Source organism: Leptodactylus fuscus, chromosome 3 (assembly GCF_031893055.1).
Source record: "Leptodactylus fuscus isolate aLepFus1 chromosome 3, aLepFus1.hap2, whole genome shotgun sequence".
Lineage (NCBI taxonomy): Eukaryota > Metazoa > Chordata > Amphibia > Anura > Leptodactylidae > Leptodactylus > Leptodactylus fuscus.
In genome coordinates this window covers 121556818-121845175 of record NC_134267.1, presented here as the reverse complement: position 1 = coordinate 121845175, position 288358 = coordinate 121556818, and the positions used below count along the sequence as shown (strand labels likewise).

At 42.0% G+C, this 288358-nt stretch overlaps 2 protein-coding genes across 11 annotated transcripts in view; one reads left to right on the top strand and one right to left on the bottom strand.

The window, feature by feature from the left end:
- The window catches only part of SYNCRIP (synaptotagmin binding cytoplasmic RNA interacting protein), a 34551-nt gene extending 21825 nt beyond the window's left edge, over window positions 1-12726 (bottom strand). For 7 of the 8 annotated variants that reach the window (XM_075268245.1, XM_075268246.1, XM_075268247.1 and 4 more), the window contains exons 1-4: window positions 12491-12726; window positions 11436-11595; window positions 2077-2195; window positions 716-823 (exon numbers count right to left, since the gene is read on the bottom strand). In XM_075268245.1, coding sequence (XP_075124346.1) covers window positions 716-823; window positions 2077-2195; window positions 11436-11583 — 375 coding nt within the window. In that variant the 5' untranslated portion in view covers window positions 11584-11595; window positions 12491-12726. The remainder of the gene's footprint in view (window positions 1-715; window positions 824-2076; window positions 2196-11435; window positions 11596-12490) is intronic. The other variant, XM_075268251.1, reaches the window with a different exon arrangement.
- A 148711-nt stretch (window positions 12727-161437) lies between these two features.
- Window positions 161438-268299, top strand: HTR1E (5-hydroxytryptamine receptor 1E). Of its 3 annotated transcripts, none has more exons than XM_075268264.1 (3): window positions 161438-161573; window positions 237277-237353; window positions 266977-268299. In XM_075268264.1, the coding sequence occupies exon 3, from the start codon at window positions 267135-267137 to the stop codon at window positions 268227-268229; it is 1095 nt and encodes a 364-aa protein (XP_075124365.1). In that variant the 5' UTR covers window positions 161438-161573; window positions 237277-237353; window positions 266977-267134; the 3' UTR covers window positions 268230-268299. The 3 variants fall into 3 exon arrangements, with proteins under 3 accessions (XP_075124365.1, XP_075124363.1, XP_075124364.1); XM_075268262.1 differs by having other exon boundaries at window positions 161438-161761; XM_075268263.1 differs by lacking the exon at window positions 237277-237353 and having other exon boundaries at window positions 161438-161761.
- The last annotated feature ends 20059 nt before the right edge of the window (window positions 268300-288358 follow it).

Sequence of the window (288358 nt, the reverse complement as noted above, 5' to 3'; positions counted from 1 at the left end):
GTCCGGATTTGAAAAAACCTGGTTTCGCGGCGGAGAGCATAAAACGCTCACCGCCGCACCGGTCTGTGGTTTCCGTCTTCTGGCATGCAGAAGACGGAAACCACAGAACGGACAACTGAACGCAGGTGTGAACCTAGCGTTACTGACCTGAGCATATGCTTTCAATAATACAGTACTGAAAAGCCTTTAGCTGTATATAAAGAAAATCTATATAAAATGTTATTTCCTCCTCATGAGGGCTCGTTCACATCTGCCTTCAAGGGGTCCGTTCTGCAGGTTTCCGTTTCCTGCATAAAACAGAGCAGGAGACGGAAACCTGCAGGAGTCTCTCACCCATTCATTTGAGTGGGTGAGAAAGATGTCCGGCCGTGAGCGTTTTATGCTCTCCGCCGCAAAACCGGGTTTTTTAATCCGGACACAGAGTCGGACATGCAGTACTCTGTGTCCGGATTAAAAAAATCCGGCTTCGCGGCGGAGAGCATAAAACGCTCACCGCCGCACCTGGTCTGTGCTTTGCGTCTTCTGGCATGCAGAAGACGGAAAGCACAGAACGGAAGTCTGAACGCAGGTGTGAACCTAGCGTCAGCTGTCATTTAATTTTTGGATATCGCCTAAAATTACTTAAGAAAAACACAAAAATGGATGGGACCACCAGCATTTACTGGTACTAAAAACTTCCCAAAGGCACACTATTGAAGAAGAGAAAGACACATGCCTTTATTTTTGACTCATCTGGTCCTTTACTAGAATCTGCAACTTTGGTCCCTTGTTTCTCTCGCTGCCTGTAGGTCTTCATGACTCCACATAAAAAGGCACTTTTATTCTGTAAGAAATAAAAGTAAAATTACCAATGGCAAAAACAGAGCCAATATCTTGATTTAATTTATACAAAGAATAGAAATGTTCAAAGGACTTGAATTTTTAAAGACGAAACTGCTGCTCATTAATTAAATACATTTTGCTATTGGTTTAGAGAGAGATAAAAAAAAAAAAAGGCCGCACCACGCAGAAGTCAATAGAAGATGAACACAAAAAGGAAAGTCCCTCCAATAGCTCAGAACAAGAGAAAACAGAGCAGATGTAAATTTTACATTATAGTTACAAGTCAGTATTATACATAAAATAATCTTTAAAAAATAAAAATAAAAAAAATATAAATAATAATAATAATAATAATAATAATAATAATACAGAGAAAACTCTCCAGAAGACCCCCTCTTTAAAAGGAATATGGGTGCAGCCAGCAGGAAATAGCAGACGCATGTTTCACTCAAAAGCTGCATGTTTTCAGGGAAAGTCGTTTTAAACCTAGCACCAGGAGAAGTGCTAGGTTTAAAAGCTCTGGCTTCTGACAGGTTTCTCTCACTGTAAGCATTTAGGGATAGTCGTGACCATTGAGCTAAGTTGGTAGAGACCTTTTTTTTTTTTTTGGAAGTAGATTGTGTACCCGATATAGGGCTCACAATGTACATTTTTCCCTATCATCATAGGATGATAGTAATGGACATTAAAGGTAACTGATAAATATACCTAGACGGTGCCTTCTTTTGTTATATTTATTTCTACAATAAAAGTCCTACACAAGCAGGAATTCTCCTGCCATAAAAGTAAAAAAAACAACCAGAAACATGACAGTCTTTTCTCTAGCTGCATAAATCAGTTTTCTCTGCTGCTATTAGTCCCATTACGGGCACAGCACATTTTGCATTTTTGTCTAAGGCAGGTGACATGCATACAATCTGCCCCCCCTCCTAGTAGCAACAGGTTTCTTTACATATTCAAACTACCATTATTATAGTCCTTTGCTGTCATCCACCATAGGATGCCAGCAATGGACTTTAATCATAGTAGTGAAATGGACTCCTCCATATTCTACGACCATACCCATTGACTATAATGTAATAAGCACAGCAAACATTTTCTACTGTCAGGTTTGTCTACATTTCTAACGAAGAAAAAAAAAAAAAAAGGTCCTGCATCAAAGTTGATGGGTAAGAGCAACAGGCAAATGTGGTATGATCACCCCCTTTACAATAGTACAAAACAGAAGTCTTCTTTCAGTACGAAAAAGAGTACCTGTACATGCGAGAGGTCACTATCCTTAAACTGCTGTAGTACGGCTAATGCACCTTCTTCATTGAATTCCTTTAACGCTTCGATAGCCCTTTCATCTAGATCGCTGTGTGCCACTAATCCTGTAGAAGAGAAAATTATGTTACTTTATGCCAAAATACCTATGCATTTGTAGTTACCATATATTATAAAACATAACTCCTTAAGTATTTCATATCAAAAAAGAAAGGAGGAAGAAAAAAAAAAACCAAAAACCCAGACAGTCTACGGAATTGTTTACCGTTCTCTCTCAAATGCCATTTTGTAAATGAAAATCATTTATCTCAAAGGGGTTGTCAGCAAATTACCCTCTTAGGCACAGGTTTGGGGGTAACCTGCTGATCGAGCAGCTCCAGTCATTTGAATGAGGACCACCAGAGATAGCAGAGCAAGCACACAGCTAATTGGAAATTACCCTTCAAATGAGACAAGTCAGATGTGTTGTTCGACAAGATGCTCCATTCAAAACTAGGCTAAAAACATCCAAATTTGAGATCTGTGTGGATGCAAGAAGTGGGAGCCCTAGCGAAGCAGCAATTTACTACCCAAGTCTGTGGATAGATGCCGAGATTAATACCCCACTAAAAATGGTCAGTGCACGGAATATAGTGCATTAATGTTTGTAGCCGCCCCCAATGCAGAAATATGTGTGCTGTTAAGACTTGGCTACCGTTCTTAATGTACTGTTTAACAGCACTAATCTCTGCAATGGGGCATCTGCAAGTAAAATGGCACTGAATTTGGCACATTTCCACCTTTCTAATAGTATATAACTTGCCATGTGTTAGAGCACATTATAGGACCACTAAATTTTAAAAAGCTAAATAACCCCTTTAGGCAAAGGCCCTGCATGGCATCCATAGCAAAAAAAGAGCTGCAGGAAAAACCACGGCGGCAACCTTCTTCCCACAGCACTTTAGACAAAGTTCGCAGAGGTTTCCTCTGCGAACTTCCAGCTTCAATTATACCTTTGGGGAAACCGCTGCAGTTTCCATAGGTGTAATTAACATGCTTCTATTTCCAAAACTGCATCGTTTTGGAAATTGCTGCATGTCACAGCGCAGTTTACTGCTAAGTGGGCATGGGAATTCCATCCACTTTGTTTTGACTGTAAAACGCTACAGGCAAATCGCAGCATTTACTCCACGTGGGGCCTCGGCCTCAAGTAGTAATTTAGTGAACTCAAACTAACATAAGGTACTAAAAAGTACAGAACTGGAAGCGCACTGCACCCAGAGGTGAAGGAAGCTGACTTCAGCAGCTGCCCCATCTAAAGCCAGCTTCCTTCACCTCTGGGTGCAGCGTGTCATCAGACCCGCGCAGAACAGTTAGTGGGCGGAACTGCCCAGCAGCAGAGAGTAAAGCCCAATGATGGAAAGCAACGCCCCTAAAGCTCTTTTCTGCTCAATTGCATAGGGATAAAGGGACTTTTTTTTTTTTTTTTACAAGAAAGGAGCAGTGGTCCTAAATAAGAAACACATCACTGTGCTGACGGCCCCACAATACAATACAGCAACATGAACTGTCACAATAGGCAAACTTATATCAGCTGCTAAGACATATTTTGCATGTACTTACCATTTTACCAAATTATAACACGTCACATTTAGTTTTGGTTCTATACTATATTTAAATGTTGTGATTTATAGTACTTAAAATACAACTAGAAGCCTTGCATATTTTCTTTACTATAAAATGGGAAAAGACATGACAGTAGAACTCCAGCTATATATACAAGTTTTTTTGTTTTTTTTTTATATTTTAAGCACCAATATTTATTGTACAAAGCTGTATATGACAAGTTTAACTCTGACAGCACCTGTCTACCACAACCCTTTATCAGAAGAACTCCAAAAATCACAGGTCCAGTTCTTGAAAACTGTTCCACTCAGATGTTATGGCTGAAAAAAAGCATGGTAGGTCAAAATATATAAAGTACACAGCACTGCCCAACTATAAAGTGTGTCTAAAAGGTCCCACCAGTCTGAAGCATCACATGGAAGCTGCGGTGGTAAAGAAAAATGAAGCAGTTGCCCTTAGCAACCAATCCAGCTACCATGGAGCAGGTTTGTGAGAATATTAAAATGAAGGTTAATTGGCCAATACGGATCATGTGATGTTATAAGGAGAAAGGATCTTGATATGGAAGCCGATGGTACTCTTATGAATAGGTCCTAGAGAGCTGAAACCCAAGTCAAAAAAGTAACTGATTTAGCCATGTTCCAAATTTCCTGCAGATTGCTCCAGTGGTTTCGCTGTGAAATTCATTATATAGTCATGGAGTTGGACCTCATGCACTTAACTGTAGTTTTTATACGCAATTGTGGATCCGCAAAAGTATAGAACCATTCATTCCTATGGGCCCATACACATGGCGGTAATTTTAGCGGCCCGAGTGTCTGTGCCATATACAAGGGTCGCAAATTATGAAGCATGCCTGCACTTGCGGCACAAACAAGTGTATGGTATCATACAAGTCTATGTGCAGATGACATGCACACGTGTTTTTTTGCAGATATTAAAAGTACAAAATAAATAAATGGAAGTTGCAGAGCTCCTCTATGTATTAAGCTATGTTATCTAACCATGACAGATCCCAGCCAATCAATACAATGTGGGGCCAAATGCCATCATCCCAGAATTGTTGCCATAAGAAAAAAAGTTGCATGGCACATTAGCCCTAAAAGGGCATATCAACAAGACTCAAGGGCATGGTTTAGCACTAGAGATGAGCAAGTATATTCCATCGAATACCTCCGCCGCATAGCTCCCGGCACCAGGGAAGGTGCAGTAAAAATTTGATGCCCCAGAAGTGTTTATTTTTTTGCACCAGGAGCTATTCAATGGAATATACTCGCTCATCTCTATTTAGCACCCTTTTCTGTTTCATCAAAGGAAGAGAATGGACAGTTAAGACAAAGGACATCAACCGATCCCACTCACTGTAACTCATTGGGGTATCTGTTACATTTTGTCATTTCACTGAAAGTAAAAATCCTGCACGCAAAACTTTCAACTGCATTTTTAATACTGGATTACCTATCAACATCTGAATCCCATACCACCAATGAGCTTATGCCCCTATTCAGATATAGATATACAGCTGCAAACCTATTTCTCGCTATGGCTTATGGAAAGGAGAGTATAAAATAAAAATCTAAAACTGGACACAACAGGAAGGGGTTAATGTAATTGTATTGAAGATGGCATAGCATCCTTAGTATATGCGTTTTAAAAAATAGACTGTAGGCACCAAGAAAGTTGAATAATGATAGGGTCAGGTTTTCATGTTTAACAAGAATTATGGCAAGCAGCATGAGAAATCTGTCGAAACTTAGAGTGGTGAAGCATCTTTTCATTACACAGAAATTAGATGCCACATTGAGGCTAAGGCCCAACACTGCGGAAACGCAGCTTTTTTTGTTGCAGATTTTGTTACAGTTTGAGCCATAGCCAAGAACGGCTACAAAGGGAATGGGAAATATATAGAAAGTTTTTATACTTCCTTCTTCTGCTCAATCCACTCCTGACTTTGACTGACTGTCAGGAACGCCCTTCAGACTGTAAAGAGCTACGGTACCGACACGGATAGCTCTTTACCCAGGGCACAGATCGGGAAAGCCGATAGTGCGCTGAAATCAGCGCACTGTTAGCTTTCCAGCAGTATATAGAACTGCCTGTGCCCAAATCGGTGAAAGGTCCTCTTTAAAAGAGCCTTTAAAGTGGACCTCTCAGACCACTATGTTGCCCAATGTGAAACTAGCACATTACAAGTCCACACTTTCTAGTAGCTAATAGGAGGGGCGAAAATATAGCAGACCCATAGTTATGAATTTGATATATTCAAGAGGAGTGAACTCAGAACAAATGTTGTCAAATTAAACTGTAATTCACTTATTTGCAGACTTGCGTAGCTATGTGGACCTAAATCACAATATGCATCCCCAGGCTTGAGAATTTTGAGGTCATGGGTATAGAGCAGGGGTAGGGAACCTTGGCTCTCCAGCTGCTGTGAAACTACAACTCCCAACATGCTCCATTCACTTCCATGGGAGTTCCAAGAACAGCAGAGCAAGTAAGCATGCTGGGAGTTGTAGTTTTGCAACAACTGGAGAGCCAAGGTTCCCCACCCCTGGTATAGAAGGTAAACCCAATCTAAAGGATTGGCTGTTACAGGCAAACCACTATTCCGGGATGAGAAACAAATGCAATCAAAACTGTCAAAAATGGTGTCTGTTGCACATGGCAACTGAAGACAACTGCTTTCATACATGTGCTAAGTCCACATGTCCAAAGAGATGGGCTTGATAATGAAATGGCCAACTAAATAAATGTCCACATAAATATACATATATTCTGGAGACTTTATGTATGTATATGGTGCAGATTTTTAGCACAAAGATTCTGGCCCAGTGTGGAAATGGTTAACGTGAATTGCAGAATGCACTAATACGGGTCCAGTTCATATGCACAAACCAAAAATATGCACACCAAAACCAAGTATAAAGCTGAAAAAATGATAACATGAGGGTAGTTTCAGTTTCCCAGATCCAAATATCTCTCACATTGTTACAAGATACACACCATAGGATAGCCACTGTACATTCACTAGTTAGGGCACAATGAAATTTAAAGGGGCTCTATCAGCAAAATCATGCTGATAAAGGCTATTCACGCATATGTGGGGCTCTAAAAAGGCTATTCAGGCACCGTAAATGTTATATTAAACTACCCCCCAGTTTTAAAATAATACCCTAAAAAAAAATGATCTACTTACGCATCGTGCACGCTGGGCGGGCATTCAGGGTGCGCCGTCTTCTTCATCCACGCCTCCTCTTCCTCCGGCGCTCGCGAACTGACATTGATAAAAAAAAAATGGCCTGGGCGCATGCACAGTAGCCGTAGTAGAAGCCGCATGCTACTGCGCAGGCGCCCAGGCCATTTTTTTTTTTTATCAATGTCATTTCGCGAGCGCTGGAGGAGGACGGGACCGGAGGACATCGGAGGAAGAAGAGGCATGGATGAAGATGAAGACACACCCTAAATGGCCGCCCAGCGTGCACGTTCGGTAAGTAGAGCACATTCTTTTTTAGGTTATTATTTTAAAACTGGGGGGGTAGTTTAATATAACTTTAGTGGTGCCTGAATAGCCTTTTTAAAGGCTATTCACGCATATGTAGAGCTCTATCAGCATGATTTTGCTGATAGAGCCCCTTTAAAAAGACACAGGCGGTTTTATATACTGTTAGAAAGCCGACAGTGCACTGAATTCAGCTCACGGTCAGTTTTCCTGTTATTTCCCTCGGGGCTAGAGATAACAGTGCTGTTAATTTCGGCACCAATCTCTGCCCACTGTCAGAAAGGCGTTTCTGACAGTCTAGCCCCCCCAACTGTGCTCATCCATAGACTTATACTAGGGGTTTTTCCCTGGGTCGTAAGGAACGCATCTTCTGATGTATGGCCTGAGGAGAAGTTACTTACCGCCCAGGAATGACGCTAGGCAGTAAGGAACCCCCCCCCCCCCCAGTAGAAGTCTATGGACGAGCACATTTTTCACAGCCCGGCTAGACTGTCAGGAACGCCCTTCTGACGGTGGGCAGAGATTGGTACCGAAATTAACAGCACCGTTCTCTCTAGCCCCAGAGCAAATAATGGGAAAGCTGACCGTGTGCTGAATTCAGTGTACTGTCGTCTTACTAGCAGTATATAAAACCGCATGAGCAGAAGGACATGAAAGGCCCTCTCTAAAACTACTTTCTGCATGTGAATAGGAATTGCAGGTTTTACCTGTGGATTTCAGCCAGGGCTGTATAGTCTTGAGTCAGAGTAATGGAATCAGTTTTTGTGATATATGCCTCTCATTGAATGTTACTGTGTATGGAGTAGTCAGTGTGTAAAACGTAGAGAAAACGTGGGGACTTTATAGAAACGTACAAACTTTGGTGTCATATGAAAATGAGATTCTCTTCTTTTATGACACTAAAGGTTGTAATGCTATTATATCCACAGATATCAGTGATTGAAAACAGTCGGGATTAGGATATTTCTTTGCAGCTGCATAATATAGGATATAAATATCACCTACGCTCACTTTCTCTACTCCGTCCTTCATACATAGTGAGGGACAGAAACAGCTCTCAATACAGAAGCAAAGGAAAGAATAAAGAAGCAGGACTTCACAGAAAGGAGCCAAAATACTGCTAGAAAATCAAAAGTTGTCTGAATGTTTAGTTACACTTTAAAAGACAAAACATTTTTATTTTGAGCTTGTCTGTAGTCAAATACCAAAAGCCTTAAGCTACTACAAGAGGTATCTGAGGAGCGGCTGACAACTAAAACCCATTTGACTAGTATGGGCGGGTTCACACCTGCGCCCGGTCTCTGCTTTCAGTCTTCTGCCCGAGAAACTGGATAGGAGTCGGAAACCGGCAGACAGTTTTCAACCCCATTTGAATGGGTTTGCAAAGTGTCCGCTCGTGTCTTCTGCCCTCAGTGCCAAAAGAGTTTTTTTTTAACCGGACACAGTTGGACATGCAGGACTTTGTGTCCGGTTAAAAAAAAAAAAAAAAAAACGGTTTCGCCGGAGACCAGAAGTCGCTCACGGGTGGACACTGAATGCCGGGTTTCAGTCTCCTGTCGGCAGAAGACGAAAACTCACAAAGCGGAGACCGGGCGAAGGTGTGAACCTGCCCTAAAAGTGTGTGGTCACCTTAAAGTGTATGGAGTCTCATCGGTGGGGTACAACAGGGATCAGACTCCTTCTGTTTGAATGAAGCAGTGGTTGCACATGCTCCTCTTGCCTTCAATTCTATGGGACTGCCAAACAAATGAACCAATAGCAGTCTTGTGTGACTGCTGCTCCATTCAAATGGACCCCTGTTCTTGTGGACAGGGAAGAACTTTCATTTGTAGTACAACAGCTTTATGAGTTATTTCCCAGGGGATAGACATTACAAGGTGTTAGGCAGACTCTTGGCCCTTTTCTATTGCTAACCCTACATGATTACCCAGGTAAGATATAGGTTTATGGCCAGTTAAAACATACATGTTCAGTTTAATATAGATAATATGTAACAATAATCAATACACCTGTGCAAAATAAGCACTTTCATATAAAGAACACGCAGGGGAGTAATTTACCAAGAAGCATGCCAGTTTTCTGGCACTTGTCTATTTTGTTACCTACTTTACATTTATATTTTAAAGAGTGGGCAGAGGCCAAGGCACACACCTCAGCCCAGAAAACTGGAATGAGTTATATCAGAATGCTACACCAGTCACTGAATGCCACAGATAGAAAATTTTGGTGCATGGCAGCTCACAAGATGTGCCAGAATTATTAGAGGTTGCAGCCTCTTAATAATTCAGAAGCATCTAGCACCAGCAGGGGAAGGAATTAAGACTGCTGGAGGAAACAACAGCCTTAATACATGTCCCCCTCTGTCATTCCCCAACAATAATTTAGCATTCATAAGATAGAACAGAAAAACAAAACAAAAAAAAAAAAAAACACACGTGCATCTGATTCAGGAAAAAAAAAAAACTAGCAAATTAAGGGAGCCTTCACACGGAGTTACGCTCCTCTCATTCTGAATGTAAAACTTGTTGAGAATGAACGTGTAAAAACCAGATCCCATTGATTTCTATGGGTGCCGGCATACGCGCATATTACGTTGAAAGTAATAGGTAAAAAAATCCTCCCATTGATTTCAATCAGGAGCGCGCGTATGCCGGCACCCATAGAAATCAATAGGATCTGTTTTAACGCCGCTCATTCTGAACGAGTTTACATTCAGAACAAGCGAAGCGTATACTCCGTGTGAAGGCTCCCTAAGAGCTTTGTCTACAACTTTCTTTTAGGTGGAAAAACTTGGAGCAATTCTAAATTGAGGCAGCGTAAATTTAAGAAACACTGAACTGATGTCAGAAGTAAATTCTGTATTACAGGTCAGTGACATGTATGTACCAAATTGGACATGAAGTCAAAGTAGGACTGGCTAAAAGCAGAAACTGATTGTTAGGCTGATCTTACACAACCGCAGTGGTGTTTGCAGTCCGCAATTTGCTGATCAGCAACACTTTATTACACTCCAAAAAGTAATTCTGCAGACGTCCGTGTCCAACCACACACGCCCATAGAATTCTATGGGACAGTCTGTGCTGTGCCGTGATTTCACAGCCTTTGCGGACCTGTGGTATTCAGTGCGGGCCCTGGTCACGGCACTCCACGGATAAAATATCCGGTGGCGTAAGAGGCCGCACTGAATACAATGTATCCGCAAATGGTCTGCAATTGAGAACCCACAATTGTGGACTAAACTTACTGTCGTGTAACATGGATGTAAAAATATGTCTGAAGGCTATAACTTGCTGTATTTCATTCCTGACTCCCTCAAACACATTACAAGGGTTAAGTGGGTAAATATGGAGCATACCACTGCCCGGATAAGATTTATTATTGATTTATAAGCAGGTACCCCAGTGGTTACATTTGCAGAGCGCAGCTGAGGAGGAATGAAGTCTTTTTCCCAAGCTGATGCTCCAGCTCTCAGTCACATGACTGACTCCACACTATTCTATGGACCTGTAGATAGAGTAGAGTTGTGTCATTGCAACAGGGAGGGGACCTTGCACAGACTTCTAGCACTTTTGCTGCACCAAACGAATCACCAGCGTAATATATTAATAATAAAGCTCATGGAGTGCAGGGAATACACTGATAAGATTTTTTTTCTGCACATAACCACTTTAATTGACAAAGTCTGACCTATTAAAAGCTCTTATCCCAAATCCAATCTCTATTTACAAGCAGATCTGTAGCAGAATCCCAAAGCAGACACTTAAATATCAGCAGTGAATATGCAAGGAGATCTGCACCCCATTTTATGAAACTTAACCACAGCTATTCCATGGGGAAAATCTGCAAAAATTATATACATGTTCATTATCTGGACAAGTTCTCTGCTCCATGGTGCAGGCAGAAGTCTGTACTGATTTGTTTCTTGGATTATGTAACTAGCATATAAATATACTCCACTTCCCTTGCATTGAAAGTGTAATGTTAGTGAATTTACTCCACATCTAAACCATCAGCAAATCCTGAAGGTACAAACCCCTTCACTGGTAGAGATTCTGCTATACACTGCAGAGCAGCGCAACCGAGACATCTCTAACACTGAAGGGGTCATAGGGGAGAGGTGACACCAAAATTATACCTGCAGTTCCCATGTTTTGGAAACCACAAAAAGTTGCTAATTTAGACAAAATCCAAATGGAGAAAATAAAGCCAAAATAGAAGCGCTTTTGCAAGAGCCAAGTCTTACCTGAAATGTAAATTTCATCTAGTTTTTCAGCAACTTTCTGTGGTAAACCAGCATCAAGCAAAGTCTGCAAATGCTCTGATTGGGCTACTGCAGCATAAGTATCCATGGACTCTTCTGTACCATTCCCATTAACATGTTCAGCGGCCATATCTCCAGATATCTGTACAAATGCAATAATCAGGGTCATTAATGGCGACTACTTGAGCATGCATCAGAATATGGCACATTTCACACCACCTCCTCCTCCTCCACAGGCTCCCAGCCCTTGGCAGCTATTGAGAACTGTAAACTTTATTGAGAGCAAACAGCCTGCCTATGCACACTCCACACAATGATCTTGTCAGAGACGTCAGCTATGAAGCTGTCCTGGCACTAGTGGGGCATGTATGGCACTAGAAATGTGCAGCTTCCCGCCCGCACAGCTCTCCTGTCCAGAAATGCAGGGAACAAAGCGCCTCTTCCTACTCCCCACCCACAGGACGATACTAGGCCGGGCCCGGAGCCTGCTGCAAACACGTGCTCTCAGCAGCGGCGGCGGTGGCAGCAGGAGGCCGCCCAGTAGCGCACACAATGCCAGCACACCAACACCTCCACGCCACAATGCCACACAGAAAGCCGAACAATAGGTGCCCCAAAGCAGGGGCGGCTGGAGCACTGGCTCTCCAGGACAAGAGAGGGGGCCCTGTGTCTCCCGGGGCCTACTCACTGGCTGGGTGCGGAGCCACAACTCTTGGCGTGCTCCACATTGTCCGGGATCTCCCAGACAGCAGCAGTCTTGCAGGACCGGATAAGCGCCGCGCACTCAGCAGGATTGCGCGACCCGCCATGCTTTCTACATGCAGGCCGGTGATTCCATAAGCCCTATGTGCCATAACTATAGGAGCGCAGGAATGTCCGGGGTCCAACACGCTGCAGGCCGGACACAATGCAAACCCAAGTCTCCCACCCCGCACGCCGCCGCCAACGTGCTCCTACTGGAATCCATTTTCCAGAGTTGCCGGCTCCGGGCGCAAAACGAGCGTGACAGGGATCGATATCTAGCAGCGGCAGCTTACCTGTCCCGATCCGGGCGGGTACTGCCTGTCTCCGGGCTACCTATTCCGTTCTTGGGTGTCAGGGTGTCGGACGAGCGCGCCCCTCGTGTGGTTGCAGCAGCTCCTTGTCCGGTGGAGTGTGGCTGTTGTAAAATGGCGGCCGAGAGAGCAGAGCTCACGCCGCTGGCAGCCAGTCCCACCCCTCCTTCGTGCCTGCGCACTCATGACGAGACCGCGCGTCGCTTTGCAAAAGGCTGCCATTCGTCTCCGGGGTTTCACGAGCTTACCCCTGCCTGCATCCCTGGCCCTCCTATACCGGGGAGTGGCCGCCAGCCAACCCTGTGAATCCGGAGAGGAAACCCCGGTGATGCAGTAGCTTCTTCTCGGTCTGGGTGCAAGCGGGAGGTAGACTGGCCGCGAGGCGGTTTCCCGGTCCGAAGTGATTGCTGCACCGTAACTTGGCCGTGTGTAGGTTCACCAGTGCATGTTAGCAGTGAAGCACGTGTCCTCACCCCTCATAAAGAAGCTGTCACCACCATGAAGGGTGCGCTGTGCCATGCAGCACCATAATCATCCACCCTATAAGGGCATGGGAGATGGCTGCTAGAATGGAGGGGGGAATCAGTTACCTGGTGTGCTGTGGATCCTCCAGTAGGTGGCGCTGCCTCCTGTGACTTAGTCTGAGGCACCACATGCTAGGATTGCATATAGTAGAGACATAGTTATCCTCTACCTCAACACTACAATGCTTGAAATTGCTGAGGCTTTGGGTGGGGTTCACATGAAGAATTTTAGGGCTAGTTTTAAGTTTGACAATTTTAAGTAGGTTTGCATGTACGAATTGCAGTCCTTATGGTAGCTAGCAGAAAAAGGAGCGCATTGAAGTCAATGGGAGGCTTTTTTTTTCATTGCTGAAATTCCACTCCAAATTCCTCATCATTTTCCTCCGTGTGAATGGACTCTCATTTTCCTCCCATTGTTTTCAATAGGCGTCAACAAAGCGAATCATTTCTAAGTTAAAGGGGCTCTATCAGCAAAATCATGCTGATAGAGCTCCACATATGCGTGAATAGCCTTTTATTCAGGCACCGTAAATGTTATATTAAACTACCCCCCCCTCGTTTTAAAATAAAACCCTAAAAAAGAATGTTATCTACTTACGCATCGTGCACTGTGGGTGGGCATTCAGGGTGCGCCGTCTTCTTCATCCACGCTTCTTCTTCCTCCAATGTCCTCCGGTCCCGTCCTCCTCCGGCGCTCACGAGCAGACACTGATATAAAAAAAATGACCTGGGCACCTGCGCAGTAGCCGTAGTAGAAGCCGCATGCGCCCAGGCCATTTTTTTATATCAGTGTCCGCTCGCGAGCGCCGGAGGAGGACGGGACCGGAGGACATCGGAGGAAGAAGAGGTGTGGATGAAGAAGACGGCGCACCCTGAATGCCCGCCCAGCGTGCATGTTCGGTAAGTTTATCACATTCTTTTTTAGGTTATTATTTTAAAACGGGGGGGTAGTTTAATATAACATTTACGGTGCCTGAATAGCCTTTTTAAAGCATAGCAGCATAATCATGCTGATAGAGCCCCTTTAATGGGTTACACCAATGACCCCTAAAAGGCAGACCCATTGTGGGGAAATATATTAGCCAAGTGCTTAGACCCTTTGTGGTGACACTGTGAACCTGCTTAAAGGGGCTCTATCAGCAAAATTATGCTAATAGAGCTCCACATATGCGTGAATAGCCTTTAGAAAGGCTATTCAGGCACCGTAAGTGTTATATTAACCCCCGGTCCCATTTTTAAATAAAAGCATTAAAACATATATGCAAATCTTACCGAACGCACACCATGGGCGGGGATAAACGATGCGACGTCAGCTTCGGGCACGCCTGCCTCTTCTGTCTTCTTGTAGTAACGCCCTCTGGTTCCGTTTCTTCCGGCTTCTTCTCTTCAAATTCCGCGCCTGCGTAGTAGCGCTTCCCTCTGAAGCGCTACTGCGCAGACTCACTCGCGAACTGCCATTAAGTAAAATGGCGAGTGAAGGCCCATGGTGCACGTTCGCTAACATTTGCATATACGTTTTAATGCTTTTATTTAAAAACGGAACGGGGGTTTAATGTAACATTTACGGTGCCTGAATAGCCTTTTTAAAGGCTATTCACGCATATGTGGAGCTCGATTAGCATAATTTTGCTGATAGAGCCCCTTTAACCCCTTTCTGCCACAGGCATTTTTTGATTTTCGTTTTTGATTCTTACTCTTCCACACCCCATAACTTTTTTTTATTTTTCCGCTCTCAGAGCTATATGAGGTTTTAATGTTTGTGGGACAAATTTTTCTTCATGATGCCACCATTAATTATTCTGTATAATGTACTGGGAAGCTGGAGAAAAATTGAAAAAGGGGTGGATTTGAAGAAAAAGTGCATTTGTGCAACTTTCTTACGGGCTTCATTTTTACAGCATTCACTGTGCAGCCAAAACGACATGTCACCTGTATTCTATGTTTCAGTACGATTCCGAATATACCAAAGTTATATGGATTTATTTAAGTTTTAGCCTCTGGCAAAAAAATTTTTTCCCAAAAGTCGCCTTATTCTGACACACAATTTTTTTTTTTATACTTCTGTGTACGGGGATGCATAAGGCTTTTTATTTTTTTTTGCGGGACCAGGTGTACTTTTTAGTTATACCGTTTTGGGGAATTGTTATTGCTTTGATCACTTCGTATTCAAAACAGCGGTTTGGCATTTTAGATTTTTTTTTTTCCCACTATGCCATATACCGTACGGGAAGAATATTTTTATAGATTTGTAGACCGGACACAGGGATACCTAATGTGCATGTGCTTCACAGTATTTAAGTACTTTTATATGTGTTCAAGGGGGGGGGGGGGGGGGGGTGATTTGAACTTTTATCTTTTTTTTCACTTTTTTTTTTTTAAAAACATTTTTATACATTTATTAGACCCCCTAGGAGTCTTGAACTCCAGGGGGTCTGATATCTAATGCAATGCTTTGCAAAAAAAAAAAAAAAAAACTGCAGTTCTATTGCTGGCTACATAGAGTAGTCTGCAATAGAATCTACTGCAAGACAGGCTGGGAGACTTCACAAGGCTCCCGGCTGTCATTACAACAGGATGCCAAATCCTGAGCTTGCTACGGGTGTCAGCAATCCACAGGAAAATGGCGGTGCCCACACGCCGCCGGTAATATAGCGCCTCGGTCAGCTTTGATCAAGGTGCCAGAGGGGTTAATAAATGTGATTAGTGTGTTCACCTACCTATGCTAACTTGCTTCTTGGCTGGTGGGAACCTGCCATGATATTTGGCGAGAGACCCATAACATGTGAAAAACATTGTAATGAGGGCTAGATACATAGACAACATCCTCGTCATCTGGAAGGGTACTAAAAGATACCCTCAGAAATTCTGTACAACAACTCAATCTAAATAACATTGGCTTAAAGTTAACTTATGAATGTGGCAGGAAGACATTACCGTTCCTGAATTTATGTATTATCAGAAATGAGAGTGATGAATTGGTGACAGATGTATATCGAAAACCTACCACTACCAATTCTCTCCTGAGGTGGGAGAGTAGCCACCCACAGCAGAGGAATACCCAGAGGACAATATCGTAGACTGAGGAGAAACTGCTGTAGGACAGATGATTTTGTCAAACGATCTGGAGAACTGAGACAAAGGTTCCGTGAAAGGGGGTATCCAGATTCTGTCCTGAGGGAAGCTTATAAAAACGCCCTCGGTAGGGACAGGAGTGAATTACTGACAGTGGAGAACTCCATCGAGGCTGAGATGGACTGCCAGACTTATTACAGTATTTAATAATGGAGCTGAATGGATATGGCAGACGCATTGCAAACACTGAAATATCCTTCTTATGAATCCAGATATAGTGGGAACCTGGCTGGTTAATAGTCACTTCATGGAACAGAAAACTCCAACATGGCTACAGACAGACAGGTCACTGGTTGTGATAGATGCAATGGCTGTGTTGCTTGCCCATTCATACAGTCAGGCAAAGAATTCACCTCAAATGTAAAAGGGAAAACCTACAAAATGAGACGCTTAGTCAACTACAGAATTACAGGTGTGGTCTATAAGATGACTTGCACCTGTGATAAGGAATATGTGGGCAAAACACGCCAGGAGCTCTGGAGATGCTTATTGACCACCTGGGGGATATTACACATAAAAAGGAGACACCGGTAGCCAAGCATGTGAATAAGAACATGGGGGTGACCCGACAATAATGAAATTTATGGGAATTCACCGGATACTGATACTGAGAGTGCCAGGACTCAGTGGTCACTCCCCACTTGTTAATGCTGAACGATGTGCTTTATATAGCACAGTACAACTTCTATACAGCGCTGTAGCCTGATGCTAATATGGCGCAAGAATCCGCCCTCTGTCACATTGATTGGAAAGAGTGGGACATGATCCTCCACTGAGATCATAGTTGTGGGTGGGATATGGAGCTTCAGTCCCGGCTAGCCTTACATACGCAGGACATCCCCATCTTCCAATGTCATGGATGGATGACATGCCCCTCCTTTGATCTCTAGGAGACAGGATTAGTCCCATGTCCATTTACATGTGGTGATGGGCGGAGTTTATAATATATAAAATGAACCCGACGCAGCTCCCCTGCCCTCAGGGTTGAGCAATTTCTTCATTGCTCTAGCTAATCAACAGCATGAAGTAGCTGACTGTAAATTAACCCCCACTGAGCTTATACTACCAGTAAGTGCAATGTCATTCAATTAAGTGGATACAAGCTGTGTTCCAATGTTGTATTTCACTATAGTGCACTTGGATTGATACTTTCTATCTATGCATAATTTGAGGGTTGTCACCGGCTGAGAGTGGGATTGATGGGCATGTTCCGCTGAAAGCAGTTATTTGTACTGACTTGCCTGACAGTTCTTCAGTGCATAGATGGTGTGGTTAACCATGTGCACTATATAATAAGTTTCGTGAGATGTAGTAAGTGTGTCTCCTTTTCTGTGTGTTACTTCTAGATCCCCTGATTGCAAATTCATGTAGGATTACTGTATAACACGCCTTAGTTGAAGGAGTTGAACTGATAGGGAAATTATATTAAAAAAAACTTGATAGTCTTCAGTCAGGGCCGGCGTCAGCGCACGGCATAGTCGGGCAAGTGCCGGGGCCCACAGAGCCTCTGGGGGCCCCCCGGCACTTGCCTGTCACAATTTCAGCTCATCGGCGTCCGTCCGCCGATGAGCTGAAATACATACGCGATGCAGGAGCTGTGAGATCAGCTCCTGCTTTAAAGCTCCGGCCCGGCTTGCGTGTGTAGGCGCGATGACGTCATCGCATCACGCTTACACACGCAAGCTGGTCCGGAGCTAAGTAGGAGCTGATCTCACAGCTCCTGCATCGCGTATGTGATTGGAGGGAGAGAGAGAGAGGAGCGTCGGGGGAGCGATGGAAGGTGAGTGATAGGTGAGTGTAAAGTGTTTGTTTTGTATTACATATTAAGGTGAAACATAATGAAGGGGGCCCATGAAACTGGGGGGCAAATGAAGGGGAGGGGGGGAACGGCATGACACTGGGAAAGATGAAGGGGGTGGGGAGAGAACGGCATGAAACTGGGGACAGAGATGGAGGGGGGCAAATGAAGGGGAGGGGGAACAGCATGACACTGGGGCAGATGGAGGGGGGGAGAACAGCATGACACTGGGGCAGAGATGGAGGGGGCCCAATGAAACTGAGGGGGCAAATGAAGGGGGGGGAACGGCATGACACTGGGGAAGGGGGTGGGGAGAGAACGGCATGAAACTGGGGACAGAGATGGAGGGGGCCCAATGAAACTGAAGGGGCAAATGAAGGGGAGGGGGGGGAACGGCATGACACTGGGGCAGAGATGGGGGACATTAAACTGTGGGCAGATGAAGGGGGAGAACGTGATGAAACTGGGGACAGAGATGGAGGGGGGACATGAAACTGGGGGCAGAGGAAGGGTGTATATGAAACTGGGGGAGAGATGGAGGGGGGGCATATAATTTACAGGTGACTGTAGGAGGATTATACTGTGTGGGAGCACATAATAAATGAATGAGTGGGTGGAATCAACATAAAAGTGGGTGGAGCTAAATTTGCCGCGGCGCGCAGAGCGCGCCGCACATTTTGCCCCTCTTTCTGCTCTTTAAAAGATTGGGAGGTATGGCGTTGGTGACGCCACACTCCTGCATGACGTCACTCGCTTCATCTGCAACGCACAGTGTCTCAACTCCCCCACCTCCTTTACAAGGGGGCCCACTGAGGCTCTGTCGCCCAAGGGCCCATAAAAACCTGGAGCCGGCCCTGTCTTCAGTAGTTGATATCTTTTTAATGGTTAACTAATAATGATGACAGATTACAACATTTCGGAACGTCTAGGCTCCTTTTTCAAGTAAATTTAAAACCATTTCTGAAGGCTGCATATTTATATACAAAAAGGGCACATAGGGATAGAATTCCAGGAGGAAGGGGGGTAGAGGGTTGTTAGTAATTGGTAGAAACAATGTAAACACTTAGAGGTCCTTATCAGTTCTCAGGGTCTCAGGTCAGTGATTTCTGTAAAATGACATATATAAAAAACAAAAAAACTTTGCAAGTCTTCAGTAGGTGATACCTTTTTTAATGGCTAACTCATAATGATGACAGAATATGACGTTTCGAAGCTTCCTCTGAGCTTCTTCTTCAGATATAACTAAAAACACCTTCTAGAGGCTGCATATTTATAACTGGACACAGGGGTAGGAATTACAGGAGGGATTGGAGAAGAGGCTTATTACTACACTTATTACATTTTATTATTTATTACTACTACTTATTACATTTTGTAAAATGACATAAAACCATGTGACAAATTTAACCCCCTCTCCAGTGTTTGAAGCAGGGTCATAAATTTACACTCATAAATGCGTCGTTCTCTCTCATTTGAAATTCCCTCCCAAAACTTTCATGTGATCGGTCATATTATAATCCTCATTGCAAAAATGTTTTGATACAGAAAGGTCAAGTCTTCGTTCTCTAATTGTATAGCGATGTGAATTCATACGCATTCTAAGCTGCTGTCCGGTCTCTCCAACATACAGATTTTCAGTGGAACATTTGGTGCACATTATCAAATACACTACATTGGGTGTGCTGCAGGTGAACATACCTGTGATTTTATATTCCCTGTTAGAGTTTGGTATCTCTATCCCCTCAGTGTTCAGTATGTGAGGGCAGGTTTTGCACCTTTTCTGTCCGCATGGAAATGTTCCTGTGTTAGTTGGAGGTGACAGTGAGCTGCTGACAACCATATTCCTGAAGTTTGGTGGCTGTCTGTAGCACAGGAGAGGGGGATCTGGAAATATGGATTTTAGATGGTTGTCTTTTTGTAGTAGTGGATGTAATTTGCATGTGATTCCTCTTAGCGTCTCCAGGTGTGGGTTATATGTGACAACCAGGGGCACCCGATTTTTTTTTTGTTATATTTCCTACCCACTGGCTAACACGGTACGAGAACATTTTCCTTATAGGAAAATTATAGGAAGAGTTTTGGGGACTATCCTTGCCAGCAAAGGAGTAAAATGGGGACAGATGCATAGTTAGGGTAAGAAATCAACCCTTACAATAAAGCCTCACCCTCCCCATGGCCTCTCAATAGGTTTGGGTAAGGCCGTTCCCTTTTTTTTACCTTTGAGCACAATTGGACATGTGCACTATGATTATTGTCTTATTATAGCTGATTAATTTATCATATACTTTTATTAAAAGTTAAGTTTTATTAAGTGGGTTTTTTTTTGCTTATGATATTGTTTTCAATGGGAGGCAGAGATCACAACAGGATCCTGAAAAAAAAATTAGTGGACTGCCTGATCTTACTGCTTATTCCAATACTCTCAACTTCCTGCCAATTAGGCTCCTTCAACTGGTATTTAAATATGGTGGCCATATTATATGGCAGAGACCCAACACTAATATTTGCAATCAATGTCTGAGGCCTGGTTCACATTTGTGTTCGGAATTCCGTTCAGGGGGTCCGCTTTGGGACCCTCTGAACAGAATACTGAACACATTAAAAAGCGGTTAGCTAAGAAACCATACGAACCCCATAGACTGCATGATTTGTGTGGAAAACACATGGACCCCATTATAGTCTATGGGGACCGTGTGGTTTCTTAGCTAACTGCTTTTTAATACGTTCGGTATTCCGCTCGAGGGGATCCCGAACGCAGATGTAATCCAGGCCTTAGGTGCAATTTTTGTGGCGGCCATTTCATGTGCTACCATTATGATCAAGAGCTACAATCTGTTGCCGTGACATCCAGAAGCCTATAGCCTAAAGCTTCTCAGGCTTGTCTTGCATATAGTTCTTTTGCAGACTGCTCTATACAGCCTGTAATAGAACTGCCAATATTTTATAATACATTACATTAGTGGTCAGACCCCATAAGGCAGACCTGGGCAATGTGTGGCCCGCGGGCCACATCCGGCCCTCTGACTGCTTCTGTCCGGCCCGCTTAGCTAGTGGAAGGTTTTTCAAGGACCTGTGAAGATGTCATCTTGTAATAATATAATGTAATGATATAATGTTAGGAGGATTTTACTTTGTGGGACACATGGAAAAATGATTGAGAATGGGTCAGCGGAGAAGTGGGTGGAGCTAAATTTGCCACGACGTGCATGGCCATCTAGAACCGTTACAATTTCTCATGTGGCCCCATGGAAAAATTAATTGCCCACCCCTGCCATAAGGGGTATGAAATTATAGGTGACAAAAAAATGTAAAAATTCAAACCAGCCCACTTTCCCTAGAACATATATAAAAGTACATTACAAAAGTGAAACATATACACATTAGGTAGCCCCTTGCTGGAAAATGCCCGGTCTACAAACTTTTATAAAAAAAAATTCCCATACGGTGAACGCAGTAGTAGGAAGAATAAAAGAACCAAACTGCCGTCTTTTCATTGTTTCACCTCTCATAAAAATATGAATAAAAAGCAATCAAAGAGATAGATATTCCTCAAAATAGTGTAACTAAAACCATCTTTCTTTGAAAATCGCAGCATGTCAAATATTCCTGTGGAAATGCCAGCATTTTCCATGTAAATATAATAGGGCAGAAGGTCCGCAGAGGAAAACTCTGTTGAAACACAATGGAAAACACTGAGGAAAAAAAAAAAATACTTTTTTTTTTTTTTTTTTGCTGTATTTTGCTATGTGGGGCCTTTTGTTGAGGCCCCACATTGAGGAAACACAGCTTTTTTTTATTGCTTTTTTTTTTTTTTTTTTTTTTCGAGCCAAAGTCAGTAGTGGCTTGAAAAGGAATGGAAACAATAGAGGAACCACTTAGACATTTCCCTTCTGTTAAATCCACTACTGATGTTGGCTCAAAAAAAAAAAAAACGCAGCAATGTCTGCAATAAAAACGCTGCGATTCTGCAATGTGGGGTGTTAAAAATTGAATGACAAAACTATACACCTAAGCACCAAATTATTCAAATAGTGCTCAAAATTTCAACGCACAATACAAGACAAACAAATTTTATTAAATACAATGGTAAAAGACAAAGAAAATTACATTACAGAAAAATAGTGTCAGACAGACGGTAGGTAAGGGAAAGGTTAAAACACTTGCATCGCCATAACAAAGTAATGGCTCACATGCATGTAAAATGGCTCTCAAATACAAAATCTGCATAATATATCAATAAACATAATACCATCATGTAAAAACATTTACACATTAATGCACACCATAAATGCTCATAATAAACAGTATAACCCAAATGGTATAGAGCATCATTAAATAACCCTAAATAAGTATCCCAAAGGGGATGCAAGTAAGAGAAGAGACCTATAAATCCCAAAAAAATACCATAACATGGGGTGTCAGCCTTAAAGATGACTTTTCACCACTTCCATTAAGTCCAGCTGTTTACATCAATTAATAGGAGCCATTCCACTGATTTTGGAAAAGTTGGAATTTTTTCTGTAGCCCCCACCGTTCCCGAGCAATCAATGCTTTTATGAAGCAAAGAAAAACAAAGTCCACAGTTCAATATATTTTAAGTGCATGGAATATGAAATAGTCCTGTGCCTCTTGCTGCACGAACAAAAATACCTCCCGGTATTAGGCAAGTTGCAATACATGAAAAAAGACAGTCCAGCAAAAGATGGTCCAGGTGAAAATTAAAACTTAGCTTTTAATAACATTGGTAAAAATCCATGAGGGTGTCACCAGATACAAAAAACAAAATGTATGGATGAAAAGTCTTACAGAGACATGATGGTAGTGAATAGCACGAGACGAGACACACAAAGGGAAACACCTATGCGTTTCAAAGCTTTAGCTTCTTAATCATGGTGATGAACTACTGTTACCTTAGCTCTTAATATATACCTGGTTGATTCTGGTAAATGGGCAACAGATGATCAAGAGGTGTGGCTCAGAAACAATATGTAAAATACAAAACAAAGCATGCCAAATACAGATACATTGTGTCTTAGAACAAATATAATGCCACTTCCATATGTATGAAAAATAAACCAATAGAGCTATAGATAGACTTAAAACTGAAGAAAAACACAGATGGTCAATGTTGAAATATAGCACACGTCTTTGACGAGAAAAAGCAGTCGCTATTTATTTGATGAATGTGAGGTCACCGCCGATGCTTTCTTATAATTGGAAATAGAAGATGAGCCAGAGTCGACATATATAAATAAACTGATGTTGAGCATGTGATGTACCTGCAGATATTAATGAAAAGAGAGGGTATTATAAACCATGTATTCAATATCAGCTGAAACAAAACCACGGGGTATAGTTTAATAGTATCTGCAAGACGTGGGATCGCTCACAATGCCGGTAAGTGTATTAAAGAATAAAACAAGAGTGGGTATAGCGCATCAGACGACTTAATCCTGCTCCGAGATCAACAGTATATAAGACCACTTACAGCATAGGGTGGATCTGCATGTTCTTAAAAATGAACGTAAAAAACTTTGCAGATCCGGTCTAGTATATCATTCTGTTGTTATACAATGAGACCATCCGGATGTCTATGAAACTAAAAAATACTCAAAAAAAGCAGACAAGTATGTTAAAATACATCCAACAAAAAACAAATATGTATATTGAAGTACATCTGGCAAAAAATATATATACAGTCCTATGAAAAAGTTTGGGCACCCCTATTAATCTTAATCATTTTTTGTTCTAAATATTTTGGTGTTTGCAACAGCCATTTCAGTTTGATATATCTAATAACTGATGGACACAGTAATATTTCAGGATTGAAATGAGGTTTATTGTACTAACAGAAAATGTGCAATATGCATTAAACCAAAATTTGACCGGTGCAAAAGTATGGGCACCCTTATCATTTTATTGATTTGAATTCCCCTAACTACTTTTTACTGACTTACTGAAGCACAAAATTGGTTTTGTAACCTCAGTGAGCTTTGAACTTCATAGCCAGATGTATCCAATCATAAGAAAAGGTATTTAAGGTGGCCAATTGCAAGTTGATCTCCTATTTGAATCTCCTCTGAAGAGTGGCATCATGGGCTACTCAAAACAACTCTCAAATGATCTGAAAACAAAGATTGTTCAACATAGTTGTTCAGGGGAAGGATACAAAAAGTTGTCTCAGAGATTTAACCTGTCAGTTTCCACTGTGAGGAACATAGTAAGGAAATGGAAGACCACAGGGACAGTTCTTGTTAAGCCCAGAAGTGGCAGGCCAAGAAAAATATCAGAAAGGCAGAGAAGAAGAATGGTGAGAACAGTCAAGGACAATCCACAGACCACCTCCAAAGAGCTGCAGCATCATCTTGCTGCAGATGGTGTCACTGTGCATCGGTCAACTATACAGCGCACTTTGCACAAATAGAAGCTGTATGGGAGAGTGATGAGAAAGAAGCCGTTTCTGCACGTACGCCACAAATAGAGTTGCCTGAGGTATGAAAAAGCACATTTGGACAAGGCAGCTTCATTTTGGAAACAAAAATTGAGTTGTTTGGTTCTAAAAAAAGGCGTTATGCATGGCGTCCAAAAAGAAACAGCATTCCAAGAAAAACACTTGCTACCCACTGTAAAATTTGGTGGAGGTTCCATCATGCTTTGGGGCTGTGTGGCCAATGCCGGCATCGGGAATCTTGTTAAAGTTGAGGGTCGCATGGATTCCACTCAGTATCAGCAGATTCTTGAGAATAATGTTCAAGAATCAGTGACGAAGTTGAAGTTACGCCGGGGATGGATATTTCAGCAAGACAATGATCCAAAACACCGCTCCAAATCCTCAGGCATTCATGCAGAGGAACAATTACAATGTTCTGGAATGGCCATCCCAGTCCCCAGACCTGAATATCATTGAACATCTGTGGGATGATTTGAAGCGGGCTGTCCATGCTCGGCGACCATCAAACTTAACTGAACTTGAATTGTTTGTCCAAAATACCTTTATCCAGGATCCAGGAACTGATTAAAAGCTACAGGAAGCAACTAGAGGCTCTTATCTTTGCAAAAGGAGGATCTACTAAATATTAATGTCACTTTTCTGTTGAGGTGCCCATACTTTTGCACCGGTCAAATTTTGGTTTAATGCATATTGCGCATTTTCTGTTAGTACAATAAACCTCATTTCAATCCTGAAATATTACTGTGTCCATCAGTTATTAGATATATCAAACTGAAATGGCTGTTGCAAATACCAAAATATTTAGAACTAAAAATGATTAAGATTAATAGGGGTGCCCAAACTTTTTCATAGGACTGTATATAAAATTTAATATTTTTCTCTTTCCCTTTGCTTAACAATATGGCTAGAATAAGAAAAGCCTTCACATATTTGATCTACCATGTGATAGCAGGCATAGCCTTTCAAATGTTGGGGAAAAAAATCAATGCTGTTAGTTTTGGTGCCTGATATGCTATTTAGACTATGTACAGTCAGGAGAGCAGTTCCATGCTGGAGTAGGCAATTGGTGTGTGATTCTGAGCTCTGACACTGGCCTTCTCACTTTACATAGTCTAAATAGCATATCAGGCATCAAAACTATGTGCATTTTTTGCTCGGGAATAGTGGAGCTAAAGGAGGCGGCTCAACAACTATTCAAAGATGTTAAGATAAAATAAGAAAATCCTTTAATAGTCCCACCATGGGAAAATTCAGTGTGTTACAACAGCATGGATAATACAGTAATATATTACAAGAAAAGAACACATAAAAGCTCAGAATAGCAGATAGAAAAAGATACTAGGAGTCATAGCAACTAAAAAAAAAGAAAGACTTCAGGATCATTTAGTTCTCTGTGCAGAGTGATCTTCGCATAGCCTGATGTTGATTATACAGCCTGACCGCGGTTGGGGGGAAGGATCTCCGATAGCACTCCTTCTCACACTTGGGGTGAAGCAGTCAGTCACTGACAGTACTGCCCAGTGCTGACATTTGTCTCATACATGGGATGGGAGTTGTTCTCCAGCATGGAGCTCACCACGGACAGTATTCTTCTGTCATCAACCACCTGTTCTGGGTCCAGGGGGCTCCCCAGGACAGAGCCAGCCCTTCTCACATGCTACTCCCCCAGAAGGCCACTCCGAAGAAGATAGCTGATGCTACCACAGAGAAAAAGACCCTTAGAATAGCTCCCTGGACTCTGAAGGCCCTCAGCCTCCTGAGCAGGTAGAGTCTGCTGTGACCCTTTCTGTGCAGCGCATCCAGGTGATCAGCGCAGTCCAGCTTATTATTAAGGAGCACACCCAGGTACTTATAGGTCTTGACTATCTCAATGCCTGTCCCCTGTATCTCCACTGGATTCGGGGCGCTCCTCCACTTACTAAAGTCCACCACCATTTCTTTGGTCTTCTCAGCATTAATGCTGAGGTGGTGCCGCTGACACCATTCCACAAAATTCCAGTTTAAGTCTCTGTACTCTGTCATCTCCGTCAGTGATGAGCCTACTATTCAGAGTCATCTGAGTACTTTTGCAAGTAACAGCTAGATGGGTTGCACCTAAAGTCAACAGTGTACAGTGTGAAGAAAGGGGCAAGAACTGTACCCTGTGGTGCCCCTGTACTACAGATCACAGTGTCTGACACACAGCTCTCACATACTGAGGTCGGTTTGTGAGGTAGTCTAGGATCCAGTTGGACAGGTAATGGTCCAGCTTGTCTCTCAGGTGCCCTGGCTGAATGGTGGTGAAAGCACTGGAGAAAACAAAGAACATTATTCTCACAGTGTTCCCTGGTTTCTTCAGGTGAGAAAGAGCTCTGTGAAGAAGGTGGATGATGGTATCATCCACCCCAATGACCGGCTGATAGACAAACTGGAGAGGGTCCAAAGTCAGCTAAAGAAGAGCCTGCTGCAGAACCAGCGTTGGTTTGCCAAATGCTATATGTAGGATAAAGCTGTCAACTTGAAAAAATCGGACATCTTTGTAAATGGACACTTAAGGACACCCACAGACACTAAAGGACACTACATGATGTCCCATTTAATATAATGCAAATTGTAATGGATGCAGCTACTGTCCGATGCTAAAATCTTCCGCGGACATCGGACACTAGCTGTGGGACACCGACGCTAGTGTGAACACCCCCTTACAAATGTGGCAATAAAGGATGTGTGTTCACCTGTACAATAATGCGCCATAGAAAACACATATAAAAGTAGTTAAAAACTGTGAAACACATACATGTTAGGTATCCACGCGTCCGAAATTGCCTGCTCTACAAAGCTATACAAATATTTCTCCTGTTCGGTAAACGCCGTAGCGGGAAAAATGGTCAAAAGTGCCAAACAGCCGTTTTTTCACTGTTTTGATTCTGATAAAAATTTGAATAAAAAGTGATCAAAGCAATAACATTTGCTGAAAATGGTAGAACTACAAAGTACACCCGGTCCCGCAAAAAAAGACGCCCTATACATCCCCGTACACACACGTATAAAAAAGTTACGGCTGTCAGAATATGGCGACTTTTCAAAAAAAAAATTTTTAACACAGTTTTGGATTTTTTTTAAGGGGTCAAAATGTAAATAAAACCATATAAATTTGGTATCCCTGGAACCGTACCGAAACACAGAATATAGGGGACATGTCATTTTGGCTGCACAGTGAACGCCGTAAAACCGAAGCCCGTAAGAAAGTTGCAGAAATGCATTTTTTCTTCAAATCCACCCCATTCTGAATTTTTTTCCAGCTTCCCAGTACATTATATAGAATAATTAATCATGGCATCATGAAGAAAAATTTGTCCCGCAAAAATTAAGACCTCATAGGGCTCTGGGAGCGGAGAAATAAAAAAGTTATGGGGTTTAGAAAGAGGGGAGTCAAAAAAGAAAATCAAAAAATGCCATCGGCGGGAAGGGGTTAAACGAGGGAGAGAGAGAAGGGCCAGACTCAACATATGATAGAAGAGAACAATCACAGTCCTGTAGTGTGCACCAAACATTAGACTAATCTATCTGACAAACACTCTAAAGAACCCAAGGAAAGAGGACTAGAATGAACATATGGGAGGATGTATTGCATCAAATAAAACATGTGAAGTCCAGTTGTTCATTAAGACCTTGGAGATGTGTGGTATCCAACCTTTATATCCATTGGACTTCCTTCCTTAAAATAAAGTTGTCCCAGTCCCCTCCACATGGTGGTGTTCTCACGACTTCAATAGCCTGGAACTTAAGGCCTACAATGCTACCTGTGTGGTAATGTATGAAATGCCTAGTCACATTCAGAATGTCACACACGATCACGGATTCTTCTCCTGAGCTGTCTCAGGAGATAGATCACCCCCATGGTGGCACAGTTAGCAAAATCACAGCAACGGTAGGTCATCCCATTAGAGGTACTATGAAAAGTCTTGGATGGATCTATATATTCACATGCAGTGCATCCCCCATATCTGAATGTACCTGCCATTCTTCCTTTGCCTAGCCACGTTTCATTGGTAATTTCTGGCTGTAAAAAGCTGTGAAGCAGCTGATCCTTTAAGTTTTTACCCCTTCAATATGTAATCAGGGGTTTTGGACCAACAGCTTCTTTTAGATCTGGATCCGCCTGAAGGATCCTACAATGTTTTTTTGTTTGTTTTTTTTCAAAGTGGAAAGGACTATATTGTGATGATTATCAAAAGTCCCCACCATTTGAAAAAAGTATTGTCAGCCTATCTCTGTTTGGGCAACAACGTCCTCCTCTCCCTATTTCTGGCTCTCTCAAAAGCATTCCTAATAGTGATTTCGGGAAACCCCCTCTTTTGGAATCTTTTTGCCAGATCCTTGGACTGATAGACAAAATCACCATAAGATGAGCAATTTCTTCTAACTCTCAAAAACTGGCCTACTGGAATTCCTCTCCTTAATGGCTCCGGTTGACAGCTACTCCAATTCAACAGACTATTTGTCGCAGTTTTTTTCCGAAATATTGCTGTAGCAATTCTACCAATCCTTAGTCCTAGATAATCTGAGATCCGGGAAGGTCAATGAATTATCATGAAATTCAGATGTAAATCTCAATCCAAGATTATTGATATTAAGTTCTGCAACAAACATATTGAACTCCTCTTTAGACCCTTCTCCGCAATATGAAGATGTCGTCGATATATCTTATCAAGAGTTCGATGTTAGTTGCCCAGAGCTGACTATCCTCTGAAAAGACCACGGTTTCCTCCCACCAGCCAAGGTACAGATTAGCGTAGGTGGGGGTCACAGGGCTCCCCATCTCTGTACCCTTCAGCTGGTGGAAGGTCCGCCCTCAAAAGTGAAGATGTTTCTTTTGAATACAAAGGATAGTAGTCTCATAACAAATGAGCTATGTGGTTGTAATTGGACCCCCCTGGATCTTAGATAGTACTGGATGGCCTTATAGCCCTGTTTGTGAGTACAGCACCTTGACATCCAGACTAGCGAAAAATATATTATCATCGAGGGTGATCCCCTCCAGTTTATTCAAAACATCCATTGTATCTCTCGCATAAGATGACAACTCTACCACATATAGTCTCAAAATGTGGTCCAAATAGACAATCACATTTTGTGTCAAACTGTTTATTTGAGACACAATAGGACATCCCTTGAGAGGGGTCACCCCCTTATGTATTTTAGGTAACATATAGAAACAGGCCATGACTGGATGCCAGAGGTCTTCTGTGTCCTGTTCAGCCAGAGGGAAGGGGGGGAAGGAAAATACAGGAATTGAGGAGCAGCCAATCAAGCGGGGCTGAGGAGGATTCAGCAAGCTAGGCATCAAGTGGCTCTTAGAGCTGACGAAACGCCGGAGTAGGCGGATCATCAACGCCAACAACATACTCATTATATGGTGTCCCAGTGAACTGCTGAGATGCCCAGAACAATCACAGGCACAGCGCACCAACTGTTACACACAGCTATACTTCAGGATTCAATAACAATCCCGCCATTTTTATACACTACACCTGTAGCAGGGCCATGTGGGTATGCATTGATGTAGCAGCACTGGGTATACTGTGCGTATGCAGAAATGTAGCAGTGCTGGGTAGGCTTTGGTTATGCAGAGATGTAGCAGGGCTGGGTAGGCTGTGCGTATGCAGAGGTGTAGCAGTGCTGGGTAGGATGTGTGTATGCAGAGATGTAGCAGAGCTGGATAGGTTGTGTGTATGTAGAGATGTAGTAGAGCTGGGTATGCTGTGCCTATGCAGAGATGTAGCAGAGCTGGGTATGCAGAAATGTAGCAGAGCTGGGTAAGCTGTGCAAATGTAGAGATGTAGTAGAGTTGTGTATGCTGTGCATATGTAGAGATGTAGCAGAGCTTTACTCCAGGTAACAACTGATGGCAGGTTTTTCAATGCTATCCATACTGAGATACACATGATCACATGATGCTTATGCAAACAGATAATGAAATATACCCGTGCAAAGTTGGGTCCTCCTGCTAGTAATATATAAACAACAATGATCAATATAGTATTAAAACATCACTATCATATGATATACAGTATATGAAGTAAAAGCTCTATAATAGCAGTAAAAAGCAACTACAAGGTATGAACTTATCCATAGTCATCATGTAAATAACATTGGTAACCCCATCACATATAGATACCCCTGGTATATTTCATGTTGTATTTTTTCCTATATTGTTTCTTCACTTATGTGGCCTGATTTTATGTTTCACATGGAAAATAACTGTATAGTGGTTACCCCTCTATCCTTCTTTTATGTATTTTATTCCATTGTAGTGGAGTCTATATATTTTATATTTGTCTTCTGTCTTCAATGTTGTACGGTTGTAATTTGTTGCCATGATTTATCTTTTGTAAATTGATTCATATTTTTGGTATATGTTTCCTCTTAGCATTCATTTTGCCTTTTGTGATTTATAATTGAGACCTAAATAACAGTATGTGTGCACTGAACCTGTAAAGGATAATAAGTCTCTTACCCTTATACCAGATGGTTATAAATAATTTTTGGTGGTAGGGACACAGTTTTTTAGTTTCACTAATAATTTGGGAATGCTAACTGAAATACTGAATAGCAATAGTATGGTGACCATATAGTCCCTCGCGACCATAGTCCAATTTTATGGTTTTCTTTTTTTTTTTAGTTCTTTTTGTGTTGTATTGTTAAGATCTTTTTAAACATATATTAATACAGATTTACCTTTTAAATACACCCATATTAGGGTGTGGCTTACCTAAACTGATTTTTTTAACTTAGTACTTTTGCACGCAAAGCATATTTATCCATTGAAATAATTTTCCATCACTTGATCTAACTGGTGTAGATCTCTATTTTGGCTCAAGGGTGTGCACCTGATATATGAAAAGGCCATAGCCTCTACAGAAATCAGGAATATCAGGCAACTATGAAATCCTTGCAGTCATATAATGGGAAATGCAGCACACCATAGAGTATTACATAAGATGGCAATAGAAGCTGCTCACCTCAGTCTGTGCTACTATTCACAACTCTTCTGTTAGGTATATAGGGGGAGACTACACTGGGTATGTAATGGACTGTACTGGAAGCAAAAATTGGGTGTTTACACTGTCCCAATGTATATCTATGTTCATCTTTTTTCCCATTGATCTTTCATGTGTTACATATATTAGAGGAAATGTTTTATGAAAACATGTTTTTAAGAAAATCTCATTCTTGTGCTATAAATATGCTTCTGTTTTACTGGACTTCCTTATGTACAGGAGTGAATGATTCAGAAATATATTACCGTCCTCCCGCTAGCATGTCTGCCTACGAAACACATGCTGCAAGTCTTATTTTTAGCATACGTAGCTGCCTTTTTAATTAAGAAATAGTTTCTAAAAATTGTTTCTTTAAAGTAATGAGAAAAGACAAAATAGTATGGCTTGTGAACAATCCCAGCATTGAAAGATAGACAGACTCTTATCTATGGTGTCTTTAAGGGGCCTGATAATAAAACTTATATATATATATATATATATATATATATATTGTGTATGTATATATATATATATATATATATATATATATATACACTCACCGGCCACTTTATTAGGTACACCTGTCCAACTGCTCGTTAACACTTAATTTCTAATCAGCCAATCACATGGCGGCAACTCAGTGCTTTTAGGCATGTAGACATGGTCAAGACAATCTCCTGCAGTTCAAACCGAGCATCAGTATGGGGAAGAAAGGTGATTTGAGTGCCTTTGAACGTGGCATGGTTGTTGGTGCCAGAAGGGCTGGTCTGAGTATTTCAGAAACTGCTGATCTACTGGGATTTTCACGCACAACCATCTCTAGGGTTTACAGAGAATGGTCCGAAAAAGAAAAAACATCCAGTGAGCGGCAGTTCTGTGGGCGGAAATGCGTTGTTGATGCCAGAGGTCAGAGGAGAATGGCCAGACTGGTTCGAGCTGATAGAAAGGCAACAGTGACTCAAATAGCCACCCATTACAACCAAGGTAGCCAGAAGAGCATCTCTGAACGCACAGTACGTCGAACTTTGAGGCAGATGGGCTACAGCAGCAGAAGACCACACCGGGTGCCACTCCTTTCAGCTAAGAACAGGAAACTGAGGCTACAATTTGCACAAGCTCATCGAAATTGGACAATTGAAGATTGGAAAAACGTTGCCTGGTCTGATGAGTCTCGATTTCTGCTGCGACATTCGGATGGTAGGGTCAGAATTTGGCGTCAACAACATGAAAGCATGGATCCATCCTGCCTTGTATCAACGGTTCAGGCTGGTGGTGGTGGTGTCATGGTGTGGGGAATATTTTCTTGGCACTCTTTGGGCCCCTTGGTACCAATTGAGCATCGTTGCAACGCCAAAGCCTACCTGAGTATTGTTGCTGACCATGTCCATCCCTTTATGACCACAATGTACCCAACATCTGATGGCTACTTTCAGCAGGATAATGCGCCATGTCATAAAGCTGGAATCATCTCAGACTGGTTTCTTGAACATGACAATGAGTTCACTGTACTCCAATGGCCTCCACAGTCACCAGATCTCAATCCAATAGAGCATCTTTGGGATGTGGTGGAACGGGAGATTCGCATCATGGATGTGCAGCCGACAAATCTGCGGCAACTGTGTGATGCCATCATGTCAATATGGACCAAAATCTCTGAGGAATGCTTCCAGCACCTTGTTGAATCTATGCCACGAAGAATTGAGGCAGTTCTGAAGGCAAAAGGGGGTCCAACCCGTTACTAGCATGGTGTACCTAATAAAGTGGCCGGTGAGTGTATATATATATATATATATATATATATATATATATATATATATATATATATATATATATATAGTTTACATGAAACTGAAATTTACCCTTTCCTTAGACCACAAATAAACATATTAGTTATCCCTGCTTCCAAGATCCCCAAACTATGCAAATAGAAAAAATGTGTATCCATATTGATTCCCCCCCACCTTTCCCCCCTCCTACAGTACAGACCAAAAGTTTGGACACACCTTCTCATTCAAAGAGTTTTCTGTATTTTCATGACTATGAAAATTGTAGATTCACACTGAAGGCAAAGCAGGAATCAAAGTAAAAGGTGGCTACTTTGAAGAACCTAGAATATAAGACATATTTTCAGTTGTTTCACACTTTTTTGTTAAGTATATAATTCCACATGTTACTTCATAGTTTTGATGCCTTCAGTGTGAATGTACAATTTTCATAGTCATGAAAATACAGAAAACTCTTTGAATGAGAAGGTGTGTCCAAACTTTTGGTCTCTAAAAACAATTGTAGCAGCACCAGCAAATCTGGGTATTATCCCATAAATTGTACAGCAGAAACCCCTCTCCAGGCACAAGGGTTTGCAATAGTAATCTGCAATACAGTCTGCCAGCAACTTGTATGGATGGAAAAATGTCCTTTTATTGGAAAAAGCAGTACTAAAGTCGCAATTGAGAAAGGTTCCGCTAAGGACCTGCCGGCGGTCAGCATATTTACCGCCAGTACTTTGGTAAAAGCAGTTTTTTTTACTGCTGGTAATACAACGTTTACATCCGAAATTGCCCCAGAAGAGTCTCAGTGTGAGATGAAACACGTAGGGATGTTCTTTAGGAGTTATATGTATGGCTGGAGTCCCTGGTCTGAAGCTCTGTGATCTATTGGAGTTTTCACTCCAGCCTCTTTTCCCTGTTGGTGTGGCGTTAGGCCAGTAGCCTCCAGGAAGGGGGTGGCAGCATTCACCTGTTTAATTATATTTGATCTCAGAGTCTACTGATATATTCAGTGCCAGTATCTCCTGACATGCCGACATATATTGTTTAGGGAGTTAGGGTACTAGTGTTAGGGACTAAGTGTTATCTTAGGGTCCCTTGGTTAGCCCACTCCCATCAGTTCCAATGCTGTGTGCATGTATTACTATAGTGCACATTAGTTTGTATCTGGCTACTTCATCGTCCGGAGAGCCTACCCATGATATTGTTTTTACCTTTAATATTTTTAATTATGAACTAATAAAGGTGAAGTTTTATATTTTGTATGTTTATACCTATTCATGGGAATTGTTGATCCCTTCAGTGAAATATAATTAATTGGATAGGACTTTACATCCTTTTTCAGTGATTGTGAGGACCGATACATGGTGTACTGTTTTTTACAATAAATGCTCATGGGTTTCTTTGTTTACGCTAGGTTCACACTAGTGTTCGGGTCTCCGTTCTCAGCTTTCTGTCTTCTGCATGCAGAAGACGGAAAGCTGTCAGAGCGGGTCCGGCTGTGAGCGGTGGTGAGCGTTTTATGCTCTCCGCTGGGAAACCATTTTTTTTTAAATTGGACACAGAGTACTGCATGTCCGACTCTGCGTCCAATTTTAAAAAAAACGGTTTCGCGGCGGAGAGCATGAAACGCTTCATATGAATGGGTTTGAAAGAGTCCTGCAGGTTTCCGTCTCCTGCCTCTGTTTTGTACAGGAAACGGAATCCTGCATAACGGAGACCTGGGCGCAGATGTGAACGAGCCCTTAGCTAGCAGCTCAGACGAGCAGGATTTGTGTCACTGTTTTTTGCCTGAAGTTAAGGCTTGTTTATTTTATACCAGTTTTTGCAAAATAAACATAAAGGGTAAAACCTGTTTATGCCTGATTTTTTTGTGTCTGTCTCTGTCTGGGTCCACTGTCTGGGTCTGTCTGAGACTATTCCCCCACAATATATTTTAATTTCTTATTTTTTTTTAATTTAAGTTAAAAAATATATAAAAAATTAAAAACCGTAAAAGTTTAAATCAACCCCCTTTCACTAGATACCTTACACTAAAAATATATATAAAAAAGATACAGGTGTCAAAATATGGTAATTCAAATAAATTTGTTTTTTCTTCAAAATTTTGAATGTTTGTACTGTTATTTAAAACCTGGAAAAAAAAATTAATTTGGACTCCCTGGGATCGTACTGAACTGGAGAATAAACCTAACATAGCATTTTTTCTGCAGAGTGGAGGCTGTATAAACAAAGCCCAAAAGAAAATGGCTCTGTAATAACCTATACTGAATGAGAAACTGTGTCAATAATTCATGAGTAGAGGAACACATATTGTTAAAATATATAGGCTAACAATGAATGAACAGATAATCAATAAGCCAGGTCAGTGCCAGAGGCCAATAAATTTCTGTAGCCATAAGGAATATATGTGATATGAAGGTAGCTGAATGTGTGCTGTCTAGTGTAGCCACCTGTCAGCATCATCATGTAGGTTTACATAGAGGAGGGACTAAATTGCATGAGAGGGTAAAGTGAAGAATGCAGAAGGTGGCAGTGGCAGATCCAGGGTTTGCGGGCCCTGGGCAATTGACTTTGGCGGGGCCCTACTTACAGGGGGGTCTCATGCTTCTAACCCGTACCTCCCAACTTTTGCAGACTAGAAAGAGGGAATAAAAAGGTGCAGCACGCGCAGCGCTGCAAATTTGGTCCTTTCATGTTGACTCCGCCCATTCTCATTCATTTTTCATGTGCTCCCACACAGTATAATCCTCCTACAGTCACCTGTAAATTATATGTCCCCCTCCATCTCTCCCCCAGTTTCATATACACCTTTCATCTGCCCCTAGTTTCATGTCCCCCCCTCCATCTCTGTCCTCAGTTTCATGCCATTCTCCCCCCTTCATCTGCCCACAGTTTCATGTCCCCCTGTCTCTGCCCCAGTGTCATGCCGTTCTCCCCCCTTCATCTGCCCCAATGTCATGCCGTTCTCCCCCCCCTTAATCTGCCCTAGTGTCATGCCATTTTCCCCCCCTTCATTTGCTCCAGTGTCATGCCGTTCTCCCCCCCTTCATTTGCCCCAGTGTCATGCTGTTCTCTCCCCTTCATCTGCCCCAGTGTCATGCCGTTCTCCCCCCTTCATCTGCCCCAGTGTCATGCCGTTCTCCCCCCCTTCATCTGCCCCAGTGTCATGCCGTTCTCCCCCCTTCATCTGCCCCAGTGTCATGCCGTTCTCCCCCCCTTCATCTGCCCCAGTGTCATGCCGTTCTCCCCCCCTTCATTTGCCCCAGTGTCATGCTGTTCTCTCCCCCTTCATATGCACCAGTGTCATGCTGTTCTCCCCCCCTTCATCTGCCCCAGTGTCATTCCGTTCTCCCCCCTTCATCTGCCCCATTGTCATGCCGTTCTCCCCCCTTCATCTGCCCCAGTGTCATGCCGTTCTTCCTCCCTTCATCTGCCCCAGTGTCATGCCGTTCTCCCCCCTTCATCTGCTCCAGTGTCATGTTGTTCTCCCCCTTCATCTGCCCCAGTGTCATGCCGTTCTCCCTCCCTTCATCTGCCCCAGTGTCATACCGTTCTCCCCCCTTCACCTGCCCTAGTGTCATGCCGTTCTCCCCCCTTCATCTGCCTCAGTGTCATGCCGTTCTCCCCCCTTCATCTGCCCCAGTGTCATGCCATTCTCCCTCCCTTCATCTACCCCAGTGTTATGCCGTTCTCCCACCCTTCATCTGCTCCAGTGTCATGCTGTTCTCCCTCCCTTCATCTGCCCCAGTGTTATGCCATTCTCCCCCCTTCATCTGCCCCAATGTCATGCCGTTCTCCCCCCCTTAATCTGCCCTAGTGTCATGCCGTTTCCCCCCCTTCATTTGCCCCAGTGTCATGCCGTTCTCCCTCCCTTCATCTGCCCCAGTGTCATACCGTTCTCCCCCCCTTCACCTGCCCTAGTGTCATGCCGTTCTCCCCCCTTCATCTGCCTCAGTGTCATGCCGTTCTCCCCCCTTCATCTGCCCCAGTGTCATGCCATTCTCCCTCCCTTCATCTACCCCAGTGTTATGCCATTCTCCCACCCTTCATCTGCTCCAGTGTCATGCTGTTCTCCCTCCCTTCATCTGCCCCAGTGTCATACCATTCTCCCCCCTTCATCTGCCCCAATGTCATGCCGTTCTCCCCCCCTTAATCTGCCCTAGTGTCATGCCGTTTCCCCGCCTTCATTTGCCCCAGTGTCATGCCGTTCTCCCCCCTTTCATTTGCCCCAGTGTCATGCTGTTCTCTCCCCTTCATCTGCCCCAGTGTCATGCCGTTCTCCCCCCTTCATCTGCCCCAGTGTCATGCCGTTCTCCCCCCCCCTTCATCTGCTCCAGTGTCATGGTGTTCTCCCTCCCTTCATCTGCCTCAGTGTCATGCCGTTCTCCCTCCCCTTCATCTGCCCCAGTGTCATGCCGTTCCCCCCCTTCATCTGCCCTAATGTCATGCCGTTCCCCCCCTTCATCTGCCCCAGTGTCATGCCATTCTCCCCCCCTTCATCTGCCCCAGTGTCATGCCGTTCTCCCCCCTTCATCTGCCCTAGTGTCATGCCGTTTTCCCTCCCTTCATCTGCCCCAGTGTCATGCCGTTCTCCCCCCTTCATCTGCTCCAGTGTCATGTTGTTCTCCCCCTTCATCTGCCCCAGTGTCATGCCGTTCTCCCTCCCTTCATCTGCCCCAGTGTCATGCCGTTCTCCCCCTTCATCTGCCCCAGTGTCATGCCATTCTCCCTCCCTTCATCTGCCCCAGTGTTATGCCGTTCTCCCCCCCCCCCCCTTCATCTGCTCCAGTGTCATGGTGTTCTCCCTCCTTTCATCTGCCTCAGTGTCATGCCATTCTCCCTCCCCTTCATCTGCCCCAGTGTCATGCCGTTCCCCCCCCTTCATCTGCCCCAGTGTCATGCCGTTCCCCCCCCTTCATCTGAATTCCAAGAAAATCCAGTAATATAAGAAAAATTGCTCAATACTATATAAACAATTCCAAAAAGGAGCAAAATGGGGAAAGAAAAAATATCTAAAACATAACCTTTAATAAAGTCATTTAAAATATCAAACACAGGTATAAAAGGTGTAGCATTTAGCCAAAATAGCTGATAAACATCTCCACAATGTGGTAAATAGCCACAAAAAGACAAGTCACTACAATATAATTAATTAATGGACACGGCGGTCCCACGTCAGGAAAAGAAACCAGTAATAACTTACCCACTGGGTGTGGTTGACATGGAGACGTGGAGACGTGTATCAAATCCAGGGGGTCAGCATAAAACGTGCTAATAACTAGCAAAGTTGTAAAAAGGCAAGGTATACTATCCCTGAACTGTTACATATCAACAGGGAGGGGACTAATAAGCCCTAATACCTAAACACGGGGTCGCCTCCCTAACTGGCCGGCGCCCCGTCAGGAACCTCACCCTATTACTGGGATCTGTCCCTAATGCGACCCTCCTAGAGTAATATGTGAATAAGAAAAAAGAAGTGTGCGTAGAAATGAAATTACACAATTAGGCATACAATCTCAGCATGCCCAGATAGACATAAATTACTTTAACAAACCCGACATGCATGTTTCGTGGTGCCCAAAGCACCCACTCATCAGGGGTAGTAGTCAATGCCAATAGAAACACGTGAGAATACAAGTACAGATTCACACACACATGCTCACCATGGGGGAACAATCTACTTTAGTCTGTCTAAAAAGTAGCATGCAAACCAACCCTGGTGTAGAGTGGCTAAATAAAGGACAAACTATGTAGCAGAGAATGCACTAATTGAAAAACATTCCCTTCCCACACTCCGGAGTGCCGGACAGTGCGCGTCCTATGTTCCCCTCACGAGAGACGCGCCAAATGCGCACCTTTTAAAAAGACAGCCACAGTGCGCATGCGCGAGTGACCGAACACCCGCGCATGCGTAAATTACACTGAGATCGGAGCTATAGCGGGCGCATGCGCGATATACCCTATACGCGCTCGCGTCCCCGATAAGCAACAGAGGAAATAAAAAAAGTAAGTATCCTCTAAAACAGGCAGCATCTAGTCAATCTCTGCTAACCATAGGATTAAACAGGAACATACTCTCGCCCCAATAGCAGGAGCAGAGAGCAAGCCTGAAGGCATAGTGGGATAGTACCCATATGCTGTATGTTTTATACTGTCCACTAAATCTGTATTACAGTAAACCAGACAAGGTAGACAAAAAAAAGGGGGTATTCAAACTGGTCAGATATCCTAGGTACAGGAAAAATACTCAAAACATGCTGTTCTCTCCCCTTCATCTGCCCCAGTGTCATGCCGTTCTCCCCCCTTCATCTGCCCCAGTGTCATGCCGTTCTCCCCCCCTTCATCTGCCCCAGTGTCATGCCGTTCTCCCCCCTTCATCTGCCCCAGTGTCATGCCATTCTCCCTCCCTTCATCTGCCCCAGTGTTATGCCGTTCTCCCCCCTTCATCTGCCCCAGTGTCATGCCATTTTCCCCCCCTTCATCTGCTCCAGTGTCATGCCATTTTCCCCCCCTTCATCTGCTCCAGTGTCATGGTGTTCTCCCTCCTTTCATCTGCCTCAGTGTCATGCCATTCTCCCTCCCCTTCATCTGCCCCAGTGTCATGCCGTTCCCCCCCCTTCATCTGCCCCAGTGTCATGCCATTTTCCCCCCCTTCATCTGCTCCAGTGTCATGCTGTTCTCCCTCCCTTCATCTGCCCCAGTGTCATGCCATTCTCCCCCCTTCATCTGCCCCAGTGTCATGCCGTTCTCCCCCCCTTCATCTGCCCCAGTGTCATGCCTTTCTCCCCCCCTTCCTCTTCTGCCCCAGTTTAATAGGCCTCCTACATTTTGTTCCACCTTAATGTTTAACACAAAAAAAACACTTACACTCACCTTCCATCGCTCCCCCGCCGCTCTCTCCGCTCTCTCACTCGCTCACATTGTTGTAGGCGCGGTGTGACGTCATCACATCATGGCTACAAATGCAGGAGAGCAGCGTTAAAGCAGGAGCTGAACTGTGACAGCTCCTGCTTTAAACGCCTATGTACTCAGCTCATCGGCGGCAAAACATATCAACCAAAATTTACCACTAAGACGAAGTACAATGTGTCACGAAAAAACAATGTCAAAATTACTTTGATGAGTTAAAGTGTTCCATTACTACATAAAGTGGCGTGTCAGATTTGAAAAATTGAGCTCTGTCAGAAATTCAAAACCTGGCTGTGGTGGGAAGGGGTTAAGGAGCCTCCACCTAACATTTATTCTGTCACTGATACCCACAACAGCTGAGTCCTGTCCAGCCCCTCCTAGCAATTTGTTCAACCACATGCTGAACCCTGGCACCAGGGAGACAGCAAACCATTCTGTTGAGGCGGTTTTGGTGACAAATTATTTGATCCTTCTCTCTGATTATAGAAAACCCTATACAGGGGCGGATCCAGCACCGCACCTCTAATGGGCGATTTTTTAAACATTTTTTTTCTTTTTCCTTTGAACCAGCGCAGGAGAGCTGCCGCTCCCCGTGCGCTGGTTCAGACATCTACGTATCAGCGTAGGCGGTGTAATCACGCCGCCTACGCTGATACGTCTGATGTCTGCTGAGAGAAGAGACTTGCGGAGGCAGCAGGAGCAGCAGCAGTGTGATCGGTAAGTATAATAACATTTTTTTTTTGTTTTATTTACCAACCTCCCCGGACCTGATCATTGCCGCCCCAGCTTTCCCTTGTACTATAGGCCACGGAGGGCGGCAGTGAATAGGCCAGGGCCAGGCCGCGATCCCACTGCCGCTATTATTATACTCAGGGGTCTTTTCAGGCCGGAGCCTCAGGGGAGGTGAGGGAACATAACTAACAATGTTTCTTACCTCTCCGGGATTCGATGTTAATCCTAGCTGGCTTCGGCCTATATGGTAATGCCCAGATGTCACGTGGTCTGATATATTACCATATAGGCCCAAAGCCTGTGCTAGCAGTACCATATAGGCCCGAAGCCTGCTAGGATTAAAGGGATTCTACCACTAAAGCAACATTTTTTCTAGCGCCGCCTCCATCTTCAGCTGCAACCCCGCCTCTTCTGTCTTCTTCTGTCGGTCCAACGTCCGACGCCTGCGCAATACGCTCCTGTATTGAACTATAAGAGCAAGAGTAGCCTCCCAAAAATGGCCGGCGACCATTTTTGGGAGAACACTCTTGCTCTTGTAGTTCAATACAGGAGCGTACTGCACAGGCGTCGGAAGTTGGACCGAGACGGAAGACAAAAGAGGCAGGGTTGCAGCTGAAGATGGAGGTGGCGCTGGAGTGAGCTCTCGGGCAGCAGTGGGGACGCTCCCATAGCTGTTTGAGCGCTGGGGCCCGCCCTCATTGCTGCAGAGAACTCATTTTCATACCGGTTAAAAACGGTATTTCTAAGGAACGGTGCCGCGGAGACCACGTCTAAAGGTAAGAGACGAATAGGCTTTCTTAAGGCTATTCTGACGTGGTAATTAGAAGAAATGTTGCTTTGGTGGTAGAATCCCTTTAAAGAGGACCTTTCATGGGTTTGGGCAAAGGCAGTTCTATATTCCGCTGGAAAGCCGACAGTGCGCTGAATTCAGTTCACTGTCGGCATTCCAGCGGTATATAGAACTGCCTTTGCCCAAACCCATGAAAGGTCCTCTTTAACATCGGATCCCGGAGAGGTGAGTAACAGTGTTTATTATGTTCTCTCATCTCCCCTGAGCTCCGATTATTATACTCGGGGGTCTGAAAAGAGCCCTGAGTATAATAGAGCTTGAAGGGTCCACTGTGGCCCCTGTCACATCTATTATGCCCCACAGTCTATTGTGCCACTGTGGGACATAATATAGGCTGCAGCGGACGCTATGGGATAATATATATATATATATATATATAGGGGTTGGGTGCGTGGAGAAGTGAGGCGTCAAAGATATCTGTGTTTTAAACTTTACAGAGTCAAGTCACAGCTGAAAGAAGTGGTCATGGCGGTCCAAAGGGAAGCGCCGGGAAATGTGGGAAGACGTCCCCTGTGAGTATTACTGCATTGTATTTATTGTAATGTCGGAATGTAATGGCAGAAAATATGAATCACATTTGAAAAACGCATTTTTAGGGCTAATTTGTTCAAAAAATCCTGGGGGAATATCCCTAGACCCCCGTTAAGTAGGGCCCCGCCAAATTCAATTGCCCAGGGCCCCACATAGCCTGGATCCGCCACTGCCCCTATAACCACTAACTTTCCTTGCCCTACCTACACTACTGCTCCCCTTCCCACTACTAGCTGCATTGTCCTCCTGGCATTTAGGGAGAGCCATATCTACTAGAGCTGCCATTTCTGAGACTGATATCCTATCAGACACCTTGGGAATTTTGTTTGGATGAACAGAAACAGTGGCTTCTTTTTCTTGGATCCCCGTCTCTCAGTATTAACCCAACTCCTTGCCTGGTCTTCCTGATTTCCCTCCAGCTCTCCAACCTCTATATCTAACCAGTTGACTGTTTGCTCAGTGAGCAGCATGCTCTCCTCATTGTTGCATTCTGCTCTTCCAGATCTCTAATTCGAGCTTCCAGATGGGCAAGGTTGCTAGCCATTATCCAAATTTCTAACTCCATTTCAATCTGGTGCATTTCCAGACTCCCTGTCTAAGATGACACTAAATGTTAGTAAATGTTTAATATTTTCTAAGTGATATTGGGAGACAATTCATAAAAGATTTTAATCTGCAATACACTACTTGGGGTTTTGTATTTGTGATAGCAAATATACTAATATCTGTGGTATAATGTTCGGTTGATAGCAGGTTGGTTTCTACTATTGCGTAAGTGTACAGAAATATTCCACTTAATTTCACAAGGTGGCAGTATAGATTCATTTCTTGCAATTTACTTAATTTCGCAATGTATGATATGTTTGTGAAGGACAAATATGTTGGTGTCCATAATGCAGACTGACAAATGTACTTTTTATACAATACTTACACCTTTTAACATTAATTATACATTTTTACATGGTGAGGTGTAGGTTTATGGGAGTTAGTGATTTTTTCCATGGCTGTTTAGAGTTGGATAATGGATAATACCTAGTATCTCTGGTGTTCTAAGGCCCCTTGCAGACAACCATGGGCTGGCCACTAGCCGTGATGTAATTTTTTTTTTATTTTTTTTTTATGTAGATTGTGAGCCCCACATAGAGCTCACAATGTACATTTTTTCCCTATCAGTATGTCTTTTTTGGAATATGGGATGGAAATCCATGCAAACACGGGGAGAACATACAAACTCCTTGCAGATGGTTTTTTGTCCTTGGCGGGATTTGAACACCAGGACTCCAGCGCTGCAAGGCTGCAGTGCTAACCACTGAGCCACCGTGTGGCCCCAGCCGTGATGTAATTTTTGCACTGCCCGTGCACCGGCCATTCTTCCGCAGTCCAATAAAATAAAAATAAAATTAAATAAATAGGAGCTGCAGAAGCACGGTCGCCAAACCAGACAGGAATAGGACCTGTCCTGAGTTTTGTGGTGCGGACTCTCGACCAGCAAACTGATCTGTGTAATACACCATCATGTGCGTGGCCCGATAGAAATGAATGGAAGTCTGTAAGGGGCCCTAGGCTATGTTTCTTAACGTTTTCAAGCAAAGTATCCCCAAGTGAGAAAACGTTCCAGCTGAGTATCCCCAAAGTAGTGATCACTTATAAATATTAAGAAGATAATGGTATGTTCACACGACTGAATTTGGAGCTGAATTTTATTAAGATTTCACCTCAAAATCACCACCAAATATCACCTGAGTCCATTAAGAGTTGCATTAGGATGAAACAGAGCGTAAGAGAAGGAGGTGCTGCGTTCACCTATTAGTTTACCAGCCAGGCAGCAAAGTTCACCTTCACACATTATACAATGGCCTATACCAGCACCCTGATAAATTTACAGCCTTCACTTGTTGGTCCATTACTACATTTGAGGGCTGTAGCTATAAAGGGTCAGGGGTAGTCTACCTGGCCCTAGAACCTGAGAGGGTCACAAAGATCCCTTTGCCACAAAAATAAAAACACTATTCTAAATGGCACTTGGTAGATCAGGGCCCCATTACAGATTTTGCATTATGACCCATGCCACATTTGATAGGCTACTAGAGGAGCTGAGCACTCATCTATCAGGACACCATAAGACGATGTATATGTTCAGAGCAGTCTTTTAATGTCACCCTGCCGTAAACTCACATATCAGCGATCTTTATTTGTTGCTGCCATGTGACTTTGATAAGGCAAGCAATACTGTAAATTCACCCTTTATTAACTGCTACAAAGTCTTGAGCTTTGATATGCACTGAAAAATAAAGTTGATTGGGTTGTAAGTAACAAGTTACAGATTTTTTTTACAGCTTTTTTATACTACTGAGAATTTTTTAACATTACTGCATTTTGAGTTCCTGCTTGTTGCATTTACCATTGCATGGATGATTACCTACACGTGAGGTCATCTGAGAGACCTTCATCTTGACAATTTTCCCCAGGCCACAGCCCAACACTGGATGGCCATTACTGGTACCATCAGTGAATGGCTCTGTTGACAATAATGGATCTATGTTCTGTCCATGTGATTTCTGTTTTTTTTCACAAACAGCTCATGGACATAAAAATAATTTGGATGAAAAAATGTATTTTTTTGTTCATAAATTGATTAGAGGGATTTTTCCAGGTTGTAGGGTAATTGGACCCCTCCCCCCTCCCCTCCAAGCACTTATACCAAGTATACCCCTAGCTTTAGACCCAGTGTATGTAACTTACTCCACGCATACGCCCTCTTCCCATTGAAATAAACTTATAGTGCAGTACACTTGGCTGAGCCAGCTTTGCATTTGTATAAGCAAAGACAGAAGAAAAATAACACCTAAAGTGGGTATGAGAACCACAGAATCATCCCTTGTTGGGACAGAAATCCTCAGCTCAAGGTGGAAATTAATTTTCTTTTCAGAAAAAAAGTTGTAATAGTATATTGTAAATAGGAAAGACTTTAATAGAGCCCATGCAAAACACAGATCTTTTTTCACCCTGGCTTGCTTAGATTTCCATATAAATATTAGCATTGATAAGGGTTGAGGGATGAGGCTCTGAGGTTGTGGTTGGGAATAAGGTGGGATTCGAGTTTTATCCAAGTTTTGTCTTCTGTAGCATGCCAACAGTTCTGGTGTTTTCTTCTGTCCCCACTGCACGTGACCACTGAGGTTGCTGACATGGAACATCACAGTACTGTGAGAGAAAACACTGGAGTAGTAGGACTGGAAAACTCTGAAAGACATGGGAAAACCTTCCCCATTCTCATATTAAAAAGTGGTTATCCTTGACAACCCCTTTAAGGTGGTAATTGGGTTTTATTAAAGAGACTTCCCAGCTCATTTTTATTGATGATCTATTCTTAGGACAGATTGTCAATAAGAGATCAATGCCCCCCCCCCCATCTGATCAACTGTATAAAGGGGCTATGGCACCTGTTTATGTCACACACTGTCTGTTTATAGTGACCGGTAGTGTAGTTACAGTCTTGTTATATAGTTGTGTATTGGACTAAGCTGTAGTTACATGATATGGCCACTATGAGATGAATGACACTAAGTAAACAGAGAAGTGGTCACAGCGCTTGCACAGGTACCACGGTTCATTCAAACAGTTGATCATTGGGGGTCCAGGTGTTTTGAGTCTCACTGATTTTTTTTAATTACCTGGAAAACTTTTTAATTAGGAAATACCTGGGGCATTATTAATAAGGGGTACTATTTAAACAGGGTACAAGTTGAATATAATAAGAGTGTCGCTTGCTGGACGGATGAACCCACACCTTCATTCACTTCAGTGGGAGTGCCAAAGATAGCCAAAGTGCAATCCTCAGCTATCTGCAGTCCTCCTATTAAAGGGGCTCTATCACTGGGAAAATTCATTTTTAACTAATCACATGCTTGCATAGGCTTTAGAAATGCTATTCCACACTTACCTTTTGTATGTAGATTGCCTCAGTGGTTTCTGAATAAGTCCATTTTTATTCATATGCTAATGAGCTTCCAGCCAGCACAGGAAGTTCCCAGCAGCCTCCTCTCTTCTATTATCTCCTATGTGTGAGGCAAACAGGAAGCTGAGTCATCATCATCATCAGCAGCAGCCTCCCATAGGAAACAACAGGAGAGGAGTGCACGATGTATCGTGCACCAGTCTAATTAGCATATGAATAGAAACGGAAACCACTGAGGCAATTTACATACTAAAGGTAAGTGTGGAATAGACTTTCTAAAGGCTATGCAAAGGTGTGATTAGTTAAAAATGACTTTTCCTAGTGCTAGAGCCCCTTTAAAGAGAATGGAGGCCACGTAGGCTCGTCCATCCACCGAGCAGAAGATGTGTGACTATTTTCATTGTTAATGCTGTGGTGTTGATCTTTGATAGTGAAGTAATACAGTAAGAAGAAGGATTCTTAAAAACTGTTTTATACCTTTGTGTATTGTGTATATTCTGCGATGATAGCAGTGTGTGTTCGGCCTCAATTTAGTACCGGGACCTACCATCGGAGTCCCGGGAATTGCGGTTTTGACCGCACACCACTATCATTTTTAGGGTGTAGTTAGTCTCTACTCTACATCATAGGCAGGGGTTAGTAATCAGTCTCCTGATGAGTTACGTACAAGTAATGAAACGCGTTGAGACGTAACACAACTTTGAATGTAGAATCAAATGAGGCATTCTTTCTTATCTGTCCTTCACTACTCCCGCTGCTGTTGCCAATGTAGTTGCGATCCAGTTACATTTGGACATTGGTGTATTCTCTAATAGATGAGCTGACCTATCACCAAGGCTCGGCTTGTCCTTAGTTTTATCAGTAGATGAGTGTCTTAGCCACTTTGTATCAATCTTGTGATGTGGGTACTTTGACTGTACTAACCACCTCACGAAATTTATGATTTGTGATTCCCAACTACACAAGTCTGGTGTTGTAACAACTTTAACACCAGTGACTATATTGATTCATTGTTACACAGCAGTGTGTGAGCATGTGTTAGGAACACCTATATGCCACCACATAGGGGCTGCATTCTGTCCCGTTTGTTTTAATATTTATCTACTAAAATTTATGTTTTATATCTATTTCATTTTGGGGGCACCCTTTCCTGTTTAGTATTTATTTTTGGTAGTCCGGGATCCTTTGATTTATGTGTGAAGCTATTAGCATGAAAACTCAATTGTTTCTGTAGTCCACCTCAGGCAGCAAAGAGGCTAGGTTCACCCCTGACAGGGCTATCTGTATGATGTGCACGGCCATCTTCCTGTGCCATACTTTTGATTTCCTCATGGCACTATACAACTTCAGCAATCGATTAGATAGATGAACTTCTCTCATTTACTTATAGGCCAGTAGGCAGTCTGGCATGATGGTAGTGTTACTGGTACCTTGTACAGATTAAAGGGTGCTATTTTACTATGAATTGTAGTCAGTACAGGACATCCCTCAACAATATGTTCTCATTGCAGAGTACTCTTTATATGATGTTGCTTAACCTGTGCCCTAGGGAGGCCTATCTGATTTTTTGCACACTGTCCCACAACCTTCAGTTCCTCTAGTACTGAAGCACTTAAGGAGTGGTATATTGAGTTAGGCGTTATTCACATAGAGGTTATAACCCTGATCCAGCACTGCGTCCAGAAAATCCCACACTATTTTCCCACCAACTCCTAGAATTAGTGGGCATTCTGGAGGCTCAATTCTAGTGTCTCTTCCCTCATAAACCCTAAACTTATGAGTGTACCATGCGCTACTCTCACACAGTTTGTACATTTTAATGTCATACTGTGCCCTCTTACTGTGCAGGTATTCATACAATTTAAGCCTCTCTTTGAACCTCATCAGCGACTCATCTATTCTGATCAGGGATTTATGACGCTGATTCTGAAGTATTCAATGGCATGATTTTGATAGGCAGTCAAAGTTGGGGGCATCTCGAAGTGAGCATTGTGTATTATTGTAATGCATACATTTCAAAATTGCTTTAAGTTTCGTCCTGGTCATGGCCATTTGTTAGATTTCAGTATTATACAAAGCACCTGTACCCCAATACTGTCAAATTGTTGGTTTCCACACCACACCCATATGCAGCACAAGATACCAGAATATTGTCATCTCTGCAATTCCCATCCCAGGAGTCAAGCATATGAGGAGGTGGCATTTTGTTCAATAAATTACTGGGCATTTAAATTTGTCTGGTCTGCCATGAAATTTATGAAATTCTTGGAGAAAAAGACTTTCTCTGTAAAGACTGTGCAACAACAGCAATGGGAGTGGTGTGGGTTAGTACCACTATATAACCTGCTGATACTCGGAGGTCAACTAACTTGTGGGCATAGATCCAATGAAAGCTTCTATTGGCTGATCAATTACCCCTCTAATTGATTTGCTTAACTAGTCCTTTCTAATAGCAGATGTTTCTGATGACTAGAGAATGCCCATTTTTGTACACATCCGCAAGAAGGGCAATATGAAGAACTAGTAACTATAGGTCAATTATGTCAACTCTAGGTCAATTATTATCTGTAGGTCAATATGTTTTTTTTATTTATTTTTTTTTGTGGTATGGACTCACAATACATGGGGAACCTTGCCGTTGGTTTGCAAGCTTGTGTATTTTGACCAAAATATTGACAAATGCCTAATGGTTATTTAACCTTTTTTTGTAGGATGCAGTCATGTTATGTTTAATTGTGCTGTTGATGTTGTGGTACAGGCAGCCCGCCTGATCTATTAGTATTGCTGTGACCAATAGGCTCTTTGGTGCTGTGCACCTCACATTATCTTTTGACAGCACCCTGTATACGTTTTATCTGTGTAAATTTGAGATGCAGGGATCCAAGCCCCCACTCCTTTGGTGTATGGGTGGGTGCTATATTAGCATTGTTCACTTAGGCCCTTGCAATATACGATTAGAACAGCATATCTGCATCCTACATACACTCTACATTGGGTAAGTGTGGACTTTTATTTCGTGATGGTTTTCTGTATATTATGTCCTTCTTTTAGTAAAATCTTTTTTAACAGTAAAAAATAGTTAAACCGATATGCTTTTGTCTTCCTAATACATTTTAACATATTCCTTATCTTGTCTCCTTGGAGCTTTCTACATAACAAGAATAGCTTTAATAGCTATTATTTCTTTTTCTATGCAGACATATGTCTTCACATATGAAACGGTTACTTTAGATAAATAGGATGTTTATTTCCATTCTATGTTGTAATACAATTTCTTACTTTGATCTGTCACCTAATAGATTTTTTTTTTTTATTGATGTGTATATTCAATAGAAAATGTATATGTATTCAATATAAGCTGCAGCATTCAAAGAACAGTTACCATGGAAACAATAAATCACAACAAAAGCAAATGGTCAAGGTAACATTGGTTGGCATGTAAAACAAAGTAACTGGAAGAAACTATGTAACAAACTAAATAGAATTGAATACTTTATTATCACATTTTAACTCATTAATGACCTATTTTTGCCTTCGAGAAGAGGCATACTTTTTCTTTCTGCATCCATGTTTTCCAAAAGTCATATTTTTTTTATTTTTCCATTGATGTAGCCATATGATAGCTTTATTTTTGCAGGGCAAGTTGTATATTTTAAAGGGACTCTATCAGCAAAATCATGCTGATAGAGCCCCACATATGCCTTTAAAAAGGCTATTCAGGCACAGTAAAAGTTATATTAAACGTGCACCCTGGGCGGGCATTCAGGGTGTGTCTTCATCTTCGTCCCCGTCTTCCTCTGATGTCCTCTGGTCCTGTCTTCCTCCGGCGCTCGCAAACGGACACTGATAGAAAAAAATAGCCTTGGCGCATGCGCAGTAGCATGCGGCTTCTACTACGGCTACTGCGCATACGCCCAGGCTATTTTTTTTTTATCAACGTCCGTTTGCGAGCGCCGGAGGAAGACGGGACCCGAGGACATTGGAGGAAGAAGAGGCGTGGATGAAGTAGAAGACACACCCTGAATGCCCGCCCAGCGTGCACGTTCGGTAAGTAGAGCACATTCTTTTTTAGGTTATTATTTTAAAACGGAGGGGTAGTTTAATATAACTTTTACGGTGCCTGAATAGCCTTTTTAAAGGCTATGCACGCATATGTGTGGCTCTATCAGCATGATTTTGCTGATAGAGCCCCTTTAATGGAACCATTTTGGAGTAGCTATAATGATACTAATCATTCACCGAATATAACGCATGTTAAATGTATTCTGTATGTGAGTACTATTACAGCGATATTTTTATGCTTTACTAACTTTGCACAATAAAAACTCTTTTTAAATAAATAAGAATATTTATACATATTTGAGTAGTCCTACAGGACAACTTGAACATGCGATCACTTGATCCCTTGTATAATGCTCTGCAATAAGGGTATACTACATGTCAGTTTTATATTGAAATCCAGTCGATTATTCCCAGCCTCGGACTGGACCTAAAAGTCTTCCATGCATGACAGAGTTGTAGGCCATGGTTTGGTCTTTGGTTGCCATGGCAAATCCTAGTACCTCACTATTGTGTTGTAGGAGACTGAGAATCCCCTTTCCTCAGTCTGACTGCTTTATATGCCACAGTCATTATTTAGTTACAGTATGTACATCATGTGTCAGACGGGCTCTTGCTGCTGATAGTGTAAGTACATTGACCATGTGTTCACCATGACAAATTTATCTGTTACTGAGCATTAACTGCCCCTGGCTCGAGATGGATATATTGATCATGGAGCCTTATGTGTTTTGTCCAGGAGTAGAAAAATATTGCTAGACTGTGTTTGATATTGAAGCTCAGTCTCTTTCAATTCAACTAATAAAACTAACAAAGATTTTAACTGAATAAAATAAAGCAGTTTTGTCTGTACAAATCATGCTATTTTCCATAATATCACAATTTCTAACGTAAACCCTTCTGTACTATAATTAGAACCCACAAAATTTAACCCTCCTCTGTCCCCGCTCCCACATTACCCCACATGATATGATGTCTTTTCAGGCTAACTTTATTTGTCCAAGCTCCATCCACATGTTACAGGACACCACTAGTGATGGCTCATAAAGTTTTGTTTGTGTAATGACAGTCACCTCTATTACAAAATTGTCTGACCTCTGTATAAGCAATGCCGCCCCTACTACCTCTTGTGTCACCCCCTCTACCTCATAGATTGTAAGCTCTTGCGAGCAGGGCCCTCAGTCCCATTGTGTGAAATGACGTTCATTAATTATCTGTCTGTATTTGAACCCTACAAATTGTACAGCGCTGCGGAATATGTTGGCGCTATATAAATAAAATTTATTATATTATTATTATTATTATTATTATTATTATTCCACCCTCCTTACCCATAACATGAACATTGGTGATTTTTGGCATCTACTGTTGGGTAAAGTGGCCATATATCTTCAATAGTTGCTGGTCAAATGCTCATTTGGACAACTGCTGTTGCTCCAGACCTTCTCCCACATGCATACACACACCGCTGATGGCAGCTTATCTCTCCCACAAATAGAAGAATCAGACATGCAACTAGCATGATCAATCCTTCTTTCCCTTAATATCATCAAAACCCCTATACACCATCAAAAACTTCTCCAGAATCCGTCCTTTCCTTAACATTGAAACCTTAAGGTCTATTCACACGGCGGAAAATAAAGAGGAAGTTTCTCTTCATTTTCCGCAGCCGGAGTTTTCGTGCGGGGTAGCCACGACGGGATGAGGATGCAGTGTATCAGCATTCCGTCGTGGCATCCCGCTCCTGATTAGGCCCAGATGAATGGGCCTAATAGGAAGGAGTCACAAGCCACGGACTGTGCGGCAACAAAAGAAAGTGAAGGTTCTGGAGTGGCCATCTCAGTCTCCTGACCTCAATATCATTGAGCCACTTTGGGGAGATCTCAAGAGCGCAGTACATGCAAGACAGCCCAGGAATTTACAGGAACTGGAGACTTTTTGCCAAGAATGGGCAGCTTTTACCGTATGAGAAAATAAAGAGCCTCATCCACAACTACCACAAAAGACTTCAAGCTGTCATTGATGTTAGTGGGGGCAATACACGGTATTAAGAACTGGGGAATGTGATATTTTGAACAGGGTCATTTCCATGTTTTTGGGTGTCAATATGAGTTAAAAAGAAAAAACAAAAGTTTGACAATAAATGGCTTCAACAAACCACTAACCATGAGTGGAGAAAAAGTTTTTGTTCTATCATTCATATTCTCTGCAAAAAGGTCAAAAACCCAAAACATCTGCTGGGGTATGTAAACTTTTAAGCACAACTATATATGTAGCCATACAAATAAAATGTATTATTTTCACTATTGGTAATCTCTTGTTTGAAATATACATCTGAGTAACCATCTGATTGAATGGTCTGGAGAAAAATCAATATTTACTAAGTGTTAATGTGAATAACAAAATTTCTTTTGTGACAGTACTTCTAAGTTCTCTTAACCCAATATCCTAATAATGTACACCATCAGCTTGTAGATATCTAAAATTCATAGCATGTTATAAAATGAAATATTAAAGTTTCAAACTCCATCAATCTGATTTTATTTTGTTTATACTTACATATGAAATACAAAGGCCCATTTTGTATGTTATGTCTTGAATGAATTTCTTAGTTGGTAAAGCATTGAAAAATTTCATATTCACTCATGTCAAATCTCCAAGTACATCATAAGTGAAGCAGAAGTACTGTTGACTTTGCAGTTTAGAAACTACAGAAATATATACCCAGTGGGGACATAAGTCATCCTTGTGCACTTTGTCTCACACTTCTCTAACAGCATACATGGCTAAAGACTATCTGACGTTAGTTTTAAAATGATACAAGATTACAGATAATTCTCAGGGCATTGAGGCATGTTTGCATTTATAAAACAAATAGAGCAATTATTTTTCTTTGTTGCCACTTTTAATTTCTTGTCTTCCATGTCAAATTGAAACAAATGAAGAAGTCACATTACTCCAGAGACTCCAACTTAAAATGTGTGCCATTTATAAGTCCTGGTATATATAAATATATATAGTGTATATTATACTATCTCATATATATATATATATATATATATATATATATATATATATATATATGGATGAGTTTCTGTCTGTCTGTCCTATATGTGCGACCAAACGACTAGACCGATCTTCATCAAATTTGGCACACAAATACATCAGGTGGCCGGGAAGGTTTTAGACTAGGTCTCAACTCTCTTGGACGTACCATTCCTGAGATACTGAGTACTGGGAATAATGAGTATTCCCAAAACAATCACCTGCATTAGCCAATACAAGCCCGCAAGTTTTTCATTCAGCATCACTCCAGGTATATCCAAAACTGATATCCAAATTAAGATATATGTATTAGAGGATTAGATACACAGCTCAGCATACACCAACACACATCAGAGGATTAGATACACAGCTCAGCACACAGTATCACACACCAAAGGATTACACATACAGCTCAGCACACACTATCACACATCAGAGGATTAGATACACAGCTCAGCATATAGTATGATACATCACATGATTATATACATGGTTCAGCACACAGTAGCACAGATCAGAGGATTGGATACACAGCTCAGCACACAGTATCACACATCAGAGGATTAGCTACACAACTCAGCACAGAGTATTACACATCAGATGATAAGATACATAAGTCAGCACACATCAGAGGATTAGATACACAACTCAGCACACAGTATCACACATTAGAGGATTAGCTACACAACTCAGCACAAACCAACACACATCAGAGGATTACATATACAACTCAGCACACAGTTTCACACATCATAGGATTAGATACACTGCTCTGCACACACTATCACACATCAGAAGATTAGATACACAGCTCAGCACACACCATCACACATCACGATTAGATACACAGGTCAGCACACAGTATCACACTTGTGTTTTACTCCAGTTTTCCATAACAACTCAGCCAGGAAATAATGCAATACAATTATAACAGAGATCACCCTCAGCCCAGCCACAGCCAGCTCTGGTATGCCACACAAGCATGTACAATGTGCACAGTGAGATGCAGGGTACAGCTTTCAGTAGCGAAGCCAGGGAAAGAATAAAGAAATTCATCTCACAGAAAGGAGCCAAAATTTGTTAGTGAAGCATGTTAAAAAATGTATTAATGACACAAATGCTGCCAGAAAATCAAAAGTTTTCCAAAATTTTAGTTATGCTTTAATACTACCATACATTATACCTAAATTATAATATCATATAGTGCTAGAATATTACCATACATATATTTCATAATTAATACCTCCATACAATGCATAATTAATATTCCCATAAATTGCCTAACACATACCTGCTAATTAGTATATATAGCTGCAGAAGGAGAGATTGTGATTTTTTTAAAGAATAAGTAATCTTATACATGATTGATAATATACTGACAAGTCCAACCTATAATTCTACATTGTTACAAAGGAAGAAAAAACCCTTATGAGTTTGTTCCCACTTGTTTCATTTTTGGGGAAAATATTTCTTCCTGACTCAAAATAATTCCTTAAATCAATGACCAATTTCCAGAAATCTAGTACCGGTACTCATAATCAGGGGCAGATTTGTCAATCTGAATCTCTGTTTCTTTGCACATAACAAATGCCTGCGTGTTACTTAATAGAAACTAACTTACAACCTGGGTTCACTCAGAGTTGTTTTAATTAAAAACTGTATGCTTTAATTAATTGTAGTAATGAGTAGCGCATTTAACTAAGCCTGTAAACCAGAGGTTTTCAATTTAATAGTCATTAAGATGAGTGCATTCACACATATCAGTGGCCTCAGGATAATTTTTATTGTTACCTAAATTACTACAAATGATGCTGGTCATATGGGATAATATGTCTCCTTAGGGAAACTGCCTTTGCAGGCCAGCTTATGAAGTACAGAGTCTAATAGATCATGAATGATCTACTAGGAATTCTGGGAAATAAATATTTAAATTAGTTTTCCTTGATCTTTTACGAAAACTCACTCTAGTTCAACCCTTCGGAAGGTAGTTCCATATAACCATTAAACTAATGCCAGACTGACGTGTTTCGGATTACACTTCCTTCTTCAAAGACTTTTAAGAAGGAAGTCTAATCCGAAACGCGTCAGTCTAGCGTTAGTTTTATGGTTGTAAACCTGTGTGTACAAGGATTTTAAGCTGACTATGCAATAAAGAGAAGTTTTATCTTTTCAACGTGGCCACGCTGGATAATTTTATCGTTGGTGTGTGTACATTTGGAGCTCCGAGCCGAGGGAGTTGTTTCCGTGCAGGAGCCAAAGAAAATAAGTGAAGTGGACATAGAATTTTTCAGAGAATCTTCACTGCTGGTGGCCGAGTATCCCCTTTCCTTTTCCCTACATTGTCTAGAGACATTAGGGCAGACTTATGAAGACTGGCATTACTCATACCAGTGTTTCTATCCCTCGAGCCAGTGGAGGGTGATTCTCATATATGAGGAGGTACATGCCTCGCCATCAATGAGGTACACCCTCCACTGCACTGTTATAAATGATGATAAATGTGGTGGGGCTGAAGGCCCTGCCCTGTCCACCATGCCCCCTTTTCAGAGAATTGATAAAGACAGGACATAAGTAAAAAAAAGTCACTTTTTTTTGCACAAAATACTGATATGCACAACGTATTTTTGAATTTTTATGCCTGGCACAGTGCATAATAAATCTGCCCCAATGTCTGTGTTTAAAGCCAAACCAAAGCATCTTTTCCAAAAGGAAAAGGGATTTGGCTTTAATACCAGAACATTTCTCTAACTTTCATAGGTTGCATAGATCTATACAGATCTACCTTCCAAAAGGGGAGTTTTCCTTTTTCCATCAAGGAAAACAAGTTTAAATATTGCTTTCCTACAACCAATGCCAAAAGTGATGCTAAAATTAGTCACATGTTGTCAGGCTTTCTCTCAAATTACTATTCCCAAACCATAAGTTGTCTCTAATTGTCATAACCTACCGCGTTTCCCCGAAAATAAGACAGTGTCTTATATTAAATTGTCGCCCTAAATATAGGACCTGTCTTATTTTCGGGGGACGTCTTATTACAACCAGCAGTCATGCCGGCACTTCCTTAGTGGAGCGTCAGCATGACTGCCGGTTGTAGGTAGTGTAGTGTAGGGAAGGGGGAGAAGGTATCTTACTTACCTTCCCATCTTCCTAGCAGCGCTGGTGCTGCTGTTCATCCCGGCAGTGGTGGGCGGGGCTTAGCGGAGCTTTCATGGGCAGGGCTCAGCATTCCCCACTTCACTGACACAGCATCCGTGCTCTGTGCTCCGTGTGCACAGGAAAGCCAGCTGCTGTCTCTTCTGTATGCCGGCTGCTGCCTCTGGGATGATCTGGGAGAGCTCATCCTACAGCAGCACGCACAGTAAAGGCAGCAGCCTCCTTTTCTGTGCACACGGAGCACAGAGCACGGCTGCTGTGCCAGTGAAGTGGGGAACGCTAAGCCCTGCCCACGAAAGATCCGCTAAGCCCTGCCCCCCGAATCCCCACTAAGCCCCGCCCACCACTGCCAGGCATGCCTTATTTTAGGGGGGAAGGGGGGGTGCCTTATATTAGGCAATTCAACAGAAACCCCCCGCATGCCTTACTTTCGGGGGTGTCCTACTTTCGGGGAAACACGGTATGTACTTCCTCTCACCAGGTCCCAATTTCAGCTAAAACATGGCTTTCACAAGCCTAGTAAAAATAGTGTGTAACCAATACAAGTAAATAGAAGTTACATAAACATCAAAACTCACTGTTCTACACTGTTTTCATAATTAAAATTAATTTCTGTTGGAGTTTAGAATTAGAGCTCACTCAGTGAGCTGCAATTTTTTAAAAACCCGACAAAGAAGGTAAAATAACATCTTTTAGTATCACTCCTTATGGAGAGAGCACCTTCGTGCATGGTGATTTACAAAGCCATTTTCGCTCCACTGGGGCATTATGGGAAATATGCAAATCTGTTTTCCAGGATGATATTATCCCCAGAACCTGGTTTAGAAGTCTCTCATCTCTACCAAACCAGTTTTCCCTACGCTGTACTGATGAGATCCAACAGATCGAAACAGTGCTGTCCACAGCTGGGATTCTGTTCCTTTTGGAATAGATTTACTGGTTTGGCTAAACCTCGCATCATAGCATAAGGCTTGTTGAAAAAGTCATGCATGATGTTTAAGGGGGCTGTCCCTAGAGAGAAGCAAGCAGAGGCATCGCTTTTCTAATGACATCCTGGAAAATAAATTTGCATATTTTACATAATCCCCCACTGGAGCGAAAATTGCTTTGTAAGTCTCCATACACCTGCAAAGGTGCTGTCTCCTTAAGGAGTGATATTATTCTCCCCCCAAAAAAACATGGAAGACAAATGAAAGGGAAAAAGAACATTGGGAGTGCATTAGAGTGAGCATCCTTTCTTTATATTTATTATATAGGCATTATATATGCCAGCCTTTCCATATATGACTACTTAGGTATGTATATCTTTTAGAAAAAGACTTTTCAGGTTATACATTATATATATATATATATATATATATATATATTTATTTATTTAATTGATGTACATGAACAACAACGATGAATCAAAAGTGTAGCTCTGAACAGCATAGGCTTGAATAAATTGTACTTTCAGTGAAAAGAGAAATCTCCGCAGTGCTTTTACGAAGCGTTTTTCTTTGAAGCCTTGCTATTTGTGCTGCAGAATGTAGTTAAATATAATGCAGATAACATACGTATAACCATTCACTATCCCTATCTAGAAAGCTTCAACTGTAAATAGCGTATCCCTTGGTAACCTATTACAAGAACTGTCTTATTGGACAGATATTTCTTCCACTACAGCATTTTTATGTTGTTCAATGGAAATGTTCCTATGAGATGTCCTCTTATTGATGACTTATAGGCCATTGAAAGGTTCATTTATCGCTATGGACATGTGCAAAAAGTGGCGTGTTCAGTACTGTGTATTATTTTATTTCATTTGATTTTGACTGATATTGAAGATATTTTAAAGTTATGATAAATATGCCATGGACCCGAATTCTGTTTTGGTGAGCTGGAAACATTGTTCTTTAGTTAAAAGTCAAAAGCATAAGTAAAATGTCATATGAGATTGTCAACGGGAAATAGTTTGGTATTGCAGGTCCGATCAAACGTCAAAGGGCCTTTCTGGGATTAAAACATTGATGAACTGTGTTAAATATAGGTCATCAATATCAGATCAGTGGGGAAACAACAGCGCGCCCACTTATCAGTTGTTCTCAGCAACAGATACACAGAGAATGTAACAGGAAGCAGACAGCTCCATTCTATGTGTAGTAGCAGAACCAAGTCACTGCAGCTTAGTCCCATTAAGATGAATGTAAGCTGGTGTGAAGTAACTGAGTTAGACCTCCACACAGAGAAAAGAGCAGTCTCCCTCTTGCGCCATTCTCTGTTTATCAGCTATTGAGAATAGCTGACTGTTGGGGAAGCCAGGTATCGGGCCCCACTGACCTGCTATTGTACACCTATCCTTAAGACAGGTCATCAACATATTTAGCAGAGAAAACCCTTAAATGTTGAAATGTATTAAAAAAATATTGAGCTGATGCAAACATATTTGTTTTACCCTTTTTATGTTATAATGCCAGAAGATACTCGTTTTATCATATTCAGTTTGTAGATCTTGATATGGCAATAAACAGTTATCAATCATAACCAAATAACAGAACATAAGTTTTAATTTTACAATATTATAGTCAATGGGGTCTGTCGTGCTTCATATGTGTCTGCTAATGTGTCAGTTCTTTTGTCTGTTTGTTAGACAATGTTAGGGAACCCGGGGATGGAACACAAGAGACAGTGAGCCCTAAGCTGACACCCCCAACTGTCCCTTCCTATTGCCAGGCCCTATCCTATGTAATAGGTGGCAACCACAAAGACGTTCCCTCCCTGAATACATGAAACACAAAACGCAGACAAGACGAACAACAACAACGGGAGGTCAGCTAGCCAAGGGTCAGTAACAGTCAAGCGATGCAGTGCCAAATCGGAGTCCAAAGAATAGTCAGTGAGGAAAGCCAAAGGTCAAGGATAATAGTGTAAGCAAAAACAGGGACAGTAAAGGGCAAGTATGCGCACGGCAATAGCAAGCACTGGTGTGAATGGGAGCCAAGGCTAAATAGGGAGGAAGAACCTGGAGTTGACAGGAAGGCAGGCTGTCAATCACAGGGCAAGGCCAGATTAACCATTAGAGGAGCAGAGAAAACTGAAGGTGAAGGAGATGAGTGTGGTGGAAAATCAATTACCAAGGTGAAAGAATAGGGCAGTGTTCAGACAGTGCAAGGAGAACCCAACGGAATAAATCACAACCGAACACATCTCCTGCGCCGCAGCATGCAGCCGGATGATGACGCCAAAGCCCGGATGGGCAAAGATGTTACACTGTTGTTCCAGTCCTCCGATGGACCAGAACAATGGACATCTCAATGCAATGCTAGTGTGAACCTATCTTAAATTTCTTAGATCTAAAGAGCCAAAGACTCTGGGCTCCTCATTACTAGAGGAAGAGGGAACTGGTGGAAGAGGCATCAATAGTATAACACAAACTGTGGAGAGGCAGGGCAAATATAGTGGATGGACATGCGAACAGTCAGGGTACAAGAGGCAAGACTAGGTGGATGGGCCCAGAAAGTGGCAAGGGCAGGAGGAAGATGCAACTTGATTGTAGCTCTGTAGAGGAGTGAGAAGAGACTATGGATGTGCGAGAGCTGTACAGAGTAAAGTCACTCACCAAAATGCAGGGCTGGCTGCAGACACTAAATGTCCTGCTACCACAATATGCCTTGACAAAATCTCCACCTCTTCACTTATGGCATCCATGTCGCCGCCAGGCCAAATGGCAATATTAATTCAGGAATCCAGGACCTCTAAATCAATTGAACCCCAGACCAGACCCTTATATTAATTCAGATATTTCCCCCTAACCAGACCCAAAAAATTTGTTAGAACCCAAACTTCCTTAATTATTCTGACCCCACATACTCTAAATTAATCAGACAACAAACCCAAAAATAAAAGTCATACCCCAGAGCAGACCCATTAGTACATAGTTCTCGTGGGTCTTAACCAAGCTCCTGACTCTGGATACCGCTCAGAAGGCCCTGACAGTGAATAGGATCAGGACGTTATGTGATTTAGGACATATAAGCCAGCAGTTACTTTAGATGGCCTGTTCCTTCCTCAAAAAGGAATTTGCTAGGGTCCTGATCAAAATTATTGAATAACAATCAGTGGTGGTGGACAGGTCCCTTTTTTGATCTGTGTGGGCAGGGCACTCTGTTGACAACATCTGGTAGAATGGAACTATGAATATTAATATGAACTATTAATAAATAGAGATAAGCGAGTAGTATTCGATCAAGTAGGTATTCGATCAAATACTACGGTATTCAAAATACTTGTACTCGATCGAGTACAACTCGCTATTCGAATGGAAAAGTTCGATGCAGAACCAGCATTGATTGGCCGAATGCTATACAGTCGGCCAATCAACGCTGGTTCTTCTCCTACCTTTAGAAGTCTTCTACGTGCAGCTTCCCCGCGGCGTCTTCCGGCTCTTCATTCACTCTGCCAGGCATCAGACCTGGGCAGAGTCGACTGCGCATGTCCGCTTGTAGTGCGGGCATGCGCAGTCGGCTCTGCCCAGGCCCGATGCCTGGCAGAGTGAATTCAGAGCCGGAAGACGCCGTGGGGAAGCTGCACGGAGAAGACTTCTAAAGGTAGGAGAAGAATCAGCGTTGATTGGCCGACTGTATAGCATTCGGCCAATCAATGCTGGTTCTGCATCGAACTTTTCCATTCGAATAGCGAGTTGTACTCGATCCAGCCTGACCCTCACTAGTGGACTTGGTAAGTGTAATTTGTTTGAACATTGCCTACCCCTGAAACGAGCATTGTCCCCCCATAGAGTATAATAGGATTCGATATTTGATTTGAGTAGTCGAATATTGAGCGGCTACTCGAAACGAATATCGAACCTCGAACATTTTACTGTTCACTCATCTCTATTAATAAATATTAAATCAAGAGATCGGAAATAAAAATACACTCTTCCATTCATGCACTCTTCATAAATAAAGAAATAAAAAATACACATCCATATTTAGGTTCTGATGGCCAATAAATTATATCAAATTTGTCTGATGCTGACCTACATTCCAAATCATTCTTTGATACGAAAGATGTGCGTAACGATTTAATCTTTACAATCAAAATCATAAAAAAAAAATCATAATTGATAACTTGTAATTCACTTAGACGTGTGATGATGATGGTGGTGATATGCTTTTTTATATACTTGTTTTATTTTTGTGTTGTTTTTTTATTTATTTCAAAACAATACATTATTAGAAACTGTCACACTGCATTTTTGTCAAATTCATTCCAGCCCAGCTGAATGCTTGGGGCTCTTCAGCTTCACAATTTTATATCAGGCAAGCTGCCTTAATTAGACGGCATGGATGGAGACATCTTCACAATTTTCTTACTGCTATACTTTGGTGCATATAATCAGCAATTGGTACGCCATGCCTGAATGGCTTTAAGATTAAACATATTATACATTTAATTTGCTTGTTACAATGTTAACTTGTTATAGTTACCTAACAGGTAAAAAATTGTATTCGCTCAGAAGCAAAGTATTAACCTTTTCCACGTCATTATGGCTCCAAAGCATTACTAGGACTACTATTGAACTGTGTGGAGTGTTTGCTATCCCTGCATATGCCTCCAATTTTTTTCAGGGAATACCATAGAAAACAGTTTAATGTTTGAATGGATATCATAGAGCAGGAGTAGGCAACCTTTTGGACTCCAGCTCTTGTAAACTACAACTCCCAGCATGCATACTTGCTGTTCTTGGAACTCCCATGGAAATAAATGGAGCAGCGCTGACCCCTGTCATAGAGTATTTATAAAGATATTCTCCTCTCGAAGCAGCATCTGTTCTAGGGGGTGAATATTTCCATATAAATGGACCCAATGAAGACTGTACAGTAATAGGCTTTGTATATAGCTCAACAGCTACAGGGTTCCTTCACACAAACATTTTTTGGTTTCAAAAAGTTTACCAGATTGAAACATACCTGAGAGATCACAGCACATTAAATGTGGAACACCCGGTTGTGATGTCCTGGCAACTCGACTGCCCAAAATCCATTTGTGATATCGGAGTTCTCTACCTGACAATTGTAATGCCATAGCTGCATACCTGACTGAAACTGGTTGAGATTTTGCAGCAGCTTTCCTCTCTGAAATCCATGTTGCTGCAGAATTTGATAAATCCAGAAACCTACATTCTGATCAGCTACTCTAACCCAAGGCTTCCCTCTGGACCATTCACCATTTGAAGTGGATTTTCCTGGACATTCCTAATCATGGTCCAGTATTGTGCAGCTTTGAACAACCACAGCCCTCACATTCCCATTCCCCACTTTCCATGGATCAGATAAGTTTACTCCTTGTTATCTTTCTCTTATGGGGAAAGTGCCAATAAGCAAGAAAATTAAATATTTAACAGTCTTGTTTTGTGCAATATTTATCCAAGTCCAAGATGGTTTAAGTAGGTCTTCTTTAGCTTTGCATATGGCTTCTGCTGCCTGTGTTCCAATTGGGGGTTTAAAGGCGGCCTCAGCCCACACAGCAGCAGCAGCAGTAGGAGCAGCAGCAGCCGCGCCGACATCCTCCAGAGCCGCCCGAGTAACGGAGCCTGGAGGAGGCGGTGACCGGGGAGCCCGGGGCCCTCACACAGAGATGATCGGACGACCCGGGGGATTTTTTTGATCCTTGTCCGTCACGCCTGGCTACTGGTAGCACTTACTCGGATAATCATCTATCTGTAAGGTTAAGTGTGTACAGTGGTAATACACTTGATAAAGGGGAAGCCCCGAAACGCAGTCCGCTGCGTCGTGTATTTAGAACCATAATAAAAGAACGTGTTAAATCAACGGATTTGGAGTAAGCGCAGTTTTTTTCTCATCCATTGGTCTGATTGATATTTGCCAATTGGGGGTTTAAACCCCTTAGATGTCAATATCACTTGTCTAACTTAAAGCTTCTCAAAGTTATTTTCACATAAAATGACAGGTCAGTATTGAAAAATGAGGCCTGGTCCATAAGGTATTTTTAGGCTGTTAAAGACTTATTTCTCTGCTGTTTCCAGGTCTTTTCCAGGGTCTGGAATCGGTTTGTGTGTCTGGATGTTTGGATGTTTGTTCCTCAATCACGCAAAACCCGCTCCACCGATTTGGCTGAAATTTTCCACAAACATACTTACTACACAGGATTGCGCAATAGGCTACTTTTCGTCACAATAGCGCACAAACGTTTTTCCCAGGATCCCCACAAAACTCAAATTCACATCACCATCTCTGCAATCTCACACACTTTGGACCATAGCAAGCCACAAAATTCATATTACCCTCTACAGCCTAGCCCCTAACCCCACACAATCACATTTACATATACTTTACTACTTTCACCCTCACCTTAACGATACTCCAGGAGGCTACCTCTTTAAGGCAGCCATGTTTGCCGACCCCCATCGCTCTGATGATCCGCGACACCGCCCACCCAGCCACTCCACTGTATTTCCAGGAGCATGCGCATCTTAGCCACCTACAGAACGTGTTTCCAGCAAGCCACCATTTTGCGCCTCCACCGTAGGCCGCAGCACCCGAACTACTCTCTCCAGCCTGCCACACTCCCCGACGGCACTCTCACCTCACTGCTGTTTTGTCTTCATGATCCATCCACCTTCCCTAGGTCTCCGCACCAATGACACTGGTAAGTTGCGATAGCATGTTTGCATTGGGACTACTTCTGGCCTGTATACTCCCATGTACCCTTTCAACACACCACGAACACGTAACGGTCGATAATAATGTCACCAATCTGCCTTACTGCCCACCTTAGAATTACCCAGCGTCCCATCACATAAACTAGAACTCAAGATTGGTGTCCCTGTTCTAATCATGCGTAATCTCGATGCATCCCGATTGTGTAATAGCACGAGGCTAAGTGTCACACAACTAGGAACAAATATCATTGAAGCCACTATTCTTACAGGAGCAGCTAAAGGTGACAGTGTGTTAACCCCACACATTCCAATTATACCAAATAATTTCCCATTTCAATTCAAACGACTACAATTTCCCCCTTAAGTTGGCTTTTACAATGACCATTAATAAATCCCAAGGACAAACGCTGAAAGTATCAGGAATACATTTGGCCACACCATGCTTCTCACATGGACAACTTTATGTGGTTTGCTCAAGTATCCTGTGCCCAAAACTTACATGTACTGGGGGAAAATAACAAATCATACAATGTCGTATATCAAAGTATATTAACTTGAAATACCTCTGTCCCAAAGACAGTATATAAAGTTTCTCAGAACACTGTATAGCAGTTGAAATACAAATTACATTCAACACAAAAGTCTCAGTATTTTCAGAATTACAGCAAAAGCAAGATACACAGTTACATTTCATATCCCATACCTTATACACAGTACGAAAACCTTACCCACGCCTGTATATACCCACTTCTACAATCACCGCAGACGAAGTCGCAGATACCAGCTAGTAAAATCATGAATCTCATAAATCTGCTATGCACTGTCTTGAGGTTTCTCCTTCTTCACCTTATGGGCAGGTTTAACCATGGTTCTAGAATGGAGGTAGATACATATTGGGAGATCTTGAGACAGGATCCAGACCTGATGAATGTAGTAACTCCCTGTCCATCAGTTATATTGAAGGCCTTAGTGACAGACTTGTCCACAGCCACCTGGATCCCTCTAGAGTCAATATAACCTGGCTTGGTAGCTGCTGGCCCTCATGCACCTTCAAAATGTGGTGCCTGTAGGGTTTGTGAATACATTTTAAAGGGAAAGAGATTTTATTTTTAAAAGAGTTTAAGCCTCTACAGGTGTTCCATATTTGGGACTTCGTAAATTGTCATTCCATGGTGGTAGTATATATGGCTTCCTTTCCTTATTCCCTGAACTATATAGGCAAGACGAAAAATAAATTCTGCTGCAGGATACTTGACCACATTGGTTATATCATGAACAGGGAGAATTGCCCTTTAAGCATTCATGTTTGGCAACGTCACTATGGGGACCCTTCAAATCACCAATGGGGCAATTGGGATTGCATCATTTTGAGAAAAAAGGCACAATGGATATTTTGGCTCAAGAGTGTCAAACCTAATGTAGTCAATGATGCAATAATATAATTGAGTATAAAAATATCTTTGTGAATTTAATAGCGCATATTATCTGCAAAATTCCTCCTAAGGATGAAATTTTAGAGCCTGAAAAAGTTACGATACAAGAAATTTTATTGTAAATTGTAAGCATTTTTTATTGTATTGTAAGTTTTATTGTCAATTCTCTTTGCTGCCAGAACCCTTTGGCAGAAGAATATAAAAATATTAACATAATAATTATCCCACAATAGTGAAACATCAAAAGAATTGGAACACTTTGTCAGTTTTTTCAATGTGACATAAAGTAAAGCATTTGCATTAACTTACAAGTCTAAATTTTACTATAGGGCAGCCTGATAAAATAACTAGCATCTAACAATGGAAATATTGAATTGTGACAAATGTTTCCTATCAGACATATCACCAAATCTTGCCTCTTCCCAATAATGTAAATGCCACAACTGAGAAGCCAAAAAATTATCATGTAAAATTCGGCATATCATATTTAACCATACACGGGAATTAGATAGCACATGAAGTAGCTGTGACAATACTACTATCTTTTTTAATTTTTGTCCTAACTTTTTGGGGCAGAACATAAGGGATTCAAAATGTTCCACCCTAACTGAAATATTAAGGACTAAGTAATTATATGAGCCAACCAAGTAAAGCACAGTCAGGTCATATCTGGGGGAATTTAATTGTGTTAAAGGATCGACTTAATTGCATTTATTTCCAAACCCAAGAAGGATTCGTAAGCTTTCAAGACTGAAAAACCATATGGAACTATAGCTGTTTCCTTTTTAACATAAATCAATATATCGTCTGTATATAAAGAAATTTTCTATATAGTCTCTCTCAGGGGTGAACCTAGCCTCTCTGCTACCTGAGCTGAACTATAGAAAGGTGCCCCCCCATAAAAAAATAATACCCTGCTTAGCTATCTTTGGTTGTGTGGAAGGGCCCCCCTAATTAAAATTGTAGGACATGCTCCTCTATTTGCAAATCAAAAAATCCCTTTATTTAGCTTCCATATGCAATAACATCTCCTTTTTTGGCCTGACACATAATAAATGTCCCCCTTTTTCTGGACCCCCACATGGTACATGATTTCCTTTTTCTGTCCTACCACACAGCATATGATGCCCTTTTCTGTGTCCCCTACACGGTATATGACCCTCTTTTTTTTCTGTCCCACCACACGGTATATGACCCCTTCATTTATGCCCCCCCTCCAGTATTTGTTAACCCTTTTGTCGCCAAGCACGTAGCTCTACGTCCTCCCAGGGTGTCACTTGCCTAGCCGAGGACGTAGAAGGTACGTGCTTACTTCTGATGCCCATATCTCCTGACTCGTTCGGCCTATGAAGATAATTTTAGATTCATTTTAAAGATGAGACTCTCATCTTTAAATTGACAAAAAGATCTTCACGTTAACCCTTACTGTGCCAAAGCAATTCACTGTTGAAATCGCTATTGGGGATTTAGATCTCATTGAAGATCTCAATCCCCAACAGCATTTTTAACAGCAATTCGCTAAAAATCTGTAAGGGATATTATGAAGATCTTGGTGTCATTTAAAAGATGAGATTCATAGGCCGAACGAGTCAGGAGATACAGGACTTTAAAATGCCCCCCCCCCCTCCTGTCTCGGGAAGCATTAGTGAAACACGAAGGGGAGAAGACAGAGCAGCTGCAGCAGCTTGCACGGAGACACAGAGCTAGAGAAACATTTTCTCTAATCTTTGTGGACAACCTCTATGTGACCCTAGGAGGAGGGGGGAGGAGGGATTTAGTCCCTATTTCCCCCCTCCTGTCAATCAGATAGCATACTGATTTGCAGTATGATTGTCACATACAGGTATAATATAATTCCCCCCTGAGCTTTACTAGTGGGGTATTCTTTTGTTATACCTCCTGAACACAACCAGGAAGGTTATTGGCGCTGTCACCCAGACATTTACCATTGTCCAGGTCGCAGCTCCAAAAAAAAAAGTCGCACCAAACACTTACACAACACATACAAAGTCATGAATAAAGTTTACATTTCACCCAATCCCTGTCCATATCTGAGCTTTCTAGAGTAAAATACGCCTCTAGCGATATCTGTTACACGCTAAAATAATAGTAATAACTATTATCACTAGAGATGAACGTATAGATTGCTAAAATTGTTATAGAGGGATGGAAAATAATATTTTTATGTTAAGTCCTATTTAATTTGCATGCACAAAATGGGTTGGCGCATTTCTGCGATTTTGGCGTTTCTTTAGCACCCGCCCCTGTAAATATATACATGTGTCGTATGTATGAACTCCTCACATATTGCAGTTTTTTGGAAAGTACATTATGTTTGCAGAAAGGGATTGCTTGAGCCGCACTTTAGTGGCAAATTTGAATTTTTGTGCAATTTTTGCTAGCAATCTCTGTTTGCCGCAACATTGCATGAAGGTGGTTGTATATATAAACTATTAAATTGTGTTTTTATATACGGTATGCTGTGTACTCTGAAAAAAGTTAGATTTTGGTATCACAGTCACAGTTTGGTAGGTGCAGTATAGCTTTTTAACATATTAGTGAATAACAGCAAAATCCTGCCTATCTTCTGTATTAGGGTTTTTGGGAGTCTGAGCTCTTGTTGTAGTTGATGTTTGCGGTACATATAGTATATATACACATTGTATACACCTTAACTTATTATTTTAAATGTATTTTGTATATGAATCTGGTAGGTACAGTATAGCTTCTTAACATATTAGTGAATAACCGCAAAATCCTGCTTGTCTTCTGTATTCATGATTTTGGGAGTCCGAGCTCTTGTTGTAATTGATGTTTGTGGTACATATAGTATATACACATTGTATACACCATAAGCTATTATTTCAAATGTATTTTGTATATGAATCTGAGATTGAACATGAGTTTTCGGTGCAAATATGTGTTTTAGTGCATTTTTTTTTTTAATGTTTTGTGTTTTTCACAAAGTTGCATGAAGGTGGATGTGGCTATTGATGACCCATTGAGATATATGTAATCTTCAGGTTGTCTACTTTCAAAAAGTATATAGAGTTTAGGGGTTCACTTACTTTTCATGGTGTGTAATCCCTACATTTTATAGGATGATACTTTTTTAGCATTTCCAGCTTCAAAGCAGATTTTTGTTCCTTCCAGTTCTAGCAATTTTCTGAAGACACGTGCATGCGGGTGCAAGCCATAGTGATATGAATGAACTCTGCACATGTTGAATTCATATTTTAAGGAGGTTTGGTGCATATAATTTATTGTTTGGTTTCCACTTTTAACAGCTAATATAAATTTATTTGCATTTTTTCATAAAACATTCACTTTAAATCAAAATTGCATGAAGGTGCCTGTTCGTATACAGTACCAAGTTGCATTGAGACAATGTTGGAGGTGTCTACTTTAAGAAAATATATAGGTATGGGGGGTTGGATGCTTTTTTAATGTTGCAATTTAGCTTTGATTTATCCATCTCAAAACTGTGAAAATTGCTCTGGCTACTGGAGGTGCAAAATTTCCAAAGACCCTTGGCAGCGAAAAGGTTAATCCACTACTATTGTATTACTGCAATAATTTACTCACCTGTTCACCCTCTTGTCCAGACAGGTCTCCGCTCCCATCTCCAGGGTGCACTTTGAGCTTATGATTACTTGATCACTTATACCTTGCTAGGAAATGTTATTTAATGTAATCTATGGTAAAATGTGTTTTTTTTTTTTTACTATTGAGTTCTACCATGGGCAGTCCTCATTAGTATTATTGCTATGGCAGGCCTGTGAGTCTTCAGAAGACTCCTGACTGCCATAGTAACAGGATGGTTTTTGTGATCTCCCAATGAGAGTGTCGTTACATTGCTTTTTTTTTGTTGCAGATTTTGCTGTTTTTGGAGCCAAAACCAGAAGTGGATTAAGTAGAAGTATACCTACTCTATATATTTCCTATTCCTTTTGTAGCCACTCTTAGCTTTGGTTGAAAAAATATACAACAAAATCTGCAACAAAAATTGCTGAATTTCTGCAACATGGAGCCTCAACCTAAAGAGGTTGTTCAGGAATTTCAGTACTTGGGCAGGAGGCCAGGGAAAGAGAAACACAAAAACAAAATCATACTCACCTGTCCTTGGCGCTCTGTCTTCGATGGACCTACTGCTGGGTTTCTGCTATGTAAAACCTGAGTGGGTGCCATACCAATGTGACCCAGGATGTACATGTACAACTTAGTGCGTGCATAGGTTAAAAGGAACATAAAATATTAAATGAACAAACTTCAATGAATGGAAATAATACTCATTTGTCATTATTACTAAGTTACGTTGCAGAGTAAATTAAGGGATAACTCCATTTTGCATTATTAATCTCTTAGAGAGAATCTGTCAGTAGTGATAGGCACACTGAAAGCCTATTGATAGTTTTCCCCCTATGCACGGGGCAGAAGGATCTTGTATCTCATGAATACATTGGACTCACCATTCACAGAGCTAACAGTATGCTGCCACTAATAATCTGTAGGTTTAGCCCAAGAATACATGTTCATTTCCCCAAAAAATAAAGGGCTGCAGTGAGCTTGCCTGACGTTACTGTTGCTACCCTCAGATCGGGCGCATAAACATCCTGACAGGGTTCCTTTTAAGCTTTTATGTCACACAGCATTTCTTTTTAGCACAGGCTATTCACACATTAGCTTGTACTTATAGCTATCTGCATACTGGTGTTCATTTTAACCCGCCATAACCCTTCCACATTCTACTAGGTCAAGTAAAAAATGATGAATAGTGACAGATGCTTGGAATACCAGATCTATCTGCAGGCTTACAGACTCATTTTATTCAATTGTCTCCATACTTATGGCCAGATGAGCAAGAAGTAATATATTTTATGCAGATTATAGTTTTAATAAGTGATATCCAAAGAAACTGGCCTTCTCTTAATGATACAGTATATGTCATCTAATTCTCACCTATACCCTACCACCAAGGTGATACTAAGGTCTTCCACGTTTCACACTCTGGGCTACGTCACATGTAAGTTATTTCGAAACCTTCAGTCTTGGGACGGTTTACATGCAGAGGAGACTATTATTGTAGCTGAGGAAGGAAATCCAGGATTGAAGGCTAAGTCTGTGGGCCACTGGTTTGCCACCACCAACCTATATCAATGATAGATTATTATAAAGGCATCTGGCCAAACTTTATAAAGATCAACCATTTTTTATGTGTTTGTTTTTTACACCCTGCCTTCCAAAAGTCATAAGCTTTTCATTTTTCTGCTTACATAGCTGTATGAGGGCATTACCGCTAATTCCTACTGTAAATTACAATGCGTGACTATAAGGTTCTTGGTTCTATATTTTGATTGAATTCTTTACGTTCATAAGCCATAACAAAGCGACCTCTTTTAGATGAGTCCTTACACTAAACACTCCTCTATCTTTGGGCAGGGACTTCTGAATTAAGGAAAAGTGTATTTCAGTCATATTATGCTTAGCATACACTACAAGTAGTCTCCTCTCTTTGAGTAAAAGGGGAGTGAGTTCACCCATATTATGTTCTAATTAAAATTTGCTTTGGGCAGATGAGTGGGCGCATGACCAAAATGGAACCAGACACCTCTCCAAATGTACATGGCAACAAACACATGCCCCATGGCAGATGGGCTTATACAGTTTGGTCAAAATGTAGAACCAAGAATTTAGTATTAATTTATTTTTATATACAGTAGGAATTCTCAGTAATGCTCTTGATGATGTTGCAACTTTTTGTGTTTGTATTTCTATTGCTGTCATAGAAATGTTCACCTGCGTTACTTGTTCACATTATTTGGCAGTGCTGACCATTTCAGTGTATACGCTGTTCTTCACGTTCCTCATAATATGAGAGTATTTGTATATAATATGTGTTGTAATTATATATAATAGTGTATGTTCTGTAGGTACGTGTGTGTAAACAGGTACAGTCATGTGCAAAGGTGTTAGGTATGTGTGGAAAAATACTGCAAAATAAGAATGCTTACAAAATTAGAAGTATTAATAGTTTATTTTTGCCAAAATGCAAAAGTGAATGAAAAAAAGACAAATCTAAATGAAATAAACATTTGGCGTGACCAGCCTTTGCTTTCAAAACAGCATAATTTTGCTTTGTACAATTGCAGACAGTTTTTGAAGGCACTTGGCAGGGAGGTTAGAGAACTAACCACAAATCTTTTGCTCATATTCTTTTGTCTCTTAATGTAATCCCAGAGAAACTGGATGACGTTGAGATCAGGACTCTGTGGGTAAGAGTGAACAATCTCATGCAACCCAACACTTGAGTTAATACAGTAATATGGGAGCCTGCAGGGTACCTGATGATGATGGTGGTAGTAGTTCCCTGGGGCTCTTACAGTTGAGGTAGTGTTCAGCCTCACTGAGCCAGGTGATGGTGGTTGGAAAAGCTTTTGATGGTGCGGGATATTGACTCAAGAGTGGTGCAGTAGAATAACAGGGAGAACTTTACTGAAGGTGATGTAACAGCAAACCATACAGTTTCCAGACAAGTGCAGCATTGCAATAGGAGTTGCACTGTACAAATTGAATAAGTCAGGTAGTGGTTCAGTACAGTGCCTAATATCTCCTACTTCTGTATATCTATGTTCTAGCCTCTCCCACTGTATGGGGGCTAAATGCTGGCCCCAACGCAGCATATTGCCCCTTTACTGGCCCCCATACAGTAAACTGCCCCCTTTACTGGCCAACAAATACTGTACTTTGCCCTTTACTGGTCCTCATACTGCACCCATTGTTGGATCACATACAATATACTATACTGACCACCACATTGACATATTAGGACACTACTTACAGGATTATTCCTGCAGGTAATGGCGAATATTCACTTACCTATCCCCAGTTCTGGCCAGAACCCTCTCTGCTTCAGCTTCAGCCTTTTGCTGCATATTTCATACAGATATTGTTCAGCCTTCAGGACATAATATGCAGCACACCATGAAGGCTGAAGTGGGTGAAGCCATGCAACGAGTGGGGACAGGTAAGAGAGAATCACCCTTTACTTGTTGAAATAATGATTTAGTAGATTAGATTCTATTTAAAAGAAAGTAGGCAGCTGGGGTCCTGGTCCCCTAATGACATGAGCCCCATAGCAGCTGCTACAGCGGTAGTTCCATGACTGTCTGTATCTATGCATTATGCTCGGTTTTGGTACTGTATTTATGTAATGAGCCTGGTTCTTGTTAAGCTTCTATGCATAAAGTGAGGTTCTGGCCCAGTATCTATGCATTAAGCTTGAGTCCTGGTATCTATGCAGTGTGTTTGGTTCTGGAACCTTTTCTATGTAGTAAACATTGGTCTGGTACTATATTTGTGCATCAAGCTTGGTTCTTTTATTGCATCTATGTAGTAAAATTGGTTCTGTCAGGGGAATCATAATACCCCAGAGATATGCTGTCTGTAAAGGAAAATTAATTAACAGGCCAAGATCGGCTGCCGCCATCTCTGACCTGGAGAACCACAAGACACAGATGGTAGTGTATCAAAATGGATTCTGTTTTAATGGTGGCTAGAACAAAGTATATATCACATGGCATAGACAGAACAGGATTGGCTAGTATAATTAGCTTAACATCTATTGGTGGAGAAGTTTGTAACAATAGCCCTGATGCATATCTATTGGATAAGAAACTGGACGGAGGTCACACCCCCCTGAGGGCTGAGTGGGGGTGTGAGTTGTAGAAGACACATGGCCTCTCTAAAATGGAGTCTGTGAGCTCATGGTATGCTGGCTGCATGGCCTCACAAAATGGCAGCCATCAGCACATGTCTCAAATACACACCCTAGATGTCTATCTCATGGTATTCTAAAGACAATAGACATCCTTGTTGGAGACAATTAGCTTAATTACCCTTCTCTTGTCCCTTTATCTTTAACCGGTTAAGGACCGCCGTACGTAAAATTACGGCCTGCGGTCCAGGTACCTAAAGACCGGACTATTGTAAAAATACGTCCTGTCTTTAGGTACCTATTTCGCGGGGGGATGGGTGCGGGGAGGACGGGGGTTAGGTGTTACTAACACCTAACCCCTTCCTCAATAACGTCCAGTCGGAACTGAGTCCGACTGGACGTTTTAACCCTTTCGATCGCGCCGTGAAACATCACGGCGCGATCGAAAGGCATCCGCCGACAATTGAATCAGATCGGCACCCCCCGCGGCGAGATCGGAGGGTGCCGATAGCAGTAAAAGGTAGTCTGGGGTCTGGCCAGTGACCCCAGACTGCCCGAAGCCCCCACATACCTGGTGATCCTGCCAGGACCTTCTGATGTCAGGCTGTGCGTCTACACAGCCTGACATCCTGCTACGGAATGCCATGTGGGACACCTGCAGGCTGTGTCTCACATGGCATTCTATATCAGCAAAGTATTGCTGATTGAAGTGTCCTAAATGGACACATGAAAAAGTAAAAAAAAATGTAAAAAAAATAAAATGAAGTGTATGAAAAAAATTAATAAAGTTATAAAGCCCAAAAATCCCTTTTTCTCAATAGAAAATGAATTATATAAAAAAAGAACTAAAAAGTAATAAAAACAATGCATATTTGGTATTGTCGCGTCCGTAACAATCTGTACAATAAAACTGAAATAATATTTAATGTACACGGCGAACGCCGGAAAAAAAAACGGAAAAAACTCGCCGGAAGTAATGATTTTTCGCCATCTCACCATACAAAATATGCTATAAAAAGTGATCAAAAAGTCATATGCATCCGACAACAGTACCAATAAAAAGCGCAGGTTGTCCCGCAAAAAATAAGCCCTCAACCAACTCTGTCAACCGAAAAATAAAAATGTTACGCCTCTTAGAAGATGCGATGCAAAAAACATTGATTTATGTCCCCAAATGTGTTTTTCCTCTGCAGAACTAGTAACACATAAAAAAATACTATAAATGAGGTATCGCCGTAACCGTACCGACCCGCAGAATAAAGGGAACATGTTACTTATACTGTACGCTGCATGGCGCAAAATTAAAAAAGTAAAACTCAATGCCAGGATTGATTTTTTTTTTTTTAAATCCAGCAAAAAAGGGTTAATAAAATGTATTCAATAAGATGTAGACACCCAAAAATGGTGTCATTACGAAATGCATCTCATCCCGCAAAGAATAAGCCCTTATATGGCCGCGTCACCAGAAACATAAAGAAAATATAGCATCTCACAATGTGAAGACAAAAACCCTCAAAAATCGCCAAATTATTAGAACACAACTGGGTGCGTCATGTAGGGAATATATAAGCTGTGTGAGCGGATATCAGGGGACACCCCAGATTTACAGCTTATGAGGGAACAGACACCAGAAGTGACCCCCAGAGTGACTCCCCCAATCATAGGAGCTACGGGGACATAGTAGGGAATTTGGTGTTTGCAATGTCCTCCGCACAGCTTATACATTCCCTCTTCGCCATCCGCTGTGCAGTCACGTCCGGGATACTAATACTCACTACACCCCCTGATAAATTCTTTGAGGGGTGCAGTTTTCAAAATGGGGTCACTCCTGGTACCCCATGGAATCCACTTTTCTGGTACCTTACAGGCTCTACAAACATGACATGGCGTCCAGATACCAAACATCTGAATCTGTGCTCCAAAAGCCGCATAGCGCTCCTTCCCTTCTGCACCCTGCTGTACGTCCAAACTGCAGTTTATGACACATGTATGACACATGTATGACACTGGTGTACCCCCGGATAACGGACATAATGTCATATGTGGGTATAAACTGATACTAGGGCACAGCCGGACACAGAAGGGAAGAAGGGTCATTTGGTTTTTGGAGCACAGACGGTTTGGTTTTTGGATGCCATGACACTTTTGTAGAGCTGAAACGCCAGTAATTTGGAATCCCCTGATAAATTACCTTATTTTGGAAACTACACCCCTGAAGGATTTATCCAGGGGTACAGACAGCATTTTTAACCCCCAAGTGTTGCTATAACTTTATATATATAACTATAACTGTAGTGGATTGTGAGAGGTGAAAATGACCATTTTTCCAGGAATACGTCCTTTCAGTGCCTAATATATTGTGCCCGACTTGTATCAGAGATGAACGCTCTAAAAGCTGTTGTGCCTGGGATACCCGTTTAACAGTTTTTGGAGTGTCTCTGCTGACATAAGTCGGGCACAACATGTTGCACACTGAAATGGCAAATCTGTAAAATTTTCATTTTTAACTTCTCTATCAGTTGCGATTTCATTTCTGGAAACTAAATAAATGCAACACTCAAGGGTTAAAAATTCTCGCTACACCACTTGATAAATCCCATCAGTGGGGTAGTGTCCAAAATAGGGTGACATGTCTGCGGATTCCACTTTATTGGCAATTCAGGGGCTTTGCAAAAGTGGCAAAAAAACCCAAACTGTGCTCCAAAAACCAAAATAGCGCTCCTTCCCTTCTGTCCCCGGTTGTGCCCAAACAGCCGATTCTACCCACATATGGCATTAAGTACGTTATCCGGGGTACACCAGTGTCATACATGTGGGCATACACTGCTATTTGGGTACCCAGCAGGGTGCAGATGTGAAGGAGCAATATGTGCTTTTGGAGTGCAGATTTAGATTCTTCGTTTTTGGACACCACGTCACATTTACAGAGACCCTAAAATTGCCCCTACAAAATGGGGTCACTTCTTGGTGAATTCCAGTTTACTGGAACCTCCAGGGCTCTGCAAAAACATCATGGCGCCCAGAGGGTCCCTCTAAATCTGTATCCCAAAAGCTAAAACGCACAGTGGTCCTTCCCTTCTGAGCCCTGCTGTGTGCCCAAGCAGCAGTTTACACCCACATATATAATTTTTTGACCCCCGGGATGGCCCACTTAATAGTTTTAGGAGTGCAGGTCTCTGACAACACAAAGTGGGTGCAACGTATTGGGCACCGAAATGGCATATTTTTAAAAATTTCAATTTTCATTTTGTACATTAATTTTTGGGAAGCATTTTAGGCTCAAAATGATAATACCCCTTGATACATTCCTTGACAGGTGTAGTTTCTAAAATGGGGTCACTTTTGAGGGGTTTCCATTGTATTGATACTTTAGGGGCTCTGCAAATGCGACATGGCACCTGAAAACTATTCCAGCAACATCTGCCCTCCAAAATCCAAATAGCGCTCTTTCCATTCTGAGCCCCAGCATGTACCCATACAGCAGATTTTGGCCACATATGGGGTATTGCAGTGTTCAGAAGAAATTGTGTAACAAACTGTGGGGGGCTTTTAATTCTTAAACTATTTGCAAAATTAAAACTATGGCGCTAAATGGACAATTTATTGGGAAAAAAAGTAATTTTTCATTTTCACGTCCCAATGTTAATAAAATCTGTGAAACACCTGTGAGGCCAAAATACTCACTCTACCCCTAGACAAATTCTATGAGGGGTGTAGTTTCCAAAATGGGGTCACTTATAGGGGGTTTCCACTGTATTGGTACTTTAGGGGCTCTGCAAATGCGACATGGGACCTGAAAAATATTCCAGCAAAATCTGCCCTCCAAAAGCCAAATAGCCCTCTTTCCATTCTGAGCCCCGCCATGTTCCCATACAGCAGATTATGACCACATATGGGGCATTTCTGTGTTCAGCAGAATTTGTGTAACGAACTTTATGGAGCTTTTTCTCCTTTATCCTCTTGTGAAAATTAAAAATTTGGGGCTAAATTGACAGTTTGTTGAAAAAAAAGTAATTTTTCATTTTCATGGCCCAATGTTAATAAAATCTGTGAAACAGCTGTAGGGTCAAAATGCTCACTCTACCCTTTAATATGTTCTGTGGGGGGTATAGTTTCCCAAATGGGGTCACTTTTAGGGGGTTTCCACTGTATTGGTACTCTAGGGGCTCTGCTAATGCGACATGGCACCTAAAATTATTCCAGCAAAATCTGCCATCCAAAAGCCAAATAGCGCTCCTTCCATTCTGAGCCCCGCCATGTTCCCATACAGCAGATTATAGCCACATATGGGGTATTGCCGTGTTCAGGAGAAATTGTTTAACAAACTGTGGGGGGCTTTTACTCCTTTAACCCTTTGTGAAAATGAAAACTTTGGAGATAAAGTGACATTTTAGTAATTTTTCATTTACACATCCCAATGTTAGTAAAATCTGTGAAACAACTGTAGGGTCTAAATGCTGACTATACCCCTTGATGAATTCTGTGAGGGGTGTGGATTCTAAAATGGGGTCACTTTTGGGGGGTTTCCATTGTTTTGGTACTCTAGGGTCTCTGCAAATAAGGCATGGCGCTGAAAATTATTCCAGCAAAATCTGCTGTTCAAACACCCAGTGTCGCTCCTTCCCTTCCATGCACTGCCGTGTGCCCAAAAATCAGTTTACACCCACATGTGGGGTATTTCTGTGCACGGGAGAAATTGCACAATAAACTGTCAGATGCATTTTCTCCTTCAACCCTTTGTGAATGTGTTAATTTTGGGTCTAAATGAATGTATTAGTGAAAAAAAATGAAATGTCTAAATTTCACTGCCATATTATTTTTATTCTTATGAAATGCTTAAAGGGTTAACAAACATCCCAAATGCTGTTTTGAATAATTTGAGGGGTGCAGTTTTGTAAATGGGGTAATTTATGGGGGTTTCTATTATACAGGCCTTTATAATTACTTTCAGAACTGAAGTGGTCCCTAAAAAATTGGTTTGGAGAATTTTCTTGTAAATCTGGAAAATTGCTGTTACACTTGTAAGCCTTGTGACGTCCAAAATAAATTAAAATACAATCAAAAGATGATGCCAATATAAAGCAGAGATATGGGAGATAATATTTATTCATGTATTTGGATGGTATGACTATCCGCCTGAAAAGCAGAGAAGTTCACATTTTGAAAATTGCAATTTTTTTCAAATTTCCATCAAATTTCCTAGTTTTTTTATAAATAAATGCAAAAATATTGATTAGTGTTTACCACTAACATGAAGTATAATGTGTTACGAGAAAACCATCTCAAATTCATTTGTGTAAGTTAAAGCGTCTCAAAGTTATTGCCATTTAAAGTGACACATGTCAGTTTTGAAAAAAGAGGCCTGGTCTTTAACATACTTTTGGGCCTGGTCCTTAACCGGTTAAAAGGGTCTTTGGTCTTTGATCCTTTCCTAACGATGCCCGTGGTTCCAGACGATCTGTCCCCATCCTTTGTAAGATAGCATCACCCAATACACAGAGCATAGTATTTACATAACCAGTCTGGCAAGTCTCCAAATTGCTCATCTATGGACAGATAGAACAATCTCAGCCCCCACCTCTATACACAATTTTTCATAAGATATTATTAGCCCCCCCACAGTTCTTTTATTGCATCTATGTAGTGAGCTTGGTTCTTTTATTGCATCGGTGTAGTAAACTTGGTTCTTTTATTGCATCTGTGTAGTAAGCTTAGTTCTTGTTCTTAGTACTCTATGTAGTAAGCGTGGAACTGTTATCTATGTAATATAAGCTGGGTATTTGTATTGTTTCAGTTTGCTAGGCCCTGGTGTTGTATCTAAACAGTAATCTTTCCTGGAACTGTTTCTATGCAGTAAGCTTCATTTTGCTAGAGTGTCTATTTAGTAAGCTTAGTTCCTTTACTGTTTCTGTGCTAGATCATGGTAAAACTCTAGACTGGTGGGGGAACAATCTCCATAAACCAAGAACCCATGGTAGCCTTAATCTGCCCTGCAGTCCATATACAATTATTACATTCATTGTAGATATTGCACAGTAGCTTAGACGTTAACCACAGCTTGGTTTATATTGCCCAGCTTCACTTTCTCTTCAGGTAATTGCTTCTCAGGCAATTTGTGAATTTGTGACCAAGTAATAGAAGGAGACAAATTGGATAGTACATGATAGTATTTATTGCCTGTATCAGCCAATCTTTGCACAGCTTCCATTCTGTAAGAGTACCATAAGAAAGGAAATGTTTGCTATTATTGAGATAACAGCTAATTTATAGACTCTGTTGCAGATATCTAGAATAAAAGCTTTTTTGCCCATTGCAGCCAGTCATTGCGCATCTTTTATTGTTGAAGAGCAGGATATAAAGCCGAAGCTGTGCTAATGGCAACATTAACAGCTTTTTATTAGAGGATTTCTCTCAGAGCTGAAGATTTACATTATCTTTTTGCTGTTTGCACAGATTTATTTACTATGTACGATATAAAATTTACACATGTGGAACTGCTCTTACATTACATGTAAAATACTGTAGCATTGACATTAAAAAAATTATGTTCCATACATAATTTATACATATAGCATATATCTTCTGTCAGCAACGCTATAAAAATACAAAATGTTATTTAACATGGACAGTGTGCTATATGGCTATTCACATCCTATGGCACGTGCCTAGACCAAGTCTGTCTAGGGGGTACACTTAAATCACTACTGACTTGTTTTCAAACTCAACAAGTCCAAAGAGTCCTAGGCTGATGTCAAGGAGAAGACTGTGACTGCCTAGCACACAATGCCAATCTGTGTAACCATATTACTGCATACAATATGATTGGCTTGGGTGGATAACATACCACATTGCATTCATGCAGCAGCATGTCTACAAATGTCTCTATGAGGAGCATCTGCACCCTGATACACTTGGGTCCTTGCCATTAGGATTAACCACAAAGATCAATAATTTCAGGAATTGCTGGTATGTCTCGCTTCAGCTGTGAGTGGTAAAGGAACTTTACTAGTGACCCATAATACAGTGATGATGTATACAATGTTATTTTCCTTATAAACTTCAACCAAGTTGCTTAAATTTATGCAATGACATGAAGTGCTTCTATTTGTGATGATAGATATCAGCGCTACAATAACCTCTTCTTTATTTGGAGTCAATTTATTTAAATTGTTTTGTTTTGCTACACTGTTGACAAGTTTTGTTAGATAGAGGGTGCCGAAATTTGCATCACATTATAACCAGATAAGACAACATTCAAACTGCTAGTGAATGTCCTCTAAAGGATCAGAATAAAGGACATAAATGTTTCCCTTATTAAAGTAGCACTCCAATGAAAACCCCTTTTCCCCATCACTGCACTCTTCACTTATCACACTTTTTACTTTCTTTGTATATTTTCCTCATTTACCTGTAGTTTGCCATACTGTCTGCTTGTGATCAGACACCGTCGTGATTTTTAGATTTCTCCTTTTTTGTGCTCTGCTATCCCAAGATACCTGAGCACTGAATCACATGGGCAGGCAGAGACAGTACAACCTCTGCCTGCTGGGGGATAGTGAGATTTTTTTTTGTCTATATATTTTTTAAAAAATCTAAGAGACCATAAGTATACAGTCAGGGAGGCTGAGCTGTTATCTTCTTGGGAGCCTGTGCAATCAGCTGTATTAATGGTGATAGGTTTCTGTCTTTCCAGTGGAGAATATGTATGATATACATGAATGCCCATGTGTCAGCAAACAGTAAGCCTGGAGTATGTGGTTAAAAATATTGATCAGGCTCAAAATATTAATAACAACATCAGATTGGAGGTGGTATGACTTGCAGCACCTAAGTTGATCAGCTATTTGAGCAGCTGATGCACAGGAATATTGCAGCGGGCGTGCACAGTCGGCTCTGCCCGATGGTAGAGCCGTCTGCACTTGCCTAGACGTTTGAAGGCAGCGCTGGAAGAGACTGTTCCAGACGAAGATAGAGGCGGCGCTGGAGAGTTCTCTCACAGCATTGAGGACACCCTTAGTACTGTTTGAGTGCTGGGGACCACCCCCAGTGCTGTGAGAGAATTCATTTGCATACAGAGGAAAACCGGGATTTCTACTGAACAGCAGTGCGGAGAAGACTTTTAAAGGTAGCAGAAGAATAGACTTTCTTAAGGCTATTCCTACGTGTTAGGGAGAAAAATTGTAATTTTAATGATAGAATCCCTTTAATTGAATGTGAGCTGATCTGCAGTAACTGGTCTGGCCATTACATAGAAAATATAGCTGTCTGCTTCCTGCTCCATTTTCTGTGTATGAACTGCTAAGAAGAGCTGATGAATGGTGCTGTGTCAGATAGCCTCTAATCTAATATTGATGATCTATAGCATAAGTCATCGGTATTTTTTGCCTGGGAACCTCCTTTAACTGAGCGTCTATATCTCTAAATATGACATTAAAAGTTACATATTTATCTGTTTTGTAAAGGCCATTACGTTAACACTTATTCTCTAGAATGCATTATGGATGATGTGATTTAAATGACAGATGCATAGAATATAAATGACAAGCTGTCTCTGCAAATATAAACTAACCATATAGGAAATTGCTGGAAGTTTCTAGATTTATGTAAATTATTAAAAATATCTCAGGGACTTGACATCTTCACTATGCAGTTTAACAGAGAATTACATAATAATGTGCCCTTCTGTTATCCTGTTTAGTTATAATGGTGTGGGCTTTTTTGAGCTAGGCTAAAGTATGTGATTAGAATTTTAATGTGAAACAAATGAGTAATAAGTATTCTAATGTTACATAAAGTATATTTGAAAGCTAATTTTCAATATAGAAAAAAGATATGAAGAGCTCAACGGAAAAATGGCCTAAGTCCAAAAATCAATATTGTGAGAAAAACGAAGTTTAAAGTTTTAGCCTAAAGCAAACGGGCATTATTGTGGAATATATCTATCCAATGTAATCAGCTAATGAACACCGTTAATCCTAATCATAAATTGTATTATTTATTAAAAAAATTGCAGCTTCATGTATAAATATTATTTATTTAATATTATTAATTAATTACTACTATTATTAAACGATGAAGAATAATAATTACCTGCCTCCCTTTTCAGCGCTAAATATGTGCAAAAGTCGATTTAGAGCCTTTTAAACAATAAGACAAAGTTTTTACACTAATATAAACAACAGACCGGAAGTCACGATTTCAATGAAAAAATGACCAACGAGAGTGAAGTAAGTAAGTTTGTATTGGAACAATTGTATTGCCTTTCTTCTATACTGCTAAATACAAAATTTCAATAAAACTTTGTGGCCGGAGCCCCATGAGCCGTAAATCGCAGCATGTCAGTTATATCTATGGAAACATCGGCAGCTTCCCCGTAGATATAATTGTAACAGTAAGGGTGCATTCACACTACGGAACGCCAGCGTGTATCACAGCCGTACACGCCGGCGTTACAGCAGGGCTGCCGGACACTTCCCATTCATTTCTATGGGAGCCGGCATGCGAGCGCTCCCCATAGAAATGAATGGAAAAAAGCAGTCCATTCATTTCTATGGGGAGCGCTCGCATGCTGTCTCCCATAGAAATGAATGGGAAGTGTCCGGCAGCCCTGCTGTAACGCCGGTGTGTACGGCTGTGATACACGCTGGCGTTCCGTAGTGTGAATGCACCCTAAGTCTGCGGAGAAAAACTCTGCAAACTTTCTGTTTAAAGCGCTGCGGGAAGAGCCGCAATGCATTGACCCCAAGGTTTTTCCCACAGCGCTTTATGGCTGCAGGTCATCCCATGGGGCCTTAGCCTGAATGATAAAAAAGAAAAATGAGAATCAAAAAATGTTTTTGGTTTGATGGGGTTAAAATAATACCATATGAATGAATCTGTAAGCTGAATTGTACACAGTTTTTGAGGCAGATTCCAGTGTAGTTTTATATTAGTTTTTTTAACATGACAGTTAATCCAATTAGAAGGAAAGGTGTAAACCAGTAGAATGGGACTGATCATGTCTTTGGCATCTTTAAATGTGTTTGGCTCAGAAATTGTATCAAAATGGGAAATAATGTGGTTACAGACTTCAGAAGCTGTTCCTATAATGTTATTATTTCAGCAGTTCTCTATTATACCTACCAATGTTAATCTATGACATTAAAAACTGAGTGAAAGCAAAGGGAGAGGTAGAGGCAGCTTTCATCCAATGGAGGTAAATAATTAAAGCACAGACAAAAAGGAGAACTGAATATAAAATGACGACAGGGAGGGCACAGTCTGCATTTGCAGGTGGACACTCAGATATAACGTAATCTTAATTATTTAGCAAAGGTTTTAGCAGTGTCAAAAGACAGAGCGCTTCATCATGACTTATTCTGAAAGTAGCGCATAAACAGGTCAGCTTTAACCCTTTCCTGACACCTGTTGTAAAAGTTCGAGGTACTGAGCAGCCACCAGGTCTTCCCTTGAAGACCCAACCGCAATATTAACAATCAGTGCCTGCACTGATGATGTGCATTAACCCCGTGACTGAGGGGGTATCATATGGACGCCGCCTTTTTAGAGTGGATCATCAGCCTATTGAATGCTCCCAGGTTTGTCTGACATAGACTTGTATTACAGGCTGCTATATCCAGCCTGCAGTACAAGTGCCATGATTTTACAATGCATTGAGGTCCGCCAGGTGCCCGCCATGTTTCCTCCGTATAGGACTTTTCTCTGTGCTGATTTCCGGGGAATCTGCGACAGAGTCTCATACGGAGACTCCAATGCAGATGTGAACGAAACCTAAGTGTTATTAAGTATTGACTGACAGTATGCTCAAATCATTACTAAATTGTTTCATATTTTCCATGCATCATAACAGGTATGTGCAGATGAATAGTTACAAATTTATAAGCAGAAATTCTTTGTTAACTCAATAGTGAAGTGTGGAAAAGCATAAAATAACCTGGTAAGCAGATTTAACAAAGAGAACTACACTTTGTTGAGTGGCAATTGGCAAAATAACACTGAGAAGCAGGGGTGAATTTAACCTTTGGAAATCCTATTATAGAAATTGCAATTCACAGGAAATTGTTCTTCCTCAAGTGTTCTGTTAAATAAGTGTTAATTAAAGGATCAACACATTATAGATATTAAACGTACATTTACTTTTTTTTTATTCCTTGCCCATCCCCCACACCACAACCACTAGAAGACAACAAAGTCATGAAAGTAGCTATAGTAAATCTGTCAGGTCTTCTCTGGTACTCTGTATGTAGGCAGAATATATATATTGTTGTTAGGATGGGGTCCCACAGGTTTCCCTTCCAGCACACAGCGCCACCTGTGGGTCAACCCAGCTCTTGCCCTTGGCTTCGTGCAGTGGGATGTGTGGAGTCTAAGTCTAGTTTTCTGCCTACTGAGTATGCTCGGACCTTTTAGAGGTGCTCAGAGGCTAAGTCCCATTCTTCCCTTACTGAGCATGCTCAGACCTTTTGAAGGCGCTCAGAGGCGAAGTCCCATTCGCTCCCTACTGAGCATGCTCGGACCTGTTGGAGCCACTCAGATACTAAGTCCCATTTTGCGCACACTGAGCATGTTCAGTGAAGTTATGGCCACCGCCCTGTGGGCGGGGACTTGCCTTTTTTGTAGTGTGAGCCGACGCCCGCCGGGTGCTCACACTTTAACTAAATAACTTTGAGACAGGAGTTCAGGGCTAGGTTCCAGTGAGGCAGGTTTCCAGATTTCGGCATCTAGGATAGGATTCCTTGGCACTGCCGGTGGGGACCTGAATAGCCTATTGAACTGTCCATTAACATTGTAGCTCCAAGCTGTTGTGGAGTCCTTTATGTTTCTGACCAGGGGTGACGTTTAACTTCTGGCAGCCTTCCCTGTGTAGCAGGGTAAAGCATGTGCTAGAGTCTCTCTCTCTGCTGGAAGTTCGCAGAAGACTAATGCTAGGCTTCATTTGGTTTCGCCCAGCAGCTTTACACAGGTGTACTTTCCCAGTGAAGTTAACTGGTGAGAGTTTGTTGCGGTCTGTTCACACTAGAACTGCACAAACACCACTGCCAGTGTATTTAACTGGTGGTTAGCATTTCAGACACACGGCTGCCCTCCTGGGGCTTGTGGACCTCACTGCAGTGTCTTGCAGTCTAGCAGTTCTGTCAACATTGAAAACTATTATTTTCATATATATAGACAGAACCGTAACAATTGTCAAATCATTTGATACCACATTTTCATGGTATGAACTATGTAACCCATCCCACCATAGCAGGTTTTGATTTTTCTGTTTAATTTTTTTGTTCCCTGCTTTTCAAAAACCATGTCTTTTAGACATTTCCATTCACATAGCTGCATAAGGATTAGTTTTCAGTGAAACAAATTCTGCATCTAATTGGTTTTACTTAGTAATGTGTCTGCACAAAATTGAGATATAAACTAATCACAGTACCTTGTAGGACTGTCGGCACAGTTTACAATGATGTATTTCTCATTCAGGACTGCTGCTCCACTCTTGCAAAAATCATCCTTTTATTGGTATGCAAATGAGCGGAAAAGGGCTTTAGGGGCATTGCTTTCCATCAATAGGCCTCACTATCTGCTGCTCATCTCTGCCCACTAACTGTATTGTGCATGGCTGATGATGACATCCTGCACCCAGAAGTGAAGGAAGTTAGCTTCATTCAAAGACATGCACAGGCCTGACATGAGCAGTAGTTAGCAGCAGCAGATAGTGAAGGCCATTGATGGAAAGCAAAGCCCCTAAAGCCCTTTATGCTCATTTGTATAGGGGTAAAAAGACGAATTTTACAAGAATGTATTAGTGGTGCTGAAAACCTTAGAAGGTACTGTGATTAGTTTATTAATTTTGTACTGACAGAATTACTTTAATATTCCATACAAGGTATGAGTAAGTCAGAATAAAATTGTAAAGGGAATGGACCTGGAAAAAAAAACAACCTCTTTTGTGCAATATTTTGACAGCATTCACTGAGTGATAAAAATGACAGGCTACCTCTAGTCTGTGGAACTGTATGATCATGGAGATTCACTGACGACTAAAAGGGTAACAATGTTTTGTACGTTTGACTTTCAGGCTCCAAGTCTCACCATCCACTACAGCTTTGCACGTGAGACTACCATCATTTTATAGACAATCATCTTGGCTATCTCATACATAAATTTGACTTGCAACTAGTTAACATACGATTAGTTATGCAGATTCTTGCCATGTAACTGTTTGGTTACTGTTTTACTCCTGATGGTTCAAAATCTTTTCTTTTTGAATACTACAAATTACAACCTGTTCTCACATTCTCTAATAGTCTAGTGTGTTATTAGGTGGATTCCAAAGCAAAATGTCACTGGTTCAAATTGAGAATCAGCCATGAAGACTTCCTAAGAAAATAGAATCATCATCCAGGTCAGCGATAGCAGTTTCTTGGCCAACAATTGCCAAACTGCATCATGTGAGTGCCATGACAGTTGGAAGAATATAAAATGAATTCCGTCTTACTATTCAAACGCCAACAAGATTAGATCCAGGCAAAATATCAGAGTTAACAAGTAGGCTCATCACAAGGTCTATCAGTTCTGGCACGAAACACATGGAGGTGGAGGTGGCTCATATGTTTCATAATAGTGAGATCACAGGTATCCATGCTAGGACCATGCAACGCAACTTTTACAAGTCTGGAATGGTGTCCCAAAAAAGGTGATGAAGCTTCAACTTCAGTATAATCATAAGTGTTGGCTCAAGTTTGAAAAAAAAAGAAAAGAGCATAGTAGAAGATTGGAAATGGGTAATTTGGAGCAATGAGATGAAAGTCAATATACTTGGCTCTGATGGGTGCAAATGTGTCTGCAATGCAGAATCCAACACTGATAGCCAAACTGAGATATACACATCAGAGGATTAGATACAATGCTCAGCACACAGTACAAGACATCAGAGGATTAGATACACGGAACTGCACACATCAGAGGATTAGATACACAGCTCATCACACACTATCACACATTAGAGGAGTAGCTACACAACTCAGCACACACCAACACACATCAGAGGATTAGATACACAGCTCAGCATACACCATCACACATCAGGGGATTACATACACAGCTCAGCACACATCAACACATATCAGGAGATTAGATATACAGCATCACACATCAGAGGATTATCCAGCCATTTTTCTTCACTGCTGTAGGTCAGCTTTAAAGGGGCAGGGCACTGTTGATGACACTGTTACACATGTTCACATTCACACAGCTTTACTCCAGGTATCCATAACAACCGATCACAGATTTTTAACTGATATCCAAACCGAGATACATATGATCATATGACACTTACTTATGAACACACGCACAAACGACATACAAAATAGACCAATGCAATAACTTGGCTATTCTTATAGGGCCACTACACAAACAAAAAATGAAATATACCCGTGTGAAGTCGGGTCCTCCTGCCAGTAGTTTATATAAGTGACTATGTATAGTCACCACTTTTAAAAGCAGACAGGGTTTCCATCTTTTGGGTCTCCATGTACAAACCCGATGCTAGTGTGAACCTAGCCTTACAATGTAAGAAAAATGTTTTCTATGTACTTTTGGCTACTTAAATGCTTAAAGATGGTATATTATTCACAGACACCAAGCAGCTGTACTGACCGTTCTCACTGATTATGTCATGTCTGTATGGTAGATACTAGAATACAGTGGGTATCTGCATATATATTATCTATATTTACAGTTCAGTATTCTTGGATTTCCTATATGATGGTCACTTGAGTTATTTACAAAACTGAGAAAATATTGTGTGAGGTCATAAAATACAGAAATCACAATATACCCTATTCTCATATTGTCTAAAAGTAGATTCCCAAAACACTGTCTATATACCATTCAGAACAGTTAAAACAATATTCATGTAATTTTGCCTCAATTAATAATTTTTTGGTAAAAATTGATTGAAAAACTGCATTCTTGACAAAGCTGCGTGGGAGTCGACTGTAGTGTAGCTGCTACTATGTCTGTCGGAGGAATAAAGCCTAGATTAAGATTTTAATACCCATGAAAATGTTGCTTCTGCTTTTTTCTCAAGTGATTTAGCATAGACGGCCTGTGCAATTACATTTCTAGAGGTAAAAGTACTATGAAATTGCTACTTAATTTTCAAAAGGTTTTCATGTTACTCTATAGATGAACAAAGTAGCTCTAAAATCCTTCCAAAATCCCAGCATTTAGTGTTAAAAATAAAATCTACTGGCTACTCGTTCATCTGCAATGATTAGCAGAAGCCTTAGCTACTCACTTGGCTACACCTCTTAGGCGACATGCAGACGACCATGTGTGTGTCACTGGGCCATGGTTGAATGGCATGCGGATTTGCCACCCTTGCATTTCACGGCCTCATTCATTGAGGCCTGTGAATACGGTCCACAAAATGGACAAGGATAGAACCTATCCCAAGTTTTGTTCACAGTCCCATACACGGGATTGTGAAAATAGTACGGAGAGCAGACATGATAGGAGCTGAAATTGGTGAATGAGAAAAACTTCAGCTCCTATCTTTTGGAATAATCCCATAGCTAGCAGCCAAACTTTTGCAGCACCAGGGAAAGTGAGTAAAAACTTCTCCTGGTCATTCAGTGATCCCTTGGCATCCTCTTCTGGTCTGCTTCTGACGTCACAGGCATGACTGCAGAGGACCAATCCCAGGCCTTAGCGATAACCCCCAAAGCAGGGTCCAGAATGCCCCCCAATCCTAAGAGTTATTGGGAAAATAGAGTGGGATTTGCTGTAACCACTGCTGGACCAGGGTTATCCCCTATATGGGGATCATTTTTACTCCAGCATCTCATTCTTTAGGTGCCTCAGTTTTAGAGGAACTGCAGCTTGTGGGACAGCCAGACTGACCCCTGGCATACATTAAAAACATGGCAGTGGTGGATCTGAAAACAACATTGTGCTACAAAAAGTTGGCTGTGCTCACCTTATAGCTGTCACTGTATAACGGTTACGTGCTATCACGTGGGCAGACCGGACAGGAACTTACCTTGAATTTCAGGAAGAAATTATCAAGACTCTGGTATTCGGGGACCAGGAAGGCCTGAGCCCCCCCCAGTACTTCTGGAATGGAAGGTATCCATATTGTACATTTTCCCAGGGAAGTCCGACAAACTAGAAAGGGGAAAAAAAAACAAAAAGGCGCAGAATGTGTTTGAAAAGGGGGGTAAGGAAATACACTATTTATCAGTGTGACACCTGCCCTGAAAAACCTGGTCTATGCATGAAGGATTGTTTCAGATTGTACCACACATCCATTCATTTTTAAATTACATTTTCCCTGGTATATCACCTCCTTATACCATGATGTACTCTGCACAGATTTACTTTTTAACCTCAGTGGGATCCAAATGTTTGCAATACCCCTTGAGAAATTTTTAAGGTGTGTAATTTCCAAACTGAAGTGATTTGTTGGGAGTTTCCACTGTTCTGGCACTTTAGGTGCTCAGCACAAAACTATTACAGCAAAATATGCCCTCAAATTCTTCCTGTCCCTTCTCAGTCCCACTGTGTGACCATACAGCAGTTACGTTCACATGTTGGGGTTTTTTGTGAGGAGAAATTTTTAAACAAATAATAGATACGTTTTCTCCTTTAACCCCTTATAAGTCCCCATTCACACGAGGCACGGGGTGGCGTATTTTGGTCCTGATTTTGCCGCGTCAGAGTAGGACCAAAATGCACCTGTCGCGGCTTCCGACAGTCGCGGCTTCCCACTCCGGAGAAGGCCCAAATGAATGGGCCTAGTCCGGAGGGTGCTGCCACGAGGCAGATGCCACGGCTGAATCAGCCACGGAATCCACCTGAAGAAAGGGCAGCTCGCGGTCTGCATAGACCTCTATTGTGACGTGGATTCAGTGCCAAAATCCGCCCCCTCTTGCCCCGTGTGAAAAAGCCCTAAAGATAAAAACTTTGGAGTTAAAATGACATTTTATTAGAAAAAAAAAAGTTATTTTTCATTTTCACATCCCAATAATTAAAATTTCAGGGAAACTCCTGTAGGGTCAAAGTGCTCACTATATCACTTGACTAAATCCTTGAGGGGTCTAGTTTCCTAAATGGGGTCATTTTGTGGATTTACCATTGTTCTGTCAGCATGGTGCTTGAAATAAATGCCAGCAAAATCTGCCCTCCAAAATCCCAATAGCACTCCTTCCATTTAGACTCTATAGTGTGCCCATATGTCAGTGTACATCCACATGTGGGGTGTTTCTTTAGTTGGGAGAAAATGATTAACAATTTGTGGTTAGCATTTTCTTTTTTAACCCCTTGTGGAAATACAAAAATTTGAGGTTAAAACAACATTTTGTAGAAAAAAAAATGTTGCTTACCATTTTTCCGCCCAATTCTGCATAACTCAAAAAAGATTAAACAAACAAAAAGTTAACTAGATTCACTAAAAAAAACCTGGTGGGAGCACAATCCCTTGTGGATAGAATGATTGAAACCAATACTTGAAATACAGCAACGGTTTATTGAAGGACAAATTTGAGAGTAGATAACGTGTTTTGTGGCCTTTGGACTACAAAGTCCACCATCAGATCTAGTGTAAGAATATAAAAAATCACATTCAGTAACATACAGTCATATAGATATAAAAAACAGCTGTATTCATATAATAAAAACTCCATAATGTCCATTTTCATAAAAGGTTAAAGTGTTCCCCTTGATAAATTCCTTGAGGGGTCTAGTTTACAAAATGGGGACATTTTTGAGGGGTTTCTACTGTTCTGGTACCTCAGGAGCTCTGTAAATGCAACACAATGCGAACCAGATTCCAGCAAAATCTGTCCTTCACAATCCATATGATAGATAAGTTTACATCCATATGTGGGATAATTTCATGGTTGAGAGAAATTGAATAGCAGATTGTGGAATGTATTTTCTCCTTTAACTCCTTGTGAATATGTAAATTCTAGCGGCTAAATGAATACAATAGTGACAGAAATTGAAAGTGTAAATTTCACCTTAATTTTGTTTTAATTGCTTTGAAATGCTGAAAGGGTTAAGAAACTTTCTAAATGTGATTTTTGAATTCGTTCAGCAGTTTCGAGAATGGGGTGATGTATGGGGATTTCTATCAGGGAAGCCATTCAAGACCCATTCAGAACTGAAATGATCCATTGAAAACTGTGTTTTGGAAATATTCTTGAAGATTTGGAAAATTACTGCTTGACTTGTAAGCCTTATATCATCTGAAAAAATAACGTGCTGATTTAAGTTTGATTGCAACATGAAGCAGATATTTGGTAAATTATATTTACAAAGTAATTTGGACAGTATGATTATTTGCATTGTGTTCCCCAAATTTTCACCAAATTTGCTATTGTATATTTAAAGACAAAACATATTAACCAAACTTTGGAACAAGTAACAGGATCATACTCCCTGAAACCAGGAGACTGGTGGTAAAAAGACACATAAGAAAGAGTTTTGACCTGAAGTCTGATGAGCCCTTCCAAATGTTCCTGACAACCAACCACATTCTCATCCATTAAAAATTGGGTATTTTTGGGTTGTGGGGAGTGAAGAAGGTCATCTGTAAGTAATTGTTACCAACAGCACTACGGTGCATTGCTGCTACTACTCTTGGGAACAACAACGTATGACGACTGTGACAGCGATTGTACACTTTTTTTTTTTTTTAAAACTCGTTTTATTGAAAAGTGCATAATAGAGCAAATAATACATTTGAAGAAAACAGAATGGAAGCACAAATCAAACATAAAAAAAGAACACAAACGAACAAAGATGAGCCACATCATCATCTCATCCAGTCCCTAAACTCCCTCCCACCTCCCATACAGTTCAGAGCAAAACACTACATATTATACCGAGAAAAGGAAACATTATCATTACAGAAGGGGGCCATGAACCTAACCAGCACGGGCCACCCCTTACAGAGTGAACGTGTAGAGAGGTGTGATGGACGGGATAGGTGGAAGGTGGGATAGGGTCCCAACCCGTATATTATATTATAAAGGATCCCACCGAGAGACAATAAATCTTTTGCGTGGTTTCTTTTTATTCTCAAGGGTTTAACAATGCTTGGTGAAAATTGAAAAATAAACGTTTTCGGCCTATCTGGCCTTCGTCAGACTCGTATTTGATTTTATAGTAGTCTTGGAAATAGGGAGATTTTCCCAGAAAGATGTGAAAACCCTTAGAGATGTATACAGCAATGTCCAATTATACTGTGTTGACCAGAATGCTGGTGTTATCAAATATGGAGAGATGACTGTTAATAGTGTCCTCCCAGTAATGGCTGTAGCATTGGTGGTGCAGTGTGCCCTGTAGCGGAGGCCCGAGGTCTGTCCTCTGTCATTGGTGGTGTCCCATATTTGATAACACCAGCATTCTGGTCAACACAGTATAATTGGACATTGCTGTATACATCTCTAAGGGTTTTCACATCTTTCTGGGAAAATCTCCCTATTTCCAAGACTACTATAAAATCAAATACGAGTCTGACGAAGGCCAGATAGGCCGAAAACGTTTATTTTTCAATTTTCACCAAGCATTGTTAAACCCTTGAGAATAAAAAGAAACCACGCAAAAGATTTATTGTCTCTCAGTGGGATCCTTTATAATATAACTTACAGAGTGAAGGCATCAATAGCCGAAAGCATTGAAGGGGCAGAGTATTGGGTTATGGGGGAGTCACACCGGCACCCCAAACTTTCTAAAACTTCTGGGGACAGCCTCTACCTTTATATATAACCTGCGTTAACGGGAGAACTGTATTAACCAGTTTTTGCCACTGAGGAACCGATGGGGATTGAGGGGCCATCCGCCGCAAAACGATGGCTTTCCTCACATAAAACCAACATTCCCGCAGGAAAATGCGGGTGTGATGCTGCCACAATTCCTCCTCCAACACACCAAACAGGCATACTTCGGGAGAAAACAGGACAGGGCGGTGCAGGACATCTGTCAGGAAGTCTACCACCCCCTTCCAAAAGGCCTGAATAACTGGGCACCTTCACGCGGGGGCATGAACACCGAAGACAGTTGTGGCCAGGTAGCCGACTCATCCGGTGTAACCGTGTCAAATAGCGTTGGTGTAGAATGAAAATCTGAATCAATTTGTTATTAGCCAAGGGTGAGACGTAGAGAGGAGATTCTAAAACCTCCTGAAACGTCTCCTCCGTCGATTCTGGAATATTAGTACGCCATCTCATCCATGTCGGGGCTTCGTCTAGAGATACCCTCACATGAATCAAATGATCATTTAGAACTGAAATAAGGCCCCCTGGGCCCTGGGATCGTAGCACACCAATAAGCGTGTATTCTGATATGGCATGGGGTTGGTGAGGGAACAATGAGGAAAGGGCATGTCAAATCTGAAGGAATCTAAAGAATTGGTGCCTCGGAATCTAATGAGAAGAGACCAGGGAATCAAAAGTGACAAACACCCCTTGTGTTTATAAGTCTGCCAGGGAAGACACCCCATATCTGGACCAGGTCCTGGCATCGGGTAGTTCAAACAAATTAGATAGCCCAGGATTGTTCCATAAAAGGGACTCTGCGGGGGTGTCAGAGTACGAGGCTCCACTCTGCCTGTGGAGATCACACAACAAACGGTACCACTAAGTATGACACTCCCCTCCGGCCATAGGGAGATCATCTCTTTCCTGGTTTTGCATGAGGGTACTGACGATCTCATCCTGGGCCTCCCGTGGCTTCGTCAACACTCTCCACGGATTAACTGGGGCAATGGAGAAATATTATCCTGGAGTGAATACTGTCATCAACATTGTCTGTTACAATCCGGAGGTTGCGCCCCAACCCGTGACTCCTGATATGACAGGTCCACCGCCTGATAGGACCTTTGTGCCCACCCATAGGCGTCAGGAGATGCTCACCTGGGTGCACACCTCATGCATGGGGGAGCATCTGAGTGACAGGGGAATGCAGAAAATCCTGGGCAAATCTTGTTTCTGGCCTGGAACGGCTCGTGATGCCAGGAGCTTTGTGCAGGCATATGCGCCCTGTACCCCTTAATAGGCCTGCAATTAAGCAATGGGCCACGGCTGATGCTCACCGCTGTCCTGGTTCCTCTCTTCAGCCCAAGGAGCGGTCTTGGCTACGCGCTAAAAACATTGACGCACCAGACGTTGTTGCGGCTTTTTTAGGGGGGGGGGGCTCTAGGAGGGGTGGGTAATGTTAGGATCGGGTCTCGTAGGTTTCCGTCCCGATGCACAGCGCCACCTGCGGGTCAGTCTGACTCTCGCCCTCATGCAGTGAGCTTTCGGCCCACTGAGCATGCTCAGACCTTTTGGAGCTGCTCAGAGGCTAAGTCCCATTTTGCCCATACTGAGCATGATCGGTGAGGTCATGGCCACCGCCCTGTTGGGCGGGGACTAGCCTTTATATAGTGTGAGCCGACGCCCGCCCGGTGCTCACACTTTCTCCGAAACACACTTGAGACAGGAGGTTATGACAGAAGTTCCAGGCTGCCTCCAGCAGGTTGTTAGGCCTCTGTGTGAGGTTACCTTAGCTGCCATCTGGCACTGTTAGTATAGACCTGTAAGTCCTGAACTGGCAGCTCTACACTACGGTTCGGTGCAGTGGACTCTGTACCAGCCAGTGGGGCTTCCAGCAGGTTTGGTCTCTTAGCTAGCCTATCTGTCACTGTCTACTTGTGTTGTAGATCCAAGCTGTGCGAAGCCATTTGTGTTGCTGACAGGGGTGACGTTTAACCCCTGACAGCCTTTGTTGCAGCCTATTCACACGGTAGCTGCACAAACCCATTTACCCAGTGAGGTCAACTGGTGTAAATCTCCATTGCAGTTTATTCACACAGCAGCTGCACAAACAGTTACCCAGTGAAGTCAACTGGTGTAAAACTTTATTGCAGCCTGTTCACACTGAAGTTGCACAAAGCTATTGTCCCAGTGAAGTCAACTGGTACAAACCTCGTCGCAGCCTGTTTACATTGTAGCTTCTCTAACGCATTCACCCAGTGAAGTGAACTGGTGCATGTGTATTACTCCCTGTTCAGACATACTGCTGCCTGGTACTGGCACGCAGCTGCCCATCTAGGCCTGTGGACCTCACTGCAGTGTCCTGCAGTCTGGCAGTTCTGTAGTTGAAAAAACAATATTTTTATATATACACACAGAACCGTAACACCCATACTGAGCATATACCTCCATTGGAATACCATCGGGACCTGGAGATTTCCCCCTCACCATGTCCCTCAGTGCATCCGTCAACTCCTCCAGAGTAAAAGGGGAGTCCAAAAAAGCACGCTGGTCATTGGACTGTGCGGGGAAAGCAATGGAATCTAAATAAGCAGCTAGGTCACGATCACTAACCCCAAGTTTGGAACCTTATAAATCACTATAATACTGGTGAAATCTAACCCGATTGTCATTACCACTAGTGAAGGTGTCACCTGTCCCCAAACATATGTGGAGAATAGCTGGGGAAGCTGTATTTTGGTGTACCAGATGGGCTAGGAAACTGCTAGATTGATTCCCAAGTTCATAAAATTTCTGTATACTAAAGAATTGAGACCTATGGGCCTTCTCATGAAGTGCATGTAGATATTGTCTGCCCACCTGCAGCCATTGGGATCTAGACTCATCCGTGGGGTTGGCAACATAAGCAGCTTCCAGAGAGGTACACTGGTCCGCCAGGGAGGTCTCCAACAATGAGGACTCCCGTTTAATGATATAGAGGAACGAATACACCCACGAAGATATGCCTTGGTGGTTTCAAACAGAAGGGAAGGGGGGGGGGTATCAGGGGTGTTAACAGTCAGTAAAACCTGGAACTGATCAGGTATCCTGTCATTGAGTGCAAATAATTTAAGCCAGAATGGGTATATACGGCAGCTCTGCGATTGTACACTTTACTGTTTGTGCCCAAATGAATGAGGTTTGGCTAAGAGAGTTAACCTATGGTTAACAGGAAAGAAAAAAAATGGATGTAAATGAATCCAGGAAAAGAAAAATATAATGACAAGTTGTACATGAAAATATTCAACATATAAAGTTATGTCTAGCACTAAAGAGTGAATGTATTGTCTTGCCTATTGTGGTGGGTGAGTCTGTGGGTGGAAGGGTACTGTGTACTGTGAAAACCACATATGAACAGTCAACATGTGAACAGACAATAGAAGGGTTGGCTTGTGTTCATCAGTTGGGAACATATAAGCCTTGCATGTTACAGTTACAACATACTGATAAGATATGTCCCTTGTAACTTAGGGACCTTGGGGCTAGTTATCAGGCAAGTAAAAACACATGGAAGGTGGTCTTCAAATTCCCACTGGGGCTTTTTATTTGGATGCGGTTCATAAAGTTCAAACACAAATAGCTTTCTACAGCAGAAGGAAACCTAAAACAAAACGGCTTACTTCAGCCACAAGACTGTCAAGTCCACAAGCTCACCAGGCTGGCACTTGTAGTTCTCTACACAGACAGAGTGTTTGGGTCCTCAGGTTACACTGACTGCAACAGGAAGGAAAGTGACCCCCACCCTCCTATCTGGATAGGGATAAGGCTCCAAATGCTGCTGTACAAAAATCAGGACTAGAGCTTCAAGCCCCAGGTCCATAATCAAACCCAAAACCTGGATATGGATCCAGGCCATTACCAAGTGGAGAGGAGCCATCTTAATGGGAGATATCTTCCCTTCACGATCTTTCCCTACAACCTTTATAGTTACAACTTCTGGTCTGTTCTTAATGCTTATAGAGATAAGGCCACAACATCCATAATGACCAATATTGACACTAATTTAAGGATATGGATCTCACAGGTCCATTCTTTGGATGTTTATATAATACCAGTCACATGTTATGGGCAGGCAAGACTATTACTTTTTTACAGTATATAGTGAGAGGGTACCCGAGTCCTTATCATTATATGGAATAATGTATCCACTAAAAGGTATATCAAAGAAGAGCCCGAGATCATGGAGACAATAGATTTGGATAATATTATGTTACATGGACTCATTCACAACAGTATAAGTAGTAGAGATAAGTTAGTGTCCATGTCCTCAAATATAAAATATGTCACCGCTCACCATTGTATGATATATTCACAACCCCCAACTGAAAATTAGATAATGGCCTCTGTATTTACCCCTATATTGTTACTGTTTTGGGGCTTGATCTTATGGACATTGCTGGAAAAAAAAAAAAAAAAAATATATATATATATATATATATATATATATATATATATATATAAATGTATTGTACAATATATAAGGAATTAGATAAATGGTTTGTGGGAATATTATAGGGAGTATTCCAAATATTATTGCTGTGCATATGTATCTATTTAATAAAGTTTATAATTTGGTTTGCAAAGAAACTCGCTAGATAGATATGCAATCCTAGTACAGTGGGACTACAGGATGTAAGGATGGATGTGCACACTGACAAACATGACGGTGAAGGCATCCCTCTGTGTATTAGAACAATAGGTATGTAAATGGTATAACATATCCATAGGGAATGAGGTGAAGTCGCCAGAAAAGTCCTCAGGATCTGATTAGCAGCTCCTAATGTACCCTGGATATGGGTTATGTCATTTTGAAAAGTTGGGAAATGTGAAGGATGCAGCTTGTGCCTGTCTCCATCTTACATTCCTTTTTCAGTTGGTGCCCAGACCTCATCCCCCTCCTTTCAGAAAATTGTTATGGGATGAAACTTATTTTTCGGTGCCTTATCCAATATTTATATACTAAAACTTATGTGACAACTTTATAGCCAGTCATTTTATGTTAATTATAATAATCGCACCTTCTCTTTGTCTATACAATGTATAACCACACCTACAATGTATAAAAACCTAAATATACACCATTAGAGACCAGGATCCATATTGGTCACATACTTGCACTCTGTGAGTGTGCCTCTGTAAGGGTCCATTCACATGGAGGAAAATGGTGCGTGAATGGACCCTAATGGGCCAGAGTATACCCACAGATCAGACTATACCCGGGGTTAAAGTGGCCTAGGCTAGATTATACTCCAGGGTATGAATTAGCATAGGTCAATTCATACCCCTCAGGCCATATTCTACCACCATCTCTAGCATTGGGTGATATACACAAGAATTGCTTAATTTTTTAAAATTTTATTGGGTAAATTAAGCGAGAAAGCTAACTAAGTTAGATCTCAAAACTCTAAACAAATAGACTTTTATTACTTCAACCAGAAAAACTTTGTGTGTAATATAATAAAAGCTATAACGTCTTGAAACTTCAACTTATAAAGGTGGCATTACATAGTGCGATTATGGGCCGAATGTTTGTGGGTCACCTGATCAGTGCATGATGTGTCATACACTTATCAGATGACCCGAAAGCCCTGCGGGAATAGGAGACAACGTTAAATTCAAAAACTGCTGCCAGAGAAGTAAGAAATGGTGGCTGAATGGATGAAACAAAGATGAGGGATGAAGGAGGAGGGCCAGGACATGCTGGGCGGTGAGTATGTAAATTTATTTACTTTTTTCTCAGAGACTTCTCATTAGCGATAAGTCACTTATTGTTCCATGCAAGGGACAACTATCTTGGACAATAAATCATCCAATAGTCGTCCTGTGTATTGGGACCTTTACATTAGCAAGTCCTTGCTACAATATAAATGTTTAAAGATAAATACCGATAACATCATTAAAATGATCAGGCTTATTTGAGAAAAATTCACTACCCTCTTGAAATTATGATTGGCGACTCAATGAAACACTACTTTGCTCAAAAGAGACAAAAATGAGATTATAAGGGCCACACGGCAGCTCAGCGGTTAGCACTGCAACCTTGCAGCGCTAGAGTCCTGGTGTTCAAATCCTGCCAAGGGCAAAAAACCATCTGCAAGGAGCTTGTATGTTCTCCCCGTGTTTGCATGGATTTCCATCCCATATTCCAAAGACATACTAATAGGTAAAAATATACATTGTGAGCTCTATGTGGGGCTCACAATCTACATTAAAGAAAAAAAAAATGATTATAGCAAGCTCTTGTACACTATTTCAAAGAAAACAACACTCCTAAAATCCAGCCTAGTGTAGTTTTGGAGACACATAATTCAGTTATTAGAGGTGTTTTCATCAACCTGGGCTTTTTACATAAAAAAGAGCAAGCAAAAGAAGTTGATGCTCTCTTCTCCTAGATTGTTAGGCTTGAATGCCAGCATAAGAGATCGGCCACTCAGAGGATTCTCTCACACCTAATATAATGCAGAGGAAAGTTTATAGCTTTATTAAATCTGAATATGGCCAACGTGTATCTCTCTGATTCTTACAAATACTACATGCATAATAATAAAGGTGGCAAACTGGTGACATACTTAGCCAAAAAACAGATGTGCACAGAACTATATATCAGGGATCATCTCCAAATCTGGATGTTGCCTTAAAAATGCTACAGACATAGCCTCAGAATTTTGCATTCATACAAAATTTGCTTTCAACCTAGTGCAAACATTAAAGTCAAAGTCGGTGGTATTTAATAGTATAAATAGTACCAGATAAGGGTACCTTCTGTCTCCAGCGATATGTTTTTAATTACCAAAACCTTGATTCAGAATTTGAGACAAGGTCCGAAGCTAGAGGGAATCAAAATTGGTGACATCCACCATAAAGCAGATGACATCCTTATGATCACCTAGCTACATTACTAAATAATTTTGGTTCTCTTACTTTATCCTTCCTTTCCACTCTGCATCGACTCTATTAAACATCCAGGATTAACCTTAATTGCCTCTCCAGACTGTTGGTATGAATATAGTTACAGCCCTCTGCTAGAACCCAGATCGATACTCTTATAGCTTAACCCCCTTCCCATCAATAGTATTTTTTGATTTTCGTTTTTGACTCTTCCCCCCACCTTCCAAACCCCATAACGTTTTTATTTCTCCGCTCTCAGAGCCATATGAGGTCTACATTTCAGCTCTGCTGAGATGTAGCAGAGCTGAGTATACAGTAAAGCATGGACGAAGCAGAAGAGTAGATAGACAAGTCAATGTGCAGTTATGGAGATGTAGCAGAGTCCAGTATATGGCACAGCAGGGAGGAAACATAACAGTATCTAGCTACTCGTGAACTTCGCTCAACTTACCTGCACAGATCCGCTGCCGCTGCTGCTCCCCGTTCTTCTCGCTCCTCTTCTCTCTCATTGACATGACTTCAGAGCACCCTGCACACCCCCACCTCCCTAGACTAGTGTTAGAAATGCTGGGAGAAGGCGGGGCTTGTGGCTTAGGATAGTGTGGGCGGGTACTGGGAGGGATGACGTGAGTGATACACTCACGTCTTCCCGCCCACACTATCCTAAGCCACAACAAGCCCCGCCTACTCCCATAATCTCTAACACTAGCCTAGGGAGGTGGGGGCGCGCAGTTAGAGAAAATCTTAGAACTCTTTTTTGAATATTCAACCTTCCTTCTACTTTTTTCCCTTTTCCACTTTCCCCTTCAAACTCCCCTTTTTTCTTTCCTTTCTTATTCTTCTCTTTCTTCCCTCTTTTCCACCATTCTCTTTATTTTTGTGAGTGTATTATGTATATAGATTAATTAAGAGATCAGAGACCTTCAACATAGGCCTCCCCATATGCTTATATGATACTGTAAACCCTCTTCTCTTGGTGTCATTCATCTACTGCTGATTTTACCCTATATTACTGTTTATGTCTAAAAATTTATCAGATTACACTGGTCAACAGCCAAAATGTTTCGGGCATCAAACCAGTTGTTCTTAACTAATTTTGGGGTGCTGAGATTGAAATTGATGCTAAAATTTTAAAATTGGCTTTACTTTTCATGATATAGACGTGCATTTTATATTTCTATTTATATTTGGTTAAGAAAGCCTACCACCTGTATTTTGGCTGCAAAATAGGCAACCAGGAAAAGAGTTGGGCTCCACACATATGCTGTAATACATGTTCTTCAAATCTCAGACAGTGATTGAACCGAAAGAGACAGTCTATGCCGTTTGCAGTGCCAATGGTCTGGTGAGAGCCATCTGACCATAGTGACAATTGCTACTTCTGCAAGGTGCCTCCAATTGGGAAAGGAATTTCAAAAAGAAAGAAGTGGACTTTACAGTATCTGAATATTCCATCTGCGATACGCCCAGTAGCTCATTCTGAAGAATTGCCAGTTCCAAATGCTCCAGAAACATTCTCGCTCGATTCCACTGACGAGGAAGAAGGAGTTTGTCATGAACCATCTACCTCGTCAAATCCAGATTTTCCTGCATCACTCTCCACTGAACCGCACCTTATATCGCAAAGTGAACTTAACGATCTTGTTAGAGATCTAGACCTGCCCAAGAGTAAGGCCGAGCTCTTAGGTTCCAGACTTCAACAGTGGAATCTGTTGGCAGATGATGTTCGAATTTCTTTCTTTAGGAACCGTCAACAGTCTCTTGTCCAATTCTTCTTCATGGAGGGTCATCTTGTTGTATGCAATAACGTTTGTGGTTTAATGGATGCTCTCCAAATCAGCTATAACCCCGATGAGTGGAGGCTATTTATCGATTCATCATAGCTAAGTCTTAAAGCTGTCTTACTTCACAATGGCAATGCACTACCATCAGTTCCAATTGGTTGTGCTGTTCACATGAAGAAAACCTATAACAACATGAAAGAGCTCTTGAGATGCATAAACTATGATCAACATCTGTGGTGCCTCTGTGGTGACTTGAAGGTGGTAGCGCTAGTGCTTGGTCTACAGGGAGGATACACCAAGTACTGCTGCTTCCTATGTGAGTGGGACAGTCGTGCAAGATCAGAACACTACAAGAAAAGAGACTGGCCACTCAGAAAGTCACTGCAGCCAGGGACTAAAAATGTTATACATCCAGCACTTGTTCAAGCAGGAAAGATTCTGTTACCTCCTTTACATATCAAGCTTGGTCTTATGAAGAATTTTGTAAAGGCAATGGATAGAAATGAAGAGGCATTCAAATATCTCCTCTGTAAGTTTCCAAGGTTGAGTGAAGCGAAGATAAAAGCAGGAGTCTTTATTGGTCCTCAGATTCGTATGCTTCTTCAAGATGACGAGTTTTACCATTTGCTGCGTGGCAAAGAAAAGACTGCATGGGAAGCATTCAAGTTAGTCGTGACTAATTTCTTGGGAAACACCAAAGCAAATAATTATGAAGAGTTGGTTGAAAATCTCCTGAAGGCATATAAAAACCTGGGATGTAAAATGTCTTTAAAGATTCATTTTTTACACTCTCATCTAGACTTCTTTGCACCAAACTGTGGAGCGGTGAGCGATGAACATGGTGAACGATTTCATCAGGAAATTGCGACTATGGAAAAGAGATATCAGGGTAAATGGAACCCATCAATGCTTGCAGACTACTGCTGGACAATTATCAGAGACAATCCCATGTCTGAATACAAGAGACGTGTGTAAAGGAGCCGAATAGCAATTCAATAAGGATCTACGTTCCAAAGTTCAATAAACATACTTCATTTGTAAAAAATTCTTAGATATGACTATAAATTATAGTTGATTTTAGATAGAACTAAGTTTCCTAAGAATATATTTCCAAAATTTTAAAAACAGTAAACTTGCACCTCTATTATTGCAGAAGTAATAAATATGTATCATATTCTATACAATTCACAAAACAGTAAAATGAGAACTCTTCGATATCATAGAAACTAGAGCCAATTGACAGTTTTCCTTGTGATATTTGAATTCAGCACATAAAAATCATTAGGGAATGACTCATTTCATTTCAGAAACAAACAACTTTTGAAAATTTGTTGACCAGTGTTATGGGAAAAAAATCCACTTTGCTGCAACATCCAAAGATGGGACATGACTAGCTAGATGTATTGCATTGTATTTCCTTATGCTTTAATTGTCTTTGAAGAGGTATTCCCTTCTTAGACATTTTCTGCATATCTACCTTTGGTACCTGTCAATGTCCACAGATTGGTTGTCCCACAAACTCCTACCACCCCATGAGATAGCCGCAGTCCAGCAGATCCAGATGGTGAGTTAGTGGAGAATCTCCCATTACTCCACTGTTTTTGAATATTTTTATGACCTTTTGTAGAAGTGAATGGAGAAAGATGTTCACTTGTGCATAGACCCATTCATGCACTCTTTGCCTGGATGTGGAAGCCAATAGATGCTTCACTAGGCAGAACAAGATCAGGGTATCCCATTCTGTAGCTATATGGTCCTATGCATAGGTCAGACATGTCTAAAATGGGATTACACCCATAAACAGATACAGTGTACAAACTTACAACTAGTGAGTTCCCAAAACAAGACATCACTTTATCTGACAAATTGACAACTATTTCCTTTTCACAAGAAGCTTCAAACCAGTGAGTTACATAATGTGTGCGAGAATTAGCTGTACTAGGAAATGTGGTGTCACCTCCATTAACCTCTCCGCAATTAGCCATGCTTCAGTTACATTTAACAGTTCACATTTTAACATGGTGGCAGAAGTTGAGAATGATTTCATATCACTAGAGCATATAGAGTGTAAATGAATTAGATTGCTGATCCTGGGCGCTTAACCCCTTAAGTACCACGGTAAATAGCAACTGCAGAGTTTAAGGGGACATGGAAGGAGGGGGCTCACTCCTGGAGCCACTGCCACCCATGCAAATAAGATTGCAAGGGTTTAATGCCTTTACATGGGCTAATAAAGGCCCCCTGGGCTGTTTATGCACAATCCTATTAGGTTCATGCCAAAGACTGTGAATGCCTGTCAGAAAATTACAGGTAGCATAATGCATAGCACCCATAAGGAGAGGACATGTTAGTTGTATCCATATAAGAAGGTTTATTTTATCTGTATTATTGTATGTATTTAAACCGGATACGTTGGTATTTCTATGTAGTGTAGACAAATATTAATAGTTAATTAAATAGTTGGATGGTTATTTAACAATATATATTTTACATTAGGGAGTTCAAGATGCCTAAAACTGCTATGGGACATATGCAACAACAATTGTTGCCATGTCACTCATCGGCATGTCCCTTGAACAGGTGACGATCTCTTGGTGTCAGTTAAACAAGTTCAGTTACTGCACAGAGGGGCAGTTGGTGCTTAGGACTAAAGAGGAGGATTAGTCTCTCTCACAACCAGGAGAAAGGAAAACGTAATAAAACTTCAGACCCTCGACATATGACAAAACTATAGACCGTAATGGTCTGGAAGTATACCCCTATGTTTGTGGTGAAAAGTAAAGTTTTCCTCTGATAATAGGATATTAATATTTAAATATTAAAAGAGACAATATGACTTTTATATTAAGAAAAAAGAAAATATATAGCAAAGGAAGTTATGAGCGGGATATGTATGACAGCATTATGTGTATGGTCAATTCATGTTAAAAAGTCTCACATTGTTCACAATAAATACAATGCATCACCTATTATTAACTGGCATAGAGAAAATAAACAATAGCCAATTCCTTATCTCCGATCACATACTACATAGGTATCGCAATGCATTATAAGGGTAAGTTCACACAGAGTATTTTGGTCAGGATTTTGAGACCATATCTGCCTCAAAATCCTAGCCAAAAAGATGGCTCCCATTGAAATCAAGATCAGGGTACCTCATTCTGTAGATATCTGGTCCTGTGGATAGGTCAGAAATGTCAAAGATGAGCCGCTCAGGTATTTTTTCAGGAGCCGGTTTGTTCCGGCTCCCAGAAAAAGAAGCGAGGTGCTCATTTTTCAGGTCGTTTTGCCTCGCGATTCAGCCTGAAATACTCCCTCCTCCGGACTAGGCCGCCTCTTCTCACAGTACAGCGCAATAGACACTACCGTGAGGAGGGGCGTTCCTGACTACTGTCAGAAATGCCTTTCTGACAGTGAAGAGCTATGGTATCGGCACTGATAGCTCTTCAGCGGGGCACAGAATGGGAAAGCCGATAGTGCGCTGAATTCAGTACACTGTCGTATTTCTAGCGGTGTATCACACTGCATGTGCCCAAGGACGTGAAAGGTCCTCTTTAAGCTTTAGTGGACTAGCGGTAGGTGCCTTGTGTTGTATGGTGGAAGCTTCTGTATTTAATAATTTAATACTTGGTGTCTAGTGGGGGAAGAGTCAATATGTAACCTTGTGTCCCCTTAAAAACCTAAAAAGATCTCACAGGTCATTTCCATGTTTTCTGTATTTTATTTTTTTTAAATCGTGACTATTTTTTAAAACGTTAAGATATAATAAGAAGTGCACAAGATTACAATATTTGAGATTTTATTCCGTTATTACAACACCCACCACAATAGTGATGTTTTCTAATGATTTAGAATGTTAAATACATTAAATGAATATGTCCATATCATTTCTTACTTTTAGATTTATCTCTCTCTATGTAAGTGAAATCTGCTTATGTAAATTAAGTAGTAGAAAAATGCTAAGTGAAACTTTTTCAATACCTTGTACATCATTAGGATTATATTAACATTCTAACTATATAGCAAATCCCATAAACTACAAGCTATTTATAGCAGCTGTATAATTTGTAACCAGTAGTGATCTATTATTCTTGGCAATCGAAAGCATGTTGGACGTGTACAAAAGTGTACATAGTAATTGTATGCTTGAACCATATTGTTTTTCACACTATGTTGTCTGCTTTGTAAAGACATGTATTCATGGGTTTCAGTAATTATTATATAGGAATAAAAGCATACCCAAGTTTATTGTGAGATATGTTCCTTTTCAAAGAAGAAACAAAGTGCACAAAAAAAATCAGTGCTGTATAGCTATTTACGGAAGACTTTCCAGGCCAAAATGGAAAGTGGCATATTTCGGAGGACTCCTCCACCCTGCCAAGATACAGCTGGTGTGCTGTGTTTCAGTTATCTTTGGCGATTCCATTGAGATGACTAGAACAGCACACACTGTCCACCCTGCTGCTCTATTCAAAACTGGGGTGTAATAAGAATAGGGGTAACTCACCTCTCAATGAATTACCACGTCTCTGCACTGATGTTGCCCATTCTCTGTTGGTTTTTACTTCCTATTGTTCCCACACATGCAGGAAGTGATACACAAGTAATGTTTTAAGATGTCCGCTCAGCTAATCGCTGTGTAAAGTTATTGAGTGAGCCAACATATCTATGCATTTTCTGTGTGTTGCGATGAGGTAAAGACCAGAGGTGGGGGACCGGTGTGAGGAGAGAATTTTATTTTCCAACAGTCTTAGGGGGCGTTCACACTTGCACCACTGTGCGCTCTGTGTCAGTCCGCCGGGTTTCCATCCTAAGCCCTGGCGAAACTTGACAGGGGACAGCTTCCTAGCGGTCAATTTAAAACCCATTCATTTAAATAGAATGGGTTAGGATTCTGTTTTTATTGTAGAAAGCCACAGAGCTTGTTGAAAATGTAATAGCTATTATTTATTCAAGCTGAATTGGTATTTTTTTTCGGATTTCTTTAGGTCATAAACAGACCTTATAGTACAATAAAAGCTGTCACATATTTTCATTACCAAAATGCAACATGTTCATAATAAATTTATTATCTTCTTATTATTACATATTTTTATTTAATTGCATAATTGGAATTGTGATTGAGAAAAACTTCATTGTCTAGATCTACAGTTATATTAAGCTGAAAACACAGTTTGTCATTTTAATTACACCACAGATGTAAGGATCAGATAAGACCATCTGACTGCCAGATGGTAGGAAATCTATAAGTGGATGGATTCGGAATCTATTTCTCTGTTATTTGTAATTAATGTATTTAAGATTAGAACGTTTGTGTTAATGGCATTTATATCCAATTGAACAAGTATGATGACTTCCAAATTAGGTTTATGTGTTTATTATCATCCGCTTGGAATTCTATAAATAAGAAGAGATTAGAACACTGTTTTATAGTTTTGGGTCATGAATATTTAAGCACATTTTCTCATACTCAATAACAGACATTCGGAAAGAATGGAGGAAAAGATATGAAAAAAAATGACTTTAACTGCAAAAAGAGTTATTTACAGAATATGTAAGTACTTACTAGCAAGCCGCAACAACAAAAAAAAACTGGGAAAAGGACTGTGGCGGTAATGCATCTGCAAAGTGTTTCCTAGAAAGTTCGTAGAGTTTTCCTCTGCAGAATTTCGGCACCTATTATACCCATATGGAAAATACCAGCATTTCCATAGGTCTAATTGACATATGCTGAGATTTTTGAAAATGCAATTTTTCCTTTGCTGATTTTTTTTCTGCAATGTGTGGATGGGATTAGCCAGAATCCAGTCCACTTTGCACGTACTGTACTATACAGCAGCATTTTTTTGCCAGTGATTTTGCTATGTAGGGCCCTGTCCTAAAGCTTCTATTTAAAAAAATATATTTAAAGGGATTGTCCAGGACTATGACATTGATGATGTATCCTTTTCGCTACTTACCAAGCACAACTTGGTAAGTAGCGAAGCAATATTCCCCCATAATGTGAACAGGATGCTATAAAATTCATTTTACAGTGGGATGTCTGTTAACAGTAAATTATCACATCATCATAACTATGTAAAAACACAGCGAGAATATTTATTAGTAGAGATGAGCGAACAGTAAAATGTTCGAGGTTCGATATTCGTTTCGAGTAGCCCCTCAATATTCGACTACTCGAATCGAATATCGAACCCTATTATAGTCTATGGGGGGAAAATGCTCGTTTCAGGGGTAGGCAACATTCGATCAAATTATACTTACCAAGTCCATGAGTGAGGGTCGGGCTGGATCCTCCGTGCAGTTTTCTCCTTGCAGCGTCCCCACAGCGTCTTCTGGCTCTTCATTCACTCTGCCAGGCATCGGGCCTGGGCAGAGCCGACTGCGCATGCCCGCACTACAAGCGGACATGCGCAGTCGACTCTGCCCAGGCCCGATGCCTGGCAGAGTGAATGAAGAGCTGGAAGACACCGCGGGGACGCTGCATGGAGAAGACTTCTAAAGGTAGGAGATGAACCAGCATTGATTGGCCGACTGTATAGCATTCAGCCAATCAATGCTGGTTCTGCATCGAACTCTTACATTCGAACAGCGAGTGGTACTCGATCGAGTACGAGTATTTTGAATACCGTAGTATTCGATCGAATACCTACTCGATCGAATACTACTCTCTCATCTCTATTTATTAGTTCAAATGCACCTGTATTGAGCTCAAATTGAACCAGAAAGTGTTTTAGAAATACTTTCTGCCTCTTTACCTAATGGGGTAAAGTGGGAATGGCTTAAGACGTGCCAAGCTGTGGCATAATTTGGCTATAAAAAAGTAGTCTAAAGAAAGTTAACTAATAAATGACGTAAAATAAGACAAAAGTTTCTAAAGATACAAAAATAAGACAAGTGTCTAAGGCTAAGTGTACACTATTGTTAAATGATACATTTAGATTATTCTTGTTCATGCTTCTGATATATGTATAAATTTACACATTTTACACCTTAGGTATTATATTTAATTTCAAAGTAAAAATGTTTAGGTTTTCTTACTTTAGCTTGAAAAATATTTTCATTCATGTGGTAGCAGATGCACCTCTATGCCCATGTCTCCCAAAGGTTTGTCTATTTACTATTGACTGCATACTCAGCTCAGTGTTGTTCTCTATGTCTGTGTCCATTGTCCTCTCTGAAATTCCATCACATCATCCTTCCTACTAATATTACAAATGTGAAAGTTTGTGTGTTTGGATGTTTGTGAGTTTGGATGTTTGTTCCTCAATCATGCAAAAACGGCTGAATGGATTTGCATGAAATTTGCCACATACATAGATAGGAACCCCAATTAAAACATAGGCTATTTTTTGTCCCGGTAAATGACATCACTACACGACTGCAGTGAGGGAATTTAGGTTCACACAACACTAAAGGACCTGTGATGACGTCATCACAGGTCCTTAAGCCATTCTCAGATAGGATCATGCTAGGCAGTGGGTGGAGCTACATGACATTTTGTGGGTGTAGTTATATAGGATGAAGCTGGACAGTGTGAAAGCTGAAGAAAATGGAGTCTCATAGAAGATCAGGAGACTACAAAACATGCACGCTGTGTGTGGGCAAGAGGAGTATATTGGGTGTAGAATTTCAGTGAGTACTACAGGGAATGTGTTGTTCTGCCTATGATGGGGGAGAACGTTGGCACATTTCAGCAACATCCGTTCAGCCCTTTGTAACACAGAAGCTGCTCAGACAGTCACATAACCAAACCCCTGTAATCACAATTGCCCGATGTAGCAGAGTTTAGGCAGCACTGTAGCACACCTCTATAGGTTCTCCATATGCAAACATGTACATACAGCTGGGTATCCTATGCATATGCAGCGATGTAGCAGAGCTGAGATGCGGGAGCAGGCTGATTGAACTGTGGCAAATTTCTGCAACATCTGTCCAGTCGTTTCCAACACAGAAGCTGCTCAGACACTGACATAAGAACACCCCTCTAATCCAAATGGCCAGACGTGGCAGAGCTTAGGCAGCGCTGTAGCACAGCTGAGTATGCTCTCCATATGCAAAGATGTACATACAACTGAGTATGCTGCACATATGCAGCGATGTAGCAGAGCCGAGATGCGGGAGCAGGCTGATCATCCACAACAGAAATTGGCTAAGTATAAGCGGCTCAGCGCCAACAACAACCCGCAGACAAAGTCACGGGCAGATGTCTTCTATGTTTTCCTCTATATCAAAATGCTAACTGTTTTCATTCAGCTCACTTAGAAGATGAGGTCTAGGTCTAAAAGGAATATCTTTCTCAGCAGGCGCCACTTTACTAGTAGGGATCAATGTCAGTGAATATGAAGTTATGGTGGACAAAGCACAAAAGGTTGTACAGTAAATTAAGCGTTACAACAGCAGAAGGGGAGGAGGAAACACACATAACCCTGACTCAAAGTAATTATATCACTATCAGATGTACAATCCCACTGTAAGATGAGTGAACTGAGCAATCAAAAATGTATTTTTAATTCTCAGGATTTACAACATCCTTGTGGCTGCATCCTTATGGTTACTTGCACTGGTGGATTGAATGTAAGTCTGGGAGATCACTGTTAGATATGTAAGCCTTCTAACATCCAAAATAAATTAAAGGACTAATAAGATGGGTGCCAATATAAAGCAGAGATATGGTAGATAATATTTATTAACAAATTTTGGTGGTTTCGAAATTTCCATCAAATTCCCAATTTTTTAAAAATGAATATAAGAAATATTGGCGGAGATGGCGGTTAGCACAAGAGAATGAGAGGTAGGAGTAGAATAGGCTATTCCAACGTATCATTACTTTAAAACGTCATTTTCTAAAGATAGACTCCCTTTAAGTATTGTATAATTTGTTTGCATTACAAAGGAAAAGCTAAAGAAAATTAATCACTCATAACCTGAATATCCATTTATGCAAAGAAGACAAACCTTTAAGTACAAACATAATGAAGGAAAATACCAAGAGGTGAGGAGGCATGGGGCATGATGTGTGCGTATATAAGAAATGATAGATGTTGATCCCAATACTACTTCCAAAGTTTCCCTGTCCTTCAACAGTCTCTGTATATTAGTCTTCACCTATGACATATCAACACTGCAATTGGCTGCCACAGTCACATGTCATGACAAGACATCATTGCTGCAGGCTAGTATACAGTGATGAATGAGGGACCAGAAGGTTCTAGAATGGGAACAGCAGGGAATCGGGCTTACTTTTCATAATATTCTGGTTCTATTAAAAGAAAAACTCTCTGCGTGTATATACTCCTAAATTAAACTAATATTGCAATGTACAACTATTGTCTTTGATATGTGATGAGTGTAAATGTTACTGAATCTGAATATTGAATGACTGTAGATCACAGTCCACTGCTGCTAGCTCTATAACCGAAGTGTTAACAGTGCACTTGTACCATAGCTTGTACTAGGATGTACAGTGTATCTGTGACCGCCATTTAATTATTCTTGCTATTTTGCCCTTCACATTAAGTGCTTCTTTTGAAGTCTAATCTGGTCTCCAAGGCAACACTCCACAGAGCGGTATTCTTTATAGTACATTCTCAATGATAACTTCACCAAAATATTTAGCAGAGAACAGACACAATAGTCTTTGTTTCAGAAAAAGGTGCAGACAGACTGCTGCTTGTGCTATACCCACCAGTTACAGATGGATTATTAGCATTCATTCATTATTTATTAAATGTTCCCATTAGTAAAGGGGGATGAAGTTGTTTTAATATATTTCATTCCAAGGGTAGATCCTGTTTGTAAAATAAAAATGGTTGCCCTATAAATGAAAACAATTGTTTTACCTAATACATCTGCAGTTTTGTAAACATCTACAGAGATTTGCTACAGTACATCCACTGGTTATAAGGAGAATAAGGTCATTGACTCCGATTTTATATTAAAATAGACATGTAATGAACTTTAAAGAAACGTTTTTCACTTCAGTGTTTCCTTCGTGTTTTTTAGAGTTTAATGTTTCCTTTATATTTTCCATTCCCTATGAAGCCAGTCTTGATTTGGGCTTAAAAGAACATATCAAATCTATAAGAAAATAGTAAATAGTGACTCAAAACATCACAAAATCATGACCAAAAATCCAAAAAAAGTGATGTAAAAATAATACATAAGTTTTAATAAAACATTATAAAAGACAATGTCAGAAATAGAAACCCTCTAAAAAGAACAAAATGCTCCAAATGGTACCAAACTTTGCCTTTATAAAAAATATTTAAAAAATAGGCATGGACAGGCACAGAAAGGAGGAGTAGGGGGCCACACGGTGGCTCAGTGGTTAGCACTGCAGCCTTGCAACGCTGGAGTCCTGGTGTTCAAATCCCACCATGGGCAAAAAACCATCTGCAAGGAGTTTGTATGTTCTCCCCGTGTTTGCATGGATTTCCATCCCATATTCCAAAAAAAAAAAAAAAAAAGACATACTGATAGGGAAAAATGTACATTGTGAGCTCTATGTGGGGCTCACAATCTACATTTAAAAAAAAAAAAAAGAAAAAAAAAAAGAAAGGAGGAGTAGGGGTCCATACATACCCTCTTATCCCAGCGGTAAATCACTCCAGGTGACCGCAGCTGGAATAGGCAATATCTTTCTCTCTGATCATGCACCTGTTTACTGCTCTCTTTGCCTCCAACCCTCTACCAGCCATCCTAATTCCTAGAGACTAAGTGAGTCTTTTCTGCTGGATGCTCAGTGACTGACAAATCTCAAACAATCCATAGCTCTCTTTGGGCACACTCACTTACAGAACACTACTTCACCACCCAATCAATGGGAAGCTTTGAAGTGTATTCTGTGAAGTGTCTTCATGAAACATGGAGCCAGGCTCAAACGAAAAGCAGGTCTAAAGCTAAAATCTCTCCTTCAGTCTTTACATACTCTGTAGGCACAATATAAACAAACCCTCCAGCATACTACTCTAACTACTCTCACATCTACTCGACATGAGATCAAATCTCTCCATGAGTACAAGCACCAGAGGCTTCGCCAACTAGGTATTATGGTTCTGCCTATATATATTTAAATTAAAATGTGAATGATATGCCTTGCTAATGGAGCATTTACTAGTTGTCAACTGACATAATCCAGACAACATGGGACTGTGAGTGGGGAAGTTACATCACAGACGATGTCCTGCTCTTCATTACCCAACCACTGACTATGCCGCAATCCAGCGGAGGAGGTGTAGTGGCGTAGGCTGTGCCACCTGCTAGGCCGAGCACACCCCAATCCCACTCTAGGAACAGACACAGTCAAGGGGGGACCTGTAGCTCTACTAAATGGTGGTGGTAGTAGTAACTTCAGATAAACGACATACCAGCAGCTTGCAGATGGGGGTAGTAGTACACAGTTCAATCCCCCTGCCTTGATTATAGGAGGCTGCCTAAAGGTGCTACAGGCTTGGTAATAAAATTCCACAACTACTCCTCCTCTCATGCCACTCCCCACTGAGGGTATTGGAGAAATTAGTGGAGCAAGGAGTCCTGAGAGGGATCTGCTTACTTGGATACTAGACCCAAATAAGTATCTCCTGTCAGGATTTTCCATTGCTCCACCTAACACGGCTGGCAAATGTTCACTCAGAGATGCACAGAATTATTCTCTGTCTCAGGGTTGTCTCTGGATGAGCCAGGGGCATAAATGTTTCTCCTAAAGGCTGTACTGGTGGCTGCTGAACTCCAGATCTGGTCTTCCTCTTGCACAGCCCAACATGAACTGTGCAGGGTGACTACTCTCACTAGACTGACTTTCAACAGCCACCAGGGAGACTATAGTCTTCCTACCACTCCACTCAGTGGCCTGTGATTGGCCACTGATCAGAAAAGGCTTTCTATAATCTCAGAAAAAAAAGTATCCATCCAGCACCATTTGTATATTGAAAAAGTTGCTAAAACATAGCTTTTAATAAAGATGAATGAATAAAAAACATTCACAAAAAAACAGTGTGCAGAAGAATTATAAAAAATTAGATAACATACCAAACAAAAAACGACATATGAAAGACGAGATCTACATTACATATACAAGCCGTTGACGTGTTTCAAGATGTTACCACTGTAATGTCCCGGTACTGCTAGTCTCATTCCCTTAAATAATCCGTGCAGACCGAGATGATATGGATATTTGCACATAAGGTAAAAAAAATTCCTCCCCCGTCATTCCTTCTATATTTCACCAGAGCATGCGCCATCTTGTGGATGTTTTTGTGAACTACACCTGCCTATACTTTGTCATTGTAATTTGAGCTGGCACTGTAAAGGGAGTGTCCATTATAATTAGTTGACCTCCAGGACCACTCAAGGGAGCTTGGCTGGCCTGGAGGCGGAGCTGAGTGACCGCCCACTCTAGAGAGGGGGTTGGGAACTTTTTGTCTTTTGTCTTCGGTGTGGAGCTGAGCAAATGGGAAGCTGCAAAAATGGCAGCTAAGTCTCCGGGAAATTGTAACAGAGACATCTTTTCCTCTGTACCCAATCTTCTTCTCAGAGAATACTCCCTTCTGAATCTCCAAGCAGAGATGCCTTTTCCTCTGCCTCCAAGATGTTCCTCAGGGAGTGTTTTCCTCTGAAGCTCCACTTCTCTACGAGTAGGCCGTCCTGTATCCATACATCTGGGAACTCCACACGTATTTCGCTATGCAAGTAAGTCTTTGGGACAAATCTATATTTAAAGGAGCCCATAGCTAGTTCGACGGAAATTGAGGGTCGCCCGCCGTCGATAACTTGTATCTACTCTTCTACATACGTGTACCCAGCTTTGTTGAGGTCTAACCCCCTGGATACAGGCCATCCCTACAAGTATATACAAGTTTAACTTCCCAAGCTACTACGAGTTAACCAAGTCCAAGGTATTCTTGCTCAAAGCTCCATCACCTGATTAAGTGGACTCTGTCTATAGAGATCACTGTATTGTATGTGAAGAATTCCTCCATCATCTGTATATTTGTATCAACTCGTCCTGCTAGTAAAAAGAGCAACGATTACCCCCGAAGCCTGGTTGTCTGTTGTCATTGTCGGATAGCAGAGCGGGGGTGGGTAATCGGGGACATTCAAAAACGGAGATTTGGTGCACATTCGGGACCCAGGGACTCCCTGCAAGCCGGCCACATCGGATATAATCACCAGTGATGCCAGCCCTGGCCCCTCCTGAGTGTTGCAACCCTTTACCTTTTTGTGGCGTCACGAACAGGATATTGCCTCTGTGCCTGCCTAAAAAAAACTGTATGTTGCTTTTGGAGAACTACTGCTCCCAGACTAACCGCAATCACCAGTACTCTCTACAAAGTGGGGGTGAAAGCCTTTTCGAGACTGTGTTATTGTATTTCATGCTGTGTGACTGTATATTCCACCATTTTGGATTGACTAGCTTCTTGAGCAATTCAGCAGGAGTAAACTCCCCCCACCAAACTTCCCCCAGGTGCCAAAACTGGGTGTCGCCATCTTTACTAAAGCACTGAATCCAAATCCATCCCAACTGTAACAAGACTCCAGCTTCCCTGCCCCCAATTCTTTTTGCAAAGACTCCTTATCTCTTCAAGGATCAAAGTGATCTTCTTCCTGCTGGCAGCTCCTGCTTCATCGCTTCTACCAGAACCTCAACTGCCATTGTCTGCTGTTATCTGCCATTCCTGGGATACAGATAAGTGCATTTTATAAAGTGACTTTGTATTTGCTGAAGTTTGCCTGTCTTCAAAGAGACAGAAGTCTTATTATGTTACTTAAAGAGACAGTATCCTAATTTTTGCAAAAATGTCAGCACCACCACAAGCTACTACTGTCTACCAACCAGTTCCTGTGATGGCAACTCCTCCAAGACAGCCTTCTGTAGATGAATCGATCTTCAGATCTCAATTTCTTATCCCAGGCTGTTACCAGTTTGTCCCTGTTCCGGTTCCTATCCCGACTCATGTTCCGGTTCCAGTTGTTGCCCCGGAACCAACACAAGAGGGAATTCCAGACTCCAGTGTTGCTGCTCCAATTGCTGCTCCTGAACCGGCACAAGATGGAGTTCCAGTTTCCAGTGTTGCTGCGCAAGTAGAAGACCAAGTGCTGAGGCGATCAGAGCTAAGCACCAAGGGAACTTTGCCAGCTCGCTATAGAGACTGAGCAACCATATCCTTTCATGTATATATACTTTGCCTCTTTCATATACCTATGTTCTTATTAATTAGTTAGTTTGCAACCGTTTAAGCCTCCGTACCTGGGTAATCCCAAGCATTTTGTTATGTTCTTGTTTTGCATTACATATCTCTCTACAGCCTATGGACTACTGAGGACTGTATTTTGCCACATAGTGCCTACCCTGAGCCTTTCCATGGACAATGCCCTATTGCTGAAAGAGACTCTACCCACCTATTGACATTATGTTTCCACTGTTTACTATGTTTTGGTTTTGCATATAATCACGGGGTATCGTTCTTGTACATAAGTCATGTCACATTGTTGTTTGCCATTATTCTGTTTATTGTTTCTCAGGTATCCAGCCCTACTACCTGTGCGCATCCCATCTCTCTAGGTTCCTCCGCACTAGTTAGTCGCCGAGGACGGCTCTTTTCTTAGTGGGGGTGTATGTAATGCCCCGGTACTGCTAGTCTCATTCCCTTAAATAATCCGTGCAGACCGAGATGATATGGACATTTGCACATAAGGTAAAAAAAATTCCTCCCCCGTCATTCCTTCTATATTTCACCAGAGCATGCGCCATCTTGTGGATGTTTTTTGTGAACTACACCTGCCTATACTTTGTCATTGTAATTTGAGCTGGCACTGTAAAGGGAGTGTCCATTATAATTAGTTGACCTCCAGGACCACTCAAGGGAGCTTGGCTGGCCTGGAGGCGGAGCTGAGTGACCGCCCACTCTAGAGAGGGGGTTGGGAACTTTTTGTCTTTTGTCTTCGGTGTGGAGCTGAGCAAATGGGAAGCTGCAAAAATGGCAGCTAAGTCTCCGGGAAATTGTAACAGAGACATCTTTTCCTCTGTACCCAATCTTCTTCTCAGAGAATACTCCCTTCTGAATCTCCAAGCAGAGATGCCTTTTCCTCTGCCTCCAAGATGTTCCTCAGGGAGTGTTTTCCTCTGAAGCTCCACTTCTCTACGAGTAGGCCGTCCTGTATCCATACATCTGGGAACTCCACACGTATTTCGCTATGCAAGTAAGTCTTTGGGACAAATCTATATTTAAAGGAGCCCATAGCTAGTTCGACGGAAATTGAGGGTCGCCCGCCGTCGATAACTTGTATCTACTCTTCTACATACGTGTACCCAGCTTTGTTGAGGTCTAACCCCCTGGATACAGGCCATCCCTACAAGTATATACAAGTTTAACTTCCCAAGCTACTACGAGTTAACCAAGTCCAAGGTATTCTTGCTCAAAGCTCCATCACCTGATTAAGTGGACTCTGTCTATAGAGATCACTGTATTGTATGTGAAGAATTCCTCCATCATCTGTATATTTGTATCAACTCGTCCTGCTAGTAAAAAGAGCAACGATTACCCCCGAAGCCTGGTTGTCTGTTGTCATTGTCGGATAGCAGAGCGGGGGTGGGTAATCGGGGACATTCAAAAATGGAGATTTGGTGCACATTCGGGACCCAGGGACTCCCTGCAAGCCGGCCACATCGGATATAATCACCAGTGATGCCAGCCCTGGCCCCTCCTGAGTGTTGCAACCACCTCATAATCATAGCATCATACTTCGCCCCAGTCCGGGAGGCTGGTCCGTGCATCACAAGATTGCATCATACTATAGCAGTTGGCTGTGGACAGACAGTGTTTTTGTGGGTTTCTATAATCTCCCCTATGTTGCTTGTTAAGTCCTGGGCATGTGTCATCTACATTGTGCAGTTACAGAACTCTTCTTTTCACCAATGATAGAACAATGACAACTGCCTCCGGCAACCCAGACTACCCTGCAATGCTTCACCCCCCACCTTTTCTTTCCCAGCCTACCGACCAGACACCTCTCACATGTGCTAAGTCATTCCTCATCCCCTACATGGAACTGGTACCACAGATAACCGTAACCTAACCTCCAATTGGCAACCTCCAACTGCACTATTTCTATACCTCCTTGAAAAAAAATTGCAGAATTTGCACAGAACTCTGACTCTATTTAAACTCGTCTGCACATCCTCCTCCATGCCCCATCATTCATTTTCAATTATTTATGGCTTGTACTCTGACACCAGAAATGACTCCTTACCAGCCTTTGTCGCTACTTAGGAGAGGTATCTTGGGGCTTCCTATCCACCATATGTGTGACTCTTCGCCTTCCAGTCATGCCATAAATTTTCCTTTTCATGTAGAGCTCAAGAGATGAACTACAAAATCCTTTCACTGTGATACAGAACCCCTTCTTTCCTCTACAAGATATTTCCTTCTACCTCTGATTGCTGCTGGAGGTGCAGTGCTGCACTGAGGCCACTGATTGGCCTCAGCAGTCAAATGACCATTAAGGGCAATCAGCGTCCTTAGTGGAAGGGATTCGGAATGTTACAGGCAACGATATATAATAGTCAACTGGATTAGACTGCCCTGGGCGGACATTGGAGTGTATGGGATAGATGAGGTTTTTTTAAAATTCTTTTCACCTCACTCGGCCTAATTATAAAATATTATTTAGCCCCAACAATCTCCTTACGAATCATATACGTAAATTGATTGATTTTCTGTTGGTGGAGGCCAGGTCCTTCATTCCCAGATTGTGGAAATCTATGCCCACTCCATCTATGTCGACCTGGCTCCAGTAAATTCTCTATATCTGAAGCATGGAGGACTTCAGAATTCTTTCTGAATGACACCAACAATTGTGACTTGTGGAATGCCTTCTTCTACCACCTTTCAATCCTCCTTCCTTCCCTTTGCTTCCTGAATATCCACTATTTAGTCTGCCTGCCCTCTTTCCATTCCTTACTCTTCAGTGCTTGCTCTTCCCTCTTCTTCCTTCCTAATTTACCTCCTATGTAGTTACCTGTTCTTTCCTGCATATCTGTAGGTCCCTCCTTTCCTGTTTGACAAAATTTTCATGTAATTTTGCATTTCTAAATGAATTCAATTGCATTGCTCTGCTGTGACAGAGCTTTCTGCTCCCTTTCTTACCTGCCCTAGTGTTCTGTCCTACCTTAGTGTTGTATCTCCCTCTTATCCTGTCCTATCACTCTGCTCCTTGACCCTGTTATACTTGTTTTTTTTTACTTTACTTTATCTGATTGTTTATGCAACAAAATTCACTAAAACTGTATATGGCAAAAAAAACCAAAATAAAACCCTGCCATATAGTGCCTACACAGACAAGCTTTATATTTAGCATTGAATAGTCCTATTCACTACCCATACAAAACTAAAATTCATTGTTCAACTAATACTGTCATAAAATGTCTAAATTATAAAGAAAAAATGGTAATATATTTGTTTTGCAAACAACTTTGAGTGTGTTCCTGAGAGTCAATCCTTAGGGGTCCCCAAGAAAGCAGAGGCCCAAGAATATTGCTCAGTTTGTCACCACCTTATTTCAATCCTAACAGTATAGATCTCTTTGGACTCTATGGGCACAAAAATAATTCTTATATGATTTATTTTTTTATCCTTCTACATTCATAATTTTTGGTTTGAAAAGTATTAATAAGAAAAAATATAGAAGTTAATGAGCAATGCATTGGCTAGAAACAAGAAATATTTTGTCCATTAAAGTGAATAATGGGAATTGTCATCATTACCAAACAGTCAAGACAGGGACACAAATTATGCAGCAAACCGGTTTATTTAGAAAAAAAGGAAAATAAATAAACCTTCACTTCAGGCAAAAATTATCAAAACAAAATATAGCCTTAACTTCAGGCAAAAACAAAATAAAATCCTGCTCGTCCGAGTGACTAACTAAACAGAAATGATAACCTAACTATACGTGTGGCTTACTTCCAGCCACACAAACAAAACAAGCACAAGATTATCTCACTGGACTCGGTTACAGGACAGACCCAGCCGCCTCCTCGCATTCCATGGATCTGCACTGGAGTCCAGGATCTACAGCCTTTTTCTGGCCCAGTAATGAGCCAAGGACTCACACCTGGAGCTGAGGCCTACTCAAGACCCGCCCTGGACCACACATAAATGAAAAATCTGGGGGAGATATAGTGAGATTCCTGCACTCTGCCTGTCACCTTCTCACATGGCGTTTAAGGAGGACCTTTCATGTACTCAAGCACATGCGGTTTTATATATCGCTAGAAAGCCGACAGTGCGCTGAAATCAGCGCACTGTCAGGTCTCCCATTATGTGCCCCGGGGGAAGAGATATCGGTGCAATTACTGATAGATCTTCACTATCAGATCGGTGTTCCTAACAGCCTAGCTGGTTACGCCCCTCCTGACAATACTGTGTGTAGCGCTATACTGTCGAAGGTGGTGTTCCTTACAGCTCAGCGTCATGGCTCGGCGGTAAAGAACCCCCCCCCCCCCAATGGCAGTATAGCACTATGGACAGGCTGTCAGGAGGCGCATTCCCAGCTAGGCTGTTAGGAACACCAATCTGATAGTGAAGAGCTATCAGTAATTGCACTGATATCTCTTCCCGCGGGGCACATAACTGGAAAGCTGACAGTATGATGAATTCAGCGCACTGTCAGCTTTCTAGCGGTATAAAAAACCGCATGTGCTCGAGGACATGAAAGGTTTTCCTTAAATAGAAATGTGCATTCTAAGAGAGCTTGCTGTCTGCAGTCTGAATCTTCCTTCTAGTTCTAGTTTGCATTGACCACAAAACATAAATTGTGTGCAATTGAACTTTCATGTTTGTTTTTCAATAGTCTAAATTAATAATGAATAGAGATGAGCGAACACTAAAATGTTCGAGGTTCGAAATTCGATTCGAACAGCCGCTCACTGTTCGAGTGTTCGAATGGGTTTCGAACCCCATTATAGTCTATGGGGAACATAAACTCGTTAAGGGGGAAACCCAAATTCGTGTCTGGAGGGTCACCAAGTCCACTATGACACCCCAGGAAATGATACCAACACCCTGGAATGACACTGGGACAGCAGGGGAAGCATGTCTGGGGGCATAAAAGTCACTTTATTTCATGGAAATCCCTGTCAGTTTGCGATTTTCGCAAGCTAACTTTTCCCCATAGAAATGCATTGGCCAGTGCTGATTGGCCAGAGTACGGAACTCGACCAATCAGCGCTGGCTCTGCTGGAGGAGGCGGAGTCTAAGATAGCTCCACACCAGTCTCCATTCAGGTCCGACCTTAGACTCCGCCTCCTCCGGCAGAGCCAGCGCTGATTGGCCGAAGGCTGGCCAATGCATTCCTATGCGAATGCAGACTTAGCAGTGCTGAGTCAGTTTTGCTCAACTACACATCTGATGCACACTCGGCACTGCTACATCAGATGTAGCAATCTGATGTAGCAGAGCCGAGGGTGCACTAGAACCCCTGTGCAAACTCAGTTCACGCTAATAGAATGCATTGGCCAGCGCTGATTGGCCAATGCATTCTATTAGCCCGATGAAGTAGAGCTGAATGTGTGTGCTAAGCACACACATTCAGCACTGCTTCATCAAGCCAATACAATGCATTAGCCAGTGCTGATTGGCCAGAGTACGGAATTCGGCCAATCAGCGCTGGCCAATGCATTCTATTAGCCCGATGAAGTAGAGCTGAATGTGTGTGCTAAGCACACACATTCAGCACTGCTTCATCAAGCCAATACAATGCATTAGCCAGTGCTGATTGGCCAGAGTACGGAATTCGGCCAATCAGCGCTGGCTCTGCTGGAGGAGGCGGAGTCTAAGGTCGCTCCACACCAGTCTCCATTCAGGTCCGACCTTAGACTCCGCCTCCTCCGGCAGAGCCAGCGCTGATTGGCCGAAGGCTGGCCAATGCATTCCTATGCGAATGCAGACTTAGCAGTGCTGAGTCAGTTTTGCTCAACTACACATCTGATGCACACTCGGCACTGCTACATCAGATGTAGCAATCTGATGTAGCAGAGCCGAGGGTGCACTAGAACCCCTGTGCAAACTCAGTTCACGCTAATAGAATGCATTGGCCAGCGCTGATTGGCCAATGCATTCTATTAGCCCGATGAAGTAGAGCTGAATGTGTGTGCTAAGCACACACATTCAGCACTGCTTCATCAAGCCAATACAATGCATTAGCCAGTGCTGATTGGCCAGAGTACGGAATTCGGCCAATCAGCGCTGGCCAATGCATTCTATTAGCCCGATGAAGTAGAGCTGAATGTGTGTGCTAAGCACACACATTCAGCTCTACTTCATCGGGCTAATAGAATGCATTGGCCAGCGCTGATTGGCCAGAGTACGGAACTCGACCAATCAGCGCTGGCTCTGCTGGAGGAGGCGGAGTCTAAGGTCGGACCTGAATGGAGACTGGTGTGGAGCGATCTTAGACTCCGCCTCCTCCAGCAGAGCCAGCGCTGATTGGCCGAATTCCGTACTCTGGCCAATCAGCACTGGCTAATGCATTGTATTGGCTTGATGAAGCAGTGCTGAATGTGTGTGCTTAGCACACACATTCAGCTCTACTTCATCGGGCTAATAGAATGCATTGGCCAATCAGCGCTGGCCAATGCATTCTATTAGCGTGAACTGAGTTTGCACAGGGGTTCTAGTGCACCCTCGGCTCTGCTACATCAGATTGCTACATCTGATGTAGCAGTGCCGAGTGTGCATCAGATGTGTAGTTGAGCAAAACTGACTCAGCACTGCTAAGTATGCATTCGCATAGGAATGCATTGGCCAGCCTTCGGCCAATCAGCGCTGGCTCTGCCGGAGGAGGCGGAGTCTAAGGTCGGACCTGAATGGAGACTGGTGTGGAGCGATCTTAGACTCCGCCTCCTCCAGCAGAGCCAGCGCTGATTGGTCGAGTTCCGTACTCTGGCCAATCAGCGCTGGCCAATGCATTCTATTAGCCCGATGAAGTAGAGCTGAATGTGTGTGCTTAGCACACACATTCAGCTCTACTTCATCAGGCTAATAGAATACATTGGCCAATCAGCGCTGGCCAATGCATTCTATTAGCTTGATGAAGCAGAGTGTGCACAAGGGTTCAAGCGCACCCTCGGCTCTGATGTAGCAGAGCTGAGGGTGCACAAGGGTTCAAGTGCACCCTCGGCTCTCCTACATCAGAGCCGAGGGTGCGCTTGAACCCTTGTGCAGCCTCGGCTCTGCTACATCAGAGCCGAGGGTGCGCTTGAACCCTTGTGCACACTCTGCTTCATCAAGCTAATAGAATGCATTGGCCAGCACTGATTGGCCAGAGTACGGAATTCGGCCAATCAGCGCTGGCCAATGCATCCCTATGGGAAAAAGTTTATCTCACAAAAATCACAATTACACACCCGATAGAGCCCCAAAAAGTTATTTTTAATAACATTCCCCCCTAAATAAAGGTTATCCCTAGCTATCCCTGCCTGTACAGCTATCCCTGTCTCATAGTCACAAAGTTCACATTCTCATATGACCCGGATTTGAAATCCACTATTCGTCTAAAATGGAGGTCACCTGATTTCGGCAGCCAATGACTTTTTCCAATTTTTTTCAATGCCCCCAGTGTCGTAGTTCCTGTCCCACCTCCCCTGCGCTGTTATTGGTGCAAAAAAGGCGCCAGGGAAGGTGGGAGGGGAATCGAATTTTGGCGCACTTTACCACGTGGTGTTCGATTCGATTCGAACATGGCGAACACCCTGATATCCGATCGAACATGTGTTCGATAGAACACTGTTCGCTCATCTCTAATAATGAACAAAAAGTGGTTTCTGTCTATTTTGAGGCAGGATATTATCCTCTCATTGCCACTTAGTGGTGTGAATAATTTAAGCTGATGAAGACACAGCAGGTTTCATTCATTCATTCCCCTCTTGTACAACATTGTAATCAGTTCATTAACTTGTTTCTTTCTAAGCTCCCCTGCACTTTGTCATTGACACAGCAGTACATTTGCTAAAAAGAAAACCACAAATTGTTAGCATTCATTATACATTGCAAGCATTCATTAAGCATAATTTATAATATCTAATGACTATAATATATTCCATGCCCAAAAGGTTATTTATGCTTTTTATTTCCAATAAAATGTAGTCTATTAATAGGGTTAACTGGGCGAAAAACATTGATGACCTATTTCATAACAATTGCTGAGGGTCTGACACGTGATATTCCCTGGTCTGATGTTCTCAGTAGCTGATACACAGAAAATTGAGAAGGGAGCAGACAACTCAGTTCTCTGCATAGTGGTTGAACTGAGTCACAGCATCTTAGGTTCCACTCAGTTAATCCTCAGTATCCTGGTCTACCAACTATACAGAGAACAGAGTGGTCTGCTTTCTGTTCCATTCTCTGCGTATCAACTGCTAAGAACAGGTGACTGTGCCACGTGTCAGAAACCCACCAATGTGATATTGATGTCCTATACTTTGGATAGAGTATCAATATTTTTATACTGGGAAACCCTTTAATAAAGGTGATGGGCTTAGAAATCATTTATTAATTTATTAGAAGATTCTTATGATATTTACAAACCATGTGTAAATGGTTAACATGCAGTAGGATTAGTCACTTATTAATGTGCTGTAGCTGGAATCTTTCTTCGAGTCATTCTCAGGCCTGGTTCACATCTGTGTTCAGTATTCCGTTCAGGGAGTCTGCTTGGGGATCCCCCTGAGCGGAATACCGAACGCATCAAAAACCGGTAAGCAAATAAACTACACGGAACCCATAGACGATAATAGGGTCTGTGTGTTTTCCGTGTGGTGTCCGCACGAATCATGCACAGAGAAAAGTGCTGCAAGAAGTACTTGTCTCTCCGCATGATTCGTGCGGACACCGCGTGGAAAACACACAGACCCCATTATCGTTTATGTGACTGTGCAAATTCTTCTTCTTAGTATTAATATTGGTTCAGAATCAGGTCTGCAAAACGGCACGGAAGTCTGGGTGGTATGACCATAATATGAATACTTAAATGTGGTGAAAGATCTGAGCCCAGCAGTGTTTTTTTTTACTTAGAAAATAGTGACTATTTCATTACATGACAATGACATGAATAATGTTACATATCATTCAAGCAATTTGAGGGAAATGTCTTTCCAAAGGTTGTTTCATCTGGAACAGTTGTGGCATTGTGCTCAAATATTAAAGGGGTATTCCAGAATATAATTTTTAATAATACAATGGGGAAAATATATTGCTAGTTTTACGTCAGTTTTGTTGAATGAAAAGGTGCAATTTTTATGCAAGCGTTGATCTTAGTATACTTGTGAAGGTCTCAGAATAGTGGCCCATATATAACAGAGGACTACCACATATTAATTTCCCAAAGGGAAAGAAACTCAAATGTCACTATATTACTCAAAAGTACTGATATGTATAGTGTGAACAACATGTCTACAGTATAATGTGACATTCATTTAGAAAGCTAAGAAGAGATATATGTATGACAAGCCATCTGAGTTCTGTGATTTACTATAGTTGCATTTCCTTTCCCTGCTATAAATGCAGATAAATGATTAATATATCACAGCTCAATGGCAGACCTCAGGATATGTAGATGAGACTGCAGTTCACACCTCATTATGTCAGATGTCACCACAGTCACAACATCTGGGATCACATTTAGTTTGACAAATCCTCTAGAATTTTAGTTGGGCAAATGAGATGGAAATATTAAACAATTATAATTCTGAAGCATTTGTCAATCAAGCCTGATCTCAGACAATGCTTCAAGAAGGTGTAGCAACATATATACATACAAAATATATAAACAAACATAAAACAAAATCATATAGGGGTAGACAATGCTACAAATACCAACTTGTCAGCCATGGAATGTACACTGGATGGCAACACTAATATCATGGTACAAAGGGCTCAACCATAGCTAAAACTGAAAGTGTCCAATAATAAAGTGTTGTAAATGAAAACAACAAATAATCAGTGTAATAACCCACAGATAGCTATGAGACTGCCCACATAAGATGATCCAAGATTAGCCTCCATACATACCAACAGTAAAGGGACCCGACGCACGTTTCACCTGTACTAGACAGGTTTCGTCAGGGGAAAACCTGTCTAGTACAGGTGAAACGCGCGTCGGGTCCCTTTACTGTTGGTATGTATGGAGGCTAATCTTGGATCATCTTATGTGGGCAGTCTCATAGCTATCTGTGGGTTATTACACTGATTATTTGTTGTTTTCATTTACAACACTTTATTATTGGACACTTTCAGTTTTAGCTATGGTTGAGCCCTTTGTACCATGATATTAGTGTTGCCATCCAGTGTACATTCCATGGCTGACAAGTTGGTATTTGTAGCATTGTCTACCCCTATATGATTTTGTTTTATGTTTGTTTATATATTTTGTATGTATATATGTTGCTACACCTTTTTAGGAGCACTTAATAAAAGTTAATTTTTATTCATATATTTTGTGTGGCTGGTTCACTTTGTTGCTATGGTCATTTACCCACACATAATTTGTTATATTTGCCTCTATTGTTTACTAATGCTTCAAGAAGCCTCTGCAGAATCCAGAAGAACTTTTTAACTTGCATAATATTTTCCAAAATTAGGACATTGTTGCCTCTTTTGCTATAACAAAGATTAACCACTTCAGGACCACCGATAGACTATATACGTCCGGATAGTGGTTGCCTAGTTCTGACAGGACGTACCGGTACGTCCAGTCAGAACACAGTAGCTGCACAGAGATCATGCAGCTACTGAAGCTGGGAGCCGGCTGTAACTTCAGCCGGAGCTCCCAGAGAGATGGCAGGGAAGATTTATTACCTCCCCTGCCTTCTCAATCACTGTGTATACAGCGCTCAATGAGCGCTGTGTACACAGCTATGGACGCTGCCATAATTCAGCTGCCCTCTGACCCGGCGGTCACATGATCCGCTGGGAGCAGAGTCTCGCAAGAGCTGCTGGGTCCTACAGGACCCCAGATCAGCTCAGTAAGCTGTATATACAGCGTGCAGGAGGCTGGATTTCTCCTGCAACTGAGGCTAAATGTAACAGCCCCAGATATAGGGGAAATCAGCCTCCAGTACAAAAAAAATAAAATGATCAGATGTCCCCAAAGGTCTCTTATCACCTTATGGGGACACAGTCTGAAAAAAAAAATAAAAATATATATATATATATATATATATATTTACCACTTCCGGACCGCCCATAGACTATATACATCCGGGAAGTGGTTGCCTAGTTCTGCCAGGACGTACCTGTACGTCCACCAGAACACAGCAGCTGCACGGAGATCGTGTAGCTGCTTTCACTAGGAGCCGGCTGTAACTTCAGCCGTAACTCCCAGAGAGAAGACAGGGCAGATTTATTACCTCCCCTGCCTTCTCCATCGCTGTGTATACAGCGCTCAATGAGCGCTGTATACACAGCTATGTACGCAGCCATAAATCAGCTGCCCTCTGACCCGGCGGACACGTGATCTGCCGGGAGCAGCGTCCTGCCAGAGCTGCTGGGTCCTACAGGACCCAGATCAGCTCTGCATACTGTGTATACAGTGTGCAGGAGTCTGGATTCCTCCTGTATCTGGGGTTAAATGTAGTAGCCCCAGTTATAGGAGAAATCAGCCTCCAGTACAAAAAAATAAGTGATCAGATGTCCCCAAAGGTCTCTTATTACCTTATGGGGACACAATCTGAAAAAAAATAAATAAATAAAAATATAATAAAAAAGTTTTAAAAAAATGTAAATAAAATAATAATAAAAAATAAATAAATAATACGCTAATAAAACGCCGTTATTAAAGGTTATAGCCCCGCCCCCGACGACACCATACAAAATAAAAATTACCGTAACGGAGAGGAAAAACTATATTATAAAGTTTTTCAGTGACACTTTGTGTTATTAAATTTAAAAAAAAAAAAAATTGAAAACCAGACACAATTTCCCTCCTATTTTGTTTATATTTTCCCAGATATAAAAAAAAATTAAAACACATTCGAAAATAAAGATAACATAAAAATAAGGCCCTATTTGTCCCCGAAAAAAGACACAAAAATTAGTTGACTGAGACATCCGGGAAAAATGTTACAGCCCTCAAAACCGCACATACAAAATAAACCTAAAATGTGTCTGGTCCTGGACCACAAATTGGCCCAGTACTGAAGTGGTTAAAAAACTTTTTTATTATATATATATATATATATATATATATATATATATATATATATAATAAAAAAGTTTTTTTAAAAAAATGTAAATACAATAATAATAAAAAAATTAATAATATGCTAATAAAACGCCGTTATTAAAGGTTATAGCCCCACCCCCGATGACACCATACAAAATAAAAATGACCGTAACGGAGAGGAAAAACTATATTATAAAGTTTTTCAGTGACACTTTGTGTTATTAGATTAAAAAAAAATAATAAATTGAAAACCAGACACAATTTCCCTCCTATTTTGTTTATATTTTCCCGGATATAAAAAAAATTAAAACACATTTGAAAACAAAAACAACATAAAAATAAAGCCCTATGTGTCCCCGAAAAAAGACGCAAAAATTAGTTGACTGAGACACAACTGTCTACGTTTTCACAACGTGATAAAGCTTCACGTTGTGAAAACGCAGCATTTTTGCCACTGCAGAAACGTCACAGCAAAAAAAAATGCCGTGTTTTATAGTACCTGCAAAGTGACTGGGATTCTGGCTAATCCCATCCACACATTACAGAAAAAAATCAGCAGCGGGTAAACTGCATTTTCAAAAACACTTGCATTTTTGAACAATTGCAGCATGTCAAATAGGTATAATAAGGGCAAAAAGTCTACAGAGAAAAACTTAAGTGAAAATGCAATGAAAAACACTGTGGAAAAAAAACGTGATGTCCTTCCACTTCTTCTTTTTCTGCAGCAGTCTTTTATGTTTAGGAGAAGGAAAGAGACTAAGGGTTGATGTTTTGTTTGTCTGGTGGTCAACGTCATATTAACTAGTCATGCTGGGTTAGGTACTATACTAGAGACTAGATATAGAGGCATTCACACGATGTAACGCGGTGCTGATTCTGGCACAATAACTCGCATAAGAATCAGCGCTGCAAAACAGAATCCCATTGACTTCAATGAGTTCCGTTTAACATGCGTAACACATTGACATCAATGGGAGGATTTTTAACCCGTTGATGTCAGTGTTACTTGCGTTAAACTGAACCCATTGAACCCACTGAACCCTTTTTTATGTGTTGCAGATATCCAGTGGTGAAAAAATCTCTAAGAGGAAGCTTTGGAGTTGTATTGAATGTCAGCAGTTTTACAGAATCCCTGAATTACCAGTAAAGTTAAATCCACAGACACGTGACCCCATTTTGAAAGCTACACCCCTCAAAGGATTTATCAAGTGGTGTTGCTAGCATTGGTAACCCTTGAGAGTTGCATTAATTTAGTTTCCAGAAATGAATTTGCAGCTAATAGTTAATAATAATAATACATTTTATTTATATAGCGCCAACATATTCCGCAGCGCTGTACAATTTGTAGGGTTCAAATGCAGACAGATACATAACAAAGAATGTCATTTCACACAATGGGACTGAGGGCCCTGCTCGCAAGAGCTTACAATCTATGAGGTAGAGGGGGTGACACAAGAGGTAGCAGGGGCGGCATTGCTTATACAGAGGTCAGACACTTTTGTAATAGAGGTTACTGTCATTACACAAACAAAACTTTATGAGCCATCACTAGTGGTGTCCTGTAACATGTGGATGGAGCTTGGACCTATAAAGTTAGCCTGAAAAGACATCATATCATGTGGGGAAATGTGGGAGCGGGGACAGAGGAAGGTTAAATTTTAGGGATTCTAATTATAGTACGGAAGGGTTTACGATAGCAATTGTGATAGGCCTGTCTGAAAAGATGTGTCTTTAGTTTGCGCTTGAAGCTGTAGAAATTGGGAGTTAATCTGATTGTCCGGGGTAGAGCATTCCAGAGAAGTGGTGCAACTCGGGAGAAGTCTTGTATACGAGCGTGGGAGGTTCTGATGATAGAGGAGGTAAGTGTTAGGTCATTGAGTGAACGGAGAACATGGGCGGTAGACAGAGATGAGGGAGGAAATGTATGGAGGTGCAGCATTATGGAGAGCCTTGTGGATGAGAGTGATAACTTTATATTTTATTCTATAATGAAGACTAGACTGATAGATGAGCCTGACCACTGCATTCAGAATAGATTGTAGAGGGGAGAGTTTAGAGAGGGGAAGACCGATTAGTAAGGAGTTATGAATCAGAGAGACAATAAGTGTCTTTAGTGTATCTCTGGTAAGGAAAGGGCGTATTCTGGAGATGTTTTTGAGGTGGAGGTGACATGAATAGTTAAAAGTGCAAATTGCAATTTGCAGTAAAACATAATAAAACCAATATATATATGGTATCACCATTATTGTAATGACTCGCCGGACAAATTTGTAATGTCATTTTGAATACAGAAAGAACGTTGTAAAAACAAAATGCAAAAAATAATTATATAATTGTGGTCTTTTTCACACGGGCTCTTCAAAAACCATTAATAAAAGCTAATAAGAATTGCTATATGAACCTCATAATCCTGAATAAAAGCACATCTTGTCACGTAAAGAATAAGTCTTCACATACAGTAGCTATGTTGACAGAATGATAAAAAAGTTATGAATTTTGAAAGGCGGAGAAGGAAAACATGAAAAATTTGCAGAGCATTAATGTAAAGTGTTAACCTGGAAATACATATGCAGTTTTATGGAGAAGACAAAAAAAAAAAAAAAACATATGAGGACATTTCTGAGGATTAGGCAAAAATTTTGGGGATTAAAGTAAACTAAACTATGTAAGGCCGGGGCCTGACGTTACAAAACACAGCGGTTTACAGTACCTGCAAAGTGGATGGGATTCTGGCTAATCCCATCCACACAGGAAGGCAATGTTTTCAAAAACATTTGCATTCTTGAATATTGTAGCATGTCAGTTATACCTGCAGAAATGCTGGTGTTTTCTGTATAGGTACAATAGGGGCAGAAAGTCCGCAGAGGAAAACTCTGCAGACTTTCTGGGAAAAATGCTGCAGAAACACTGCAATATGTTTCCACAATGTTTTTTTCTGCAGCGTTTTTTTGCTGCACTTCGCTACGTGGTGCTTAGCCTGAATAGTTTCAAATATTAAATGATCTTTGTTTCTTTACATTTTTTAAATTCATTTTTGAGATTTTATTCCATTCTTGATGCTGAAATTAACAACACTATTATCTCCAGCTCCGGGGCACATACCAGGAGAGCCGACAGTCTGCTGAATTCAGTGCACTGTTGGCTTTCTAGCGGTATGCAATACCACATATTGATGACGACGTGAAGGTTCTCTTTAACCACATAGTATTCTGTACTATATAAGATAAAAATCATTATTAGATAGAAATGAACTACATAATGGTTTCTTATTTCCTTCATATCCATATCATCATGCTTCTGGACAACTGTGACTTAAGCCAATCAAATTCATTTCCTTTTTACTAACAGTCTGTGCTCATTTTACATCCCTCGAGCACCTGTTCATCACTGGCTATGTTCCTGAGCTTCCTTCCACAAATGCCAGCTGAATAAATTACTTAAGGGGTTTGTAATTTTGTCCCAGTGTCATTTTTTGCATTCTAAAAATATTCATGATAAAAAAACAATTTTAGTAATATATTTTACATGTTTGGGGATTTCCACCACGATTCCACATTCTAAGGCCAGGGCCCCACGTAGCGGAAATGCCACAATATGCCGCAGTGCTTTATAGTAACTGAGAAGTGGATGCGAATCTGGCGAATCCCATCCATAAATTGCAGAAAAAAATCTGTAGCAGAAAATCTGCAATTTCAAAAAACTTGTTTTATAAAAAAATCATAGTGTGTCAATTATATCTATAGAAACGCTGGTGTTTTCCATATAGGTGTAAATGAAGTAAAAGCTCCACAGAGGAAAGCTCTGTGGACTTGTGAAAAGTGCTGCAGGAAAGGCCAAAATGTGTTTCCGCTGCAGTTTATCCCGCATGGCTTTTAAGCTGTGGCTATAATGTAGGGCCTTAGCCTTAGGAATAATTAAAACATAGCTAATTATGCATAATTTAAGCACTGATATTGTATCAATGTATTTCCCCCTTTAGGGTGTACAGTATTTACATTTTTTATGCTTTGTTGCATTTTTTATGTTTTGTTGCAGTTGCTATGGAAAAAGCATTTTATGTGTATATAATCTTTAAAACCACCTTTGAAGTAGTTTGAAGTACATGGCAGAAACTGTAATCAAAGTGACGCTTATACATGAGTCCCCCTTTGACAACAATAACAAAGGATTAAGTCCCGCCCTTCCTATTTCCGGTCGAAGATCTCTTTCCGGTTTTGAGAGTTTGCCATGTCTAGCAGGGGTATAGGCATACTGTTTCGTGGTTACGACGAGCCTGCTGCAGAACCTCATTTGCTAAATGCTATACAGTATATATATTCATTTGCCGAATGCTATATATATGTATAGCATTCGGCAAATGAACACTGATTCTGCAGCAGGCACGTCCTTGCTACAGGCAGGCAAGAGTTTTTCTCATTGGAATGAATAGTCCAATGTTAGACTCCGCCTCCTCAGACGAGCCTCTGGCAGAACCAGCGTTGATTGGCCAAATCACTGGCAACTGGCCAATCAACGCTGGTCTATTCATTTCAATGAGAAAAAGTCAACTGGTAACAGCATACTTACCTGCTTGTAGCAAGGACGAGCCTGCTACACAATCAGCCTTCATTTGCCGAATGCTATACACTGTATAGCATTCAGAAAATGAGGTTCTGCAGCAGGCTCGTCGTAACCCGAGGACCATACCCTGAAGTACATACCCAGCCCTCGTTAATTCACTAAGGAACAGGAAGTCTTCTTGCCGCCCTTCCATTGCGCATGTGCCAACCGGAAGTTCGCAGGGGGACTCAAAGTAAGAAAAAAAAAATAATAGCGTGACACCCTTAAATAAATCAAAAGTGGACTTTCCCCCATTTTTTTTTTAATCCAACATTCCCATTTTTGGCACAATTTAACAATAAGATCACCATTAAAGAAAAGCCTTTCTGGATCCAATACGCTATTTACCTGACACCTCCAACCCTATAACATCTAAATCTGTTTACAATTTCTACTTACGGGTGGAAAAATTATTGTAAAAATAACTGCTGACGTACTTTATCTTAAAGGGGTTATCCCAGCTCAAGAATCCTATCTATACTGCTAGCTTATGTGGATTTAAGACTTTTCCTAAATACTTTGCTTCAGCAAAACTGCTTTGTTTGGCCACTATCTGAGATTATTCACTTCATTATTTACACTGCGTTTCCTGGGGATGATCTTATCTCTCCGCCCAGGACAAGTGACGTAGCTCCCTGCTCTCAGGAGGGAGGGGGAGCTGAGTGCATGGAGTGAGTTTGTATTTCTGAGCTGTCTATCTCTCACTCTTCCAGTTATCAGGTCTGCTAATTGAATTTTGCTGATAAGGGCTGAGATAGGAAGTCTGTTACCTCTGTATGTAAACACAGACCTAAAACTGAGTTTATTGCAAGCTGACTCTTGGTCCTGTAGCATGTAAATTTGGGATTCTCATCACCTATCAAATCCAGCTCAAGTCAGGTTCATATTGTGCATCTTGCAGTGATACTGTGCTATTTACAACCATCCCTCATTACTGACTGCAAACATGTACTGGCTATGAAGAGAGCTAGCAGAGCTGGCTTTGCCTGTGAGACAGCAAGTGAAACCTCACCCACCAATTTACCAAGAAGACCAGGAAGTGAACAGAGCATATAGCCTGCAGGTTGGTGAGCAGATGAGTTGGGAAAACCCCTTTAAGTGATCTCGTAATATAACCAATGAGTGACAATCCTCTAGTCTAAATTTAAAGGGATTCCATCATTCAGATTTTGAACTAATCCTATCTTCTTGTAGCCTTTAGAAAGGCTGTTGTTGGCATACCTTTTTTTTACTGAATCTTGCCAGATTTTTTTTCCATTTAAAAGCCCTTTTAGTGTTATGCAAATTAGTCTTCATGGAGCACAGGGGGTGTCCCTGTATCACTGCCCCTTATTCCTTGCTGTTCAATGAATGGGTCAGTGTGCTATCCGTGAAATACACAGATAGCACACTGGACAGGACAAAAAAAAATGGGGATTTTGGTCAGGAATTTGACGTGGAGACCACCTCAGATTCTGGACCATAAAACGGGTAGCACTCCACTCCGGATTAGACCCAAATGAATGGGCCTAGTTGGGAGGGTGTGTCTTCAGGCGGACATCCGGCCACGGAATCCGCCTGAAAAGAGAGCATGTCGCTTCTTTTTTCTGTGAGCGGGAAACATGGACTCAGCCTAAGGTGCTGATAAAGTGGAATTCCCTAGGGAGTGATCCCATTTTGGAGACTTCACCCCTCAAAGAATTTATCAAGGAGTGTAGTGAGCATTAATATCCCAGGCATGAATGCACAGCTGATGGCAAAAAACTAAACATGTATGCTGTGCAGAGTAAATTGGGTACACCAAGTTCCCTACTATTTTTCCAGTAGCCCAGTAGCTCCTATGATTGGGGAGGGTCACTTCTAGTGTCTTTTTCCTCAGAATACCCTGATATATACTCGCACAAATTATAAATTCCCTTCTTGCCACAGCCAGTTTTGTTCTCAGGATTTGGTAATTTTAGAGGGGTTTTGTCTACACATGTGCAAGCTATATATATATATTTTTTTTATATTTTCTATATTTTCTGATATAGCTATATTTTCTGATAAAGTGCTAATGCGAAGGCTTGTTTTTTTTGCAGGATGATATGCATTTTGTAATGACACCATTTTGGGGTGCCTATAAGTTATTGCCTAAATTTTATTAACTATTTCTTGGTGGATTAGAAAAAAAGCATTAGTTTTTAGCAGATATTTTTTTTTTGCCTTGCAGTATTAGTAACATGTTAGCTTTATTGTATGGGTCGATATGAGTACAATTACCTAATTTATATTGTTTTTTATGCATTACTAATTATATGTAAATAATCTCATTTGGGGATCGATTGTTTTTGCATTTCCATCTACTGAGAGTTGTAACATTTTGTGAGGGACGCTTATTTTGTACAGGACGAGTTGTGTTTTTTAATCGGTACTGTTTTGACGTGACTTTTAGATCACTTTTTTTTTTTTTTTTAAATAAAAAATTATAAAATCAATAGAGTCCAAAAAATATCCCTTTCATATATAAACATTATTACTTTCAGCTTTTTTTGTATCCTGACATTCATCATGCAAGTTAAATAATATTTCAGTTTTATTGTACGACATGTCATGGATATGGTGACATCAAATATGTATAGTTTTTATTAGAGATGAGCGAACACTATTCAAAAAAGCCGTTTCGAATAGCACGCTCTCATAGAAATGAATGGACATAGCCAGCACGCGGGTTAAACAGCTGGCTGCTGGCAAAGTCTGCGTGCCAGCCGTTTCCATTCATTTCTATAGGAGCGTGCTATTCGAAACGGCTGTTTCGAATAGTGTTCACTCATCTCTAGTTTTTATAAATTTTTAAATTTCTTTTTACATGACTCATGTTATATATGAAAGGGGTATTTTTTTACTTTGATTTATAATTTTTTTTTAACACTATGTTCGCATTTTTGTTCCACTAGGGGGACTTGAACCAGCTCCAACCAGGGCTAATAAAGCAGGGTGTGAGCTGTAAAGTACTGCTAACACCCACTCCAGAGGCCGTCTGCTCAAACACTGTAATAGTACAACATATTGCCTTAAGGCACGGACGACTGCGTCATACTATTACGGAGTGCGTTGTAAACTGCTTAACTGTGGAGCCTGCTTAGTTTGTTCATAACCACCAAGTCTTTGCTGTTTTTTTTAACATTAAATTTTTATTAAAGATTTTTCCAAGGGTTGTACAAAAGGGAGGGGGAGGGAGGAGAGGGAAGGAAAAGTCGGGGAAACAATGGGAAAGAAAAAGGGGAAAAATATAGGGGAACAGGGAAAAGGAACAGGGAGAGGGGGAGGCGGACTCTGACGCAGCAGAGTTACAATGAACAATGCATTACAGTTAATCAGGTAACTGAAGAAGTAAGGGTAACAAAAGCCATAACAAATTGTAATAGCAAAACAGAAAAAGCAGTGATCTTCAATATTAAAGCACTAGTTGAAACTATACGAGAACCAGAAAAGCGGGCAGCAGGAAAGAATGTACGAAGTAGGTAGGCTCACAAGGGTGAGGAGGGAAAAAGGACACGAAAATCTGAGGAGTAATAGAACATGTTCCACAGTAGCCAAGTCTGGTGGTGAAGTCGGTCATCAGGGCGAAGCATCGCCAGCATATCCTCCATGGTACGGATATGGAGGAACTCTTTTAGCCAGGAAAGGAGTGTGGGGGGGGACTGGGACTTCCACAGCCTCGGGATGACTGAACGAGCAGCTACCAACATAAACCCCAATAACTTGCGAATGGGTTTTCGAAACTTGCGAGAGAAAAGGGAAAGAAGAAGAGGGGCTGGATCATCTTCCAAAACAACACCCGTCACTTGACGAATAACCCCTCTCAAGCCATCCCAATAAGGGCGAAGAAGGGGACACCCCCACCAGATGTGAGCCATCGTGCCACGGTCGTTGAGACATCTCCAACACCTATCTGAGGTGGTTGGAAAGATGGCGTGGAGCAGAGTCGGGACCCTGTACCACCTAGAGAGGATCTTATAGTTGGTCTCCTGAGCCTTACAGGAGATAGAGAATTTATGACACATCTCGATGGCCGATGACCACACACCAGGCGAAAATGTCACCCCCAGCTCCCTCTCCCACCCCCCGACAAAGGGTGGTAAGCCATCCTCCGAACTCTCCAACAGGGAGTTGTATAGCAGAGAGACCGTGTGTTCCGGCCGAGAAGCAGAGAGACAGAGGCGCTCTAAGGGCAGAAGTGGCCTATGAACATCTTGTGAACGCTTCAAGGAGAAGTAAAAATGGGACAGTTGGGAGCAGTGCCAATGGGCAGTCACTGAATCCGGTCTGGAGGCTAAAGCCAACAAGTCCGAGCGAGGAAGGAGAGCGGAGGCAGAAGTAACATGCGTGAGCCGAAGGAGAGGGTGGGTAGGGGGGCGACCCAGAAAAGAAGAGCTAAACGCAGCTGGAAAGTCGGGGTTGCCCGAGACCGGAGTCAGAGGGCCATCATTCCGGAAAAGCAACCGCATACCACTATAAATTCAACACACCCCCATAGTTTGACTCGCAACAAACGGAAGCAGATAAGGTTTACAGTCTGTCCAATATTTCTTATGGAGTCAAGGGAGCGCCGTGAGCGGTATAGGGCTCAGAGACTCCTCCAAGGCAACCCAGAGCTTAGAGCAGGATGAGTGATGCCAATCAAGAATACGCGTGGCGACCGCCGCAAGGTAATACTTCGAGCAGTCAGGCACCGCCAGGCCTCCTTTCTTCTTAGACCGGGATAAAGTACTCCGAGCAATGCGAGGGGGTTTAGAAGACCAGATAAACTTACAAAAAGCCTGTTTAACCGTTGCGAAAAAAGACGCCGGAAGTACACAGGGGACCGTTTGAAAAAGATACAATAGACGGGGGAGAACATTCATTTTCAGTATGTTGATGCGCCCCAACCAGGAGAGGCCCTTAGCGTCCCAACGATCGAGATCAGTTCGCAGCGTGCGTAGAAGGGGAAGAAAGTTCAGTGAGTAGGTGTCTGAAAGGAAACTAGGAAGTTGAACTCCCAAATATCGTATCGACTTGTGAGACCATTGGAAGGGGAAAGAGGTGCGCAGAGAGCTAAGATCCGTCGCAGGCAAGGAAACATTAAGCGCAGAGCTTTTAGAGAGATTTATTTTATAATTGCTATAAGAACTGTAAAGTTCAATCTCTTTGAGAATAGAAGGAAGAGACATAAGGGGCTGTGTGACAAAGAGGAGGACATCATCAGCGAATGCGGAAACCTTTAAATGTAAGTCTCCTGCCCTCAGGCCATTAATATCAGGGTTCTTCCTAAGCACCACCAAAAGATGTTCCATGACCAGGGCATATAATAGGGGGGACAGGGGGCAGCCCTGACGCGTACCATTATGGATAACAAAAGGAGAGGAGAGAGAGCCATTAACTCTAACCTGAGCCACAGGGAAGTTATAAAGAGCTCGGATGTGGGTGAGCATAGATGGGCCAAGTCCCAGTTGAAGAAGCGTGGCCTCCAAGAATCTCCAATCCACCCTGTCGAAGGCCTTCTCCGCGTCCAGGGATAAAAGTAACATAGGCGTATGTGAAGGCTGAGCATGACGGATGGCGGAGAAGGCCTTCAAGGTATTGTTACAAGCCTCCCTACAGGGGACAAAACCTACTTGATCTGGGTGAATAAGATCCCCCATGTGCGGGCTGAGTCGGTTGGCTATCAGTTTGGCGTATAATTTTGCATCAGTATTAAGAAGGGAGATGGGTCTATAGCTGGAACAGAAGGTATGATCCTTACCCTCCTTAGGTAAGACGGTAATGTGCGCTTGGAGAAAGGAGGAGGGGAAGGGCGTATCAGAAGAGACTGAGTTGAAAGCGCGTAAAAGAGGCAGGAGCAGCTCAGCCTTAAGAGCTTTATAAAACCGAGCCGTGTAGCCGTCAGGGCCGGGGCTCTTACCTCCCGGGAGAGCTGAGATACCCGCCTCCAATTCCTGTGCCGTGAACGGGGCCTCAAGCAGAGCCGCGTCATCACGTGACAAGGACGGCAAAGCAGTTGCCGCCACATATTGCGCTAAAGTAGGAGTAGAAGGTGAAGAAGAGGGAGAAGAGCCGGGAGGAGGGAGATGATAGAGGGCGCTATAATAATCTGAGAAAGCAGAGGCAATGTCAGATGTAATATGCGTAATGGCGCGCGACGGTTTCTTAACGGCCAAAACGTGGGAGGCAGCACGGCGATCACGTACAGCTCTCGCAAGAAGGCGCCCCGCCTTGTTTCCCCATTCATAAAAAGAACGCTGCCCCAGTTGACACAATCTCTGCTGCCTGTGCTCGAGCATAGCTTTTATTTCCTGACGCGTGGTCGTTAGAGCGGCCAACGTCGACTGCTGAAGAGATCGTTTGTGCTGGGTCTCCAAGGACGCCAAATCAGACAGGAGCGAGCGAAGTCTAAGACCTGCATCCCTCTTCAGGCGAGCCCCGTGTTTCATCAGGACCCCACGAAGCACACACTTCAGGGCCTCCCACTGGATAGGGGGAGAGGTGATATCGTGCGCGTGATCCTGAAGAAAGTGAGAGGTGGAGAGTTTCAGATCAGCTAAGCATTGAATATCAAGAAGCAGAGATTCGTTCAGTCTCCAGGTATTAGAACGAGGGCACGAGGACGGGGGGCAAAAAGAACAAGAAACAGGAGCATGGTCAGAGAGGAAAGTCAAGCCGATTGCGGAAGCGGTCACAAACGAGAGGAGATCATGAGAGAGGAAAACATAATCAATCCTACTACACGAGTTATGCGGGGGAGAGAAAAAGGAATAGTCCCTGTCCAGAGGATGGAAGATGCGCCAGACGTCACACAAGAGCATAGAATTCAAGAATCTTCTAACCCTATTAATAGCTCCATACAAAAGCTGGGACCTGCCCGAGGAAGTATCCAATAAGGGGTTGAGGGCGAGATTAAAGTCGCCACACACAATCAAATGACCCTTAGCGAAATCTTGGAGGGTCGCTAGCGTAGACAAGAGAAAAGGGACCTGATCAGTATTAGGGGCATATATATTAGCAATAGTGTACATCACCCCAGAAATTTCGCAGATCAAAAATAAGTACCTGGCATTCACATCAGACAAAGAATCTAAGATTTTGATTGGCAAATTCTTATGAAAGAAGACAGCTACACCCCTGACCTTACCTTGTTGGCTACTACTGTGGAACCAAAGCGGAAAGTACCGATTCTTGATCACCGGAACACGTTCAGATAAAAAAATGTGTCTCCTGGAGGCACAGAATCTGCACTTTGCGCTTATGGGCATCATACAGAATTTGTGAGGACGACACAGAGATATCCGCCATCCTAAGGGGAAGAGGGGGGGAAGAACGGGAGACAGACCAACAGAGTAATGCAACCAGAGAAGGTCAAGAAGAACAACAAATAAAACAAGAGGGGGGGGGGAGACAAACAAAAAGAAAAGGAGGAGGGCTTTGGGGTTGCCCTCAGAGGGAACTAAATGGGCCGGAGCACAGGTCTCCAACAGGCCCCGCTCTGCAGGGACAAAACTATGTGGGGACGAAGAAGACAAGACGCAAGCCAAAGTGTATCAGAAAGAAAGCAAGCAAAAGGAGGAGAGAGATATAGGCGAAGGAAAGTCAAGAATCAGAAAAGAAAAAAGAAAAGAACAGAACAATCCAGAACAGAAGTACTCCGGCTCCGACACATGAAATTTGCAGCAGAGCCTATATGACAATAAACACGGTGCAATAACATTACTAGAGACCTGAAAAAACAAGAACATGGGCAAAAACAGTCACATCGGAATCGCAACATAACTGCAGAACAACCAAGGAACAGAAATGCAAAAGCGTCCTGTCAGTGAGGAGGAAGACCGCAAGCATAGGTCACGGAGGCAACAACCGTGCCGAGGCGGACCGCCGTCCGCGCTGAGAGTTCTGGGAGCGGGGTGGATCCACTGGGCGATGGTCAGCCGCGTCCCATTGTAAGCGAGGAGGACCAGTGTGATTAGGATCAGCCAAAAGTGAAGACCAGTCCGGCAACTGTAGAGGCGGAAGATTCAGGACACGGAGGAAGGTCGGCAGATCAGCCGGATGAGCCAGAGAAAGGATACGGTCCTGATGGCGAACCTGGAGAGCGAAAGGGAAGCCCCAGCGGTATGGTATCTTACGTTCCTGTAGGACGGATAGACGAGGCTTCAAGGCAGAGCGTTGACGCAGGGTAAATCTAGAAAGATCCGGGAAAATAGACAAATCGTGGCCTTCAAAGGGCACAGTGCGACTGTTGCGGACCTTCTGCATAATCTCCTCTTTGACAGCATAAAAGTGGATCCTGCATATCACATCTCGGGGTTTAGAGTCATCAGAGCTGCGAGGGCGTAGCGCCCGATGAGCACGGTCCATTTCAATGTGAGAGTCAAGCGGGCGTCCAAGAAGAGAATTAAATAATCCAGTGAGTGTAGAGGCCAGGTCAGCCGCGTATACGTATATTGTTGCGGCGATTACAATTTTCAATGTCATCCATATGGGAGATTAAGTTGCGCAATTGAGAAGAGTGAGCATCAGAATCCTGTTGCAGACCATCAATAGAGGAGGCAGCTGTAGATTTAAAGTCCTCCAGGGCCTGTACCCGCTGTTGCAGGTCCGAAATGTCAGATTTCACAACACGCAGATCGTGGCGCCAGGCGCGCTTAAGGTCAGAAGCAAGACTGTCCATGTCCCTCCTACTCAGGGCTAGCAGAGCTTGCAGCTCAGGGTGCTTCTGTAAAGTAAGAGCGGCTTCATCGGGGGGGGGAGATGTGAGACAAAAGAAGGGGCATCCGCCCGCAAGGCCGCAGTGGTAGGAGCAGGTCGGGAGGGCCTCTTACATGTTTCAGGAGGCCAAAAATCTTCATCAGAGGAGGCATCCTCAGAGGGTGACTGAGGGCTCTGCTGAGCAGGATGTGGAGTATGGAGGAAGGATTTTTTGTGCGGGGGGCTAGCACCCCAGTCTGCAGCGTCCAGGGGGCCAGCATGTGGGGAGGTGACCTGCCTCAGTTGAGGGGGGGTATGTAGGAGAGACCCAGGGGTGCCTACAGCCTCCTTACCCTGGGCGGGTAATGAAGACATTGCCAAGGATTCTGCTCCCTGCTGGGAGACAGTTGGGGAAACGGCCACATCCAGGGCTGCACTCCCCTTAGATGAGGAGGCATGATGCTGCGGTACCTGAGGGAGTCCCGATGTCATAGCCGAGGGATCCGGGCGTGCAGGAGCTGACAGTCGTGGGTCCGGAGCGAGGAGAGAGCTGCCGCCATATTCCAGGCCTTGGCGTGCAGGGAGGGAGGAGGAGGAAGAAGATGGCGGCCCGCCAGCACTACAAGCCACAGAGTCCAGGGTCCCACGCCGTTCGCCGCGGGGGGCGAAGAAGTCCGGGATGGAGCTCTCCATATACACGGAGGTAAGAGGAGTCTCCCGATGCCTCTGGGAGCGAGTTTTGCCCATTTTAATCGGTATTGCACCGCAGAATCAGTCTTTGCTGTTTTAAACAGCAGATATCCAGCAGAGTTCTCTCTGATTGTAGACATTAACACTTTTCTGATTGCTTTCCTCCCTACTTTCCAATTGATGCTATGCCATGTCTACTTACCACTCACCCAGGGGTGAACCATGGGTTTCTGCTGCCTGAGGCGGACGTCAGAAAGCCATCCCCCCCCCCGAGGAGGGGTGGAGCGGATAGGGCGGGACCGAGCAGAAGGGGGCGGGGCTGAGCAGGGGAGGGGCGAGCGGAGCGAGCGTCTTTAGCAGGCAGAGAGCAGGCAAGGAGAGGACCTGCTCTCTGCCTGAGCGTGAGGGGCAGCTGCTGGAGCAGCGCTGCTCCAGTGGCCTCCCCAATCCACCGCTCAGTGACGGTGACCCTAAGCCAGTTCAGGACAGCTTGTCCTGGACTGGCTTAGGTCAGCAAAAATGCCGCCCTCCCCGGGGCCCTGGCATAGCGCCGCCTGAAGCGGCCGCTTCAGGTCGCCTCATGGGAGGTGCGGCGCTGCACTCACCACAGCTGAGAGGCTGTCAGGTAGCACCAGTACATTACTGTTACTGACAAGATGTGTATCGAACTGGTGTTAGAATGCAACTATTTTTTTAAGTTATATTTTTTAAATAATAAACTTAAAAAAAAATAATATTTGATATATCGGGTATACAGGCAGATAAACAGGCTAACCATGCCCACTTTCCACATACTTTTCAAAACTGTTAAACTTTTTTTAGTGCTCCTAGGAGGCATGACCTGCAATCATTAGATCACTGGATACTATAAGTGGAGATGGGCAAACCAATTTGTCATGGGCCAAGCTCAACCTGAATATTCCAAACTGTTTGGTTTTTAATGAAACTAAAAAAAATGGATGCTAAATGGACTCACAGGGTACAAAGCAGATGATGAGAGATTGATATAAAATATACATCAATACATGTGGGTGTGTCAAAAAGCATATAATATATTTTGTGCTGTTATATACTCTGCTGTACGTACCAGTAGAAAACAAATCTGTGTATAGACAAAAACAGGCAATCCATTCTTATCTCATTGTTAAACTATATCCATTTATACTTGTGACATTTATTTATATCATAAGAGGTAATAATCAAGGATCTATAAGCAAACATTACATTTAGGAAAGCCAGTCAGGTATGATATTAAATTCATTTCAAGATCAATGCTGCAGGCTGCAGGATTAGATTAGCATAGTCTGACATTTCAAAGCTGGCATGACTTCTATCTGATTATAGGCAATCACTTTAAATCACCTTAATATACGTTTATGACAGTCATGTTATCAACAAAGCTACATACAGAGATACAATTAGACATCTGTCGTATGTTTCTTTGGATAATATTTACTAGCCAATGGAAATAAAGTTTTACTACATCAGAATTAATATTAATATATGAAAGGAATGTAAAAGGAGTTATCCAGCCTCCAAAAATTAACTGCAAATACATCCACAGCAGTGCTAAATACTTACCATTCCCTTGTGCAGCCTTTGCTTGGCTTTGTTTTCCTTGTTGCCCCTTGTATCACTGTTATTTACATGTATTGAATCTGCAAACTACATTTCCCATGAATCATCTGCCTGCTCTTATTCTGTGTACCCCTCCCTTCTCCACTCTCCACTGTGTGCAAATTTCCTCCTGGCTACGGGGTCTGTTTTGTGTCACAGTGTCTTCTTCAGTCTGTGTAGCATCACTCTCCTTTATATACCTGACCAGGCAATAAATCACTTCCATGAGTGGCTCTAAGGGGCAAGGAGGCCACATGCTGATGTGACGTTTCATTTGCTGGTTGAACTGCTTACAAGGGGTGTAGAGAGCTTGCAAATGAAACATCACAGCTGTGGTTAATGGCCTGAAAATAAATCCGATAAACAGCCTTAAATTTAAACAGGATATATATTAGATTCACAGTGGGATAGTCACTTGAATAAATTATAAATCACTGAAAAGAGTGACTAACAAATAACTTTTCTTATAGTCAACTAAAAACTGGGTTTCATATAATGTGAACGGTGATTTATATGTCACAGAATTCTTGTAGATTTCAACAATTTGTGCCTGTACATTCGTGTCAGCTTTATGACCACTAGTTATGAACGCACCAGATACCCAGAATGATTCTAAGCAACTCTTATATTCAGGTATTCTTACTAGACATGCTCTAGGGAATGCCTGAGGATTGATTCTCTCCCCTAGCACACCTAAATGGCATTCCAAAGTCTATATTGGGAAAATGTGAGCAGCGAATGTGAGAAGCCTCCGAGAAGAGATATTTAATCCTCAGAGAGACACTGAAGGCTGTGTTCACACTGAGTTTTTTGGTCAGGAAACTGACTCAAATTCCTCCTCCTAAAAACGTCTCCCCATATAGTCACAGGAGGAATTTGAGTCAGTTTCCTGACCAAATTCCTGACCAAAAAACTCCATGTGAACGCAAAGACCATTTCTCCACATGTAAGTGACGCTGGATTCATGAGGAGGAAAATTTGAGAGTCGCCTTGCGCAACTTGTTTCCAAACATATAAAGGCCCAGACGACGCCCCTCCCTCTTCCTTGTCACATTGCGCAATTTCATTGTCGTACTCCTGTTTGTCATACAGGGGGTTCGGTTGGGTGTCATGGTAACTACATGACATTAGACGCTGGTATCCTCTACAGCCTGTAACATATACACTGCCTGGCCAAAAAAAAAGTCGCGTTGTGCAACAAGGTACCGTTCCACCCCTGATATAATTATGAACTGTTCATGACAGGAATTTGCATATATTCTTGAATATATATATAATTGAGCTGTAGCCTGTCAAGTGCAGATCATAATTAAAGGTGTGAAGCGATGTCTACCAACGGAAGAGCTACCAGAAGAAGAGATGTTAGTGCCTTCAAGAAGGGGCAAGTCATTGGATTGCATCAGGCCAAGACATCGACCAAGGAGATAGCCGAAGTAACTGGTATCGGACAGAGAACTGTTCAGCGTATCATACGAGCATGGCGAGATGGTGGAGAACCTCCCTCCAACCGTGGAAAGTGTGGGTGTAAAACTATACTCGAAACTTGAGGTTGTAGGTCCCTAAAGCGACTGGTGAAGAATAACCGCCGGAAAACCACCTTTGAGCTCACACAGATGTTCAACTCGACGGAGCAACACATTTCGAAGCGAACAATGCGACGAGAACTGAAAGGAATGGGTCTCAACACTTGTGTCACCACACGAAAGCCATTGGTGACAGAGACCAACAGACATCGGCACCTGTCATTTGAGAGCAGTGGAGAAAGGTCATGTGGTCAGAAGAATCACGTTTCACATTGTTCCAGAGTGATGGTTGTGTCCGGGCGCGACGAGAAGTACACGAAACACTGGAATGTGCTGGAAAGGAACCTGCGCTGCCACTCGCCACCCCCAACGAATCTGCGTAACCTGGGCTCCCTGATACTCAAGAATTGAATCAAATTCCTTGAGTCTACACTACAAAACATTATAGACTCCATGCCGAGACGGATGCGTGCTGTTATTCGTGCTCATGGTGGCCCAACTAAATATTAACAATCGCAACTTTTTTTGGGGCCAGGCAGTGTATATGCAGCCTGTTATTTGGCCCATAACACCTCCCCCCCCCCCACAAAAAAACAACATACAATGGATAACCCCTTTAATTAAGATAATCAAGTACTACTAGTTTCCTAAAGATTACTTTCAGAATATATTCTTAATTATAACATATAAAAGCTAGAGCATCTATCCTCACATTTCAGAAAAATGAAGAACTGCAAAAACAAAGAATTCCATGCTCAGTTACAATCTATTACTAAAAACCAGAGGATTAGAGGATGGGTATACAATCCACAGGACCTTGAAAGAAAAACGCTGAAGCTTTGTGACAATGCAGTATTTCCTTAATAGACTCTTAGGGGCATTGACAGGGCACAGCTTAGTTTATACTCACATCATGGCTTTTGTTTCTAATTAAAACTTTGACACACAGCTGTATTTGTTATAGTTACATAGTATGATTGAAAAAAGGCAACCCCTTTAAACCTTTTTTATTCTCCAGACAGAGGGAGTGCCTGCTTGTCTTTTGAGAGGATTTTATATGGAACAGCTTCTCCCCATATTTTTTGCATAGGCCACATATTTATACAGGTTTATATATTTATCCGGCCCAGGTATGAACATAGCCTAAAAAGAGAACAGGAGGCTGTGCTGAAACAGCAACTTTCTAAAGAGGCCATTTCACCATCTCCAGCAAGTCCCGCACTTTATATCATTTACTAGCTGTTGTTCCACTGAATCTGGCACACTTGGAATTTTTCTCTAGCCCCTACCATTCCTGATCAATCAATGTTAGTTTTGGTGCCTGATATGCTATTTAGGCTCAGTACTGTCAGAAGGGCGATGTCAGGCAGGAGATGTGATGGCTGCCTCTGATTGGAGCTTTGAAACACGACCCTCTGTCTGACACTGCCCTTCAGACATTACAGAACTTAGATAAGGCATCAGGCATCAAAACTACCTGTGCTTGTTACATGAGAATGGTGGCTGCTAGAGAAGAAATTCCAACTGGGCTGGAGTCAGTGGAGCAGTGACTATGCACAGATGTTAAAAGCTTGAATTGGTGGAGTTGGTGAAAGGTCCACCAATGGCATTAGATAGCACCTTCATATCATACTTCTCTCAACACTGCATTAGGACTTACATAACAATTTTGCTGTGTACACTATAAAATATCTCAATTTGTTTTGGTCATTTGATAGGAACCCAAAGCACTCAGAAGAAATCTATGGAAACCTTTAAAGTTTCTTTTTTTTTTTTTTTTACCTTCCAGTACCCAAAAATCAAGAATTTGGCATAATTTATCTCAATATGACATTATTCCCAATTGAAAAAAATAAATCATATATATGGTTATTGCTTTTTCTTTACACTGTATAATTTTTTGGATTCACATGTTCCAAAAACATATGTAATTCCTACGTATCAAAAACGTACATTTGAAAATATTTAGTAGTTCGCTCAGTTACCTACACCAATGTTAATACTTTATATAACAATGAATATGAAAAGCCAAACAATACAGAAGGTAAAGTATTAAAATGCCTTTGTACATATTATGTATAGTTACCTATATAAACACTTTGTATAAAAGGAAAATGAAATCAGCAGTACAAAGATCATAAATAATACAGGCTATTCTCTTCATTTATTCATAAACAAGCATTGGAGGATACAAAGGTTGGCCCCCAAGGACACATTAAACATCAGTAGTTAGAATGTTGGTTGTACATGTGAATATCATGTTTTGCAAATAGGTGGATGTGTGTTCTAAGATCTATCAATGAAATAAAAGAAGGAACTGCCGTTTTAGCAGATAAGAGTATGGAAAACTGGTCCAAACCTGGCTCAAAATTGCTGGTGATAATTTAGAGAATTATCATTGTACAGTATAGGGAATTTCTTTTTTAAATTGTACATGTATAGCCAGTTTAAGAAATATGTTAAACTTGTCAATTTATTTATTTATTGTTGATCGTATTGTTTTGAAGATTATACTATGCACCATGTAATTGACGAACCCAATATTTAAATAAAAGAGTAACACATTGCCCAATAATAAAGAGGGCCTTTCACCATCTCTACCAACTCCAACTCTTTGCATCCTTCAATAGGTGTCGCCCCATTGAGTGTAGTACAGGTTAGATGATTCTCTAGCCCCCTACTCTACTTAAGTCATCAGTGCTGTTAGTTTTAGCATCCTTTATGCTAATTCAGCTCTCTACTGTACTAAAGGCCCAATCAATTGTCCATAATTGATTTTGAGATATATCATTGTCATTGTTACAATAATGACAATTACATTTACAATAAGCGTTGATGTTGTGAGGTTTGAGATAAAACAACATGACTGAAACATTGCTCTACCCAAAGGAAACTCCACCGACCAGCACCATTACCCTGACAGAAAGGCTCAGTATTGCTGTAGTTTGAAAAATAGTTCCGTATAAAGGGACATTATTCAAAGAATATTAAATTCAAATTCCTGTGTTTTCTTCAAATTAAAGCAAACATGACACACATATTTACCAGTAAACTTCACAAGTCTTTTAAATGGCGCTTGATCATATAATATCTACCATACAGTATACCGCAATAATGTGTCCGACCCACATTAATGTTAGAAGATAGGTCATTGCCTAAAATGGTTCTGAAGTTACTGTCAAAATCTTCTCTGACCTTCAATTTTAATCAAAATAAGTTGTTGCTTTTGACTGATGTTAACCTTTTGTTTCGGGTAAAGTCTTATGTTATTACTTTCTTGCCGAGGTATGCATAAAGCTTCTCATTTTGTCAGAGTGTGTTAGTGTATTTGTAGAGGAGACAGAACGTCTTGCTGAATAATACACGTGAATTAGGGTGATAAAAAAGAATAATGTATGCTATTAGGTAGACCGTAACTGTTCTAAGGGATGTTTTTAGGTAAAGTTGTAGGGCACCTGCAAAAGACAATTATAATGATGGGCGGGTTTAATATTTAAATAGTCTAAAGAGAAGAAACTGTCTAACGCTTTCTTTATTATTGAAGATATGTTATAATTAGAGATGAGCGAGTACTATTCGAAACGGCTATTTCGAATAGCACGCACCCATAGGAATGAATGGAAGTGACCGGCATGCAGACGTTGCTGGCGGCCGGCCGCTTAACCCCTTAGATGTTCGTTTCTAGAAAAAATCAGCCATGTTCTCTATGTTATGTCAGTCCAGGTAGCTGCAACGGGGCTAAGGGATAGCAGTAGGGAATCTCGCCCTGCACTACTCCCACTAGCTATCCCGGTCCCTGCCTCACGGGTGTGGGTCGGCTGTACTCAGGCTAAGCCTGACCCCGACAGCTCCTCTCTCACTGATTCCGTAGGCCTAGAGGGAAGTGGGAGAAGGAATGCCCTATAAGACCTCTAGGGACTGGAGACTAAAGGGGGTCACCCCTAACGAACAAGTGAAGCTGCTACTGACAGGGACTGACAAGGGTGTGCGCTGACTAACAACACAAGCAGCACACAGGAAAAATGTGGGAAAGGATTCCCCCAAACCAATATGGGAAGGAACCTTACACTAGGAAACAAACACAGGGAAACTGAGTAGAAATCAAAGGATAAGGCAATTCACTCACACAGTCAATTATACACAGAGGGAGGATTGGTGAACACAGAAGGGAAAACACACAAACCAACTCGTTCACCCAAACCTCCCAAAAACCAACCACGGAACTTCCTCTATCCCAGATAACCACCTACTCCTCCTGCTAAGGCCTAGCTCTGTAAAAGCGACACTCAGCACAGAACCATGGGAGGCATGGGTTTAAATACAGAGTAGAGACCACTCCTCCCAGGTGCAAATGGGAGGACAGACTAATCAACCAGGAGATAAAGCTGCCTACCAGCAGTGCGCACGTGCAAGTCAGAAGGTGTGCACCAATACTCACGACAGGACAACCCCGCAGCGCCAGGATGCCACCCCAGACACTGCGCAGCCAAAAACTCCCCAGGTAAGAAAAATAGAAAGTAAAGAACCTAAATACTCCTAACAGGATCCTCCCCTCAAGGAGAAGACTCCGGATTCTCTAGGAGCATCCTTCTTCGGGAACTCCTTGTGGAATTTCTCCACGAGTCTGGGGGCTGACATATCCGACTCCAGGACCCAAGAATTATCCTCAGGACCGTATCCCTTCCATGCCACCAGATACCGTAGCTTCCCCCGAACATATTTGCTATCCAGAACTCGGGATATCTCATACTCCCCGGACTCAGAAACTGGTGGAACCTTAACTGGAGACGTTCCCTTCTTGGCCTTCTTTAACAAGGAGACATGGAAGACCCGGTTTATCTTCCACCTTTTAGGTAGTTGCAGCTGCGCCGCCACTTCATTTACCATCTTGATGATCTTAAAAGGACCCACAAACCTGGGACCCAGCTTCTTGCTAGGAACCTTCAACCTGATATTCTTGGTGGACAACCAAACCATCTCACCATGGAAGAACTGCAACTCTCCTCTCTTCCGATCCGCCTGGACCTTAGCCTGGTGCGACGCCCGCACCAGATTCTCTCGGATACGGGACCATACCCCTTGCAGCTTTTTAGAAAATAGCTCCTCCTCCGGAACTGGGGAAGAAATGGAAGAAAATACTCCGAAAACAGGATGTCTACCACCGGAGCAAAAAAAAGGTGTGGTACCTGTGGCATTGGAATCATGGTTGTTTAGGGAAAATTCTGCCAGGGGGAGAAAGGCAGCCCAATTATTCTGGTTCTCTCGAACAAAACACCTCAAAAACTGTTCCACATCCTGATTCTTCCTCTCTGTTTGTCCGTTATAGTGTCTTGGCACATGGCAGCCTGGAAAACGGGATCAAATGGCACATTTTCGTGAAGCGGTCAACGACTACCCAAATGACCGTGAAACCCTTAGACACCGGAAGGCCCGTGATGAAATCCATAGACAGATGAGTCCAAGGTGCCTTAGGAGGTTCCAATGGATGTAGAAGACCGTGGGGACGGGTATGCGACGCCTTGGCTCTTGCACAGACCGAACAATTTTGAACAAACTGCAAGACCTCCTTACTCCACCCTGGCCACCAAAAATTCCTAGACACCAATCTCATGGTCTCTGAAACCCCCGGGTGACCAGCAAGAACCGACTCGTGACACTCCCTCAGGAGACTTTGTCGGAGAGTAGTTGGGACAAAAAGCTTGTTTCTAGGTATCTTGGAAGGTGCAGCGTGTTGCGCTTCGATCAAGGCCTTCTCCAATTTCGCGCCCAATACTGCTACCACCACTCCATCCCCAAGGATAGTGGCAGGCGTCTCTCGTTCCTCCTCAGTCGACATATACCGGGATAAAGCATCAGCCTTAACATTCTTTGAACCCGGCACATAAGTCACGTTAAAATGGAACCGCGCAAAAAATAGAGCCCATCTGGCCTGCCGTGCATTTAATCTCTTCGCCGACCCAAGATAAATCAAATTCTTGTGGTCAGTAAATACCTGGACTGGCCTTCTGGCCCCCTCCAGGAAATGACGCCAATGTTCGAACGCTAGTTTTATTGCTAGTAGTTCCCTATCTCCGATGTCATAATTCCGTTCAGAGGCAGAGAATTTCTTAGAAAAGAAGGCACAGGGATGCGTACCCTCCTCGAACTCCTGAGAAAGTACTGCTCCCACCCCCACCGAGGAGGCATCCACCTCCACTCGGAAGGCCAACCTCTCATCCGGCTGTCTCAAAATGGGAGCGGACGAGAATCGCTTCTTCAGTTCTTCAAACGCAGCTAGCGCCTCTGGCGACCACTTAGCACAGTCAGCCCCCTTCTTAGTCAAGTCCGAGATAGGTTTCACAACCTCAGAAAATCCCTTGATAAACTGGCGATAATAGTTGGAGAACCCCAAGAACCGTTGGACCGCCTTTAGGTTCTCGGGTCGCGGCCACTCCAAGACTGCCCTGACCTTCTCAGGGTCCATCTCGAACCCCTTGTCCGATAGGATATAGCCAAGGAAACATAATTTATTGACCGCGAACACACATTTCTCCAGCTTAGCACTTAATTGGTTAACCCTCAGGAGATCTAAAACCTCTCTTACTCTCTCCCAATGAGTCTCCAAATCCGGGGTGTAAATGAGTATATCGTCCAGATAGACCACAACCCCCCTCCCTATGACGGCACTTAGTACATCATTAATAAAATTCTGAAAAAACGCAGGCGCATTGGTTAGACCGAAAGGCATCACAAGATTCTCAAAGTGTCCTAGGGGTGTGTTAAACGCTGTTTTCCACTCATCCCCCTTCTTGATTCTCAGCAAGTTATACGCCCCATGTAAATCTATTTTACTAAACCAGCGGGCTCCCGTAATCTGGCTGAATAGATCCGAGATCAACGGAATGGGATAGGGATTCCGCACCGTGATTTTGTTAATCTCCCTAAAATCCAAACAAGGGCGCAACCCTCCATCTTTCTTCTTTACAAAGAAAAACCCCACTGCTACTGGGGACTTAGATGGGCGAATATGCCCCACCTCTAGACTCCCCTCAATATAATCTTTGAGCGCCTCCCTCTCCGGAATAGTGAGATTGTACAACCTTGTCTTGGGTAACACTGCATTAGGTATAAATTTAATCGAGCAATCATAGGTGCGATGTGGTGGTAATGTCTTGGCTGCCCTTTCCTCAAAGACTTCCCTGAACTCACATATTTCTTGAGGCAAATTGTCTATAGACAAAGACATAACGGATATGGGCAGACATCGACCATTACACCCCTGCCCCCAAGAAACTACTGACTCGGTCTCCCAGTTGATAATAGGGTTATGCTGCTTCAGCCAGGGCCACCCCAAAACTACTTGTGCTGGTAACTTAGACAACAAGAACAAGTCAATCTCTTCCCTGTGGCCACCCACAATAAACTCCAAACCCTCCACCTGTTTGGAGATGACAGCTTGCTGTAGAGGGGTCTTATCAATAGCCCACACCGGTATCTGAGACTCCAAGACCAAAGGACTCACCCTTAATTGCTCACAAAACTCTGAGTCAATAAGGTTGACTGCCGAACCACAATCAACCAAAATCCAGCACTTCTGCCCATTTACCCATCCTTCAAGGGTCAACCCGGCAGTCTGAGTACAGGAAATATGCACACCTCCCTCCTTAGTAGGTTTTCTCCCTTTACCCTCAATAGACCTGGGGTTATTACTCTCCTTGGCGAACCATTCTCTGGAGGGGCATACCCTTGCTACATGTCCCATCCCTCCACACACAAAACAGCGTACTGTGCGGGACCCTTCACTCTTGGGTCTTGCACTTCGCACAGTGGCCCCAATCTGCATGGGTTGGTCCCCCGGGTCCTCTCTAAAAACAGAGAATTGAGGAGGGCTAAGCCCCCCAGGACTCTTGTCTCCACGCTCCCGGAGGCGCCGTCCAACTCTAATTGCCAGCTGCATGGCCTCATCTAGATCTCCCGGAACAGGGTGAGAAACTAGATGGTCTTTAACCTGTTCTGAGAGCCCTGTCTCAAACTGACTAAGTAGAGCGGGGTCATTCCAGTGTACTTCTGCTGCCCACCTACGAAACTCTGTGCAACATTTCTCTATAGCGTGATCCCCTTGCACCACACGTCGTAGGTTATACTCAGCTGTGCGTACCCTGTCTGGGTCGTCATACAGTAAACCCATTGTGGAGAAAAACGCCTCTACAGTTAGTAAGCAAGCTGAGTCGGCTGGTAACAAATGTGCCCAGATGAGGGGATCATCTCTCAATAAAGTAATAATAATCCCAACTCTCTGTACCTCAGAACCGGAGGAAAACGGCCGTAGCCGGAAATACAAAAGACAGTCCTTTTGAAATCGGAAAAAATCTGACCTCTTACCTCGGAAGGGTTCAGGTAAGCTGACTTTTGGCTCCAGAGGCCGACCCACAGGGGCGCTACTCACCTGCCTCTGTATGCCCTCCACCTGAGAGGCTGTGTGTTGAGCCAACTGCTGTACTTGAGATACGCCAGAAGCTTGGATGGCATCCATTCGTAGCTTGATCCCCTCCATCTCAGTGGAGATCTGCTGCACCGCCTGGTACAACTGTTTCAGGTCCGTCATAATGCAAACGAACCTTTTTTTTTTTTTTTTTTTTTTTTTTTTTAACCGGCTGAGTGTACTGTTATGTCAGTCCAGGTAGCTGCAACGGGGCTAAGGGATAGCAGTAGGGAATCTCGCCCTGCACTACTCCCACTAGCTATCCCGGTCCCTGCCTCACGGGTGTGGGTCGGCTGTACTCAGGCTAAGCCTGACCCCGACAGCTCCTCTCTCACTGATTCCGTAGGCCTAGAGGGAAGTGGGAGAAGGAATGCCCTATAAGACCTCTAGGGACTGGAGACTAAAGGGGGTCACCCCTAACGAACAAGTGAAGCTGCTACTGACAGGGACTGACAAGGGTGTGCGTTGACTAACAACACAAGCAGCACACAGGAAAAATGTGGGAAAGGATTCCCCCAAACCAATATGGGAAGGAACCTTACACTAGGAAACAAACACAGGGAAACTGAGTAGAAATCAAAGGATAAGGCAATTTACTCACACAGTCAATTATACACAGAGGGAGGATTGGTGAACACAGAAGGGAAAACACACAAACCAACTCGTTCACCCAAACCTCCCAAAAACCAACCACGGAACTTCCTCTATCCCAGATAACCACCTACTCCTCCTGCTAAGGCCTAGCTCTGTAAAAGCGACACTCAGCACAGAACCATGGGAGGCATGGGTTTAAATACAGAGTAGAGACCACTCCTCCCAGGTGCAAATGGGAGGACAGACTAATCAACCAGGAGATAAAGCTGCCTACCATCAGTGCGCACGTGCAAGTCAGAAGGTGTGCACCAATACTCACGACAGGACAACCCCGCAGCGCCAGGATACCACCCCAGACACTGCGCAGCCAAAAACTCCCCAGGTAAGAAAAATAGAAAGTAAAGAACCTAAATACTCCTAACACTCTAATCTTGTGCAAACTCTTTAAGTAAAAAAGATAAAACGGTAACAAAATGTAAAAGCAAAGCAATAAACCAGCTCGAATAACCTGAGAGGAAGGTCCATCTTGGTGGCTGAACATCTTTCTGGTGTATGTTTAAAGAGTAACTAAACTTTCCGACAACTTTTTACTTGATGGAATATTTGCATTGATTAATAAATTCTGTCATATAGTAAAATGTAGCTCTTTTTTGTGAATCTGACTTTTATACTCTTTCCCTTACTTCTCACTGTGTACCACATATGGGTTTATGTGAAGTGAAGAGAAAATGAGGGCGGGAGAGGTTCGCTTCAAACAGTTGTATATCCGGCATTATAAAATGTAGAAACTTGCTTTTGGTATTGAATGAAAGAGATCTTTCATATGATACTAAGGATGCAGTTTTGGTTGAAAACACAGTTGGAATGAGGACATTTATATGCAGGGTCACATAAAGGATTAGAATCGCCTCTTTTTTATGACACCAAAGGCAAGTTTCTACTTTTTATTACTGTTTGAGGCTGGGGCCCCGCGTAGCATAAACTCCATGATTTGGCCGCGGTGGTAAGGCCGCAATAAAACCATGTCTTTTTATAGTACCTGCAAAGTAGATGGGATTCTGGCTGATCCCATCTACACATAGCGTTTTTGTAAAGTATAACTATTGAGACGCTGGCATTTTCCATATAGGTGTAATAGAAGCAGAAAGTCCACAGAGGAAAATTCTGTCGACTTACCTTGAAAGAGCTACGGAAAAAAAACGCGATGTGTTTCCGCTATGTTTTTCTCCCTCATTGTTTGTTTTCTAGCTGTGGCATGCTACGTGGGGCCTTAGCCTGAAGTAACCTCCACTACCCTAATTTTCTGTTCAATTCACACAAACACATACGCTGTACACAATGGGAAGCAGAGAAAAGCTCTCAATAGTGAAGCAAGGAAAAAAGTAAAAGAATGTAGGATTTCAGTACATAAACACCATATTCTTAGTGAAAGCAGTGTACGGATTTAAGCTATCAATAGAGAAACAGGGGAAAGACTAAAGAAATGCAGGTTTTCATAGAAAGGAGTTAAAATGTATTCATAAAGTATAATACAAACCTTATTAATGACACACGCACTGCCAGAAATCAAAAGTTTTAAAGGTCAGTCATGCTACAAGGAACATGTCAAGAATTTTGTTCAGAGGGAGTTTGGTACATCTTTTTAATGTATCATTTTTAATTGATATATTTGCATGAAATAAAAATGAGGTAAATCCAATTGTACTAGACCTAATCTTTTGGACTAGAGAAAATCAATTCAATACATTGTTAGGCAGTGTTAGGGAACCCTGGAACAGGGACACAAGAGACAGTGAGCCCTAAGCTTATGCCCCCAACTGTCCCTTCCTATTGCCAGGCCCTATCCTACGTAATAGGCGGCAACCACGAAGACGTTCCCTCCCTGAATATGTGACACACAAAACGCAGACAAGACGAACAACAACAATGGGAAGTCAACTTAGCCAAGGGTCAGTAACAGGCGGGCAATGCGGTACCAAATCGGAGTCCAAAAAGAGAAGTCAGTGAAGGAAGCCAAAGGTCAAGGATAATAGAGTAATCAAAACAGAGACAGTAAAGAGCAAGTATGCGCACGGCAATAGCAAGCACTGGTGTGACTGGGAGCCAAGGCTAAATAGGGAGGAAGAACCCGCCCATGGAGTTGACAGGAAGGCGGCTGTCAATCACAGGGCACGGCCAGATTAATCATTAGAGGATCAGAGCAAACTGAAGGTGAAGGAGATGGGTGTGGTGGAAAATCAATTACCAAAGAAAAGGCATAGGGTAGTGTTCAGACAGTGCAAGGAGAAACCAACGGAATAAATTACAACCGAACACATCTCCTGCGCCGCAGCGTGCGGCCGGATGATGACGCCAATGCCCGGATGGGCAAAGATGTTACAGTACCCCCCCTTTTACGAGGGGCCTCCGGACCCTCGCCAGATGGACCAGGTTTCGAGGGATTCTGGCGATGGAAAAGTTTGATCAAACGTGGCGCATGGAGATCCACACCAGAAACCCACGTCCGCTCCTCTGGACCATACCCCTTCCAATGTTCGAGGTATTGGACTGAATTCTGCACTCGGCGGGAGTCTAGAATTTTTTCTACTTCATATTCTAGTTCCCCTTGAATCACCACAGGCTCAGGTGGACTGGGTGAAGGAAGGACGGGCGAAACATATTTCTTCAAGAGCGACTTATGAAAGACATTGTGGATACGGAAAGTATTAGGAAGTTGTAATTTAAAAGAAACTGGATTAATACGTTATGTGATGACATAAGGCCCAATATAACGTGGCGCAAATTTCCCTGAGGGAACTCTAAGATGCAAATTCTTGGAGGACAACCAAACTCGATCTCCCACCCTGTATTCTGGACCAGGTAAGCGTCTTTTATTAGCCTGACGTTTTTGGTATTCTTGGGCTTTTACCAGGCTCAGGCGAGCCTGGGCCCAGACTGTGCACAGTCGTTGATAAATCTGCTCAGCATTGGGATTAACAGACTCAGTACTATAGAGAGAGGAGTACCTGGGGTTACAACCATAATTACAATAGAACGGCGACATTTTAGTGGTGACATTAACCCTGTTGTTTATTGCGAACTCTGCTAGAGGAAGGAAAGTTCTCCATTTTTCCTGAGCATCAGACACAAAACACCTGAGATATTGCTCCAAGGTTTGGTTGAATCTCTCAGTCTGACCATTTGTCTCAGGATGGAATGCGGATGAAAAAGACAGAGAGATTCTCAAACGACCACAAAATTCTTTCCAAAACTTAGATACAAATTGCACACCACGATCGGATACAATACTTTCAGGGATGCCGTGTAGGCGGAGTATGTGATTAATGAAGTGCGAGGCTAGATGTGGAGCACTTGGGATTTTCTTGAGCGGTACAAAGTGACACATTTTTGAGAATCTATCCACAACCACCCAAATCACAGTTTTTCCTTGGGAACAGGGCAAATCAGTAATAAAATCCATTGACAGATGGGACCACGGTCTACTAGGTACAGGAAGAGGATGAAGAAGGCCCTCTGGTAACCTTCTAGGTACCTTCATCCTAGCGCATACCTCACAGGCTGTTACGAATTCATGCACATCCCGGGACCAACTAGGCCACCAGTATGAGCGAGAGAGCAAATACTTGGTACCAGAGATGCCAGGATGTCCTGCTAAAGGGGAGCAGGAGCTCAAAATTGGTGGGGACTAGAGAACCATTCTAACTCTGCCAGACTGTGCCATATAGCAGTCAGAAATGTCTCTAATTACCTTTGTATGCCACTTCACTTTTCCAGACATCTGACTCACATTGTTCTCACCTACAAAAAGTCCCAATTTTGTTACTATCCCCAATTATAAAATATATAGCAAGAAAATGAGTAATGCTATTGTATGTATCATTATCTTTACTATATACACTCTTTGGCTGCCCATGATCTACATGGTCGACATCAGTGCTGTATCTGCTCTATATACATACAAGGTGACGGTCGACCCAGCACAAGTAATGATAGGAGGATACATTATAATCCTCCTTTGCTGCCTGCATTATAAATTATGATCTAGCAAGACCCCTTTTAATTAAGAGTGCCCATCAATTATTAAACCCCCTTCATTACCGCTAATTAATAATATTCCTGCATATGCCCTTAAAGGGGTTGTCTAGGAATCCCACAAGTCAGAGAGGATGCCAAGGAAAGTAAAACATTAAAAAATATATACTCACCTGTACTCGAGTACTCCGGTCCAGTGTGCACTGTTCCTTTGCCGGCAGAAGTCCTACGTTATACATGACAGTTGAGGCCAATCAGCGGCCACAGGAAAGGAATCGATGACGTATGTGACATCACCAGATCCTTTCCTTTGATCAGACAACGAGGCACTGGGGACAGGTATAATTTTTCACCTTCCATGGGCCTCCTCTATGACTTCTGAAATTCCTGGACAACCCTCTTAAATCAATAATGTACTTTAATATAGCCCAATAACCCATAAGTTAATACTCCCTTACATAAATTCTGTCTGCCAATGCCCCCTTGTATTAATACCCACTAATGCACTCTTTGTAATACGTCTGCCTGCCCCAATGACCCCCTTTTATACTCTCTCATATCATTAGTGCCCCCTAATATTAAGGTGCCCCCCTAAATAAAAAATAAAAAATACTTACCGACCTTTAATCCCCTGATGCACCTGTCTTGCCACTGTCACTTCTTCACAACTCCCCTTACACACTGTCAGCATTCTGGCTCAGGAGACACAATATAGTGACTTCATCGCGCCATGGATCAGGAAACTGATGTCTTCAGCGGTTACCAGGACACCTGGAGAACACAAGCTCCAACAGGTCTCTGGCATCTAGGATACAGAATGGTAGAGCAGGAAACTGGTTTTTCCTGCTCTACCACATATTTCAACTGTACTGGAGACGTGGATATAGATGAAATATATGTGTTTATTTGAGGCAGCTCCAGAGTGTCCTCCACAAATTTAGTGGGTCGCCTCCCCCCTATATGCCCCAATTCACCCCCCCCCCCCCCACACACACACACACTCGTACACCTTTGGCAATACCAGGTCCTTTAAGAGAGCTTTGGGATCAATATCGCATAATTCCACTTAAAATAGGTGTCTAAGGAACTACATAGGTTTACTCTGAAATAGGGCAGATATTTGTCCCACATTAGAAAGCCGAAATTCAAGGTCATGAACGTGACAACATATACAAACAATCCTAACATGTAAGGTACTCTTATGGCCAAATAACCATTAGTAACTCCTGTGAGGGGTTACATATGCAATTCCTGGGGCAGCTATGTGTTTATGTTTAAAGAAATTTGCAGGTTTTGAGCTTCTGTGTTGCATGGCTAGATACAGGTTCCTGACACTTTTGGTCCTACATGTCCGCAGTAATGACTTTGTGGCATTTGTCTGTTTAGCTGATAAGGAATATTAGGTACGATATGCATAGATTGTGGTCTGCTTTCCCAGGCACAATTACAATTTGGTCTGATAGTATTCCTAATACAAGCAAGCAAAGATCCACAATTATATGATAAATAAAACTTAACATTTAATAATCATCTACAATATAATTAACAAGGAAATTTTAGGGTCAGCATTGGGACCGCCCTTGTAAGGGCAGGAGTTTATATGCATGGGTGACAGGGTTTTACAGGGTCATGGGTAGGAAGGAGGTATCATAGGTATATTCCCCTATAAACTGGACAAATGTTGGCTTTGGCTGGTCGGGCACATGGAGAGACTCTTCTTTGCTTAAAGGGGCTCTATCAACAAAATTATGCTGATAGAGCCCCACATATGCGTGAATAGCCTTTAAAAAGACCATTCAGGCATTGCTAATGTTATGTTAAACTACCCCCCCCCTCCCATTTTAAAATAACACCCTAAAAAAGAATATGATAATCATACCGTATTGTGCACGCTGGGTGGGCATGCATGGTCCGACGTCATCTTTAGCCACGCCTACATCTTCTTTCTTCTTGCAGCGATGTCCTCGGGTCCCGACTTCCTCGTCTTCTTCTTCCGGCATCATTGCTTGTAATCAGTATGTTCAGTTCCCCTGCTACTGTTCCCCTGCTACTGCGCCGATGCGAGATTGAAGATGAGGAAGACAGGACCAGAGGAGTAGCAGGGGAACAGTAGCAGGGGAACTGAGCATGCTCAGTATGCTCAGTTCCCCTGCTACTGTTCCTCTGCTACTGCGACGGCGCGGGATTACAAGTAATGACGCCGGAAGAAGAAGACGAGGAAGACGGGACCCGAGGACATCACTGCAAGAATAAAGAAGATGTAGGTGTGGCTAAAGATGACGTTGGACCATGCATGCCCACCCAACGTGCACGATACAGTATGATTATCATATTCTTTTTTAAGGGTATTATTTTAAAACAGGGGGGTGGGGGGTAGTTTAATATAACATTAGCAATGCCTGAATGGCCTTTTTAAAGCTATTCACGCATATGTGGGGTTTTATCAGTATAATTTTGCTGATAGAGCCTCCTTAAATAGAAAAAAGTTATATATTTTTGTACATTGTATTTTCTTAATAAGATGGCTGCATTAGCCAATTTAATCCAAGCATGGCCTCTTGTTTTACTTGTGTTTTACTGGTATGGGGTAAGGTAAAGGTTTATAGGGGACATATATTTAAGGGGTACAGGACTCTGCAATGCCCAGTCATGACAGACTACAAGTATGTCCTTCAAGAACAGGATTAATATTTGTCAATCAGCAGAAGCCACATTGATGAGACTTTTAGACATCTGTCACTTCTGCATACAAAACTGGAGGATTTTAGGGTGAGGTATGTTGACAGTCCTGGACTTAATTCTGTATTGTTATATTGTGTTGCTTTTTAGTAGATCAAGCAGTCTTTGGCTGTTTCATCAATTTCTCTTGTACTGATACATTGGTACTTGTGTGCTGATACAATTCTTAATAATGTTTCTTAGAATTAGACCTTGCATTGTTTTCAGACTGGGGATTAACTGATGTACACTATAGATGAAATCTTGTTTCTGAATATCAACATCTTATTGCTATTTCAACAATAGTTTGCATTTCCCCATTCACTGCAAAGTACTTGACTCACCACTTACCTGTCTTGCACTATGAGGTCGTGCCTGTCCTTGGGACAATCAAGGGCATAAACTAACACACGATGAAATAAAACCTTACATGTGCCTGGAATCCTGCTAACACCTTGCCCTTCTCACACTGATTCTTATCCTTGACAATTCCAGCTTTCAAGCCCCCTAGTGGCCAATTCCAGCTTAATATTTTGCTAATGTATCACTCAGCTGCCTTTGGTCTTGCTTCAGTTGTGCTCTAGCTTTTGTTCTCTGAACCCTGCGCTGCTGCTGCTGCTGCAGCTACTAATAGATACTGTCACATTTGCTGTAATCATCTGTTCTCTTGGATGGAAAACATATCAAGTCTTAATACGCTTCTTTTCACATTTATGGATTACTGGTAAGAAGATGGATATATTGGCTTAGCAATTGTCAGCAAATAATCAAGCAGTGACAGATCATTATTCTACAAGTCCAAGATAGTCCTTCAAGATGTGAACCATTTCACCCCTGGATCAATCATCAGGGTCCTGAGATTGATAATGACCACGCAGGAGGGCGCTGTCTGCAGGTGCAGCTCATCCCTAGGTAAGAGTGTGTGTCTTAATGCTTCAGCAATGTGACAGCCTAGAAATAGTTATGTATTTCTAGGTATATCACTCACGTTGCTTAATCCAGCTGTACAATAGTCTCTATTTACAGAAGCTGTATTAAAAGCTTTATTAAGTTATTTTTCCTGTGTTCAATATACTATCCATTTTCTATGCAATAAACCACATACCAGTTATAGCATTCCTGATTTTATTTGTTCATATAACTGATGGGGATACCAGGCTGTGTTATATATTGTATGTTTTACATAGGACTGCAGGTAAAGCCTCTGCATTATCTTAATTGGAAGATGTATCAAAATACAGCTGAGTTTGGTGACAGATGGTTACTAAATTTACCAAACGTAAAGATGTAAGTCTAAATCAGTTTTGTTGTATTAAAATAGATCATAATGGATCAGTCAACAAACTCTGAAAAAGGCATCGATACTTATCAGATCCCTTGTGACCAGGATCCTTCATAATCTATGTTCTTATGCTTGAAGACAATAGCTATCAGGTTGAAAAACTGATGCAAAGTGATGGAAAATGCCACGTTGTTGTCAGTCTTAGAATCAAATCTGATCGGTTACAGACTAAGACACCCAGGTGTGAACCCAACCAATAAAATGCTCTGAAACTTGTAGGCAACTTTCTTATAAACTTTGAATGAATCATAAAACATAACATAAAATCTATCTATCTATCTATCTATCTATCTATCTATCTATCTATCTATCTATCTAATCTATCTGTCTGTCTGTCTATCCATCCATCTGTAATATTGAAGATGCATGGATTTTCAGAATTTTGTTAAAATATTCCTGCTTTTATGTTTGAGTATAGGTTGAGTTAGGAATAGAGATGAGCGAGTACTGTTCGGATCAGCCGATCCGAACAGCACGCTCCATAGAAATGAACCAGGATGCACCTGGTACTTCCGCTTTGACGTCGGCCGGCCGCTTAACCCCCCGCGTGCCGGCTACGTCCATTCATTTCTATGCGAGCGTGCTGTTCGGATCGGCTGATCCGAACAGTACTCGCTCATCTCTAGTTAGGAACCTTAAACTTGACTCATAAATATATTGATACTGAATCACCTAAAAGTTATTGGTTTGCATTGATTTTTTTCCATATAGTTATATCTATATTCCAACATATTATATAAAGATGACTTAGGCAATTTCCCCAATAATTTGGTCAATATTTGATATTTAGTCAGTATTCTGCATCAGTATTTGTATGTCAACATGAGAGTGAAAGAGTATAATGGAAAGATTTATACCTCTTTATGTTTTAGACCCACTTCTGGTTTTGGCTTGGAGATACTGATGCAACATGTGAAAGTGGCGTTAGAACTTTAGTCTTAGAGGGATATTCCCATTTTAGGATGGAGACACACGCAGCATCTTTATTGTTCTGTCTGTTGCAGATTTAGCAACAGAAAGGAAACCAACAAGAGAGTACAAGAGTCTATGAGCAATATACTCCTATAAGTATGATATAAATGCTTAAAATAGGAATACAGGCAGGCTTTATTTTACTTGAGGCGAGGTATAAATGTATGATAGATGGGAGTCTAGCCTTTGCCATGCTTATCATTAAAGAGAAGAAGGGGAGACCCCTTTCTTTTCTAGGGAGAGTGACTATGCACAGGTTACTATTTTTTTTTGCATCATTGGAACTTGAGGGCCCTCTTGAATACTAATGATAGGGGCCAGAGAGTTGAGTACTACCTATAACTCTTTAAAAAAATTAAAAAAAAGCTACCCTATTAATTAGAATATAGGGTGGTTTTACACAATGAGACTGTGGTGCCACAGAGAGTCACACAACCACATAGCAATGACAAAATAACAAATGACTGCAGATCAATAGAAATGGCCTTGAAAAAAAACAGGAGTACAGTTTTAGAAAGTGCTCCTAGCCTTGTTCTGTAAGAGACACCTTATAACACAACACCGTGGTACAGTACTGTATGACTAAACCATAGTCAAAAGAAAAAAAATAACAAACTTTACAAAAATGCAAAAAAAAAGAAAAATGGCTGATGCTGCAATTTCAGCAGCACATCTCTCCTCTATAAATATACCCTTCTTTTTCTGTCTTCATACAGTAGACTGTTCTATACATTTAAAATAATCTTTAGACTGAGGCCCCACGTTGCAGAAAAGCAGCTTTTATTGCAGATTTTGCTTTCGTTTTTGGAATGAAAGCCAGGAGGGGATTTAACGGAAGGGAAAAGTATAAAGCTATATTGACACTACAGTGAATTATGACCACATGACTTTTTTTTAATGGACATGACACGGCAGGACTAAATTATTTGTCTGTGAATGTGGGTGTTAGGACTGGGTCCCGCAGGTTGCTCTCCCGGCGCACAGCGCCATCTGTGGATCAGTCTAAGTCCAGCTTTCACCCTACTGAGCATGCTCAGACTTTGAGCCGCTCACAAGCTAAGTGTCATTTCTCCCCTACTGAGCATGAGCGGTGAGGTCATGACCACCGCCCCTATTGGGCGGAGTCTTCCTTTTAAATAGTGTGAGCCGACACCCGCCGGGTGCTCACACTTTGACTAATGTTTGACTAAAGACCACGGAAGTTTGTTAATGACAGTAGTTTCAGGGATAGGCTCCAGTATTCAGGCAGGTTGCCATACCAGGCCTCTGTGTGGGGTTTCTCTGCTTCAATCTGGGTGCTGTTAGTTAGGACCTGTAAACCCTGAACTGTCAGCTCTACACCAGGGCTGGGAGCAGTAGACACTGTTCCAGCCTGTGGAGCTGCAGCAGGTTTGGTCTCTGAGATAGCCTTATTTAAACTGTCAAACTTCATGGGTAACTCCTAGCTGTTGCAGTAGCATGTTTGTTTGCTGAACTCCTAGCTGTTGCAGGAGCATGCAAACTTCCTTGGGAACTCCTAGCTGTTGCAGGAGCATGTTTGTTGCTGACCTGGGGTCAGTTAACCCTTGGAAGCCTTGTTGTTTCAGCAGTACTGGTGCACCTGGGCCAATGAGCTTAACTGGCAGGGTTTAGTTGCACCCTGTTCACATTGAGTACCACACCGCACCACTGCCTGTGTTTGTTGCACTCTGTTCACAGTGAGTACCGCGCCGCACCTCGGCCAGTGTTTGTTGCACCCTGTTCACATTAAGTTCAGACATCCAGCCGCCCACTTGGCCTGTGGACCTCGCTGCAGTGTTCTGCAGACTAGAGGTCCTGTCGTTTAAATAAATAAATATATATATATATATATATACACAGAACCGTAACAGTGGGTTTCTGTTGTAACAGACTGTCAAGATATAGGTCATGTCCTATTTTTGTCCATTTTCACTCAGATGTATGAAGACTCCATGAAAACATCTGACCCTTGGGTGCAAGACGGTCATAAAAAATGGACACTTTTCACAGCCCTTTTTGCACCCCAGCCATGTGAATGTACCCTGAGTGGTTCCTTTATATTTCTCATTCCCTTTCGCACCACTCTTTGGCTAAAAAAACTGCAGCAAAATCTGCAACAAAACAAGCAGCTATTTCGCAATGAGGGGACTTAGCCTTAGGCTAAGGCCCCACATAGCGAACTGCAGAAAAAAAATTAGCAGTGTAGAAGCTGCATTTTCAAAAACGGTTGTGCTTTTATACCTACAAAAACGCTGGAGTTTTCCATATAGGTATAATAGAGGCAAATAGTCCATAGAGAAAAACTCTGTGGACTTTCTATTAAACACCAGAATCCTATGCAATTTGCAAGTAATGTAAAACACAGCGTTTTTGCAACATGGGGCCCCGGCGTAATGGAGACATCTTCTGATATATCAATTTCATTATCAATTCTGCCATTGTATCATTTATATCATAAGTGGTAGTGGAAACGTTAAAAACTATAATTGTACATGCATTTCCTAATATTTTGGAAACATATAATAAATCAGCATTTCTTACATCCAGTCCTTAAGGAACCCTGATGTGTCTTGCAGATCTCGTATAGAGGAAACACCCGTGGCAATTACTGATGTAGTGGCACTAATTAAATCACATATGCCATATTAAGCAAATCCTCAAAAGATGGAGTCTTGGGAATACTTGAGAGCTGGAATCAACAAAACCTGCAATAGATGGATGCAAAATAATAATAAGAATAATAATATACTGAGCTGTCAATTACATGTCAACACACTCTGTATTAGTCCAGTAATACAGGAGGAGAATGTCTGTCATCACTTTTGAGAATGAGATGGAAAAACCACAGATTGTTATATTCCATGTGTTAAAACAGAATTAAGACTGTTGTCAAAATATTTATTTTCACATTAATATATTTCATACATATTCAACCTGAAACTGATATATATGACGTACATATACGTGCCAGGAATTTCTATGCCACTGTTATGATCCTTAAGCAGGGTACACAAGTGTCCGATGCTAACGTCCGCGCAAGATTTTAGCATCGGACACTAGCTGTGTCCATTATTTTGAAAGGGACATCATGTAGTGTCCTTTACTGTTCATGTCTGTCCTTAAAGAGGACCTTTCACCATTTTTCACACAGGTAGTTCTATATACTGCCGGAAAGCTGACAGTGCGCTGAGTTCAGCACACTGTCGGCTTTCCCGATGTGTGCCCGGTGTGAAGAGCTTACGGCCCGGTACCGTAGCTCTTCTATGGTCAGAAGGGCGTTTCTGACTGTTAGCCAGAGACGTCCTTCTGCCTCGCGGCGCCAATCGCGCTGTACTGTGAGAGCCGGGAGGAACGCCCCCTCCCTCTGCTCACAGTACTCGTCCATAGAGAGAGGGGGCGTTCCTCCCCGCTCCACAGCACAGCCCCCTTATGGCTCTCCTACATCAGAGCCGAGGGTGCGCTTGAACCCTTGTGCACACTCTGCTTCATCAAGCTAATAGAATGCATTGGCCAGCACTGATTGGCCAGAGTACGGAATTCGGCCAATCAGCGCTGGCCAATGCATCCCTATGGGAAAAAGTTTATCTCACAAAAATCACAATTACACACCCGATAGAGCCCCAAAAAGTTATTTTTAATAACATTCCCCCCTAAATAAAGGTTATCCCTAGCTATCCCTGCCTGTACAGCTATCCCTGTCTCATAGTCACAAAGTTCACATTCTCATATGACCCGGATTTGAAATCCACTATTCGTCTAAAATGGAGGTCACCTGATTTCGGCAGCCAATGACTTTTTCCAATTTTTTTCAATGCCTCCGGTGTCGTAGTTCCTGTCCCACCTCCCCTGCGCTGTTATTGGTGCAAAAAAGGCGCCAGGGAAGGTGGGAGGGGAATCGAATTTTGGCGCACTTTACCACGCGGTGTTCGATTCGAACATGGCGAACACCCTGATATCCGATCGAACATGTGTTCGATAGAACACTGTTCGCTCATCTCTATTCCTGATATATGTTTTACTTCCCTGACAGTAGAAGTCGGGTGGCATGCTTACACGTCAACATTATCTGCATCTGCATTTATCTTTACCAGCATCCCCTGGGGTTGAGTACTATGGTATAGCAGGGAGCTATCATCTCCCTGCTCCACCATACACTCGGTGTCTTGGATGCAGGCTGACTCAATGTATTGATATTAATACATGTTGGCTTCTGCTCCCAAACTGCTGAGAACTGAAATTGTAGTGACCACTCTAGATTAACAGGTTGATTTGAGTATTTTATTTGCTTTGTATTTTGCTGGCCTTATACTGTGTGGGGCAATATACTGTATGGGAACCATAAATGGACGTTATACTCTTAGGGCCATGGGCATAAGGGGACATTATACTGTGTGGGGGGCCATGGACGGAATTATACTATGTGTGGGTCTCAAGGAGTCATTATAGTAATGTGGGGGCTACCAGGGTAAATTAATGCTAGGGGGGGGGGGGCATAAGGAGACATTATACTGTGATGAGCTGCAATGGGAAATTATATTGTGTGAAAGGGGAATTATGCTGTGTATGGTCTATTAGGGAGACATTATATTGTTTGTTGGCCACATTATGCTGTGGGGGACACCAAGGGGGCATTATACTGTGTAGGGGCACTTAGGAGGCTTCATCACTGTATGTCATTACTATATGGGATCTGTGGGGTTGGAGAGGGCATGGCTTCTCATTATTTCTGCTGTCCTCTGAATGTTACAAGGTGTGATTCTACACAAATCATGTTTCCTTAGCCATACAGTGCTCTGTGATATATTTTACAGATTGCAGAAATGCACAGACTAATATGCAGGCAGCTTGGTTTGACAATAAGTTGCAGGGAAATGGTATATGGAAAAACCTTTTTTATTTGTCCAAAATAATGAGACATTTATTAAAATAAAAGTTGAGTAAATAAAAACATCAGTGGTGCCCATGGCAACAAATCATATTACAGGTTGTAAAATGAAAGCAGGATATGATTGGTTGCCATAGGAACATCTACGGTTTTCTTTTACTCTAGTGCTTGTAAATGTTATAAATACAATTAAAGTATACAAAAAATATATCTACAGATAAAAAACATCCGTAAAGAATTACCTTAGCGTGTGGGTTCGAGTTACAGATACACCTTGCATTTGGAGTAGCAGTAGCTATGGGTACGTTCACATGTGCCAGATTTGTTGCCGAAACTTCCCCACACATCTGAATACGATCTGCAGAAATCCATGTGCTTGTCACTATAATAACTAGTTTTTGTTGCAGTAAGTTTTACATCAAATCTGCTTTATGTGAATATAACGTGCAAAGTGAATGGGATTCTGGCTAATCCTTAGTAGACATGCTGTGATTTCAGAAATCTTTGTATTTTTGCAAATCAAAGCAAATTATACATACGCAAACACTAGTGTTTTTCTTATAGGTATAAGGCTACGTTCACACTTTTTTTGGTCAGGATTTTGAGGCCATATCACCTCAAAATCCTGACCAAAAACACAGCTCCCATTGAAATCAATGGGAAGCGAGATGCTCATTCTTCAGTCCATTTTGCCTGAAGACACACCCTCCTACCGACTAGGCCCATTCATTGAACCTAATCTGGAGCTGAGTGCGCAGCTGGATGCCGTTGCAGTGCATCGGCTTTCCCCCTACGCCCAACAGCAGCACAACTGGGGTATTTCTGCCCCTAATAAGCTGTTAGGACAGGTGGAATTTTTAATTACCTAACAGCTTTTGACCCCTATAAGAGGTCGGAAGACATGCTCCTCCCTTGTGTTTTTTTCTGTCCTGTGGGACAGGACAGGTGGTCAGGGGGAAGCAGGTGTTCTGACCTCTCATAGGGGTCCACTGCTCTCCCCTTTCCTTACCTGACAGCGGAAGACCTTCATTTTTTTCCTTTTCATTATGAGGTTTCTTCTTCCTCCCGGTGGGGGAATCTGCCGCTTCATGTGCGCTTCTGTAGTTCTGTCGCGCCGGGTCTGGGGCTTCCCCATGCGCAGGAACTTTAGGCCTAGGAACCTATCTCAGGTTCCTCGGGTCTGCTGGCTAACTGGTCCGCCGCGCATGCGCAGTGCGCGGTCTCGCGGCGGACATAGAAAGAAACCCCTAGACACGAGCTTTTGCCGTGGAGATTCGGGGGGGGGGGGCCCTCCGTGTTCCTGGGGATCCCAAGCCTGAGTTGGATCCCCCTGCCCCCCCCTCTCTTTTTTAGATTCATATTGCCTCCTTTGCAGGCCCCGCCCCCCTTTGGGCATTGCTCCGGACAAACCCCGCCCCCTGGCCTATTTAAAGTCCCCCTAGACCATCATTCAGTGCTTGTCGCTCCGGTTACAAGCACATCAACTGGAGAAGCTCCTCGGTCATTCATTTGCCCTGGAAAGCTGTGCTTCGTTGATTAAAGAGGACCTTTCACCACTTTTGGGCACATGCAGTGTAATATACTGCCAGAAAGCCGACAGTGCGCTGAGTTCAGCGCACTGTCGGCTTTCCCAATCTGTGCCCGGTGTAAAGAGCTTACGGTGCCGGTACCGTAGTGCTCTATGGTCAGAAGGGCGTTTCTGACCATTAGCCAGAGACGTCCTTCTGCCTCGCGGCGCCTATCGCGCTGTTCTGTTGATCCGGGAGGAACTCCCCCCTCCCGCTCCTGATAATACCCGTCTATGGACGAGCTGTGTGAGCAGAGGGAGGGGGTGTTCCCCCCGCTCCACAGCACAGTGTGATAGGCGCCGCGAGGTAGAAGGACGTCTCTGGCTAATGGTCAGAAACGCCCTTCTGACCATAGAGCACTACGGTACCGGCACCGTAAGCTCTTTACACCGGGCACAGATCGGGAAAGCCGACAGTGCGCTGAACTCAGCGCACTGTCGGCTTTCTGGCAGTATATAATACTGCATGTGCCCAAAAGTGGTGAAAGGTCCTCTTTAAGGTTTGGTGGACATGGCCAGGGGGAGGGGCAAGGCAGGTGTTGGTTCCCTGGAGCAGTAAGTTGTTAGTGGATCTCTCTTTCTTCCTCCTCAGAATGTCTTCTTCTTCCTCCTCCACTATTCCTCCTCGAAGGAAAGTTGCGTCCAAAAGGAAGCATCTGGCGTGCGCTACCTGTAAGGTTCCGCTTCCTGACGACTCTCAGTACCGGTTCTGTCAGGGGTGCAGAGCCCCCCCCCCCTCTGAAACAACTCCCATGCGAGAGATGGTTTCCTGGGTGAAGGGGTACGTCCAGGACTCCATGAAGAGGATGGAATCCATCTCCCTGGCCAAGAGACCACGCCTGGACTGTGAGTTGTCCCTGCCGCCCCTGGAAAAATTGCGCCTCAGGGACGTGGAATCATCATCAAGTACTGAGGAGGAGAAGGAGATTTTTCCCCTGGACAAGATGTCCAGAGTATTCAGGACCCTGAGAATCAGAGACCGGGAAGGCGGGGAAGGCTCAAGCCGCAGGTCCCGCACTTTCAGGCCTTCTTCGGAGATGCTCCGCCTGATGGAGGGCAAATGGAGTCACCCGGAGAGATCCTTTGCGCCATCCAGGTGTTTTAAGTCGCTTTTTCCCATCTCTGAGAGTCAGCTGAAGACGTGGGGGTCCTCCACCAAAAGTGGACGTCGCCGTGGCCAAATTATCAAGGCACACTGTCCTTCCATCTGAGGACGGGTCTGGTCTCAGGGATCCCATGGATCGCCGAGTGGAAGGATCTCTGAGGCGGGTGTATTCGGCCGCCTCTGCCCAGGCCTCTTTGGGTATTGTCACGAATGAGGTAGCGACTGGCTTACGGGCAGAGCTTTCATCTCTTGCCAAGGACATCGATTCCGGCATGGATCGAGATGATCTCCTCGTGGCAATGTCGGATATCACTTTGCTGGTGGATCACCTGACCGAGGCTACCCATTTCCAGACCCGTCTGGCGGCCAGATCTATGGCGCTGACTACTGTGGCTCGCCGACCTCTGTGGCTGAAACCCTGGAAGGCTGATCTCACCTCCAAAAACAGCCTGTGTGGTCTCCCCTTTGAGCCCGGACGGCTGTTCGGGAGGGAGCTCGACCACATCATGGAAGGATTGGCCGACTCCAAAGGCAAGAATCTGACACAGCCTCTTGAAGGTCAGAGTTCCTCCTTTCGAGGAAGAGGCGCCACCAGGAGAGGAACCAGAGGCCAGCGGCGATCCGGCAGAGGAAGAGGTCGGGGCTCCTCTCGTGGGCGTAAAAATGCCCCCCTCTAATTCCCCCACATTACCCCCCCTCCCCTGTGGTGGGTGGTCGTCTTTCTCACTATGTGGATGCCTGGCGCCAGAATATTCGGGACCCCTGGGTCATCCAGACGATCCAGGAGGGCTATAAAATTAATTTTGTTTCCCAGCCGCCAGAGAAGATGGTAAGAACCCGCCCTCTTCAGGGCTCCAAACAACTTCATCTGGAGAAATTGATTCAAGAGTACGTGGACAAAGCCGCGCTGGAGGTGGTTCCTCGCGCAGAGCAAGGCACAGGCGTCTATTCTCCAGTCTTCTTGGTCCCCAAGTCATCAGGCGAGTGGCGTATGATCATCGATCTCAGGTATCTGAATCGCTTCATCCGCAAGATGCGGTTCCGCATGGAGACCATCAGGTCAGTGCTACCTTTCCTGCACCCTGGAGATCACTTAGTCACTCTGGACCTGTCTCCACGTACCCATCTTTCCGGCACACCGAAAGTTCCTAAGGATTGCCGTATACATAGAAGGGAAAGAGGCACACTTCCAGTTCACAGCCCTCCCGTTCGGCATATCCTCCGCCCCCCACACCTTCACAAAGGTTATAGCTTTGCGCCCTGCACCTTCAAGGCATATTCATAGTCCCGTACCTGGACGACTGGCTTCTGAAGGCTCATTCAAAGGAGGTTCTTACCATGCAGGTGCAGACCGTCGTAGCTCTACTAGACAAGCTGGGGTGGCTGGTAAACTGGCAGAAGTCAGTAATGGTGCCATCAACACGAGTTCAGTTCCTGGGACTTATTCTAGACTCTCTCAACATGACGGTCTCTCTACCCTCTCCTCGCAAATGAAAATTGCTCGGGCAGCACATCATTTGTCTTCTACACGGAAGGTCACCATCAGGACGGCTATGAAGGTCCTTGGATTGATGTCTGCTACCCTAGATGCAGTTCCTTGGGCCCTATGGCATATGCGCCCTCTACAGAACGAGATCTTGAGAGTCTGGAATCACAGTCCTTCAGGTTTACAGAAGCCAATCCAGTTAACCATCAGCACCCGGCAAACCTTGCCCTGGTGGACCCATCTACGAGATGGGAAGTCCTCGGTCCAGCCCGCCTGGACCCTGTTGACTACAGATGTCTCCCTCACAGGCTGGGGAGCTCATCTGGGGGAGACCCTGGTTCAAGGTACATGGAATCAGCGGGAGAGGACGCACTCATCCAACTGGCGCGAGCTTACCGCAGTTCATCGAACCCTTCTGTCATTTGCACCACTTCTACGAGGGAAAGCGGTCAAAGTAAGATCAGACAATCTGACGACAGTCCACTATATCAACAAGCAGGGAGGAACCAGGTCCCCCTCGCTCCTGCAAGTCACCAACCTGATCTTCTCCTGGGCAGAACGGAACCTCTCCCAGTTGGCCGCGGTACATATCCAGGGCCGCCTGAACATCCTAGCGGATCAACTCAGCAGAGGCCGCCCGACCGCAGGCCAATGGTCCTTGAATCAGGACATCTTCCACTACCTGACCAGGAGGTAGGGTCTCCCCGAGGTGGATCTGATGGCCACCCAACACAATGCCAAAGTAGAAAGGTTTTGCTCCCTGTACCGGGAAGACAACCCTTTGGCTGTGGATGCCCTGTCAATACCATGGAGGTTCGAACTGGCATACGTGTTCCCTCCCATCCCGATGATCCCAAAGGTATTGGCGAAACTCAGGCAGGACCAGACTTCGGCAATAGTGATCATGCCGTTCTGGCCAAAAAGGGCATGGTTCACCGACCTTATCCTTATGAGTCGGGGGAAATACTGGAGGCTTCCACCAGTCAGGAACCTGGTGTCACTGAACAGTCGGCCGTGCCTGCGCCTAGACAAATTCAACCTCACTGCCTGGAGGTTAACTGCGCCATACGCACAGACAGAGGATTGTCCCAGGGAGTGCTAAGTACCTTAGCCCATTCAAGAGCAGAGGCAACCAATCAGAGCTACCAGAGGATCGCCCGGATATTCCAAGATTGGTGTACAGGCAGGCACCGCGATCCAGACAGAGATGCAGTCCTAGAGTTCTTACAGAACGGCCTGGAGAGAGGACTAGCAAAGTCCAAGTGTCAGCTCTATCTGCTCTCCTGGAGACACGGTTATCACAAGATCCTCTTGTCAAACAGTTCCTTAGGGGGGCTGCCAGGCTCCGCTCCCAGGTACGGCCCCCTGTCCCCAGGTGGGACCTGGCCGCGGTTCTACAAGGGCTGTGTGCGCCCCCCTTCGAACCATTATCTGAAGTGGACTGGAAGTACCTGTCATTTAAGGTGACTTTCCTGCTGGCAATAACCTCCGCCAAGAGGGTTGGCGAACTGCAGGCCCTAGCGGCCTCCGAACCTTTCATAACCTTGTTCCCTGACAGGGTACAGCTAAGGTTCGTTCCGGGATTTTTGCCAAAGGTACCAACACTTCAGAGCACCAATCAAGTGATCACCCTACCGGGTTTATTTCCCTCTCCTGCTACAGAGCAGGAGGAGAAGCTACACACACTGGATCTGGTAAGAGCACTACGTATTTACCTAGACCGTACAGCACCGTTCCGAAGATCAGAGAGTCTTCTGGTTAATGTGTTTGGCCACAATAGAGGCGCTAAAGCATCAAAGGTAACCCTGTCTAGATGGATCAGAGAAGCTATCAGCTGTTCCCTTCAGGCCCAGAATCTTCCTGTTCCAGATTTTCTATGAGCCCATGCCACCCGAGCAGTGGCAACATCATGGGCAGAGACACGGTTCCTCTCTCTAGAGCAGATATGTGCTGCAGCCTCGTGGAACTCACAGCTGACTTTTGCCAAACACTACAGATTGGACTAGCGTACGGCCGATGCTACAGCATTTGGGCACTCCATCTTGGCATCAGCCTGCCAGGAGGACCTGTCCTAGGGGAAACAATACTTGCTAAATCCCCAGTTGTGCTGCTGTTGGGCGTAGGGGGAAAGAAAGATTATGAATGATAATCTGTTTTCCCTTAGCCCAAACAGCAGCACAAGGCTCCCTCCCTAGGAGGTACTGTTGTACAGATATGTTGTGTATATGTGTGTGTATCACCTTTATAAATTATGCTTGTATATCATACTTGTTACTAACACAAGGGAGGAGCAGGTCTTCCGGCCTCTTATAGGGGTCAAAAGCTGTTAGGTAATTAAAAATTCCACCTGTCCTAACAGCTCATAGGGGCAGGAATACCCCAGTTGTGCTGCTGTTTGGGCTAAGGGAAAACAGATTATCATTCATAATCTTTCTTTCAGTCGTGGCTACCCGGCTTTTGGTCCAGAACCTGAAGCGGCCTCCTCCACAGGTTCCAGACCAAAGAACTCCATCTGAACTTACCCTAATAGAATCAGAAAGTCAACAGAGGAAAACTCTGTGGACTTTTATGAAAACTGCAGAAAAAAAGTAACGTGTTTTCATCGCAGTCTTTTCCGCATCGTTTTTCAGCTGCGGTTAACTATGTGAGGCCTTAACCTAAAGGGATTTTCCCATCGCAGCAAATTATCCCCTATGCATATAGTATATAGTATAGTATAGGGGAATACTTGTAGATTGGTGCTTGTGTGCGCATTCACCCATTCTGAATGGAGAGGTGATTAGGCAGCTAGTGCACTGACAATTCATTTCAATGGGAGCACCTAAGATACCTGAGCGCTATATCTGGCCCTCCCATTGAAATCAATGTGTGCATGCTACTCAACTGCATCTCCATTCAGAACAGGGAACAAACAGTTGCTAGAGGACCAATATGATCTTGCAGCGTAACTGTAACATCTCTGCCTGTCCGGGTCTCTGCTTGCACACTGCAACGCAGGAGGCATGTTCAGTTTGATTCCTTGTTTAAAGTTCTTGTTGCTCTGTCTGAACATCACTTTATTACCGCTTCTCTGTAACTGAATTTCCGCCACATCCATCTCCTACACCTTTGTTTCCCTCTGTTCCTCAAATAGTTAATCTTAGTCTTAGCTGTGTGCCTGACAGCCTACCTGCCAATTAAATCTGGGGCGGATTCTGGACTTCCTATAAACAGGTTGTCAGCCCAGACAGATTTGCTGGCTATTGTGACTTACCCTGGATAAGTTGTTCCCTTGCTATTATTGTAGTACTACCTTCTGACCTCTTTTTACCTTTTGAATAATTTCTCAGATTTCAGTTTGGTATTGCTTTTTCTCTCTAGTTTGACCCTTGGCTTGCTGACTCTGCTTCTCTGTTGTTTTGTTTTGTCCTGTTCTGTGCAATCACTTATTTAGAGAAGGGTCTGTCGCCCAGTTGCCCCTGTCATTAGGACAGTTGTGGCAACTAGGTAGGGGCGGGGCTGGGTTTAGGACTCGCTGTCTCTGTCTTCCCCTTTCTTCCTGGTTTCAGCAGCAGCACTGGGGAATTGCTCAACTAACAATTCCCTTACAGTAACTCAAGAGGGTTGCATTCCTCCTATAACTGGGGCTAATATTTCAGCCCCAGTTACAAGGGAATCACCACCAAAAAATTAATGTTAAAATATATAAAAAAAAATAACTGAGTGAAAAAAAAAACTATTTTCAAGAAGAGCCGGAGGAACTGGAGCCAGAGCTGAAGTGACATCGCTACAGTGAATCCTACTCCGGCTCTTCTTTTCAGTCCTGTAAAGAGAGACATGTGTGATCTTGCGAGAAGTTTGCTAATTGGACAGTGTCAGAATGACGTCGCTGCTTCCTTCATTGTCAGAAATGCCCATCTGACAGTGTAGGCCTTAGTTAACATACAGGGCACCAGAAATAACGGGGCTCAGAACTCTGCAACGAGGGGGGCTAGAGAGAAGATTCAAAGTGCCCCAGAGTCTGTGCAGCAGTGCCTATAATATGTGCAAAAATTGCACAGGCTTGGGGTGGTGAAAGGTCCTCTTTAACAGCGATAGAATGACTACCTTATTATATCTCTCTATCTTATAAAAATGAATTTCTGTCTGTCTGTCTGTTCTCTAATGCGAACCAAACGACTGGACCGATCTTCACCAAATTTGGTACAGACATACTTCTGATATCAGGGAAGGTTTAAGACGAGACTCCAACTCGCTCGGACATACCGTTGCTGAGATACAGCATTCCAAACACAATGCCCCCCCCCCCTTAGCCAATACAAACCTGCAAGTCTTTCACTCATATTCCAACTGCAATACACACGGTCACTCCACATGCACAATACAACACTGATATCCAAACTGAGATACACGCATCAGAGGATTAGATACACAGATCAGCACACAGTATCACACGCCACAGGACTAGATACACGGGTCTGCACACAGTCCCACACACCAGAGGATTAAATACGCATTTCTGCACACAGTTCCACACACTGAAGGATTTGATACACGCGTCTGCACACGGTTCCACATGCCGAAGGATTAGATACAGGCGTCTACACACAGTTCCGCACTCCAGAGGATTAGATACGTGCGTCTGCACACATTTGTACACGCCATAGGATTAGATACACGCGTCTGCACAGAGTACCACATGCCGTAGGATTAGATACACGCGTCTACACACAGTTCCACATTCCAGAGGATTAGATATGCGCGTCTGCACACAGTTGTACACGCCATAGGATTAGATACACGCGTCTGCACACAGTACCACATGTAGTAGGATTAGATCTGCGCGTCTACACATATTTCCACACGCCAATGGATTAGATACGCGCCTCTTCACACAATACCACACAGGGGAGGATTAGATACGTGTGTGTGCACACAGTACCACACTTTGGAGGATTAGATACATGTCTCTGCACACAGTACCACAAGCCAGAGAATTAGATACGCGTCTCAGCACACAGTATCACACGGGGGAGGATTAGATACGCGTGTTTACACACAGTACCACACGGGGGAGGATTAGATACGCGCGTCTACACACAGTACCACATGCCATAGGATTAGATATGCGCATCTGTACACAGTACCACATGCCGGGGGATTGGATACACGCGTCTACACACAGTTCCACACGCCGTAGGATTAGATACGCACCTCTTCACACAATACCACACAGGGGAGGATTAGATACACATGTCTTCACACAGTTGTACACGCCATAGGATTAGATACACGCGTCTGCACACAGTACCACATGCTGTAGGATTAGATACGCACGTCTACACACAGTACCACATGCCGTAGGATTAGATACACGTGTCTGCACACAGTACCACATGCCGTAGGATTAGATATGTGCGTCTACACACAGTTCCACACGCCGTAGGATTAGATACGCGCCTCTTCACACAATACCACACAGGGGAGGATTAAATACGTGCGTCTGCACACAGTACCACATGCCATAGGATAAGATAAGCGCGTCTGCACACAGTACCAAATTCCGTAGGATTAGATACGCATGTCTGCACACAGTATCACATGCCGTAGGATTAGATACCCACGTCTACACACAGTTCCACATGCCGTAGGATTAGATACGCGCCTCTTCACACAATACCACACAGGGGAGGATTAGATACGTGCATCTGCACACAGTACCACACGCCAGAGTATTAGATACGCGCATCTGCACACAGTACCGCACGCCAGAGTAATTAGATATGCACGTCTGCACACAGTTTCACTTACTGGAGGATTAGATACGCGCCTCTTCACACAATACCACACGGGGAGGATTAGATATGTGCATCTGCACACAGTACCAGACCAACAAGGATTGGATACTTGCATCTAAACACAGTACTACACGGGGAAGGATTAGATACAGCTTTACTCCAGGTATCCATAACAACTGATCACAGGTTTTTCACTGACATCCAAAATGAGATACACATAATCACATGACGCTTATGGACATACACAAAAACAACATACAAAATACATCAGTGCAAAATTGGACAATTCTTATGGGGCCACTACACAAACATAAAATGTAATATACCCGTGCGAAGCCGGGTCCTCCCTCTAGTTTATTATATAAATGCAAACAGAGAAGGCTCTATCTGCATCAGTCATTCTATCACTGTTGAAGTCTGTTTAAAGGACTGTAATGATAGTGTGAGCATTCTCTTAATCATCAGCTTTTACCCAAATGCATATTCAATGAACGCCTACATTTTTTAGAAACCCTTGTAAGAAACCAGCCTTAAAGGGAGACAGCAAGACAATTGGTATCAAACTAATGACCTTGTAGGGCAGCTTTTACATTTTCCACAAATGCCTTTCCTATTCTGCTTTGCGGCTACATTTTTATGACAATCAGGAATTAATTCATATGTAAATGAGCAGAAAAGATCTTTAGGGGAGTTTTAACATCTTCTACTTTGTCACAGTTTGTCTGCAGTTAGAGGTGGTTATCATGTAGAGCAAATCCCCAGCAGAAGACGAAATGCCCGTAAAGACCTTTTTTTTTTTTGCTAATTTTCATAACAATAAACCTGATTTTCATGAAAAAGGAGCTGTGATGCAGAATATAAAAGGCATCTTCCAAAAGTGTCAAAGCTGCCCTACAAGGTACTGCCATTAGCTTAATACAGATTTTTCTGCTGACAGACTCCCTTTAAGGCTAAGGCCCCATGCAGCGTCCTATAGCAAAAAGGCACTGCGGGAAACACTGCAGCGGCGATGCAATTCACAGAAAGTCCACAGCCGTTTCCTCTACTGACTTTCTGTCTCAATTATATCTATAGGGAAACCGCAAGAATTTCCATTGGTATAATTGACATGCTGCAATTTCCAAAACCAAAACTTTGCTGTGATTGTAAAAATGCCATGTCTTTTTCAGGTGGCATTTTCACCACGTGGGGCCCCAGCCTAAAGTTTTCAGTTGACAGAAATGTCTGAGCAGCATCGGAGAGTCTTGGGAAGAGGTGGTCAAAGCAATTTGCTCAGAGACAGATGCAACCCCAATATATCCCCAATAATTGTTAAGTTATTAACAAAACAGAATAAATAACGATTTATCTCACACTTAAGCAGGTTGCACACAACCGTTAATGAATGGCATTGGTGGCCCACAAGGGACACACAGATGTCATCCATGTACAGTCCATGCAGCGGGTGTGCTTCCATGGTCCCTTTCACTCAATGAATAGGAGCCACGGAAGCAGGGCCACAAAAGCGGACAGGAATAGGACCTGTTCCATATTTTGTGGCCTGGGCTGTTGGCCTGCACACATGACCATGTAATTTATGGTCACGTGTGCCGGCCCATAGAAATGAATGAGTCAGTGTGCTATCCAAGAAAAACCTGAATAGCACACTGATCATTTATATGGTTGTGTGCAAAGGGCTAACTAAAAAGGGCACTTGCCACATGTATTGCAAAGCCAATTGATAGTGGTAGCTGGACACCTTACACTGCTGATGTAATTTACAGTATATAAGGTACTGTGGGCTGGAATACGAGACATTTCAGTGATGCGGAATTAGGAGATGGATATTTTATTTATCACTGCATGATCCAAAGCAATTATTCTATTTTCTTAAGCAATACACAGCAAGTGCAGCAAAGCTTGAAATACAGCTAGAGAATCTTAGGAGTGAGGGAACAAAGTTTAGTTAGATTTAATCAATTATAATTTATATAATATATAATTAAATTACAGACAGATTAGTGATAGAAATCATAGATAGGAATGAGGGAGAATATCTGTGCTGTGTGAGCCAGACCGCTGCAGTAAGGGCTCCTTCACATGGGCAGAGAGGGAGCGGATTATGGCGCGGAATCCATGTCATAATCCGCCCCCTCACAATGGTGGTCTATGGAGACATGTTGCTGCTAGTGGAAAAAAGAAGCAAGCTGCCCTTTCTTCAGGCGGTATCCGCAGCTAATTCAGCCGTGGCGTTTGCCTCGCGGCAGCACGCTCCGAACTAGAGCCCATTCATTTCGGACTAATCTGGAGTGGAAAGCCACGACGGGATGCCGTGCACTGCATGGGCATCCCGTCGTGGCAGCCGCAACGGAATATGCACACGCAGAATTGCGTGTGAACTTAGCCTAATACAGACAAAGAGCAGTTAACCTTTTCATTAACAATAATTTGATTTTGCTTATTTTACAATAGAGCAGTTTGATCTGTTACTCTCCACAGAGTGTTTTACATAATTTTTACTGACACAGCTAGTCCTGTTAGTGTAAAATCTTTTCTTATGACTGTTTTGCAATAGATCAATTTGATCTGAGACTGACAGTCCACAGAGTGTTTTACATTGTTTACCTGACCGTCGAATCTGGTTCATAACGGCGCAATTTGCCCATCTCTAGTACCAAACTTGTTGACCCAAAATGAATCTTGGTCCCGAACCTGAAACTATACTAATCTTGAGAGGTTCTGCCATCTCTAGACTTGGGCACTTTGAGAATTACTAAATTTCTGTAGTAGACAAAGCCTTTCTTAATATTATATAAGACAATTGTTATTTTTCACGATTTAATTCCACAACAGTTAAAGTGGAGGTAATAATTACCTGGGAGTCTTCATCAATTAGACACTCTGTGTATCTGAGTCATGCACTGAAAAATAGTGGGTGTATCACTGACTAATGCAGCAAACTTGTGGCTTAAAGCTACCGTCAATTTGCAAACTTAAAAATGTGCTGTAAGTTGGCATTTATAGATGATTTTTCTCATATCTTACTGCTTGGGTTCTTTTTCTCTCTGCTCCATTATGAAAGAGCTGCGATCATCTACGCAAACTGTTAGGGTATGTTCACACGGTGGAAAGCTTCTCCGCCGTGTGAATTCTCCATGCGGCAAGCCACGTCGGGATGCCAATGCGGTGCGCCACCATCCTGGTCCTGATTAGGTCTGAATGAATGAGCCTAATCAGGAATGAGTCTCATGCCGCAGGCGCCGCGGCTGTCTTGTCTGCAGAATCTGCGGGAAGAAAGGGCCTTTTGCTCCTTTTTCCTGCTAGCTGAAAAGAAATCGCTAGCGGGAGAAAAAAGCAAGCCTTTTTTGCAGTTGGATTTTGAGGTGAAATCTGCATTAAAATCCGCCTGCAAAAACTCCATATGAACTGATCCTAAGCTGGACTGAGACGTCCTGTTCCACCATTGGTTCTGTCTGTTGCTTCCTCTTTACTCCCTGTATATCTTCCTGTTGTGTATAACTACAATATCATATCACAAGCTCATCAGAAAGTGCATGGAAGGTCGATTTCCAGTACAGCAAGATCAAAATGATTATAGGATACTGACAAATAAAGCACAAGAACGAAATAAGATGAATGTCGGGCAATTGCCACACATAATAGTGGAATAAAGAAAACTTGGCAAGGGGAAACCTGGTTTCTATTGGAACTCTCAGTATATTCAGCCCTGTGTCTTTTAGTCAAAAGCAGGACTCATACAAGTATAAAATCCTGCCTTGGCTACCATTTAACAGTCATTTTTGCTTTAATATTTTGTATGATATGGCTTATATATCAGCACATTTAATGACGACTCTAAGAGTGTTAGAAGAACAGTTTGCTAAAGGAAAAAAACAATGCTCAGATTGCAATAAAGCTACGTATAGGTCATATACAGCATATAGGACTTATTTCATAAAGGGCTTTGAGTTTTAGGGACACAAATCATATGTCATTGTGTACATAAAGTGTAAACAAAGCCGTGCAGGCAACCTTCTGCATTGTGACACCAATCTACTATATGCTTCCTTACTATAGTAACCTTCCCATCATTTGTCTCAAAAGGATATTTCTGCAATACGAATGTTTAACAAAGGGCGTAGAGAAATTATAGTACAAGACTCTTTTCGTAAGCAATTTACCATGAAATGCTTAGTCATTTTTGGGCTTTATTTAGAAGAGGGAGCACCCAGAAGTAAACCAATGTAAAAGTCTTATATTTCATAAGCAAAGGAAACGGCTGATAAACTTTTTGGATTTATTTTAGATATTTCTGTCCCATTCATTTCAATGGCAATTGCAGAAATATATTTACTTATTTAGATGCATGAAATTATTTATTTTTTTCATGTACAAATATTTCAGGATTAAATGTGCTGTATGTGAATTCACACTTCCAGAAAATTACAACAGTCATTGGTTTGAATGGGTTGAATTTGGATTTTCAGTGAAAGCAATCTCTACCATAAGTTATAGTAGGTGATCTAGGTCCAGAATAATATACAAAAATCACAAACAACAAATAGATCCCAAGAACCAAATTGGAATTGAAAAAAGATTAAAAACACCTAACTTAATAGGTACTGCTGATAAAATATGAACTTAAAGAGGTTGTCCAGGCATTTTTTTATTTTAAATATGCCAGGGAAAAAGAAAATTAAAAAATCATACTCTCCTGTCCCCGATGCTCTAGTGTTTTCACAGCGTGGTCTGGTCCTTCTGCTCCGGTGTCTTCACACAGTGAAACTGCTCAGTGGCTGTGATGTTGTAGAGCCCTTCTGCTGAAGTCGCTGACTGACCACGTAACCGCTGAGACCAATCAGGGGCCTCAGCAGACCTCAGGAAGCGACTTCTGATGCCACAAGTAGTGACGTCGATTGCCCTTCGCTAAGGCCATTGATTGGCCTTAGTGGTCACGTGTTCTAAGGACTTCCACCACACGTCACTGAGAAGACCAGAGCATACTAGGGAGCACTGGAGAAAGGTGAGTATAATTTTTTTTTCACCTCCTCCGGCCTATTTAAACCATAAAGTCAGTGCATGGAGAACACCTTTAAATTTGGTGAACACACTCTAAAAAGCATGTATGCATAAATATGTGTATAACATATGCAGGCACTAATTTAAAATATTAACCCCACAACACTATATATCAAGTTTGTACGTGGTAGTATAATGTATTGTGCCTGTCAATAAGGGATACCAACCATGGATAATGTCCTCTTAGGGCTCGTTCCCACAATGTATACACGTATACACGTATACGTATATACGTGTATACACGTATACACGTGTCAGAGTCAGCGCTTCAAAACAGAATCCCATTGACTTCAATGGGTTCCGTTTAACGTGCGTAACACATTGAAACCAATGGGTTAAAAAGCCTCCCATTGATTTCAATGTGTAGCACGCGTAAGACGGAACCCATTGAAGTCAATGGGATTCTGTTTTGAAGCGCTGACTCTGACACGTGTATACATGTCAGAATGAGCGCCGCGTTACATTGTGGGAATGAGCCCTTATAAAGAAACACACAGAGATCTCTGGTATTTCATCACAAATAGAGGACCATTTTAGAAGGATTCCCTATTTAATCAGAGAATCTGTCCCAGATATATTGTATTAGTCATTGTATTCATTTATATTGACTAATTGTCCATTCACATAAGGATGTGACATAAAGGAGAGGAATTGTTCCCAGTATTCTGTCATGACTCAGGCTGTATATGTTACAGAGCTCACAGTCTAAATGAGCCTATGTGAGTCAGATTGCTCAGCAGCCATAGTCCAGGCTATAAATGTCATACCTATGGCTATAAATACAAATGAGCCCATCGGTTCGGTAGGAATGCTCAAACTTTCTTGACGTGGTTCTCTGTATTTATAAGGTTTATCAAGAGCTTAATCTGTAAAGGAGAGGGATCAGGGGTGATAGCTGCTGATGAAACCTGGGGGAAGGGTACGACAAGACAGTGAGCTCTAAGCTGAACCACCACTGTCCCTACCTTCTTGCCTCACTGCCCTAGACAGCAGAGGACAACTGGTCTACAAGCCTTTCCTATATCTGTGACAACACAGAGTGCAGGCAAGACAAACAAAAAAAGGGAGGTCAGCTAGCCAAGGGTCCGGTAACAGTCGAGCAACGCAGTACAGAATCGAAATCCAAGAGAATAGTCACAAGGGAAACCAAGGGTCAGAGATCAGTAATACAATAGTAGCAGGAAGAGAGCTAGCAGGGACAAAGTCTAAGAACAGAGTCACAATAGCCAGCAAGTCTGTGTGGGCTGATGGCAGGTATATAGAAAGCCCAAGATCCGCCCTAGGCGTGACTGAAATACAGTCAGTCAATCACAAAGGCAAAGTTAAAATTAACCACTTGATAAACAGAGGAAATAAGGTGCAGGAGTTGGGTGTGGTGGAAATTCAGTTACAGAGATAGAGCAGTGTTCACACAGTGCAACAAAAAACACTAAGCAAAGAATCAAACTGAACTCACCTCCTGCACCGCAGTGTGTGAGTGGAGGGTGGCTCAGAGACCCGAACAGGCAGAGACGTTACACTATTACATAATGGTGACATGTAATGTGCGTGCAATGAAAACAACCAAAATGATAATGGACACATGCACATACCCTGTATCAATAGAGAGTAGGCCCTAAGAACCATTTTCTCTGATGTGCAAATGTATCATAGGCAAATATATTGCTACTTCCACAATAACAAATTCCAAACTTATAGACTGTACACATCAGGGAATAGCACCGAAGGCTTACTAACAATAATCAAAATGAAGAGCACAATAAAACAAAACGTTCAGTTCTATCCATATACAAATACGCATACTATAAACTCGATACCACCTCAGACAAATACCGATACACAGAGAGTGATTCAGCAAATAACAGGAACCCAATAAACATGCAGTCTTTAAAGCAGAGATAATAAAAAACAGTTACAGGTTTCTTACCATATATGTTGAGTAAGTTTAGTAGTCCTCCTTGTTGCCAGCAAGGCTATATGGGACTGCAGGGTCATACTCATCATACATGGAACCTCTATAGATCATGTGAGAGGATCAAATATGAATCTAAAAGGTAAAAAATCATTGTCCTGAAAAATTGGTCAAAAAGGTTAGAGCAGGGACCATAAGTTACCCTGATATGCCCTCAAAGGGGGTCCCTAGTGATTATTTCAGAGTTGTAGCCCTAATTAGTGGCCTCTCCAACTGGAATCTGAACCTGAAATAAACTGAAGCTTGCACAACCTTCTTAAAATGTCCCTGTAAATGATCCAATGTCCAAACATGATATGTTTCGCCTGTGATGTGAGGCCTCCCCAGGGAACTTGGGGACACATAACTGGAGTAACATAAAATAATATAAAGATCGTGCAATAGAAAGAAAAAGGCATATGTGGGATTTGAGAAAATAATTCGGCTGTGAGTAGGTAGAAGATAACTGATGCTGCCATATAAGGGTGCATTCACACAGAGGAAAATGGCGCTGAATTTGGTTTGGAATCTGTGTCAGATTCAGCGCTAAAAAAAAGCCTCCCATTGACTGTAATGGGTTCCACTTGCAGAAAACTGAACCCATTGAAGTCAATGGGAGGCTTTTATTTCAGTGCTGAATCCAAACCAAATTCAGCGCCATTTTCCTCCATGTGAAACCACCCTAAACCGGCACCTTAGGAGAGAAGAGAATTATACAACAATGCCCCTATTAGTAGCAGAAGTCCAAGCATTTTCTGCAGGAATATAACAACAGAGATTTTTCCTCTAAGATAAAAAGAAAGGGGTATTCCCAACTCACCTGCTCACCAACTTGTAGGCTGTATGCTCTGTTCACTTCCTGGTTTTCTCAGTAAATTGGTGGGCGGAGTTTTACTTGCTCTGCTATCTTTCTTCATAGCAGTACATGTTTGCAGTTAGTAATGAGGGATGGTTGTAAATAAATTAGCACAGCATCACTGGAAGATGCACAATATGAAGCTGATGTAGCAGAGCTGGATTTGATAGGTGATGAGAATCCCAAATTTACATGCTACAGGACCAAGAGTCAGCTTGATATGGTTTGACTTTGTTTAGAAAAGCATTATCAACTACATTTTCAATACAGGTGTATTGGACAAATGCATATGTCTGGCCAATAGAACCGTGAGCATGTTTAATATATAGTATACACTCACCGGCCACTTTATTAGGTACACCATGCTAGTAACGGGTTGGACCCCCTTTTGCCTTCAGAACTGCCTCAATTCTTCGTGGCATAGATTCAACAAGGTGCTGGAAGCATTCCTCAGAGATTTTGGTCCATATTGACATGATGGCATCACACAGTTGCCGCAGATTTGTCGGCTGCACATCCATGATGCGAATCTCCCGTTCCACCACATCCCAAAGATGCTCTATTGGATTGAGATCTGGTGACTGTGGAGGCCATTGGAGTACAGTGAACTCATTGTCATGTTCAAGAAACCAGTCTGAGATGATTCCAGCTTTATGACATGGCGCATTATCCTGCTGAAAGTAGCCATCAGATGTTGGGTACATTGTGGTCATAAAGGGATGGACATGGTCAGCAACAATACTCAGGTAGGCTTTGGCGTTGCAACGATGCTCAATTGGTACCAAGGGGCCCAAAGAGTGCCAAGAAAATATTCCCCACACCATGACACCACCACCACCAGCCTGAACCGTTGATACAAGGCAGGATGGATCCATGCTTTCATGTTGTTGACGCCAAATTCTGACCCTACCATCCGAATGTCGCAGCAGAAATCGAGACTCATCAGACCAGGCAACGTTTTTCCAATCTTCAATTGTCCAATTTCGATGAGCTTGTGCAAATTGTAGCCTCAGTTTCCTGTTCTTAGCTGAAAGGAGTGGCACCCGGTGTGGTCTTCTGCTGCTGTAGCCCATCTGCCTCAAAGTTCGACGTACTGTGCGTTCAGAGATGCTCTTCTGGCTACCTTGGTTGTAATGGGTGGCTATTTGAGTCACTGTTGCCTTTCTATCAGCTCGAACCAGTCTGGCCATTCTCCTCTGACCTCTGGCATCAACAACGCATTTCCGCCCACAGAACTGCCGCTCACTGGATGTTTTTTCTTTTTCGGACCATTCTCTGTAAACCCTAGAGATGGTTGTGCGTGAAAATCCCAGTAGATCAGCAGTTTCTGAAATACTCAGACCAGCCCTTCTGGCACCAACAACCATGCCACGTTCAAAGGCACTCAAATCACCTTTCTTCCCCATACTGATGCTTGGTTTGAACTGCAGGAGATTGTCTTGACCATGTCTACATGCCTAAATGCACTGAGTTGCCGCCATGTGATTGGCTGATTAGAAATTAAGTGTTAACGAGCAGTTGGACAGGTGTACCTAATAAAGTGGCCGGTGAGTGTATATTGAGCATATATATTGAGCATGTCGAGCATTTTCTGACATATATGCCATTCACAGAGCCAAAACAAGATCAGTCTAGGCATCATTCTATTGTATTTTTGTTGTACTTGTGTTGCTTTTTTCAGTAAAAACATCTTAACCATTTCTAACTGAAGGATTTTTTCGATTTCCATTTTTGACTCCCCACTTGTTTATTTGTCCGTTTCCAGAGCCATACAAGGGCTTAATGTTTGAAGGACAAATTGTATTTTATAGTGGTACCATATAATATTCCATAGGATGTACTGGGAGGCTGGTAAAAACTGGAATTGGAGAAAAACTGCAATTGTGCGACTTTCTTATAGACTTTTTACTGGGTTCACTGTGAAACCAAAATTGCATGACAACTGTATTCTACAGCATCGTTTTATTTATGTTTTACCTCCTTAAAACCAAATCCTTGCAAAAGAAAATTAAAATTCTTGGAGTTTCCATATTCTGACACCCATAACTTTTTTATATTCTTGTGTAGAGGGATACATAAGGTGTCTTTTTTTTCAGGGCCAGTTGTACTATTTAGTTATACCATTTTTGTATATTGCTATTACTTTGATCACTTTTAATCTAAATGTTTATGAGAGATGAAATAGCCCAAAAAAACTTTACTGTACAAGAAAAATATTTTTATAAGTTTGTAGATTGGTCAGTTTCAGTCACAGGGATACCTAATATATATGTGTTTCACTTTATTTATATACTTTTACATGTATTCTAGTTTTAATTCTTTTGATTTTTTTTGTCTTTTTTTTAAAAATAGGGGTCTGGAACAATAATACAATGTATTTGCAATGCTAATATTGTACATTGCAAAAAGATATTGTAGAGCAGCGTGTAATGGAAGTTAATGCCAGACAAGCCTAGCAGCATTCAATAGGCTTCTAGCTGTCATGGCAATGGATCACCGTCCCCAGATCTCAATCCACCACCCAGCCCAAAATGGGAAAATGGTGCCTCGGTTAACTTTGACTGAGGCACAGGGAGATACAATGCAGTTGTGAGGGTGCTGATTGTGGGAATTGATGCCAAGTCTCTGCTGTACAATACAGCAGAGTCCCTCCATATTTAAACACTTGACATCTTCTATACTATTATGGAGAATGTGGGAAAAGGATTAGAGTTACACATGTAGCAAACTGATGGGAAAAATTCCAGGAGGGTGGAAGTAGTAGTTGATGTGGTCATGGTGGCTAGGATCATGACCACATCCTCCAGCGTTCTTTCAATGCTGGTGCAGAGTACTGCAAGGTGTTTGGTGACAGTAGTGTTTCTAGTAGTAAAGCTTCCTTGAGCCTGATTGGTGGTTGGAGTGTATGTGTTAGTAGTATTAGGAAGGCAGGATTGCAAATGTAGTAATTTACAGTTTACCTATGTTGAATGGGGGTCAATCAAACAACTTATTCCACCTGCTGAAGGTACTTGATAAGCTGAACCTAATTCAAGTAGTCAGTACTATTCTTTGGCTAGGATTTTCAGTTTATGGTTTTTGTTCTGTGTACAACCTGTGGAATAACACTGACTGAGGACATTTGAAATAAATAAATTTTGCTTTGTTGCAATGTTATTATTGTTGTGTAATTCTGTCTACCCCAGGAAAGACTGATCCCGTAAATTAATTCCTTTGAAAATCTCACAGATGATACTTCGCTTGTGGCAGTCTGTGTCTTTTTTGCTTAACTCTCCAAATCTCTCAAAATGTGTGCAATGTCCTGGCTGAGGGATTCAGATCCAAAAAACATTACCCTGTCTGACTTGAGGCTAACAGGTAGAGTAATAGCTATTAGGGCCATATAATATTTCTCTTGATCAATCCCAGATGTATGCAACTTCTACTAAAATGAACAGGGATCATTTCCATATCCTGGCTGTTGAACAGCATGATGACTAAGGGCCCCTTCACATGGCTGATACGCTGGCTGCTTTAGAACGTGTAAACGTTCCGTAGCAGCGGCGTCTAAAGCAGATCGCATTGTTTTCTATGGGAGCCGGCAGTCGCGCGCTCGCCATAGAAATGAATGGGCTGCTTTTTCCATTCATTTCTATGGGGAGCGCACTTTGAACTGTTTGAGGCCACTTTAACCAGGAACTCAGTGTTTCTCAATATTTTTAAGTAAAGTACCCCCTAGTGAGAAAATGTCCCAACAATCACGTGGGTCGTGTAGCATTATGATGTACAGCGTCACCATGCCCGTAACCTACGTCAAGGCTGAGGACCAATCACAGGTCTCAGGAATCCCTGACATCATCTCTAGAGGCAGGAAGAGCATGGGGAACAGCAGAGCCAGGGGAAGAGAGTAACAATGTGTGTAATATTTATTCACCCCTCCGGAGGCCTCCACTAATACTCTGAGGGTCTGAGGAGGCCGAAGAGTATATTTGTAGTTTTTGGGTGACAAACACCACAAACTACCATTAGGGGTTGGGGGAAGGGCTGCTCTCCCCCTCAGCATTTAACGATAGAGATAGTAAGAGGCACCCCCAGGGGTACATGTACTGTGCCTTGAGAACCACTGCTATAGCTCAGTCTCTTCATGCTCTTCTACTTCCTTCTCCTAGCTCAGGAATGAATAGACTACTAGACTAATAGCCCTAGGTCGTACCAAGAGCTCAGCTCTCAGACCAAATGATTCACTCTGTTAAGTGACATCTGCCACTTGCCCACGCCTGCACAATAGAGCTGCAGTGTCAGCTACTTTGCATATCGGCACTCTGTCTATATTCCGCAGGTGTGGGTGGCCAGCAGACGGCCTGCACAATAAAACCAGAGTGCCGAGTACTTCACATGCCTAGAGGGTCCGGACCAGAAGACAGGTAAGTATGATTCGGTGGGGGTTAGTAAAGATGACATTCCATTTTCCCTTCTGGAAATGGAACGTCACTAGAAAATGTACCTGAGACGGTCACCTAACCACCCTGGCGATTATAGGTAAAATTGAAAAATAGTTTTTGGTACAATGAATAATTTAGAAAGTAGAAAAGAGGGGGTATTTAGCTTAATTTATAATTATCAAATTATCCCGGACATCACATTTAAAAGAAGCAAATAGCATTGCTCTATTTAACCTTAGAGTGCACCAGCATGTCCATGTGCATCCTGAGTCACGTGTGGATGTATGGCTCCCAATCATGAACTGAGCAGGCACCATAGCTATAGGGTCTTTGATCACAGAGCATTTATCGCTCTTGAATGGTGGGTCTACATATGGTCGTTATGGACCTCCACCTAAGGGTACTGTCTAAGGAAGTTAAAGGGGTTGTCCCATCTCAAGGATCCTATCTATACTGGTAGCTTGTGTAAATTGAAGCCTTTTTCTAAATATATTTCTTCAGAAATTCTGCTTTGTTTGCCTGGTATGTGAATTTATTCCTCCCATTGTTTACACTGCGTTGCTATAACCATGGACCTGGGATATAGGACAAGTGACGTCACTTACTCAGTGTCAGCAGAATAATGCATTCAGATAACTGGAGTTTGCTGATAAAGCCAAGTCTGTTATCTCTGTATGTAAACACACAGATAACGCTGAGTCTGTTCTATACAAAAATCTGCAGATTATCTGACCTACATTCACTAAAGGAGTAAATCTAAAACTTAACCTTTATTAGGTATGTTAAAAATAAAAATAAACAAGTACCCAAAATGTGATTAAAAACAAGTGAGGGAATATATATCCGTTAATGGAGATGGAGTAGGTAGAACCCCAACCCCTTGGGAGTATGTATATATAATAGGTGTTGGGGTTCTACCTACTCCATCTCCATAAACGGATATATACTCCCTCACTTGTTTTTAATCACATTTTGGGCATTACTCCTTCAGTGAATGTGTCTACAATACTGAGTAAATTACCCGTCAGTGACTTTAGATTATCTGACCTGCAGAAGTGTTGCATATCCTGCATTCCAGTGCAAATCCATGGACTAAATGGAGGTCCGTGGACCTGTTCTGTATCCCTGAGCCCGGTGAGACAATATTGTGCTTGTTTTGTTCATGTGGGTGGTAGTAAGCCACATGTATATTTAGGTTACCTTTACTGTTTAGTTAGTCGCTCAAACGAGCCGGATTTTATTTTGTTTTTGCCTGAAGTTAAGGCTGTACATTGTTATGCTCATTTTGTGCTTGAAGTGAAGGTTTATTTATTTTCCTGTTTTGTTTTTTTTTCTCTAAATAAACCAGTTTGCTGCACATCTTGTGTCCCTGTCTTGACTGCTTGGGTCCTCACCACTGCTTCTAGCCAGCTTCCTTCCCCACAATATATATACATAACTGTCTCTCAGATTTATATAAGCATGCATGAGATGGCTTTGATGTATGTAACAATCATATCAATGTCATTTATTCAGTTTAACAGCTTGAAGAATTGTTCCTTACTGTCTCCTTTCCAGAATGTCCTAGCAGTGACACACATAGAAAGCATACTAATTGATATATCTCTACTGTTTGAGCTGACAAGCGCCATAAAGGCTGTAATGAAATCCATACTGGATTTAACACACTTTCTTAAAACAAAACTGAAAAAATAGCTGAATAGAATTTTTTTAATTTTAAAATATTACTTTCTCATTTTATTGAAAATGTTATTTAAGGCTAAGGCCCCATGCAGCAAATTGCAAAAACGTTTTTTTCTCAAGTTTTAAAAAAATTCTATTCAGCTGTTTTTCAGTTAAAATATATACTTGAGTATAAGCCAAATTTTTCAGCACAGTTTTTGTACTGAAAAAGTCCGCCTCGGCTTATACTCGAGTCATTACGGTAATTCAGCAATATTTATAGCTACAGACCCAGCATCTAGACCTGGCATACACATACCGGGGGCCGGTGCCAGGCCCGCAGGAACGTGGCGATGCTGTTCATTTCAAACTGCAGAAGTACTTACGGTACTTCTGCTAGCAAGCCCGGAACATTCCCCCAATCCATCACACGCCGTAGGTTTAGGCCCGCATCCGACGTGTATCTGCGTTCCGGGCCTGCTAGCAGGAGTACCATAAGTACTTCTGCAGTTTGAAACGAATAGTAGAAGGGAGAGAGCCTTTTTACAGCCTTTGTAATGAAATCCATACTGGATTTAACACACTTTCTTAAAACAAAACTGAAAAAATAGCTGAATAGAATTTTTTTAATTTTAAAATATTACTTTCTCATTTTATTGAAAATGTTATTTAAGGCTAAGGCCCCATGGTACTTCTGCCACGCTCCTGCCAGGAGCGTGGCAATGCTGCGGACCCGGCACCCGCCCCGGTGTCTGTATGCCAGGTCTGTAACTATAATGGCGCCACTCTGCTCCAGAGCAGTCGCCATACCAACTGGCACCTCCACTGTAACTCTTACAGTGGTAATGCTGGAGCTAATGCCTGCAATCAGAGATTGCAGGCGTGAGCTCTGACATCTCCGCTGTAAGTGTTACAGCGGAGATGCTCTCCAGTGATGTTCCGGTCCGGTGATCCTCCCCTCCGTTGTGAGGCGCCACTGCGGGGAAGTGGCAGGTGCCGCCATGCCCCTGGGGGGAGGAGGGAGCGGGCACGACCGCTCTCTCAAGGGCGATCCTGAAGGATAGGTTCGGCCGCGCTGAGGGAGATCCCCTGCCACAGGCAGGAGCGCCAAGGGGCGGACCTGGTGGAGAACCTTGGCTGCGGGACCAGAAGGGGAACTGCGGCTGGCCGCTGGGAGAAGCACTGAGGGGAATCCCTGGCAGCCGAGGTTCCCCTTCAGGTACACCCTCAGCACTTCTGCCGGGGATTACCCTCTGTGCTCCTGCCGGCGACCAGCTGCAGTTCCCTTTCAGGTCCGGTGGCTGAGGTTCTCCTTCAGCTCCGCCCCTCAGTGCTTCTGTGGGGTTCCCCTCAGCGCTTCTGTAAAGGCTCCCCGGCTTGCTGTGCTTTTCTTTTTCAGGCTGCTCTATGCAGCCTGCAAAAGAAATGACGATGTTTTGCAATGTATTGCAATGCATTAGCAATGCATTAGACCCTAGGGGGTCTAATAAATGCCCAAAAAAAAGTTAAAAAAGTTTAAAAAAAAAAAAGCATTAAAAATTCAAATCACCCCCCTTTCCCTAGAACACATATAGAGCTAATACTGTTAATACTGTGAAACACATACACGTTAGGTATCCCTGTGTCTGAATACGCCCGCTCTACAAATCTATAAAAATATTTTTCTGTACGGTAAACGCCGTAGCGGGAAAAAAGTTTTCTAACTGCCCCTTCCCTGAGACTGAGTTCCCCCCCCCCCCCCACACTTGGAATTCAGCCTGACTACAGCCAGGCTAAATATAGGGTATCTGCAGTGCTCCTATTCCATCAGGAAGGAGTTAATAGTAGCATTGCAGATACCCTATATTCATATAGTGCACTAAAATATAACTTTTAATAATCTTGATTAAAAGCTCACTAACCATAAGATAAAATGGTAGAAATTGAATGGGCTACTGAATGCGTGGTATAAAGCTGAAATGTAGTAGATGGTAAGTGTCCAGATGTAGATTAAAGTTCACTTAGCAGTCTCCCTCACTGTATCACTCTGGCCATTAGCTAGTATTGTACAGTCACTAACTAACAGCTATAATTGTATAGCTATTCCTAAGGGAAGAACCACTTATTGTCTCACACAACACGGACCAAGCACACAACTTATACTGAGCCCGCTACTCACGGACACAGCAATGAAACAGTCAGCTTTTGGCCAGGATAATGGTTCACTGGAACAATTCACACACGCATTCACACTAATGACAAACTTGGCCAATATTAGCCGCCTAGTTATATTTTAGTGCATTTTTTTCTAAAATTAGGGGCCTCAGCTTATATTCGGGTCAGCTTATACAGGCTTATATGAGTATATACGGTATGTTTTCAGAAAGTGTGTTAAATCCAGTATGGATTTCATTACAGCCTTCATGGCGCTTGTCAGCTCAAACAGTAGAGATATATCAATTAGTATGCTTTCTATGTGTGTCACTGCTAGGACATTCTGGAAAGGAGACAGTAAGGAACAATTCTTCAAGCTGTTAAACTGAATAAATGACATTGATATGATTGTTACATACATCAAAGCCATCTCATGCATGCTTATATAAATCTGAGAGACAGTTATGTATATATATTGTGGGGAAGGAAGCTGGCTAGAAGCAGTGGTGAGGACCCAAGCAGTCAAGACAGGGACACAAGATGTGCAGCAAACTGGTTTATTTAGAAAAAAAAAAACAGGAAAATACATAAACCTTCACTTCAGGCACAAGATGAGAAAAACAATGTACAGCCTTAACTTCAGGCAGAAAACAAAATACAATCCTGCTTGTTTGAGCGACTAACTAAACAGTAAAGTTAACCTAAATATACTTGTGCTTTACTACCACCCACACAACAAAACTAGCACAATATTGTCACAATATTTGATTTGATTTGGTTTGTCTCACCCAGCTCAGGGTTACAGGACAGACCCACACACCTCCATTTACTCAATGGATCTGTACTGGAATGCAGGATATGCAACAATTCTGCAGGTCAGATAATCTGCATATTCTTGCACAGAATAGGTTCAGCGTTATCTGTGTGTTTACATAGAGAGATAACAGACTTAGCTTTATGAGAAAACTCCAGTTATCTGAATACATTATCCTGCCGACACTGAGTAAGTGACACTTGACACTTGTCACACTTGTCACAAGTGTCACTTGTCCTATATCCCTGGTCTGTGATTATAGAAACGCAGTGTAAACAATGGGAGGAATAGGGTCACATACTAGGCAAACAAAGCAGAATTTCTAAAGCAATATATTTAGTAAAAGGCTTCAATTTACATAAACTACCAGTATAGATAGGATCCTTGAGATGGGACAACCCCTTTAACTTCCTTAGACAGTATCCCTAGGCGGAGATCCATAATGACCATATGTACAGCCACCATACAAGAGCGATAAATGCTCTGTGACCAAAGACTCTATAGCTATGGCGCCTGCTTAGTTCATGATTGGGAGCCATACATCCCCACGTGACCCAGGATGCACATGGACATGCTGGTGCCCTCTGACGTTAAATAGAGCAATGCTATATGCTTCTTTTAAATGTGATGTCTGGGATAATTTGATAATTATAAATTAAGCTAAATACTCTCTCCCTTCTACTTTCTAAATTACTCATTGTTTCATAAACTATTTTCTCCCTTACAGGGATAATGATGAGGATGTAGGGTAGATAAAGGGCCACTGGCCTTATCAGATTTATTATCATGCACTCTGCTGATCAGTAAACAAGTGACAGGCATCTTTTCTATGCAGTCTAATAGGCACCAACACACGGTAGCCTAGGACACCATTCTTAGATCTCTGGCTGTTTTATTTAACATTATTCTTTGATTTTGCTTGCTTAACTCCCAAGGTGACTAAAAACCATGGCATTGAAGTGGTTAAATTGCTGAGGTTAACATTATTTGAAGTCTTGGTTGTTGCCATGTAAAGGTAGTTGACCACCATAACCATTCTCCCGGAGGTAATCACATAAGGGCAGTCTTTGTGGGAAAGGGGGAATTCATCAAATGGTTTAAGTGGGTATAGCATGCCCTCTACTTAGAAATTAGTCAAATTCAAAAATTGGAAAAATGCAAAAAAAAAAAAAAAAATGGTTTGGTTACCAAGGCCTAAAACAGGCAGGACACCAAAGGGTTAAAAATATCATGGACAAGTCCTCCACGTTTGTCTTTTAATAGATAACTCTCACCAAAGTATTTTAGAAAGTTGCAGAACATTTCATATTTCTATTTCATTTACATAAAATGTGAAAACCTCTTTAAATTTGAATGCTGTTACATTGTTACCAATGACTCACTTCATTGGGATGTTCAAGAGAATTACCCTGACAAATGATTTTGGTAACTGAACATGTGTACAAGTCCCAATGCCTATTATTAGGGCTCGTTCACACGTGGACAAAGGGGCGGATTTTGACAGCGGATTTCGCTTCAAAATCCGCCCCTTTACAATGGTGGTCTATGCAGACTGCCGGGCTGCTTTTTTTTACCGCTAGCGGCGGGCTGCTGCTAGCGGAGAAAAGAAGCGACATGTCCTTCCTTCAGGCGGAAGCCGCGGTGCGCTGGACCACGGCTTCCGTCTAGCGGCAGCACCCTCCTATGTCGGCTCATTCATTTGAGCCAACATAGGAAGGGAAAGCCGCGACCGTGATGGTCGTGGCAGGCGGGTTTTGACCAGAGAGAGACACGGCTCGCCGCGGCTCTCTCTGTGTCAAAACCCACATGGACCCCCCAACGTGTGAACTAACCCTTGCATCGATGCTTTCTTTATTGTGTTCCGTTCTCTTCCATTCTGAGACTTATCTGTTCTGGCTTGTAGGCGCTATAATCTGTAATGACCGCCTGCGGGATAAAGAAGAGTCATGATGTAAAATACAGGTTGATACAGCCCTTCACCCACAATTTATCAGGCAAATGATCAGAGTAGTTTTGTTTATTTTGTTCAGTATATCCTTTTAGGTTATGTGTTTGCTTTTGAGGGATTACTGATTCAGATTCCATACATAGTGTGTTTTTGGTGAAAATTGTAGGTTAATAAGAAAGTGACATGTATGTTTATGGAAATAATAGATTGTAAGCAGAGGATACAATCTCTGACTTTAACTATACATTGTGCTGAAACTCACTTTTACGCATTCAACATTTAAACACCCCATAAATTATCCTTTTTTGGGGGAAAAGGTACTTGCCTGTGGTTTTTTGGATACAACTGGTGGTTATATTGCAAAAAGGAATGGTTTTGTGAAAACCTGGTCCAACATAATATGTTGTCCCAGGCACAGGACATGTCTGCACGAGTGGTGGTAGTAGTGGAAGGCACTAGCAGTTGTGGCAATATGTGTGGCAGTGAGACAAGGCATAATATGATGAACCAGGCCACAGGACATGGTTTTCTGAATGATGGTTGCGGTGCTAACAATTTAGAGGGGTTTTCCTGTGTCAGCCTTTCGGCCAGGCTGCCTGCAGTGTCTGCTTCTCACTTCCTGTATTTCTCTCCCTCCCCCTCCCTCCTGCTGAATGGGACACAGAACACTTCTGCAGATCAGATAATCTGCAGATTCTTCTACAGAACAAACAAAGTGTTATGTGTGTGTTTACATAGAGAGATAACAGATTTGGCTTTATCAGATAACTGCAATTATCTGAATGTATTTCCCTGTTGGCAAGAGCAGTGAGTGAGTGACGTCATTTGTCCTATAGGTCCGTGGTTATAGCAACGCAGTGTAAACAATGGAAGGAATAAATTCACATACCAGGCAAACAAAGCAGAATTTCTAAAGCAATATATTTAAGAAAAGTGTTCAATTTACATAAGCTATCTGTTAGGGAATAGCCAGATGATAATTCCCCAGAAGCTGCTGGTGAACCCTGGAGGGAGGGGCACAAGGGACAGTGAGCCCTAAACTGAAGCCCCCCGCTTGTCCTTCCTATTGCCAAACCCTATCCTAGGTAATAGGCGACAACCACGAAGACAATCCCTCCCTGAATACGTGAAACACAAAACGCAGACAAGACGTACAACAACAAAGGGAGGTCAGGTAGCCAGGGTTCGGTAACAGGATAGCGATGCAGTGCCAAATCGGAATCAAGAGAATAGTCAGTAGGAAAGCCAGAGGTCAAGGATTAGCATACAAGTAAATAACAGCAAGAGATACCAGAAAGCAAGGGCAATAACCGGCACCAGTGTGACTGTGAGCCAAGACTAAATAGGGAAGGAAGAACCCGCCCAGAACCTGACAGGAAGAAAAGCTGTCAATCACAGGCAAGACAGATTAACCACTTAATGAACAGAGGCAACCTTGGCAGAAGACGGGTGTGGTGCAAATCCAATTAAGGACTAGAGCCGTGTTCACACAGTGCAACTAAAAACCTTAAGCAGATTATCAAACTGCACACGCCTCCGGCGCCGCAGCATGCGAGCAGAGGGTGGCGCAGAGGCCCGAACAGGCAGAGATGTTACACTATCAGTATAGATAGGATCCTTGAGATGGGACAACCCCTTTAAGAGTTGAAGCCAGTATCAGCACCAGTACAGTAAATGGAAAATTATGATAAAGGGAGACAAGCGTTTTCTGGCAGCTGAAAAAGCTAGAATATGTTCTGAAATGGAACATTTTCTATGACAGAAAAAAACAGGATCATTTTGCCGGATACCCCTGTATGGGAGAAAATGCCACATCAATTTCATGTTGGCGGAGTGACCTTTTGCAAAATTTCCAAAAAAATTTGTACAATGCTATTAATGTGCCTGGCCTGGCTGCCAACTGAAAAAGCTAGACTGTCTTCCAAAAGTGATCATAGTGTCTGTGATTGTATTCAGGGTATACTTTTTCTCAAACTGATGCTTCAACATGTGCAACGCTGCCACTCAATATGCGCTTCACATTGCAAACAAGTATTGTAGTGACAGAGAATGAGTGAAAATATGTATATTTAAAGAAGAATTTGTAGCACACTATCAGTGCACCTACTGCTTGCCAGTTGAAAAAGCTGGACTATCTTCCAAAAGTAATTGTTGTGTCTGTGGTTTGCTGTTACTATGCCGGCTCATAGAACCCAGAGCAGAAAAAAAACACATGAACTCCTAAACTTTTTTTTTTAAGATTAGCACAGGCTAGGCAGTATTGGATGAAATGAACACACACAAAAAACCAACTGAAATAACAGAGATTGTTTTTTAACATTAGCAAAGGATGTGCTACTACTAATACCTTGGCTACCACTACTACTGTACTACTGTGTGTCATGTATATCTAGAATTACATATGCGCACTTGTGCATAGATAGAAATGCTTAAAATATTCAGATTAACAACAATACTCCTTCACATCTTGAATAGATCTGACACTAGACCAGAGCAAAGAAAAGCACTAAATTCATTAAAAAAAAATTTAAAACTAGACTTTATAATGGGTGAACAACAAGAAACCATTTGTATATAACGGACTTATTTTTTAAGATTTGCGCAGGTAAAATCATGAGCACTGCTGTTAAAACTGTAGTATGTATGAAATGAAAAAATGTTAACTCTTGGCCTACCACTCCACTGTCTACTGGATGAGAGGTTGTCAGATGTTGCTATCATGTGATTTGTGGGTCACTGTACACATCACATTGTCTGGTCTGTATTTCCTGAACAAACATGTGGCCATTTTCTTGTGGTGCAGCGATTTTTCTTCATCTGAAGTACATCAGCATTTGTTCAGTTTAGTTAAAAACCGAACAATTTGTAATATTCAAGACAAACCCAGCTAGTTACAAACCGTTTTGCCCATCTCTAGTGACTATCTTCATTTGTGTTTGCCGAATAAAATAATCTAAAAACAGACAGATTTACATTATATTGTGTAATAAACAAATGCCATTAAAAATAAGCGTTTACCTGGTTGGTTCATGTACACATGATAAATTATTAAATATTCGTGGTAATTGTCTAGGGCAGCTGAACAATATTTTTCTCTATGTAAATCATTTTCCTACTTGAAATGAACATCTTAAAACATGAGCTGACATTATACGGGATGCAGTAGCGGAGCGCTGTAGCATGAAGATTTTAAGATCTCAATGTAATTTATATTATGCGTGGGTGAATGCATTGTGCTAGACTTTCTTTAAAACATAGCTTTACAATTTTGCATCTCAATTTTGGCAAAGGTTAGATTATTTGTATGTTACCGGTACATTTATATAGATTATATTGATTACATTTTATCAATATCATTGTAGATAAAGTAATGTTATAGTTTAACCTTTTCCTGACAGCCACCATACTATTACAGTGGATGTTGGCCATTTAAATATAACATACTAGCTTTTACCCGCGACTTCGTATGCGGTGATTTGAGAATTGGGCGGACACAGACGTGTGAAACTATAAAAGTGCTTTAAAAAGTTTGGTGGGATAGCAAATGTGATGTGTTATATTATGTATGTAGTGATACAGACAATGTGATGCGTTGTATTGTGTATGTAGTGATACAGACAATGTGATGCGTTGTATTGTGTATGTAGTGATACAGACAATGTGATGCGTTGTATTGTGTATGTAGTGATACAGATAATGTGATGTGTTGTATTGTGTTTGTAGTGATACAGACAATGTGATGCGTTGTATTGTGTATGTAGTGATACAGACAATGTGATGCGTTGTATTGTGTATGTAGTGATACAGACAATGTCATGCGTTGTATTGTGTATGTAGTGATACAGACAATGTGATGCGTTGTATTGTGTATGTAGTGATACAGACAATGTCATGCGTTGTATTGTGTATGTAGTGATACAGACAATGTCATGCGTTGTATTGTGTATGTAGTGATACAGACAATGTGATGCGTTGTACTGTGTATGTAGTGATACAGACAATGTGATGTGTTGTATTGTGTATGTAGTGATACAGACAATGTGATGTGTTGTATTGTGTATGTAGTGATACAGACAATGTGATGTGTTGTATTGTGTATGTAGTGATACAGACAATGTGATGGGTTGTATTGTGTATGTAGTGATACAGACAATGTGATGTGTTGTATTGTGTATGTAGTGATACAGACAATGTGATCTGTTGTATTGGGTATGTAGTGATACAGACAATGTGATGTGTTGTATTGTGTATGTAGTGATACAGACAATGTGATCTGTTGTATTGGGTATGTAGTGATACAGACAATGTGATCTGTTATATTGTGGAAAGCTATATGTAAATGTGAGTGAGTAGAGTGAGGGCTACTCCTGAGGTGACAGTAAGGAGTGTGCAGGCAGGTTGAGGCAGGAAATGCCAGGCAGTGTGTGTGAGTCTATAGCTGGGGCTAGGAGTCCTGCTTTTGTGAGTCTCCTGCTAGGAAGCCATGTTGTTTAGTTGCACCAAAAGTAGCCTGTGACTCAATCCTAAGGGAAAACTATGTTTGTGGAAAATTGCACGCAAATCCGTCCAGGCGTTTTAGCGTGATTGAGGAACAAACATCCAAACTCACAAACTTTCACACTTATAATATTAGTAGGACATCATTTATCTGTGAACTGAAATATATTCACTAACTATATGGACACTGTGTAGTTACAATTATCAGTATACTGTATATCACATTTAGGATACATTCACATATACTAGTTGCATTGTATAGTATATCAGTATCATTTTTTGTCCATTAGTCATTAGAACTTAGACCAAAACTAATGTTAAAATGAATCAGTTGTCATTAGAGATGAGCGAACACTAAAATGTTCGAGGTTCGAAATTCGATTCGAACAGCCGCTCACTGTTCGAGTGTTCGAATGGGTTTCGAACCCCATTATAGTCTATGGGGAACATATACTCGTTAAGGGGGAAACCCAAATTCGTGTCTGGAGGGTCACCAAGTCCACTATGACACCCCAGGAAATGATACCAACACCCTGGAATGACACTGGGACAGCAGGGGAAGCATGTCTGGGGGCATAAAAGTCACTTTATTTCATGGAAATCCCTGTCAGTTTGCGATTTTCGCAAGCTAACTTTTCCCCATAGAAATGCATTGGCCAGTGCTGATTGGCCAGAGTACGGAACTCGACCAATCAGCGCTGGCTCTGCTGGAGGAGGCGGAGTCTAAGATCGCTCCACACCAGTCTCCATTCAGGTCCGACCTTAGACTCCGCCTCCTCCGGCAGAGCCAGCGCTGATTGGCCGAAGGCTGGCCAATGCATTCCTATGCGAATGCAGAGACTTAGCAGTGCTGAGTCAGTTTTGCTCAACTACACATCTGATGCACACTCGGCACTGCTACATCAGATGTAGCAATCTGATGTAGCAGAGCCGAGGGTGCACTAGAACCCCTGTGCAAACTCAGTTCACGCTAATAGAATGCATTGGCCAGCGCTGATTGGCCAATGCATTCTATTAGCCCGATGAAGTAGAGCTGAATGTGTGTGCTAAGCACACACATTCAGCTCTACTTCATCGGGCTAATAGAATGCATTGGCCAGCGCTGATTGGCCAGAGTACGGAACTCGACCAATCAGCGCTGGCTCTGCTGGAGGAGGCGGAGTCTAAGATCGCTCCACACCAGTCTCCATTCAGGTCCGACCTTAGACTCCGCCTCCTCCAGCAGAGCCAGCGCTGATTGGCCGAATTCCGTACTCTGGCCAATCAGCACTGGCTAATGCATTGTATTGGCGTGATGAAGCAGTGCTGAATGTGTGTGCTTAGCACACACATTCAGCTCTACTTCATCGGGCTAATAGAATGCATTGGCCAATCAGCGCTGGCCAATGCATTCTATTAGCTTGATGAAGCAGAGTGTGCACAAGGGTTCAAGCGCACCCTCGGCTCTGATGTAGCAGAGCCGAGGGTGCACAAGGGTTCAAGCGCACCCTCGGCTCTGATGTAGCAGAGCCGAGGCTGCACAAGGGTTCATGTGCACCCTCGGCTCTGCTACATCAGAGCCGAGGGTGCGCTTGAACCCTTGTGCAGCCTCGGCTCTGCTACATCAGAGCCGAGGGTGCGCTTGAACCCTTGTGCACACTCTGCTTCATCAAGCTAATAGAATGCATTGGCCAGCGCTGATTGGCCAATGCATTCTATTAGCCCGATGAAGTAGAGCTGAATGTGTGTGCTAAGCACACACATTCAGCACTGCTTCATCATGCCAATACAATGCATTAGCCAGTGCTGATTGGCCAGAGTACGGAATTCGGCCAATCAGCGCTGGCTCTGCTGGAGGAGGCGGAGTCTAAGGTCGGACCTGAATGGAGACTGGTGTGGAGCGATCTTAGACTCCGCCTCCTCCAGCAGAGCCAGCGCTGATTGGTCGAGTTCCGTACTCTGGCCAATCAGCGCTGGCCAATGCATCCCTATGGGAAAAAGTTTATCTCACAAAAATCACAATTACACACCCGATAGAGCCCCAAAAAGTTATTTTTAATAACATTCCCCCCTAAATAAAGGTTATCCCTAGCTATCCCTGCCTGTACAGCTATCCCTGTCTCATAGTCACAAAGTTCACATTCTCATATGACCCGGATTTGAAATCCACTATTCGTCTAAAATGGAGGTCACCTGATTTTGGCAGCCAATGACTTTTTCCAATTTTTTTCAATGCCCCCGGTGTCGTAGTTCCTGTCCCACCTCCCCTGCACTGTTATTGGTGCAAAAAAGGCGCCAGGGAAGGTGGGAGGGGAATCGAATTTTGGCGCACTTTACCACGCGGTGTTCGATTCGATTCGAACATAGCGAACACCCTGATATCCGATCGAACATGTGTTCGATAGAACACTGTTCGCTCATCTCTAGTTGTCATCAGGATTTTCACAAATTTGTACTCCAAAACCATAAGTTGTCATCAGTTTTTACCATCAGTTTTTACCATAATGGTCCACGAGGCATGATGGGCTGCCGAGGTCAATAGAGTAGGAGTACTACTTTTAGTAAAAGTCCATTGACTGGGGTCCGCATCAATTAAACGTCCAAGCTGGACACGTCCATTATTTGTGGTATTTTTCAGTCAAAAAGATGTGTCTGAATATAAGACAGTAAAAATTAGGATTAGGCAGAAGGGTGATTAACATGGCATTATACTGATTGTGGGGGGTGACTAGCGTAGCATTACACTGTGTGGGTGGCGACTAATGTGGCATTTCACTGTGTGGGGGGATAACTTGACAATATACTGTACAATGGCAGCTAATGTGATATTATACTGAAGGGGGAACTAAGGAGAAATATACTGTGGTTGGGGGCATTAAAGTGTTTGTCCAGACTAAAATATTATTTTTTTTAATTAGGCTGGAAAGGCAAACAAACAAACAAAAAAAACCCCAAAAAAAACAACATTCGCCTGTGCCAAGTGCTCTCCCAGCGCGGTCTGGTCATTCTGTTCAGCTGGCAAAGAAATTCCTCTCTGGCTGTAACATCCTGGGTCCTTTTTATCCAATCAGCAGCTTCAGGACCACAGTAAAGGACCCAGGGATGACAGAGGTAGAGACATCCCCAGGTCCCTTCCCTAGGCCACTAATTGGCCTCGGTGGTCATCTGTGAAAGACAACAACAGAGCCGCAGGACCAGACCACACTGCGAGAACACTGGGAACAGGATGGCTTTCAAGTTATAGCTTAACTAAACTTTCACAAAACTTTTGACCACAATAAAACTTTGTTTTTTTCTGTTCACAGAGCTATATGAGGGCTTAATGTTTGTGAGATAAATTATACTTTAGAATGGTACCATTTATTATCATTATACACAATGGAAGCTGGAAAAAACATTTACAGTAGGGGAAATTGGAGAAAAACTGCATCTGTGCAAATTTCTTACAGGCTTTGTTTTTACAGCGTCCACTGTGCAGACAAAATTATACGTCACTTGTATTCTATAGGTCAGTATGATTCTGGGGATACAAAAATTATACCGTTTTTTTTTTTTACATTTTTATCCTTAAAAAATATCCCAAACTTTTTTTTAACAGACATCACATTAATTTTACTGTCCGTGAATTGTCCATTGTGCATTTTCATAGACACATGGACTCAATTGAAATCAATCGATCCATTTTTAACTGATGATCCAAAACTGATGACACTAGGCAATCAAAACCAGAATACTGGAAGGGATTCAAGACCAGCACAAAACGACTGTCAAAAATGAATAATAAATGTCAGGTTTTAACAGATAATAGAACAGTTAAAAACATCACTGTCATATTTTTGTCAAATTGAAAATAAAGAGGCCAAGAACTACATTCAGATAATCAAGGTGCAATGCTGCTATGAAAATCCATTTTTCAAGGCCATCTTACACAGATCCCCATTCATTTGAGTGAAAATAGACAAAAATAGGACATGGCCTATATTTTGACATGAAAATAACAGTCACGTAAATAACTTCTATTCACAGATATTGAATTTAATGCTGTCATGTCTTGTCCAAGGCCTAAGACTACATTCAGACAACTGAGGTGCAAAACAGCCATGAAAAAGGTCAATTTTTCATGACTGTCTTGCACCTGAGAGTCACCCATTTTCACAGAGCCCCATACATTTGAGTGTATGGAGGGATCCTTGAATTGGGCAAAAATAGGACATGACCTATATTTTGATGGTAGAACTCACCAAAAAAGATTCCTCATACTACACAACCGGCCAGTCACAAGGAAAACACCAAATCATCAAACACAGGCCACATTAAGGCATTAACTAAACATCCAAGCTGGACACGTCCATTATTTGTGGTATTTTTCAGACAAAAAGATGTGTCTGAATATAAGACAGGAAAAATTAGGATTAGGCAGAGGGGTGACTAACATGGCATTATACTGATTGTGGGGGGCGACTAGCATAGCATTACACTGTGTGGGTGGCGACTAATGTGGCATTTCACTGTGTGGGGGGCTAACGGGTATCTACATACTCTAACTTTGATGTATCATGTTAATCACTAAGTATCAATTGATTCACTAAGATCCATGCAGTGTGGCAAATTTTTGGTCTTTTTGTGACTACCCTGGTCTGTATTTGTGTATTCACTATTCTATTCCATCTGCCTTGCTGATTCTTATTTTAATAATGCAAATAACATTTATATTTTTTATACATACTTTGATATGAATTTTTGTGGTTTATACCTTAATGCTGCCTGTGTTTGTTGATTTGGTGTTTTCCTATATTTTGATGGTGCCTTACAACAGACTGACAAAATAATGTTCATATGAATAGCCCTCATTCACTGAGTTTGAATTTAATGCTGCCATATCACGTTCCATTAAAAAATAGCACATGGCCATTATTCTCTGTTGTGTGAATGTAGCCTATATATTTAGAGCAGGGGATTATTTTTTGGCTGTACAGAAAAGTTTATCAGAGAACAAATGTTGAAGGAAATATTTTGAAAGTACAGAATATAAATTATAATACCAAATACTAGTGCATCTCAATAAATTAGAATATCATCAAAAAGTTATGTACTGTTGCTCAGTAGTCAAAGGTGTTTTCAGATGAAAGTAAATTTTGCATTTCATTTGGAAATCAAGGTCCCAGAGTCTGGAGGAAGAGTGGAGAGGTCGCTGCATACAATCCAAGCTGCTTGAGGTCTAGTGTGACGTTTCCACAATCAGTGATGGTTTGGGGAGCCATGTCATCTGCTGGTGTAGGTCCACTGTGTTTTATCAAGACCAAAGTCAGTGCAGCCGTCTACCAGGAAATTCTAGAGCACTTCATACTTCCCTCTGCTGACAAGCATTTTGAGCTGGAATTTTCATTTCCCAGCAGGACTTGGCACCTTTCCACACTGCCAAAAGTACCAATACCTGGTCTAATAACCAAAATATCACTGTGCTTGATTGGCCAGCAAACTTGCCTGACCTTAACCCCATAGAGAATCTATGCGGTATTATCAAGAGGAAGATGAGAGACCCCAGACCCAACAATGCAGACAAGCTGAAGGCTGCTATCATACAACCTGGGCTTCCATAACACCTCTGCAGTGCCACAGGCTGATCCCTCCATGCTACATTGCCGCATTGATACAGCCATTCATGCAAAAGAATCCCCCACCAAGTATTGAGGGCATTTACTGGACATACTTTTCATTTGGCCAACATTTCGGTGTTAAATAATTTTTCTACAGTTGGTCTTATATAATATTCTAATTTTCTGAGATAATGACTTTTGGGTTTTCCTTGACTGTAAGGCATTATCAACAACATTAACAGAAAGAAACACTTGAAAAAGTTAACTCTGTTTGTAATAACTCAATATAACATATGGGTTTCACTTTTTCAATTGAATTACTAAAAAAAAAAAATTACTTTTTGATGATATTATAATTTATTGAGATGCACTAGTATATTATATCTATCAATTGTCTAATGAAATAGAGACAGAAGAAAACCTCTAATCCTAACTGATGGATAGCGGCATACAGAACATTTGTTCTTCTTGTTTGCACGCCTGAACCAGCTCTACTGTTTATCCTCATACTATTTTGCTTTGCATCAATCGAGTCCTTTTCTATTAACAGGAGGTTATGCTGCAGGGAGCATCATTTTTGTTTGGAAGCAGAATATGTCACTATTACATTAAAGTATCTATTGATTTCTATTTCACTATATAACAGTTTTACAGAAAAACAAGCAAGCTTGAAGAAAATGGCAGCACCCTAAAGGCTTGTTTAATGGCCCTTTTTTATTACATGAAAGTCCATTATATTGTGAGCAACAAGACTTTTTAGACTTATAACCCAGAAGAACAAGTATAGGCTGATTTTAATAAGCAAATACAAATTTATCCTGATATGTAGTCAAAATCATAATTGCAAGTAGAATTTCAATTCAGATAGCATACAAGAGAAATATAAATCTACAAGAGAAATATAAATCTGTCACTAAATCAGGTTAGTCATCTCAAAAGATATCATTTTCAGTTTCAATAGCTTGTTTACAATTCGCTATGATATAATCACAAAAATCATTCTCTTAAGATAACAAAATTGTTGTTTTTACCATAAATATAGAACTTTAGGTCAATATTATCAAAGAAAACTAGTAAATATAGATGTATAAATATATAGGGTTGGGCTGGCCCATCTATGTACCAGAAGATCCTTCAGTGGGCCCACAATAATAGTCCCCATGGTCCAGCAGAAGACAACTGCATTAGAAGTTTATTACTTTATTCTATGGACAGTATATGTGTGGACAATATTTGTTTATTCCCTGCAAATAACGAATTTGTTTTGATGATATAATTTTCGCACACAATGATAACCATATGGGTTATGGATGGGTTGATTCTAGGCCTCTGGTGGTCCATAGAAGGCCAATCCAATACAGTAGTCTATTTTTTTTTATTATTGCAATGCAATGGGTTCATTTCACCACAGGGCATCATAGTTTACAGAAACACAAATCTAGACAAATCTAGCAAATCCTTACCCAAAACAATTGTGTACACATATAGTTTAAGTTAGTTATATTGAAATATATTTAAATATTCAAATATAATTAATAATTTTAGAAGTGTCAGCCTGTTGTCTTGCTTGGTTGAGACCATGATTTTCCTATTGTGACAGGGTTATTAGGCAGAGACAATGTAAGAGAAGATAACCTGGCCTCAATAAAAAAAAATCACATCTGGGTTTCTAAATACCAGGCCATATAAAGTTCTTTCAAGCATGGCCATATCCATTGGCAAACAGTCAAGACAAAAGACTGTCACCACTATAATGACTAGAGAACATCTTTAAACTCTTCAAAATGTTTAACTATGTATGTAGCATCCCAGTGGACACTGCTTAAGCTATTGTGTTTTATTTTGTTGTGTTATGTACCACTGAGACTGTATATATTGTTTTTTATACTGTTTTATGTATATTTGTCCCTTTAATTGTATATTTTTAGCAGATTTCGTTATGTTATGTTCCCCTATGACTCCTTCCACTGCGATTTGGTTACCCCTCTGTTTAAGAGGACTTGGACCAGCCCTGGCCAATCACTGTCCACTGGTTGGGGAAGGAGACTGCAAGTAGCCAGTCATTACAGAAAGCTGGCTTGGTACAGATGATTTTGATCTTGTTGGCCTATCCTATGGATAAGTCATTTATGTTAAAAATTGGATAATCCCTTAAACAAAAAAAAAAAATCACCAAAAATTTACAAATATGTTTTCTCAGCTTTGCATTTATATTTTTCAATACAATTTTGTACTGTTAAAGGATAAGAAGACATACATTACATTATAACAGCCTGTTATATCACAACACCAGCATTCCAAGGCTGTAATAAGCTCAAGTAAAGGGCTTTCTTACAAGATTAAAAATCAACCTCTGGTAGGAGGAGATTACTTCCTCTAGGAAAGGAAAAATAGACATTTTGCAGCAGTCAAAATGTAAGGGTGCAGCCTTGTGTTAAGGGGAAGATTTAGAAGACATAATGCAGGTTCTAAATCACAAGTATTAAAAAGGTATTCCCTCTCAGCAACTTTGCCTTCTGTCTCTACTTCTCACTTTCAGCATTCTTCAGCAAGCTAGTGGGCAGGCTTTGACTGTTTGATGAACAGTACACTATGAAATACCTATGAGAGATTATTTATTTATTATTACTAGTAATCCAATATAAATTCAGATCACATAATATGCACAGCACACACACACTATATACACTAGTGTATCACACTATACAGGTTTGTATAGAATACTTACTCAGACATTGGACTTACAGTAAAGTAAATGCCATCTTTCTGTTTACATAGAAAGATACACACTGTCTGAGCGTTTATCAGCAAACTGCAATTAGCTGAGCTGATTGTCCTGACCAAAGAGCTGTACATAAAAACTAAGAACTCAACCCCCCCAAAGAGCAGTGACTCATCCCTCTGACCTGTTATCACAGACACAACAGAGACCAAGAGAACACTATGTAAAATATGGGAGGAATAGCATGCAAACAAAGCAGCATTGCTAAAGCAACATATTCAGGAAAACATTTGAATTTGCTTAAGCTAGCAGCATAAATAGGATCCTTGACATGGAAATACCACAATGCCAAGACATTTCAGAGACAGAGGGATTGAAGAGTTTTGGGGACTTGGGATAGGTCATCAATTAAAGATCCACAGTAGTCTGATACCCGAGCTCCCAGTTGATGAGCTGTTTGAAGAGGCTGCAAGGTTGGCATGAGCCTGTGAAGAGCTAAGGATAGATCATCAATTCAAAAGTCCAGGATAACCCTTTAAGCTTATGTAGTAGTTGTTTAAAATTATATAGTTAACATATAAACTTGCATTTGGATACATTTTTGCTGTTTCTTCCATTTTTTTAATTCCTTTTATAGGAATTTTAAAAATTTAAACAATGGCATAGTCTGAGCCTTCGTGTGATGGACACCAATGGAGAAAGATGGATATTATGGGATCTGCCAGGCTTTCAACATAATGTCAGTGATTTTACCAGACATAGCAGAGCATATATCAAAGAAAATACATAAAATAATTAGCTGTATCTGTTTCCATTTTTTCATCAAATAGGGATCCAATCACAGTTCCCGACGTGTGAAAGTAGGGTCCCACCCTATAGCACAAGCTTAATGATTGACTTCACAGAGATAGGTGTAAATTCAATCACCATTTATTGGTAAAGTTGAATGAACGTTTTCGGTCAAAATGACCTTCCTCAGACTCTTGCATGCCCAGTACTGGTATTGTAGTCCATAGGGCCATATATAGTTAAACGGAATGTGGATAGTAGCCACGGTTTATATCTCAGGAAGTTCTAGACAAGGCCTGCACAAAAAAATCAATTGGATACTGATAGTGGATAGTGATACTGGTTGGCAACCATTCTGACACTATGTGTATGGATTTTTTTTTATTACAGAGAAGTCAACTTTTTTTTGTTATGCTTAGCTTGTAAAACTGTATATATAAGCAGCAACAAAAAAAATCTTAAGAATCAAATATTTTTTCATTTTAACACTATCACACTTTTTATGAGGGTCAGGGGATAATCATACACATCAGGGAGAGTGTTTGCCTACATAGGCGTACAGAGACTTACAAGTCATTCCTGCTCCGCTAGGGATTCTGGGTAAAAAATATGCAAATCTATTCTCCAGGATGTAATTAGGAAAACAGAGCACTCTGTACGCTGCCCTCTAGAGGGCAACGTCCTTAACATCATGAACGACTCAGTTAAAAAGTCTATTTAATCATGATGTGGATTTAATTACCAAATTAGTATTTCTATCCCAAAAGGAACAGATTCCCAGCGCTGTTTCGGCCTATTGGGGCATCCTCAGCACAGCGTAGGGATACTTTTTATGAGGTGAGCAGAACAAAAGAAACATTAAACAACAAGATTTTTTTTTAGATTATTGCAGGCTGTTAGACTTTATATTGAGTGAACAATAAAAATATGCTCAAATAACTGATTTTTTTAGACCTGCGCAGGCAAAATCAGCGATTTGCTGTTAGAACAGAAGTTTGTATGTATTTAGTGAAAAATTCTTAACTCTTTCCCAAAAAATCCCTTAACAAAAGATTTTTCACTAGCAGGAACTGCAGGACTGACTGTCAGTGAGAAGTATGTGTCAACACTCTGTTTACAACAGAACAGATATGCTTACTCTCTCCTATATATAATTTCTTCAGTATTTTGCCTATATTGCTTAAATCTGATTAAATGCTCTAATTCTTAAATATTGCTTAAAATGATGTGCTTTTCAAAACTAAGTGCTCTGTAAGATGCAGTGAGATGAAACACAGACCCTTCACTATCTCCACCATTTCTATAATGCCTCATGTTCCATATTACAGCATCTTATATAGTACTGTAAGGTGTCCAACCAACATTGTCTAGTAGCTGACAGACTGCCAGCTGGTGTCAAGTGGTGCTATAATATCACAGTTTGAGTCTGAGTTTCAGAGAGACAATGTTCAGGAAAACATTTTGGGAAAGTATTTTAAATACAAAATACTTATGACTGAAGTATTTTAAATAGAAATACTAAATACTACTTCAAAAGTATGTTAAAAATACTAAAATGCTTGAAAAATGTAAACAAAATTTAATAAAAACAAAAAATGGAACAATTGAACATAGGCTAAAAGAAGCTAATTTACTGTATTTCATGACCTAATCCTACAGTAATATATTCCCCATCGGCTACTTTAAAAAAAAAAAACAAACAAGAAAATAACATGTTAAAAAACTTAGAAATTGTTCATTTTTATCATTAATACATTAACAAGTTAACGCAGCGTGGGCGAGATCCTTGTCAGTTCTCGTGAATCTCGGGACACGTGAGAAAATTCTTTGAACATATTTTACTTGTTTTAAAAAAAGGATATTAATTTTGTTTTTTATATTTTATATAATTATATTTAATTTTTTATCATAAATCGGCTTTTTATTTTAATTTTTAATAGTGTGGTAAAAAATAAATCGTCCAAAAAAAAAAAAAAAAAGGAAAAGGCTGTCCGGTTTTAAAAATTTGCTTTGGGGTTGGGAATTGTAAAATAAAAACCAAACCATGATGCAATTAAATAACTTACCCTTAAGTGCTTAAGGAAGTTGGACGCTGAGTTTATTTCACCCGTGATTCACTTGTTTGGACAGGCCTTGCAGTAAGCATACAGTTTATGTCCTGGCCCTGCCGCTTCGGATTTAGTCTTGTTAATTTTAAAAAAAAGTTCCGTCCAAAATTGCAGGGAGATGTGGGTCTTCGAGATCTGAATCATTGTCGGTTGCATCTCCTTCACTGGTATTACCATTTTCCTCCATTTTTGAAGTCATTTTATGGAATGGATTACGCGATCAGGATGATTAAAAACTAAAAATAAATCACGCTTCACTACAAGGCGGACTTGCGTTGCTGGAACGCGCTGGAATTTTCCCTCTTCTAGTTGCACCTCGCACGAGATATTAGAAACAAGAGTGATGGCGTGACTCGCGCTGTTGTTGTTTTTTTAAGTACGGTGAGGTGGGTTATTTAAATTACAACATTTGTTTTGAATTTAGACAGTAATTAAAATACGTAAAATACTTCCTAAAATATTTTAATTACAAATACAAAATACTGAATATAAAAAGTATTTTAATTACAAAATACAAGTACTTAAAATACTATTTTAATTACTTGTATTTTAAATACTTCTGAACACTGCAGACAGATGTATCTTCTATTTCCTGCTCAATACATGTAACATAGCCATTCTGCTTGTGTATAGACTACGGAACAGAAGCACTCAGAAAAAGAGTAGACAGAAGTTATAATAAAAAACAGACACTTTTGTTTCATGAAGTATATTGCAAAGTTTTTTTCCGTTCACCTTCAGTATTGATTTATAAAAAGAGAAATAAAGGTTTGCTTATGCTTTAAAGGAATGAAATAACTATACAGACTGAAGGTTTTAAATGTCACTCTCAGAGCTTATGTGTTTCCTTCTTTTTCTTTTAAATTCCCATTATACTAAATTATAGAAAGCTCGATCTTGTTTTGATAACAAAACTGTCTGAGAAGTATACCACTGTCAATAAGGTAATATTGATTTGTTGCTATAAAAACATAATGGTTACTTTTGTAAAAGTAATGGTGGAATCCGGGAAGTGTACACTGTCTGGAGTTGGCCTTCAATGTTTCTATGATAGCTGCACTGTTTCTTTTGATGTCTTATAAAATAAATTTGTTATCTTATGCCAACTGGTTGGTTTATGTACAGTAAAAGCAGATGGTGAGCATACAACACTCCCTATCACAAATGTATACACGGGGTATTGCTGTAATGTTGAGTTAATGGTTACTGCGCAATATATTGGCAGCAGACCTGTAATCATAATGTCAGCTCAATACATATATTCAGAATACATATCTTTAACAGCATAGGGTGTAATACGGCCTATGGGCTAAACTACTTTGAAATTGGAAAAGCGCCTGTTAGCTGTGGGAATGCACTGATAATAACACACAAAGCCACGGAGATTTCACATTCCTCATGGCTGTTCTTTGATTCTATCAAAAGACAAGTCTCTTTATGACAACCTGCAGTCTACAGACTATATTCTACGAAGTGACAGCAGAGAGTTTGTCATTTCCTACAATCTTACAGATTAATAATCACAACAATTCTTGCAATGCAATCCTTATTCATAATAAGGAATAGTAAGGCTTCATTAAAATATCTTAGCAAAAATATAGCTGCATGTAAAATGAAAGATCATATATGGGACCACATAATGTAAAGTCTCCTCAAGTAGCCACCAAGTAATGTCCCCGTGGGTATATGTTACATTTAAAGAACGACAGTTATGCAACATATCCCTATTTCAAGCATCTTTGACAGGTCATGCATGGGAACAGGGACATGACTGTCTCTCTGCTGTCTCAAATGTCATGTCTTTGCTGTATCTGAAACTGAATCTCTCAAAGACTGAACTACTACTGTTTCCACCATCTAATGGATCTGTCCCTGATATATCCATTGCAGTCTCAGGCCTTACTATAACTCCTAGGCAGTATGCCTGCTGCCTCGGGGTTGTGTTTGGCTCAGACCTTTCTTTCACCTACCATATCACACGTTCACGTCATCTCCACCTCAAAACATCTCCAGAATACACCCTTTCCTTACCAGAGATACATTAAAGAGACTTATTGTTGCTCTGTTTCACTCTCACCTTGACTACTGTAACTCCTTACTAATCGGTCTTCTCCTTACTAACCTTTCCCCTCTACAATCTATTCTGAATGCAGTGGCCAGATTCGTCTATCAGTCTTGACGCTATAGCGATGCCTCCGGTCTGTGCCAGTCACTACATTGGCTGCCTATTCAATATAGAATAAAATATAAAGTTATCACTCTCATCCACAAGGCTCTCCATAATGCCGCACCTCCCTACATTTCCTCCCTCATCTCTGTCTGCCGCTCAACCCGTACTCTCCGTTCACTCAATGACCTAAGACTAACATTCTCTATTATCAGAACTTCCCACGCTCGTATATAAGACTTTTCCCGAATTTCACCATTTCTGTGGAATGCTCTACCCCGGACAATCAGATTAACTCCCAATTTCTACAGCTTCAAGCGCAAACTAAAGACGCATCTTTTCAGACTGGCCTATCACAATTCCTAATGTAAACTCTTCTGTTCTATAATTAGATTCCCTAAAATGAAACCTCCACTGTTCCAGCTACCACATTACCCCACATGATATGATGCCATTTTATACTAACTTTATATGTCCAGGCACCATCTTTATGTTTCTGTAATGACAGTAACCTCTATAACTAAATTATCTGACCACTGTATAATCAATACTACCTCTGATGCCGTTCCTGCTACCTCTTGTATTACCCCCTCTACCTCATAGATTGCAAGCTCTTCCGAGCAGGGCCTTCAGTCCCATTGTGTGAAGTGGCTATTTCTTTGTAATGTATCTTTTTGTCTGTACTTGAACCCTGAAATTTTACAGTGCCTATGTTGGTGGTCTATAAATAAAATGTATTATTAGTATTATGAACAGTCTGCAGCTCAAGTCATTTTTCAAGCCATGCTCCTTTACCACAACATTATGCCCCTTTTTGGAGCCTCACGCTCAGTGTTTGCTTTTATCAAGAGTGTTCTCTGTCCCCCTAATATAAATTATGACCCTCATATATTAAATGGGTTATTCGCCTTTCTAATTCTGATGGCCTGCTGACCCCCATACAGTATATTGCCCTTTTTATAGGCTACCATGATATATTACCCCGTTACTGGCCTCCATACTGTATATAGTTTACTCTTCACTGGCTCCCACATAGGATACTGCCGTCTTATGTTTGTCCCACACCCATTGATACAGTAGGCTTCTTTCTACTGGAATATACTAACAGATAGCAGCCTATATTTCAATCAACTATCCCTACTGCATTACATGCATGGCTTCACTTTGGCTTCCAGGGAACGTGGCGTCAGCATTCGATGTAGTGTGTAATCCCCTGGAGGCCAAACAATGGTCTCCAGTGGAATGGGAATGGATGAGTAAAATACCTATTGAAATAATCCAGTAGGTAGTGACCAAACAGAAAAAAATGCCATAACTCAACCCACCGCTGTGGGTCTCCCTTGATCTATGAAGCCTCACGCAATTGTGTGGGTAGCATTATGGCTAAATCTTCCCCTTCAAACATCAGCGGGCTGCAATTCTCAATCTCCATCTGTTGTGAAAATACAAGTCCTAGAATAGCATAGAAGTTTTAGACCATCATGGCATTTTTATACATGTAAATGTATCAAATATAGATGTTTCACCATATTACATATATGTAACCATATTACACATATAACCTGGTAATAATCCCAGCGTCATTGCTAAACAAAGGCCTCTTGGAAGGTCGGGCATGAGGCTAAAGGGAGCAGCCATTATTGGGTTATTTCACTGGAATCCTGTCTTAAGACAGGCTTGCACATTCCAGTGAGCGCCCTCTATTGGTTTGCAACAATGAGGCAGCAACTGTCTTCCTAATTACATCATGGAAGGCGGATTTGCATATTCTTCCCATAGTTCCTTGCAAAGTGGAGTGCTAAAGGCTTAACAAGTCTCCACACACCTATATGGTGGTCTCTCCCTAAGGAGAGACAATATCCCCCGAACCCATATTACACTAGGCACAAAAGACTGATTTTAAGTTAGTAAGAGCTGCTAGTTTTTCTTTACTAAACTGATTATAGGTATACTTGGTTAGTGTCACCACTTTGTCCACACGGACATAGGACTAAAAAAGGTCAGTGTTTCTCTTATTTGTATAATATTAACTTGAGATTACAACCAGGGTTGGGTCTGGTCTTGTGGTCAAGAGAATAATACAAAGGCACAACAAAGGAGTAACATCTAAATCTGCCTCAAAATGTCTTGCCAAAGATGGCTCCCATTGACTTCAATGGTAGCCGCTCGCTTCTTTTTTCCGCTAGCTAGTAACGGAAAAAAGAAGCGAGATGACCCTTCTTGCTGTGGATTCCGTGGCTGACTCAGCTGTGGCACGAGGCACACTTCAATGTAGACCCATTCATTCCGGCCTACACAGGAGCAGGATGTCGCAACGGAATGTCAATGCTGCATCGGGATTCAGTCACGGCGAGCCCCGCGGAATGTTCACACGACAGAAAAGTTTTCCGTCATCTTTTCCTCCGTGCGAATATATCCTTGGGATTTACCCCTAATTTTAGCTTAAAAAAGAAATAAATAAAAATACTGCCCTAAATGGAACTGTGTTAATAAAGCTTTATATAGCTGCTGTACATTTGGTGCTTGGTGATGAAGCCAACAGTTAAAAATTCAGAAGAAAGGAGAAAGTGAGCAGATTTTACAATTCAGCCAAAAATAGCAGTAAGTGCTTTGAAGCCTTTTGTACGTATCACAAAGTGTACATGATTTGCAAATGCAATGAAGCCAACATTTGTCTTATTCTCCTCCCTGAAAGCTATATATATTATCCTATTTTTTTTTTTTATCTCTGTAAGATTTCAAAGAACAGTATTATAACCTGATTTCTAGCATCTTCCAATTTCATGTAAATAGGCTATTTTCTGTATATAATCCTGTACATTCAGGTTACCTATGTGAAAAACTGCAAAATAATATAGAGATTATTGATCCTCGGGACAGAATTTATCACTGGTCACTGTAGCTCTGTGCCTGTAGGAGGCAGTAGTATAGGAGCGGAACTTTCTCCGCAAGGCATGAATGCCAGTATGTATTTTCATCCAGTTGTAAAGGAATCTAAAGTGACAATAGGTCTAACTGCAGTGTTATGAAATGCGTAGAGTGTCGTTTAATAAAAAGTGGCAGAATGCACCTCTGAGAAAGCCAGAATGATGAAACTGATCGTGCACTTTCTGTATTATTTTTTACTGCTCTGCCCTATGTAGCCCTTTTGATTCTAAAATATAACTTTAAAGCAAAAGAAGTGAAGAATCTGTAAGATTTTTCCCTTGGTTTCACACATATTTGTATATAACTCTAAGGCCTGTGTTGAAGAAATGCAGTGTTTTTGGCAAAGTGCCAGCAAAGTGAATAAGATTTTGGTCAATCTCATCATGTCAATATTATACTTCGTTCACATCTGCATTTGGTATTCCATTCGGGGAGTCCACATGGGGACCCCCCGAACGGAATACCGAACACAATTGCAAACACTATTGACTATATTGGAGTCCGTGTGCTGGCTGCACGCTGCCCGCATGAATCATGCGGGCAGGAAAGTAGATTGTGAACTACTTTCCTGTCCGCATGATCCCTAAGGAGATCTGGCGGCAAGCACACGGACCCATTATAGTCTATGGGGTTCGTGTGCTTTCACTGGCACACCGCTTGCAGTTGCGTTCGGTATTCCGTTCAGAGGGGGTCCTCATGCAGACTCCCCTGGATGGAATACCAATGCAGATGTGAACGAGGCCTTATCTGTGAAATCACAAGCATTTTCTCTATAGGGGAAAGAAAAAACTGAGAAAAGCTGAGCAAAAACTCAATGAAATACAATGCATTTTGGGGGGGTTTTCAGAATTTTTTTCTAGCTACATTTTGCTACTTGGGAACTTAGTCGCAACTGATGTTACTGGAGATAGAAAAGGAAAGTGCATGTGAATACTAATTTCAACTATAATGACTTGGGGTAGAGAACAAGTGTATGAAGTCTGGGGAGCACTCAGGTTGAACTTCACATAAGTTATGAGTGAAGGACAATCTAATCTCAACCATACCAGAATGTATCAGCATAGAGGGATCTCTCTCTCTCAATACCAATACATATGTAAGAAAATAAAATACTATTGCTGCCACCTATTGAGGTTAGTTGAGCTTGTGGCTCAGTCAGTACCAGCTTTGCATGCTCTGTGATTTGGATTCAAATCCCTGCAGAACTAGTGAAAAAATTGTTAATTTAAAATCTTAAATTGATTGAGGATCTCTGGGCAACCCCCTCAATGTCTGGTGTGTATAGAGGTTTCCAAAACATGTTCCAAAGGGGGTTATATCTCCAAAATTCTGCACCATATGGACTATAATAGAGTGGAAAATGCTTGTGTAGTATGAATGACGAGTGCTATGGATTTCCTCTGAAATATTCTTTATGCAGCTTTCTGAATTATTATAGTTCAAATTACTGTAGATAGGACTGAAAGTGGCTATTAACATGTACCAGAATCACTAAACCACAATCCAACTAACACTGGCTAGAGTGAAGTGTAGAGTCCTACGAAAGCCCTTATCTAAACTCTTAGCCCCTGAAATGCTATCAAGGTGAGGCATAGTTCATAATAGAGTCAAGGCTCATCATCAGGTAAGTACATTATTAGGAATAGCATGACATGTATAGTATCTGGACTAAAACAATAACATAGCCAGTAGTCAGGACCAGGAGTAGTTCTACAAGTATAAATCATAGTATCCAAAGAGCAAGTCAGAAGTGTAGTGAGGAAACAAGGACAAGGTCGTGTACAGGAGTAATTAAATAAACATATAAAAAGCATAGAGCTGTGACTAAGATACCATGATCATCAGGCAATATGTGGCAAATGGTTCCACCTTAAGATAGGCCACCAGACCTTAGGTTGCTGTGTTGTAGGACCAATATGGCCACAATATGAACAAATAGTCAAAAACCGCTCCCCGAAGGATGAGAAAAAGTAGCTTACAGATACCTAGGGAGTGATTCATGCTAGGTTCCCTTCTGCACCAGACTTCTGTTCTTCTGGTCCATTGGAGGACCAGAAGAGTGCAAAACCCAACCACAAAATTAGGAAACAAATACAAAGCCCTGAGAAACCCCATTGACTACAATGCAATTTGTCGGGAGTCCATCAAATGTCTGTTATTTTTTACTTAAATCGCAGGATGAAAACATCAGACTTCTAGGACTTTCTGCCCACCGACTTCTGGGGGCGCAAATGTGAACCCAGTGTTGGCTGTCAGGAGCTTCAAGTTGAAACCTGGCTGTCTGACTAACAGAGGCCCATTCCTGACTTAGCGATGAAGTCCTTTACATCCTATTCACACTGCTTGGTGCAGAGAAGATATATAATGAAGTATACATACAGCATGGACTTTAGACAACAGCGCTTAGCAACTTCACCAGAAATTGTTATTATTTGCCAGTGCAAATGTATTACCTTTCCTTGTGCTTAGTGATGCTTCTATGGCCTGACGCATGCCTAAGAGATAAAATAGGATATCAGGGTCAAACCATGATTAACTTGCATGTTTTCAAGAATATATCTGGATCATAAAGTAACAGCTGTGCACAGTCCTGTATTTGATCATCTTTTGATATGTGTTAAGTAAAGTTTTATATTTGATGTGCAGCGACTTTGAAGAATTCTCTGCCTAAGCAAAATCAAACTTGTTGCTCACATTAACCTCAACATCTTGTTTCAAAGCTTAGACTTTTACACCTTTCTACAGTATTTTGCTGTTTAATTCATAAGGCAATGGCTTCAGACATATGCTTATCAATGAAGCTTCCACATATGAATGACTTTAATTTAGATTTCCATTGTGTCAACTTCAAAGCCACTTTCTCCCACTCCTTTCTTTTATGTGCTTCCCATCATAGACCATATTTTGGTAGACAAATAATTACATAGTAACCTGAACACACTGTACACATGTTCAGAAGCAAAGCACTTACTAAAATAGATAATATTTAGAGATGAGCGAACACTAAAATGTTCGAGGTTCGAAATTCGATTCGAACAGCCGCTCACTGTTCGAGTGTTCGAATGGGTTTCGAACCCCATTATAGTCTATGGGGAACATAAACTCGTTAAGGGGGAAACCCAAATTCGTGTCTGGAGGGTCACCAAGTCCACTATGACACCCCAGGAAATGATACCAACACCCTGGAATGACACTGGGACAGCAGGGGAAGCATGTCTGGGGGCATAAAAGTCACTTTATTTCATGGAAATCCCTGTCAGTTTGCGATTTTCGCAAGCTAACTTTTCCCCATAGAAATGCATTGGCCAGTGCTGATTGGCCAGAGTACGGAACTCGACCAATCAGCGCTGGCTCTGCTGGAGGAGGCGGAGTCTAAGATAGCTCCACACCAGTCTCCATTCAGGTCCGACCTTAGACTCCGCCTCCTCCGGCAGAGCCAGCGCTGATTGGCCGAAGGCTGGCCAATGCATTCCTATGCGAATGCAGACTTAGCAGTGCTGAGTCAGTTTTGCTCAACTACACATCTGATGCACACTCGGCACTGCTACATCAGATGTAGCAATCTGATGTAGCAGAGCCGAGGGTGCACTAGAACCCCTGTGCAAACTCAGTTCACGCTAATAGAATGCATTGGCCAGCGCTGATTGGCCAATGCATTCTATTAGCCCGATGAAGTAGAGCTGAATGTGTGTGCTAAGCACACACATTCAGCACTGCTTCATCAAGCCAATACAATGCATTAGCCAGTGCTGATTGGCCAGAGTACGGAATTCGGCCAATCAGCGCTGGCCAATGCATTCTATTAGCCCGATGAAGTAGAGCTGAATGTGTGTGCTAAGCACACACATTCAGCACTGCTTCATCAAGCCAATACAATGCATTAGCCAGTGCTGATTGGCCAGAGTACGGAATTCGGCCAATCAGCGCTGGCTCTGCTGGAGGAGGCGGAGTCTAAGGTCGCTCCACACCAGTCTCCATTCAGGTCCGACCTTAGACTCCGCCTCCTCCGGCAGAGCCAGCGCTGATTGGCCGAAGGCTGGCCAATGCATTCCTATGCGAATGCAGACTTAGCAGTGCTGAGTCAGTTTTGCTCAACTACACATCTGATGCACACTCGGCACTGCTACATCAGATGTAGCAATCTGATGTAGCAGAGCCGAGGGTGCACTAGAACCCCTGTGCAAACTCAGTTCACGCTAATAGAATGCATTGGCCAGCGCTGATTGGCCAATGCATTCTATTAGCCCGATGAAGTAGAGCTGAATGTGTGTGCTAAGCACACACATTCAGCACTGCTTCATCAAGCCAATACAATGCATTAGCCAGTGCTGATTGGCCAGAGTACGGAATTCGGCCAATCAGCGCTGGCCAATGCATTCTATTAGCCCGATGAAGTAGAGCTGAATGTGTGTGCTAAGCACACACATTCAGCTCTACTTCATCGGGCTAATAGAATGCATTGGCCAGCGCTGATTGGCCAGAGTACGGAACTCGACCAATCAGCGCTGGCTCTGCTGGAGGAGGCGGAGTCTAAGGTCGGACCTGAATGGAGACTGGTGTGGAGCGATCTTAGACTCCGCCTCCTCCAGCAGAGCCAGCGCTGATTGGCCGAATTCCGTACTCTGGCCAATCAGCACTGGCTAATGCATTGTATTGGCGTGATGAAGCAGTGCTGAATGTGTGTGCTTAGCACACACATTCAGCTCTACTTCATCGGGCTAATAGAATGCATTGGCCAGCGCTGATTGGCCGAATTCCGTACTCTGGCCAATCAGTGCTGGCCAATGCATTCTATTAGCTTGATGAAGCAGAGTGTGCACAAGGGTTCAAGCGCACCCTCGGCTCTGATGTAGGAGAGCCGAGGGTGCACTTGAACCCTTGTGCACCCTCAGCTCTGCTACATCAGAGCCGAGGGTGCGCTTGAACCCTTGTGCACACTCTGCTTCATCAAGCTAATAGAATGCATTGGCCAGCGCTGATTGGCCAATGTATTCTATTAGCCTGATGAAGTAGAGCTGAATGTGTGTGCTAAGCACACACATTCAGCTCTACTTCATCGGGCTAATAGAATGCATTGGCCAGCGCTGATTGGCCAGAGTACGGAACTCGACCAATCAGCGCTGGCTCTGCTGGAGGAGGCGGAGTCTAAGATCGCTCCACACCAGTCTCCATTCAGGTCCGACCTTAGACTCCGCCTCCTCCAGCAGAGCCAGCGCTGATTGGCCGAATTCCGTACTCTGGCCAATCAGCACTGGCTAATGCATTGTATTGGCTTGATGAAGCAGTGCTGAATGTGTGTGCTTAGCACACACATTCAGCTCTACTTCATCGGGCTAATAGAATGCATTGGCCAATCAGCGCTGGCCAATGCATTCTATTAGCGTGAACTGAGTTTGCACAGGGGTTCTAGTGCACCCTCGGCTCTGCTACATCAGATTGCTACATCTGATGTAGCAGTGCCGAGTGTGCATCAGATGTGTAGTTGAGCAAAACTGACTCAGCACTGCTAAGTATGCATTCGCATAGGAATGCATTGGCCAGCCTTCGGCCAATCAGCGCTGGCTCTGCCGGAGGAGGCGGAGTCTAAGGTCGGACCTGAATGGAGACTGGTGTGGAGCGACCTTAGACTCCGCCTCCTCCAGCAGAGCCAGCGCTGATTGGCCGAATTCCGTACTCTGGCCAATCAGCACTGGCTAATGCATTGTATTGGCTTGATGAAGCAGTGCTGAATGTGTGTGCTTAGCACACACATTCAGCTCTACTTCATCGGGCTAATAGAATGCATTGGCCAATCAGCGCTGGCCAATGCATTCTATTAGCGTGAACTGAGTTTGCACAGGGGTTCTAGTGCACCCTCGGCTCTGCTACATCAGATTGCTACATCTGATGTAGCAGTGCCGAGTGTGCATCAGATGTGTAGTTGAGCAAAACTGACTCAGCACTGCTAAGTCTCTGCATTCGCATAGGAATGCATTGGCCAGCCTTCGGCCAATCAGCGCTGGCTCTGCCGGAGGAGGCGGAGTCTAAGGTCGGACCTGAATGGAGACTGGTGTGGAGCGATCTTAGACTCCGCCTCCTCCAGCAGAGCCAGCGCTGATTGGTCGAGTTCCGTACTCTGGCCAATCAGCGCTGGCCAATGCATTCTATTAGCCCGATGAAGTAGAGCTGAATGTGTGTGCTTAGCACACACATTCAGCTCTACTTCATCAGGCTAATAGAATACATTGGCCAATCAGCGCTGGCCAATGCATTCTATTAGCTTGATGAAGCAGAGTGTGCACAAGGGTTCAAGCGCACCCTCGGCTCTGATGTAGCAGAGCTGAGGGTGCACAAGGGTTCAAGTGCACCCTCGGCTCTCCTACATCAGAGCCGAGGGTGCGCTTGAACCCTTGTGCAGCCTCGGCTCTGCTACATCAGAGCCGAGGGTGCGCTTGAACCCTTGTGCACACTCTGCTTCATCAAGCTAATAGAATGCATTGGCCAGCACTGATTGGCCAGAGTACGGAATTCGGCCAATCAGCGCTGGCCAATGCATCCCTATGGGAAAAAGTTTATCTCACAAAAATCACAATTACACACCCGATAGAGCCCCAAAAAGTTATTTTTAATAACATTCCCCCCTAAATAAAGGTTATCCCTAGCTATCCCTGCCTGTACAGCTATCCCTGTCTCATAGTCACAAAGTTCACATTCTCATATGACCCGGATTTGAAATCCACTATTCGTCTAAAATGGAGGTCACCTGATTTCGGCAGCCAATGACTTTTTCCAATTTTTTTCAATGCCCCCAGTGTCGTAGTTCCTGTCCCACCTCCCCTGCGCTGTTATTGGTGCAAAAAAGGCGCCAGGGAAGGTGGGAGGGGAATCGAATTTTGGCGCACTTTACCACGTGGTGTTCGATTCGATTCGAACATGGCGAACACCCTGATATCCGATCGAACATGTGTTCGATAGAACACTGTTCGCTCATCTCTAATAATATTATAACATGTTTTTATGAAGATATATTATTAAATATAACAGTGAATTAGTCTTAAGGTCAATGTTATAAGTTCAATATGCATTAATAATTCTATTCCTTACAGTTCTAAATCAATAGGAATAGGGATAATCAGTAATCTGTCAAATTGCTGGAATGACCTCATATGGGAACAATGTATTTTAGAACATAAATGTAAGACTGCAAATATAGTTTAAGAATAAGATCTGTCACACAGTCATCGTGTCCTACCGAGTATCTGTTTTTTTTCCGTAACATTTGACCAAGGTTTATAATTTTTTTTAAAATGAGGTTTACCAGGGAGTCTTTGATACTAACTTAATGCACAGGTTTTTTATAAGTTGAACATTGGGCTTCCTGGCTGGTTCTGGTCTCAGGTCACTGGAAAGAGCAGCCAGCTCCCTCCTGCTCTCACTTCTCTATGTTCAGTAGTATTACATATACAGTCCTATGAAAAAGTTTGGGCACCCCTATTAATCTTAATCATTTTTAGTTCTAAATATTTTGGTGTTTGCAACAGCCATTTCAGTTTGATATATCTAATAACTGATGGACACAGTAATATTTCAGGATTGAAATGAGGTTTATTGTACTAACAGAAAATGCGCAATATGCATTAAACCAAAATTTGACCGGTGCAAAAATATGGGCACCTCAACAGAAAAGTGACATTAATATTTAGTACATCCTCCTTTTGCAAAGATAACAGCCTCTAGTCGCTTCCTGTAGCTTTTAATCAGTTCCTGGATCCTGGATGAAGGTATTTTGGACCATTTCTTTCTACAAAACAATTCAAGTTCAGTTAAGTTTGATGGTCGCCGAACATGGACAGCCCGCTCTCAAATGATCTGAAAACAAAGATTGTTCAACATAGTTGTTCAGGGGAAGGATACAAAACGTTGTCTCAGAGATTTAACCTGTCAGTTTCCACTGTGAGGAACATAGTAAGGAAATGGAAGACCACAGGGACAGTTCTTGTTAAGCCCAGAAGTGGCAGGCCAAGAAAAATATCAGAAAGGCAGAGAAGAAGAATGGTGAGAACAGTCAAGGACAATCCACAGACCACCTCCAAAGAGCTGCAGCATCATCTTGCTGCAGATGGTGTCACTGTGCATCAGTCAGCAATACAGCGCACTTTGCACAAGGAGAAGCTGTATGGGAGAGTGATGAGAAAGAAGCCGTTTCTGCACGTACGCCACAAATAGAGTTGCCTGAGGTATGCAAAAGCACATTTGGAGAAGCCAACTTCATTTTGGAAACAAAGATTGAGTTGTTTGGTTATAAAAAAAGGCGTTATGCATGGCGTCCAAAAAGAAACAGCATTCCAAGAAAAACACATGCTACCCACTGTAAAATTTGGTGGAGGTTCCATCATGCTTTGGGGCTGTGTGGCCAATGCCGGCACCGGGAATCTTGTTAAAGTTGAGGGTCGCATGGATTCCAATCAGTATCAGCAGATTCTTGAGAATAATGTTCAAGAATCAGTGACAAAGTTGAAGTTACGCCGGGGATGGATATTTCAGCAAGACAATGATCCAAAACACCGCTCCAAATCGACTCAGGCATTCATGCAGAGGAACAATTACAATGTTCTGGAATGGCCATCCCAGTCCCCAGACCTGAATATCATTGAACATCTGTGGGATGATTTGAAGCGGGCTGTCCATGCTCGGCGACCATCTAACTTAACTGAACTTGAATTGTTTGTCCAAAATACCTTTATCCAGGATCCAGGAACTGATTAAAAGCTACAGGAAGTGACTAGAGGCTGTTATCTTTGCAAAAGGAGGATCTACTAAATATTAATGTCACTTTTCTGTTGAGGTGCCCATACTTTTGCACCGGTCAAATTTTGGTTTAATGCATATTGCACATTTTCTGTTAGTACAATAAACCTCATTTCAATCCTGAAATATTACTGTGTCCATCAGTTATTAGATATATCAAACTGAAATGGCTGCTGCAAACACCAAAATATTTAGAACTAAAAATGATTAAGATTAATAGGGGTGCCCAAACTTTTTCATAGGACTGTATATGGGTTGGTGCCATATACATTATATACATAGTATATATTATAGTATTCATTATACCACTGAACACAGACAGGTGGAAGGAGGGTGTCACGGGTGGTTTTGATCACATGACCTGGTATCAGAACTAACCTTGAAGACAGTGTTCAATCAATAAAAAAATCCAATCAGTAAGTAACAAAGACACAAAAAAACACTTTCAATAAAAAAAAATCCCCCTGCATATCACCATAGTTGTTTTACACATATTATCCATAATTAAAGGATTTGTCCAGGATAAAATGTAATTCCTACACTAATTTAAATACCCTCCCCTCGCCTATTTTCTAATTTACATAATTTATCGAAAATGCCAGCTGCTCCCAAAGAAACACAAAAATCACTCAAAACACTGCTAAAGGTATTTGGTGCCCTTATTAATCCATTAATAACAATATAAATTAAAAAAACAAAAAAAAAAAAAAACAAAACATTTTTTGCCCAGAAAACGGCTTTAAGGTTAAAGCCCCACGTTGTGTAAATGCAGCTTTTTTTGTTGCAGATATTGTTGCGTTTTTTTTGTGCCAAGGCTAGGAGTGGATTGAACAGAAGGTAGAAGTATAAGAACTTCCTATATGTTTCCCATTCCTTTTGTAGCCATTTTGGCTTTGGCTTAAAAAAATACAACAAAATCTGCAACAAAAAGAGCTGCATTTCCGCAATGTGGGGCCTCAGCCTAAAGGAGTTTTCCGGGCAAAAAATTTTTTTTTTAAAGGTTTGTTAGTGTGATTAATGAATTACAAGTGCACCCATATACTGTTAGCGTGTTTTGAGTGATTTCTTGGCATCTGTAGTAAGCTCTGCATTTGTTTGCATGTCTACCTTCCTACTAAGTAATTTCCTATGTACCTTCCACGCTACCTCCCTGTCACTGCAACCCCTTCTCTCACTGTGTTATGCCCTCCTCCCTGTCTCCCTAGCTAAACTACGCTATGCTATGCTGTCTACTGCTAGCCCTTCTCAAGTAACTAAATAAGCTCACCTTCCTTCCAGTCGCATCACTTACTCACCTAGCTTCCGATCTGGGAGATGGCTCCCTGTTTCTTCATCACTGTGCGCAGGCTAGAGACACTGCCCACAGACCGGAAGTACCAGCAATTGATGTTTTGAGAAATCTGCAATTACTGTACACACATCACTAGACATATGTCTTATGGCTAAATTGTCAGGCAATAATATTTATATTTAATTTTATAGTCAATGATAACAGTGATCTTAATTTACTCAACAGTCAATTTTCATCAGTGCCAGAGATGAAACAATTGAAGATGTCATGATTATAGCTACTTGGAAACATACTTTAGTGACAGCAATTATGTGAAATAGATTACCATTCATCTTGATATTTCCTGATGTTCCTCTCACTGTGCTCATCAGTGCCGAAAGTGAAATGTTCAATAAAAATTTGGAGGTTTTATATTCCAAGAAACTTCTCAATAATGAAGTCCCACCAGGCGACACTCTGTGTCTCCTCCAGGAAATTGTCAAACTAGTCATTCTTCATCATCTATTTTGGAAACAACAAAGACACCTTCTTTGATGTTGGCATTACTTATATGTAACAATGTGTCTTGAAGACATTTGACAGCTTCATGTTCTCAATCTGCTGTATGGAGTTGACAATGTTTTATGTGATGTGTTGGCAGCTGAATGTACTTTGAATCTAACAGAGCCTGATGCAACACATCTATGTTTCCTGCTTTAAATTCTTCTATGAATTTCCTGTAGTCATATTTTAATAATTTTGATTGCATGTAGGGATGCTTCAAGTCTGGTTGCAAAAGCAGAGATATGATTTAGGCTAAGACCGAGTAGAAAAAATGGAGGGTAACTACTTATATCCTGAATATCCTGAGTGCAACAGTAGTCCAAAATATGTAAAAAGAGCTGAAAACTAGGGATAAGCGAACAGGTTTGGAATAGAATATCCCTAGCACCCATACCTGCAAGAGCAGAAATTTGATATAGGTATATAATGAAGCATATCTAAAAGTCCTATTAGACTGCCTTATATTCAGAGCTATTATCATCAACTCGTGCTCCTGGGAAAGTTCATTGTCCATAATAACCCTGTCTAATACTGAAGCTGATCAGCTGTCTAGTGAGCAAATGCTCTCTACTCAGGTGATTGCATCTTTTACACATGATAAAAGATGTTGATTATCAGTTATACACCACACTCTGTACTCAGGACTGTGCCAATGGTCAATACTCAATAAATGTGTATTGAATTAATCTACTTATTTCAACAAATGTGGCCAATTATCTAATGTGTATGAAGGCCTCTCTTCTGATGGTTGATGTTGGGGAAGATAAGAAATGAGTAGACTGTTAACACCTTTCTTCTCTCCCCCAGATAAGAATACATACACAGCTCAGCTGAATAGACTGCTCATGTGTATGGGTGGAATGGGAGGACAGAGAAGGTGGTACGCAAGTCTTATGGGTTTTTCCAGTGCAAAGAAACTTGGAATATGTACTAACATGGTAGTAGTAGTGCCTCAGACAGAAGTGTCAATTTTAAATAATCTCAGCGTGCAGCAGGGGTTTCAAAGGAGGAGCCATGTAATTGACTGAGTGGTTTGCAACCAGCATTTGGGGACAGTGGCAATATGGCCCTTATTTGGCTATGGCTGATGTACCACTTATCTGGTTGGCACTCACAGAGATACCACCAGCTTCCAGGAGGTTCCCACTGGCAGAAGAAGGATCTCGTACTTTAGAAACTAAGGTCTTTTCTGCAAACTTGTTTACTTTGTCATTATTCTTAATACAGCGAACAAGATGACAAAAGAAGTAGACTAGTAGGACATTGTAACAGTGGAACCAGCAAATACATCTCTAGGCCTTAGCAGCAGCAATGCCTGCCTACAGGAAAGCCAAGCGTAAGGTGTTGGTGATGCCCCAGTTCCAAGAACTGGTTGACTTTCTTGGTACAGAGATTCCTTTTCCCTCAAGCTATACAGTCTTCTCATGCTGGTTGCACCTTAAGCTGACCTTCTAGCAGCAAGCTACTACCTTGCAAACAGGCTCTCTGACTACTCTCCCAAGAATGGAACCTTAAATAATGGGCCTTCTTCTTCCCTGGGTGATCTGGGCAAAATCTCATGGTAATGGGTTGGAACAGTAACACTCAACTTCTCTTGCCATACAACTCTTAGGTGCAACACAGTTCCATCTATGAAGAACCAATGCACAATCCAGCTTCTAGAGATTTCCAGAGCACTGACTTTGTGATTACCTGCACCACTGCATCAATGCAATGCACAATACACCCTTTGTAACCATGAACGTTAAACACATTTGTCATTGTGGCAGACTACACAAAGGCGGTGTCACTACTATAGGCAGCGTGTAATAAAACAATTTGGAATTAACATGTCATGTCTACCATGTGGTGAAAATGGAAACCCATAAGAAAAGGGCAAAACTGTATTTTTTTTTCCAGTACCACACTATTGTGATTTATTTTTCCAGTTTCACAGTACATTGTGCAAAATATTACCTGGTGCCATTTTGAAGCATAATATGTCTTGCAAAAAAAAAAATAAAATAAAATAACCATAAAATATATGCCAGGAAAAATAAAAGCGTTATAGCTTTTAGACAATGGGAAGAATCAAAATGAAACAGAGAACCACTGAGTTCTTAAGGGTTAAATAAAATAGATAATATATAACATAAACACGAAAAAAAGAAGTGGGTAGCAATAATAGGGAGAATGGTAACTAAGACCAGAAGTCTGCTTGAACAATCACTCAGTTCTAATATCCAAATATTGATTCATAGTCAGCCAGCACTTGATGTTATTTAACAAGCCACAAGTGATAGTTGTCTATTACACTTTACTAATATTATCCTGGAACCAAGTCATTTCCACAACTGACTTGGCAGTAAATATTTACATGAATATAATAGGTGTCTCCAAGCAGCCGCTTATTAAATGAAGTGGAAAATCTTTAACACAACAGAATTACTGTTTTTCCACATTAAAGGATACCCAGTACCCAGCACCAAAATACAATTTGATGTAGCACAGCAGTCACAAAGCACAAACAATTTGGAGCGGTTGTCAAAAGTAGGCGGTGGTTACATTAATATGACAGGACTGTGCAGAAGAATATATACATTGTAGGCAAAATGTATAAACGTGATAATACCTTTGACTGCTCTGGTGTAAATATTAGACTGATCTGAAGAAGCATTGCAATGCAGCTCATATAAATTATTATTATTGTTTATTTATATAGCACCATTAATTCCATGGTGCTTTACATTTGGAGGTTACATACAGTACACAAAATATACAGGTAGATATAATACTAACAATTTTGAGACAAGGTATATAGTCACATACAAAAATTCTTTAAAAAAACAATCAAAAACCTACTATGTTAGTGAGACAGATATGCAGGAAAGAAAATATAACTTTTATTAACACCGTTTATTAAACAATTTATTACACATATTTAGAAAGTCCTTGGTGCCCCCTTACTTGCTTGGAGCACGTACACTGATATCTGAGATTCCCCTGGATGATTTATTAAAAATTGTGATTTATACGCTGAAACTGTGGTGCAAGGTAGGTTAGTAGGCAAAGTGAATAGCCCACCGTGCACATAGAAACCAATATCACACTAGTAATATTAACAAACACATAAAAATGTATCTAAATGGGCAAGAAGCAACTGCATTAATACAAAGTCAAAAGATAAAGTTCCAGAAATAGGAAATGTTACCCATAATGCTTCAAGGGTTCTAATGCAATTTTCATGGCTATAACTAGGTTCAACAGGGAACCTATTCAACAGTGGTGCCCGACTGCAACCATAAATAGAGGCATATATGCCAATAACACCTAGCTATATACTGTACACAGTCCAGTCACATTAATGTGACCACCTGTCAAAATCCAGAATAACCATCTTTCGCAGAGCGGACCACTGCGTGAAGTGCAGGAATAGAGGGGGTGTTGTGATGATGAGCCATGCCAACTCCAGCGCCATGGTCAGCTGTGCTAGGTTACGTGGTTGAGCATCCATGGTGCGACCAACCTGATCGAGGTGGTCCCACAGATTCTTGATTGGGTTCAAGTCCAGGGAATTCTCTGGCCAAGGGAGTACGATAAACTCATCCTGGTGCTCCTTGAACCACGCATGTACACTGTGAGCTTTATGACACGTCGCATTGTCCTGCTGGCAGATGCCATCATCCTGAAGAAAAACATTTTGCATGTAGGGGTTAACATGGTCGGCAAGGATAGATGTATGCTTGTGTTGATCCATCGTGTCTCCCACAATAATGAGTGCACCCAGATGGCTGATGACACGTGCCTTCTGCGATTGGTTATTTAACGTTGATGTCAAAAGTAGGCGGTGGTTACATTAATATGACAGGACTGTGCAGAAGAATATATACATTGTAGGCAAAATGTATAAACGTGATAATACCTTTGACTGCTCTGGTGTAAATATTAGACTGATCTGAAGAAGCATTGCAATGCAGCTCATATAAATTATTATTATTGTTTATTTATATAGCACCATTAATTCCATGGTGCTTTACATTTGGAGGTTACATACAGTACACAAAATATACAGGTAGATATAATACTAACAATGACCGACTGGCACAGTGGGGTAAAGGGCCCTGCCCGCAAGGGCTTACAATCTACCGTATTTTCCGGACTATAAGGCGCACATAAAAACCTACGATTTCCTCAGAAATCGTAAGTGCGGCTTATAGTCCGGTGCGGCTTATATATGGATGGAAGCGGCGGCAAAGTCTGCGTGCCGCTTCCATACATACATAAAAGGCACCGTAAGGGTGCATTCACACTACAGAACGCCGGCGTGTAATCACAGCCGTACACGCCGGCGTTACAGCAGGGCTGCTGGACACTTCCTATTCATTTCTATGGGAGCCGGCATGCGAGCTCTCCCCATAGAAATGAATGGACAGACACTTCCCATTCATTTCTATGGGAGCCGGCATGCGAGCGCTCCCCATAGAAATGAATGGAAAAAAGCAGTCCATTCATTTCTATGGGGAGCGCTCGCATTCCGGCTCCTATAGAAATGAATGGGAAGTGTCCGGCAGCCCTGCTGTCACGCCGGCCTGAAACAGAACGTGAAACTTACCCAGCGGTGCAGGGCGGGCGGGCGGGTATTCAGGCCTCCTCTTCCTCCGATGTTCCGTCCTTCTCCTCCGGTGCTCGCTGATAATGGCCGGGGCGCATGCGCAATATCATAATGCTTCTACTACGGCTACGCATGCGCCCAGGCCATTATCAGTTAGCGAGCGGCGGAGGAGGAGGACGGAACATCGGAGGAAGAGGAGGCCTGAATGCCCGCCCACCCTGCACCGCTCGGTAAGTTTCACATTCTGTTTCAGGCTTTTATTTTAAAACGGGGGGGGGGGGGGGGGGGTAGTTTAATCTAACTTTTACGGTTGGGCTCTATCAGCATGATTTTGCTGATAGAGCCCCTCCTTGCCTGCCGAGCACTTCCAATAGAAGCGGCTGGCACGCGGGGGGTTAAGCGGCCGCTGGCAAAGTCTGCCTGCCGCCGCTTTCAATAACATATAATGCGCACCGGACTGCGGCTTATAGTCCGGTGCGCCTTATATATGAACCGAGACGGACTATAAGGCGCTCATGGGCAATGCGGCTTATAGTCCAGTGCGCCTTATAGTCCGTAAAATACGGTATATAAATTTTTCTGTCCATCCACTTCAATGAAAGTGTGGGACACAGGGAACCTCACCGACTTCCTACCAATACCACACATCATTAATTTGTATGAGAGCGCTTACTACCTTCTGAAGGTAGATGAAAGAAGCACTGGCATAACAGCCACTTCCAGACAGTCTGTCAGTGAATTATTACTTTATTGATTTTGAAACAAACATGTAAGTTCAGCCAAGAATAAATATGTGAACACTGGCACATTTCTAATGCTCTTTAGCAGCTATTGATAACACATATAGTTGTATAAGTGCAGTCGTTTCCATTCCATACATTATGCAAATAGAACTTTTGTGCTTCATCTTATCTTATGCCTCTATATAAAATACAGTGTATTTCTCATACTTACTGTGGCTTGCAAAAATATTCATACTTAAATGTATTTTATTGAGATTTTAAATGATAGACCAACACAAAGTAGCACATAGTAGTGAAGTGGTACGAAAATGATTCATGGTTTGCAAAATTTTAATTAAAAAAATTCAGAAAGGTATAATGTACAAAAGTATTCAGCCCCCTGTACTATGATAACCCCAAAATAAAATCCAGTGCAATCAATAGCTTTCAGAAGTCACTTATTTATTGAATAGAGTCAATCTGTGTGTAATTTAGTCTCAGTATAAATACACCTGTTCTGTGAAGGCTTCAGTAGTTTGTGAGAGAACACTAATGAACAAACAGCATCATCAAGACCAAGGAACTCACCAGACAGGTCAGAGATTAAGTTGTGGAGAATTTTAAAGCAGGATTAGATGATAAAAACATATCCTAAGCTTTGAACATTCCAGGGAGAACTTTTAAATTCTTCACCCAAAAAGTAGAAAAAGTATTCTACAACTATAAACCTACTAAGACATGGCTGACCACCTAAACAGACAGATCAATCGAGGAGAGTGCTGGTCATAGAAGCAGCCAAGAGGCCCAGGGTCACTCTAGAGGAGCTGCAGGTGGAAAAATCTGTGCATAGGATAACCATAAGTCATGCACTCCACAAATCTGCACTTTATGGAAGAGTGGCAAGAAGAAAACCATTGTTGGTGGAAAAGTAACACTGCTCATCATCCTGAACACACCATCCTCACAGTGAAACATGGCGGTGACAGCATCATGCTGCGGGGAGGCTTCTTCAGCAGGGACAGGGAAGCTGGTCAGAGGTGATGGGGAGATGGAGCTAAAAACAGGGCAATCCTGTAAGAAAAATTGTTGGAGGTTGCAAAACACTTGAGATTGGGAAGAAGATTCACATTCCAGCAAGACAATGACCCTAAACATACAGCCAGCACTACAGTGGAATAATATTCATGTCTTAGAATGGCCCAGTCAAAGTCCAGACCTAAATCCCATTGAGCATCTGTGGAAAGACATGAAAATTGCTGTTCACAGACGCTCTCCATCCAATCTGGCTAAGCTCATCTCTAGATGAACAAAGCTGGCACAAACATACCCCAAAAGACTTGCAGCTGGAATTACAGTGAAAGGTGGCTCTACAAAGTATAGATATACTGGGGCTGAATGCTTTTGTACAGTACACTTGTCAGATTTTTATTTGATTAAAATTATGAAAACCATGTATCATTTTCCTTCAACTTCACAATTATCTGCTACTTTAAGTTGGTCTATCACTTAAAATGTCAATAAAATACATTTACGTTTATGGTTGTAAGGTGACAAAATGTAAAAAAGTTCAAGGGGTATGAATACTTTTACAAGCCATTCTAACTGTATATCATAAAAAAAAAATATATAATAAAAATAAAAATTCACACATTTGGCACTCTTTGCACAATGCAGATGTGTTTTCCTATGTAAACCTTGCAAATGAATACTGTTCAGGCTGGTACAATATTCTTTCCTTTGCATAGAACTGATGTGACTTACAAAAAAGCTGCAGTTTGTCTCATCTATACAAAGGCCATTCCCCCAGAGGCTTTGTGGCTTGTTAATATACATTTTGGAAAATTACAGTCTCCCTTTTTAAAAATTAGCTTGTAACCGTGGTTTCCTCCTTGGCTTCTTCCATTATGTCTGTGGAGTTCACCTCTAATCCAGCAGCTGGAGAGGGCAACGGGGAACCAAATCAGGAGACGAAGACGGGTCCGGAAAACAAGGCTAATAGTCAAATCGAAACAGGAACGCCAGAACCCAATTATAAGACAAGGAATAGATGTGAAACGTAAGCCAAAGGTCAGAATAGATGTGGTCAAAGCAAGGTCAGCAAACTAACTGGAGTACAACGGGGATTACCTGCAATCCTAGTGCAGAAAGGAAGGGTTTATAAAGCCCTGCTCAGACCCTGAAGGTCTAGGACAGGAAGCTTCCCTATATTCTCATGGCAACCTTAAAGAAGCAACAAAACTTCCTAACAGGAATCGTCCCTATGATGATATGGCAACCTTAAACAGCAACATTCCTGACATATAATACTGTATATGGCTGAACTAAAAATCTGTCGCACAATACGTGATCTGGATAAGGGCGGCTTCCTCACATAGTTGAAGATCATTTACTGAATACTTCTCTATAGTTATAGTGTATATTTATATTTTACAGATACTCTGCCACCTCTTCAAGCATATTCAGCTGCCATCACTGCGTTATTTGCATTTTTTTTTTTAATGTAGATTGTGAGCCCCATACAGGGATCACAATGTACATTTTTTTCCCTATCAGTATGTCTTTGTTGAATGGGAGGAAATCCACACAAACACAGGGAGAACATACAAACTCCTTGCAGATGTTGTTCCTGGCGGAATTCAAACCCAGGAATCTAGTGCTGCAAGGCTGCTGTATTAACCACTGAGCCACCATGTTGCCCCTTGCATATGCATATTTTTGTTATGCATATCCTTTAGTAGATTTGGAGGAGAGTAACTGTGAAGCCTTATTCTAATAAGTTGGTGCACTGGAGGAGGGTCTTTAGCCCTGTGAGCACTGCTCTTGCTGATCCAGCAGAATGGGTGATATTATAGCAGTGGAAGGATCAACTCTCACTGCACAAGTACAGACATAGAATGGTAGGGGTCTGAGTGACAAGAGTAGTGCTCCATGGAGCTGAACTCCTGTCGCCATTGTACTAACTGCCTTAGTTGCATAAGACTTCAATGTTGGCTTTTTTCCAAATCTACATTATCATTGTAATGTGCTCTGTAATGTTTTGATAGCAAATGAATATGCTTGGGATTCTGGCTAATCCCTTGCACACATTGCAGAAGAAAATCTGCATTGGAAAAGCTGTGTTTTGAAAAACGATCGTGTATATGATAAATCAAAGCATGTTAAGTAAACCTGCAAATTTTTCTGTATAGGTATAATAGGGGAAGAAAGTCTGCAGAGGAAAACTATGCAAAAACACTGCAGAAAAAAAAAAAGCAATTTGTTTCCGCCACGTTTTTTGCTGCATTTTGCTACATGAGGCCTTAACCTTATAGAGTTTTGCTTATGATTGTTCATGCATTTTAACCTTTGAAAACTGATGACTCATTTTTATTCTCTGGAAAATGTACAGTAAAGTTTTCTACAAGGTAAATAGCAAGTGTTATCAGGTGCCTATAGTAGATAATATCTTTTCTCTACACAGTTTCCATGGTGATTGCCTACACATTGTAAGATTACAATTACAATGCATTTCTGGTGTCAGTTTTGTAATGGGTACTTGCTTCAGTGTTCATTATCTAAAACTAGTCAGGTAAATTTCAGATGAAGACTCATGGGATATGATGCAGTACATGCTCGCTGGTATTGGCACGTAGACATCCCAGTAGTCCAAGAAAGTATGGATACATTGTTAGGAACAAGAAGCTCATTTTGTGATTCATCTAATTAGAAAACCATTTTGCTCTTTTCTAGGTTGATAGGCACTGGGTATTTGATGGAGAATGGATCTGAAAGGCACCTAGTCCAATATATGGCAAAAGCAGGAAAACGTAAGCTTATCAAAAATCAAGTCACAAATGTGGTCCAATGTATGCTTTCGTAATGGTAAATATTGTCAAACAAATCTGCATTTGATTTTAAAAAAAGAGATTGTTCAGGTTTTTAAAACTTAAGGCTTATCCTAATGCTAGTCTATCAATATTAGGTTTGTCTCTTAGCAATAGAATGGGACAAAACTGCAATGCCAAACACAGCCACCCTGATAAGTATTGTATGTGCTGTACAGACCAGTAAGGGTGGGCTCACACCTGCGCCCGGTCTCCGCTTTCAGGTTTCCATCTTCTGCCGACAGGAGACAGAAACCTGTCAGACCATGTCCTCCTGTGAGCACCTGTGAGCGTTTTGTGGTCTCCACGGCGAAATCTTTTTTTTTTTTTAAACGGACAAAAAGTCCTGCATGTCCAACTTTGTGTCCGGTTAAAAAAAAAAAAAAAAAACGGTTTCGTCGCAGAGACTACAAAACGCTCACAGGTGCTCACAGGCGGACATTTTGCAAACCCATTCAAATTAATGGGTCTGAAAAGTGACTGCTCGTTTCTGTCTCCTGTCCAGTTTCTCGGGCAGGAAACATAAACCTGCAAAGAGGAGACCGGATGCAGGTGCGAACCTGCCCTTAGCTAACCTATGTAAATATTAAAGAGGTAGCAGTGCTCACCCGAGAGCTATGTCAGATTCAAACAGATGATTGGTGAGATTGCTGAAAGTCTGAGTCTTATCAGTCTATTATTGATGGCCTATTCTACGGACAGGCTATTCATTTCAACCATTTTAATAGCCTCTGTAAGGTTTCAATTTAAGCCAATAAGCTTTGTGAAATACCAATGTGTTGGTATATTGTTCCCTTGTGGAGTTTCAAAGGAATTAATAGTCTGTAATTAAAAAGTTTGTTACAAATTTATACACATAAAGAGTAAACAAAAAATATATTACATTTTCATTTTCTTTTAATTTTTTAAAGTGAATTCTAATAAAATTGCAGTGTGAAAATTGTTGGTTTTGGGTATCTTCCTTCTCCCCCACCCCCCCAAAAAAGTAGAAAAAGCAATTTAAAAATCTCTAACATAGCTTTGTTAACCAAAAAAGAATATGGTTCCCTTTTGCAGTTTTTTTTTTATAGGACTTTATTTTGTAAAAATACTAAAATCTAAACCCCACCCCCCAAAAAATTATGAAATTACATTTTTGTACACATAGTCCTCTCATAAACATCAGTCAAAGCCTACCCTAAAATGGCACCATCTAAAAAAACAATCCCTCATATACCCAAACGTTTTCACCAGAGCCCCCCATGAAGCTGGTTGGTATTAAGCTGGATTTGGATCCCCAGAAGACGAGGTCAGTCCGATAGTCAAAGCCAAAATTAGTAAACAAGGACATATCCAGTAAACAAGTCAAGGTCAGGAATTCAGCAAAAGGGACATTTATGATCCATTAGCTTAACTAGATATGATCAGGACCTTAACTTGTCACAATTAACTAATAGCAGGCATTTGCAGAGTTCAGAACAGATTTTAAATATCCCTCCTCAGCTGCTGTTTAGTTCAACACCTCAAAACTATGATTAACTGCAGAGTCAGTGGAAGCTTGATATGCCACCATGGCTAATTTAAAGGCAACAGTAGCAAACAGTGCTGCAGTGAAGAGACTACACACTGAGATTCATAACAGTCATACCATTCTGAAGTCCAACACAGACCACATCCTAAAGGGGTAAAAAAATTATACCAATATGAAGTACATATGTGGTAAATGTTAATTATTAATTAACATGGGTGGTATAATGATCTGTCTTACAATCAGAATAATTGATATTTTAAACATTCCAAGGTTTTGAAAATGTTTAGTAAATTGTGATTATATTTAATAAACAGAAACATAAACAGTTAAATTAACTGCCAATGTAATGTGTATATTGGGTTCTAAGAATGTGATTGTCAGAATCAGTTGAATAAATGCATTGCAAAGTTATTCTTGCATAAAGTGACATGTCAGATATGAAATTAAGGACTGAGTTTTAAAGGGGTGTTCAGGAAAAACATTTTTTTTTTCCTGGAGGTCGGGGAAGGTAAAAAATAAAAAAACATACTCACCTGTCCCTAACACTCCGATGTCCCTGGCCGCTGCCCAGTCCCACGGCTCCCCAAGGCTTGTTCGAGCAGAAGTCCTCCCTGTATGTGACCACAGAGGTCAATCGGGGCCTAAAGAAAGGACCCAGACTGTCACTCACATGTCACCTGTGACATCTGGGGTCCTTTGTTTAGGCCACTGAGGCTGCTGATTGCGGTGAGGACTTCTGCCGGAACAAGCCCCAGGGTGCCACGGCGATTATGTTTTTTTATTTTTCAACTTTCCTAGCCTCCAGTAATTTAACAGTTTTTCCTGACAACCCTTTAAGGCTCAATCTAGACTGTGTCCTTAAAGGGTTTATGACATATACATGAAGCAAATTGAATATTGTTTTGTTTCACCAATTCACCCTTTCCAATATTTCTGCTGATAGTGAACACAGAATTACCTAGTAAGTTATCAGAAAAACTTTTTTTTCATGAACTCCTTTAAATATTTATCTGCACAGGAACACAAACATCTGATCGTTCCATTTGTTCACAAAGATAAAGAACATACAGCATACTCTAGAAATCTTCTTAGAATAGTCAGCTATCTCATTTTGACACTACAATGAAGTTAGATTATGTTAGCCTATACAATGGTTTTGACAGTAATGTAAGTTTCAGATTTTATCATAGCCATTGTACACTGCATGTTTCAAACATCAAATCATTCTAGTAAGTTTTTCGTCAAAAGTGTCTTCAGATGACATCTAATACTTGGATTAAAGCTTTTTTTTGCTATAAGAATCCACAAAGGAGTTGTCACAGCTAAGAATAGTTTTCTAGGAGTCACTATTTGAAAGTTATAACAACTGGAGAACAATGGCACATTGATATTTTTATTGGGATAAAAGTCTTCTTTTTTGCCCTATTTTTTCCGTCTTATAACAATTCTTAACAAGTTCAAAAGGAGCCCCTATGGGCTTTATAAATTTACAGAGCACCTTCAGGAAGGACATTGAAGGAAAATACTTCTTTTTCAGGGAAATTGACTACTTACAGAGAATAGCCACAAATTCCTGTATTAGCCTTGAAAACATAACCATGTAAAATGGATTGTGCTATTATAGTTGGCTTTAAACAAGAGCGGAGTCTCTCCAGGAGAACGCAAGCACCATGTTAAGTTATACATCTATAGTATAGATAATAGGTAAAAAGGTGAATTACTAACCTTACCCAGAGTTTAATAGCAGCAAATCCAGAAAGCTGTATTTTATGTAGACTATAGTAAGCTCCACACTCAAATGATGACGCATAAAACAACACTACCCTGTGTGTGTATAGAAATGTGTTTGTATGCTGCAGCTTGCAGTGGATTCAATGTTCTTCCACTACTAAACTATTAGGCAAGACTGTTTCTACAGTAAGTGAATTAAGCATGCCTGGGATAAACACATGACTATCCTAAAATAAAATGCAAATAATGTTTTTTCAAGGATCCCTTCATAGACTTTAATGTATGAGAGACAAGGACAAAAGGACAAAAATACAGCATGACCTATGTTTTGATGGTCTTTACAGCAGACCATCACGATATCGGTCTAGTGAACATCAGCCGGTAAAGAAATGTCCATCAGACAGCCGATTTTCACATCATGTGAATATAGAGAAAGGGCAGATGAGATGGACCATGTGGATTTTTTCTGCTGTCAATCTCATATGTTTCTATGTTAAGACAACATGATAGCTGCCTGCAGCCACCACTGTTGGAAGCATCGGAGCATACTGCATGGCTAATAAGAGTGATGAGCGAATATACAGAACAGATAAGGGCAGATTTAATATTGATTTTGTGCCAAAACTCTGATACAATTTGTACCCCCCAAAAAACCTGGTGTAAACGCCTTAAACCACAGTTATTATTTTGGACACTTTCTGCTCCTTGTCCTACAAGGGGGACTCAAATTGCAACTAGAGATGAGCGAACAGTGTTCTATCGAACTCATGTTCGATCGGATATTAGGCTGTTCGGCATGTTCGAATCGAACACCGCGTGGTAAAGTGCGCCATTACTCGATTCCCCTCCCACCTTCCTTGGCGCCTTTTTTGCTCCAATAACAGCGCAGGGTAGGTGGGACAGGAACTACGACACCGGTGACGTTGAAAAAAGTAGGCAAAACCCATTGGCTGCCGAAAACATGTGACCTCTAATTTAAAAGAACAGCGACGCCCAGCTTCACGTCATTCTGAGCTTGCAATTCACCGGGGACGGAGGTTTCCGTCCAGTTAGCTAGAGGTTAGATTCTGGGTAGGCAGGGACAGGCTAGGATAGGAAGGAGAAGACAACCAACAGCTCTTATAAGAGCTAAATTCCAGGGAGAAGCTTGTCAGTGTAACGTGGCACTGACGGGCTCAATCACCGCAACCCAGCTTTCCGCGGATCCTGAATGGAATACACTGACAGTGTATTCCCGTATACCCGATATATACCCCCGATACCCGTTCCAACGGTGTGCCCCCCCACCTTCACCCCAGAAATACCCTGCAAGTCCCCTAGCAATAGAATTGGGGCTATATACACCCACTATTTTTGCTACTGCCATATAGTGCCATTGTCTCACTGGGAATTCAAAGAATATATTGGGGTTACGTGCACCCACAATTTTTGCTACTGGTATATAGTGCCATTGTCTCACTGGGAATTCAAAGAATATATTGGGGTTACGTGCACCCACAATTTTTGCTACTGGTATATAGTGCCATTGTCTGACTGGGAATTCAAAGAATATATTGGGGTTACAAATACCCTCATTTCTTGCTACTGGTATATAGTGCCATTGTCTGACTGGGAATTCAAAGAATATATTGGGGTTACAAATACCCTCATTTCTTGCTACTGCCATATAGTGCCAGTTTCTGACTGGTAATTCAAAGAATATATTGGGGTTATAAATACCCTCATTTCTTGCTACTGGTATATAGTGCCATTGTCTGACTGGGAATTCAAAGAATATATTGGGGTTATAAATACCCTCATTTCTTGCTACTGGTATATAGTGCCATTGTCTGACTGGGAATTCAAAGAATATATTGGGGTTACAAATACCCTCATTTCTTGCTACTGCCATATAGTGCCAGTTTCTGACTGGTAATTCAAAGAATATATTGGGGTTATAAATACCCTCATTTCTTGCTACTGGTATATAGTGCCATTGTCTGACTGGGAATTCAAAGAATATATTGGGGTTACAAATACCCTCATTTCTTGCTACTGGTATATAGTGCCATTGTCTGACTGGGAATTCAAAGAATATATTGGGGTTACAAATACCCTCATTTCTTGCTACTGGTATATAGTGCCATTGTCTGACTGGGAATTCAAAGAATATATTGGGGTTACAAATACCCTCATTTCTTGCTACTGCCATATAGTGCCAGTTTCTGACTGGTAATTCAAAGAATATATTGGGGTTACGTGCACCCACAATTTTTGCTACTGGTATATAGTGCCATTGTCTGACTGGGAATTCAAAGAATATATTGGGGTTACAAATACCCTCATTTCTTGCTACTGCCATATAGTGCCAGTTTCTGACTGGTAATTCAAAGAATATATTGGGGTTATAAATACCCTCATTTCTTGCTACTGGTATATAGTGCCATTGTCTGACTGGGAATTCAAAGAATATATTGGGGTTATAAATACCCTCATTTCTTGCTACTGGTATATAGTGCCATTGTCTGACTGGGAATTCAAAGAATATATTGGGGTTACAAATACCCTCATTTCTTGCTACTGCCATATAGTGCCAGTTTCTGACTGGTAATTCAAAGAATATATTGGGGTTATAAATACCTTCATTTCTTGCTACTGCCATATAGTGCCAGTTTCTGACTGGTAATTCAAAGAATATATTGGGGTTATAAATACCCTCATTTCTTGCTACTGGTATATAGTGCCATTGTCTGACTGGGAATTCAAAGAATATATTGGGGTTATAAATACCCTCATTTCTTGCTACTGGTATATAGTGCCATTGTCTGACTGGGAATTCAAAGAATATATTGGGGTTACGTGCACCCACAATTTTTGCTACTGGTATATAGTGCCATTGTCTGACTGGGAAGTCAAAGAATATATTGGGGTTATAAATACCCTCATTTCTTGCGGCTGATATATAGTGCCATTGTCTGACTGGGAATTCAAAGAATATATTGGGGTTACAAATACCCTCATTTCTTGCTACTGCCATATAGTGCCAGTTTCTGACTGGTAATTCAAAGAATATATTGGGGTTATAAATACCCTCATTTCTTGCTACTGGTATATAGTGCCATTGTCTGACTGGGAATTCAAAGAATATATTGGGGTTACAAATACCCTCATTTCTTGCTACTGCCATATAGTGCCAGTTTCTGACTGGTAATTCAAAGAATATATTGGGGTTACGTGCACCCACAATTTTTGCTACTGGTATATAGTGCCATTGTCTGACTGGGAATTCAAAGAATATATTGGGGTTACAAATACCCTCATTTCTTGCTACTGGTATATAGTGCCATTGTCTGACTGGGAATTCAAAGAATATATTGGGGTTACAAATACCCTCATTTCTTGCTACTGCCATATAGTGCCAGTTTCTGACTGGTAATTCAAAGAATATATTGGGGTTACGTGCACCCACAATTTTTGCTACTGGTATATAGTGCCATTGTCTGACTGGGAATTCAAAGAATATATTGGGGTTACAAATACCCTCATTTCTTGCTACTGGTATATAGTGCCATTGTCTGACTGGGAATTCAAAGAATATATTGGGGTTACAAATACCCTCATTTCTTGCTACTGCCATATAGTGCCAGTTTCTGACTGGTAATTCAAAGAATATATTGGGGTTATAAATACCCTCATTTCTTGCTACTGGTATATAGTGCCATTGTCTGACTGGGAATTCAAAGAATATATTGGGGTTATAAATACCCTCATTTCTTGCTACTGGTATATAGTGCCATTGTCTGACTGGGAATTCAAAGAATATATTGGGGTTACAAATACCCTCATTTCTTGCTACTGCCATATAGTGCCAGTTTCTGACTGGTAATTCAAAGAATATATTGGGGTTATAAATACCCTCATTTCTTGCTACTGGTATATAGTGCCATTGTCTGACTGGGAATTCAAAGAATATATTGGGGTTACAAATACCCTCATTTCTTGCTACTGGTATATAGTGCCATTGTCTGACTGGGAATTCAAAGAATATATTGGGGTTACAAATACCCTCATTTCTTGCTACTGGTATATAGTGCCATTGTCTGACTGGGAATTCAAAGAATATATTGGGGTTACAAATACCCTCATTTCTTGCTACTGCCATATAGTGCCAGTTTCTGACTGGTAATTCAAAGAATATATTGGGGTTACGTGCACCCACAATTTTTGCTACTGGTATATAGTGCCATTGTCTGACTGGGAATTCAAAGAATATATTGGGGTTACAAATACCCTCATTTCTTGCTACTGCCATATAGTGCCAGTTTCTGACTGGTAATTCAAAGAATATATTGGGGTTATAAATACCCTCATTTCTTGCTACTGGTATATAGTGCCATTGTCTGACTGGGAATTCAAAGAATATATTGGGGTTATAAATACCCTCATTTCTTGCTACTGGTATATAGTGCCATTGTCTGACTGGGAATTCAAAGAATATATTGGGGTTACAAATACCCTCATTTCTTGCTACTGCCATATAGTGCCAGTTTCTGACTGGTAATTCAAAGAATATATTGGGGTTATAAATACCTTCATTTCTTGCTACTGCCATATAGTGCCAGTTTCTGACTGGTAATTCAAAGAATATATTGGGGTTATAAATACCCTCATTTCTTGCTACTGGTATATAGTGCCATTGTCTGACTGGGAATTCAAAGAATATATTGGGGTTATAAATACCCTCATTTCTTGCTACTGGAATATAGTGCCATTGTCTGACTGGGAATTCAAAGAATATATTGGGGTTACGTGCACCCACAATTTTTGCTACTGGTATATAGTGCCATTGTCTGACTGGGAATTCAAAGAATATATTGGGGTTATAAATACCCTCATTTCTTGCGGCTGATATATAGTGCCATTGTCTGACTGGGAATTCAAAGAATATATTGGGGTTACAAATACCCTCATTTCTTGCTACTGCCATATAGTGCCAGTTTCTGACTGGTAATTCAAAGAATATATTGGGGTTACGTGCACCCACAATTTTTGCTACTGGTATATAGTGCCATTGTCTGACTGGGAATTCAAAGAATATATTGGGGTTACAAATACCCTCATTTCTTGCTACTGGTATATAGTGCCATTGTCTGACTGGGAATTCAAAGAATATATTGGGGTTACAAATACCCTCATTTCTTGCTACTGGTATATAGTGCCATTGTCTGACTGGGAATTCAAAGAATATATTGGGGTTACAAATACCCTCATTTCTTGCTACTGCCATATAGTGCCAGTTTCTGACTGGTAATTCAAAGAATATATTGGGGTTACGTGCACCCACAATTTTTGCTACTGGTATATAGTGCCATTGTCTGACTGGGAATTCAAAGAATATATTGGGGTTACAAATACCCTCATTTCTTGCTACTGCCATATAGTGCCAGTTTCTGACTGGTAATTCAAAGAATATATTGGGGTTATAAATACCCTCATTTCTTGCTACTGGTATATAGTGCCATTGTCTGACTGGGAATTCAAAGAATATATTGGGGTTATAAATACCCTCATTTCTTGCTACTGGTATATAGTGCCATTGTCTGACTGGGAATTCAAAGAATATATTGGGGTTACAAATACCCTCATTTCTTGCTACTGCCATATAGTGCCAGTTTCTGACTGGTAATTCAAAGAATATATTGGGGTTATAAATACCTTCATTTCTTGCTACTGCCATATAGTGCCAGTTTCTGACTGGTAATTCAAAGAATATATTGGGGTTATAAATACCCTCATTTCTTGCTACTGGTATATAGTGCCATTGTCTGACTGGGAATTCAAAGAATATATTGGGGTTATAAATACCCTCATTTCTTGCTACTGGAATATAGTGCCATTGTCTGACTGGGAATTCAAAGAATATATTGGGGTTACGTGCACCCACAATTTTTGCTACTGGTATATAGTGCCATTGTCTGACTGGGAATTCAAAGAATATATTGGGGTTATAAATACCCTCATTTCTTGCGGCTGATATATAGTGCCATTGTCTGACTGGGAATTCAAAGAATATATTGGGGTTACAAATACCCTCATTTCTTGCTACTGCCATATAGTGCCAGTTTCTGACTGGTAATTCAAAGAATATATTGGGGTTATAAATACCCTCATTTCTTGCTACTGGTATATAGTGCCATTGTCTGACTGGGAATTCAAAGAATATATTGGGGTTACAAATACCCTCATTTCTTGCTACTGCCATATAGTGCCAGTTTCTGACTGGTAATTCAAAGAATATATTGGGGTTATAAATACCCTCATTTCTTGCTACTGGTATATAGTGCCATTGTCTGACTGGGAATTCAAAGAATATATTGGGGTTATAAATACCCTCATTTCTTGCTACTGGTATATAGTGCCATTGTCTGACTGGGAATTCAAAGAATATATTGGGGTTACAAATACCCTCATTTCTTGCTACTGCCATATAGTGCCAGTTTCTGACTGGTAATTCAAAGAATATATTGGGGTTACGTGCACCCACAATTTTTGCTACTGGTATATAGTGCCATTGTCTGACTGGGAATTCAAAGAATATATTGGGGTTACGTGCACCCACAATTTTTGCTACTGGTATATAGTGCCAATTTCTAACTGGGAATTCAAAATGCGCAAGGCTCCCGGAAAGGGACGTGGATGAGGCCGTGGGCGAGGTCGGGGGAATGGTTCTGGGGAGCAAGGTAGCAGTGAAGCCACAGGGCGTCCCGTGCCTACTCCTGTGGGGCAGCAAGCATTGCGCCACTCCACAGTGCCAGGGTTGCTTGCCACATTAACTAAACTGCAGGGTACAAACCTTAGTAGGCCCGAGAACCAGGAACAGGTCTTGCAATGGCTGTCAGAGAACGCTTACAGCACATTGTCCAGCAGCCAGTCAGACTCTGCCTCCTCTCCTCCTATTACCCAACAGTCTTGTCCTCCTTCCTCCCAAAATTCCCAAGCTTCACAGAAAAATAACCCCAACTGTCCCTGCTCCCCAGAGCTGTTCTCCGCTCCTTTCATTGTCCCTCAACCTGCCTCTCCACGTCACGATTCCACGAACCTAACAGAGGAGCATCTGTGTCCAGATGCTCAAACACTAGAGTCTCCTCCATCTCCGTTCGATTTGGTGGTGGATGACCAGCAACCCACCCTCATCGACGATGATGTGACGCAGTTGCCGTCAGGGCATCCAGTTAACCGGCGCATTGTGCGGGAGGAGGAGATGAGACAGGAGTTGGAAGAGGAAGTGGTGGATGATGAGGACACTGACCCGACCTGGACAGGGGGGATGTCAAGCGGGGAAAGTAGTGTGGATGTTGAGGCAGGTGCAGCACCAAAAAGGGTAGCTAGAGGCAGAGGCAGAGGTCAGCAGCTTAGGCGAAGCCAGGCCACACCCGGAATCTCCCAAGATGTTCCAGTTCGTACCCAGCCCCGAAAAACTCCCACCTCGAGGGCACGTTTCTCGAAGGTGTGGAGTTTTTTCAAGGAATGCGCCGAGGACAGATATAGTGTTGTCTGCACAATTTGCCTCTCGAAATTGATTAGGGGCTCTGAGAAGAGCAACCTGTCCACCACTTCAATGCGCCGTCATTTGGAATCCAAGCACTGGAATCAGTGGCAGGCAGCAACGGCAGGACAAAGGCCGCCTGCCGTTCATGCCACTGCCACTGCCTCTGCCACTGCCTCTGCCTCTGCCACTGCCACTGCTGACTGTGCTGGCGATGCACTCCAGAGGACAAGCCAGGACACCACTTCATCTGCCTCCGCCACTTTGTTGACTTCTCCCTCATCCTCCCCTGTTCCTGTCTTATCTCCTTCTCCTGCACCATCAAAGGCACCATCAGGCGCTTCTTTACAACAACCCACCATCTCTCAGACATTGGAGCGGCGGCAGAAATACACTGCTAACCACCCACACGCGCAAGCCTTGAACGCCAACATCGCTAAACTGCTGGCCCAGGAGATGTTGGCGTTCCGGCTTGTTGAAACTCCCGCCTTCCTGGACCTGATGGCAACTGCGGCACCTCGCTATGCCGTCCCTAGCCGTCACTACTTCTCCCGGTGTGCCGTCCCCGCCTTGCACCAGCACGTGTCACTCAACATCAGGCGGGCCCTTAGTTCCGCGCTTTGCACAAAGGTCCACTTGACCATCGACGCGTGGACAAGTGCATGCGGACAGGGACGCTACATTTCACTGACGGCACACTGGGTGAATGTAGTTGAGGCTGGGACTGCTTCCCAAACTGGCCCGGTGTACCTCGTCTCCCCGCCTAACATTCCTGGCAGGGACACGAGAAGAACACCCCCCTCCTCCTCCTCCTCTACCGCCTCCTCCTCCGCCACCGCCTCCTCCTCCGCTGTTAGATTGACCCCAGCTACGAGTTGGAAACGTTGCAGCACTGGCGTTGGTAGACGTCAGCAGGCTGTGCTGAAGCTGATCAGCTTGGGGGACAGACAGCACACTGCCTCCGAGGTGAGGGATGCCCTCCTCGATGAGACGGCAATATGGTTTGAGCCGCTGCACCTGGGCCCAGGCATGGTCGTTTGTGATAACGGCCGGAACCTGGTAGCAGCTCTGGAGCTTGCCGGACTCCAACATGTTCCATGCCTGGCCCACGTCTTCAACCTAGTGGTGCAACGTTTCCTAAAGAGCTACCCCAATGTTCCAGAGCTACTGGTGAAAGTGCGGCGCATGTGCGCCCACTTTCGCAAGTCGACAGTAGCCGCTGCTAGCTTAAAATCTCTCCAGCAACGCCTGCATGTGCCACAACACCGGCTTTTGTGCGACGTCCCCACACGCTGGAACTCAACGTTTCAGATGTTGAATAGAGTGGTTGAGCAGCAGAGACCTTTGATGGAATACCAGCTACAAAATCCTAGGGTGCCACAAAGTCAGCTGCCTCAGTTTCACATCCATGAGTGGCCATGGATGAGAGACCTTTGTGACATCCTACGGGTCTTTGAGGAGTCCACAAGGAGGGTGAGCTCTGAGGATGCGATGGTGAGCCTTACAATCCCGCTCTTGTGTGTTCTGAGAGAATCCCTGATTGACATCAGGGATAACTCAGATCACACAGAGGAGTTAGGGATAGCATCCGATCCGTCACAGCTGGAGAGTAGGTCCACACATCTGTCCGCTTCACTGCGTTTAATGGAGGAGGAGGAGGAGGAGGAGGAGGAGGAGGAGGAAGAAGAGTTGTCCGATGATGTGATGGTGATACAGGAGGCTTCCGGGCAACTTCGAATCGTCCCATTGTTGCAGCGCGGATGGGTAGACATGGAGGATGAGGAGGAAATGGAGATTGAACTTTCCGGTGGGGCCAGAGGAGTCATGCCAACTAACACTGTGGCAGACATGGCTGAGTTCATGTTGGGGTGCTTTACAACCGACAAGCGTATTGTCAAAATCATGGAGGACAACCAGTACTGGATCTTTGCTATCCTTGACCCCCGGTATAAAAACAACATCTCGTCTTTTATTCCGGTAGAGGGGAGGGCCAATCGCATCAATGCTTGCCACAGGCAATTGGTGCAGAATATGATGGAGATGTTTCCAGCATGTGACGTTGGCGGCAGGGAGGGCAGTTCCTCCAGTAGGCAACCAAGTTCTCACCAGTCCACACAAACAAGGGGCACACTGTCTAAGGTCTGGGACACCTTGATGGCACCCCCTCGCCAAAGTGCCGCCACGGAGGGTCCTAGTGTCACCAGGCGTGAGAAGTATAGGCGCATGTTGCGGGAATACCTTTCCGACCACAGCCCTGTCCTCTCCGACCCCTCTGCGCCCTACACGTATTGGGTGTCGAAGTTGGACCTGTGGCTTGAACTTGCCCTATATGCCTTGGAGGTGCTGTCCTGTCCTGCCGCCAGCGTCCTATCTGAGAGGGTGTTCAGTGCAGCCGGTGGCATCATCACTGACAAGCGCACCCGTCTGTCAGCTGAGAGTGCCGACCGGCTCACTTTGATAAAAATGAACCACCACTGGATAGAGCCTTCATTTTTGTGCCCACCTGTGTAAAGCACCCCAACATGAAACTCCATGTCTGTACTCAACCTCTCCAATTCCTCCGCATCCTCATACTCATCCACCATAAGCGTTGCACAATTCTGCTAATACTAGGCTCCCTCCACCCTGATTTCCCCCAACTCTGCTGGTTAGAGGCTCCCTCCACCCTGATTTCCACCAACTCTGCTGGTTAGAGGCTCCCTCCACCCTGCTTTCCCACAACTCTGCTGGTTAGAGGCTCCCTCCACCCTGCTTTCCCACAACTCTGCTGGTTAGAGGCTCCCTCCACCCTGCTTTCCCACAACTCTGCTGGTTAGAGGCTCCCTCCACCCTGATTTCCACCAACTCTGCTGGTTAGAGGCTCCCTCCACCCTGCTTTCCCACAACTCTGCTGGTTAGAGGCTCCCTCCACCCTGATTTCCACCAACTCTGCTGGTTAGAGGCTCCCTCCACCATGAATTGGTCCAAACTGGGCTGTTTAGAGGCTCCCTCCACCATGAATTGGTCCAAACTGGGGTTTTTAGAGGCTCCCTCCACCATGAATTGGTCCAAACTGGGCTGGTTAGAGGCTCCCTCCACCATGAATTTGCCCAAACTGGGGTTTTTAGAGGCTCCCTCCACCATGAATTGGTCCAAACTGGGGTTTTTAGAGGCTCCCTCCACCATGAATTGGTCCAAACTGGGGTTTTTAGAGGCTCCCTCCACCATGAATTGGTCCAAACTGGGGTTTTTAGAGGCTCCCTCCACCATGAATTTGCCCAAACTGGGCTGTTTAGAGGCTCCCTCCACCATGAATTTGCCCAAACTGGGCTGTTTAGAGGCTCCCTCCACCATGAATTTGCCCAAACTGGGCTGTTTAGAGGCTCCCTCCACCATGAATTGGTCCAAATTGGGGTTTTTAGAGGCTCCCTCCACCATGAATTTGCCCAAACTGGGCTGGTTAGAGGCTCCCTCCACCATGAATTGGTCCAAACTGGGCTGGTTAGAGGCTCCCTCCACCATGAATTGGTCCAAATTGGGGTTTTTAGAGGCTCCCTCCACCATGAATTGGTCCAAACTGGGCTGTTTAGAGGCTCCCTCCACCATGAATTGGTCCAAACTGGGGTTTTTAGAGGCTCCCTCCACCATGAATTGGTCCAAACTGGGCTGGTTAGAGGCTCCCTCCACCATGAATTGGTCCAAACTGGGTTTTTTAGAGGCTCCCTCCACCATGAATTGGTCCAAACTGGGGTTTTTAGAGGCTCCCTCCACCATGAATTTGCCCAAACTGGGCTGTTTAGAGGCTCCCTCCACCATGAATTGGTCCAAATTGGGGTTTTTAGAGGCTCCCTCCACCATGAATCTGCCCAAACTGGGCTGGTTAGAGGCTCCCTCCACCATGAATTGGTCCAAACTGGGCTGGTTAGAGGCTCCCTCCACCATGAATTGGTCCAAATTGGGGTTTTTAGAGGCTCCCTCCACCATGAATTGGTCCAAACTGGGCTGTTTAGAGGCTCCCTCCACCATGAATTGGTCCAAACTGGGGTTTTTAGAGGCTCCCTCCACCATGAATTGGTCCAAACTGGGGGTTTTTAGAGGCTCCCTCCACCATGAATTTGCCCAAACTGGGCTGTTTAGAGGCTCCCTCCATCATGAATTGGTCCAAACTGGGGTTTTTAGAGGCCTCCTCCACCATGAATTGGTCCAAACTGGGGTTTTTAGAGGCTCCCTCCACCATGAATTGGTCCAAACTGGGGTTTTTAGAGGCTCCCTCCACCATGAATTTGCCCAAACTCTGCTGGTTAGAGGCTCAATCCACCTTGATTTTCAAAACAAATGTTGGTGCCAATCTCAACTTACTACAAGGGCCAAATTCACTGCTGGTGACAAGCTCTCCTCACTGCAAGTGCCAAATACACATGTTTCAAGGTGTTTTCCTACTGTCAGAGAGGTGGTATTGAGTGTGTAGTTGTTAGGCTGTGTGTAGTGTGGTAGTGTAGTGTAGTGTGTGTGTGTAAGTGTGTAGTTGTTAGGCTGTGATGTTGGGGTAGTAGAGGGTCTTTGGTGTGTTAGATGCCCCCAGACATGCTTCCCCTGCTGTCCCAGTGTCATTCCAGAGGTGTTGGCATCATTTCCTGGGGTGTCATAGTGGACTTGGTGACCCTCCAGACACGGATTTGGGTTTCCCCCTTAACGAGTATCTGTTCCCCATAGACTATAATGGGGTTCGAAACCCGTTCGAACACACGAACATTGAGCGGCTGTTCGAATCGAATTTCGAACCTCGAACATTTTAGTGTTCGCTCATCTCTAATTGCAACACCATGGTGAAAAAATGCATTCAAAATTTTATGACAGCAGACCTGCTTACATAGGGCAGCATACTCTGATGACAGATACCTTTAAGTGAACCTTGCCAATTATAGGATTCTTTGTAACGATGCTCAATCGGAGCCTGGAGAGGTTACTAAACTGTGAGAAAAAATATTGTTAAGAGAAACAGGGCACTCACCAACCAAAAGTAAAATTTTCAAGCTTTAATTCGTCATCGTAAAAAAAAAGGGCACTTTGACAGCTTACACAGTCGGAGATGGATTAAATGGAATGCAGAGAGAATGAAGCAACGACCGTTTCGTGCTAAACGCACTTCATCAGGCTTCCTAAAGTACAAGTGTGTCTACCTGCCCTATATACCGACGTGGGGATCACACCCACCTCGGTATTCACAATACATACAATTTCTATAACACAAAAACATTTAAAACATGTTAAAAAAACTTTTCAATGCATTACATTTCTATATACCAACATTTTTCACATTGCACCAACTTTATTTTCATTTATCACAACTTTGTACAACTTTTTTGCCACTCTTTCTTATACATCGGCCCTTCTATGTTTCTGATAAGCCGGGACGATCTTAAGCTCCACCCCCTTAACGCTGCGGACCTGAAGGAAAAATTTAGTTTCCATACAGGCTCGCTAATAGCTGACCCAGTCTAAGCCGCTCTGTATATTATTAGCGGCTGTCAGTCAACGAAGCGGCCGATCAGAAAGGGAGCTCCGAATCCCATTGCAGGCATAGGCATTCTGACCTCCACTATTACAAACAGAGGCCTTATAACAACCGAACCACAAGAAGAGCAGTTATAACACAAAACAAGGAAAAGAAGAATGGACTACACATCACAATAAATTCCCCTATCTCTAACTCCACCACAACAAAAAAGAGGTACAACCTAACTGTCCAAAAATCCACATCCCCGATGTGTCAATCAAATGCAATACGCGGACTAAAAGGAGGATTTTACCAACCTTCTAAAGCTAACCCCTTCGACTCCGCCCCTAATCCAATCGAACCAATAAGAACAAGAGCTACCTTCTCACCATTGAAATCAATGGTGAAATACTGATCAGTCATTGAAGAGCCTCCACATCTGATTAAAAAACCAATCAGATGCATAGCTATTTCCTCCATAGTAGACTACTAAAAAGAATTACCTGCCAATCACAAAACGAGCTACTATATTATAGGTATACCAGACATACACTGGCGGACCAGAGGGAGCACTACAGTTATTTCTATATTTACAGCACTGCCCATTTTGGTCCCGGCTAATCCACAAAAGAGCTACAAATAACAGAAAAACCTAAGAATTATAGACACAAATTTATATCCGATAAACTCCTAATCTAAATACGTCAATCAAAACATAGCGTGTCATTATAAATTCTTTCAATCACGAAAAGTACAGAGAAATATATTGACTGGGTACTCAATACTCAAATCTATCGTATCAGATGATAACCAATCAGATGTGTAACTGCTACCACCATAGTAAACCAAGGGAGAAGCTGCCTGCCAAAAATGAAGCAAATTGCTATATTGTAGATATGCCACTAAGATCTTTTAATAGAGATACCCCGGAGGATCAAAGAGAACACTCCAGTTATTTCTATATTACAGTCCCACCCATTCTGGTCCCAGCCAATCAACAAGAGAGCTACAAACAACCAAAAAAACTTATGGGAACTATAGATATGAATTTGTATCCGATATGCCACCGATCTGAATAAGCCGACCAAATCACAGCTTATTATTACAGGCTCTTTCAATTACAAAGGTACAGAAAAATATATTGACTAGATACTGAGACCTCTATTCAAAGGAAAATATTCATATCTATCCTGTCGTTTAGTCCAAGTGGACCCATAGCTTCCGTTTTCAATATGATTTTACCTTCCTCCTGCAAGAGTTTCTTTCCCCTATCGCCCCCTCTTGGTAGAGGGGCTACATGTTTTAAGCCACAAAATGTCAGACAATCAGAAATACCGTTATGTGACTCTCTTACATGCTGAATAAATCGTGGTGACCCTTTACCACTATTCAAAGATTTGAAATGTTCCCTAATTCTGTGGAACAAGGGTCTAATGGTCTTACCTATATAAAACCTCTTACAAGGGCATTGAATGCAGTATACGACGTAAGTAGTTTGACATGTAAAAAAATTGCTTGATATTAAAATCGATTCCTCCCAAGTTAAACGGTGAGAAATATTTGAATGGGTGAGAAAGCTGTCCGGCCGTGAGCGGCGGTGAGCGTTTTATGCTCTCCGCCGTGAAACCGGATTTTTTAATCCGGACACAGAGTCGGACATGCAGTACTCTGTGTCCGGATTTTAAAAAATGGTTTCGCACCGGAGAGCATAAAACGCTCACTGCTGCTCACGGGCGGACCCGGTCTGTGGTTTCCGTCTTCTTGCATGCAGAAAACGGAAACCACAGAACGGAGACCAGAACGCAGGTGTGAACCTAGCGTAACTACGGTGTCAGTTCACATATAGTATACTAATAAACTAGTGTGAGATGCGATTTCATATTCATTCCCATAGGGTATCTACTGCCGAATCTTAGTAACGCCTCTTTTTTGTGTAAAACTTTTTTTTATATTTCCTCCTCTTTGATTTCATTGAATTTTTTCTAAGCCCCAGAACTGCAATGTATCTACTGAACTTTTGTGTATGGTAGCGAAGTGCTTCGAAGCACCTGATATATTATCTGTGGCGGTTTTGGAGCCATCTCTAATATGCTCTTGAATCCGTGTTTTTAATAGTCGTGTTGTGCTCCCAATATAATCTAATTTGCATGATAAACATCTGATGCAATATACCACGAAATCTGTATTGCAATCCAAGGTAGACTTATGAGTATGATTATAATTGGTAGCACAACTACTTAAAAATATGCATGAAAATCAATAGTTTTCCATCTATCTCTACATGACGTAAAATATTTACTAGATTATAATGTACAATTATTCTTTATTGTTTTCTACACATTACCTGTAGCATGGTATGGCAAATTATTTATGTATAATGAGTAAATATATTTCACCATTATGCATAAATCTCTTTAACACTTGGGTACTCAATTTCCTGATTCCATATGTATGTAGACAAAAGGAAAATATGTGGTAATGCATCATTAAACGCCAGATTCACATCTTCTACATTAATAAGTTATATAGTAACATAATGTAACCAAGGAGAATGATTTAGTGTGATTCAGCCCAATATGTCAACTCAGATATTCCAGTCAGATGGCAGCTGAAAAGCAGATTTTTCTGTGTACTCAGCTAGCAAAATGAATTTGTGCTAGTTACATAGTGCATAAAGAGATGAACATTTTAATTGAATCTAAACAATGAATAGAAGACTTTTTCGGTATTTAAACCCCGCAACTCTGTAGAGCTGTAGATTACATTTACACATCCATTACCCATATGGCCACTGTATCTCATAAACCCTGCATTAGAGCTTTTCAGCTTGGCCCTACAAACAGCTTTTATCCACGTCTAAGATTGGCATTAAAACAGTACTGTTACAATACTAAAGCAATAGGTTTCTATTGGAGCTGTATGAATGCATATACCATTTCTTAGTCTTAATAAGATAAGATAATTCAGTGTGTTACAGCAGCATGGATAATACAGTAATATTTTACAAGAAAGAACACATATAAACTCATAACAGGTAGAAAAGATACTAGGAGTCATAGCAACTAAAAGAAAAAGAAAGACTCAGGATCATTTAGTTCTCTGTGCGGAGTGATCTTTGCTTAGCCTGTTGTAAATTATGTAGCCTGTCTGCAATTGGGAGGAAGGGGTCACTGACAGTACTGCCCAGTGCTATCACGGTCTCATACATGGGATAGGAGATGTTCTCCAGCATTGAGCTCACCACAGACAGTATTCTTCTGTCAACCACCACCTGTACTGGGTCCAGGTGGCTCCCTAGGACAGAGCTGGCCCTTCTAACCAGCCTGTCAAGTCTATTTCTATCCCTGGCTGGTATGCTACTCCCCCAGCAGGCCACTCTGAAGAAGATAGCGGAGGCTACTACAGAGATGAAAACTACAGGGTATAATCATTGTCCACACAATAAATTATTTTTCACATAGAGTGTATGTAAAACAAAATATCCATGCAAAGAATTAGATTCTACTTACCATCATGCTTATCAATTAAGTTCAGTTCTCTGAGTCCCTAAACAGGCTCTGAAATACTATAAGGCTAAGGCCACTTGGATCAGGTTTGCTGTGGGATTTTGCTACAAGTGCATCATGAGGCCCAAGTTTCATTGACTCAAAAATTAAAAGCAGTTGGAACAGGTACTTAGTCACTGCCACTGAGTGTATACGATGTATAAATGCTAATGTTTCCAAATGACTTGGTAATTACAGGAAAAAAGATACTGACAGATGGCAAGTTAAAGACTTAAAGCTTCTGCTGTCAAACTGATTTCTTCAATTTGCGTAAGCATGCCGCATAACAGGTTTACCTAGCAAGACGTGATGTTATAGGGTACCCTAAATCTTTATATCGTAAAGAATGATACTTAAATTGGACACAGAGATCATTTCTGGCAATTTATGCAGATTATTGTTCCATATTAAATTATTTAATGGTTTCTAATATCACATACTGTATTCCTTTTCCAACACCTGTAGCCCTTACTTGTAGCAACAATCGTTTTTGTATTGAACATAGTTAAAACACAAGAGATACATGTGAATACTTCAAATGAAATACTTTCAAGGCCCCAAGAACTTGTTCCTTCCGACAAATATGCTAATATCAATTGGGAATTGGACTAGTAGAGCTACAGATAGATAAGGCCCATTGGCCTGGCAAAGACAAGCAACAATCAATAAATGTGTCAGACTATTGCACAGTTCCTTTCCCATTCATTTTCATTGATTATTGGCAGCCTATTCCTGTTTATACAAAGCAATGTGCTGCCAATAATCTTAAATATTGCATAAAAAATATGATCAGCTGATCAACAAGTGTTTGTGTATTTGTCAGTGGATCAGGAGCTCTATTAGAAGGAGCAATTATCCTAGGAACGCTCAGTCCTGATATATTACATGATCATAGAGCCCTTTTCTTGAGATCCATTTGTTTTAAAGGAAATTGGACTTCTTAGGCTGAAGCCCCACATTACGAAAATACAGTGTCTTGGCTGCAGTGGAAACATCACTGCAAAAAACGCTGCTTTGTAGAGTACCTGAACAATGGATGGGATTCTGGTTAATGCCATCTATACATTAACCATTAACCATTAACCATCTATACATTAACCATTAACATATCTTTTTGAATGTTAATTATACCTGCAGAAATGACGGCATTTTCCATATAAGTATAGTAGGGGCAGAAAGTTTGCAGAGGAAAACTGTTTGAAATCGCATTTTTTTTTACAACTTCTTTTTGCTGCAGTTTGCTACATGAGGTTATAGCCTTAAAAACATTTGTGCCTAAGGCCTCATACACTGTCTACCAATAAGTATTTGGACACCCATGCAATAGAAAATATCTGCGGTCGTGATGTACGTCACGCCTTCCACCGTTGAACAGGAAACAGCATTGCCATTACGGCATTGGCATTAGTCGAATGCAAGATGCCACAAAGTGCAGTGTTGTCCTATTTTGAGAAAGTGGTAATTGTGGGGTACCACAGAAATGGTCGATCCTTAAGGGACATAGCAAGCCAACTGAATTACCCAAAATTGACAGTGGCCTATGTGATTACGAGGTGGAAGGTGAATGGTGATTGTCGGTATGTGCCCCGAGTCAGCAGACCCCCGAAACTGGGAGATAGAGATGACAAGTGCTGGCCAGAGAAAACGCACCCAACCGATGGCTCACATACACCAGGAGTTTCAACAGGTATCCGGGAGTATTGTGTGGATCAATCCCATCCGTAAGGAAGCATCTGCTGGGGTCTACCAACTATTGAATATGAATAAATGTTGTTTTTCTATTCTACCACACGTGTCTAAATACTTATTGGTAGGACAGTGTATAGCAAACCCCCCCAAAAAAATAAAAAAATAAAATAAAATAAAAATCACAGCATTTTTTTCACCATGTTTCTGCCATGTCCATAATGCTGCATTTTTGCAATTTGGGGCAGCAACCTAAAGTAGTTGTTCCATCCTAAACTGGTCTGAGGATGTGCAGCATCAAGTAATGATCTGTCCCAGTGGCTTTCCTGTTGCTGAAAAGTCAAGTTATAAGCTTTTTTTTTTTTTTTTTTTTCAAATGTACATTGTGAGCCCGATATACTAGATTGTGAGCCCCATTTCCTATCAGTATGTCTTTGGAGTATGGGAGGAAATCCACACAAACAGGGAGAACATACAAACTCCTTGCAGACATTGTCCTTGGCAGGGTTTGAACCCAGGACTCTAGTACTGCGAGGCTGCAGTGCTAACCACTGAGTCAAGTTGTTGCCCCTAAGATATAAGCTTGTAAATCCTTAATTATTCAGTCATTGCACTATATCACACCCTATGCATAGTGACTGACATGTCCCCCTTAATGTTGCAAGACAGCCTGATACTTTACCTAACTCCCGGGCTCACAGAGTGTGATTTAGCACAAGGACCATGTGACTAGATGAAGCTGCTTCCTACTCCAGTGACTAGATATGGTAAATTTGCATGTGCCAGTTTAAGGTTTTAAAGTTTATAACTTGACTTTTCAGCAACAGAAATCATAGTTAGGGATGCCAAAGGAAAGGTCATTACTTGATGCTGCACACACTGGGAATAGTTAGTGTGGAAAAACCACCTGACAAATTCCCTTTAGATCTGTTCTTTCATTGGTGATTGCTATAGATACAACAAGTTACAGATCATGTATATACAGTATCCATCATACATTGTTATCATTGACTTGTTCGATGATATTAGCATAGTTTCTAATTGTGTATGTATTTTTTTAGCTCAATGTGTTCTTTTTGGTTGAAATTCTTCTTGTTGGGTTGTAGCCTCATTTGTATCTTGCATTTATGGAAGTTATCATACATTTGCATTTAATTATATTTTACATTTGAAGAAACAGTTAAGATCGGGTTTTATGCCTCTACATATAAATGGGGTTCTTAAACATACTCATATAAGTGTAATGGTACATATTTTATTCTGACAGCAAAAACAAAAACATGTTGTTCACAGCCTTCTAATAATGTATTCAGTAACATCTGCTCATTATAACAATTTGGAAAAGTTAGACCCAGTGCAAATGAACTAACTTGGTAAGAAATGAGGAGTCTGTGATGACAGATCCTCCAAATGTACATTACTATCTCACTTTGCTAATACAAAGCTCTGAGTTAAATAAAATTACTTGTCACAATTTTGTCAATTAATTACCAATTACATTGACATAGCTAAGTATCTTACATAGGATCTCCTCGGGTCTCAGAATAATTTTGGGTTGAACTTATCTGGTACAAACCACAACCTAAATTGGATTAAAACATAGTGTAGGACACTCTCAGTGCTCCTAAGACACAGCCGAAATTATGTCAAAGTGAAAGTGACATGTATGTCTATGGAAAAAACGGATGGTAAGCAATAGATACAAATTCATAGTTTAAGGGCTAGTTCACACAGAGTTAACGCGCGTGCATTCTGGCACATAGACACGTGTCAGAATGTGAACCCTCAAAACGTATCCAATTCATTTCAATGTGTCGTCATTTTTGCATAATACACGTGTAAAGAATACATGTGTAAAAATCAGACTCCCATTGAGTTCAATGACAATTTTTACACGTGTAAAGAACGCGCCAAAAACATGCAAAAAAAGTGCGTTTTTTGCGCATTTTTGGGGGCGATTTTTACATGTGTAAAAAATGTAATTGAAGTCAATGGGAGTCTGATTTTTACACATGTATTCTTTACACGTGTATTATGCAAAAATTAGCACGCGTTTACTCCGTGTGCATGGGCCCTGGCATTAAAAACGCACTGTAAATGACCTTTCTTGGAGGGGAACAGTGGTTGCTTGTCGTTTTTAAACACACATGGTGGTTATATGGCTAAAACAGAAAAATTGTTCCATTTTGATGACTTGTAAGTGCTACAGGCTTGTCATTATTTGTGCGACAAATTTGTGGCTAGTTGAAAAATTATGAAGAATTGGCTTTTAAATAAAGAAACAACCAAAAATTATTCCTTTATGGTAGCAAAATGCCACACCATCATTGTTGTGTTGGTATTGGAAAAAGCAATGGTAAGGTTGTTCGTTTTATTTTTTGTTACTATGCCAACAGTGTGGCAGTGTTATGTTACTGGTATAAACAGGTGGCATGCGGTGGCCAGATGGAATAAGCCAGGAGCAGATGGGTATTGAGGAATAATAGTCTGGGGTACAGATTGAAGTGTAGATCACAAGGGTAATACAGCAAGCTGTAGAAACATTCTGTGAAAGACAGTTCTGAGAAGCAGGAGACTTGAACAAGTCACAATACTCGAGCAAAGGATGTACTCAGCGCCGCACCTCCCATGAGGCGACCTGAAGCAACCGCTTCAGGCGGCGCTATGTCAGGGCCCCAGGAAGGGTGGCATTTTTGCTTACCTAAGCCAGTCCAGGACAAGCTGTCCTGGACTGGTTTAGCACCGAGCGGTGGATTGGGGAGGCCGCTGGAGCAGATAGAGAGCAGGTCCTCTCCCTCCCTGCTCTCTGTCTGTGAACGCCGCTAAGCCCCACCCCCATCGATTCACCCCGCCCCTTCACTCCGTCACGCCCCCTCCTCACGGGGGGGGGGGGGCGGCTTTCTGTCGTTCGCCTCGGGCAGCGAAAGGGGTAGGTTGTACTGTACTGTATAAAAAGGCCCAAACAGAAAACAAGATGGCTTCACATTGTAACAGATTGGTCATCTACTGTATGTTAAAGGCAATTCCTTGAATGAACACAGAAGCCTCCAGTGGGGAGGAGTGGGAAGTGCAACACAATACTTCACCACTTCACCACTTGGCCACTGGTGGTAGAATGGCAAACTACACCAAGATTCTGACAGGCAGTGGCATTGGCATCTATAGAGTTTGAAGAAATGTTTGCGACTCACTGCCAGTGTCCCTGCTACTTGAAAAGTAAACTGTTTAAGAATTGTCTTCATAAAAAATCCGCCAAAAATTGTCCCTTGATAGGAGCAGATGCAGCACCAAAAAGTGACAATTACAGAATTTGGAAACAAATGTGACTATCAGCGTGCCTGGTCTGCCAGCTGAAAAAGCTGAGCTATACTATAAAGTACAACAGATTCTATGACTGTAGAAACAGCACTTAAATGGCAGAAAAGAACTTGGATTATCCTGCAGGTTATCCCTGTATGAAAGCATATGTCACATCAACATTGTGTTGTTCAAGTGACAAATTACAGAATTTCAAGAGAAATTTGTAATCAGTAATAAATAATTAAGTGCAGAAAAAAAAAATCACCAAAAAAGACCTCTTTATGGGTGCATGTCATGCACCAAGTAGTGTAGCAAGTGACAATTTATATAATTTCATTATAAAACATTTAGGCACACTATCAGTGTACCTACTGTCTACAGTTTTTTTCCAGTCATTTTACCAGATTAGCAATTTTTTTTTATAGAAAATCATCTTGGATATTTCAGACATAAATTTGACTTGTAATTATTTAGTGTATGACTAGTTATGCAGATTCTTGTCATGTAACTGGATTGTTACTATTTTGCTCCTGGTGGTGGAAAAATCTTTTTCTTCTTGTATACTATAAATTACAACCTGTTCTCACATTCCCTAATATCTCAGTGTGTTACTAGGTGGATTCTCAAGCAGAAGATCTCTAGTTCAAATCAAAGATCAGATTTCCCAAGAATAGAGAAACAGCACCATCAAGCTCATCAATAGTGGTCTTTCGGCCAAGAAAATCTGCATTATATGAGAGCCATGACAATTGGAAAGTCATTAAAAAAAAAAAGTCCATCCATTCATTCAAAAAGCAAGAGGTGAACGTCCAGGTAAAATATTGGAGTTAAGAAGTTGGGTCGTTACAAGGTCTCTCCGTACTGGTGCGACAAACACGTCAGTAGAGGTGACATATGCTTCGTAATAGTGAGTTCACAGACATCTATGCAAGCACCATGCAACAAATGTGACACAAGTCACCCAAAAAGAGGTGAAGGAGCCTCAACTTCAATATCATCATGAGAAACATTGGCTTGAGTTTGCAAAAAATGGGTCTGAAAGAAACGAGGTAAAAGGGGGGTTAAGAAAACAAGAAATTGAAGGAACTGTCAAGTTTGGTGGTGGTAGCCTGGTGATATAGGGTTGTTTCACAGCCAAAAGCATTGGATACTTTAACAGGATCGATAGTGGTCTTAATGCTGAGCTATATGAGAATGTCCTACAAGATGAGTTACTTAGTAAACATGAATACTATGGGTATGAAAAGGATGCAGGACAACAACCCAAAGCATACGTCTCTATTATTTCTATCACAAATCTGCCAGCAATTTCTTATATCTGACTAAACGCTCCTATTCCTAACTATTGCTTGTAATTGTAAGCTTTTTGCAACTGGTTGCTCTGTATGATGCAGTGAGATAAAAGACAGACCCTACACTACTTCCACCATTACTGTAATGACTTGTGTTTCAGCTTAAAGCACTGTAAGATGTCCACCTACCACTGTCTATTGAAATAGATTTACTAAATCTCACTTCTTTCTTGTATCTAATGATAAATAAAAGAGATAAATGCACGTCTTATCTTTCTTTATTGCAGCATCTTTCTTATTCTGCTCATTTTGTACAATAGCTCTATAACAAATCATTTCATGGAAATGGGAAGTAATACAAAGCATAACTGTTGTAATGTTACAAATGAGTCATCATAACAGACTAATGTGGATCCACACGGGGCCAATAAATCACTAAAAACAAGTCTCTTATTAAGCATTGCAAGCTTTAGAGACAGAAGGAAAATAATGATGAGCTTTGGTTATGACAGTGAGTCATTAGTGATTACAGATATACAGTATTTACACCCTCATATATCCAGTATCTAGCACAGCCTTGCTTACAAACATCCCTAGCCATCATACTGAAAGTTGCCATTCATAAAAAAAAATCTCCTGTATGGAGCACAATTGTGCCCCCCTTCCTCCTCCTCATCTTGTGTCTGCCTGTACGATATCTGGTTGAGTAACAGCCTACTCCATCTAACCTCTCTGTCTAGTCTGTCAAGCCATCAAGATCAGTTTATCCCCTAGTTAATATTTCCAGATACAGCGCTCCCTTAAATATAAGTTAATGTGCAGTAGTCTGTTATGAAAAACATTTCCATCCTTCTAAATAACAAATGAACCATAAATAAATGAACTATTTTAACATTTGTGGAAACCACATTTATTCACAAGTAAACATTCTTAAATATTCCTGAAGAATGTTACTGAATGCTAGAATAAGACCAATTCCCCTGGACATCCTCATGCAAAATATTACAGAAAAAATGGCATATTTCTTTATTAATTTGTCCAGGGGATTCATTAAAATGTACCGTATTTTTCGGACTATAAGACGCACTTTTTTTCCCCAAAATTTTGGGGGAAAAGAAGGGTGCGTCTTATAGTCTGAAGGTGGCGTCTGGCATCCGCTGTAATAGAGAGGCGGAAGCCGGCAAGTGATAGACGCCATTACAGGTGCCGGGGCCTGAGACATCGCTGCGCTCCTCTGCCCTGCATGAAGCCAGCAGTGGCAGGGGCTCCTCCGTGCCCCCGCCGCTGGCTTCATGTAGGGCAGAGGATCGTAGCGATGTCTCAGGCCCCGGCGTCTATCCCTCCCCGGCATCCGCCTCTCTAGTACAGCGGATGCCGGGTCAGTATCAGTGGCCCCTTCTCCCCCGGGGCCGGTCCCCACCGGCCCCGTACCTGTAAAGTTGCAGGCCGGCTCCTGCGCAGCGATATCGCAGGAGCCGACCTGTCCGGGTGACAGCTGGGAGCCTAATGAGGCTCCCCGGTCTGTCACGGCTATATTAGTATTGCGGCTGGTCTCTATGACCAGCCGTAATACTAATAGACAGAATGTCCCATAGACGGCAATACAGTTGTATTGCCGTCTATGGGACTTGCGATCAAGTGACCGCAGGTTCAAGCCCCCGGGGGGGAATAAAATAGTTAAAAAAAAAAAAAAAAAAAAAGTTTTAAAAATATGAAATAAATAAAAGTTCTAAATCACCTCCTGTTTTTTTTTCAATACAAGGTGATCTAAGCAATAGATATCCCCCAAAATGGTATAACTAAAAATTACAGCTGGCCCCGCAAAAAAAACGCTCTATGCATCCCCGTACAGCTGCAGGGTCACCGGTCAATGTGGCCTTGCAGCTGTTGCAAAACTACAACTCCCATATATTAAATATTTTACCAGTTTTTGCTTCAAAATTTTTTTTCCCTATTTTCCTCCTCTAAAACCAACGTCTTATAGTCCAGTGCGTCTTATAGTCCGAAAAATACGGTAACTTTTCTTCAAACTTCTCATATTCCCTCTATTGGCGCAGATTTTCACATGATCCGTATCGTCCAAACAATACTTTTTTCTCTAGAGAAAGGATAGATGAAAGTAGGAATTTTTGACATAGTATACTCCAATTATAGAAAGTAAAAGTATTGTAGTGGGTTTAGCTGGGACTCATCAGGGGCTAAGCGAAAGATAAAATATTAAACTGATTCAGAAACAATAATAAAAGGAATTTCCGGCACTCAAAGTTTTATGCTTCCAGTGTGCAAAATTTTTTATATCTGACAGTGGTACAGACGTTTTGGTCAATAACAGACCTTCTTCAGTGTAACGGTTGGAGAAGTTGGAATACTGTATGGACTCCATACTTCCTACTTTTGAGCTTCCAACTTCTCCTACCGATACACTGAAGAAGGTCTGTTATTGACTGAAACGTCTGTACCACTGTCGGATATAATACGTTTTGCACACTGGAAGCATAAAACTTTGAGTGGCGTAAATTCCTTTTATTATGGATTATGGCAATAAGAAGCCTTTTCCGGGCACCACACAGATTAACCGAGTGACGGTACATTACTTACAATGATTCAGAAACAATGGCAGAAAACAAAGTGATTAATGGGTGAAACTGAAAATATTACTTTTAGTCTAAGGCCTGGTTCACAACTGCATTCATTATTCCGTTTGGGGAGTCTGCATGGAAACCCCCCAAAAGGAATACCGAATACATTGACAAGCGGTGAGCAATGAAAATATACAGCCCCCATAGACTATAATAGGGTCTGTGTGTTTTCTGCACGGTTTCAGCACAAGTCATGTGGAAAGGAAAGTAGTTCATGAAATACTTTTCTCTTCGCATGTTCCATGCGGAAAACACATACACCTTATTATAGTCTGTGGGGTCCGTGTGCTTCCATTGCTCACCACTTATCAATGCATTTGATACTCCGTTCGGGGGTGTTCCCAAGCGGACTCCTGAAATGGAATACCGAATGCAGATGTGAACCAGGCCTAATACCTAATGGTTAAATTCCTATCACTCTCTGGACTATTTGCCAATATCTTAGGTGGTTACAATGAAATACAACAATATTTGACAAGCATAAATCAGTATGATATTTCCATATGCTATATATTATAAATGTGCTATTTTACTGCTATATCTCGCTTTCATCACTCTCTTGACATTACTTTGTGCAGCTACTGTTCACTGTTATCTTTCTCTGCATATGCCCTCATTTATCCTCTTTACCACAGCAGGAGTAATGGAAATGTTCACACTTTCTTAGCATAAGCTCCACAATACAATTATACATTCAAATGGAAAAATCTGCACTATTACTTGTCTCCAGATCTTATCTCCAGGTCACATAACATTACTGACAAAGGCAATGTTCTGTTTATCCATACAGATCCACTAAGCAATAAAAATTATTTGTTGTTATGAAATAATAAATGCTGTTTTAACTGATTATATCTTCCAGGCTAGACATGTGTAAGAAGAGGAAAAACGTATTAGAACATCTGTGGCGTCAAGGTTTCTGCACATAATGAATGTTTCCATGGGGAAAAAGCTGATCAGGGTCAGGATGAGCATCATCTAAAGGCTGCTGAAAATTCTTTTACCTTCTCAGTGAGAAAGATGAATTTTACAAACTGCACAGCAGAAACGATATCAAACAAATCCAAGACGGTAACTGAAAAAATGCTCATTTCCTTAACGTTGGCTGTAATTACAACCTTGACTACACTGTTAAACTCCGCTGTCATCATTGCCATCTGCACAACCAAGAAATTGCACCAACCTGCTAATTATTTAATATGTTCCTTGGCAGTTACAGATTTTCTAGTGGCCATTCTAGTTATGCCTTTAAGCATTACCTATATAGTCATGGACACTTGGACCCTTGGCTATGTAATATGTGAAATATGGCTTAGTGTTGATATGACATGCTGTACTTGCTCCATCCTTCACCTATGTGTCATTGCACTTGACCGATACTGGGCCATTACAGATGCTATAGAATATGCCAGAAAACGCACGGTGAAACGGGCTGGAGTGATGATCCTAACAGTATGGACAATTTCTGTCTTCATTTCTATTCCACCCCTATTTTGGAGGAATCATAACAACACAAGTAGTGAAAACAGTTGTATAATTCAACATGACCATGTTATCTATACAATATATTCTACATTTGGGGCATTTTATATCCCTTTGACTTTAATACTTATTTTGTACTATAGAATTTACCATGCTGCAAAGAGCCTTTACCAAAAACGAGGATCAAGCAGGCACTTAAGCAACAGAAGTAATGACAGCCAAAACTCTTTTGCCCATTGTAAGCTTACACAGACATTTTGTGTGTCGGAATTCTCCACCTCTGACCCTACAATGGAATTTGAGAAGATCACTGCATGTATAAGAACACCTCCATATGACAATGACATTGACCTGGCCGGGGATCGTCAACAACAGATCTCTACTTCAAGAGAGAGAAAGGCCGCTCGCATATTAGGACTTATTTTAGGGGCTTTTATGATAAGTTGGTTGCCGTTTTTCATCAAGGAACTTGTTGTTGGACTACACCTTTGCACTGTGTCTCCAGAGGTGGCTGACTTTCTTACATGGCTGGGTTATGTTAATTCCTTAATTAATCCACTCCTCTATACTAGCTTCAATGATGATTTTAAGATAGCCTTTAAGAGATTAATCCGGTGCAAAGAGCACACATAAAGTATCCCAGGCGTGACATATGACTGTCTACTAAGCCTTACCACATGACACCGAATCATTTTATGGACAGCAGGATTATTAAATGATGTTTTATTTCTTCTGACTTGGCGTTTTCTTTATGTCCAGTAATGTAATGCAGTCTTCTACCTCTGTTTTTAACTGGAAAATTTAGAAATAAATTTTATAACAAACAGTGACTTTACTACTAATTATATGACAAAAAACTATTACTACAGTATTTAAGGTCATACATAGCGTCAAGGCAGACCATATGGTGCACAAAGAGAAAGTTCTAGATAATCCAATCTCTTACATACGCCAGACATACCATGGAAGCAGACAATATGGCTGCTTTGCTTCTCTTAATGGGGTTGATCAAGAATTGTCAATACTCTACTTATATTTAGTCTTCTCATTTCTACTCAACCCACTCCTGGCTTGGGTTAAGAAAACTGCAGCAAAATCCGTGATAAATAAAGCTGCTTTTCTGTAACTTTGGGCCTTAGCCTTAGGCTAAGGAACCACACAGCGAATCACTGCAAAAAAAAATGCTGCGGAAGAGACCATGGTGGAAACGTGTTGTGTGTTTTTTCAGCAGAAGAGCTTTCTGCCTCTATTATACCTATACAGAACATGCCAGCATTTCCGTAGGTACGATTGACATGCTGCAATTTTAAAAAAAACTCAAGTGTTTTTGAAATCACAGTATTAGTCAAAGTCCCATCCACCTTTCCAGTAATGTGGTGATCCAGAGAGCCTTGAGACACAAAACCATCCGTGAGTTTAATTGAAAAACAAAAGAATTAAATCTTAATTTAATCTAAATCCGATTAGCATACAAAATTGTAACATGATGTATATAATACATTGGATGAACTGGATGTACCAAAGTAGCAGCTGCTCTTAGCAGTTCTTATCTAACTCATATAGATAAAGATGGTATTAGACAAGAAGATTTTTTTTTTTTACCAACCTATGATGAGCTGCAAATTGTGACCTGTTCTGTATCGACCTATTATACAGGCCTATGTAGAGAACATTCAGAAGGAAAAAATGCTAAAGAGAATGTTTCCCCAGCAAGTACATTACTGTTTGCCTGCAGCACAGCCCTTACAGGATGATGTGTTGCTGGCAAATCAATTTTTTTTTTGTTCCGTTGGACACAATAAATCGAGCAAGTATCAGATGATCAGTGGCATTTTTAGAATAAGCATACATACAAGCATTCATTCCCTATAATTTCCTGTAAAAATCACTCAATCTGAATAGGCCCTAAATTCTTTAGCCATGAAGAGACAAAAATCAAAAATCTTTTTTATGCAAACATATAGTTAAAAAATTTCTATAATTGAAAATTAAATGGGGTTTTCCCATCTGCCTCTCTCACCAGCCTTGAATAATCTCACATAGCAGACAAATGAAGCAGAATTTCTAAAGTAATGTATATGGGAAAACCCTTGAATTTCCATAAACTAGCAATAGAGATAGGATCCTTGAGATGGGAATTATCTTGTTTCTGCTTCTATAACACTGTGTGAACATTAAAAGTTCTGCTACATATACAGCATTATCTATTTTTACTCTTTGTTGCTATCATTGTTTTCTTCTATTGGATAAAAATATGTCCTGGTCATGTGATGGTATACATATGCTCTGATAAATGTATTGTAGCAAGCCATGCACCTTTGTGACTATCACCTGACCAGAACAGATCCCCATAAGGAAGACTCTCATTCAGTGGCAGCAACAAAAAATTTTGGAAGCCATTTTGAACTAATACACAGAGTATAGTAGATGAATAAGCTTTGCTGAAACAATAATGCCTGTGAAATACTCAAGAGTAAAAAGCTAAAGAGGTTAATATAAAATGAAATTTTGGTTCTAAATAACAAAAGGAAATATCAAGACAACAGGAAAGGAGTGTTGATGCTGAAGACGGAGTAGTAGTTGGCAGCTGCTTTTCTGACTTGGACAAACTATTAGCAGCAAATGATCTAGCAGATGATTATTATATCACAGAATGGTGCCAGGATGAAAGCCTTTGAAAAATAATCTCAGATGTAATGATGTATTTATATAACTAAGACCAGACTTGCCTAGGATATGGGGATTTCTTAAGAGTAGGAAAGAACAAAGCTAACAGTGTAAGTAATTTAAACTTTCTTTAAAAAGACATTAATCCAGTGTATCCTGTTATCCTGAATGGCTGTCCCAGAGAAAGGCAAAAACTCCATAATGCAAAAGCACGTTGTCTAAACTTTAGGGGAAAATTAATTCCCAATTCCAAATATGGCAATCAGAATAAATCCCTTGATCAATGAATGACTAATGATCAGAAATCTAGTAATAACTATAACCTGTAATATTTTACACTCAAGAAGGTCTTCCAGAGAACGCTGTGCTAAAATATGTATATATAGATAATAGGTGACTAAATAACACTCATTCGGACAATCTCTCCAGATAATGCAGCTCACCCTTTCCATGTATGACTTTGGTTATCTGCTTTTATACCTGCTCATCCTCTACTATCTTCTTCCAGTGTTCAGGTGATTAAAACTGCACACATTTATTCCTATTAATGGTCTAACAAGTGATTTGGAAAGTGGCCAATGTATGTTCATTTTATGGTTGCTGCAGTTACATAGTCACTGCTGTTAGGGTCAGTGTCAGCACCTAGCAAACCAGGACAGACCCTGGGGCCCATTTAGCTCATTTGGGGTCCACTGCTCAGCTGAGAACTGAAAACAAGTTTTATTACCAAAGTCATTGCTAACCCTGTCATCTGTTTGCAACCCCTATATCCTCTCTGACCTATGATCCTCTGGAGCTGCTCTCTTCTCCAAGTGAAATATAATAGCAGATGGTGTGTGAGCGACCACAGATAAGTGATAAATAAGCAGTGAATGTTTAAAGGGGCTCTATCATTGGGAAAAGTCATTTTTAACTAATCACATCCTTGCATAGCCTTTAGAAAGCCTATTCCACACCTACCTTTAATATGTAAATTGCCTCAGTGGTTTTTGAATAAGTCCGTTTCTATCCATATGCTAATTAGACTGCATCGTGCACCCTCTTTGCTATTGTTTCCGCTGGCACAGGCTGCTGCTGCTGCTGATGATGACATAGCTTCCTGTTTTCACACACATAGGAGATAATAGCAGAGAAGAGTGCTGCTGGGAACTTCCTGTGCTGGCTGGAAGCTCATTAGAATATGAATAAAAACAGACTTATTCAGAAACCACTGAGGCAATACACATACTAAAGGTTGGTGTGGAATAGTCTTTCTAAAGGCTATTCAAGGATGTGATTAGTTAAAAATGACTTTTCCCAATGATAGAGCCCCTTTAAAGCAATTTTTTTTCTCACTAACACGTAGGAATAACCTTAAGAAAGGCTATTCTTCTCCTACCTTTACATGTCTTCTCCGGCCTGCTGCTTAGTAGAAATCCCAGTTATCTTCGGTATGCAAATTAGTTATCTTGTAGCACTGGAAGTGGTCCCCAGCACTCAAACAGCACTGGGGACGTCCCCAATGCTGCAAGAGAAATCTCCAGCGCCACCTCCATCTTCGTCTGGAATGGCCTCTCTCCACGTCTTCTTCTGACGCTGGCTTCAAACTTCTACGCATGCACAGTGGGCTCTGCCATCGGGCCTCGGGGAGAGCTGATTGCACATGCCCGCGGCAATTTTTTTTAAGTGGTCACAAGAAAATGGCCGCGGGCATGGGCAATCGGCTCTGCCGAGGCCCGACGGCAGAGCCAACTACGCATGCCTAGAAGTTTGAAGCCAGCGCCAGAAGACGACGCAGGGAGAAGCCGTTCCAAAAGAAGATAGAAGTGTCACTGGAGAGTTCTCTCGCAGAACTTGGGACGTCCCCAGTGCTGTTTGAACATTGGGGATCGCCCCCAGTGCTGTGAGAAAACTCATTTGCATATTGAAGAAAACCAGGATTTCTACCAAATGGCAGCGCGGAGAAGACATCTAAAGGTAGGAGAAGAATAGAAATAGCCTTAAGAAAGGCTAAGTGTTAGTGAGAAAAATAGCATTTTAATGATAGAATCCCCTTAAAGGGGTTGGCCACTTTCAGACCAATATTAACAAACAAATGTACAATACAAGGATATACAATTTTCCAATATACTTTCTGTATCAATTCCTCACAGTTTTCTAGATCTCTGCTTGCTGTCATTCATCCTGTTACTTCTAGAGGATAAAACTCGGACCACGGTCATGTGATTTACGGTCCATGGTCATGTGATAAGGGAAAAAGCATTTTTCTCTGATAAGTTATATTATAAAGTTTCCTATAAACACCTGTACTATGGTGATTTATACTTGATTTATGCAACACTTTTGACACATTGTTATATATTGGCACTATATTTGGAAAGCACTAGCCCTGTGGGACACAGCATGTCGTGCAAAATCTTTGAATATTACAAATGTCTGTCTATCACGTTACCTAATTTGTTTCTAACTCGATGGTTTATACCCTCTGGACACAGTGACTTATCAATTTACAGGTGGCTCTGCACTTCACCTTGGGTTATGCAGATGACATTTAATAAGGAATTTATGGTGTGGCTATAATAATGAGCCTTTATATCTCCATCTGCAATTTTTGTTCTTCACTGCATTCCTGTTTAACCACTTCATGACTAGGCCTTTTTCCCTCTTACATACAATTTTAAAGACTATAACAATTTTTTAATTCGAGTCATTCAAATAATTTTTGGATCTTTTTTCGGTCAGCAACTTTTCAGACAACTTAGTCTCATTTAATAGAGCATATGGGCAGCCCACTGTTTGGTGGTTAGCACTGTTGCTTTGCAACGCTGGGGTCCTGGGTTTGAATCTGACCAAGTGCAACATCTACAAAGAGATTGTACGTTCTCCCCATGTGAGTTTTCTTTCACATGTCAAAAATATACTCATGGGTAAATTGGCTCCCCATACAATCAAGGGACCCTTGTAGGTGTATGGTAGCCACAAACTCCCCTACAACACAATGCTCCCTCTGCTTTGAGCCTAGGTGTGAAAAGGGCATTGGAAATTTTTGTCATTGTCATATGATTCTGGAATGAAATGTAATGCATTTTAAATTAAAGTGTTGCTGCTTTTTACTTGACAAATTTCTCTAACATTCCAGAAACAAAGTGTATCCCATATAACTAATTTGCTGTTCATTCCCTGATGTTAGGCAAGTTTTATCTCCATAGATGCAAGATGGAATCACAGTGAATTGAGGGCACAGTTATTTTCTCTTCTCACACAGTGAAAGTAGAGGGGAGGGGGGATCTTCCTCTCAGCATGCCTGCAAACTGCTGGCTCTGTGCAAAGGACTGATCATTCTGCAAATCTCATATCTTACAATGTACAAAAAGTCTTATGTGTACTTGTATCTACTTCTGGCTACTTGTGTGATTGCAGACGGGACATTATTCACAGGCATCAATTAGTTTTTCAGATTGTACTCATGTATTTGCAGTTCAATTTCAGTTTTAAAACTGTAGACACTAGTCTAGTCAGTGGGGTCCACCGGTGGTTGTGCGTAACCTCTAAAACAGTGGCAGACCCAAAGAGAGGCCAGAGCGGATGTGAACCTAGCCTAACAGTTTTCAATTCATTTTAAAATTACAGTTTTTATTTGGCATCATCATTCACACATATACATGTATAGCAAGAATCTTAAGAAATACTGTATAATGGTGATCATCCTGTCAAATGTAATGCAAAACTGCAGTAAATACTGACAGCATAGCAAAGTAAATTTATATCACATTCTGGTTCAAGTTTTGGATACCATAGGGAATCTGTATTAGTGAATATGACACACACACACAGACAGAACATGTGCGCACACATACAGTACATAGATACACACAGAACATGTTCACACACACAAACACACACACACACAGAACACATAGCATATACCTGGAGCCCAATCAGGGATTGATTACATTGAGCTGCAGCAACCCAATGTAGTTGATCAATTTGCAGTGCAAGACTCCTGGAGGAAGAGGAGGAGGAGAGAGCTGTCAGCCTGTCCAGTCAGTTATAAAGATCAAAGGTAAGTGTGGGGAGGCAAAGTTAGTCAGTCAACAGTAGCCCAGTGGCCCCCTCAGGAGTTTGAGGCCCCAGTGCCTGATGCTGACGCTGACCCTGCTCCTGCCTACTTCCTCTTCTGTGACCGTCCAAGGCAGATAGTCTGGGCCATGATTCACAGCTAATGGTGATGAAGTCAGGAGGCCACTTAAGTTGTGTGGGCCAGGGCAGCTGCCCAGTCTACCCAACCCTAACGCCGACCCTGACTGAAGCAGAGCATGAACAACTCCTATGCTGTTACAGCAGGGGTATTGATGAAGTAATGATTCTTGTTCATATTGTATCATTCATGCTTGATTGTTTGACTTTCATACAGTGTGTTTCATATCTTGTGCAATGCTGGTGCATAGACATTGATAATGTGTGAAGGGCTCTTTAAGTAGTTTTCTCCCATAATTCTCTGTTTCTGTTACTCCTCCCTTCTTGTTGTATCTTCTTCCTGGATATGTGTTATTCAGTCTGTAACCACTGAGCAACCATCTTGTAGAACTGAGAAAGGAATTGTGTTTTGACCGTATGGCATATCATCTCTCAAGGTAAAGACAAATAAACTACCTGAAGCAACTCCATTGCATCTCTCCACATGCAACCTGGGAACGCAGGGAATGAAATGTCAGCGCGTTCTGCTATCTGCCATTAGCTTACATACAGGAATTACAATCTCACATCTTCAGAGATTTCTCTAACATGCATCTGTGGCAGAATAGTCAAAACACAGCTTTCTAGTTAAAACAAGCTATATCTGCAGCTCCTGCAGGATCTACAGACAGCCTGCAAGCAAGCACAGTGAGAATACAGCATAATCTGCAGCACGCCACACAGCCTGCAGGTGAGCTCAAAGCTGTCCTCCATCTTGAGCACATGTTCTCCTCACCACAGTGAAATAAGGGGCAGCGCCATCTTTATTGACATTTTCCACACAAAGGCACCATGTCCACAAGGAGCTATGTGGATTCCCCTGTCACTGCATATCGGACAGTGCATCCTGCTATCAGGGACTCAGATGTGCAGGAAACAGACTCCATGTTTCAGGATGTACAAATTGAGCGATTAAAACGTGTCAGTAAACCCACGCAAAAGATTAGAGAGAACTTTGAAATAACTAAAGAAGAGTTCTGTGATAATCTTGATGAATTATGGCGAAGAACTGAACACTATATAGCAGCGCTCTCACGCCATGACAGTGACGCAGCACAATTGGTCACCACACTAAACCGCTTATCTGCCGCCTATGAACGCCATCAGCGACTGTCTGCAAAATACGTCACATTCCTGAGTAACGCTGATTTTGATGATGCTATAGCAGAGCTAACTGAGAGGGAGAACCTATTCCAAACGAAAGATGCCGCAGTGAAAAACGCCAGAGATAAGGCAGAACTCCGCATCGCACACCTACAAGAAGTAAGGTCCCATCGGTCTACTTCATCCAAACATACGCTGTCATCCTCCAGATCCTCTCGTTTCAGAAGGTCAGCATTACACGATAAGCTTATTGAGATCCGTGCTGACGCAGAGGAGGCCAGTGTCAGACGGTCCTTTGCTGAGAAGGAAGCAGAAATGGCGCAAAGGCAAGCAGAGGCAAAAGCTGAAATGGCGAAGAAGGAAGCAGAAATGGCGCAAAGGCAAGCAGAGGCAAAAGCTGAAATGGCGAAGAAGGAAGCAGAAATGGCGCAAAGGCAAGCAGAGGCAAAAGCTGAAATGGCGAAGAAGGAAGCAGAGACAGAAGCTCAACTAAAAATTCTCCAAATGGAAAGGGAGGAAGCAGCTGCCTTAGCCAAGCTAAAGGTTCTTGAACAAGCATTAGATCAAGACGCCGACCTAGACTGCTCCATCCCTGCAGAAGTGGAAGACCCAGCTGACCGCACTGCCAATTATGTGCTGAAGCAATCATCTCCTGCACCGCCTGCTAAGTTACATGCACCAGCACCACTCCAAACCGACTACATGGCTGTACCTGTGAAGCATCAGATGATGCCACCTATCCAGAGCAAGGTAATTTCCAGCATCACACATGCAGATCCTCCAGAAACTAAACCACAGCTCAACCCTTATGCTACATCATTTCACCCCGATTCATCTCGGCCCCATATGCCAGAGAATTTATACGTCCCAGGGATATCACAAGTTAATCTGGTGACACAAGGTGGGAGATCAGACATGTCGGACTTTGCCAGATATATGATACGCAGGGAGCTGATAAACAATAGTCTCTCAAAGTTCGATGACCATGCTGAGAATTATAGAGCCTGGAAATCCACCTTTGAAGCAGTGATCAGTGATCTTAACCTCACTGCCAAAGAAAAACTTGACTTGCTTGTTAACTGGTTAGGCCCAGATTCTGCAGAACGTATAAAGACATTGAGAGCAGTTCATGCGGGCCACTCAGAGGAAGGTCTTGCTGCGGCATGGGAGAGACTTGAACAGACTTATGGCAGTTCTGAAGCTATAGAAAGTGCCTTATTTAAGAGACTTCATATGTTCCCAAAAATCACCAACAAGGACAGCCACAAGCTTCAAGATCTGAGCGACCTACTAAAGGAATTAGAGTTAGCCAAAATGGACCCACGTCTGTCAGGTCTGAGTTACCTTGACACATCTCATGGTGTTAATCCAGTGGTATCCAAACTACCATATGGCATGCAAGAAAAATGGGCCGACCTAGGTTCCAGATACAAAAGAGACCACAATGTGTCCTTCCCTCCTTTCTCTTATTTTTCCAGATTTATCAGTGACCAAGCTCGGAAAAAGAATGATCCCAGCTTTGACTTCACAGAATCCTCTCTACCAGCTTCATCATCATGTTCAAGGTATGAAACAAGCAAACGTAGAGACTTAAGGGGAACAGTATCTGTTAGGAAGACAGACGTCCCAATCGCTGCACTCTGCACCACCAAACAGGACACTCCTGTCCTTAAAGATAAAGACCCTAATAGTACGTGCCCTATCCACAAAAGGCCTCATCCCCTGAAAGAGTGTAGAGGACTTAGGGCAAAGACTTTGCAAGAACACAGAGACATGCTCAAGGAGCTAGGAGTGTGTTACAAGTGTTGTGCTTCTTCAAAACATTTTGCTAAGGACTGTAAGGCTGTCATCAAGTGTACTGAATGCAGTAGCGACAAACATGTCGCAGCCATGCATCCTACTTCTTCATCTGACAACTCACATCCTCAAGCAGCATCTAAAGCCGTCACTGCGCATGGCGGGGAGCCATCGGCTCAAGTTTCAGCTACTACCACTGTCTCCTCCTCCTGCATGGAAGTATGTGGCAAGGATAATGGTCCCAAGTGCTGTGCCAAGGTGTGCTTGGTGAATGTCTACCCAGAAGGGCAATCTGAAAAGGCCATAAGGATGTATGCCATAATAGACGAACAAAGCAACAGGTCTCTAGCAAAGCCTAAGTTCTTCGAGATCTTCGGTATAGAAGGAGAAGCAATACCATACACTCTTAACACTTGTTCTGGTCGCATAGAGACTTCTGGCAGGAGAGCCACTGGATACGTTATCTCTCCAATTAACAGGAATATTCACATATCCCTACCAACGTTAATTGAATGTGACCAGATGCCTGATGATAGGGAAGAAATTCCTACGCCGGAAGCTGCATATCATCATTCCCACTTGAGACACCTGGCTAAGGAGATTCCTCCTATGGATGTGAATGCTGACATCCTGCTCTTGCTCGGAAGAGACATTCTCAGAGTACATAAGGTACGTCAACAATGCAATGGTCCACATGATGCCCCATATGCACAAAGACTTGACTTAGGTTGGGTAATCGTTGGCAATGTATGTCAGGATAAGAGTCTCATGTCATCTCAAGTGAACTCCTTTAAAACCTTTGTGCTCAACAATGGACGCACAACCTACTTTAAGCCATGCCTTCATCACTATGAGGCAAAGGAACATCTTCCTAACTTAAAAAGGGCACCAGACATCGTCCCTACACCTTATGACGACTTAGGAGCCACAGTGTTTCACATAACACAAGACGACAACAGAGTAGCTTTATCCATGGAAGATAAAGACTTTATCAAAATAATGGACAGTGAATGCTTCAAGGATCAATCTAACCATTGGGTTGCACCCTTACCCTTTCGGACTGGGAGGGCCAGACTTCCTGACAACCGGGAACAAGCATTATCTAGATTCATCTCCTTGCAACGTACGCTGAGAAACAAGCCTGAGATGAGAGATCACTTTGTGGCATTCATGGAAAGGATATTCCGTAACAATCACGCAGAGCCAGCTCCACCTCTGCAAAAGCATGAAGAATGCTGGTATCTTCCTTCCTTTGGAGTATATCACCCACGAAAACCCAAGCAGATCAGGGTGGTATTCGACTCAAGTGCCAAACATCATGGCGTATCTCTGAATGACGTTCTCCTCACGGGTCCAAACCTGACCAACAACCTGGTAGGGGTGCTAATGAGATTCAGAAAGGAGCCAGTTGCCATTACAGCTGACATTGAGCAAATGTTCCATTGTTTTATTGTACGAGAAGACCACCGGAATTACCTGAGGTTTCTGTGGCACAGAGACAGTGATACCAACAAGGAAATGATTGAATACCGCATGAGAGTGCACGTGTTCGGCAACAGTCCTTCACCTGCGGTTGCAACATATGGCCTACGAAGGACTGCTTCTGATGGTGAATCAGAATTTGGAAAGGATGCTCGTCACTTTGTTGAAAAAGACTTCTACGTGGACGACGCACTCAAGTCCTTGCCCACTGCTGAGGAAGCCATAGACTTGCTGAGAAGGACTCAAGGTATGCTGTCCAGAGCCTGTCTGAGGTTGCATAAAATAGCCTCCAACAGTATTGCTGTCATGAAAGCTTTCCAGCCCAGCGATCATGCCACAGAATTCAGAGACTTAAACCTAGGCATAGACGATCCTCCGGTGCAGAGAAGTCTGGGTTTGAGATGGGACTTGTTAAACGATTCTCTTGGCTTCCAGGTTAATTGTGCAGACAAGCCGTTCACTAAGCGTGGAGTTCTCTCAGTGGTGAATAGCCTGTATGATCCACTGGGATTTGTAGCACCATTGACTGTACAGGGCAAATTCCTACTTAGGCAGCTCTCAGAGACGATTGAGGACTGGGATGCTCCACTGCCACATGACAAGCAGCCAAAGTGGGAGTCCTGGAAAGAATCCCTATATGCCTTGGACAGAACTCACATACCACGTTGCTACACTCCAGCATCTCTCACCACAAGCCAGAGAAGGGAAGTCCACATATTCTCGGATGCATCGACTGAGGCTATCGCAGCTGTTGCCTACTTGAAGGTAATCGACAACCGCACTAAAGCTCATGTTGGATTTCTGTTTGGGAAAGCTAAACTAGCCCCTAAACCTGAACATACGATCCCGAGGCTTGAACTTTGTGGCGCTGTACTGGCTGTAGAGATCGCAGATTTTATACAGTATGAGCTGGACATTCATGTGGACGATGTTCAATTCTATACAGACAGCAAGGTTGTCCTGGGTTACATAAACAACCATACAAAACGCTTCTACGTCTATGTTAGTAACCGCGTTGAAAGGATTAGGAAATCCTCTAAACCTGAGCAGTGGCACTATGTTCCATCTCATCTCAACCCTGCAGATTGTGCCACCAGACCATCATCGGTCAGTGCCTTTGCTAAATCCTCTTGGTTAACAGGTCCAGAATTCTTGCTGAACGAAGGAAAAGAAACATCTGGTCAAGACGTCTTCAATCTTCAAGATCCTGACAATGATCCTGAGATTCGTCCTGAAGTGAGTACCCTCATCACCAGGTCTGTAAGGAGGTCCGGCCTTGACTGTCACCGCTTTGAACGCTTTTCTAGATGGCTGAAGCTTGTACGCACCATCGCAAGGTTAGTTCACATTGCACAGTGTTTTCACACCAAGAACGATAACTCTGAATGTCATGGTTGGCACATCTGTCACAAGCCCCTCTCTGCAGAAGATATTACACTAAGTGAGAAGTTAGTGATACGTAATGTACAGCAGAGTGCCTTTCACATGGAACTGAAATGTCTCCGTGACAAACTGGACATTCCTAAAAACAGCCCTATTGTCAACTTAAAGCCAGTGATTGACGAACATGGTATGCTAAGGGTAGGTGGTCGCCTGAACAAGGCCGAGTTAGAGACATTTGAAAAGAATCCTCTCATTATTCCTGCTCACCACCATGTTACTACATTGCTCATACGGCATTATCATGAGAAAGTCAAGCATTAGGGCAGACATTTCACTGAGGGAGCTTTAAGAGCTGCAGGCCTGTGGATAGTAGGTGCAAAAAGGCAGATTGCTCGATTAATTCACTACTGTGTGCTATGTCGCAAGTCTAGAGGAAAGTTGCAGCAACAGCAAATGTCTGACTTGCCAGCTGACAGGACCAGCACTGAGCCACCATTTACCTACGTTGGTCTGGATGTTTTTGGGCCATGGACAGTCTCTGCTCGTAGAACCAGAGGTGGTCATGCTGAGAGCAAACGATGGGCAGTGTTATTTACATGCATGAGTGTACGCGCCATACACATTGAAGTTATAGAATCCATGGACACTTCGAGTTTTATCAATGCTTTAAGACGTTTTCTTGCCATCAGAGGACCAGTAAAGCAATTGAGATCCGACTGTGGAACCAACTTCACAGGAGCTTGCAGAGAACTGCAAATCAACTCTGAGCCAGTTCAGAACTACTTGGCCGACAACGGTTGTACATGGATCTTTAACCCTCCTCATGCATCTCATATGGGCGGATCATGGGAAAGGATGATAGGCATTACCCGTAAAATACTGGACTGTATGCTTATGGACTCAAACTCCTCTAGGCTCACCCATGAGACTTTAACTACCTTCCTAACCGAGGTCTCCGCTATTGTCAATTCTAGACCTCTTGTTCCCGTATCTGTGGACCCGGATTCTCCTGCTATTCTTACTCCAGCGACTCTCCTCACTCAGAAGCTCGGATCTTTTCCTAGTCCACCTGAAGAACTTTCATCTGGAAACATCTATCGGAAACAGTGGAAACACGTTCAGCATCTGGCCAATTGCTTCTGGAGCAGATGGAAAAAGGAGTATTTGGCTCTTCTTCAAGGACGAAGAAAGTGGCAGCAGGTTAAACCTAACTTACAGGTGGGAGATGTCGTTTTGATGAAGGACCAGAAAGTGGAAAGAAATGCATGGCCTATGGGACTCATCTCAAAAATCTTTCCCAGCGAGGATGGTAGAGTCCGTAAGGTGGAAGTAACCATCACACGACAAGGTGACTCCAAGACATTCATCAGACCTGTATCTGAGACTGTCCTCCTGTTACCTGTCGAGGAATGAGTCAAGCAAAGAACATTGCAAGTACATTGACTCAGTTGACTCGTCACTGGACTATCCCAGGAACAGCGATATACCGTGCATTTGACGCATTCAATATTTTCAACTGTTCCTGAATACATGTTCACAGTTATTGTTATTTTTCCTTGTTTTTGCATTTTGTCTTTCAGGGTTCCAGAATATACCAGATGGACATTTATGTTAAGTAGTGAAATCCAAGGATTTCAGACGGGGAGTATGCTGTTACAGCAGGGGTATTGCTGAAGTAATGATTCTTGTTCGTATTGTATCATTCATGCTTGATTGTTTGACTTTCATACAGTGTGTTTCATATCTTGTGCAATGCTGGTGCATAGACATTGATAATGTGTGAAGGGCTCTTTAAGTAGTTTTCTCCCATAATTCTCTGTTTCTGTTACTCCTCCCTTCTTGTTGCATCTTCTTCCTGGATATGTGTTATTCAGTCTGTAACCACTGAGCAACCATCTTGTAGAACTGAGAAAGGAATTGTGTTTTGACCGTATGGCATATCATCTCTCAAGGTAAAGACAAATAAACTACCTGAAGCAACTCCATTGCATCTCTCCACATGCAACCTGGGAACGCAGGGAATGAAATGTCAGCGCGTTCTGCTATCTGCCATTAGCTTACATACGGGAATTACAATCTCACATCTTCAGAGATTTCTCTAACATGCATCTGTGGCAGAATAACTCCCTTCGGAAACTGGACAGTATTCCAGCATGATAGTGATCCCAAACACAACTCCAAGATGACCACTGCCTTGCTAAAGACTCTGAGGGTACAGGTGCTGGATTGGCCAAGTATGTCTCCAGGCCTAAAGCCTATTAAGCATCTGTGGGGCATCCTCAAACAGAAGGTGGAGGAGTGTAAGGTCTCTAACATCGACCAACTCTGTGATGTGATAATGGTGGAGTAGAAGAGGATTTCAGTGGCAACCTGTGAAGATCTAGTGACCTCCATTTCTGAAAGGGTTAAGGCAGTGCTGTAAAATATTGATGGCCACACAAAATTGGGGCACAATTTGTCCATTTTCACTTAGGGGTGTACTCACTGCCAATGGTTTAGACATGAATGGCTGTGTGTTGAGTGATGAGGTTAACAAATTTACACTGTTATACAAGCTGTACACTGACAACTGTAGATTGTATCAAAGTGTCATTTCTTCAGTGCTGTCCCATGAAAATTTATAACAAAAGAATTACAAAAATTACAAAAATGTAAGGGGTGTACTCATTTTTGTGAGAAACTGTATTTCTATAGGAAAACATATGATAAACAGTGGATACAAACTGCTAGTTCAATCATAACTGCACTCCCACTTTGTTTTATATTGAAAAAAGCTATGGTTTTCTATAAAAATTAACTTTGAGGACTTGTAAGTGTAACAGGCCTGATATTTTGAAGAATAAAGTGGCAGTTTGCCAGGTTGAAAAGAAATGAAGAATTGGCATTTTAAAGAGGAAAAGCTGCCAAGAATGATCCCTTTATGAGAACAGAATGTCACACCAACAGGCAACACAGCATTGGTATTTGAGAAATAATGGTGTTTTTTTGTTTCATTTGTTGTTATTATGCCAACAGTGTGGCAATGGCAAGTGGCAACTACAGAATTTCAAGAAACGCCGTGTGACACACTGTTAGAGTGCCTGCCTGTTGAAAACAGATGAGAAGAAGGCGAGACAGAGCCGGCCATAGAAGATTATATTTCACTGCTAAGGAGTAGCAGGCAGCCGTAGAATGAACAGAACATGATAGAGGAAGACAGAGGCAGTTGCAGATCTATTCACTGGCATCAGCTGAAGGTGTATGAAAATCCTTTTGGATTCATGCATGATTCATTTTGACAAAAGTAAATTTTTTCATACTTGTGTCGGACACTTTGGTTCATCTAGGTGTAACAAAGCCATCAACAATACTGAACAACAATCTCTCAACAATTACACTTTAGTTCCTTTCACTGCTCTAACCTATTGGCAGGGGCGTAACTACCATAGAGGTAGCGGAGGCGGCTGCCACAGGGCCCGGGCCATTAGGGGGCCCGGTGACAGCCGCTACTGCTGTGTTTTTTTATTTTTTAAATAGGCCGTTAGGGCCCCTATTCACTTGCCGATCCTGGCTGGGCTGGGATCGGCAAGTGACACCGCGGGCCCCACAAACACTATCATTATACTCGGGGGTCTTTGCAGACCCCCAAGTATAATGATCGGAGGCCCAGGAGAGGTAAGGGAACATAACAAACAGTGTTACTTACCTCTCCACGATTCTGCCAGGCCTCCTTTCTGACGTCTCTGATGTCACATGAACCCGGCCTGTGTCCCAGGTCATGTGACGTCTGACGTCATTTCATAAGGACGCCAGCGGAGAAGACTGCATAGGAGCCGGGGGACAGGTAAGAAACACTAATTTTTTATGTTTTTATTCCCCCGGGTCTCCGATTATTATACTCTGGGGTCTGAAAAGACCCCAGAGTATAATAATTGTTTATGGGTGTCCACAGTGGGACATAATACTGTGTGCAGGGGCCACTATGGGGGATAATACTGTGTGCAGGGGCCACTATGGGGGATAATACTGTGTGCAGGGGACACTATGGGGGATAATACTGTGTGCAGGGGACACTATGGGGGATAATACTGTGTGCAGGGGCCTGTAACGGACATAATACTGTGTGCAGGGGCCAGTAAGGGACATAATACTGTGTGCAGGGGCCACTATGGGGGATAATACTGTGTGCAGGGCTTACTAAGAGACATAATAGAGTGCGGAGGAGGGGGTCGGTCGAGGTCTTCGACGTTGGTTGGGGGGGGGCCATGTCAAAAGTTCGCCACGGGGCCCCGTCATTCCTAGTTACGCCACTGCCTATTGGCCCAAAATCCCATGGGGTCAAAACTACCTACTACAATATAAGAGTACTTTAGGTATGTCTGTACCTGCTCACACAGCTTATGGGTGTAAGTTACCTGCTGTGTGTCTGGTTTGCACTGCAAGGTGAAATTCTGGCTCATGTTCCAGATACTGTACTGGCTGACACTGTTGCTTTTCCTCCTGGTAGAAGTAGTGGCGCACGGACTAAGTAAGATGGACTGGGAGCAAGCAGTGGTCTCCTGAATAGACATATGACTAACAATGTGGAGAGAAGGACCAAAACCCAGATCCAGTATTTGATATAGGTAGTAGATGAACTGTGCTCTTCCAGATGTACAGTGTTGGCCAAAAGTATTGGCACCCCTGCAATTCTGTCAGATAATACTCATTTTCTTCCAGAAAATGATTGCAAGCACAAACTCTTTGGTATTAATATCTTCATTTATTTGATTGCAATGAAAAAAATCATTGATCATTTTACACAAAACTCCAAAAATGGGCCGGACAAAAGTATTGGCACCCTCAGCCTAATACTTGGTACACAACCTTTAGACAAAATAACTGCGAACAACCGCTTCCGGTAACCATCAATGAGTTTCTTACAATGCTCTGCTGGAATTTTAGACCATTCTTCTTTGGCAAACTGCTCCAGGTCCCTGAGATGTGAAGGGTGCCTTCTCCAAACTGCCATTTTGAGATCTCTCTACAGGTGTTCTATGGGATTCAGGTCTGGACTCATTGCTGGCCACTTTAGAAGTCTCCAGTGCTTTCACTCAAACCATTTTCTAAAATTGATTACATGTAACTAAACTTTGCACCATTAGTCCTTCTAGTAGTAGTTCTATTGTAATGTTGGTGTTGTTTTCCCAGTGGCAAATTGCAGCAATTGCTTTGGATAATCCTATTAATATTATAAAGGTGAAAGTTTGTGAGTTTGGATGTTCGGATGTTTGGATGTTTGTTCCTCAATCACGCAAAACCTGCTCCACCGATTTGGCTGAAATTTTCCACAAACATAGTTACTACACTCGATTGCGCAGTAGGCTACTTTTCGTCACAATAGCACACATACGTTTTTCCCAGGACCCCCACAAAACCCAAACTCACATCATTATCTCTGCAATCTCACACACTTTGGACCATAGCAAGCCAGAAAATTCATATTACGCTCTACAGCAGAGGTCAGCAACCCCTGGCACACGTGCCAAGAGTGGCACTCCTGCCATATTTCACTGGCACGTCAGCAGCACAGGACCTGCAAGAGTTAAATGAAGTCCGAGCGTCTCTTCAGTGGGCTGCTAGAGCTGAGGCATAAGGACACTCCCCTTTGAGAGGGGTGCAGGAAACCCAGGGGGTGGAGCTTAATCGCAGGTCTCTGCCTGCTATAGTGGTCTGCATCCTGCAAACAATCCCCGAGGAGGAAAGGAGCTGCTAGCAAAGTGAAACTGAAAAACACACAGGTACATAGGATTACTGTTCTCATTAATGTCAGGCATTTGGGGTTATTAGTTTAGTGTTAGTAACTCCATGTGCCTCAAATTAATATGAATAACCCCCATCATGTCCCTCATATTAACCCCTGTGTGCCTCACATTAATAGGAATAACCCCCATCATGTCCCTCATATTAACCTCTGTGTGCCTCACATTGATAGGAATAAACCCCATCATGTCCCTCATATTAACCCCTGTGTGCCTCATATTAATAGGAATAACCCCCATCATGTCCCTCATATTAACCCCTGTGTGCCTCATATAGGTTTACTACTATGTGAGACATATGGAGGTACTAATAAAAGACCTCAATAATGAAGATACTTAATTATTGATGAGCAAAAACAAGATACAAAGCTACATTTCATATCCCATCCCTTATACACAGTACGAAAACCTTACCTGCGCCTGTATATACCCACTGCTACAATCACTGCAGACGAAGTCGCGGGTACCAGCTAGTACAGTAATAATAGCACATCTTTACCTCAGCTTGCAAATATCGCAAAATGGCTCTGTCTTTATCTGCAAAAACCTTAAATTATGTCTTTGACAACAGAACTCTAAGGTCTCTAAGTTCTACTCAGAAATGGGCAAACCTATCAAGATTTGTTTAGTTTTGGGATTGGGTAGCTTGGGTCTGTGGGGAAGTTAACTCGGTAGATACAGTGGTGCAGACCCAAACAGACAAAACACAAGACAAGGACACAAAATATGAAGCAAAAAATGGTTTATTTATTAAAACAGCAAATAAATAAACCTCTACATCAGGCACAGGAAAAGCAAAATAAAATACAGCCATAACATCAGGCAAAAAGGCAAAACAAACCTGCTCGTCTGAGTGCTAACTAAACAGAAATTACTAACTATACGTGTGGTTTACTACCAACCACACAAACAAAACAAAATAGCAAAGTGACATCTCACCAGACTCTTAGTGTTTCCAGACAAATCAAGTCACTTCCTCTTTTCCCAGGATCTGCTCCGGACTACAGGATCTTCTGCCCTTTTCTGACCCAGTAATGAGCCTCAGGTTAAAAATCTGGGGGAAATATACTATGACTCCAACACTTTGCCAGTCACCTTCTCACAGGGTCCCTGATTTGTTTTGGGTCAAACAAGTTTGGATAGAACCAGAAGTCAAATCATACCGTGAGTCTCCTTAAACCCTCTGAATATAATAGGTCGAGGTCTAGTTGAACTTTTTTGAGCTCAAATCTAACAAACCAGTTAAACTGGTAGGGCCATGTGAGAAGGCAGAAAAGAAGTATCACACAACCTCACGGATCAAGCTGGCTTGCAAGCAACCCATATACCAGGAGACAGAAAATTATGAGAGAAATTATATCAGAGATCACTCTTAATGTATAGTATAAAAAGCACAGGCAGGAAGAAAAGGTGTCCCTTTTGAGGGGAGAGATTACAGAGATAGGACTTAAACAGTCAGAATAAGATTGACAGGGCCCCCCAGAGCATTAATTGCTCGGGGGGGACATGGTACCATGGCAACATATAACAGTTTATTACAGTTTAATTCATTAATAACATTAAAAATCCCTTAAGTTAATATTTTCCCTCTTTTAATTTCTGTCAGGTAATGTCTTTTCCCGCCTATTTTAAATCACCTCAGGTGTCAGGGTCAAGTTCAGGTCACTCACCTCAGCTGACGGGGTCTTCGAGAATGTTCTAGGTGGGCGTGGCCTGGAATCAGCTGTTCGGATATCCCGTCAGCTGATTGGGTATCTTTGTTGTTTTGGCGCGAATTTTGAAAATAAAAGACCGGTAGATCAGCTGTTCGGGCCATTCGCGTCAAGATTCTTCAATCAAGCCCCCGCCCTCCCTCCCTAGGGGAGAAAGTATTTATATATTCATCGTCATGGTGTTTATTGAAGGTGGTTAGTCGATCAGCTTATGTTGATTGGACGTTGATTTTTATTGGTTATGATTATTTATTTGGTTCTTGATTAAAATTATTTATTTGGTTTTAAATTATTTAATTATTTATTTATTTATTCAATTATTTATTTATTTATTGATATATGGTTGAATTCTGGATATGTTACCTTAATAAACACCGTGGCCAATTATTATCCACTAAAGAAATTGGTTGTGTTGTGTATTTATTTATTTATTTATTTTGGTTGATCTAATATTTTTGATATTGGTGGGTTAGAATAAGGAAAATTGGGGCCTATGGTACCATGATAGGATAACAGACAATACAGTGTCGGGTGTTCTGGGGAAGTATAGTTTGAGGACTGAACAAAAAACTTTGATGTAATTGACTGAGATAGTAGTCACTCTGTCACACTGTATATATCA

What these genes read in the sequence shown, in the direction of transcription:
- HTR1E (XM_075268264.1), top strand. Translation starts at nt 267,135, where the DNA reads ATGAATTTTACAAACTGCACAGCAGAAACGATATCAAACAAATCCAAG.